The sequence below is a fragment of the Ceratotherium simum genome, chromosome 2 (assembly GCF_057802395.1).
Source record: "Ceratotherium simum simum isolate JZ-2026a chromosome 2, ASM5780239v1, whole genome shotgun sequence".
Classification (NCBI taxonomy): domain Eukaryota; kingdom Metazoa; phylum Chordata; class Mammalia; order Perissodactyla; family Rhinocerotidae; genus Ceratotherium; species Ceratotherium simum.
This window is the reverse complement of record NC_141901.1, coordinates 65,221,005-65,437,554: the sequence shown is the minus strand read 5'-3', so window position 1 is coordinate 65,437,554 and position 216,550 is coordinate 65,221,005. Positions and strand designations below refer to the sequence as shown.

At 36.4% G+C, this 216,550-nt stretch overlaps 5 protein-coding genes across 11 annotated transcripts; 3 read left to right on the top strand and 2 right to left on the bottom strand.

Moving 5' to 3' along the window:
* Positions 1 to 41,042: 41,042 nt before the first annotated feature.
* SLC35A3 (solute carrier family 35 member A3) lies at positions 41,043 to 89,664 on the top strand. 4 transcript variants are annotated; one of them, XM_014780117.2, is made up of 8 exons: positions 41,043 to 41,171; positions 62,793 to 62,997; positions 67,077 to 67,231; positions 67,312 to 67,434; positions 69,542 to 69,713; positions 73,861 to 73,979; positions 75,605 to 75,738; positions 80,518 to 89,664. In XM_014780117.2, exons 2-8 carry the CDS (start codon positions 62,811 to 62,813, stop codon positions 80,606 to 80,608), a joined length of 981 nt encoding a protein of 326 aa, XP_014635603.1. In that variant the 5' UTR covers positions 41,043 to 41,171; positions 62,793 to 62,810; the 3' UTR covers positions 80,609 to 89,664. The 4 variants fall into 4 exon arrangements, with proteins under 4 accessions (XP_014635603.1, XP_087302892.1, XP_004420843.3 ...); XM_004420786.3 differs by lacking the exon at positions 41,043 to 41,171 and adding an exon at positions 41,424 to 41,643; XM_087446780.1 differs by lacking the exon at positions 41,043 to 41,171 and adding an exon at positions 41,683 to 41,702.
* A 3,831-nt stretch (positions 89,665 to 93,495) lies between these two features.
* On the top strand, positions 93,496 to 132,347 carry SLC71A1 (solute carrier family 71 member 1). The gene is made up of 12 exons (XM_004420784.3): positions 93,496 to 93,688; positions 106,664 to 106,759; positions 114,716 to 114,778; positions 115,970 to 116,097; positions 118,096 to 118,210; positions 119,962 to 120,180; positions 120,474 to 120,587; positions 121,309 to 121,380; positions 127,058 to 127,170; positions 128,666 to 128,763; positions 129,728 to 129,891; positions 130,995 to 132,347. The coding sequence occupies exons 1-12, from the start codon at positions 93,605 to 93,607 to the stop codon at positions 131,199 to 131,201; spliced, it is 1,473 nt and encodes a 490-aa protein (XP_004420841.1). The 5' UTR covers positions 93,496 to 93,604; the 3' UTR covers positions 131,202 to 132,347.
* A 255-nt stretch (positions 132,348 to 132,602) lies between these two features.
* On the bottom strand, positions 132,603 to 169,365 carry SASS6 (SAS-6 centriolar assembly protein). Its single transcript, XM_004420783.3, has 17 exons — positions 169,181 to 169,365; positions 164,138 to 164,198; positions 162,147 to 162,226; positions 161,635 to 161,739; positions 160,505 to 160,676; positions 159,752 to 159,817; positions 158,766 to 158,885; positions 153,097 to 153,288; positions 150,560 to 150,754; positions 150,362 to 150,451; positions 150,104 to 150,283; positions 149,624 to 149,705; positions 148,581 to 148,717; positions 146,537 to 146,665; positions 136,917 to 137,014; positions 134,663 to 134,757; positions 132,603 to 134,559 (listed from the first exon to the last, which is right to left on the bottom strand). Exons 1-17 carry the CDS (start codon positions 169,243 to 169,245, stop codon positions 134,453 to 134,455), a joined length of 1,974 nt encoding a protein of 657 aa, XP_004420840.2. The 5' UTR covers positions 169,246 to 169,365; the 3' UTR covers positions 132,603 to 134,452.
* Positions 169,366 to 169,412: 47 nt separating this feature from the next.
* On the top strand, positions 169,413 to 195,790 carry TRMT13 (tRNA methyltransferase 13). Of its 4 annotated transcripts, XM_087446753.1 has the most exons (12): positions 169,413 to 169,816; positions 170,055 to 170,058; positions 172,431 to 172,477; positions 172,566 to 172,632; positions 178,264 to 178,326; positions 178,520 to 178,589; positions 178,747 to 178,853; positions 179,208 to 179,375; positions 181,269 to 181,341; positions 190,177 to 190,251; positions 193,129 to 193,561; positions 193,872 to 195,790. In XM_087446753.1, the coding sequence occupies exons 1-12, from the start codon at positions 169,557 to 169,559 to the stop codon at positions 194,065 to 194,067; spliced, it is 1,563 nt and encodes a 520-aa protein (XP_087302879.1). In that variant the 5' UTR covers positions 169,413 to 169,556; the 3' UTR covers positions 194,068 to 195,790. The 4 variants fall into 4 exon arrangements, with proteins under 4 accessions (XP_087302879.1, XP_004420838.1, XP_087302871.1 ...); XM_004420781.3 differs by lacking the exon at positions 170,055 to 170,058 and having other exon boundaries at positions 169,413 to 169,735; XM_087446745.1 differs by lacking the exons at positions 169,413 to 169,816; positions 170,055 to 170,058; positions 172,566 to 172,632 and having other exon boundaries at positions 172,435 to 172,477.
* LRRC39 (leucine rich repeat containing 39) lies at positions 194,287 to 209,422 on the bottom strand. Its single transcript, XM_014780118.2, has 8 exons — positions 209,310 to 209,422; positions 204,587 to 204,692; positions 203,328 to 203,484; positions 202,451 to 202,587; positions 199,559 to 199,704; positions 198,640 to 198,792; positions 197,250 to 197,389; positions 194,287 to 194,342 (listed from the first exon to the last, which is right to left on the bottom strand). The coding sequence occupies exons 1-8, from the start codon at positions 209,420 to 209,422 to the stop codon at positions 194,287 to 194,289; spliced, it is 1,008 nt and encodes a 335-aa protein (XP_014635604.2).
* Between the last annotated feature and the right edge of the window lie 7,128 nt (positions 209,423 to 216,550).

The following is a 216,550-nucleotide window of genomic DNA, read 5'->3' as shown; positions in this document are numbered from 1 at the left end:
GTAACTTTTTATTAGAGTTTCACTTAACTTACTAGAATTCCGCTCTGCTTACTCAGAAATAAGCAAATGTGTTGCTCCCCTCAGGAGATCTTCATTTCTGTGTGTTTCTCATAATGTGATTGTTCCTTTGGACCAAGTATGATTCTAATATTTAAAAAGATGCCATAAACTATTAAGACAGCAATAAAAAAAAGATGCCATTTTCCATAAAACATCGTCTCCTAAACCAGTTCTTCCGACCTTTTACATATTGTGGAACATGTAGAAAAAGATATTTAAACAGCATTCCGTGGTAAAGAAGAGAAGGATGCTTCTGGCTGGTGACCACTAGTCAGAGAAGGGTTGCCTGAAGGGCTGAGGAAAACTATCTCATCACTCTTGTTACTTTATCATCATGAGGTCCCACGTTGGTTGGGAAGCTGCCTTCAACACAGGCTACTTTACCTTGTGCCCAACCTAGCAAAGAACAAACCATTTATAATTAAAGGGGAAAATGCTTATGTTGGACTTCTTAAGGGGATGGCTTATCAGTTTTCAGCCTAGAAACTTCTTAAAGAAGGAATATTCAAGTAGAATTGCTTTCCTAGAGAAAAAGAAATTGTTTTGAAATATATTGGCCATATAAAAGAGTATATAACATATATGCACCTTTAAAGAAGAATAATTAAATGAACAACAATGAACCCAACACAGAGTAGAAAACTAAAACAAATTTCCTGTCCCTATTTTAAACAATACTGAGACCAAAGAAAGATAATAACTGTTTGTTCCAGGAATTCTTGCTCTAGGAAGATAAGACTGCAGACCAACTAAAACAGCTTGCTCATCAGTATTTTTTTGAAAATCGTCTTGCTCAACAAGATTTGCTTCAAAACATTTGCCTCATTTTGTCCACCAATACAAAACTATTATTTTATAAACTCTTGACTAATCCCAACCAGCTCCACCTTGCAGGGCCTGCCTTAAATATCACCAGCCAAGTCTCAATACTCTGTAAATACCTTTCCCTAAGTCACTCCTCTTGAGAAACTACCAAGACTCCGTTAAGATGGTTTTCCTTGCTGCAATATGTAATGCATGATCAACAGGTTTTTCTGGAGGTATCTGTGGGAAAATTTCATAGAGCTTCAGAATAGAATCTTAGAAAGTCACTGTCTGCCCCTCCAAATCAGACCCTGCTCTGCCACTGGGGTGTCTTCCCTCCTGATTTTATGTTAGTCATTTTCTCACCTATCTCTGTAGTGTTATATATGTATATCTTACATATATTTTTAGTTTGGCCCGTGTTGACCTTTATATAATGGAAATCCTAGTATTTCTAAGCTTTTGTAACTTGGAAAAAACACCTTGTTTTTGAACTTCACTCCCATTAATGGGTGTAGCTCACAGCTCATTTTTCTTCTCTGCCATAGTTGATTCCATTGTTTGAATAAACCACAATTTATATATCCATTCAAACAATTCTCTATAAGAAAATAATAGGACCTTTAGTCTCTACAGTTCTTTTGTATGCAATATGTGGCATATAACCATAAATATAGAGACAGTTGAAGAGAAAGGAAAACGTGATGGATAATCAAAAGACAAGGGAAGCAGATCAACAAATGACGCACATGTAAAGGATAGCAGATCCGACTTTTAAAATAAGATTATAAAATAGTAAAGTAAAAGAAGAAAAATACACTTCACAAGATGGAGAATTTCAAAAGAGAATTGAAATCTATGTAAAAGAATCAAAAGGACATTTTAGAACTCAAAAAATATGAAATCTGAAGTTGAGAACTTATTAGCTGGCTTTACAATACAGAGATTCCTCAAAAGATTAAAAATAGAGCTACCATATGATCCAGCTATTCCACTTCTGGGTATTTATCCAAAGAACATGAAAACACCGATGCATCAAGATACACGCACCCCTATTTTCATTGCAGCATTATCCACAATAGCCAAGACTTGGAAACAACCTAAATACCCATCAACTGATGAATGAATAAAGAAGATGTGGTATATATACACAATGGAATACTCCTCAGCCATAAAAAAGTGAAATCTTGCCATTTGCAACAACGTGGATGGACCTTGAGGATATTATGCTAAGTGAAATAAGTCAGACAGAGAAAGACAAATACCATATGATTTCACTCATATGTGGAAGATAAACAAAAATGTAGATACAGAGAACAGATTGGTGGTTATCAGAGGGGAGGCGGGGGTGGGAGGTGGGTAAAGGGGTAAAGGGGGACATTTGTATGGTGACGAATGGCAACTAGACTTTGGTGGTGAACACAATGTAGTCTATACAGAAAAATAATGATGTACACCTGAAATTTATATAAGGTTATAAATCAATATTACCTCAATCAAAAACCTTTTTTAAAAGAACTTATTAGCTGGTTTTAACAGCAGACTGGACACAGCAAAAACAGAATTAGTAAACTCAAAGACCAATCAATAAAAAATACACAAAATAGAACACAGAGAGAAAAATCATGGAAAGAACAGAACACAGCCCGTGAGACAGGTGGGACTGGGTCAAACAGTCTAACACACGTGTAATTGGAGTCATCGAATAGAGGAAAGAGATAATGTGGCAAAAGGACTATTTGAAGAGATAATGACTGAGCAGTTTCCAAAACTGTTGAAAAAAATCAGTCCCCATGTTAAAGCATCTCAGTGAATGCCAAGCAGGATAAAAAGAAAACCACAGCTAGGTACATCCTAACCAAATTTCTGAAAATAAGAGAAATAGAAAATCTTAAGACATCCACAGGAAAAAGGAAAGATTACCTACAAAAGTGTAATAATAAGACTTATGACTAATTTGCAACACAAACAATGGAAGCCATAAAACAGTAAAGTCATTCTATTCTTATTTATTTAGAAACAATTTCAAATTTACAGAAAAGTTTCAGGAATAAGAACAGAAGAGGGCCGGCCCCGTGGCTTAGCGGTTAAGTGTGCGCGCTCCGCTGCTGGCGGCCCGGGTTCGGATCCCGGGCGCGCACTGACGCACCGCTTCTCCGGCCATGCTGAGGCCGCGTCCCACATACAGCAACTAGAAGGATGTGCAACTATGACATACAACTATCTACTGGGGCTTTGGGGGAAACATAGATAAATAAAAAATTAAAAAAAAAAAAAAAAAAAAAAAGAACAGAAGAAAGACTACTCATATACCCATTACCCAGATTCAACTATTATTTATATTTTACCCCATCTGTCATATTATTTTCTTCTCTCTTTCTCTCTCTTTATAGATATAGATACATATATATACATTTACTTATTTATACTTATGTATGTACACGTATACATACCCACACATACATGCACACATATATATGTGCTTGCTTATTTATTTATTATTGATTGATTGATTCTGAAGTATTTGAGGGTATGTTATATACATGATGGCCCTTTAACCCTAAATAATTCAATGTGTATTTTCTAAGAATAAAAACATCTTCTTACATATCACAGTATAATCATCAACTCCAGTAAATTTAACATTGATAAAATATTCTTATCAAATACACCTTCTTATTTCAGTTTTGTCAATATACTCACCATGTCCTTCATAGCTTTCCCCCTCTCCAGTCCAACATCCAGTTTAGGGACCAAGGCTGCATTTAGCTGTCCTATTTCTTTAGTTCCCTTTAATCAGGAACATTTCCACGGTCTTTCTTTGTTGTTTGTTTATGACATTTTTGAAAAAAAGTTACTCCACCTTTTAAAAAATAGGACATTCTTTATTTGGGGTTTATATGAAATGTCCAGGAAAGGCAAATATATAGAGACACAAAGCAGACTGGAGCTTGGGATGAGAAGAGGGAGTGACTGCAACTGAGCCTAAGCCTTCTTTTGGGGATGATGGGAATGTTCTAAGATTAGATTTTGGTGTTGGTTGCACAACTCTGCAAATTTACTAAAAATCATTAATTTATATACCTAAAATGATTTGATTTTATGGTAGGTAAATTATAACTCAAAAAAACTTTTTTAAAAGTCAGATAAATAGATGCAGAGAGAGGAGAAATTCAGAAAAACTATGATCAATATCCTCTGAGAAATAAGAGAAGATATTGCATTCAGAAAACAAGAACAGGATGCTACTTTTTAAAAAGGAATTATTTGGGGAACAAAAAAAGAGCTTTTAGATATTAAAAACTCTAGCAAAAAACAACTGTATGAAGTTCCAGAACTCTCCCAGGGGAGCCAGAATGATGTTGAAGGGAGATCTCAAGATGACAGCTGTAGAGCAGGCCTATAGATCAACCAGTCCAGCTCAGAGAGCTCAGTGAAGTGGGTTCTCCAAATCATTAAAGTTAATGGAATCTAATGTACGTAAATTTTAAGAGGACTCTTAGGTAGAGAAGTGGGGATTGATTGGTCCTAAATATTTAGAAAACTAAGCAACAATACCAACCAAAGAAGATAATTAACATTACAGAAAACAAAATTTTGCAGAAAAGGAAAAGTAATTAAAGCATAATGTATAGCTCAGCTCTTAACAGAAGTTAACAGAGTTATAATACTATAAATGGTGAATATTGAATTTACCAAAATTATGATGACGTTCTATTGGGAGGACAGGGAATGGACAGTCTGTATGGTTTTGGTAGGGGCAAGGAGGGAGGCAGGGAGGAATGTGTATGTGAAAAAGAACCACATAGTCATCTTCCACAGAGAGAAGACAGTAATACCTTAAACTGGAAAAAGAAGAAAGAGCGATAGAAGCATGTTTTATAGCAACATGGAAGTAATATCCATAATAATCAGTTCAGAATTAAAAATGGTCGGAGAAGCGTGAAAGAGGAGTGGGAGTGAGGGCTGGGTGGGTGAACTGCTATTTCAGGAACAAACTTACAGACCTCTTACTACCATGTGCAAGGACAACTTTGATGAAAAATAAAAAACAAAATGAGAGGTCAATCAAAAATTGAACCTAGAGAAGAAAAAGGAAGCACAGATCCATGTCAGGGACATTAAAGGACACATCTGACCTCAAGACATCCCTGTCTGCCAATCGTTGCCAGGAAGCTAAAGGGACATAGATTCGTAATGAATTATGTGAGTCAGATGTTGCTTTTAATAAGAAAAAGATCCAGTAATAGCAAATTGGTGATGTCTTCGTTCCTGAAAGTTATAATATTCAGAGACTAAAAATAAATGTCATCTAAATTTTTTTCAGAAACTGCAGATCCAGGAAACTCTTGCAAGTAAGAGGCACTATTTCAATGTGACTTCCCTGCTCCTATAGACCAGATCTCCTTATTATACTCTCTCATGGGATGCTGTGAAATTTCTTTGCAATATTTAATGGTTATAATTCTATATTAGTCATTATTTGATTAAATTATTTCCCCAGCTAGATTGAAAATTCTACCTGAGAACAACGTGGAGCACAGTGCCTAGAATATGGCGATGGGATTCAGGATACACTACCACAAAATATGGCACCTTGACATGCTGAATAGTTTAAGCTGCAGGAGTTGGAGAAAAAGGCTGAAGCAGGAAGGTCACCCTCATGTGAGAGGTGCCCTCCCTATACTCTGAGGAAAGGAGCATCCTTATCTCCAAGACGGAGGGACGCCAAGAAGACTCCAGACAAAAGGGCCTTGCTAAGTTTCCCCAGTTTACCACACTTAGCTCAGACTCTTTCCTCTATCATATCATTCCATGACTTTCCACTCTTCATCAAACTTACCATAAAAACCCTCAGGCTTAACCATTTCTTTGGGTCTTCATTTCCTTACAAAGGTTCCCATGCCGCATAAAAGTTATATTAAATAAATTTGTATGCTTTTCTCCTGTTAATCTGTCTTTGTTTAATTATCAGACCCAGCCAGGGATTCTAAGAGGATCCAGGGAAACTTTTTCCTCCCCTCAGTTTCTGGAGCCCAACAGCCACCATCACCTGGAGATATCTTGCTAGTCGAGGAGGTGCAGTTAGGAGATCCCGGACCTCTGACAGGAGCCAGCAGAAGGTAAGAATTCTGACCACGTCAGTCTCAGATCTCTGTGGGGACTGGTCAAGAGGAGGTGGTAAGAATATTTTCATTTCCAAATTCAGATTAGCAAGGGAAAAACATTTGTAAAAATTAGCTCTTTGGATTGTGACTCTGGTTAAAATTTGATTTTGGAGGTACCCATTGGTTATCGATCCTTTCCTTCCCAGGGACAGCTATTGCTTTCCTGTATGTCTCTTGTGTTGTGTCCTGAGAACTTGGCTTTCCACCTGCTGGGATGCAGAAGTTGCTGGTTCTTGTATGTGCAGGCGGCCAACTATCAGGTTGGGGGCCTCAAGACTACAGCCGGACAAAAAGGTGGGTTGCACCCAATTTGCAGCTAATGTCCTACCAACCATTGCCAGCTTTCAGTGAAGGGCGTCTAAGTCTTTGTTTCTTTTGGCTGTTTGAGAGTGGTTCTGGATCTTGGGAGGATGACATGTTTTGCACTCTCTTTGGAGCCACCTCCTGTGTCCACGGTTAAGTCACAAAAGGCTTATTGGTTTTGATTTTGAGTCACTTAACAGCCATACCTCAGGTTTAAATATATATATATATAATAATAATAATTTTTAAAAAGGAGTTCAATACTGCCCAGAATATTTACTGTTTGGGCTGAGACCTGAAAATAAGATATTTGAAAGGATTTTTTTTTAAGAGTTCTACGATCAGAAGTTATCCTAATGGGAAGCTGATATTCAGAGACCGATGCGCCTGATATGTCCATCTTCAGGCCCCCACCTCATCCATCCCTCTGTCCACCCCTGCCAGACCTTAGTTCACTCCAGTTCCTACAGTCATTTGACCTTTGGGCTTCCTATCCATCATTGGGGGCTCTTAAAGGATTCGGGGACCCTCAAAAGCAACTACCTGAGGCTGAAAGGGAAAAAGCACTGGAAACAAACTGGATGTTTTGGCCACTGGAATGAGCTCTGGAGATATCCAGACTCCAGCTGTCTCCTCCATCGCGTGCCTAAGAGGTAGTCCACAGCTTCGGTAACATCACTTATCAGGGCCGGGGGGTCTCGAAGGTCTCCTCCACAACTATTGGTACACAAGTAACCTTAATTTGTCCCATTTGCCAGAAACGTAATTCTGATAAAAATATAAGGTGGAGAAAAGACAAGCACTAACTATTTTACATAAACCAGTGTGCTTGTATGACTATGTTTTACTGACTTATGGCTAAAATTTTAGAATGAAAACTGTGACATCTCTACTTACATCTGTCTGTATGTTTCTGTATGTCTATACACATGTATGTTATAGATGTGTGATATTTTCCACCTCCAGATGGTATTACCAAATTAATTTATAAAATCCCTTAAAGGAGTTCTATTGAAATTGGCTTAGAGATAAAGGAGGACTTAGATAAATTAAGTATTCCTAAAACTTTCAGAAATACAGAAACTAACTCAATTTTTTTTTAAGTTTACATGATCTTGAATAATCTTTAGTAAATAAAGCTAGCTTTAAAATTGTTGGTAAAATGAAAGCAGGCATGCCTTCAAATTTGTCAGCATTAAATATAATGCAGACATAAAACATTTTTTCTACCTAGGTTTACTAGTCAAACAAGCTTATGTTATTTCTACTAGATCTTTAAGATTATAAAACTATAAATCCTAAGAACAAAATGTAAATAAAAATGAATTGCTTGATGCATGTCAAGGCGGCAGCCAAAAAAAAGGGGACGTGGGGGGAGAACCATATGTTTAACTTTAGCCTGATTTGTCATCAAAAAAAAATAACTTAAGGTGATGACTTGTAAAAATACATCAAGTTTCTTTGGGCGTATGTCATAAAACAGGAAAAATGTAAGGGTGTCAGTAGGTTTTGTGTTTATCAATCAATGATAGTGAGTTTTCAATCAATTTCACTGCTACTTCTCAATTATAGAACATATTTAAACGATTTGCCTCTTCTCTTAACTGAGTTGTTTCTAAGCTAAACATGGAAAAGAAGATAGTTTTAATTTTTTCTTTGTGGAAATCCGGCACTTAGAGATCCTGACTTAGGGAATTTCACAAAGCTAGAAAACTAATCTGGATTATTCCTGGAATACTGAGCAAAGATTGACAATCTCTCAATCATTCCCTTTATTAAAGCATTCTTATTCTTATTTAGGCATGCTTTATAAAGTCTTCAAATTAGCACCAATTTCTTTTTTAACCTATTAATAATAGAGTATTAGTCTATGTGCTAGTAGTTATTCCTACTTATATGCATTGTTTTCCAAAATGGATATTCTGCTCAACTAAAATACATTTCCAAAGAGCAAATGTTATTTTCTCCTTGGCTTCCATTATAAAATTGGGAAATTATTCATTTGAAAAGTTAAATACATGATCAGGCTGAAACTTCATAGGAAGGAATAATTATAGTGTACTGATCACTGATCATTTCTTTGATAATTTCTTTACTCTAGGATCTTGCATTTCCATTTCAATATCAGAAATTTCTCCTTTCCTTAGGTGGTGTGGCATTCCTTACAGCTCCTTTAACTAATTTCTTCCGTTTCTCCTTTCTTTACTGATTACTATAAATAAAACGAGGCATTTCATGCTTTACCCATAGATGGCGCCATCTACTACATAGATTCTCATTAGAATATTCTTTAAAGTTTGGTTTCCAAGATATATGAGATAACTGTGCTATTTCATGAATTTTGTAATTAATGTCTTTAATTGTTTAAAATATATCTTTCTTCTGGCTCTGAAAAGTAAACACATTTTTATAGTTACTGAAATAAATGCTGTTTGTATGTTTTGTTGGTTTTTGTTTTTAATTTTTTGTTTCTAATGTATGGCCTGTATTTCATTAAATCTTTTGAGAATTACTAATGGAGTTTTGAGGTTTCCCCTAGTAGAAGAAGGTGCCATGAGTACATGGTCTTTCTTGTTCACCCCTGTATACTCCAGCCTGGCATATAGCACATGCTCAATAAATTAATGACCAAATTTCGTTTTCTCAAGACTGATAACAGGGGAGCACAGTGACTGTGAAATATTCACAGATAAATTGAAATTTGACTTCACAGCTAAACAAATATTTTATTCTATCTCCTAGGCCCTACAACTCACAATCTGATATATATGCAAAGCTGGTAACCCTTCTAACTCACTTTGAACTTTTGGGAGTTCTTTATTGAAGAGATCAGTTAGAAATTGGGACTTGGACAATAGTGGGGTTTGGAAAGGTCTAAACAGGCTAACATCATGAGTAGAGGGATGGAAGTGAGAATGAGTGTGGTATGTCTGTGAAATGTGAGCAGCATGATTTGATTAGATTATGATAAGATTGGATACAGGATACAGGCCTTGAAAAGCAAACCAGAATGAATACAAATCAGCTACACCCGCCAAAATGGCCAAAACAGAAAAGAGAAAATACCAAGTGTTGACACAGATATGGAGTAACTGACACTTTCATACACTACTTGAGGGAGTATAAATTGACACAACTGCTTTGGAAAACTATTTGGCACTACCTCATGAGCTTAAACATACCAGCAGTTCCATTCTTGAGAAATGTGTTCCTATGTTCTACAAAAGACATACACAAGAATGTTCACAGAAACACGACTTACAATAGCCCAATCTTGAAATTTCCCAAATGCTCGTCAACAGTAGAATAGATGAATTCTGGTACATTTGTATGGTGCTGTATACAGCAATGAGAAGAATGAACTACCACTACAGCAACTGTAGGGAGACAAATCTCACAGAGTTGAATCAGATGCAGTAGAGTACATACTAAAAGATTCCATTTACATAAAGAATACAAATGAGCACGACTAATCTATGCTATTGGACATCAGAATAGTGGTTTTCCTTGTGGGGAGTGCAGTGCCTAGAAGAGGCCATGAGAGAGGTTTCCGGGCGCTGGCTACGTTCTGTTTCTTGATCAGCTGCTATTTATATGTATAAGATCAGTGTGTGAAAAATACCTGAGCTGCACACTTACAATTTGTGCACTTTTCTGTCTGTAGGTTAGGGTTTAATAGAAAGTCCCCCCAACCCTGCCACAAAAAACTGTTACAGAGCCCTTGAATTATTTCAGTAGTAATTGAACCTATATTTTGTACTTTACCACTTCAGGTTGCAGAGAACCACTATCTGCTGTATGAAGTAGTCTTTTTTTTTTTATTTATGCTAAATTTATCCTTTCAGAATTATTACTCAATTTGATCAGTAAACCTGTGTTTATATGAATTATATTTATATAATTAGCTTGATTATTTTTATAGGCTTCTAGCATATCCCAAATCTATCTTTTCATTTATAATCAGTTCTCTCTCTCTCTCTCTCTCACACACACACACACACACACACACATATTTTATACACTTCTAAAAATAAATAGGGCCTAAATGCCTTATCCAATGTTACATAGATTTTTAGATGCAGGTATCCCGAAGCCTAGATCAGCAACCTTTTCCCTACATCTCCATGGTATAAGAAAAGGGCTCTGGGGGACTTCCTGGCTATAAGCGCTGCCATTGCCATCTGTGACAACATAGGGCTCTCCAGTCATCCAGACCAAGGTATAAAATCGACCCTGTGGTGGAGAGGTCAGGGAATTCAAGAAAGTTAAAATTCTCATCAAAATGATATCAACATTTATTTAAAGTGTTTGATTTCTAGGGAACATGGTAATTCTGTTTGGATTCTAAAGAGAATTCTTCCGTTAAAAAGCCCCTAATCATTATTTCTAGAACGTCACAAAAAGCCATCTTTGAAAACTTAGGTACAATTAGGCTTCTTTTGGCCAGAGTCTTAAACTTACGATTAATTTTAAAAAGAAGTCCCTCCAAGAGCCAGTCTTCAAGCTCACTGAAGATCCAGGAATATCGTGCACGCTTCAGGGACGCACCCAGTCACTGCTGCTGAGGGCTGCTTTGGAGGCTTAGCAAGTTCTGGCCAGCGCCACTAGAGGGCAGCGTGTGCTCACCTCACTTCTCTGACTCACCCGCCTGCCCCCGCAGATGCGAGTCAACAGTTCTCTCCAGGCGGAGAAACCAACACTTTTAGCCTAACTCGGGTCTTTGCCAGCCAAAATCAGGGCAGGCATATTTGCTTTAAGTTTTATAGTAAATCTAACTTTATCGTAATTTCAGCTGTAATATAAATTAAACTATAAGACATGGACTTTTTTTCTTTCATAAGTGAAACTTGGCTTTCTTTTTGGATCAGTTGAGCATAATTATTTCTGCTCCGCCTTGTAACCCTTTACATAAGCCTTTCCAAATATTCCCAAACTTCCCAATAGCCTTATGGGACTGGTGATATTTCCCTTTGAGATGAGATAACTGATTCTAAAAGAAATGAGATGACTTTTTAACAAGTCACTCAGTAAAAGATAGTGCCAATTATGAAAGTGAGCTCTGAAATTACAGATTCTTCACGTTTCCATTCATGATGTGATGGTAATTTTTCCAAATCGTCATCAGTAAGTTCATTCATGGATCTTTATCGAAAAGAAATCTCTTATTGTGGTAATGATTTCTCAATCAATACGTATAGCAAATCATCACGTTGTCCACCCTAAACTTACGCAATGTTACATGTCAATTATATCTGTATAAAGCTGGAAAAACAAGGAAAAGAAACCAAGGACAAAAACCAAAATTAAATTCATATTATTTCAACAATAGATAAGGTAGAAGTTTTAATTCATGAGAAAATTGAAGAGTTTTTTTTTCCAACCAATAAAGAGATTTTAATTTCAGTTTAGTAATAGTAGGCGGAAAAAAATCCTTGTATAAAACCTCTTTGGACAACAATGCCCATTAATAAGAGGTGAGGTATTTCTATGTAGCCCATTTGGGTCAGGAAGATGAGATTCCCACTGCCTTCAAATTACTTCCTAGAGTTAAGGGTGGGTAGGAAACTGAAATAAACAGACATGGGGGACATTTCCTCGTTGCAAAATATTTGAAGTTGGAGAGGTTGAAGATAAGCTCGGTGATCTCAAGACTTGGTAAAACATCTAAGCATTTGATGACCCTTATCAGTTTAATCTTTTCCTTTTAGTTAACAAAATCACTTAATCATTTCATATTTTGTTCACAATCAATTTAGGAAGAGAGCCTCTCCTACTCACCTCAGAGACTTGCAGGGCTCATGTGTCAAGAGAATTTTTTAAAAACATGAGACCTAACCCTACTTAAAATATGACACTTTGCTATCAAGAAGAGAGATCCATAACCTTGGTCCTCTTTTTCCTGGAAGAATTCTAACTTTTTAAACAAGTTGTAAAGAATTAAGTTACCATCAATTTCCTTTTGGTGTTGGGAGAAAAGAAAAAGATCCTGGATATGTTTGAAGGGTGTGTTTGAAGGGTGTGTTTTCTCCTCAAAATGATCACAAATTGCTCTTGAGTGTCCTTTCTAGTCAAAGTTAGTGTTTTTGAATAATAAATGTGAAGAAACTGTAAGTCCAGCATTACTTTCATATTCATGACACAGATTTATATGTAAAAGAAAACAGCTGTGAATAGGGCTCATCATACAGATGATTCTCTCCTCATTTCTCCTTAATTGGGGAGCTCAGGTCATTATGATTGAAAAGCCAGAGTCCAGGAAAAAGAGAAGCTTTAGACATTAAGTTCATCTATATATGAAAGATGACACGAGTGGAGCCATGTTAAAATAGAGCCAGAGCAGCTATTTCGGAGGAATTGACTTGCACATCTTGTTTCCTTTATCTTCCAAACTGGATCAAACTGCCAACATTCCAAGAAGTCAGTAAGGACAAGAATATCCTGTTTGTAAGGACTGAGGTAACTGGATTTTGCTGATGACCGAGTCACTAACCAATCAATGAAGTACAAGTCTAGCCTTTTGCCTGGTGACTGAAGCTCGAGCCAATTTATGAAGCACAAACCCAGCCTTACCTCTCCAGAACAATGAACTTTTCCTTAATACAACTGACCTCATCTTCCTCCCTTTTTCCCATAAAAACCCTGAGCCCCTCTCCTGTAATTGGAGCACATTTGAATTTCTACTCAAATCTGTGTCTCCCGAATTATGATTTTTGAGACCCAAATAAACTTTTTGCTTCTTTTGCAGCTTATGCCTCTTATTTGTTGACATACACAATAAAGAGTTGGAGAAAATTGGGAAAGGAAAGAGAACTGTTGGAGACTTAGATGAAAAGGGTGATATAGCTGAGTCCATTCCCCCCTGACCCCTGTCTATCACCTGATTAGGTGAAGATTTCTGTCCTCTATCAACTTTCTGAGTCTTGCTCTGAAGGATGATCCTTCAGATCAAGTGTACAGTAATATTTCCCTGAAGTAAAATGAATTTCACAGGTAATGTTCAAACTTCTGTTTAACCCTTAGCAAGAGATGCTACAAAAAATGCTGACAATTCAGCTTAACTCCCTGTAAAACACCTCTCACACTCTCCAGTGGAGATGTTAATGTTAAGAGCCATCAGCTAAAGAGAGAAGAGACTTAGGGGAACGTTTATGATTAAAAAATAATTCAGAAAGTACAAAATTTGGCATCAAGAAATTGAGAACTGAGAGTTCAAATGAAGGAAAGATGATAATCATCTACCCAGTTCACCAGAAGGTGGAAGAAAAAATAAATCCTGAAAAATAGTAACTAGGATATAGTTCAAGAAGCAGACAGAACATTCAAGTCTTGGCCTTCCTTCACTCATAGACCAGCGCTACTCAGAATGCTTCACAGGCCAGTGTATGGAAATGAACTGTGTGTTATAGGCCTGCAATTAGAGAAATAACAGAAATTGAGAGTAAGCATTTAGAAAATTTTATAGCAGTCTCACATTGTCTGATCAGGTTGATTTTTGTTTCATTTTTCCAGTAGTTCCTTTTTATGGTATTTTATACCAAGGTATGAGTCCAGAATGATTTGGGGGGTAAAGGGTTCGTCCTTCACTGGGATAATTTGAGAAGCTCTGCCCTGGTCTCCACCAAAAGGAGATTCAAAAGTGTCAGGGCTTGTCTGATGTAATGGTAGGAGAGACCCAACAGCTATCTGCCTCCATGGTCTCAGGAGCTTCATTAGAACAAACTCTTCCTAAAAGTTGAGGAACTAGCTTAATGAACTTGACTTAGTAAAAATGCCTTTGCCATGAGAGGGGAACAGCATTTTGAGAACATTGCAGTGGTTGTCAGTCAACTCTATTTCTGTTTTTCTCCAAGGACATGTAGGTCTGAGTCCTAGAGGGAGAAAAAGCTGTAAGAAATGCAGAAAGATTTTCCCTGAATGTTGTGAAACACCAAGAAAGAAGCAACACTAGCTAGAGACTCCCTCTAACAGTGGATAAAACAAGGGGGAAAGAGGCATTGCATTTCTCACTGCAGACCCTCAGTTTGCTCAGTTTGTTTGTGGTAATTGTCCAATTTGTATAGGAGGTGGAAGGGCTGGAGCTCCTGGGTTCGGTTTCTATCTACAAAGGTGGTGGCAGCATTGGAAGAGGGTGTGATGTTTGGTAGAGCAAGGGTAGCCATCACGGGGAGGCTAATGTGCAGTTGAGTGCATGAGCAGTGATCACATAACGGAGCCATTGCAGCAACCGGAGAAGTGAACTTGTTTATGAGAAGCGAATCCCAATAAAACCGAGGGTGCGTGTGTGTGTGTGCACATGCACACACATGTGCCCAGATGTGTGTGTGAGATTTGTAGGTGTCTGCAGACCTTGCGTTAGAAGTGAGTGCAAAACCCCTGGAAATTTGAGCTTTTGTTGTTAATACATGGAGTGGGTAGAGGAGGAGGACCCCCACAAAGAAGGTTGAGAAGGAGCAAAGAAATAATCAGAGAAATAAGGGACAAGACAAGAGAGTGGTGTTATGGAAACCAGGAGCGTATAAATAAGCAACACTGTAAAATAGGCAAAGAGATCAAGTGTGATGAGTATCTACTGAATTTAGCAAAATTGAGGTCACTAGTGACCTTGCTGAGGAGAAGAATTTTGATAGTGTGTTTGGTTGAAAGCCCTACTCTAATGGATCAGTGGTAAACAAGAAGTGAGGAAGTAGAAACATCAACTGTAGACTACTATTCTTTCAAATCAGTTGATAGCTAAGGGAAGAAGAGATCAGTGGAGGATAAGGTCAAACGAGGGTGTTTTTTTTAATAGGAGAGATTTAACCATGTTTATATGTTGAAGGAGATGAATGATAGAGGAAGAGTAACAACATGAGCAATCAATGGAGTAAGATGCCTGGGGATGAGGGTGCAGACTCGGGGGAGATCATAGCATAGACAAAAGTATTAACCTCTGAGAAAGGAGAAAAGGTACAGATTAGTGAGGATACAGAAAGGTTTGTCAGTGGTTGTATTAGTTTTCTATTGCTGTGTAACAAATTACCACAAATGTAGCAGCTTAAAACCACACCCACTTATTAACTCAAATTCTGTAGGTCTGAAGTCTGACACAATGTGGCTGGGTTCTCTGGTCAGAGTCTCACAGGGTGAAATCAGGGTATCAGTTAGGTTGCAGCTCCCATCTGGGGCTTGAGGAACTTTTCCAAGCCCATTCACATTGTTGGCAGAATTTAGTTCCTTGCAGTTAAAAGACAGAAGCCCCCAGTATCTGGCTGGGTATCAGCTGGGGTTCACCCTCAGCTCCCAGAGGCCTCCTGCAGTTCCTTGCCATATGGCACCCAGAGGCAGTTTACAGCATGGATGCTTGCTTTCTTGCTGGTCAGCCGGAGCACGTCTCTCTGATCTTCTCTTCTGTGACTAGCCAGAGAAAATTCTCTGCTATTAAAGATCTCACCTGATTAAGTTAGGCCCAGCAAGGAGAATCTCCTCATCTTAAAATCAACTAATCAGGGACCCTAAATACATATACAAAGTCCCTTTGACTATTGTCAAAGACGAAAACTGGACAGGTAAGGATATTAGTTTTATTCACGCTATTGCAATAGGGAGAGCACCCCAGATCTAAAGATCGGAGTGTCTCAGCTGGTGGTTTTGCCTTAGAGTTTCATAGAGAGGAGTAACGAGTTGCGGATGGAGTGATCTACAGTTGGAGATGTTTTGCAAGCAGGGGAAGTCTCCCTCAGTCAGTTAGTTGAACAGGATATGTTTTTTCCCCTGTGAATAGCCAGCGTATTAGTCAGGATTCTCCAGAAAAACAGAACCAGTAGTATCTATAGGGATACATAGATTTATTATAAGAGAGGAGATTTATTATAGGAATTGGCTCACACAGTTACGGAGGCTGAGAAGTCCCACAATCTGCCATCTGCAAGCTGGAGAACCAGGAAAGCTGGTGGTATAATTCAATCGGAGTCCAAAGACCTAAGAATCAGGGCTGATGGTGTAAGTGCCAATGTGAGTCCGAAAGCCCGAGAACCAGGAGCTCTGATGTCTGACAATGGAGAAGACAGATGTCTCAGCTCAGGCAGAGAGTGGACTCGTCCTTTCTCTGCGCTTTTTGTTCCATTCAGCCCTCAAAGGATTGGATGCCTCCCACTCAGCCAGCCACATTGGGGAGGGCCCTCTGCTTTACTCAGTTCACCAATTCAAGTGCTAATCTCTTCTAGAAACACCCTCACAGACATGCACAGAAATAATGTTTCACCAGCTATCTGGGCATCCCTTAGCCCAGTCAAGTTGACACATAAAATTAACCATCACAGCTAGTTTCAGGGGACAAACAATTCTAATCTCAGCTAATCAATCATGAGACAAAGAACTTCTAAGGAGGAGGAGGGTCTGTTTGGCCTTCTCAACAGGTTCAGGCAAAAGGGGAAAAGTATATGTTTGGCCTCTTCACAGGTAAATAGTGGAGTTATCCTCAAGTCTTGTGGGAATCATGAGAATGAGTGGACAGTGAGTCTTATCTAAGTCGTATGGGGAAGGGTGTTTCTTTGCAGCAAGCCCTTTCCTAGGACACAAAAGTTTGCAGGGGTGGATTTCTTAACTTGTTATCCTCCAAGAGCACAAGGCTCAGGTGATATTCAACAATGTCAGTCTTTTGTTCAAGATGAATGAATATCATTTTTCACTGAACAGCTCAGAGGTAAGAATAAACCTCCTGAGTGGGGCCAAGCAGAGTCCAAGAAATAGTCTCCTAAGATCTATTTTTGGCACTGTTTCTACAAAATCATTCGAGCCATTTGTGGAGAGGTGATGGAAAAGGTCAGTTGTTTTGGAGTCCTGGACCTCAGGTATCTTAAAAGAGATAAATAAAATAATAATAAATGACTGAAATAAAAAAGGAAAATATAAATATGAAAGTTTGTATTAAAGTAAATAGCCTCAGGAACTGAATCTGAGAGTAACCAGTCCAGTAGATTCCAGGAGGAATTGAGTTCTTTGAAGCTAAGATGTTGATGCTTTTTTTTTTTTTTTTTTTTTTTGTGAGCAAGATCAGCCCTGAGCTAACATCCGTGCTAATCCTCTTCTTTTTTGCTGAGGAAGACTGGCTCTGAGCTAACATCTATTGCCAATCCTCCTCCTTTTTTTTTCCCTTTTTCTCCCTAAAGCCCCAGTAGATAGTTGTAAGTCATAGTTGCACATCCTCCTATTTGCGGTATGTGGGATGTGGCCTCAGCATGGCCGGAGAAGCGATGCGATGGTGCACGCCTGGGATCCGAACCCGGGCCGCCAGTAGCAGAGCACACGCACTTAACCGCTAAGCCACGGGGCCAGCCCAAGACGTTGATGCTTTTGATGATGTTGTCCACAGCCTTGGCTGTCACTCATGCAAGGGCATGCATGAGCCACTGTCTTGCTAGGCTTTCCTACTGGCCCAGACAGTGGCTCGTCCAAGAAAAATCCAACCCATTCATGGTCCACTATGGTGATGAGTTCTTGAGTGCTTCAGTGTTTTTATGCAGTCTTTAGGTTTTAGCTCACAGGCCTTCCTTAGATTCTAGGGGAAAAGTCCAGTGCAGTGCGTGAAAGGAATCTGGGTGGTCAGGTTTTAATTCTTGAATGCTGAGTCAGGCAGGAGGGAGAAAATTTGGAAAACTTAGTTTAGAGGATTGTAGCCAGATATTGAAGGAATCTGGAAGAACTGAACATCTGGTAAGTGTTAATGATTTGTGCAAGGTAACAGGATCCAGTCCAAATTATAGGTAGGTACCCAAACTGGTTTTTCTACAAGGGGGGAGGAAGTCACTTAAATCTTCATCAGAGAAGACAGAGTTTGCATATCCATCAATTACCTGCAATTTACAAAGTGTGCAAATAGCACAAAGACAATAAACAAGGATAGGGTCTGATAACTCCAACTATTGCTAACTCAGGACTAGAGTCGGAAGGGTGCGCTATAGTTTTCCAAGAGTTGGAAGGGTCTGCTATAGTTTTCCAAGAGTCGGAAGGGTATGCTATAGTTTTCCATTGAAACACAAAATTTCTCTCTACAATCACTCCCCTTTTAATCAAAGATAATCTCAAAGAAAGATTATTCTTGATCATGAAATAAAACTGGTCTCATTAGATTTGACGTGATTATTTACATAGGTGCAGCAAAAATGGTAATTTATCCTATAGTACTTCTCAAGTTTGCTTTGCTGAAAATTTAATAAGAAATGTCAGATGGGACTTTTACAAGTCTCTTGAGCTAAGAGGCCAAGCCAAGAACTCGCCACCAGATTTCACCTGTGGTACCTATAAATTTGGCTGAACTCTCTTCTCAAATTCCCTAAAATATCCTAAGTTTCCTAGGCCTGCCAGGATGTGACCTTCATTACCCACCCTGTGAACCAGATATCAGTCCAGTTTTCCTAAGCATGCTGTGTAAGCATTAGTGCCATAAAATTAACCACACATAGTTCCTTAAAATTATCTGGTCATATCTGATTAAATGAGCTTGATTCTCAAATATAACACTCCAGGTAAGGCCTTGGTGGCATAACCAATGTTTTCAATTAAGTCTTGTTAACAAGGAGGAAAACTTTTACTGAAATTGTGCAAATACATAACTATATTGCCGTGAAAATAAGAATGCTCAATAAGAGTTTTTGAATTCTGGAGGGATCAGGCAGGGAGAAAAAGATAGATGTTTCATTTCTGTTTATAAAAGTAGAGTTTACTAAATTATTATAAGTTATAGGTAGCTTAAGAGGAAAGAGAAAGAGCTTCCTTATATCCAGAAAATATAACAGTAACACCAACAATATTCTAAACAAAACACCATCACCCCTCATCGGTTTATTCAGTCCTGTGTAATTAATTCTTGTTCTACTCCATCTTGGGTTGGCAGTCTCAGGAACCCACCTGTTTTTGGACTGGAGCTCTGGAATCCTGCCTCAATCTACTGATATGGACTCAAAGTTGTTTAAGCAATGCCATCAGAAGCCTGTGCCCCAGATACACTCTGGCCTGTGGCTGATTGCAAGGCCTTTCAGGGAAGCATCCGAGTACAACACAAAACTATCTGTAGATGATGAAAGACTTATAATGGCTGCAGTTAACTTATTACTGATAATTTTCAAAAGCAAAGGATCTGAGGAGAGTTCATTATAAGAATAATGAAGCTAGCAAAGACAGTTGTTTCTGTGGCATGCAAAACAAAATAAAGTCAATCCGAAAGAGTTTTAGACAAAATGTCTACAAACATAATGATTAATCCTATTTTCAAAGAACAGTGGATATTACATTTACTTTATGAAAATAATCTTTACAGAGGAAAAAATCTTCAGATTTAACATATAATAATCCTGAGACATAATATACCATGGATATACCAAGTATATAGTTAGAATATACCAAGAGTACATCAAATTTATCAAGTAAAGAGATTCAGTAAGAATGGGTTAAGTCCTAAACATTTGTATATTCATAAAACTCTGTAGGTAAGTGATATGAATCCCCAGTTTAAAACCATTGGACTAGAAGATGCTAGATTCGAATTAAAGAAAGAAAGTGGTGACCAAATTAACATTTTAAAAAATAACTGAAATTATGATTGTATTCGTTATATTCTTGTTGTCTAATCAGGCAAAGCAGCACGGAGACTCTGATAAATAAAAACATACCCGAGACAGTGAGGATATTGAAAAATCTCTAGGAACTTCTTAAACAGCATACCATTTCTGAAATATTTATATTAATAACATTTTACTCATAAAAATTTAGCCTAGGGAAGGTTAAGCATTTCTTCTGATTTGACAACTCTTCCCAGGCAACTCGTCAATAGTAATCTATCAAATAAACCTAATTATTTCTAGAACCTCTCTTTTTATAAGATAAAAGAACAAATTCTTTATGATTTTTCAGGGGCCCCCTGGGAAATCAGTTTTAGGTATAAAATACATCATTTAGGATTTGATGTTGGGAAGGCAAAATGTCACAAGTCGTCAGGAGGTTTGAACACTTGCTGAAATAGGATCATGGGTTACTGGAAAAACAATACTTGGTTACTTATTTAACCAAAATGACAACAAAAGATTTTAAATGTATACACAGGAGGTAACATGATTGTAAAGAACCTTAGCTCTTTCAAAAGTAGGAAGATTTTGTTCTCTTAAATAATCAAGGACATGATAAAATCAACATAAAGCACAGGAAATAATCCTCATAAGATACAGAATGTTTGGCAAATAACTCAGAAGGTAAAGAAAAGTCTTTTACAACCTCTTACTAAATAAAGCAGGCAGGTAATCCAAGAAGATTTTGTCATTTTAACAGAGAGAAAACCAAATGCTAGTTCTGCATCAGTATACAGTATTTATTAAAACTCTTTTTGACAATCTTATAAACAAATCCATTAAACTTTAGTCAGCCTTGACCAGCACAATTAAAAATCCCTTTCTGAGAACATTCTACAACTTTCTATATCCATTTAGATTTTTCCTACACTTTGCTTCTTCTTTCATTCTAGAACAAAGAGTCATTTTACTTTAGCACAAACTACTCTCTTTTTGTTTAACAAAACCCATCGGGCATACCTTCTATACAGTGTCGTTCCTCTCTGCCACCATTGCTCCGAGCAGAGTCTCATTCACATATATTGATTATAGTTTTTAACCACAGTCACTTCTATTTTACAAAGAAAACTAGGAGGTTTGTAATACACTGGCATTTTTAGCACCCTAGCAGAGCTTATGAATGTACGTCTCATAACTTTTTATAGCTTCACACATCCCAAACTTGCAAAAATGAACACATTCATTAACAGATCCAAATATATAGCCTCTGTGTATCATACAAAAATGAGAGGCAAAAGGTATATAAAAATTATATAAACTTAAAATTCTGCTTTGCAATTAATGTTTCAGTATCCTATCCTATTTAGAAATGATCTAGGCATCTAATGAATATCCATTAATTAACTCAATTTAGCGTCAGTACAAGATTTTAAGTTATCTAAAGATCTTGGAAACTATTTCCAAGCTAACATACTACCAAACACAATTACTGTTGAAATAAAGTGTGCCAAGATAATAATTCAATTTGGTTAAACACAAATTTACATTTTTAATAATTTTAAACATCTAGTAGATGTAATGCTAGCTTATTTCATCAGTAAATCTGTATAAGTTTAGGAAAAACATACCCAATTAGAATAAAAATGTATGCTGGTATTATACTTAATACTAACAACTCAGAAGACATAGCTATTTTTATTAAATGAACAAAATTAAACTAGTCTCATTTGCCAAAGATTTACCCAAATAATGTGAACTCAAATTCTTAGACCATTTGAGTTAGTTTCTATAATAATATATATTTAGCATGTTGAAATTATTAGAAGATCAATTTCCTTAATTTCTGGGAATTTTAGGAATTGCATAAGGCTCACTTTTTTCCTAAACCAATCCAAACAGAACTCTTTTAAGAGATTTTATAATCTAATTTGTTAATACCATCCAGAGGAAAGAAAATATTACACACTCATAGATACATAAACATACATACAGACCACATAGAGAGCTTAAAGCTTCAATTAAAATATTTCAGTCAATTCTGTATTTCAGCCAAGCAGAAATATAAAACTTACTGGTTCATATAAAAGAGCTGTTCTGTTCCCATTGAGTATAAATTATTAATTGACTTGAGTTTAAAATAGACAAACAGAAAAGAGTAACAAGCCAGATTCTCTGCTATCTTTCACCCACAGAGGCAAGATTTCTATAAACCATTTAAGTCATTTACAGAGATCGTCAAAAAGTCAGACCCTGAAGCCGAAAGAAGCTAGCACGAGAAATCAAGCCAGTACTCAAAGAGAATAAAAATCGAATCCTTTCTCTGCCACTGATGGACAGGAGTCTGGAACACAGAACCAGAAGTTGGACTCACTGTTGGATACCTGGATCGCCAGTCAAGATGGAGCACCAGGGCTTGAGGAGTCCTCCTTGCCTGGGTGGAGTAAAGAGGAACAGAAGGCAAGACCAGTCCTGTCTGATTAATGGCACTGCATTGTTGAAGAGAAAACTAGACAAGCAAGGATGTTGATTTTATTCAGGCTATTAGGGAGAGCACTCCAGATCCAAAGATCAGAGTATTTCAGCAGATAGTTTTGCCTTAGAGTTTCATGGAGAAGTGCTATGATCTGAATTTTTGTGTCCCTCCCAAATTCATATGTTGAAATCCTAATGCCCAATGTAATGATACTGAGGTCGAGCCTTTGGGAGGTGCCTAGGTCATGAGGATGGAGTCCTCCTGAATGGGATTAGTGTTCTTATAAAAGAGACTCCACAGAGCTCCCTAGTCTCTTCTGCTATGTGAGGACACAGCTAGAAGACGCTGGCTATGCATCAGAAAGCAGGCTCTCACCAGACACCTAATGTGCCAACGCCTTGATCTTGGACTTGCCAGCCTCCAGAACTATAAGAAATAAATTTCTTTTGTTTATCAGCCGCTCAGTCTGTAGTATTTTATCATAGCAGCCTGAACTAAGACAAGAAAGATAAACAAGTTGCAGATGGAGTGATTTCCAGTTGGCATTGTTTTGCAAGCAGAGGACGTCTCAGATGGTTAGTTGAACATGAAATGTTTTTCTCTGTGGATAGCTAGTTTCAGGCAGACAAACAGGCGTAGTCTCAGCTAATCAATATGAGACAGAGAATGGAAGTTGGACATTCTGAGTCTGCCCATGTCAGCAGGTTCATGTAAAAGGGGCTTGTCACAGGTAAACAATGGAGTCATCTGTAAGTTTTACCAGAACCACAAGAAAGTTGCACAGCAAATCTTATTTAAGTTGTATCGGGAAAAATAGCTCTTTGTGGTAAGCCATTCCTCACAACATAAAAGGGTGGAGGAATTTTGGAAAACAAAATTGGGAGGATTTCTTAAGCCTCATTATTTTCCAGGCTCAAGGAAAGTTCAACATCATCACTGTATAACATAACCTAATCATGGGCATGACACAGGGGTGGAGAGCATGGTGGCCATCTTAGAATTCTGCTTACCACAGGGGTAGTGTAAGAAGCTGAGAAAGTTGCCTAATAACTTCAGTTTTCTCTTTGAGGTGTATGTGTGAGGGGAAGGGTTGGTATAAGGGGGAGGTTGGCTAGATATTTGTGAAGGTTTGAAATGACTATTGTGAGAAAAAGAGAGAGCTGACTGAAGATCACCATGAGGTTCTTATGTTATTTAATATCAAAGACCAAAAATTTGCAATGGTTCTAATCCACTAAGTTATGTGGTTGTGTAGTTTTCTCCAGGAATCCTTGGCTGGTTGGTCAACTGAGTGTATGAGTAGAAAAGGAGATCATTAGACTGATTCAAGTTAGGGTAATTCTGAGTGAAATGGAACAGAAGTACAAGAAGACATGGCAATGGACGGTAACGGGAAGAGGTTATGGACACTGGGGGGATCAAAGCTAGATAGAAAAAGAAGAAAGAGGGGAATAGATAGAATAAGGCAAATGGAGGAAAGAAAGTGACTAGAAATCCTGAAGAGTTCAAGTAAATATAAGTATAGTGAGAGTAAAAAAAAAATGACACAGCTGAAATGCAAAGAAGTCTTGGATAAATACTGGAGTATTGCGGTTTATTATTTCAGGTTTAGAGCATCATGGTGGTAAAGTCCAAAATGCAGCCATGGGTGTTAGTGGCTAAAGTAGAGTAGAGGAAGTAGACTGTAAATCACATGGTTATGCTCCTGAGAAATGTAGAGACGTGGCTAGCTCATGTCAAGGGTAAGGTAGGGCTTAGATGGGAGAGTAAAAATGACAAAGGAGAAATTTTTTCCTTGTCAGTGAGGGAATAATGGTTTAATAATGGTAGTGGAGAGCTAGAAAAATGACAACACAGCCTTCCAGAGCTGGAGCAGCTGTTTAATTGAATGAATGGCCTTCCCAGCACAGGACCTAAGGGGGAAGAATGACAGTACCTTGTTATATACATACTTCCCCAATACCTGGCGTCTTCCTATTATAAAAATGGTAGCATAGTACTTACTTTTCTGTTGAATGCCAACTCGCATTTTCAATACCACCAAAACAACCTGCTGCCAAGGCAAAGTTAAATTTATAGCTTACTGCTGGTAAAGGTATTATGTGTGTGTATATATATATATACATGGAGAGAGAGAGACTAAATACACTTTTCGTTAAAAGTGTCCGGTTCTTCAGACAACACACCAGCTGGGAGAGAATATTTGCAAAACATACATCTGACAAGGGGTTGATCTCCATAATATATAAAGAACTCACACAACTGAACAACAAAAAAACAAACAACCTGATCAAAAAATGGGCAGAGGAAATGAACAGACACTTCTCCAAAGAAGATATACAGATGGCCAATAGGCACATGAAAAGATGTTCAACATCACTAATCATCAGGGCAATGCAAATCAAAACAACACTAAGATATCACCTCACGCCCATTAGAATGGCTATAATCACCAAGACAAAAAACAACAAATGTTGGAGAGGATGTGGAGAAACAGGAACCCTCATACACAGCTGGTGGGAATGCCAACTGGTGCAGTCTCTATGGAAAACGGTATGGAGATTCCTCAAAGAATTAAAAATAGAGATGCCCTATGATCCAGCTATCCCACTACTGGGAATCTATCCAACGAACCTGAAATCAACAATCCAAAGAGGCTTATGCACCCCTATGTTCATTGTAGCATTATTCACCATAGCCAAGAAGTGGAAGCAACCTAAGTGTCCCTCGACTGACAATTGGATCAAGAAAATGTGGTATATATATACAATGGAATACTACTCAGCCATAAAAAAAGACAAAATCGTCCCATTTGCAACAACATGGATGGGCCTGGAGGGTATTATGTTAAGTGAAGTAAGCCAGAAGGAGAAAGACAAACACTGTATGATCTCACTCATATGTGGAATATAAACCAACACATGGACAGAGAAAACTGTATTGTGGTTACCAGGGGCAATGCGGGTGGGGAGTGGGCACAAGGGGTGAAGGGAGTCATATATATGGTGATGGACAAACAAAAATGTACAACCCAAAATTTCACAATGTTAAAAACTATTAAAACATCAATAAAAAAAAGTGTCCAGTTCTTTTAGTTTTGACACATGCATAGATTTGTGTAACCACCACTATAATCAGGATACAGAACAGCTCCATCACTCCCCAAAATTTCCTTGTGCTGCTGCTTTGTAGTCAAAAGTTCTCCCCGCCTCTAACCTCTGACAATTAGTAATCCCTACCACTTGGTCGCTATAATTTTGCCTTTTCCTGGATGTCATCTAATAGAATCGCACAGTATTCCATTGTATAGATGTATCCATTAAAAACGTTCAGATAGTTTCCAGATTTGTGCAACTATGAGAAACAATGCCGTTGGGTCCGGCCCTGTGGCTTAGCGGTTAAGTGCGCACGCTCCACTACTGGCGGCCTGGGTTCGGATCCCGGGTGCGCACCAACACACCACTTCTCCGGCCATGCTGAGGCGGCATCCCACATGCAGCAACTAGAAGGATGTGCAACTATGACGTACAACTATCTACTGGGGCTTTGGGGAGAAAAAGGGAAAAAAAGGTAGAGGATTGGCAGTAGATGTTAGCTTAGGGCCGGTCTTCCTCAGCAAAAAGAAGAGGATTGGCATGGATGTTAGCTCAGGGCTGATCTTCCTCACCAAAAAAAAAAAAAAAAAAGAAATGATGCTGTAAACATTTATGTGCAGGATTTTGTGTGAACATAAGTTTTCAATTCTCTTGAGTAAATAAATACCTAGGAGCAGGATTGCTGGGTCATATAAGTGTATGTTTAACTTCATAAGAAACTGCAAAATTCTTTTCCAGAGTAGCCATATGATACTGTGTTCCCACCAACAATGTATGATAGCTTATTGCTTTGCATCCTTGTCAGCACTTGTTATTGTCAATTTTGTTTGTTTGTTTAGCCATTCCAATGGGTATGTACTGGTATCTCATTGTGTTTTTAATTTGCATTTCCCTACTGACTAATGCTGTTGGGCACCTTTTCCCGTGCTTATTTATCATCTATATATTTTCCTTGAGAAAGTGTCTGTTCAAATCCTATGCCCATTTTTAAAATTAGGTTTTTTGTTTTCTTATTATTGAGTTTTGAGAGTTCTTTATATATTCTTTATACAAGTCCTTTTTTAGGTAGAAGATTGTTAAATATTGTTTAGCAGTTTATAGCTTGTATTTTCATTCTCTCAACAGTGTCTTTTGCAGAGAAAACATTTTGAAGTTTTGAAGTCCTATTTATATATTTTTTTTTACGGGTTTTACTTTTGGTATCATAACTAAAAACAATTTGCCTATTTCAAGGTCACAAAGATTTCCTCCTATGTTTTCTTCTGAATGTCTTATAGTTTGGTTTCTTTTGTTTTATTTTGTTTTTGAGATTGAGTTAGAGGTTTATTTTTTTTTTTGCATTTGGATGTTGAATTTTTTCCCCACTATTTGTTGAAAAGAACATCCTTTCTCCATTAAATTGACTTTGCACCTTTGTCAAAAATCAGTTGACTGTATTTATTTGTGTCTATTTCTGGACTCTATTCTGTTTCATTGATCATGTGTGTATGCTTTCGCCGATATCTTATTGTCTTGATTACTATAGTTTTATAATGATTCTTAAAATTGGGTAGTGTGTGTTCTCTTTGTTCTTTAAATACTTTTTTCAGAGCTAGTTTCATTCTCCTTTCCTCCTGCCAATGTAGACTATCTGATATTGTCCTACAGTTCCCTGAGGCTCTGCCCAATCTTTTCCCAATGTTTTCTCTCTGTGGTTCTGATTGGATAATTTCCATTGATCTTCAAGTTCACAAACTATTTCCTCCTCTCCATTCCACTATTGAGCTATTAAGTCTTGGTCTGGTAATTCTAACATCTGAGTCATCTCAGAGCGGGGTTTGTTTTCTTCCTTGTGAGTTGCTGCAATTTTTCTGTTTTTTTTTTTTAAACGATGAGTAATTTTACATTGTATCCTGGGTGCTTTAATTGCTGTGCTATGAGACTGGAAGTCCTGTTAAAATCCTCTAGAGAATATTGGGTTTTCCTGTGTTTTGTTTTAGCAGCTGGTTGACCCAGTTAGGTTCAGGCCAGAAGTCTTGGCCTGCCTTCTGTGGGCCATGGTTCCAATGTAATTTCAGTTTTCAAACCTTTGCAGTACTATTTGGATCTGTTCTATGTGTGTTTCCCTAGGGGCTAAAGAGCCCTCGGTGGTGGTCTACACCATAGACTGATGTTCAAAGTCTTTGGTCTTCTATATCAGGTTAGTTTCACACATGAGCACCTTGGGGTGATCCTAGACCTTCAAACACAGATCTATGGTATTTCCTTCTTGAGTTCCCTCCTTTCTAAAATCTCCACAACATTCTCTGGCTCCCAGGGTTTCTTCTCTTGGTCCTCTGGCCAGAATGCCTGGCTTTCATTCTTCCTGTGCTGTCAGACACCTCCCACTACTGGATCTACCGTCAAGGAAAATCAGCAAACCTCAACTGCTGCTACAGCCACTGCCCACAGAGAGGGCAGCTTTGAAACTGGAGCCCTGCACAGCCAAAAGAGGAAAACAAGCCAGGATATTTCCCCCTTCTCTCCACTCTTCAGGGGGCACTCTTCCCATTCTTCTTATCTGAGAGAGAGATTTCCTCTTGGCTGTGCCATTGCGATGTTCCAGAATCTGGGTTGCCCTGAGACTAAACCAGGAGATAATAGAGGGGAAAAAATATGGGACTCACAGTTTTCTTAGTTTTTCTTTGAGTTTTGATTTCCTTGCCAATTTGTGCATTCTTCTTTACTTTTCGGAGTCCTCAGTTAGTTGTTTGATGTATTCTGTCCAGAATTTTTGTTGAAGTCATTGGGAGAAATAGAGTAGAGTATGCTTATGCCATTTAACCAGAGCTGAAACCTGTACTTTTGGTAATAGTTCAAGAAACTTTGCTATGTTGGCGTGACCTACTGGGATATACTTCTACAAGTTTTATGTTATGCAGGCTGTATTGCTTTAAACATATTTGAATCAGAATTTACCTAGCTTGGAGGTAATATCTCTTATGCTAACAGGCACTTAGATTTTTATGTCTTGTTATAAACTGCTTAGCTGTTTTACAAACTATGGCAATGCTTCAAGTCTCTGCATTAGACCGTAGAATTGAACTTGTGGTATATAGCAGCAGAGAACAAAAGTCATTGTCCTGTTCTTCAGTTAAAAATAGCTGACTTTAACCCTACATATATAAAGAGTTGTTTTGTTATGTGAATGTGTTTAACCACATTATCTGACAACTGTGACTGGTAGGAAATTATCGCCTTAAAATGCTGTGAAGAGCACATAGGTGTCTTTGAGTAGTATAAAACATTACTACTTTAATTTGGATGTTTGCTATCTACATTTTCTCATCCTTTTCTTAATCACTATTGGTTTTTCTATTTCCTACGTTCTGTGTATTTGTTGTAGAGTTTGTTTTATTAAATACTTCTAGTTGGTTAAAATCAGGTATACTAGGTAATAGGTTTATCTGCATTTTAGTCTGGCTTCACTTGAAATGTACCACAAATTTTAAATAAAACCAACTTGCATTGACTATTTCTCTTCATTTGCTGACATTAGAAAAAATGAAGAGAAAAATAAATAATTTTAAATCTATTCATATTCTTAGTTTCTGTTTGAATGTTAGCTTATCCCACAAGTATTTGACCACTTCCCTACTGGCCTTCAGGCCAGTTTAGGTAATTGATTAGTAGCTGAATCTCTTTGATTCTGAGCACTAATGATGCTCAGCCATTGACATCAAGCAGTTAGCTAAACCTCTCTCCGAACGGAATGACACCATAAAAATCAGTCTAGCTTAAAAAGCAAGAGTAATCTTCATGATCTTGGATTTGGTGATAAGGATTTAAAATTCAGAATACATAAAAATCCCTACAACTCAACAACAAAAAAAAACAAACAACACAATTCAAGAATGGTCAAAGGACTTGAATAGACATTTCTCCAAAGAAGATATACAAATAGCCAATAAACACATGAAAAGATGTTCAAAATCATCAGTCATTAGGAAAACGCAAATCAAAACCACAATGAGATACCTCTTCACACCTAGTAGGATGGCTATAATAAATAACGAAAAATAAAAAGTGTTGGTGAGGATGTTGAGTAATTGGAATCCTCATACATTGTCAATGGAAAGGTAAAATTGTGCAGACATTTTGGTAAACAGCTTGGCAGTTTCTCAGAAAGTCAAACATAATATTATCATATGACCCAGCAATTCTGCTTCTAGGTATGGCACCTAAAAGAATTGAAAACAGGGACTCAAACAGGTGCTTGAACCTGAATGTTCCCAGCAGCATTATTCACAATAGCCTAAAGGTAGAAACAACCCAAATGTCTTCTGATGGATGAACGGCTAAATAAAACAAAAAATAATGAAATTCTGATAAATGCTACAACATGGATGAATCTTGAAAACATTATGCTAAGTGAAATAAGTCAAATACAAAAAGACAAATAATATACGATAACACTTTTTAAAGTATCTAAAGCAGGCAAATTCACAGAGAACAGAAAGTAGATTAGAGTGAGGTGGATGGGGAGTTACTGGGGAAAAAAGGTCAGGAGGAGGGGGACCAATGGAAATATAGAGCTGACACTGGTCCACGGCGAGATATTATGAAGTTCTGCCACCTTGGGTGGGGAATGTTTCTTGAATTAGATGTTAATTCAGCTATCTAAGTGGGGCTTCACAACTCATTCTTCTCCATGTCCCTTGACTTGACCTTCTAGAGAAGGGTCCTTCCTTTTCCATCATCTTCCTTGACTATATCTGAAGTGCACATTGGAGAATGTGCACTCTTTGGAAGCTGAGCAGTGTTCTGAACTCATTTCCTGTCAATAGAAGGCTGGAAGTCAAAGAGGCATTTTAAGTCTTGTCTGGGCTCTTGATTTCTTTGGCAGTACATTATCTCATAAACATAACTGGCTTCTTATCTATTTGATTCCAGTGAACTTCATTTGCCAATAACCATACCCACAGTTCTTTTCTTGACACATCTCCAATTCATTTATCTACTTAATTCCAGGTACTTTGTACCCATCAAGCTTGGTGGGAGAGAAACACCTTTGTTCCCTTCTTCTTGAGCCATTCCATCCAAATGAAAGGATTTACTGGGTGACATCTCAATTTAGTTAGAGACTTTAAAGATGGGTATGACAAAGATATGCTTGATTTGATTCTTGCCTAAAAACCTAGTTCTAATAGCCTTTTTGTTTGTTTGTTTTAAAAGCCTACTCAATTTTACAGTTTACCAATAGGGGATGAAAAGCCTATTCAATTTTATAGTTTACAAATTTGAGATGAAAAGCGTTTGCCACTCCCAACCCTCCAAGTTCTGAATTTCTCTGTTCTCTTTATTCCTTTCCATTCCTCCTTATAAATTAGTCAATTATTTTTTGAGTACTTCTCTTTCGTGAAGTATCCTGTCAAATGAAGTCAACACTAACCAATATACACTATTAACATTTGTTTTCTAGTCTCTTCTCCTGAAGCTACAAGCTTACTAGGTTCATTATTTACCTTCCAAGTTATTGTAGGTGATAGTTTTATCAAATATTCCAATGCATAGCATAGATTGTCTGTCATTCTTCCAGCTTATAAAATCAGCTTACTTGACTCCAAAGCCAATGCCACAAAAGTCAGATTTTTAAAACACACCCCATCTCTGGGCATCAATTTCTGTATCAATCAATATTTACTAGATTTTGTCAAAATCTTAATAACAAAGATTTATTTCTTGTTCACACTGTATATCTATTGTAGGTTGCTGGGGCCTTCACTTTATATCTCCTCACTCTAGGGTACAGGCTGATGGAGCAGTCATGATCATGAACATTGCCAGACTCAAAAGCAGAGAAAAAGAGTTCCAGAGGGTCACAAATTGGCAATTCAATGCTATAGCCCTGAATGACACAGATAATCTGCTTAAAACTGGTTGGCCAGAACTAGTCATGTGGTCCCACTCAACCACAAGAGAGCCAGGAAGTGCAACTTACCATGTGCCCTGAAGGTAGAGAGCCAGAAATATTTGGCAAATAGCAAATGAACTGTATAATCAAACGTACTCTAGGACTGATGAATAGACGCCCAACTTCACTAGAGTTGCAACCCCTCACCTATTGCAAGACTTAAGAGGCCCCTGACCAGCTTTAACAGCACGAGTACACACTATGCATCTTTCTCCTAGATTTCCACAAAGGAATCTGTGGTGATTTTGTCTGGTAACTATGCCAGGTAAAGGCAAATCTCCAAAACTTCCATTTACAATTGACCCTGACTCTGAGGTAAAACCAATTCCTGATGCCCAGACCACTAAGCTCATCCCTCAGCCAAAGACTTGAGAGCATTAGGTGATAATTGAAGCTTTTTCCATAATCAACAAGCTCCACGGGGCAGCAATTATCCAGGGTAATTCCCCATTCTTTTAATGTATAGATAGTGCAAATGTCCTGGCTTCCATGAAACCACCCCCTAGCCCCCTGACTTCAAGAGTAAGTCTATTATCATAGGAGAAGCCAAGCAGAAGCCCCTCTTGGCTAAAGGAGAAAATGAAAAAGTGAGTCCATTTCAAACTTGTCAGATAGCTGTTCTATAGAGTGTTAAACTCTACAAATCCATCTCAAAGCAAAAGGATCACATGACTATTGAGCTATTCATGATATGGAAGTCATTCAGCTCCTCTTAGAGGTAGATGATGGACAAGTAGATAATCTTTGGCTATTCTCTCCAGCTTTCTTTACATATAGGTTCTTTGCCCTGAAGAACTAACAAGAACCTGCCGTATTCAACTAGTTTGGCAGCTTAAAAGAAGAACTGGTTTTTCCTGTTCATGAACTATAATTTCAATGCAATAGTTTTAAGAAATTTAATAGTATAGGAACAAAGTATAAGTGACACCTGGAAACCTGAGATTTAACTCTCTAAGCACTGAAATTTTTTGTATTTTAACTGTTTTGGACAGAAATCCTTTAAAAATATATACCACCTGTTGACCTTAAATAGACAGCAAGTTCTTTCTCCAGCAAAAATGGGTTTATTCATGATCTTAAAGAATTGTAATTCGGGATGTGCATGCTATGATGAACCACAGGCAAATCCAGAGAGACAAAGGAAACAGCTTGCTTTTATATAGCAAAAGTAGAGTAGGGAGGGGCTGTTCCAAATGAAAGTCCATTGGAGGAAAGTAACAGTTCAGGGTGATGATGGCGTCTCATTGGCTGAGCTGTGGTGCTTCTCACTGGATGGACCATTGCCAGGAGAGAAGAAAAATCTTCCTTCAGTAGTAAAGTAGTTACACTTCCTGTGGGAGATGCAAGCCAACATCCCTTTCTGTTTGGAGTTAATTGACTAGCATGATAGAACACAAGAGCTCCCCTATAGGCCTTCCTGACTTCAATTTATTTGCGGCTTCTTTTATTAACTACACTCAGGTTCTCCGCACGTAGTGGTCTTGTCCCTTGGTGCTAGGAAGGACCTTTTCTGGTTGTTATGTCCCACCTTGGAGGGAAAGTACACAGTGGTTGGAAAACATTTAGACCTCGTTTAAGTAGCAAGAAAGGTTAGGAGGGAGAACTCTCAGACACTTCCCATCTAAAGTCTATATTTCTCTCAGGTCATAGGCATTGGAAATCATCTTGAAGTGCTGAGATAGCCTCACCTTGTTGGGTACATCATTTTGATACAGGTTCAATAGGCAATAGGTACAGAACTTGACAACAAGTATACAGATTAAGATTAAGAGCAATACTATAAGACCAGTTTGCAAGGTGGTTCTAAACCAGGAGCCCAGACCTGAAGGTAACCAGCTGAACAAACCAAAAGACAGTGGATTATTAGGTGAAATTTGTTGTAGCCAATGTGCTTGCTCTCTAATCTTGGGTAAGTGGGTTTCTACTTCCCAGAGGCATTTATCCATGTGCAACAGGAGGTGTTTTCCCCTGCACAGACATCTCCTTGCTCAGCAAGTAGATAATCAAGGGCTATACAATTAGCCAAAACTACCTTGGCCAATGAGTTAAGTGACAGTTGCTAAACTGAAATTGCTTTGGCTTTGGAGTGGGCCAACTCCTCGTGTCAGGGAGAGATTCCTGATCACTTGTTTATTGGCAATCACTCCAATCCACAGGAAGAAAGCTCTTCCCAAGGAAGCAAACCCAGAATCATGCATGTCTCCTGGAAGTTCTCGTTTAAAGAAATTATAGAGGTTTAATGGGATGGACCAATGAGAGGTCTCTGATTATACAGAGAGAATAGGACAGTGAATACAGCAAAGGCACACTGTCCTTGTAGTCTCCAGCCGTCAAGCCAGTGAGTTGCCCAAGCATAAAGGCCCTTACCAAAACTTCCACATATGAAGGTGTAACTATAGGGTTTACATAAGTCTCCCACATAAGCGAGGACATCTATGGACTCATTCATTGGCACAGAGGTGTTAACCAAGGCTCAGACATTATGTTGTTACATACCGAGAAGCTGCCTAAATATATGGGTATATCAGGAAATTTACAGATGGCCCAGGTTACTTTGGTGGCCCCATAAAATTTTTCATATAAATGTTAAAAAGATTTTGTCTTCCCTTCCCAATGCTGGGCTTAAAATGAAACAAGGTATAGGCTTAGCACCCTGACTCTATAAAGTGAGACTGTGGAACAATTTAAACAAGCAATGACATTCAGAATCCCAGTGAAATGGCTTATAGGTGAACTAAGAGATCATTATTGTCTCAGACAGACAGAGGTTTCTGATGGCAAATCCAGCAATCAGAGAGGTTCTCCCTTTTGCAAGGGATTGGGGATTGCAACAAGAGCATTGTCCTTTCAAGAAAGAAGAGGGAAAAAATAAAGTAAAAAGCAGTAGTGAGAAGAAGGTATACAGGCCTGGTCCAGTCATCTTGGGAAAGCTGTCTGCCTCAGATTTTGGCTGCTTCTCTTCCTAGTCAATTTGATTTGGAAGTCTCCAGCATTTGTTCAGGACCCTATGTCAGGTGGAGCCTTCCTTATCTGTGAGATATGTACCCAAGGCTCAAGTCCCTGAGTTTGACTGTCATCTAGGTAGCGAGGAGGACCTGGGATAGTCACTTCCAAGGATATTTCAAGGGCAGTAAAAATTGGAAACATTAGTTTGGAGAGTCATAGCCAGATATTTAAGGAAACTAGAAGAATTTAGAATCTAGTCCACCTCATAGGTATATAACAAAACCTTAAAGACAATTAATAGAACTAGAATTTAATGTCTAGAAAGGTGCAAGCATAATTTCTCTTTCCACAATTACCCCCAATTTTATTAAAGGTGATCACAGTAAAATTAAATTTGTTTGTATTAAGTTTGGCTTAATGATTTATATAAATGCAGCAAGAATAGTGATTGACCATACATGTTCTTTTTTTTTTTTTTTTCCCCCTAAGATGGCTTTGCTGAAACCTTGTGAGCAAGGTACTAGGCTGATTTTTCCAAGTAGTTCCTTAAAGCTGTCTGGTCATATCTGAGTCTACATACATCTCTCTCAAATATGACATTCTAGTCAACACCTGGGTAATATAAGCCAATATTTCCAATTGTGTCCTGTTATAAGGAGAACAGATTCTTATTGAATTTATGCCAATACAAATATTGCCATGAAAAGAATAAGAGTTTCTGAATTCTGAAGGGATCAGGTAGGGAGAAGAAGATAAATGCTTCAGCCTTTGTTGCAAAGATACACTTTACCAAATTGCTGTAAGTTATAGCTTAAAAGAGAGGAGAAAAAGGAGTTCTTTACATCTCAAAAACAAAACGTTAAAGCAATTAGTTTTCCATTAGAGTTTAGAAATTCTTACCCAGATCAGTGTTATGATCTTAAAGTTATCAAAAACCTGTATTCCAGAGTACTTGTCAGTCTTTTCTACAAAATTCTTTGAGGATGAAATATTATCTCTATTTGACCAAAGTAACAATAAAAAATTTCAAAGGAAAATACAAAAGGTTACATAGTTATAAGCAAAACTGAACTCCTTTAATACCAAGAAGACTCAGTTTTGGATTCAAATTGTGTTTCTGACAAATAGACTAAGTTGGGGTTATTTTCTCAGGTGGCCAAAGGTTTTTGCCAAAGTTTGTTTTTTTCTTTCTTTGTTTTGTTTTTTAATTTGCATGCTATAAGGATCCTTTTAGAGCTGTTTTTGGAGTCATTTTATCTTTCAGAAGCTTCTGCATACCAATCAAAGAATGCATTCCATTGTCTCCTGAGAGGTCTGAAATCCTCTCTTTTAAGGGTGTCCCTTAAGGTGGACTTATTTAAAACAGAGGTTCCCCAGATGACTATTACAATTCCAAATTATCCAAAAGTTCACCCATTTTTCCAGAAAGGCATAAGAGCCTGGCACATAAGCCAGGTGGAACCTATCTTGCCTTTGGATTCTCTAAAATGTCTTAACTATGAGGAGCACTGTTTTCCAACAGCCGTTCCAAAACACCAGGAATCATGTGTTTTCCCCCTTTTTAAACAGGATGGGTGACTTACCAAGAAGCTTCAATAAACAGATGGACAGAAACAGAAAGCAAGTTTTCTCTGAGGAGTTTTGGAGTTTTAGATAATATATACCTATTATCAAAAGTCTAGGAAATTGCTATTTAAATTTTTCCTTCTAGTTGTTTATTTGCTTCAGTTAACTTAGAAATAATAACTAGAAGCTTAGCATTTGAACACTCAGAAGGTCCAATTTTAAAGGGACAAGCTTTCACAGAGGGGAAAAGAGGAAGGTGGTGTTGGGGATGGAGCAAAAGCACAAGATGGCTGCCAGGGTGGAGTCTGAGACATATGGCTGTGCAGGGGCAGAGCCTGAGACAAAGGAGTCTGAGAAGACAAACAAGGTAGCGTCTGAGACAAAGAAGCAGGAGGAGAACACGAGGCTTCATAAGGCTTCATTTTGTTCTCCCTCAATTTTTTAGTTGTTTTGGTTAATTTAGACACGGTATTTTGTAATGAGGCGATTTTAGAGTTTTGTGCATGTTAGAAGCCTCCAGGTACCAATTACAATAAATATATCACTCATTTTGCTTAATTTTAGAGCCGTGGTCTTCCAATTTCATTTTAAGAGAAATGAGTTTGGGGAGACTGAAAGTTCCCCATGATGGCCATTCTAATTCTGGACTACTTTGGGTCAGTTTGGCCCACTTAGTTAAAAAATGTCCATGTAAGGTGCCCAAACATAAAATCAGCTGGGGTCCCTGTAGGGGGGCGGGGTGCCCTCAAAATATTTAGATAACTGAGATCCCATTTCTTAGTTTTTCTCTAGAACAAAGGAATAATTTTCAAACAGCTTTAACAGCTTGTCACTCAAGCAGCTTGAACAGTTCAAACAGCCTGCAGGCTTAATACCAGCCCGTCCCAATAGAACAGTCCAATTTCATTAAGATGGACCAAAAGTTGAATCAAAGAAACTCCAGGGAACAATGTAGTTCCAAAGAACAGTCCCGTCCCTAGGGGAATTGGACTGAAGGTTGATCAATGCAGTTCTAAAGGGACAGTCTGCTCCCAAGGGAGTCAGGCCAAAGGCTGGACTGGCACAGTTCCAGTGAACAGTCCAAAAGTCAGACCAAAGGCTAACCAGTTCCCAGTATGGGAACAGTCTGGTTCAAAAAGGAATCAGACCAAAGGCTAGCACAGTTTCAAAGAAACAGCCTGATTCAAAGATTCAGGCCAAAGTGCTACCTGAGTACTTACAGACAAACAAAGCCTTAACCAGAAAAGGATGAAGCCTTAACACATTTCTCAAATAAAGCCTGGAGAGCCACACATGCAAAGACAGTGGAAGCTTGGACCAGGAGAAAGATCTACCCTCAAACTCCAGGGTTGGCGAGAAAAGCAGCGAGCTCAATGGGCTCTTTTGTGGGTACCACACCTGTTTGCTTCTCAGCCCCGGAGTTGTTGGCGGTCTTCTCTGGATTCTCTGGTGGCCATGTGGGCCACCCACATGTTGACCTTAAACAAATAGGCAGCCAGTTATTTCTCCAGCAAAAACAGGTTTATTCAAAATCAGCAAAGAATTGCAATTCAGGATGTGCATGCTATGATGAACCATAGGGAAATTCAGAGAGACAAAATAAGGGGCTTGCTTTTATAGAGCAAAAGAGGAGTTGGGAGGGGCTGTTCTAAAAGCAAATCCACTGGAGGAAAGTAACAGTTCAGAGTGGTGATGGCTTCTCAATGGCTGATCTGTAACACTTCTCATTGGCTGGGCTGTTGCCAGGAGGGGAGAGAATCCTTCCTTCAGTAGTAAAGTAGTTGCACTTGTGGCAGGAGATGCAAGCCAATGGTTCTTCCTGTTTGGAGTAATTGACACGTATGATAGGACATGAGAGCTCACCCTCCAAGCCTTCCAAACTCCAATTTAGTTGAGGTTTCTTTTACTAATTTCCATAAACCATAGACCCTGTTCTCTTTCTTTCTTATTTGTTGTCTTTTTTTTTTTTTTTTTCCTACTGAGTCATAAGCTATTAAAATTCCTAAACTACCAGCATTGGCTCTGCCTGAAAATACTGAATGTCACTTTGTGTGCATAATGCTTGCAGGGTCATCTGCACCAAATATAATTTGATTTGGTCTTAATTGCTCTGGGGCACCACTGGGAAACACAGTTACTGTGCAATATTATAATGCGCTCATGCTTGCAATAGGGCTGCCAGATTTAGCAAATACAAATATAGGATATCCAGTTAAATCTGAATTTCTGATAAACAATGAATATTTTTTTAAATATAAGGGTATCCCAAATGTTGCATGTACTAAACAATTATTCATTGTTTATTTGAAATTCGAGTTTAACCAGGTGGCCTGTGTTTTATCTGACAACCCTAATCAAGTACCACTGAGATACACAGTCCTGTTTGGCCCTGGCTGCCCTTAGACCAATATGTTGTTCTCATTTTTCTGTCTTAAGTGTGCCAAAATTTTGCCTTCCAGGTCTGTTTGATAGAGAGGCCAAAGCTGGTCATCTGCCCCACTTTCCCCAGATTGCTGTTTTTCTCTCTTTCTTCACGGCCAGCACTACTCTTCACCAATACTTCTTATCTCTATTGCTACTTTTGCTGTCTGCCACCTTTTCCCCCTACTGTGCTCATTCCTTTTCTGTCCCATTTTTTCTTCCTATGACAGCTAAATGTAGTGTTTTAAAGCATGGACTTTAAAGGCAGACAAATTAGGGTTTGAATTCTAGTTTAGCTTTCAGTAGATATAGGAACTTCAGTAGGTTACTTAACGTCTGTAAGCTTCAATTTATCCTTCTGTAAGTACAGGTAATACTGCCTACTTTTTAGAGCTGTTGTGAGGGTTAAATGAGATTATATAGGCAAACTACTCAAAGGTATAATCGTTATTGGATTGTTATTGTTAAAAGCACTTTGGGCCTTGGGTACTGACTTGACTTCTGTGTATGTGCCGGGTGCCTAGACTTGCAGTTCAGGCTTTGCTGACATTCTTCCCTGGTGAGCTTTTGCACTGCCCAGCTTGTCTTTAGCATCATTACCAACCAGTACAGTTCAGTTCAGCAAATATGTACTGAGTTCCTACTATGTGCTAAGCACTGTGCTGGGTGCTAGAGATCCAGAAATAAACAGGATAGCACTGACCTCAACGAAAGTGTTGGGCAGAAAGGATAGATATAAAACAGATAACAATACAATGAAGTGAAATTATCTGCATATGCACAGGATGCCTCAAGATGCTTTGGGACCACAGAGAAGAAGTTCAGACCCCTGTGAGGAAGGAGGCAAGAAAAGCCTTCAAGTCTGTGATAACATCTAAGCAGAGAATTAAAAGATGAGTGGGGCTAGCTAGAAAAAATATATGAGGGAGCAGTGGAAACCTATTCTATACTTAGTGAACAGCATGAGGGATAGGAATAGGTACTATGAATGGCATATACTGGGAAACTCAAAGTAGTTCAGTATTACTAGAGTATAAATTATAAAGCTAGGAAAGGCTAATGAAAGTATTACTTTCCTTTGGTCATCAGTTTTGGGGCTCTTATCTTTACATCAATTGTGTGTGGGTCTCATATATTTGGCCCACAATGTTCATTGTTGCTTTTGTTTGTCGAATTTTGGTCATTTTCAATTTCATGCCTGTCCAAGATGCCAAAGTACATGTTACTGTTTCATAACTATAAGTGCTTCTACTTCTCATTTTTCTCATTTTAAAACTTTCTGAACGGACTAAAAGATCTTTCTTTTCTCTAAAAAATCTATTTATGTCATAAGGTATATTTTTCCTGCTGATGTATTTAAAAAATATTTTAAATCTTTCCCTTTACAACCACACATATTTACTGAGTACCTACTATTTTTTGAATGAATATATTTATTCTAAGATATAGATGCCTGGCTATTATTATTATGTACCAAGATGTTTTAGTTCCAAAATATTTGGACAAATATTAAGATTTAATATACATTACACCATACAGGGATTTTCTCAAGATCCTATTACAGAAAATTTTAAAGCCAATTATTCTACTCTTACACAGTTACTTAATTTTATTTTTCTGCTCTCTCTTTCTCCATAGATCTCTCTTGGACATAGTTTTTTTTTTTTTTTAAGGCATTTTTTAAAATTGATCTCATAATAGTTTATAACATTGTGAGATTCCAATGTACATTATTTGTCAGTCACCATATAAATGTGCCCCTTCACCCCTTGTGCCCACCCTCCAACTCCCTTCTCTCTGGTAACCACCAAACTGTTCTCTCTGTTGGACATAGTTTTAATCATTTGCAATATAAAGAGATGTAGGTTTTATGTATAGCGACATTGTGTTAAGGGATTGTGTTAAACAGATGTGTTAAGCAGCTTTAAGGGATAATGCTACGCAGCTATTGATGCTCAAATTGGACCTAGAATATTAATTTCAGCCGTACAGCACCAGAATGGGCTGCAGTGGTCGGAAGGCTTCCAACAAAGATACTGGAAGGCCTTTAAAAGATTATGTTGTGTAAGGATCCATGAAGCCAGAAAGGGGTTAATCACTTACAACTCCGAGATCCTCTGGCCCCATGTGCTCTTTTTTTCCTCTCCTGGTTAATGGCACTAAGCCCACGGGTGGTGCCGCTTTGGGCTCCGCTCAGCCTCAAGGCCTCAGCCAGGGTGGGAGAAGGGGTCATTTCCAAGTGAACAAGCTTTCTCCGGGATTACTGGGTGGCAGCCAGCGCCAGAGCGAATCTGGTGTGTTTTCAGTGTCAGTGACAGTCATTTCTAGAAGCAGGTTTATTTGCTTTGTAGACCCGCCTCCCCAATCCCTCACAGGGTACTTTGCCCCAAAGGACTTTGCCTTTTTTTTCGCAGTTGGACACTGGCACCCTCCGCAACCGGACAGTCCCACAGAGCCCGCGACAGGAGTCACCCCACCTGCCTCGTCCCCTTAGGACACGTCTAGCAGAAGTCAGTGCCCCGAGGGGTTACGCGACGGTGAAGCTGGCACTGGAGGCTGCCCGCGCAGCAGCCCAGGCACCTCGCCTTCCAGACGGAGCTGGCAAGCGCCAAGCTGGGGCCGCCAGAGCGGAGCCGGGAACGGCGTTTGCCCGGGCCGAGGCGGAAGCCGGAGCGTTTGGGGGACAGGACCGCGGGAACCCGGAAACGTCTGGGCCGCACGGGTTTGGCGGCAGCGAAGGCAGCAGAGGCGGGCGGCGCTGCGCGTCAAGCGTCTGCGGGGCCCCGCCGGGCTCGGCAGCCTGAGGTCCGCCGCAGAGCTGAGCCGCCGCCCTCAGTGCGCGCAGCCGGCGGAGCTGCGCGGGAGGTGAGCGTGGCGCGCTCCCGGGGAGCGGCGGGCGCAGGGAGGCCGGCGGCTGCGGCGCCTGGCTGGGGCGGCCGGGGCCGCTCCCGGGGCAGAAGGAGGAGGCGTGCGGGGGGCTGATGGGAAGCCTGTCTGAGGGAGGGGCGGTGTCGAAGACCTGAAGGACTGGCTCGGTAGGGTGGGAGCGGACGAAGTGACACGTTGTACCTCCGACGGACGACGTGAGGAGTGTGCTGGGTGGAGGAGGAAAAGGGCCCGAGGAAAGGGGTGTGTCAAGCGAATGAAATCGGCTGTGTGTGCCTCCGAGGCTGGGGCGTGCGGAGCCAAGTGGCCGGTGGGCCAACCTGGGGGTCATTCCTTCAGTGAGTGGCCCATGGGCTCGGTGTTTAGCCCTGTGGTAGGCACCGACCCAGCGGACGCGGACCTTATGCTCCAGAAGCCGCAGGGACTTCAAGAAATGGAAAGGGTGTCCTTGGTAAGACTAGGACGTATGCAAGGGCTGTCTGAGGCCAGGTGGGATTCCTATTGGAACAGGTGTGTGTGTGTGTCTGTCTATGTGTGTGTCGGGGGAGGGTTCTGAGTGTTGAGAAGGGAGGATTTTAATTAACATTTATATAAACCAATTAAACACCTCTCGGGAGCACTGGTTCAAATGAATTAAAGAGTAATATTAAATGTGGTCATGGACCTTGCTTAGTAAACCACTTACATTTCATTACTTTACAGAAGACTGAATCTTTTATTATGTTCTATTACATGCAGCTTTTGAAAATGGAACCAGAGTTTGTTTTTTCAATCAGCATTCCACTTTGGTAGTTCAAGATGAAATCTGGGACAGTTTCTCACTTGGTGCTCTTACTCATTTTCACTGGTAAAACTCAGGTTGTTTCCTTTAAGGGAATGACTTCTAAATTTACATTCCTGGTCCTAACTTGCCTCCCAAGTATTGATTCTACTTCTTCAGCATCTCAATTTACTTCTTCCCTTTTTCATTCCCACTACCTCTGTGCTAAACCTGATTCTGCTTTCCTCTTCTTATTTGCACTAGAGCAGTGGTTTACAAACTGGACTTGCTGCCCTCAGCCTGTCCCCCTTCCGGTCACTCTCCTACATACCACTTTTTAAAGCCAGAAGTCTTATGCGTTCTTTGGTTACTCTTCCCTCAGAAATACTCAGTGACGCTCAATTGGCTTCAGAATAAATTTAAAATTATTTAGAGTGGCATTCAAAGTCCTTCCAAATTTGGAGCTGTTCATTGCTCCAGCTGATCTCAGTCAGATCAATATGTACCTTTCATTCTTTTTTTTTTTTAATGACTTTACCCCACATATCCTATTTTTTAGCTAAACCGTAGTAGTTACTTTGAAATGTAATTTCTGAATGTGCTCTATGCCTACCTGTCTTGGTCTTTCCTTACATCCTTTTTTCCTACAAGGAAGGCCTTCCTTAACGTCTTTGCAGAAATTCTACTTATTCTTAAATGCCACCTCTTTCTATTTTTAATTTTTTTATTGAGATAAAATTGACATATTACATTAGTTTCAGGTACGCAACATAATGATTTGATATTTGTTTATATTGCAAAATGATCACCACCATAAATCTAGCTAACATTCATCATCACATATAATTACAAATTTTTTTCTCCTGATGAGCACTTTTTCCATCTACTGCTTAGCAATATGCAATACAGTGTTATTAACCATAGTCACCATGCTGTACAGTATTCCCAAGAGTTATTTATTTTATAACTGGAAGTTGCCACCTCCTTCTTAAGAAGCTTTCTAAAGTCTACTATTACTCCAAAACATTTTTTTTCTCTTGTGTGCTGGGCTTTATAAATTTTATAATGCTTGTTAAATTTGCATTTTACTATGGTTATTTGAGAAATTTATCTGTACTACCTCAAAGATTTATTACTAGGATCAAATGAAGTACTAAAACATGGAACAGAGAAGCACTTTCAAATACAAGATTATTAATAAAAATCTGAAATAAGCTTACACTGCAACATGAGAGTTATCCTTGTCTCCAGGAGCACTGGAGGTTTCTCTAAAGTTTATGTCGAGTCATCTGGCTTCAGCTTGCAGGGCTTTGGGAATAGGGCAGTTTTTGTTCTTAGCAATTCCAGGTCAGAAGAGGGAGAGAAAGTTGGAAATGTTAGTTTGGAGAGTCATAGCTAGATGTTGGAGGAAACTAGAATAATTCAGGATCCAGCTCAGTTTACAGGTAGATAATGAAACCTCAAAGACGTTGAATAGCACTAGAATCTGATATCCACAAAAGTGTGCTACTGAAACATAATTTTTCTCTCTACAGTCATCTCCATTTCTACCAAAGATAATCACAGTAAGACTAATTTGTTTGCAGTATAAGTCTAGTCTCATTAAACTTGGCCAGATTATTTGCATAAGTGCAGCAAGAATAGTGATTGACCATATAGGCTCTTTTTAAGTCTGCTTTGCTCGAGCATTTCAGAAGGAGTCTCAGATTGGACTTCTAAAAGCCTTTCAAGGCTAGGAAGCCAAGCCGAGGACTCACCATCAGAGTTCTCCTGCAATACCTATAGATCTGAGTGAATTTCTCTCTTCTTGAGATCCCCGAGGAATCCTGAGGTTCTTGAATCTGCCAGGAAGTGACCTTCCTTATTCACATAGTAAGGCTGGGAACCCTGAAAGCAAGATACGAGGCATTTTTTTTTTAAAGGGAATGTATTGGCTCTATAAAGTCAACCTTAGTTCCTTAAAGCTGTCTGATCATATCTGATATTATGCACAAATTCACTTCTTTTTAACAAATATGTTTCGATTACTCATGAAAATTTCATGAGACATTAAACAGCCAGCCGTCTTCTTAAGTTATTTTTCTTGCTGACAAATTTTGTAACATAGAAATAACATGAGCTTATTTGACTAGTAAACCCAAGTAGAAAAAGTTGTATGTCTGTATTATATTTAATGCTGACAACTCTGGAGACATATCCATTTTTTGTTTTGTTTGGTTTTTTTGTTTGTTTGTTTTACTAAACCAACAGTATTCTTATTTACCAAAGAGTACCTGAGTCACATGAACTTAAAAACATTTAGGTTAGTTTCTTTATTTCTCTGAGAGAATATTTAATTAATATAGCACTTCGTTTTCTTTAAGTCAATTAAATTTAACTCTTTTACAAATTAATTTTGGCAATACCATCCAGAAGTGGAGAAATATCACCTGTCTATAATATACATAAACATACAAACACAAATAGAGATCTTATAGCTTTCTTTTAAAAATTTTAGCCATGTGTCAGGTACAATAATACAAAACTCACTAATTTATAAAAGAACAGTTGGATCCAAATTGTGTTTTATGCAAATGGAATTAGATAAGATTACCTGCTGAGATGGCTAAAGCTTTGTACTAATATTTGTGGAAAAGACTTTTAAGATTTTTTCATTTGCCTGGTTTCCAAATAGCTTCCTTTCACTTTTCAGCCTCAGGTAGTTGCTTCTGGGGGTCCCTGGGTCCCTTGAGAGCCCCTGATGGAGGCTAGGGGCCTTAAAGTTCAAGTGACTGTAGGGATCTGAGGGCTGAAGTGGCAAGGGAAAGGTCTAGCAGGGGTGGACAGAAGGATGGAGGAGGTAGAAGTTTGAAGGCAGACATATCAAAGGATTCAAGGGAACTGAAGGGAAGATCAAAGGTGGCAAAAGGAGGAAAGAGGAGCAGAAGCAATGGGAAGGAAGAGGTCTTAGAGGAGCCAGTTTGGGGAGATCTTAAGTTTCCAAAAGGAGCCAGTGAAGTTCTAAATTATCCTCAGCAAAACCGTGCCAACGAGAAAGAGGTGGATAGAGTTGGTGGAGCATATAGTCAGCAGGGGTCTGAGGAGAGGATTTCAGTCCACTGAGAAGTTTCCATGGGAGGAACAAGATGAAATAGAACAGAGAAGCCTTAAAAAAAATAGCTCCCATCAGGCTCTGAATATCAGCTTCTCATTAGACTACCTTTTGACCATAGAGCTCCTTTTTAAAAAATTCTTTCAAATATCTTATTATCAGGTTTCAGCCAGGACAAACAGTAAATATTCCCGACAGTGTTGAACTCCTTTTTAAAAATTATTTTTTCCTTTTTTTTTTTTAACCAAAGGTATACCTATCAAGTGACTCAAAACCAAAACCAATAAGCCTTTTATGACTTAATCATGATGCAAGAGACATCCTCCAAGAGGGTCCAAGAGAAGCAGCCCTCCTGAGATCCAGAATCACTCCCCAAGATAGCCAAAAAAAAGAAAAACTTAGATAACATGCCACCCACCCACCCCCAGCTAGCAACAGTCAGTTGGATGCTAGCTGCAAAAGGGGTGCAACCCACATTTCTGTCCAGCCATGTTCTTGCAGCCCCCAGTTTGACAGTTGAGCCACTTGCACACACAAGAACCAATAACCTTCATGCCCTGCGTAGGCAGAAAGTCAAGCCAAGTTCTCAGGACACAAAATGAGACAAACAGGAAAGTAATAGGTGTCCCTGGGAAGGCAAGGATCAATAACCAATTCACAAGAGTCACAATTCAGAGAACTAATTTTTACAAATGTTTTTCTCCCGCGAATCTGAATTTGGAAAGTAAGGGGCAACAACTTTCCTCTCTCGACTGGGCATTACAGACAGAGATCAGGGAGAGCTGACTTTGCTAAGAATTTTTACCCATCGCTGGCTTCTGCCAGTTCTCCCAGGATACCATCTGCAGTCTCTGGAGTGAGTAGGGTATCTCAGCAATCCCGTCCTTTCTCCCATCACTGGAAGCTGTAGGGGAGGAAGATAATTTTCCCTCTATCCTTTTGAGTTCTTAACTGAGACCCCTATAACAAAAGACAGATTAACAAGAGAAAAACAAACAGAAGTTTATTAACATGTATACTTCATGTATACATGGGACACACTCAGGGAAAATGAGTAGCTCAAAGAGGTGGCTTTAGAATTCAGGGAATTCTATACCATCTTACTAGGGAAAGGGGAGGGGGAGATGTAGGCCTCTTAGGGCAGAGTAAATCGTTTTTAGGAAAGATGAATGGGCCCTCAGAAGAGTAGAAAGGGAAGTACGATAGTTTGTGACAAAGTTTGGATGGGGTGCCGACTTCTAGTCTCCTCTCCAGTGATAAGAGTCAGTTCTTCTTGGTTGGTGAAACTCCTCTGGGGAGGGGATTTATGACAATTGAGTTCCTTTTAGAGGATTTAGGCAGATAAGAGAAGTTCAGAGAAAGCCTCTCCTTGCATTTGCTGTTTTTCAAGTACCTACAGCTCAAAATAATCAATATGCCAAACTGGCATATTTGGAGGGTAGTGTATTCTGCTTCCGGTCACCCCCATTTTATAGATGAGAATACTGAAGGTCAAACAGGTCAAATAATTGGCCCCAGGTCCTGCATATACTCTTTGGGCTGCCTCAGTTATACTTGAAATGCATATAATTTGTATCTTCAGTGTTTCTTTCACTCAGTAGGATCAGTCTGTTGAATGAATGACTGGATAAATATTAGAATCAACTGAAATAATCTCTCAGTTAAAGCCTAATCCTGTCATTCAGTAACTGTGAAGTATAACTTTTGAGCTTCTTCCCTTTTCCTGCAAGTTTTAGAGAGGGAAGTTTCTATTTACTATTAATCTGCTCTGGAATTTTTCTGTTTGTGAAATTGCAAAAAATTTAAGAGTAAATTGTAGACGTGTCTGGGTAACTGAAATAGCTTGAACATCATCAAACTGGCAGTTAATAATGTCATTCATGTGTATGAACTTATTATTAAAGTTTACATCAATATGTATGAATTGGTAGCTTAACATTAGATTTCAATGTTCTAAAAAGCAAGTGTATCCTAAGTACATTCAACTTCATTGTCAAATTTAATGGAGTGTAGTGATGTGGTTGTATATATATATATATTTTTTATTGATGTCTTAATAGTTTATAACATTGTGAAATTTTACTTGTACATTATTGTTTGTCAGTCACCATATAAAGGCCTCCCTTCACCGCTTGTGCTCACCACCAATCCCCTTGCCCCTGGTGACCACCAACCAGTTCTCTCTGTCCGTGTGTTAGTTTATCTTCCACATATGAGTGAAATCATGCGATGTTTGTGTTTCTCTCTCTGGCTTATTTCACTTAACAGTAATACCCTCCAGGTCCATCCATGTTGTTACAAATGTGACAATTTTGTCTTTTTTTATGGCTGAGTAGTATTCCATTATATATATATGTGGTTATATATTTTTAATGATTGTTTTTTGGATATCTTTTACTATGTAAATTTGAGAGTGTTTGGTATATAAACATGAGAGTTTTTACTCAGCTTCTCTATCCAGATTGCCTGCCCAGAACTCTTTCTGGTTTATCATCCATATTGGAGATACCATATCAAATGAAACCAAAGAACCAGTTGCTGTCTAGAGATGAACATTTTGATTGAAAAGGTATGCTAGGTCAGGTAATATAGTAGAAATTAGAGTCAAGATGAAGCTGAAACTTTTAGGTCACATCAGATAAAATGCTAAGAAAGCTCATTCCAGTAAGAAAGTGTCCACATATGGCTTTACACCTACTCTGCCTAGTTTTTTCTGTAAAAGCTGGATAAGAAGTTTCTTCTAAATTCATATGTGCTATAAAGCCAATTTTAAACAACATTTTTAGTAGCATTTTCTAACATGCGTAAGTTTTATAAAGGTGTTCGATGAATACTCAAATAAGGCATTGTAGTATTATAATGACTGTATCTGATTTATATCCTTTAATCCTCATAACCATCCTATGAGGTACATACTACTGTCTATCCCCATTTTATAGATGAAGGAAAGGAGGGATAGAGAGGTTAAGTAATTTGCCCTAGTTATGAAGTGGTGGAGACAGAATGTGAAGTTAGGCAATCTGAGTCCAGAGGCATACTCACATGTACTGTGCTGACTGACCCTCTAAAACTTAGACATGCTTGAACACTTAGGCTTTACTGCAAAGACCATGCAGAAGACTTACTGCAAAAATTCATGGGCCATGAATTGGAAGCTTTGACAGAGGGAAATCTTGCTTTGTATCTGAGCTCTGACATGTTATACAAGGCAAGTTATATATTTAATATCTCAGAACCTCAGTTTTTAAATCTGTAAAACGAATGATACCTCCTTTTACAGATTACATGAGATTTAAATGAGATAATGCCTGTAAAGCACCTAGCACAATGTCTGTCACGCTGTAGGTGCTCAGTAAATCTTCTTTCATTAATTTAACTTCGCTTGTGAAGTTACAATTATTAGAAAACATTTATTGAGAACCAGTTTCAGCGTGCATCTGTCTTTTATGTATTATACGGAGAGACTTAATTCACGAGGAGCTCATTCTTCCCTTGTGAGAATTTACATATTGTGGAGTTTATTTGGTCTTTTATAAATCCAGCATAGAGTAAATACCTATATGCATACATACATAGAGTATGTGGCAGGCACTGGTAAGGAGATGCAGCAAATACAGTGATGAATAAAAGAAAGAAATGCATATATGTCAGCAAATTAGTTTGATAACGTTTATGAGTGGTGGTATAAAAGATATGTGCAAAATGGCATGGGAATATCGTAAAGGGAAGGCTTCAGTCTGCTTAGAAGACTTAGGAAAACTTCACTGAGAGAAAACCTGTATTTTTTTTTTTTTTTTTTTTTAAAGATTTTATTTATTTATTTTCCCCCCAAAGCTCCAGTAGATTGTTGTATGTCATAGCTGCACATCCTTCTAGTTGCTGTATGTGGGACGCGGCCTCAGCATGGCCGGAAAAGCGGTGCGTCGGTGCGCGCCCGGGATCCGAACCCGGGCCGCCAGCAGCAGAGCGCACGCACTTAACAGCTAAGCCACGGGGCCGGCCCGAAAACCTGTATTTTGAGGCCCAGAAGATATGGAGAAGTTCACAAGTAAAGAAGGGGAAAGAGTTTTTTAAGAGGGATATTTTGTTCAAAGAATGCATGAAGAACAAAGAATGCATGAGACAGGTAATAGTTTATGGCAGGAAATTTAGATTGGGGCCAGATTAATGAGGGGCTGTTTCATGTGAAGGAGTTTATACTGTATCTTTTATTTGGTAGAGGGTCAATTAAACTTCACAAACAGGGAAGGAATGTGATCAGATCTACATTTTATTAAGCTATCTGCTGTATGGAGGATAGATTACAGTTGTGAGAGTCTGAAGGCTGTCCTCATCAGTTAGGAGGCAGAGTGACGTGAGACTTGAACAGTAAATACTGAAGAAGCTAACTGAAATGTATTCATATTCTGTGTAGTTTATAAGCCCATAGTATATATAAACTTTTAAGACTAGGTTTATCAGGGAGTGGTTGCAATTTCATGTATAGAAAGGGTGGTGGTTAAAAAAAACACACTACACAGCATTTGAATTCCAACATTAGAATTTTGTCCTTAGGGGAGGATGGTAATCCACCATTAATTAACCAAGCACAATTAACAGCCAGCATTAAAAAAAGTTTTAAAATCCTTGACAGTTTGTCAGACCATAAATCCGTAAATACCAGCTTGTTCTGTATGTTCTATTAAATTTCAGTTAAATTATTTTCACTGATAAACATATGTTTTTCTAAAATTTTTACAATTTGCGAATGCTACAAAGAAAAACATTTTAAGGCCCATCACCTTTCAGGTTTATCCTCAGGCTGAATTAAATAAACAGCTAAACATTATTCTTGATTACCTTGTACATTTTAATACTTAAACAATTGAAAAATCATTAGAAAATGCTGGAAACTTGTTAATGTTGGTGCTTGAAAAGCAACACTATCTTATAGAATGATTATATTATGTTTGACTTTCTGCATATGAATAGATATGTTTCAGATAGCATGTTTTGACCCATGTAGTGTACCAGAAACTGGGCAATAAATCATGTTTAAAGGAGTCAATTTGAGAATAGTCCAGTATGGACAGAAAACTTAAAATTGGGAATTGTTTTTTAGCTTATAAACTTTATATCTAATCATATGCTATTAATATTTCAGGTTATAAAAAAAAGACACTAATAAAAATAGTGACAATCTGTACTTTCTTTTGCCATTTATGTCCTTTAAAATAGCAAAGAAATTGGTCTTTTCTAAAATAAGCTATAGTAGAAGAATTACTTTGTAACATCAGTCAAGTCATTACCTTCCCTGTAGAAATATTATTGTTAACCATTAAGTTTTGTGAACCAAGTGAATGAGTATTGGATATTCCATGACAGATGATCACTAAAGTAATATTTCATTTATTTGGTATCCTTGATTTGTTACTCAGTCTGGCATTTATTTTAAAAAATATTTATTGAGCACATACTATATGCCAGGAACTACTCTATGTACTCTTCAGTATAACTCAGTTTTCCTGGTAACTTATTAACTCTTTTGAGTACTGAAAACTTCATTTTAACCAGTCTTCCTGCTAAACATATTAAATACTTTCTGCCTGAGTAGACATAGAATGGAGAACAATTAAATTTTTTTAATATATTAATTAATATATCAGTTTCCTGTGGCTGCTGTAACAAATTACCACAGATTTGGTTGCTTAGAATAAGAGAAATGTATTCTCCCACAGTTCTGGAGGTCAGAAATCCAAAGTCAATATCACTGGACCGATAACAAAGTGTCAGCAGAGCTATGCTCCCTCTGGAGCCTCTAGGGGAGAATCCATTCCTTTCTTCTTCCAGCTTCTGGTGGCTGCCAACATTCCTTGGTTTGTGGCTGCATCACTCCAATCTTCAAGGGCAGCATTTTCAAATCTCTCTGTTCCGTCTTCACATTGCCTTCTTCCCTTGAGTATCTGTGTTCTCCTCTTCTATCTCTCTTTTCTAAGGACACTTATGTTGGCTCACTCAGCTAATATAGGATAATCTTAACTTAATCTTCCAAATAAGGTAACACTTACAGGTTCTAGGGATTAGGATCTGATATTTTTGGGGACCATTATTCAGCCTACTACACTCCTCAAGCATATTTTGATGTCTGGTCATGTGCTAGAATATAGAGATTATAAAAATATGTAGAATATAGGATCCTGAGAACCTGTAAAGTTGTAAACTCAGTTTGCTTTTTATTTCAGCCTACGACAGGATCAGACTTTGGATTTGGTTTTCAGAAATGCTGGCTTTGTAGCTAAAGGAGATAAGAAGTTGTTTTAAAACGGGCAGTCATAAGAGCTTTCTGATTCCTTACCTGGACCTTGGGCTGTGAATTTAGGGCCTCAACTTTATTATTTTCTTTCTCCAAGTTTTCTAGTTGATGCAGAAGCAACCAGGGAACAGCGTTATATGTCTGTTTCCAATAAAATGTTTGTGGCAGCAACTACTTGATTACCCACAGCCTTATCTTGATTACAGTGTTTACAGGTGATCATTTAAGTAATTTTTGCCTTGGCGTGGTGAACTACAAGTGTCTCCTTTACCACTGTTAATAGGGTCATTAATGGCCTTAAATCTAGTCAGATCAGAAAACTGATTTCATATTCCTTTTGTTATGGTTCTGGTCCCCTGGAACTACATTTGGTACCAAAAACTGTGTCAGTTAGGGTTCACTATTATGGAGTAAGGAATTTATAATAGCACTAAGACCTTTCACAATTCTGGGAGAAGCAGGGGAAGTAAAGGTCAAAGAAGAGAGTGTTGGAGGATTACTAAAAAGTTACTAAGCAGCCCTCCGGAAAGACTGGTGCAGGTAGACAAGTCAGAGCTTTCACAGGAATCTAGGAAGCCAGCCATGTCCTGCAGCCAGAGTAGGACCATACAGTGGAGCTGATGGAAAAGTTTATGGAAAGCTGGTGCCTCTGCATAGCTGTCTCTCTGCGTCCACAGGCAAAAGTCTAGTGGAGAGCCTGGGCCCACTGTTGCTTAGCAGGGTCAGCAGTTGGGAAGAAGAGCTGACCTAGACGAGGGAAGAGAGGATAAACTGGAACCTGCTGGCACCTCTGTTTCTGTTGCACCACATTTAACCCTGAGAATCTTCTGAGAGGAATGGCTCTTTCTTTACTTCTGCCTTCCACATCTTGTGCAGATTTTGGTTTAGCCAGTTCTACCTTGGCACCAGACAGAGAAGGGGATTTTGGGAAATGTGTTTGAGTTTAACCAAGTTGACATAGTATAATACAAGGACCATAATTTCCCTGATATTTTCCTATTGCACCCTATGTCATAACAGTTTACACACTTACACTATTTCTTGAATTATTTGAATAATATGTCTTCTATGATAGAGGATAAGCTCCATGAAGAAACAGATTATATTTGTTTTGTTCTTTGTTGTGTACCCAATGCTCATCCCAGTGCCTGACCATTGTAAGTATATACTAAATATTGATGGTGGGTTGTGGAGAGTTGTGTGATACTTTTATGTTTTACTTCTGCCCCCAATCTCCTTAGTCTTGAACTTTTACTAATGGTTAGTACCTGTGGACCATACCTGGCTTTTACACTAGACTCTATTCTTTGTAGAATACCTTTAATTTCTGCCTTTAGCTGTAAGTGGTGGGAAATGACCACTTACAGAAAAGTGGTAGAGCAGAATAGCACATGGGTAGGAGACTGGGAGGGTGGGAATGAGTACATTTTTACATGGCACCACCCATTCGAAGGGGATCTTACAGCTCTACTTATTAGGTCATTATGTTTTCCCAATCATCAACTTTACATAAAGAGTACAATAATACTGAACAATTTTTAATCTAAAAATTAGTATGCAAATAGGTTTTATATTTGTATAGTTGAAGAAATATTTGAGTACTGTTGATTCTACCTGAATGTACAAGTGGAATTCTGCAGTCTGTGAAAGAACAAGTTAAAAATTGACAGTACTCAAACTTATGTACTGGTGTTGTGTAAACAGACACACCTTGAGAAAGAAAGGAAAGGAGAAACAATGAAAAGTTGTTTAACTTAGAATGTAATAGGAAACACAGATGGCAAAGAGTCAGTTGTAAAGTGTTATTGAGCAGGATTTTGCTTTCCTTAAGCACTGAAGAGTGAACTAATTTAGTGGAAGTTATTATTTCTATCATAGAAACAAAATTGGTAATACCAATAGTGCAAATTACCTTCGACTCATATTTCTTTCACTTTTATAAAAAATACAATTTTTGGATTTTTCCACAGGACTATTATGGACTTCAAGTACAACATATTGTTGCTACTTTTTGGGAATGCTATATCCACTTCTGAGGTAGTTTGAAAAGAAGTTATATATAAACGCCAGTGTCAGAAGTAAAGCCAATTGTGATGAATTTTATTTGTCATTATTTAGCATACAGTTACAGGTAGCAGTTTTAAAATTTTGGCATCATGGAAGATAATGGACAAAAAATTGCAGCTGAGGTCAGCGTTTCTGTATGTATTTACTTTTTCTGTTCATTTACTTGGAAAAACCTTAAAAGATTATTGTTATACCCATCCCATAGCTGTTTCTGATTAGTGTGTAATGTGAACTTATATGTGCATAGCACTTTATCACTTGTGTATTCTCATATGTACTCTATTTTGTTGTTAACCTCTAGTAGATTATTATATTATACTTAGGGAGTATATTTCAGAACTAGTGTTTAGAAATGTAAATATAGGTCACTCTAAAAACCGCAAGTTAGAAATTTAGCCTTTTGTTTTTATAATAGAAGGAAAATTGATTTGCAGAATTTCTTAGGTACTTAATAGTCTTTAAAAATTTATATAAATTTTATTACAGTTTTAAAACATTGACTAAACATTTCATTTTTTAAGACTTTTAGTGGCTGGAGACATATTAGTAAAATACAGATATTACTGTCTCAGTAGAATGATGGGCTTCATACACAGACCTAAGATTATACATATATACTGGCAAGCTCTTTGAAATAAGTCTGTAGTCAGACTGATTTCAGATTTACCTCGATACCTATCTATGTTTGAAAAGATGAATAGAAATTATTAGTATATAGTGTTTTGAATATTTTAGAACTTAGTTAATACATTCTAATGCAATTAATGATGGTATAAACAACTAATTTCTGACTAATCCTGATTAATTTGAGGGTGGAGATGATAGCAATACGTATACCTTAGGTAATGTATATTTTTTAAACATTTAAAGCCTGTAAAGTAACTCAGAATTGGCTGACAAGGCATTGTAAACAAGGATCTTTGAGAGCTACTTTAATGAAAATGAGGGACATATAATTAGCATATCAAATGTCCTTAAATTATACCTTCTAGAGTGTTTCAAAAACCTTTTTTTCTTAAGACTATTAAATAATTACTGAGAACCTCTTTGAACTCTAAATAAGCTTACTGATATTTTTTGTACAAAATGCAAAAGTAAATTCTGCCAAGCCATCATCCAAACTTATCAAATCCAAATGAATAGAGCTTATTAGATGAATGAAGTTTTGTTGTACATTTTTTTCCCAAGAGGTGAGAAGGGTTTTAACAATAATAAAACTCAACTTTATAAATATGAAAGTTATCTAACAATTCAGAGGAAATACAGTGATTGGAAAGCAAGTGCAAGATCTATTAGAGTGGCTAACCAAACCCTGAAATATTCCTTGTGCAAAGGACTTTTAGAGGTACCAGCAGTGTGACTGCTGTATCAAATCAGTGTGATTGTAGTGTACATACACATACACAAAGATTACAATTATGTTATTATAAAACAATAATTATATATTAATAATTATACAATAGTTAATTATTATATATGTTAGTATTACTATGTATATACTCAAAGTTTACATTTTAAAAATTCAGACAAAACTTTTAGATGAAAAAATTGAAATTAGATTAATAGGATTGTGTGTGTGTGTGTTAGTGTCAGAACTGGAAGATACCTGAGAAATCATAAGAAAATATTAAATTTTAGAAAAATAGCTTGAAATATTCATAGCTTATATAATATTTAGGAGCTACTTGTTGAAAAATTTTAAGCAAATTTTAAAATTTTTAAATTTAAATCTTTAAAAGGAAAAGAAAGTATCCTAAATGTTCATCAGTGGAAGAAGGGGTAAATAAAAGGTCTTCTCATTTGATGGAACATTATGGTGTTGTTAAAAGCAGTGAACTAGGTTTATATATCAACATAGATGGCAAAACAATGCTGAATAAAGTAAAGGAGATGCTGAATAATGTATACAGTTTGATGCCATGTATATATATTAAAATATTTATGGCTTAAGGGTATATCTATATATGTATATAAAATTTTAAAAAGTGGACTGTAAATATATACTCCAATCATGATAATAGGTTCTTATTGGGGAGGGGGAAGGAATAGGACTTAAATTTTGACTTTAGTTGTAACATTTTATTCTGTTACAAAAGGAAACATAAGCAAATGTAACAAGATTGACACTTGTTAGTTCTGGGTGTTAGAATCATGGATGTTTGTTATATTCTTGGTACTTTACTGTATTTTTAAAATCCACTTTTTTTCCTCAAGAAAGATCTGTTATTTTTTAGTAGATGGTGGAACTTTGTGATTGTAAGACTTTATTTTCTGTATAACTAAGAAACCCAAAAAGTTGTTGAAATCGTATTGGTGGGAATACGAAATGGTCTAGGTACTTTATTTTCCCTTTACTGCTAAGGTCCTGGGGTTTAGGGATTTCCAAAAAGCTGAAATTAGAAAAGTTGACAGAATCTATACCAAAATATCATTAGATGTCTTTGGGTGGTGGGATTATGGTTCAAATTTTTACTTATTAATATAATTGTAAAGTTTCTACATTTTTCTCACCAAGAATATACTACTTGTGAAAGTGAATAAAATGATAAATGCTTTTTTTAAAAAAAACGGAACCAAGGGGCTGGCCTCATGGCATAGTGGTTAAGTTCAGCACATTCCATTTCAGCAGCCCAGGTTTGCATGTTTGGATTCTGGTCGTGGACCTATACCACTCGTTAGCCATGCTGTGGCAGCGACCCACATACAAAATAGAGACAGATTGGCACAGATGTTAGCTCAGGGCGAATCTTCCTCAGCAAATAAATAAATAAATAAATAAATAAATAAATTAAAAACAACAAAAACAACAGAACCAAAACAAAGAAAAGCCATCAGAATGAAATAGTGTAATTTACTCTAGTAATCAGGCAGAGTACATTTTTCAGGTCTTAGCTGTTGTGGTGAAAGTGGAGCATCCAAGCATCCTGACTTTTCTAACCCTGCTATAAATCTGAGAGCCTCGCTGAACCCAAAGTGAGTTCGGGGAGTTTAATAACCAGGGTCCTTAAAGGAACATGGATAGTAATTTGCTGACTGCTTCAAGAGGTTTTTGACAGTAAACTGAATGAGGCTACATTTGTGAAAGAACTTAGCTCTGTTTCTTGTTGGTTATTGGTATGTAAGTTTCTTAGATAGGAGATTTTTATGAAACAAAGAATAAACTTGGAACCAGAGGATAGGCAACACCTGAAAGGATAAAAGAAGGGGAATTAGGTGATAAGAGAAAAAAATAGAGATAGGACTGAAATTAAATTTTAAACGTTAAATTGTTTAAAGTTTGTTTTCAATTATAATGGGAAAATATTGTACACGTAAATGAAGAAACAATGTTAATTTTATAAATTAGAGAAGTGGAACATAACGTTTGTTTTGGTCGATTTTGAATATATGGAATTGCTATGTACTTATGGTTTGTATTAAGTGAAAATACTTAGTTTTACCTGTGTTGTACTCCAAAACCAAACTATGTATTTGCATAGTCTTAGAAATACTAGTGTTTTGATTTCATTCATTTTGAGTTTATTCTGCTCTTAGGCAGAGTTGAAATTAAGTTGTAATTCTTTACAAATGATCTAGTACAAATGATCATGTGTTTGCATATATTTTACTTTTTGACTAGAAAAACAACCCAGTTCTTTTCTTCTGTGTGTCTCCTTTACTCCTCACACAGAACACTTCATTTCTGACACTCTGGTCACCAAACGTGTGGAGGTTTTTCCCCACACCGAGAAACTCGCTGCGACACCAGTTGGATGTCCTAACAATTTAACTCAATTCTGACACTGTCTACCTAGAGATAGTGTCAGACCCCACAGGTTAAGGGCTCAGTCCCACAAGACTGCTCCCACCCTACTTCAGTTGCTGATTGCAAGTAGTAGGTCCCCAGTTTACCCACAACTTCTGTCCACCTTGTCTGTAAGTTGGAGACCACCCTCTCCTCAGTTTCCATTAATTTGCTAGAGCAGCTCAAGAATGCAGGGAAACACTAGTTTACATTTACCAGTTTATTAAAGAATATAGAGGAACAGCCAGATGAAGAGATAAGTAAGGTAAGGTCTGGAAGGGTCCTCAGTGCAAGAGCTTCTGTGCCTGTGGAGTAGGGGTGCTTCACCTTCCCAGTGTGGATGTGTTTGCCAACCTGGAAGCTCTCAGAACCCCATACTGTTGGGATTTTTATGGAGGCTTCGTCAGGTAGGCATGATGATCATTAACTCCATTTTCAGCCCTTCTCCCCTGTCAAGAGAATGGAAGATGGGGCTGAAAAATCTCAAGCTTCTAATCATGGCTTTTGCTTTCTGGTGACCAGCCCTCATCCAAGAGCCATCCAGAAGCCCACCCAAAGTTGCCTCATTAGAACAAAAGACACTCCTATCATCCAGGAAATTACAAGGGTTTCAGGACCCCTGTGTCAGGAGCCAGGGGCAGAGACCAATATGTATTTTTTTCTCTTATCTCACAGACTTAATAAAAAAACATTGTGACTAAGAGTATTAAGAACTGTATTAATAATTGAGAACTGTATTATCAAGGTGAATGTTTATATTGATGCTGTATATACTTGGAAATGGAAAAGCAAAATTATAAAAATGGTATATCCTAGCTTAGAATCTGACTTTAAAATTTTCGTTTGAAAAGAAATTAGAGCATTGCTGTTATAACAGGTACATTATGGTCTTAATTGTACAGAATAAACAAAAGACTTTCTTGAACAGATTTGAAATCATTGTTTGACGTTTTCCAGGAGAATCAGATGCCTATGCCAAATGTAGATTGTTGGCAACTTGCTCTCCTTCCATGCAGAGTTAAGGCCAGAAGGATGTCCTCTGGAATTCTACAGTAGCATGTAGTGGGAGCTGGGGAACCTGATATTTAGCTATATAACCTGATATTTCCAATTAGTAGTTATATAACCTTGAAAAAGTCATCTAACTTCTCTGTTCACTGTTCATTTTAAAATGAAGAGATTGTACTAGATGATTTCTAAAGCATCTTCCACCTCTAAAATGCTGTAATTTTATTTCACCTTAGGACTGTTTTGCTAATGCAGATTTACAAAAGCAAGATAGATGGTTGGTAAAGAAGTTTATGTATTCTTTCTTCTAAGCTTGATTCTCTAATAAATTATGTGACAAAAATATATGTTATTCAGACTTTTTCTCTGGAATTCAAATGAAATGCTTAAGATAGTTTTTTTCCAATCATTAAATATATTTTTCACCATTGAAAATTTTATGCTTATATTCATAGTGCTGCATTGTTTGTGTTTGGGGCATATTCTATTGGAGATAGGAATTGCTAAATTTAGTAAACTAGGCTTTGTGCCTTCAAGGATAGGCCATATTGTAACCATGGTGTCTAGTGTAGGCACTAAATATTGGTTGTTGAATCTGTTTGAATATATTACATGATATTATAATACTTATGGGGCAGAAAGAAAAAGGATCATATATCTAGAACCATAAATGGTGGCTTGGTTGTGAGAGTTCTAAACATATATAGTATAAACAGAGTTCATATTAATAAAATTTAGGGTGGAAGTTGTAATCATGGAAAAGATAGAGAGTTGAGGTGAAGAACAAACTAACAGAACGACATTGACATTAATCCAAAGAAATCAGAGCCAGAACCAAAGCTAGGAGGAAAGGCTGGCAAGGAATGGTACTACTTAGTATGTCCTCAATCTTTAGTTCTTTTTAATCAACTTTATTGAGTTGTAATTTACATGTAATAAAATGTACCCATTTTAAATGTATAGTTCAGTGAGTTATGATAAATGAATATAATCTTATAACCACCACAGAATCAAGATATAGAATATTTCTGTCATCAGCAAAAAATTCCTTGCTATCCCTTTGCACTCAACCCCCAGTTCCAAACCCTGGCCACAGGCAGTTATAAATTTGCATCTGTCACTGCAGATCAGTTTTGCCTGTTCTAGAATTTCATATAAATGGATTATATAGTATATACTGTTTTGTCTAAACTTTTTTGCTTAGTATGTTTTTGGGATTCATTGATGTGTTAGCTTGTATCAGTATTTCATTTCTTTTTATTGCTGAGTTGTATTCCATTGTGTGGATGTACCACAATATGTTTATTAATTCACCTATTAATGGGCATTTGGTTTATTTCCTATTTCTGGCTGTTACAAATAAAGCTCCTCTGAATATTCATATGCAAGTATTGTTACAGACATATGTTTTCAAATCTCTTGAGTACACCTAAGAAAGGAATTGCTAGGTCATATGAGAAGATTATGTGGTTGGTTTTTTTTTAATAAGCTACCAAACTTTTTCAAAGTGGTTGTACCACTTTACATTCCCACTAGCAATGTTCAGAGTTTTATTTGCTTTAAATCCTCTCCAACACTTGGTAGCATCAATTTTTACAATTTAGCCATTCTAATAGGTTTATAATGGTATGTTGTTGGGGCCGGCCCCGTGGCTTAGCGGTTAAGTGTGTGTGCTCCACTACTGGCGGCCCGGGTTTGGATCCTGGGTGCGCACCGACGCACCGCTTCTCCGGCCATGCTGAGGCCGCATCCCACATACAGCAACTAGAAGGATGTGCAACTATGACATGTAACTATCTACTGGGGCTTTGGGGAGAAAAGAGGAGGGGGATTGGCAATAGATGTTAGCTCAGAGCCAGTCTTCCTCAGCAAAAAGAGGAGGATTAGCATGGATGTTAGCTCAGGGCTGATCTTCCTCACAAAAAAAAAAAACCAAATTGGTATCTTGTTGTGGTTTTAATTTGTATTTCTCTAATGTCAATGATGTTAAACATCTTTTCATGTGCCTATTAGCCATTTATTATATCTTTTTTGGTGAAATGTCTATTCAGATCTTTTGTCCATTTTAAATTGGGTTTTTTGTCTTTACTTGCTCTGTTGTTAAAAGTTCTGTATATATTCTGGATACAAGGCCATTGTCAGATATATGTGTTCAGAATATTTTCTCCCATGATATGATTTGCCTTTTATTATTTTTGCAGTATCTTTGGAAGAATAGTTTTTAATTTTGATGATGTCCAGTTTGTGCATATTTTTCTTTTATGGTTTGTTTTTTGTATCCTATCTAAGAAATCTTTGCTTATCTTTGTGGCTATGATTTTCTCCTATGTTTTTCTTCTTGAATATTTATAGTTTAGCTTTTATGACAGGTCTGTGATCCATTTCTAGTTAATATTTGGTATGAGGCAGATAACGGTAGAGGTTCATTTAAAAACAAAATACAGGTATTTCATTGTTCCAAAATTATTTATTGAAAAGACTATCCTTTCTTCTTGGTATCTTTGTGAAAATCATTTGACTAAATATGTATGGATCTTGTTCTGGACTTTATTCTGTTCCATTGATTTATACTTCTATCCTTATGTCAATACCAGTTTTAATTACTAGAGCTTTATAGTGAGTCTGGAATTTCAGTAGTTTAACTCCTCCTACTTTATTCTTCCTTTTCAAAATTGTTTTGGTTGTCTAGGTCCTTTGTATTTCCATATAAATTGTAAAATCAGCTTGTCAATTTTTATCAAAAAAGCCTGCAAGGATTTTGTTTGGGATTTCATTGAATCTTTAGATCAATTTGAGGCAAAATGTGTGACTTGAATGGAGAGGCAGTTAACTGACCACAGATTGCATTAAGTCTTTCCTTGAAGGAGAATCTTAGTGGAGCATCTCCATGTCTGCAGAGTTATAGTGGTTGATAGTGTTGTTCAGATCTTCTAAATTCAGTGTGCGTGTGTGTTTCTATCAAGTACTGAGAAAGGTGGGTTAAAATCTTACATTGTGACTGTGGACTTACCTGTTTTTCTTTTTAGTTGTGTCAGTTTTTTCTTTATGTGTTTTGAAGCTATGTTATTAGGCATGTATACATGTATAATGGGTATATCTTCCTGATATATTGACTCTTTTATCATTATGAAATATCCTTCTTTAATTCTAGAAATAATTCTTATGTGATCTATTTTTCCTGATATTAATATAGCCCCTCCAATTTTCTCATAGTTATTTTTCTCATGGCATATCTTTTCCTATCCTTTTACTTTTTAACCTATTTGTATCTTCAGATTTAAAGTGAGTCTCTTAGAGTTAATACTGAATTACTTTAGGGAAAATATAGGAACTTTGCAACTTTTATTATTGGCAGAAGCTGGGTGGAGGGTGCATACTCCTGAACTATGTTTTCAACTATGTGAGTTTAAAATTATTTCAGGAGTGTTGATAATTGCTTGTCGTCAATGCATTTTTGTTGTAACTTCTTTAAAATTCTTGTCCGATAATTCCAACATCTGTGTCAACTCTGTGTTGTTATTGATTGTCCTTATTCATCCTAGTTGAGATTTTTCTTGTTTTTTGGTAGGATGAGTATATTCATTTTGGATTATATCCTGGACATTTTGAGTGTTATATTATGAGACTTTGGTTCTGACATAAATCTTCTGTATTAGAGGATAGCCACTGGGGAGGGATGAAAGGTGCTGCCTCTTTGCCGAGATTCACCTTGTATGGGGCAGGAATGGTCGACAGGGCTTTGCTCCCATAGTCTGTGGCTGCAGCACCTGGTGGGAGTGGGGAGGGCCACAACCTCTGCTTTCATTAGTGCAGGGTGGGGATGGTCAGCAAGTCTCTGCCCCACATATTACACAGCACCCAGTTTGGATGGTTCTATCCTGCAGGGCTGCTGTCTTCCCACTTCTTTGGTTAAAGACCATGGGTTTTTACTTTGGGCATTTTTGTTGTTGATCTACACCTGTTGGTGGTTCCAGGTTGTACTGCTATAGCACCCGGGGTGAGATATGTAGATGGCAAAAAATCTCCAGGGAATTCATTGCTGAGTCATCAGTCAAGATCTGAAGTCTCTAGAAAGTTTGTCTTATTTTCTTCACCTTTCAGAGTCTTCTGGTAGTTGCTTTGTCTTTGGTCCAAGGTTTATAGTTGTAATTAGCAGGAAGAATAGGGTGGAATGCAATTACTCCATCTTGTCTGGAACCAGAAGTCTCTTACTGGTTTTTAATACAGGCGTACCTCAGAGATATTGCAGGTTTGGTTCCAGACCACTGCAATACAGCGAATATTGCAATAAAGTGAGTCACATAAATATTTTGGTTTCCCAGTGCATATAAAAGTTATGTTTACACTATATTGTAGTCTATTAAGTGTGCAATAGCATTATTTCTAAAAAAAAATGTACATACCTTAATTAAAAAATACTTATTTGCTAAAAAATGCTAACCATAATCTGAGCCTTCATCGAGGCAAAATCTTTTCACTGGTGGAGGGTCTTCTAAAAAGTGCAATATCTGTGAAGTGCAATAAAATGAGGTATGCTTATATATTAGTTTCTATACTTTCTAATTTTGTTTATTTGCCCTGTTTATTTTGTTTTTCAGGCAGATGAAAATAAAACAATGTCCGCCAACTTGAAATACCTTTCCTTGGGAATTTTGGTCTTTCAGACTACCAGTTTAGTTCTAACGATGCGTTATTCTAGGACTTTAAAAGAGGAGGGACCTCGTTATCTATCTTCTACAGCAGTGGTTGTTGCTGAACTTTTGAAGATAATGGCCTGCATCTTATTAGTCTACAAAGACAGCAGTAGGTATCTAGGTTTTCTGTTTTTAAGTCATTGCAATTTATTTAATTGTTTTAGTGTTATTCACATATCATATATATGTAAATATATATTGGTAACTACACATTTGAACACTATTGCATTATCTAATGCCTTGGTAAGAACATTTCAATTTTCATTTTATTAAGACAGCTTTAATCTAGTAATAAAGGCATTTTAGTCTAATCTGTATCACGGTTCACATCTTCTGGTTAACGCTGTAAATATGAAACATAGTTTTTTGCATTTATAATAATTTGAGAATAAGTAAATTCTATAATTCTGTGACTATTAGAATTTTTAGCGGAGTCATAATTTCTTACTAAAGTCAAGGCTTTTTATTTTATTTGCTATATGATTAGTCCAGCAGTGAGTAATTTGATATAGTTTTTTTAAAAAACAGCGTTATTGAGATATAATTCATGTACCATACAATTCAGACTTTAAAATGTACAATTCAATTTTTTTGGTATATTACATGATTAATTCTTTTAAGTTGTAGTTATACATATATCATAAAATTTGTAACTTGAACCATTTTTAAGTGTACAATTCAGTAGTTAATTACATTCACAATATTGTACAACCATTAGCACTGTCTATTTCTACAACTTTTCATGACCCCAAACAGAAACACTGTAACCATTAAGCAATAACTTCCCATTCTCCTTTACCCCATCCCCTGCAAACCTCTAATCTACTTTCGCTGTGAATTGGCCTATTCTAGATATTTCATCTAAGTAGAATCAAAAATGTTTGTCCTTTTATGTCTGGTTTGTTTCACTTAGCATAATGTTTTCAAGGTTTGTCTATATTGTAACATGTATCAAATCTTCATTCCTTTTTATGGCTAAATAATATTCCATTGTGTGTGTATGTGTGTATAACATTTTATCCATTCATGTATTGATGGACACTTGAATTGTTTCCACCTTTTGGCTGTTGTGAATAATGCTGTAATGAACAATGACTAATGCTGCGATAGACATACAAGTCTGTGTTCAAGTCCCTGCTTTCATTTCTTTTGAGTATTTGCTTCAGAGCGGAATTGCTGGGTCATATGGTAATTCTATGTTTAACTTTTTGAACAACAGCCAAACTGTTTTTCACAGGAACTGCACCATTTTGTGTTCCACCAGCAATGTACAAGAGTTCCAATTTATCCACATCCTCACTAACACTTGTTATTTTCTGTTTGTTTGTTTTTTTTAATTATGGCCATTCTAGTAGGTGTGAAGTAGTATCTCATTGTGATTTTGATTTGCAGTTCCCTAATGAATAATGATGTGGAGCATCTTTTCATGCGCTTATTAGCCATATGTATATCTTTAGGGAAATGTCTATTTAAGTCTGTTGCCCATTTTTGAATTGGGTAGTTTGTAACTTTGGTATACTTTTGAAACTATCATGGTGGCCATTGTGGCTGGAGCACATTGATCTGGGAGGAGAATGGAACAAAGAGAGACTGAATTAGTATTCAGTAAAAATAAACAATGCAGGATAGCCTTGAAGGCTATGAATGTCATTGTAAAAGCAAAGGGAAATAATTTAAATCTTTAAAATATGTTCCGTTTTGCACTAGAAAAGGCCAACATGACAGCTGCATTGACAGGGAAGGAGGTACAAGAATAGGTGCTGGAAATCATGTATGGAAGCTTTTGCTCTAGTCCAGGCAAGAAGATGATGGTGGCTTAAACTATGTTGTTAGAGAAGGGAGGATATTTATGAGATTTTTTTTGAGCTACAACTGACACGATTTGCTAGTAGATTAGGTGTCTGAAGGTCAGGGAACAGGAGGAATCCAGTTTGTGGAATAATTCCTAGGTTTTTAGATTAAATTATTGGGTGAATAGGTGTACAATGAATGATATATGGAAGATAAGATTTGGGGGAAAATTAAGGCTTCTCTTTGGTCCATGTTACACTTGAGATGCCTGTAAGGCATTCAAATTGAGATATCAAATAGTAGAAAAGATCATTATGGAGCTCAAGTATTTGTCAGCTTATATATTACTTTAAAGTTAAGGATTGGATGAAATAATCTAGTATATACTGAAAAGAGAAGAAGGCCAAAGACTAAACTGTAGCATTCCCAACATGTAGAGGTCATATTGAGAAGGAGGGATAAGCAAAAGAAGACCAAAGGAGTTACCAGCAAGATAGGAAAAAAACTATGAAAATGTAATAGGAAAGCTGAGAAAGTAGTGTTTTTGCTGCTAAAGTCTAGATGAATGGAAGTATCCACTCATTTAGCATTGTGGAGCCAAAGGTATCTTTGACATTGAGTAGTTGGCATTGTAGAGAGATGTTATAAAACCAGCTTTCAGTGAACCAAAGCACAGATAGACAGACCATGCACAAAAATAAATTCCAGGTGGATTAAAGATTGATATTTAAAAGGTAAAACTTTATGTCTTTGGTACCATGAATGATTTCAAACAAGATGCAAAAAACACAAATAAACTGTAAAGGAAAAAAATAGATAATTTTGGGTACATTAAAATGAAAAACATCTGTATATCAAACCAAGTGAGAAGACAAGCCACAGACTAAGAGAATATAGTTATATCACATGTAACTACCAATAATTAATATCCAGAAGGTACAAAGAACTCCTACAACTCGATAAGAAAAAGACAAGCAACTCAATAGAAAAGGACAGAAGATATAAATGGGCAATTTACTGAAGAGGAAACCTGAATGGCCAATATATATATAAAAAGATGCTTAGCTTCGCTAATTATCAGAGAAATCAAATTGAAACCACAAGACTCAATTTCACTACCTCACATTGGCAAAAATAAAAAGTCTAACAATACCAGGAACTGGCAGGAACGTGGAACAAGACTTGCCCTAAACTGCTGGTGAGAAAAATATGTGATAGCATTAATTATTTAAAAATTTAATTTAAAAAAATGAGTAATATTTTAGATTTTTTTTCCTGCTAAAACTAAGAAAAACTCTTTTGGTAATTTTTATTTTACTTACATAATTTTTTGACTTATTTTAGGGTGAGGAAAAGATGAATATGACATAGCAATCTTTAAAGTTTTTTTCATTTAAAAAAAGTTTTCATAATCAAAGTTTTCAAGTTTTATGTTAGGAAAGAAAATTATCGGTAAAGTGTCATTGTTGGTAAAGTGGTAGGGTTCCTTAGAATTTATCCTTTTTCTAGGAGTTTATATATCTCTTAAAGTTCTTTGGACATTTTTTTTGATTGATACTGTAGGTTGGCTAGCTCAAAGTCCATTTCCAACTCCTTTTTCCCTTTCTTGTCTCTAATGTGGAGGATATAAAAGACAAGACTTGATTTCCCAGCTCCCTTGCAGCAAGGGGTAGCTATGCACCACAATCCTGTGTGAGCGAAGAAGATGCCTGCTGGTCACTGTTTTCTCCTCTTCTTTCTTGCTGCCTAAGAGAAGAACCAGAGGTACAGCAGTCATTTGGTGACCTTATTGCAATAATCATGTAGACAATAGATGAAAAGCATGAAGGTAAAAAGCCATTATATATAGAGAGAGAGCTTAGGTCCTTGATGTCATCACTGAGCTGCTGTAGCAGTTTTGGTCCTGGACTCATGATATGTGAGACAAGTCTCCATGGGACTGAGCCAGTGTTGGTGGGGTTTTCTGTTTGTAGCCAAACCCACTCCCTAACTGATTTCTTTTTATGTAAAGAATTCACAATTATTAATCGGCATCAAATGGCTGATGATAAAATGGAATGCACAAAATACAAGATTTTATAATGTTGCTATGATAAAGTAAGAATACTGGGTTGAAAAATTAATACTTTGAGTTTTTGTTCATCATAAATACATGTATATAATCAATTTGTATTTCTCGATGAAAGAACAGAAGGATAATGCTCTTCTTAATATGCTACCTTATATTTAACATTTGAAATATTAGCATCATTAAAAGTATATTTTAGGCCTAAAAGTATCTTAACATGTAGCCGAATTTCCTTTTTTACAGGTGAGAAAGCTGAGGCTTGAAAGAAGGTATGTAACTTATTCAGAGTTATTTAATTACTGATTTTGCCCATTTCATGTTTTTTCTAGAATGTAGTCTAAGAGCACTGAATCGAATACTACACGATGAAATTCTTAATAAACCTATGGAAACGCTTAAACTTGCTATTCCATCAGGGATATATACTCTTCAGAATAATCTACTCTATGTGGCACTGTCAAATCTAGATGCAGCTACTTATCAGGTACTGAAAATACATTTTTAGCAGTCCTTCTAAGAAACAAACAAACAGACACTAATAATATTAGCTGTTTTCTTTTTCAGGTCACATATCAGTTGAAAATTCTTACAACGGCATTATTTTCTGTGTCTATGCTTAGTAAAAAATTAGGTGTGTACCAGTGGCTCTCCTTAGTAATTTTGATGACAGGAGTTGCTTTTGTACAGGTAACTATTCAAGATAAGTATACCTTTCATTATATCACAGTTTCAAAACCTTATTTATTGTGCATGAAGAATATGGTTCTATCATTTGTTGAAGCAAATAAATGCTTCTTCTCACAACTGATATATTTTTTGATGGCTTCCTTTGAGCAAGATACTACATTGAGACTGTAAGTGATACAAAGAAATAAATAAAAATCAAATTATCTGACATAAAGAACAATCTAGTTAGGGAAATAAGACACTGCATGTAAAACAAAGCTGATTTTTACTGGATACCTGGAGCATTTGAGAGTAATCACTCCCTTATTGCCTATCAGCTTCCCTGATACCATTCTTTCTTGGTGATTCCTTATTGGTTTCCTTCCTAGGGTCCTCTTCCTTGATACTTCCTTTAGATATTGGGATTGCTGGTAGGCTTGTTATTTCTCTTAAATTATGTCCTTATTTTTGGAGATTTCATCCATTCTGGAGGTTTTTATTAAAACATATACTGATAGCTTCTTGGTGTGTGTCATCAGCTCTTGTTATCACCTGTAGTTTCAGATTTGTATATCTAAAAGCCTGTTGGACATCTTTGCTTGGTTGTTCAATAGGCTTTATAAACTCAGCATATCCAAAACTAAACTTTACCTTTTCCCTGCCAAACCTGTTCTTATTTCTATTTTTTCCAGTCATTATTTACTCAGCCTGGGATTTCTCCTAGACTCTTCCTTCTGCCTGTACATCCAATCAGTCTCTAAGACCTTACTGATTCTCCTTTCTAATTCTTCTTGATTTTGTCCTTGTCTGTCTGTCTCTAACATCACTTCCCCAGTTCATGCTGCCTTTGTTTCTTTTTTTTTTTATATTTTTTTTGTTTGTTTTTTTGTGAGGAAGATCAGCCCTGAGCTAACATCCATGCCAATCCTCCTCTTTTTTGCTAAGGAAGACTGGCCCTGGGCTAACATCTGTGCCTATCTTCCTCCACTTTATATGGGACGTCGCCACAGCATGGCCTGACTAGTGGAGCATCACTGCACACCGGGGATCCGAACCCAGGCCGCCAGCAGCGGAGCGCGTGCACTTAACCGCTACGCCATGGGCCGGCCCTGCTTCTTTGTTTCTTACGTGATCTTTTGCCTCCTGATTTTTTTTCACTTTAGTCTTACCCATCCCCATTCAGCCTCCACTTAGTCATCACTGTGGTCTATCTAAAAACAAATCCAATCATGTCAATTTCCTGCCATCCAGAGGCTCCCATCACTTTCCCCAGAGTGTGGCATATATATCTTTTTTTTTTTTTTTTATAATTTTTATTTATTTTTTCCCCCAAAGCCCCAGTAGATACTTGCATGTCATAGCTGCACATCCTTCTAGTTGCCGTATGTGGGACGCGGCCTCAGCATGGCTGGAGAAGCGGTGCGTTGTTGCGCGCCCGGGATCCGAACCTGGGCCACCAGCAGCGGAACGCAGGCACTTAACCGCTAAGCCATGGGGCCGGCCCCTGTGGCATATATATCTTGAATAAATATTTTTAATGGTTATTTTCAGTGGGTATTACAAACCCATATCAAACCCATATTTTCATAGATATTACTTTAAGATAAGCTAAAATAGGTATTAAAATTTTAAAAGTGAGGTATTTTAAATAAAATATCAAGTAATTAATAGTTGAAGTAGAACATGGATTTCACAAAAACCATAAAGGCAAATAACTGAAGTTTCAGGAATACGTGTCTACAGGACAAAACCAAGAATGGTTAGCATGATACCATATGGATCTTCCATAATAAACCAATAGATCCAGACTCATTCTTGCTGCTCCAACACTTCACACTCTGGATTTTTACAACTGAACTGCTTGTAGAGGCTATTTTGTGCATCTGTGCATTTATTCATTCTCTTTCTCTGTTTTAGGGTATTTTTTGACATTATAAATTCTAACAGTAATATCACTGTGGGAAAAAAAATAAAATGATTCTAAGGTTTTCTTTCAAAAGCTCTCCTCTGCAATCCCCAAGAATGGTATTGGTTTCATTTTTATCTTAAGGTCTAAGAGTGGGCTGTAAATATGCACTTTGTAAAATTATAGGAATTAAATTTCAATTTTGTTTTTCTTTTTGATCAGTGGCCCTCAGATTCTCAAGAGCTTGATTCTAAGGAACTTTCAGCTGGCTCTCAGTTTGTAGGCCTCATGGCAGTTCTCACAGCATGTTTTTCAAGTGGCTTTGCTGGGGTTTACTTTGAGAAAATCTTAAAAGAAACCAAACAGTCGGTGTGGATAAGGAACATTCAACTTGGTAGGTTTTAAATGTTTTCTAATATTATTTTTTAAAGGTTATATTATTATATTTTAAGGTTTCTATATATCTTTAAATAAGTAAGTCTCTCATAAAATCTGCTCTTGATCCAAATATCTGACAAGGTTTTTGCCTTTTAAATAATTGTTTTAAATTATTTTAAATAAATGCCTTTTATTCAAGATTATGGAATTTTAGGTCTATGACATAAGGGTGTATGTAGCCTGTTTCTGTCTTCACCATTTTGACCCTTAGTAACTATCTTTGGTTACTTCGTTTTTTCCCTGGAAGATGTTGCACGTAACTTACGTATTTTCCTCTTGGAAAAGGAGATTAAGATACTTAGCAAATTTCAATGATATGATACAGTGTGATCAACCATAGTCACCATGTTGCATATCAAATCACCACAGTGTACATTTTAAATATCTTTAAATTTTATTTGTCAATTATTCCTCAATAAAGCTGAAAAAATATACTTAAATGGAGGAAGTTTGAAATGATGAACCTTCCTCTCAGTTTTAAAATTTTAATAGACCTTTTAATTTCAAGATGTTATGTTTTAGCTTTAACTATAGCATTTTTCTAACTAGTTTAAAAGAAAAAAATCCCACATATTGAGGGATTGCCTTTGAACGAATATTTAAACTATTTATGTACAGTATTCTAACATTTAATTCCTCATACAAAGATTCCAGCATTTAGTATTTCTGTCATGTACTCATTTTGGAAGATGTGAGAAGCAGCTCAATTGGCAAATCAATATATTCAATTTTAAGCCTCTGTCCTTGTGACTTTGGAGCTCATCCTTAAACTGTTCTTTTGTGTCCACGTCAACTTAATTGGTATACCATGTCTCTCTTGATAGCAGTCATAACAGGCCCTTCTAGGTCCTACACAGTGAATTCTCCATACAACTAATGGCCTGTATTTTAAGTCAAACCATCCAAAACCTTCCAAATTTGATTAAAGTCCCTCTTCCAGCTATTTTCAAGTAATGTGATAACAAACAAACTGAACCTTCATTTTATCACATAGGATTTATTTAAATTTCTCTGCAAAATTTATAGAAATGTGTCGTTTCTTTTTTAAGAACTTTCAAGGTAAATATTTTGAAAGACAAAGTTAAATTAGCTTCTTTTTGTTCAATTTGTCTAGAAGGCATGTTCACAGGCTTGAAAATCATTAAACAATATAACTCACCATTTCAGAAAGAGTGTCTCTGTAGCGCAGTGGTTAAGAACACTTGGTTTTGTAGTCAGACAGCTCAAATCCTGATTTCAGCACTCATCACCTGTGTAGCCTTAGGGACGTTACTTAACCTTCCTCTGCTTCCTTTTCCTCCTTAGAAAATGTACTTAATTTTAGTACTTCATATGTTGCCATGAGGATTAAATGAAATAATGCATCTAAAGTGTTTAGAATAAAGTGCCTTGCATATAGTAAGCACTAATATTAGCTATTTATATAAATATGCAAATATCAGAAAATAAAGAAATATTCAAGATTTGTGTGAGTTGCCCAAAATTTTTCTGAATTATAAGATAAAAATGAAAGGTCAGAATTCATGATTCTATGGTACTTCATGGATTTCTTATTGTTTGGTTTGACCTCGTAGCACAATCTAATGGTAAGCTGACTCAAGTTTTGAGAAGCATACATAAGCAAGTTATAGATAACTCAAGATTACAAAAACAGAAATTAAAACAATGTAATAGCATTTTTCAAATATCAAATTGTCAAAGATTAGCAAATGGATAAGATCCAGCATTAGCCAGAGAGTGGAGAAACAGGAACTCTTATTATCTATGGTTGCAAGGAGTATAGATTGGTATAACCTTATTGGATCTCAGTTGGGGAATGTTTAACAAAATTTTAAGTAATTAAAGACTTTGACGCAAAAATTCCACGTCTGGATAATAATTTATCCTACAGATATACTTGCACAAGAGCACAAAGATAAATGTCCAAGGTTATTCATTTCAGCATTGGTTATAATTGTAAAAAATTGAAAACATTTAGAAGACTAGTTAAATAAATCATCAATATGATTAAATAGTATAGTGGTTAAGATCATGGACTCCAGAACCACTCTGCCTGGATTAAAATCCTGAGTCCATCACTAACAAGCAGTGTGAGCTCGGGCAAGTTTATTTATCCTCTCTGTGCGTCAGTTTCTTCGTCTATAAAATGGGCATAAAAGTAGCTACCTCATAGGGTTATTGTGAATTAACATACATAAAGCACTTAGAACAATTCATTGCACGTGGTATTATGTATGTATTTCATATTATTATTATAGTTATTACTATCTATACAATGGAAAATTATGCAACTGATAGAAAGAATGTAGTCAATCTGTACATACTGACATGTATGTACCCTTCTGTACTATATGCTTTTTTTTTGTAATTATCAAGTGTTTTTTTGTTGTTGTTGTTAGGAAGATCAGCCCTGAGCTAACATCCATGCCAATCCTCCTCTTGTTTTTTTTTTTGGCTGAGGAAGACCGGCCCTGAGCTAACATCTATTGCCAATCCTCCTCCTTTTTTTTTTTTTTTTCCTCCCCAAAGCCCCAGTAGATAGTTGTATGTCATAGTTGCACATCCTTCTAGTTGCTATATGTGGAATGCCACCTCAGCATGGCCGGACAAGCAGTGTGTCGGTGTGAGGCCGGATCCAAACCCGGGCCACCAGTAGTGGAGCGTGTGCACTTAACTGCTAAGCCACGGGGCCAGGCCTCAAGTGTTATTTTTTATTTTATTTTTTTTGTGAGGAAGATCAGCCCTGAGCTAATATCCGACGCCAACCTCCTCTTTTTGCCGAGGAAGATTGGCCCTGGGCTAACATCTGTGCCCTTCTTCCGTTACTTTATATGGGACGCCGCCACAGCACGGCTTGACAAGCGGTGTGTCAGTGCACACCCGGGATCCAAACCTGTGAACCCCGAGCCACCACAGTGTAGCATGCGCTCTGAACCGCTACTCCGCCGGGCCGGCCCCTATCAATTGTTATTTTTATAATTAAAAAAACTAATACCCTTGGAAATGTTTATTTTTGTAATTTTGTATTATGCTAGTATTATTTTCATGTTTGAACTTAGATATATTAAAATGATAGAGTTGGCATAAGTAAAATTTTAGAAGAAACATTTCATATACCTTTCAGTTCCTTTCCATTGTGGAATACTTTGATTAGTTACGGCTTTATAGAAAAATTACTTCATGTGGGCCAGCCCCAGGGGCCTAGTGGTTAAGTTCAGCGCATTCCACTTTGGTGGCCCGGGTTCAGTTCCCAGGTGCAGACCTATACCACTCATCTGTCAGTGGCCATGCTATTGCGTCAGCTCATGTACAAAAAGGGAGGAAGATTGGCAATGGATGTTAGCTTAGGGTGAATCTTCCTCAGCAAAAAAAATATAAAAATTGCTTCACCCTGCACTCTTTGACTATATCTTACCAGAGACTACCCTGAAGAAGTGGCCCCTGTAGGCATCAGTTTCTTTATTCATAGTTTAGGATTGCTCTTGGAAATCTCTTAGACACAGTGGTAATGTGATAAGCTCTGTGGGAGAGGTAAGGGATTCAACAATGAATAAGATATAGTGTCTGCTCTCACTGAGCTGACTTTCCCTAACAGAGACTTCAGTAACGACGGATTCTGATGTTGCCTATGACTATTTCTTAGCTCTGTGTTTTTGGATATTACTTATTGTACTTCAAAACTTATTAACAAGGAAAAATGCTATCCCACATACCTGAGCTTTTATATCTGCATGTATGAATCTGAATATATGAAAATCTAGATCTAGCAATAGGAAGATACAAGATACAATGAAATATGCCCAAAGTGAGCATTTTACAGATATTTGAATGGGACAGCCATATAGTCATATAAAGTACGCATTATATTTTTTTAGTGCTCCAAAGTTGATAATCTCTGTTCTTTTTTATATTTTCATGTGTTTGTCTTACAGTCATAATATAATACTAAGTATACTTTTGTTTATATAAATATCCAAGTAAAAAATTTTTAAAGTAGTCAAATTTTGTCAAAAAGGAAAAGTTAAGTATAAAATTATTTGGAATGTCAATGGAAAAATATCTCTCCAGACTAAATGACATATGACATAGACATTTTTTTTTAGGTTTCTTTGGGAGTATATTTGGATTAATGGGTGTATACATTTATGATGGAGAACTAGTATCAAAGGATGGATTTTTTCAGGGATATAACCGACTAACCTGGATAGTTGTTGTTCTTCAGGTAAAGCATTTAAAGTCTCTTTATTTTAATATAGAGAATCAAAGTAGCTACTGATGTACTGATGTGAGGAAAAAAGGTCCCTCCTGTGAGTGCTCTCATTATATCTAGTTTATTCAGGGAAATTAAAATAGACCTGGTCTTAATGACATAATGAAAACTTATTTTGAAAAGGGGTCGTGAATGAACTTTGTGGTATTTAAATTTAACATAATGAAAATGCAAATTTAAGACTTAAAGAGTTGAAGCTGAAGGAAAATAACTTTTCACTTTTCTACAATTCTTATCATTGTACAGGAAGTCTGTGGTCAGCCTCATAAGGCTCAAGAGGCAGATCTAGATATTTAAATCTGTAACAGTTTATAGCCTCATATTGTAGTTACATATTAGAATATTCCTGTCAAATTACCTCAGTTTATAACTTGAAATTGTTCAAGCGTTGATTAATTTCATCTTCAAAAAATGCTTATTCAGTACCCGGGAGGATATAAAAATGAAAATATAAGTCACTGCCCTCACAAAGCCTTTCTCTAGAAGTATTTGAAGCTGTAAGGAACAAGGTCCCTTAGGGAAGATGGGTGAAAGTAGCAAAGGATAGTTGTGTTTCGAAAACAGGAAGGATACTTCTGTTTTTAAGATAGGAGAAAAGGAGACAAGGATAAGTGAAATTTCAGAGAAAATTTGAAGTAGAGATAGGGTAAGTCAGGAAAGTCTATGTATAATGGCTTTTATCCTGTCAAGGAGGGAAGCCCTCTTCCCTTAAGAAGGGGCTACAGACTTGAGTAAAATAAAAAGGGTTTGGTACTGTTGGTATGAGGGATTCAACAGGGAGTAAATAGATGAGTGAGAACATTGCCAAAAAATATTGGCCTCAAACATCAATTGTAGTGAGCTAAACTGACATAATTCATGACTTTCTCTAATAAAGCTTCTGTCATTTGAAGAGGTGCAGTGAAAGTTGTTAAGGTGGGTAACCCAGATTTGGGAGCTGGTAAGTAGGGTTTATAGAAAATTTAACTAGGAGGTATGGTAAAACCTCATTATTTAAGTAACCACAATTTGGAACTTGAGAGCGATTTGGTAGAAAGTTCTTTCTACACTCTTAAAGAAAGAAAATAATTAAAATTATGCTTTAGGAAAAAAAAGTGCTTTAGGAAGAGTAATCTGACAGCAATGAAAGGTGGATTAGAATGGGGAGAAACTAAAGGAAGAAATCCAAGTTAGGAGGCTATTGAAAGGCTAGTAAAGTAACTTTCAAAGTACACTTTATTTTTTACTCAAAAGTAAAAATATTTCACTAATCAAAGTGACCGCATTTGTCTAAACAAGAGATGTTTAATTACTAAATTGGATGAGGATGGATGTTTTATTTGTAAGATAGTCAAACTCCATTATAACAACTGCAGATTATGCTGGTGGTTACTTTATCAGATACCTTTTGAAATGAGGGCTATTTCACAAAACCTAGAAGTCTATTGATTATAAGAGATGTTTAATAAAAATCACTTCCTATAATGGGATTAAATTTATAGGCCAAAAGCCTAAAGCTTCACTGAGTAATGAGATTGTTTTGAAAAGCAGTTTTATATATGTTTGTTTTTTAAAATAATCTTGTAAAACTTTTGCAGGCACTTGGAGGTCTTGTAATAGCTGCTGTTATTAAGTATGCGGATAATATTTTAAAGGGATTTGCAACCTCTTTATCCATAATATTATCAACACTGATATCCTATTTTTGGCTACAAGATTTTGTGCCAACCAGGTAATATATTCTTTTCTATTTCTTTAAATTTCCAAAAGTATATAAGAAAACTATGAATTCTTCATGAGACCTGATCTGAAAAATTTTGTGCTATTATAACTTTTGAAGAATCATGGAAATATAGTAAAAGATCCATTTAACTATCTTTTAAAGGGTATTTCAAATTAAATGCGTGAAAGAAAATCTTCCACTGGAAAGTTTTTTATACAAATTTGGCTGGCCAGAATTTTCCCAGTAGATCTGAATGGTTTTTTTCCCCCCAAAGTTAAAAATCATATTAAAAAAAAGTTAATAAGTCATATAAAATCCTAAGTTATATAATGACTTTGTAAATGCAGAATTTATATAGCTAAAGCTAGGAGAGTGGATGACATTCGTGAAGAGGATAGTTTATATAGAGAAGGTGGCTCATGAGAAAATTCTCTTAGGTGGTGGCAGGAAGAAGAGTAGTTTGGAAAAGAATTGCAAAAGGAATGATGAGTGAGGCAGGAGACTCAGGACTGTGTAGTATCATGGATGCCAAGGAAGGAGACAGTCAGGAAGCATGAAGTATAATGAATATCCATTACAGATGGTATTAAAAGTCCTATTATTTTTTTTAACACTTATTAATTTATAATCCCAGAGTAATGAGATTGTATTTTAATGGATTTCAAGTTACCATTCTTGGTTTTCCTCCATCTTCACCCCCCTTCTCATCTTCTTATCCTCTAAACTTTGGAGTTTCCCAAAGATATGTCCTTGGACCTCTTTTGTCTGCACTCACTCCCCGGGTGATCTCTATTCTCATGGCTTTAAACACCATCTATGTGCTAATAACACTCAAATTTAAATTTGAATTTCAGGCTTGTATATCTAATTGCCTATTTGACATTTTCACTTAAATGTCTACTAGATAACTCATTTCCCGTCCCTGTCAGGGTTTCCCAATTTAGCAAGTGGCAGCACCTCATTCTTCCAGGTGCTTAAACAAAAATTGCCCTTGACTTAGGAGCACAGTTTATCCACAGTAACCTAAGAGCGGGCAGATTCTATAGATATGGATATAGATAGATTTACAAAAAGAAGTTAAAATGTATGGAAATTTTTTATTTTCTCAGTGAAGTAAGAAGGTCATCAGTTTCTCTTTTCTCTCACATGTCATTCTAATTGAAACAAATCCTGTCAACTCTTCCTTTTTAGTATCTCCAAAATCTGACCATTTGTCACAACCTCTACTGCTACCATCCTGGTCCAAAGCACCCTCATTTATCATCAAGATTAAGGCAATAGTCTCCTGACTTGTCTCCTTGCTTCTTCTCTTCACCCGTGCCCCCCAATTTTCTCCATTCAGCAACCAGAATGATTCTTTTCAGTGTAAATCAGATCATATCACTACTCTGCTCAGAAACCCTCTAATTGCTTCCCGTGTCACTCAAAAGTTGTCGTCATCAATGGCCCATTTGATTTGGCCCTCAACTACCTTTCTATCCTCATCTGATGTTACTTTCCTCTTGTTCATTTTTTTTTTTAAGCTACAGTAATGTCTTTGCTATATGCTTTGACTTGCCCTTTAGTCTTCTTGGAATACTCATCCCTTACATATTCACATGGCATACTCCCTCACATCCTCAGGTGTTGGCTCAAGTGTCACTTTATCAAGAGACCTCTCCAAGTAAAAGAACACCCCTCACCATTCCAACTTTCTTTCCTCCTTTCTTCAGAAAACTTATCACCATCTGATAAGTAAACAAGGCCAGAGATTGGTACATAATAGGTACTCAGTATGTTTGTTAAATGAATATTCAAGACCTTATTTTAATACAGCTAGTAAAATTCATTTGCATTATTGAGAGTGAGATAGGATTATGAATGAAATTTGGCAGTAGAAAAATATATACTCTTTATATTTCTATATTGGACATTGATGGTTTGATTCTTCTCTAGGAACTTGGACAGGTCTGGGACATGATGTTGAGATCTGTAATTTTTCTCAGGCATTAATTTAAAAGTATTTCTGTTTTTAGCTTGGTATAGGGATGAATTACTTAGCTAGTGAGACTAGCCTAACAATTAGCATCTATGTTTTAATGATGCTTTATTCCCTATTCATTAAATGGGGAAACTATGTGCATGAATAGTATTTGAGAATGTTTGGAACTTGTACATTTTCAGGGTACACTTAAAAAGCCATACCTTTTTCAAAAAATAAAACCTCATATAAGGCCAAGGGTGTTAACTTTAAATCTTTGAATCATGCAGAAAATAAACAAGTAAATGAAAAAGTAAACCAATAGAGGGACTAAAGAGTAGTAGTTTAAATATCAATAAGATACACCTGCATGTAAGTCCATGTTTCTGAGGGAGCATGTAAGGTGTGTTGGAATGAAGATAAAAAGAGAAAGGACAATGATACTGTTGTTATTGAATGAATGAATGAGCATTTTGAGAATATGTGTAGGACACCAAGACAGATGGAGGAGATGGATTATGTTTCCTAAAATAGATAACTAAGCCCTCTATCTTTATGTATTCTTACTTTCGTGATGAACATCTTTTAAGCAAAAAATCCAATGACCTAAATTCCAAATGTAATAATATATTTTCCTTTGTTATCCCCATTTCACCTCCTGAAACTGATTTTTGGTTTGTCAGAAGTAGTACCCCGTACCTGCCTTTCTCATTGATTGTTCCTTTGGTTACCTGTCAGTCATCACTCACACTCTTGTTCTTCTCATCCACTGCCATGTCTTATGTGTCCTCTGTATGAAGATAAGTCCCAATTTCTAGAACCCCATTTTCAACTGACTGCCAGACATCTCTACTGATATCATATCACCAATATTCCCTTTCCTATTTTTCCTGTGCTCATTATTTTGCTTATTGGTATTACCATCCTTGCATTTAGGCTTCCTTATTCATTTATCAAAAATTTGTGTCCACTATGTGTTTACCTGTTACTGTACTAGATCCTGGAAGAACAGGAATGCATGAATAAGACATGGTTTCCTGTCTTCAAGGAAGTCACGATTAGAGAGACACACATATAAGTAAATAAATTATAGCAGTACGATCAATGCAGCAGTCGAAGTTTATACACAAGTATTTCCATTCAAAAGAAGGGGCTCAAATACTTGAAATAATCATTAAATTCTGATAGTTTTTTCCCTAACAAAATTTGTTCTCTCAGACCCATATAAAAATAGCTGGCTTGAGAAGCAGGGATTTCCTGACATTACTAGGTATTCAGGTAGATCCTGTTAGAGATATCATAGAATGGATTCCTACAGTGGGTAGGAAGTTGCATCAGACAACTTTTCAGATAAGCATGTGATTCTATGCAATTCCGGAGTTCTGGAAAGCTAAGAAAAGGTCATAATGACTGACAAAGAAAGTTTTCAGTCAGAAGCTTATCCAAAGCCTAAATAATTACCAAATATTCCTATGGTAGTAATTTTCTTGAAGATACATTATAGGAAGTTTTATGTTATCTTAATCTTACATGTATGCCTACATCCAAGGCTTTTGAAAAGTTGTCCGTTTGCATCAAGTCAAAACTACATATTTATCACAACAGATAATGATTGAGCACCCTATATATGTTAGGCACTGGGGGTATAATGATGATTGAGGAGCACATGTTTGAGCAGGGGAGCAGACATGTAAATAATGCATTTTTTAATATAGTGTGATGAGTGTTATCATAGAGTAATTCTGCCTAGGGGAGTGAGTCTTGGACACATTAGACCTGAGTTGTTATGAATAAGCAATTTTCTTGGGAGAAAGGGCATTGCAGGCAGAGGAATAGCATGTACATTGTCCTGAAAGGCACGTTATGTTCACTGAATGGAGTGGCTGAATTACAGATTGGGTGGGGTGCAGTGTGAGAGGTGAGGTTGGAGGGACCACATTAGGAAGGCCCCTTTATGTCATAATAAAGATTAGTGATCTTTTTCCTTTATAGAACAAATGTTTTTTTTAAAGCAGGGAAGTGACTTTGAACTGTTAATAGAAACTTCAAAACCAAGACTAATTCATGTTCCTGTAACAGCACTTTGAAGAATGTGCATGTTTAAAGTTAAGATTGGTATTCCAGTTTACATCTAGTTTAAGTTCCAGTACCAGTTTAAGTTCATTTCCAGTTTATAGTAAGGTATATTATATCTGTGGATAGATAAAAGAAACCAGGTCTCCCCACATTTAATGTAATTCCTTTTGTAAAGCATGCTATAAAAATTGGTCCTCAGTTTTGCTTGCTACTACTTTGGATTTTAAACTGAACTTTACTTTGGTTTGAAAATAATGCAATTTTCCCTTTATATTTTCAAGTATTTAAAAAATTGAGATCTTTTATTATTCAATGTATTGCAAGCAAAAGACATATTAAGGTGAAATACAACATTTACAACATTTCTGCTTTGGGAGACAATATAGTGCAGTGGATGAAAGTGCAGGCTTAGCTCTAGAGCAAAACATACCTGGTTTGAATCTCATCTTCCACTTAAAGTTGTGGAAATTTAAGCAAGTTACTTAAAACTCTCTAAACCTCAATTTCCTCATATATAAAAAAATGAGGACAATACTAGTACTTCTTCAGAGGGTTGTTGTGAGAACTAAATGATGTAATGCTTGTAAAACACTTAGCTGAACACCTGGAATGTAGTAAGTACTCAGTATTTGTTAGCCATATTACTGGAATATTTTTCCCAAATTATAATTGTTTTTATAGTAAAGAAATAGAAATAACTTGTTTTTATTTTATCTAATTTTCTCTTTTTCATTTTTTCTTCACCTATTTAGTGTTTTTTTCCTTGGAGCCATCCTTGTAATAACAGCTACTTTCCTATATGGTTATGATCCCAAACCTGCAGGAAATCCCACTAAAGCATAGTCATATACTATCTTTAACTGGTTTTTCACAATGGTGCACTAAGAATCTCAACATTAATCTTGCACAGAGGACTTCTACAAATTCTAAGAAGATATCATTATGCTGAATGTGATCATATTGTTCAGACGGTTTGAAAATATAAAAGTTTAAGGATAAAATATATGTATATGTAACAAAATACCTATTGCATCTAGAGATCAAAACTTGAAAGTATTTCCAGGGATTAGAATAATTATCGGAGGAAACTTGAAATCTGAGTTTAAAAAGATTTTACCTTTTTGATTGCTGCAGAAATGTCCTATGTACTCTTTGCAAGAGCACACAAATGTCAGATATCAATTTTTGCAAATTAGATCTATTTAATCTTATTAAATGTTTTTATCTTACTCTTTCTGTACAGATAAATCACATGGAATATTCAAAGTTTGAAAATTATAATTACCTATAAAGCTGTGAAGAAATAGAAGTATGATTTGAAAAACATTTTCATGTATCTGAGATTTTTATATTTATACAAAAGATTACTAAACAAAGGATTGCTAAATTTTATTCAACTACATAAAAATTGATAAAGTAACGTTCTGGGTCTGATTTCTCAGAGAATAAAATTCATGTTTAAATTTAGTGTAGAGAAATACATCTATTTCTCCATCTACATTTTAAGATCTTTAGTGCTTTGAAACTGCTGAAAGCAATCCAGTTGCTCCTGTGCTAGATAGTAGTAGCCAGTGACTTTTACAATAATGGAGTTTTGTCCTTAATCTCTTAATTGCATTTCTTTTCTGTATAAATCAGATAAATCCTTATATTATTTAAATTAAATTTCTATGTTAATTTCCATTAAAGTTTTAAAATGTAATTTAAAGGGATTACTCATTTAATAATTTAAAACAAAATTATTATTATTGTCTAATATCTCCATTTGGAGAATTTTGAACTACAAAGCATATACGGTATACAACTAGAACGTTTTTAAATAAATATTTCACGCATTGATCTGTAAAAATTTCCTTTAATCTACAACTGTTGACAAAAACAGCCAACAAAAGAATAGTAGGACACGTCAATGAATTGAGACCAAAATGACTTTTCTTGGAGACATTCCAGATTGCCGTGATATTACATTATTTTAAGTGGCACTATAACTATAAATTCAAGGCTGCTCAGAAGAAGTTTTTAGGCTTCTCATAAACTCACCATCCCCAGGAATTCTCTCATCACATGTCTGGGAAAGTAGCTAAATTCTGAGTTCCCTTTCTGTGGCCCTGCAGAAGCTGCTGGAAAGGAGCCATCGCTTTGCTTTAAAATAGTGGTTCTTTTCCATTTTGATTAGCACTAGAGTTGAGGTTGCAAATTACATAAGTTATTTAATAAATTGGTTCCAGGGAGAGAAAATATAAAAGAGATGAGAAAATGAATTAACGGGCAAAACTACCTTCTAAAACTGGAATATGGGTTTAATTTAATTATTGACTAGAGACAGAATTACCTATTGTGTATAAGAAGTATTTTACTTTTTTTCATTCTTACTTTATATATTTTTAAAAGTCTCCTGTTCTAATAGTGTAAAAACTGTACAAAATAAGTATTTTTATATAGTTCTAATGAATTTTGTTAAGCAGAATTTGGCTCAAAAAATACTATGATACAAACTGTTGGGGACTCTTGGCTACTTAGAACTAGCTGTGCAAACCTACTCTCTACAGGACACAGGCCTAATCTAGTCCATCTAGAGTTTAAAAGTGTTTAAACTTACAAAATATTTTAAATGAATTTGCTGGTGATTCCAAATTGGCACCAAGCCAACTTTCTGGAAGCCTGACATAATTTTCAGTGACCACCTTTTAAAGTCAAGTTTAATAACTTTACCACATTTTTGAGCATGGTGTTTTAGACTATAACAACATTCAGACTTACATCTTATTACCTACTGCTAAGTGGAATATAAATCTTGCAAATGCACAGGATTTAAGACTGAATATAAAGATTCATGTTCAGCCCACATTGAAGTACTAGTTGGGTACTTGTGTGTTAATTCAGTGTGTGTGCATTCACAAGTAATTGTTAATTCAGGTTTAGTCTGTCCGTATTTTAACACTTCAAAAAATGATACAAATTATTGGACATCAGACATGTTAGTTACAGTAATATTTTCAGGTGTCCAAAATAACACAATTTTCAAGATTCCCAACAAAGTTTATAAAAATATAATCAAGAGTTGTGGGAAAGGACAAAGTAATCTAAAGTATATTTTCAAAGCAAACTTTTATTAGACAGGCATAGTTTATATTTTGCTTTTCTAGTAGGTTTGAAAATGTTATTAGAGATGGGGTTGTGTAGTTTATAATTTTTAATTCATAAAGAAATAATCATATTTGAGAAGGTGGACCTGTATCCTAGATCATGTCATATATAAAGATAATGCCATTTTCTTGTGTGTGTAGTGTGTGTTTTGATGACCTCTAAAAGCCTTATTGTATCAATGTTTTATAATGGTGACTCCTTGATTATTTAAATCCTTACACTTTTTAAAATTTACTTATCTCTCAACTGCTTTGTTCATTATAAAAATGTGCAAATTCATGGGAGAATAGTGCCAATTGATAGTTCTATTAAAAATTAAGAATATGGTATTTGGGAAGAAAAGTTTGAAATGCAACATGTAGATGTTTCACAAAGTAATGTTATAAATTCTTTGTGATTTTAGAGAAGTTGTAGGCTACTTTTATGGTGGAAAATGTGGTGTAGAGATGCAAAACTTAAATGTTTACATCAATTTATATTGAATGTCACAATTTCCTAGAAGGAAAGGTAGTTTGATATTTAAACTAGATTCTAAGAAGACAGAATCTGAAAGGAAGCTAATTGACTTTGTCCTCAGTAGACTTAGTGTAATACTGACTATTTTTAAGAATTGATACACTTTTCCTACATATCAAATTATTAGACTTTTAAAATATCATTGTATAGACTTTTAAAATGTCATTGTATAGTCATTCAACTAAGTTTTGTTTTGTTTTTAAAAATAGTTTAGCATCACTCATTTTATTTACACTTTCATTGTTATAATATTTAATTACATGTGGATGTATGTTTACATAAGAAGAGGTTTATAAAAGTTATTTATGCTGTATTGAGAGTCATCTTAAGAATCTCCTGGATATGTAGCATATTTAAAGTAATTATAGGACCAAAGAAAAAGCACCTTTACTAAAATCTGGTCCTATGTGCCTTGCTTTACCAAATACCTGACTTTTCTGGAGGATATTACTGTAATTCACAACTTTGGACACATGGGCAAAATTAAGATATTTTGAGAATAACTATAATTCAGTTTTTGATTGTTTCAACGTTTGCTCTTTAAATCTAACAGGATATTAAAATAGGTATATTATATAAGCATTAGTGATCAGTACTTATTTAAATAAATTATGGCACCATTGCTTCATCATTGAGCTTTTGAAACTAACAATTGTATATAACTGTCATTTTTTTGTTTTATTTCATATTATAAGATCTAATTTACTGTGATTTTTTAAAATATTTTTTAATGATTTGGATTCTGAATTTGTCTATATATGTCTGTGTATTTCATTTGTTTAGAAAGATTCTTTTGGGTTTGGGAATGTGATTTGTATATTTAAGTTTTTTATGGACATAATTCAAAAGAATGTATAAATTGGTCTTTCGTTAAATGGCTTTTAATTGATAAATTTCTCTTTGTCATCTTTTGGTATCCAGTTATTATCTATTTAGTAGGTTTATGGAAATAGATTATTTTCCTAATTATGTAAATTTCTTCCTGTATTTTCTTGTTTCCCGATTCACCTGTGTGACTTAACCATGAATTAGTCTCCTCTCTATATATCATAAATGAGTCACTGATCTTTTCCCTATCTCTCTAGTTACCTTTATCACATGTGATCTTCCTTCTTTTTTTCTAGCCTGTGCTCTAGCATGAAAGACTGGGTTTTATTTAAACTAGTTACAATTTCTCTACCTGTATGATGATGACAGACTAAAATATTTTTTGTTTTAAATAATCTCTTCACTACCCTCAAGGTTAAATAATTACAGTAATTGGTATATATTTTCTTCAAAATTTGAAGATAATTGTTTCTATTGTGACTATCAGTTCAATGCATAGAGAGCAAATGATTTGCAATATAGAGAATTTTATTCCCACTTCTATTACTGAAATAACTTTGTACAAAATGCTTTGTTTTAAAAGATCACTGAAATATCAGCATCTTTTAAAAATTTTATTTATTTATTTTTCCCCCAAAGCCCCAGTAGATAGTTGTATGTCATAGCTGCACATCCTTCTAGTTGCTGTACGTGGGACGCGGCCTCAGCATGGCCAGAGAAGTGGTGCGTCGGTGCGAGCCCGGGATCCGAACCCCGGGCCGCCAGTAGTGGAGCGCGCGCACTTAACCGCTAAGCCACGGGGCCAGCCCGATATCAGCATTTTTTTAATGTATACTTTTCTTTGGTATCTTCTTGTGAAAAGCACTAACTGAAAATCTTTCAATTCTTTTTGTATTGGAATACTTCTTTTGTTGAAAGTATATCACAATCCTTGAATCCCAGTGATATGCAAATCCACCTCATAATCAAAATGTTATAGATGCTACTGCCATTCAACAGAGTCAGATAATGACCAGCATTAGTAATCATAATAGTCTTTCTTACTGTTCTTAAAAAGAGAATTCCTTCAAAGCAGGATTGATTACATACAAACTCCAGAAAAGAAAATAGCAAAGAGGAAATAAATTGCCTTTGAATCCCAAAGATTTGAAATTCTACTATAGTAGAAAATGTCATGGTGACTGAAAATTCAGGGGTTTCCCAAATTCACCTTCAGGTTTAATAATTCACTAGATAGAACTCTCTGAAAGCTATTATATTCACAATCACATTTATTACAGAGAAAGGATACAAATTAGAACCAGCCAAAGGAAGATACATATAGGGCCGAGTCGAGGAGGGGTCCAAACTCCTGTTGTCCTTCCCAGTTGTCCACTCCCTGTGGAGTCACGGACAGTGTTATCTACTCTGGCCACAATGTATGATAGTACACACAAAATATTGCCAACGAGGAAAGTCACCCATGCTTTGTTGGCCAGATTTTTATTGAAGCTTCATTACTTGGCATGATTGACTGATTCTTTGCCCACATGGTTGAACTAACACACCAGCCCTGTCCCTCCCTGGAGAACTGGCTGACATCAGGCTCCAGGGGCCCATCGTGAGTCATCTTGTTAGCATAAATTATCAGGTGTGGTCTGAGGGGCCCACATGAATAACAAAGACACTCCTATCACAGGGACCTCCTAAAGATGTAGGCCAGAACTTTTTTTAGAGTAAGGCCAAATTCCCTACTACACAGTGACCATTCATCTCTATACACATATGAACTGATGAGGATGACACAAACAATGACAATTGTTTATAGAGACTTTTAATTCATACATTGTCTTTTGTGTGTATGTGAGAGGAAGATTAGCTCTGAGCTAACACCCAATGCCAATCCTCCTCTTTTTGCTGAGGAAGACTGGCCCTGGGCTAACATCCGTGCCCATCTTCCTCCACTTTATATGGGACGCTGCCACAGCGTGGCTTGACAAGCAGCACATCAGTGCGCGCCCGGGATCCGAACCTGCAAACCCTGGGCCGCTGAAGCGGAGCGCGAGCACTTAACCGCTATGCCACCAGGCCAGCCCCTACATCGTCATTTTTAATTTCAGAAATTTTGTCAAATGATTCTGAATATATGACTCAAGGGTAGAAAAACATGTTTATAATCAGATATAGTGCTAAGTAGCATATATTGTATTCAGTTAGTTTTCAGTTCTGATGTTTAATGATAACTTTATTAAATGCTGGAATATTTTAAAGAACAATAAATTTAAAATTAATTTATAAACCTTTCATATGCTGTATATTAACACACAATTTTGAGCTAATTTTAAATTACCATTAACCATCACTATTATAAGGAAGAGTTAATAGAATAAAACTGATGTCAGTTGTTACTGTGGCTCACAGTAGGGCTTCACTGTTGATTGATAGGTCCACATTTCCAGTCATCTTTTATTAGGGTTAAGTATCAGTCCTCCATTGGATCTAATCAGTTTTCTTCATTTATGCATTTATTTACATTTATTCATTTAGGATTTCTAATATGTTAAAATAGCTTCTTTAAAACAAACATGGTCTTCCTTTGGAAATAAAGAGTTTACTCCAGATATACACTTCCATCCTTTTTTAAGTAGAACTCATTGAAGGTTTAAAAGAATAATGAAAGTTGTTATAGTGTTTTGGGGTAATCATCTGAAAATCCACTCTTGTTAAAATGTATTTTAAATGTAGTGTGTTTAAGAGGCTTAGTTAAATGTGCTAAATCAGACTTCACGTGTACTTTTAACAAAATCTGTGAATGTGTGTGTGTGTTTATGTGTTGGCTCTTTTTTTCTTTTCCGGTAAGGAAGACTGTCCCTGAGCTAACATCTTTGCCAGTCTTCCTCTGCTTTGTATATGGCACGCCACCACAGCATGGCTTGATGAGTGGTTCAGGTCGGGGCCCGGGATCCGAACCAGCAAACCCTGGGCCGCCGAAGTGGAGCATGGGAACCTAACCACTACACCACTGGGCTAGCCCTGTTTGCTCTTTTAAAAGACACTTCATATACAAAAATACGATTTCTAATAATTGAGGGTTTAAGTTTTCTCCTTTAAGCTAAAGTTTTATCATGTTCCATTTTATTTTATTCTGCTTGGATAGTAAATACAGCAATTAAAAATTATAATACTGAGTGCTTTTTCTAATGTATGCAAGCTGCTTCAACAGATTTTCTAAATATTATAGCAAAGGTCGAGTAATATTTCTTGGGTAATGATAGGATTACAGAAAATCATGACAGAGGTGAGTTCATGTTTCATTTTATGACTGCTTCAAAATATTGCTGTGAATTCTAGAGTTTTAAAACCTGAAGCTTACTTTGGATGTTATATGTATAATGCCCCAAATTTCCATAACTTATTATTATTTGTCTCCATTTACCTTATAGACCAGGTTTGTTTTTGTTTTGAATATTTTGTTTTTATAATTTATTGCCATTTTAATGGCTTCAATCAATGGTATGACAGATTGTGCGAGCTCAGCTTTGAAAAATTCATGGGTTATCTCCATGTACTCACAAAGTAAGCATTGTTAAAGACTTTTTTTTTTTTTTTAATTTAAATGTTCTCCGGCTTTTCATTTTGAAAAATTTTAAACATACATAAAAGTTGAAAGAATGGTATACCCACTTACCCTCTGCCTAAATTCAACTATTAACATTTTGCCATACAAGCTGTCTCACAAGACTTTACTAAATAATTTAGCTTGTAAATCCTAAAAATAAGGACATTTTCCTAATTAAACTCAATAGTTATCACACTTAAGAAAATTTAAATTAATTTGATTATATCATCTAAGTTCATATTTAGTTATTTCCAATTGCCTCAAAAATGACTTTTTACAGTTGTTCTGTTTTTGAACCAGGATTCAATTGAGGTTCATATTTCATATTTGATTGTCTCTCTTAGTCTAGAAGATTTTTCCCTGGACCTCATGGCTTTTTTTCCAGGATGTGACTTTTTGAAGAATCTAAGTCACTTGGCTTCTATCCTTGATCTGATATCCTTTGACTTGTTCCCTTCATTCTTTGCATTTCCTTTGAACTGGAAGTCAAGTCTATAGCTTTCATTAGCTTCAGGTTAAATGTTTTTAGAAAGAATATTTCATAGGTGATCTTGTAGATTTTATATTGTATCACATTAGAAGACATAATTCTAGATTGTCTCACTCTTGATGATAATCATTTTGGTTAAAATGGTGACTACCAGATCTTTCCATTGTAAAGGTCATTTCTTCCCCTTAGTAATTAATAATCTCTAGGGTAATGTTTTGGCACCATGGGAATATTCTTTTTCCCAACAGCCTTGCATTCAATGGCTTTAGCATCAATTGATGATTCTTAACTGAATCATTTATTATGTTGAGGTGCAAAATGATGATTTAAAATTTTTTAATTCTCTAATTTTCTTCTACATTTATTAGCTTATATTCTATTTTTAAAAAAAGATTATTTTCCCTCTCTTTTTCCCAATGCCCCCTCTCTTTTTAAATAGCACCATGTCTTCAAATTATTCAATGTATTATAGTCAATTACAGTCACAGTTCTTTTTTGTTCATTTGTGAGCCAGGAGCCAGTGGAAGTCACTGCAAGCTAGCTCCTGGGTGCCTTTTAGACTTGACTACATTGGTCTTAGAGGTCATCTTTGCTTCAGGCATAAGTCCTGGGCTTACCTTGTACTTGTCCTGTCCCAAACCTAGAATATCAGTTATTTCTCCAAGGAGCCCTTTTCCTTTCAGGAGAATGGAATTTGGACTCCATTTGCTTCTAGGACATTTCATTGGACAGAGCTAGAAAATAGATTTTTTAAAAGTTCATGAACTCAGATCGATATTTATTAAATTTTAGCATTACAAGATTTTTTCTTATATTTGCCTCTTTTCTCTTACAGTGAAAATACTGGTTCCAAGTAATTAATATATTTGCTTATATGTTTTATTATATGGTATATGTTTCAGCACTACAGTACCAATATTACTAATGGTAAACATACTGAATAAAATTTGAGATTTCTTTGCAGTTCTCTGTCCTTAGAATAATGGCCCACTAAGGATGTATAGTCAGAGTACAGTGTTCAAAAGTTAATGGAAATCACTCTTTACCTGGTTATGTTATTGGTGTGATATAATGAGGTAATTTGTTTTTGTTTGTATTCAATTTTAGAATTTACTTGAAATTTTTTGTTTTTGAGTATGTGAGGCATTTACATGGTTCAAAGTTAAAACTATATAAAAAGTATACTCAGCGAGGTCTAGCTGTCATGCCTATCCCTCCACCCCATTCCTAACCACCTCCTATAGGTAATTATTGTCATTAGTTTCTAGTTTATTTTTCCTGTGTTTCTTTTTGAAAAATAAACAATTATGTATATTGCTATATTTACTGTTTCTTTCACTATGTGGACTGTGTTCTTTGTTTTTAAAATTTCTTTTTAGTTTAGAAAGGTTTGTATGTTCTAGTGGTTACATTTATACTGATAACATTTTACACAATGGTCTTAGAGCCCCCTTTTGGCTTGTCTAAGCCTCTACTATTTAGTTTAGCATCTTTAAATGATGTTCTTTGATTCACATTTAATTGCCTTTGTGACAACCAATGGACTTATTCTACTCATTTCTCCCATCTTCTCCTATTTTTTAGTTGCATTGTTTCTGATTAGAACATATAACATTTACGTACTATTTTCTTACCCTAGACCCTGACTTTGTTATAAAATTAAATATATTTAAAATATATTTAATGTTCTCCACCAGTACTTGAGCTGAAGCCTCCCCAATTAACTCTTGGCTGGATGAAGCTCTTCTAGTAAAGTACTCAAGGAGGGCTTATAAGTGTAATATTCCTCAAGTTTTGGCATGTTTAAAATTTCTTCTAGAGCCTAGATACTTTAAGTACAGCATGACTAGATATAAAATCCTTGGCTCACACTTTCTTGAGTTTTTTTGAAAATGTTGCTCCATTGTTGTATCGCTTGCTGTTATTGTCAAGAAGTTTGGCACTTGATTTTTTTCCCCTTTGGAAATGTTAATTTTGTTTGTTGTTGGTTTTTGCCTGGAGGCCCAGATAATTTTTTTCATATCATTTTCTCTCTGATCCTTTTTTTCTCTTTTTTTGTTCTCATAGCTAATTTATTCCTCTCTCCATGTTTCTTACTTTCATTTGTATCTGTTCTCTCTTAGGAACTCTGTAATTTAGTTTTCATTTTTTAGATGACTTTATTTTTTCAGTATATTGCTTGAGTTTGATCAACTCTCATTTCACATCTTCCTATTGTTTTAAACTTTTTATTTGTTGCATCCTTTTGCATATGCAATTGCTTAATGATATTTAGTTCACATTCAAATGTTGTATATAGTTTTCCTGTTTCATAGTTTCTAGAGGGTAGTATTTTCTATTAATTGAAAAATCTTCATTTTCTGTTTTCTTTTTATAGTAGCCTTGTATGGGTTTTTGGTGGCTTTTCTGTTCCTAGTAAAATATCTAGGATTTTCTTGGATCAGCAGGAACAGGTGGTTCTATGAAAGGGAGGGGTGAAGAGATGTGACTCACTCAGTTTCACAGTTCAAGAAGGCCCTCTTCTGTTAGTAAAGTGAAGTGCAGTTTCTTTAATAAATGGTGAATGTTGGGGTTTAGATTCTGTGATACAATCTTGTTTCTCTGGCAATATTTAGCTTCAACTTCTCACCCTTTTCTCCAAGGGATCTCTGCCTTCTTCCAAGGTGCCTCATGAAGTGTTCTCATGAACTTTCTAAACCTTGGTTCTTGCTTGTTTCCAAGCCTGATTCTTGGCCTTCGCATTAATTTCGAGAACTCCTAATATCCTTCCAAATCATTCCCTTTTGCTTATGTTAGCCAATGCTACTTTCTGTTGACTGTAACCAAAGAACCCTAATTGACATATCAATCTCTTAATGTAAAGTTTGTGAATCTTCACAACCCCAAGTCACAAGTATATACACAATAAGTCTGTTAGAACAAGACTGATCTCTCATTTACTATTGCAGCTCTTCTAGCACAAAGCCTAGGACATTCTGGACATTCAATGTGTTAAATTTGTTATTATACATTATTTCCAACAGCACTTACCACAATCTGCAATTATCTTCCTTTTGTGTTTGTTCTGTAACTGTATAATTAAGCTCTATGCAGATAAATACCATCTCTTTACTGATGTATCCCCAGTGTCTAGAAAAACAGTGACAAACACTTATAAGTGCTCAATAAATATTTTTGAATGACTGAACAATAATCAGTTCTTAAGGATGATAAAGTTGGTGCAGGTGGATGAAGTATGATTTTGAGGGGCTTTGAAAAGTCAGAGTAACCACACAACAATAAATGATCTTACCAACCTTCTACATCCATCCAAAACAAACTCCTGGGGATTTAGTTATAAAAATCTATCTTATATTACTTTCTCTAAAGAGCTTCAAGTTGGAGTTCAATTAAATGTTTCAGCAAGAGAATATCTTTAAACAAATGATAACTGGACTTATTGATAGGAAAATTTAAAGTATCTATCAGGCTAAAATGGCTTTCTCTTCATGGAAGTTGGTTTGTTTTCCCTTTCTAGTCAGTTATGAAAATAGAAGAAACAGGAAATTCAATCATTTATTTTTTAACATTTTATTTTGAAATAACTTCAAACTTACAGAAAAGCTACAAAAAAAAAAGAATAGTACAAAGGACACACTCCTTTTATCCTGTGGTAAAATTAATTATTAATTTTTATAATTATTACTTAAAATTAATTGGTTATCTAAAGCTGTGTAACAAATTACCCCAAAGCTTAGTGGCTTAAAACAAGTACTTTTTATCTTACAGTTTCTGAGAGTCAGGAAACCAGGAGTGGCTAAGCTGGGAGGTCCTAGCTCAGGGTCCCCTGAAGCTGCAGTCAGGATGTCGGCAGGGGGTGCAGTCAGCTAAAGGCTTGACCAGGACTGGACGATCTGCTTCCAAGATGACTCACTCACATATCTGTTGGTAGGAGGCCTCAGTTCCAGGACACCTGGACCTCTCCACAGGCTGCTTGAGTGTCCTCATGACATGGCAGCTGCCTTCCCCAGACTTGGGCCCAGAGTGAGTGAAAAAGCTAGCAGGAAACTGGTCCCTTTTATGACCTACCCTCTGAAGTCAATGCTGCCGCTTCCACTATACCCTATTAGATAGAAAAGAGTCATTAAGCCCAACTCACACTCAAGGGGAGGGGAATTAGACTCTGCCTCTTCCAGAGATGAATATCATTGAGTTTGTGAACATATTCTAAAATCACCATACCCAAATTCACTGTTTTTTAACATCTTGCCATTTTGCTTTGTCACTCTCTTACCCCCTCCTCACATATACATACATGTTATTTCTTAACCATTTGAGAGAGTAGGTAGCATGCATCACATCCCTTCACTCCTTAAGACCGCTGTATACTTAAGGAAAAGGATATTATATAACACAGTACAGTTATCAAAATCAAATTCAACATCGTGATACTTTAATCTGCAGTCCATATTCCACTTATGTCAATTGTGCTTTCTAGCAATTTCCCCCCCATTAGATTAATTTTTAAACAATATGATAAAACAGGTAGTGGGCTACAAAGTGTGACATGGGTTATGTAAGTTTTCACCCGCAGGGAATAAAGAAAAGGCCCTGCGACTAGGGAGCTGCTGGAAACTGGCATGCTCCAGTTGAGCTTTGGGGGGCCCTGAGCCAGAAGGACAAAAGGTTATTTCTGTAAAACCAGTTTGTCTTCACCCCTTCAGTTACCCACTATTTCTGGAAAACTATTTTAACTGTTCCCCTCGATTTCCGTCTCGGTTAGAACACAGCTGAGATAGCGCTAACAGCTGAGGACGCCTGGTTAGAACGCCAGTGCAACCATTTATGAGCCGTATTTCCAGGAGTAGGTAGCTTTCAGAAACTTACAATTCTTCATCTGAGAAGGGCCACTCTAAGAGTCCCCACTGCCCAGGGCTGTCGGGAGGATTAAGCGAGCTGGAGAACTGAGAGCACAGGGCTCTACCGGCGGCCAGCCGAGCGCCGCAACGCTGCCGGGCTCCCCGCGACCTTCCATACCCGCGCCCCGACTGCGGAGCGGCTGAGCGACGGAGCGGGCGGGGCGGCGTCACGTGGGCGGGGCGGGGCGGGCTCGTCGGCCGATCGCACGATGTGACGCGCCGCCGGAGGCAGGCCGGGCCCTCAAGATGGCGGCGGGCGCCCCGAGCGGCTCGGCCCGGCAGTAGCGGCGGGACGGCACTCGCCGCTGGGGCCGGCCGCCCCGGGAGTGGCTGCAGCAGCGCCAGGAATCGAGGATGGTAAAATGACCCAGGGGAAGAAGAAGAAACGGGCCGCGAACCGCAGTATCATGCTGGCCAAGAAGATCATCATTAAGGACGGAGGCACGGTGAGCTGGGGGACGGCGCCGGGGAGGGTCCCTCCGGGCCCCCCATCCGAGGTCTTACTGTCCCCAACGCTGCCGCCTCCCGCCGCGCCTGAGTGGCCCTGCCCTCCTCCACCCCGTCCGCGGTGCCGGTGCCTCGGGCTCCCGGGCGCCCATGCCTCTGCTCCGGGGGCTTTCCTCCCCCGCCCCGGCCTGCGGCCTCCGGGGCCCGTCCCCAGGGAGAAGCCGCTGGCCTTTCCCGCACCTGCCGCCCTGTCCTCGGCCGCCCCTGGAGGCCCTGCGGCCTCGAGCCCCACGTGCGCCTCCGCCGCGGGGAGGAAAGACGCCGGGCGGGCCCGCCGGCCGGCCAGCCCTGTCGTCCCGGCGGTGCTGGCCTCGCCTCCGCCGCCAGGCCCGCGCCGCCGGCGCCGCGCTCTCGGAGGGGCCGGGAGCAATCCCCGCCGTCCCATATGCTGCTGGCGGGGTGGCATCTGGCGCGGCGACCCCGCTGGGGCCCCGTGGTGCGTTCGCTGTCTTCTTGCACCTCGTTCTGGGTCAGTGCTCCTGCTCTTAGCGGTTTCCAGTGCGGTAAACACTGTCCGAAGGTGGGCTTTCCTCTTCTCTTCCCGGAGTCAGAAGCGTGACGGAGGACACCTGGGGCCTAGACTTCAATCTGCTAGTTTTCAAAGACCTGTGATCACCTTGTTATTTTAGAGTCACCTTGTTTATTTTAAAGCTAAAACATACTAAATAGAGTTGATTATAGCTTGAGGATTAGAAGATACTGACTGAAGGGAAGACAGAGGGTAAGAAGAGATTTTTGCTTTTTAGAAACAGTTGTCATCACAATAAACTTTGTGCAGTGTGCTGTAGTTAACCAGCAGGGGACGTAGGCTTTTTAATTGAAAATAACTCGCCTATACTTTTTTCCTGCTGAAATTTCTCCGTGGCTACCTTCTCTGGTCTTTGTTGCAGTCTTTGACATTACGTTCTGAGATAGAATGGAAAGTGAAATACGTGTTTCAGTTTCCCAGGAAGTGTGCAGAAATGGTTCCTTTTCTTCCATATTTGTTTGTATTTTGTTGGAGCCCTGATCAACTGCTAGCACAGTGCAAAATATGTAATTAGGCCACCACTGAGGATTTGCTGAATTCATTTGAAATAAATGACAACTTTCTTTTGACATTTCAGAATACGGCCCAGTCAATATGCTAAAATTTAGAAAGCCTGAAACATATGTAACAATTTAAGAATATACTTTTAGTAAACTGTCAAATTTGCTAGATGTCATAGCTTTCACATTTGGCGGAAAAAGAAACCAAAATTCAAGTCCTCAGCTCTTTGTTGTACTTCATTAAAACATTACTTTGATTAAATCAGTTATGAATAGTCATGGCTCTTTGACCACATTGATTAGAACTACTATGTGCGGTGAGAAATAGCTTGAAAGAATACTGGTTGCCTTTGTCAACCATAGGGACTTGACGTTTTAATTTCTTCATAAAATCTACAACATAGAAGCAACAAAGGATTGTATTTTATAAAACAAGTGATATTTAAGATCAATATTCTTTGCAAAGAATAAGAATGAAGCTGTGATCAAGAAACACACCTTCCTTTTCCTTGTAAAGTTCGATTTTGTTACCTCTCTTTGGAGTTTTGATTGGGGTTTTGTTTGATTCGATTTACAGCGATCAAATCCTGTGGGAATTGGAAGAGGTTATTTTTTTATCTTGTTACTTATTAAAGTTGTAGTGAATTCATAGCTTGATTTTGGGCACAAAATACAATTTTTACACGAGCAGTATATTTTTAAGAGCGCACATAGAATAAATGAAAGCTTTTTTTTAGGGCTATGGGCATAAGGGTATTATCATTTATCATCTTTATACACTTCTGTTGCATTTTTCCATTCTAAGAGCCCCCTTAGAATAGGGGCTTTGTTTATACATCTTTGAATTCTACAGTGCCTACTATGTAAATTTAAAGTGATGAAAACACATTTAAAGTGATTTAAAAAATGTATATACTAACACATTCCTAGATGATTTTTCTTACTGTAATTTTATTTATTCCCACAATAATCAGAATGTTTATATTTCTAAAAGTGTCAGGGTAATTTTTTGCAGAGGTTGCATTTTAATCTACTATAGCTGTAAACGAAAAAAAGCATGACTATTAGAGTAATAGACATGATTTTAAAGTGGCATTTGCTTTTCTACCTCTCTACTTAAATTGGTCAGACTACTGTCATGAACCTTTTTTTAAGAAAGGGAGTAAAATTGATATTGTTCTTTTCTTGGTGTGCCTGTGTGTAAGTTCTACCAGTGGGTGGATTCATTCAGTCGGATGTCTGAGTCGGTATGGTCCTACATGACAGGCTCTGAACAGTATTCCACATCCCTGGCCAATGGTACTGACCTGATCCCCTTCCATTTTCTTCCTAGTGTTCAACAATGTTAATAAAGTTATTTTGCTTTGTCCTTCTGTTAATGACGTTTGTAAGCCTGATTAGCAAATTTTAATATTCATAAACAAAATTAGTAATGAATTATTAATGATTTGTCAAAAAATTAGCACAGATTTATTTATTTATTTATTTATTTTTTTTAAAGATTTTATTTATTTTATGTTTTCCCCCCAAAGCCCCAGTAGATAGTTGTATGTCATAGCTGCACATCCTTCTAGTTGCTGTATGTGGGACTCGGCCTCAGGATGGACGGAGAAGTGGTGCCTCGATGCGCACCTGGGATCCGAACCCGGGCCACCAGCATTGCAGCGCGCGCACTTAACCACCAAGCCACAGGGCCGGCCCAGCACAGATTTATTATAGTTTTTAAGAGTTGAAGAAGTGAACCCTTCTAAACGAACCAGATTAATCAGAAGTTGCTAAATGTTTTTCTTTTCTTGAAATTCTATTTCAGTTGGCTCTGAAGCCTGGGTAAGGCTAACTAATATGTTGTCCATTTGAGTAGTACACAATTAAGGTAAATTACATGAAGGCGTGTGATTCTGTATTGGGAGTTCTTTTTTTTTTTTTTTTTTTTTAAAGATTTTATTTATTTTATTTTTTTCCCCCAAAGCCCCAGTAGATAGTTGTATGTCATAGCTGCACATCCTTCTAGTTGCTGTATGTGGGACTCAGCCTCAGGATGGACGGAGAAGTGGTGCCTCGATGCACACCCGGGATCCGAACCCGGGCCACCAGCATTGCAGCGCACACACTTAACCACCAAGCCACAGGGCCGGCCTGGGAGTTCTTAACTTGGTTCTGTTCACCCTGAAGTTTGCAAAATTCTGACAATACGTTTTTCTAGGGAGAGGTCAAAAGAGTCGATACTTCCCAAAAGTTTAAGAACAATTGTTCTATTTGAAAACAACATAAGTAACTAAAAAATAGTTCCACAGGTTCACTTCAATAAATATTTACTTAATCATCTGCTGTATACCATTTTAGTGATGAAAAGTAACTGTGACATTATTGATGAATTTGCTTTTTGAAGCATCCATATATAGAAATTGAATTTTTAGTTGTGTTTTAATGTATGTAACATTTTGATATATCTCTTATTCAGTGTAGACCATTTAGGACAGTTGAATTAAAAGTGCATTCTGACATTTTAGAATACTTCAGTTTTGTTGTTAAATCGTTACCGTGCATTATCAGATTGTTTATAAGCATTCTTGGTAGAGCCTAAGAGCTGAAGAGTTACTTACATGAGTTATTTGTATTATCAAAAATAGAATTTCCCTTATTTTTTTAATAGTTTGCTTATTTTTTATATGATCTTTCATTGTTTTGTGAATACAGTTGTGGGTCTGCATCTCTGACAAAGTGAAAAATGTCCAATTTTTTCACAAGCGAATTGGTAAAATGACTTTAAAGATTAGATAGAAAGCAAGGCATATGTGAATTGCTTTGTGGGAAGTACCTGAAGAAAGTAAAATTGATATTTTATTTGCAAAATGAAATATGTCCAGAGAGGCAGAGCACTAGATTTTTATTCCTGGTATTTCTGATTTTAATCACAGCAAATAGGAGTCAGCAACCATATCAAAAGTCTGGACCCCAGCTCTGATCCTTTACGTCTTCACCTACGAGGATGGCGGAGGGAGTTGCAGGACAGCTCTCTGTAGCCCCTAGGGAGCTGCTAAATAGCCTCGGCTTGCGGGTTGCTAGCATACAAGCCATGAGAAAGACCGTGGTGCCTCTCAAACAGCAGCTGTTCAAACTTTGAAGTCACTAGCCCATGCCTGGTAGAAATATCAGGATAAATAGGAATATATGTCTTTGACAAGCTTGTGGCCGGCAGTACTGTGAATGACTTACCTCCTTACCTTCATGATTCAACATTTGCTTTAGGTTAGTGTGTTTGGGGATAAATTAGTAAGCAATTTTCTCAGATTATATGTCCAGTTCATCCTAATGTAGTTTGAAGACCTGCTTCCCAATGTAATCATAGCATCTGCAGAAATTCACTTGTAGTTGAAGTGTAACTCATTTACAGCTACCAAAAGTTTGAAGTTTCAGTAGAAAGAATAGCTTTTTCTAAGTAGCATTCTGACAAGTATATATGATTTAAATTTTTCATTTATTTAAAAGCTCATGTTGTCTTTTAGCATTATTTTTTATTAGAAGTGTCAATGAAAGTAACAGTTGACAGTTTCAGTCAGGTTACATCAAGATTCCTGAAATGGGTTTTGTCTCTTTGAGGGCCAGCTGTAGTAGCTTATTCTTTTTTTTTTTTTTTAAAGATTTTATTTTATTTTTTTCCCCCCAAAGCCCCAGTGGAAAGTTGTATGTCGTAGCTGCACATCCTTCTAGTTGCTGTATGCGGGACTCGGCCTCAGGATGAACGGAGAAGTGGTGCCTGGATGCGCACCCGGGATCCGAACCCGGGCCACCAGCATCGCAGCGCGCGCACTTAACCACCAAGCCACAGGGCCGGCCCGCTTATTCTTAATAATGTGCCTGCTGTCTCAGTAATGTATAAATAGTTATGAATTCTACCACATGAAATACTTTCCCTTCTTAGGGAGTCTTCTTTTAAAACAAGGGGTGGTAGATAATATTTCATCATTCATCATCACATAACTAGAGTGATTAAGAGATCACACTAAGACCAGTCCTGAACGTAGGCTCTGTTCTAGACATTGGTGACAGTTTGATATTTGTGTTGATGGTGATTTTTTATTTTTAATTTTATTTTACCTTTTTAGTGAGTTTAGTTTGTAATCATCTGAACCATGTAATGCATTAGCTGTTCATGGGGATAAGCACTTCATGTAATGATGGTTTAACTTGATTTTACAGCCACATATTTTCCTCCTAAGAATAGAAGGGGATGCAATAGTCTGTTGTGTTACTTATCTTTTCAGAATTTACCACAAAGCAATAAATCTTAAGCTCTAGGCCTTTTTTTTTAAGAGTAAAACTTGAGCTCCCTATGCTCTTGTTACATATTTTTAAGAAATGTGTTTCATTCTATTTAGGAGCAATCTAACCATACCTTTTCACTTTTGTGGTGATATACAAATACTATCTCTCTAAAATTGATCCATAATATATCAGTAAAATAATTATAAGTCTCACTGCAAATTAAGGCACAATGACTTAGTATAACAGTGTCTCTGCATGTTTTGCTATTGTTGATAGTGTTGATGAGTCGATTCTGAGTCCTGGCGATCCTTTGTAGAGCAGAGCGGAACCCTGCCTGTCTTTTTTGCACCATCCTCTCACCTTCCAGTGCTATGTCAGACAGTGCTCCGCTGCTATTCCTAGGGTTTCATGGCCAGTTTTTTCAGAAGTGGGTGTCCAGGTCCTTCTTCCTAGTCTGTCTTAGTCTAGAAGCTCTGCTGAAACCTGCCCACCATGGGTGACCCTGCTAGTATTTGAAATGCCGGTGGCATAGCTCTCAGCATCACAGCAACACACAGCTGCCACAGTATGACAACTGACAGACAAGTGGTGTGGTTCTCTGTCCAGGAAATAAACCTAGGCCTTGGTGGTGAGAGCAACGAATCTTAACCACTAGACCAGCAGGCTGGCTGCTCTACTTGTGTGTGGTGATTCATACTTTCAGGAAATTGAGCATGGGTTTTCTTTTTGCTCACAAATCTAGTAAACCTATCCTTGCTTGATTAAAGTCAAAGAAAATAAGAAAAACATCAGCTGACTTTGTGAGAGAGGAAACATGGCACCAGGTAATAGCAGTAAAGCCTTACATTTCCTCCAGTTATGCCATAATGTGTCAGGAGCCCGTGAAAGCAGCGTTGTAGTTACACTGTTTTCTTCAGGAACATTTTTTATGTTCTTTCATGAAAAGCTCCAATTCTTAGATGTCTATAACTAAGCATCTTGGTCTTTTTTGTGTAAGACTTTTACGTTAAATTGTTTTAGTCAGCTTAGTTATGTATTGTTCAGAGAAAATTCAGTATTTCTTTCTGAAGATATATTTTACCCTCATTCTTGACTGATACCTTGTGAGTATTAAATTCCAAGTTCAAAATTATTCTCCTTCATACCTTATTTTGGTTTTTATCATGTTATTTTTCCCAACTTTTGTTCTGAGAATTTTCAAAACTACAGAAAAGTTGCAAGAATAGCATAATGAATATTCATTTGCCCACGCCATAGATTAACAATTCACCAATTCAGAATGTTAACATTTTGCCACGTTTGTTTTTCCTTTCTCTCTGTAAATATGTACCCAAATTTTTTACTGAACTATTTGAGAGTTAGTTGTATTTGTCATGAGACTTTATCCCTAAGGCATTCACCGTGGTATCACCCAAGAATAAAGATATTGTCCCCGTAACCACAGTACAGTCACCACATTCAGACGTTTAACGTTAATACAGTATTATTATGTAATATATAGTCCATAGTCACATTCCCCAATTGTCCCTATAATGTCCTTTATAGTTGTCTTCTTTTGGATGCAGAATTTAATCATTATCTTTAGTTGCCATATCTCTTCATTCTAGAATAGATATTTTTTTATGATATTGACATTTTTGAATAGTGTAGGCCAGTTGTTTTGAAGAATGAGCCTCAGTTTGGCATATTCTCACTGTTTCCTCACAGAGTAACATCTTATTTAATAAATGGGATTATAATGGCATTATAATGCCCACTTACTGGTGGAATTACTTCTGGCCAACAATGCACGTAAGCCCCTAGTTCACTGGTAGGAATACAACATAAGTTATTAAAGTCAATATCCTGCATAATAACTGCTGGATTCATAAACTCTTATTGATTGGGCAGTCATAGACTCAGAATGTGAGAGCTAGATGAGGATTTAGGTAAGAGGTTAATAGTTTACCCCTAACTGCCGGGAGAGGTAAAATGACATATTCAAGTCACCTAGCAGCTTAGTGACTGTCAGTCAGGCTGTCAGTCAATCCATGGGCATTAAATACCCTTTCTGTATCAGGCATTGTGCTATGCATTGGGATACTAAAATGGATAAGACTGGCCCCTGTGCTTAAGAGAGTAACAGTGTGTGGTAATGCGTGCAGTGTAACCACTGCAACCAGCGTGACTCCAGATGTGGGCTCCGGAGTTGCCTGGATTGACTCCGCTCCATCTCTTATTTGCCGTATTGCGCTGTAAAATGGAGATAATAGTATCTAACTTGAAAGGTTGTTAGGAAGAGTAAGTAAGATTATGAATGTCAACTATTATAAATCTTCAGTAATATCTTTTTATTTATTATTTTAATCTAGTGTATGTGTACAGTAAATCCGTGTGATAGATGATACAGTAGCAACAGTGGGATGTCAGAGTATAGAGAGAGAATTCATAGGGGAAATTGCAAGTTTAATTAATGAATATGCTGCTCGTTTAACAGTGTTTAAATACGATGCCTGAATGCCTATAGTGATAGGTAGAAGAGACTTACAGCGTAATTCTTTTCAGTTATTCAACCATTCAGTAAGCACCTTTGTGCTACACATGTACCAGATGCTCCAAATCATAGAATAATAAAGCATAAATAATAAAGGGCCTGCCTTAGAGAGCATGAGCTTGAAAAAAGGTAAGTTTAGGTTCAATAAAATGAAATAAGTACTTTACATAGCAAAATAAAACTTTGTAGAAGTTACCTAGTATTATAGGATAGAAGAATAAATAAATAGATTTTAAAAGGCTTAGCCAAAAGCCTGGATGATAGAGCCAAATCTACCACCATGGAAAGTATGATTTGGGAAATAGGAATTAGATTGGAGGGTGGAGGTGGGGTTAGAGGAGATTGTCCCTGACTTCTGAGGTTGAAGTTCAAGGTGACTGCCATGGAACCATCTCTCATGCCTCCCGAAGAGAGAAATTACTCAGCCAAATGGACTTCTGGTCTAGTAAATATTATGGATTTACGTGGCATATCTTGGCATTTGGGGTTGGGTATGTGACAGTTTATGTTCAGATTTGTCTCCTTCAGAATTTTTCACTTTGTACCTCTTGAATTCTCTTGAGCATCCTCAAATGTCATCTGTTGATATGATCTCCTCATTGTGATCTGAACTCTCTACTCTTGATGCTGTAACCACTCACTGGTCAAATATTTGCCCCCTACTTGTCTGTTAACCCTCTTTCCCTGGTCTTTCTGCCCAGGCCATGACCCTTGTATTCTTTCCCAAATTCTCCTGGAATTTTGCTTATGGATAGTTATTCAGTTGAAACTACCAGCCCTTATGTCAAAAGCCCTGCCTAGAAGTTTTTGTAATTCCACGTCAGTAAAGTATTTTTAAACTTTGTCAATTTTATTAAGGTTTTTTGTTACTTTTGAATTCATTTAAAACAGAAGGAAGAAATATGGATACAATACAACTCTTGAAATTACCAGTACTTTAGGACAAGCCAATATCGCCTCCCTCCCCACCCCCCACCCTGCCCTGCTTTTTTGAAAAAAATAGTATACTTTTGTCTCCCAATTCTGGGAAATATGAGAGAATGGCTCAGGAGGGACAAGTATATGCAATCACCTATCTTTTTCCATTCTAGTTTTACATGGTTTTTCTCTTAAATAAACAAAACATTGTCCTCTTATTTAAAGTACAAGCATGCCTGTTAGAAAAGATTTAGAAAATTCAGACTGACATAATAAATCATTTTATGTCACTTAAAATTGCTACCTAATATGAACACTGTTAACATTGAGGTGAGTTTTTGTTTTGTTTTTCATAGTTGAGATTACTCTACATAAACAATTTTATATCCTGCTTTGATTTTTTAAATTTAACATTGCCATAAGCATTTTTACATGTCAAAAATTATCTGTACAAAGATTATCTATAAACAGTTTTTGGCTGCATATTATTCTGTCTGATTTACATACTGTGATTTGGTTACAGGACCTGTAACTAAAAGTTGAACATGTCAGTTTCCACATTTCCCACTGTAAATGATGCTGCCATGAACATCTTTGTGGTAGAGCTTTCTCTGAATGTTCGGTTATTTACGTAGCATAGAATGTTATGAGCTGTTTTTAAAATTGTTTATACCCTTTATGTTTTTATGGTGTCTTAATGCTTTTGTATTGGTTTTTATGAAGGCTTTACCTAGTTCAGATATTAATCTTTTGCTATTTCTTACATATCTTCCTCAATTTGTTGTCCTTAAATTCAGCTAATGTTGTAAAATTTTTTCTCAAACCAGTAAGCCTAAAACTAATTAATCTTTTGTACTTTCCCCTTTCCTCATGTCCAGCTGACCAAGCCGGAAACTGAAATCTTACCTTTTCATAACTTTGACCTTCCCTTCTCCTCCTCTGCTATGTCTAGTCAACCACTGAGTCCTTTTTCCTAAATTATTTTGTGTCCATTCACGTCCCTCCATCCCTACTACTGCTGTCTTATTCAAGTTACCGTTACCTCTCACCTGCTAGTATGTTCAGTAGCCTCCCTTCAGGTCTTCCTTCCTCTCTTTCCACCTATTTGCCACATTGCAGTGAAAGTTACTGTTCCAGAAGGACAGTCCTGTAATGTGAAGTTACTCTGAGTTAAAACATTTCATTGTGCCCCTGCTGCCTTCAGGTTAAAGGGCTTAATGTGATTGAAAAGGCCTTTTTCAAGTCACCTCTTCAGTTTCACCTCGTCTCACCTCTCAACCTCATCTTTTACCACTTTCCTCCTTAGATATCAGATACTGAAGTAAGCTGCAGTGTCTGCTGTCTTCTGGCCTTTGCATGTGCTGTTCCCTTTACCTCAGACACATTTGACCATCGTCTCCCTCCACTGACCCCCCAAATATACATATACACCTGACAATCCTGGCATCTTTCCCGCTGGACTGTGAGGTCTCAGCTTAGATAATACCCCTGCCTCCTCTGGAAAGCCTTCCTTGACATTCTTCTCGACTGATTAAGTGCTCTTCATTTGAACAGCCACTTTTAACACATTATTTTCTTCTATCCTTTTTGCTCTGTGTATATTTATACGCATTGTTATATAATGATCATCTACCTTTTATCAGCATTTCCCAGACAGTTTTCCAAGGAACTCAAGTGTCCATGAGATACTGTCTGTTATATGAAAAAAAGATTCCATGGTCAAGTTTGGAAAACAGGGCACACTGTAGCTTCTTGGAGATCCGTAATATAAATTAGCATGTTGAAGGCCCTGAGCAGCTCTACTGGGCGTTGTACTAGGTGCTGAGTATGTGTGGTGGTGAACAAAGCCGGTTTGGAGCTTGCCAAATCCTATGGGCATTCTTTGACCTTATCTGCTTACTGTGTTTGGTACTGGTCATCACCCCTTCCTTCCTAAAACTGCTCCTTTGTCGTTTGTGACACTGTATTCTCTTGATTCTCCTGATGTCTCCTTGCTTGTTCCCGCTTTGTCTTCTTCATGGGTTCCTTTTCCTCTGCCCGCTACTTAAATATTGGTGTTTCTTGGGGTTTTATCTTAGCCCACTGCTCTTTTCACACTTCATCTTCTCCAGGTAATTTCACCCACTCTGGTGGTCTCAAACATCGTGTGTGCTGCTGACTAATTGTTTTAATCAGCCCTCAAAGGACAATAGAAATCTTTTAAGTACAAGGGGCAATCTCTTAGATAGGACCTGAAGTAAATCTGAGCCTCATGGGGGAAAAGGGGCTGGGAAGTTACTAGCTTCCACTAGTAAACCACCAGGCTAAAAGCTTGGAAGTCATTCTTGACTCTCCCTCCCACATTTACCAAATTCTGCCAATTTCAAATCCTAAACACTTATATCCATTCCTTCCCCTCCAGTGTCCATGCCACTCCCCTATTTCATGCCCTCATCATCGCTTGTTTGAACTGATTCAAATAGTCTCCTTTTGCATACAGTTTGCTCCTCAATTTTGTCCTTTAGGAAATCACCATGATGTATTGAAAAGTACAGATCTGAGTACACTATTCTCTTGCTTGAAACCCTTCAATGATTTCCTGTGTCTCTAAAGATGAGACTCCTTAACAAAGCCTAGTGGCTGCCTCTTCTGCCTTCCTTTCCTTACTCCATGATTGGGACTTTATTCTCCATCAGCCTTAAACTGTAATGGCCTTTGTCTACTTCATTCTGGTTTTCTCTGATGTGATTGTCCACACTACTTCCTTTTCTTGTGGTACTCTTTCCTTGCTTCCTAACTTGTATATATCTCTTTTATTGCAGTTACACATAAGCAGATGATTATAATGAGGTTTTTTCCTCTCTAGGCCGTGAACTCCTTGAGATCAGGGAGTGTGTCTTATTGGTTTTTGTAATCCCAGCACCTCTGTTACCTAGTAGGTGCTCTGTAAATGTTTGTCGAGTGAATGAGATCTTGTACAAATCCATTCGCAGCCATAGTCTTTCAACTCCTGTGTCCCCCAAACCCCACACCACCTCTGTTTGTCTCAGAGTCCTCAACTGCAAGTTCTCCTACCAAGGGGGTTTTTGGATACCTAACTTCTGCAGGTTGGGAGGGACATCTATTTTTTTAAGTGATGAAGATGGATCATGACTGTTAAAATGATGTAGCATCATTTTTAGTGTATGGAGAAATCCAAACACTGTTAATATTTTCCACATCAGACTATTGAATATACTTTAAAATTTAAGTATGACATTGTAATATGTATTGATTAGGCTTGTTTTTCTGTTATACAAACTCGTTAGTGGAGACTGAGTTAATATTATAGGTCATTTGCTTTACCATCAATTTAATATTGCCCCCAGAAATAGGAAATTCAACACCTGAAGTAATTCTTAAGACATATCTAGCAGCGCTATAAACTTAATTTTGTATTTTCTCTCTTGTGTATATCAAATCCCAAATCTCTTACATACTACTCTGGGGACTGTCCTGCTTGTGAGCCGTGTTAATATCTGTTATGATTCTTGCCACAGGCTTCATTTATGTTTTAGGGTTACCACAGTAGCCTCCTAACTGTTAACTTTCCTTAGTTTTGCCCCCTTTTAATCTATCTGCTACACCTTTGCCAGAGTGATCTTTCTTAAAACTTTCATCTGATCACATGAGTCTTACTTAACGTCCTTTAGTGGCTCCCCATTGCCTTCAGAATTAAATATAGACTCCATAGCATGGAAGTTAGTCCTGGGTGCCTCTAGCTCATCTCTCAATACTCCCCAAGTGGAGCCCATGCTCTCGTTGTACTGAACTCTATGAGTCCTGTAATGCCTCCTGTTCCTAAGCCTCACAGCCGTTGTGCAGGCTGCTGCCTTGACTTCCTCTGTCCTCCCTCCCGCCCCTCACCTCCTCCTGTCTAACTCCTTTACATCCTTTCAGCCTTCCTCCTAGAAGTCTGATATTGCCATCCCCACCCTGGACTCTGTGTGTTCCCATTGCACACTATACTTATGTAATGTATTTATTTGCTTCCTTGTCTATCCCTGGCACCTTGAGGACAGGGACAGTGGGTGTCCAGATCTTTGACATAGTGCCCAATACATGTTTGTTCTCAATAAATGTTTCTCGACTATTGCCATCATTGTTAGTAATTCTGTAATGTTAACTTTTTTAAAATCTGTTTTTATAGCCTCAAGGAATAGGTTCTCCTAGTGTTTATCATGCGGTTATCGTCATCTTTTTGGAGTTTTTTGCTTGGGGATTATTGACGGCACCCACCTTGGTGGTAAGTAATCTTTTAATTTATTTATCACTGATTTTAAAATCTATTTTTCTTCGGTTTTGGCCCTTTTTCTTTTCCATGGTTAATTCTCCCACCAATATCGTCAGCCATTCAGTACTGTATTTTACCGTTTTAGTTGTCTTTTCCAACCTTTACTTCTCCCTTACTTTTTGGGAGGGCTTGGACGGGTGTGATTCTTCTTGTGAACACTGGACATATTTGAGCAGGGGCTCACTACCTAATCTGTTTGGCCAAAGTGGAAAGGATTCTTATACTGATAGGCTTAGGAAAGATGATGTCTATGACCTGAATCACTCAGCATTATTATTTTGAGATTCATTCATGCAGTTGCATTTTCCAAATAGAAGTTTCTTTTAGTTTAGGCCAAGGATCTAGAGGTAACCATCTAGAAAGGTGACTCTTGGGGACGGCCCTGTGATGTAGTGGTTAAGTGCGCACACTCCGCTGCTGGCAGCCCGGGTTCGGATCCCGGGCATGCACCGACGCCCCGCTTGTCAGGCCATGCTGAGGCGGCCTCCCACATAAAGTGGAGGAAGATCGGCACGGATGTTAGCTCAGGGCCAGTCTTCCTCAGCAAAAAGAGGAGGAATGGCAGATGTTAGCTCAGGGCTGATCTTCCTCACACACACACACACAAAAATAGAAAGGTGACTCTTTTCATAGCCCTGAGCTGATTTTACCCAGATCGTCCCAGGTTTGGAATCTTAGAAAAAACCTCCCTGCCAGACCAAACAGCTCAGGTGATAGCTACTTTTCTCCTGTTGGTGTAGATGAGGGAAATGGAATGAGGAAGTTGTAGTTATGGTAGAACTCTGTAATACTTGGAAGGTGTAATCAGAATAAAGGTACAGCATACCAAATCCCAGAAGAATAGAATTTTAGAGAGATATACCTCCTTATATTTTCCTAAACTTGTTCATTGTTATACAAAAAAGGTTTTTACAAAAAGTTGTTTATAAATAAATTTGGTGATCATGTAAGTAGATTGAATGAGTCTAAGAAAATTTATGTTCCATATTTCTTAGCATATTTATTATATGGCTACATGATCATTACTGTATCTACGTAAAATACAGATGTCTAATAGTTATTTTGAATATGCAGGGCATATTCATGAGTACTGCTAAAACAAGATTCAGAAGAAAGGAAAATCTCAAATAAATACAATTCCATTTGTAATAAACAATGCATTGCAAGTTAGAATAGTTCCCTGAATAACAAAATTTCCTGACATATAATTGTAAGAATGCTGATTTGAGTATGTTTTGATTGAGATCCATTCCATTTTAAGAAGGAAACAGCTCATTTACCTATAATGGGTCATCAGTTTTACATAAATGGATTTTCAAAGTAATTGAATTGTAGACTTTTAAATATCTGATCTTTTCTTTAATAATTTTTGATGGGAATCTTTCAAAAATTACTTTACACACTGCCTGCCTTCATAATCTGTGTACACTGATTTGGAACTTCATTAGATGATGCAAGTTCATTATGACATTCGTAACTTCCTTTTACTGTAGTAAGTTGATATCAAGGGCTGCCAAGGTGCTGTAATAACCGTGTGGTCTCACACCTTTATATTAGCTCTCCTAATATTCCAGTTTGCTTGTTTATGATCTACTACCAATTCAACATATAAATCTGTCTGGCGGATCATTAGTCATATGGTGTAAAGTACTGGAGCTTTGTAATAGTGAACAGTCCATATATATTTATATTATGATGGGCCCAAGCACAGTCCTAAGCACATCAAATACACTTTTAATCCTCAAAACCACCTTAGGAGTAAGGTATTAGCTTCGTAATACAGATGAGGAAATTAAGGTTTAGAAAAGTTAGGCAACTTGCTTGCTACTGTGATGATAAAGTGCAGCGTTAGTGCTGGAGCCTGGGCTTGCTTGCTTCAGTGCCTAGCCCCAGGGAATGCTGGTGGTAAGGGGTTCATACCCGTGTTTTAGGTAGTGGAGGTTATTGGCAGCCCAACCAAGCCAAACAGATTAAAATGTTGGGTAAACTGTTAACAAGCTATCAAAAAAACTTTTTATGATGTTCCCATAATTTGTCATCAGGATTTGAAGTATGTATAGCTATTTTTAAAATTTACTTCCGGTTTAAATTTTTCAGATATGTCAATTTTTGTCTAACTCTGGTATCTTTTTTTTCCAATTGGACAAAGGGAGACGGTCTTTTTTAAGAACAAGAAAGGAATCCAATTATTTAGACATAAAGGCTTGTTTATTAGTTCATTTTTCAAAGTTATGTGAAAACTAACTTTGTACTTAGTATATTCTTAATTATTTTTGTTATTACAAGATGGATAGTACTTTTGATTTTTCTTTTTTTTTTTAAATATTGAATTCTTGTCAGGAAAATGAAAGGTGCTAGTTTGGAAGGACTTCATAAATTTTTTTAAATTTTTTGCCAGTGTGACTACATTTCTTGGAATAATTGCTGTAACATTATTGCCAATTATTTGATTTATAGCAAGACGTTTTTTCCCCACGGTTGTTATAACAGTTACTCTTAATTCCCATGTTTGTTCTTTATGCTTGAATTTTAATATGGCGAAATGATGAGATGTGGTTACTAGGGAGTGTTGTCTGTAATATTATCATAGTCATCATTCTTTACCTTTTTCAATTTTTACTTGATTATATTTTTTAAATTAAGTATCCTTTCAGAAAAAAACAGTTTAAATATTAATGAATATTAAGCTCAGAATTGTATTTTTCTAATTCTTTTCTCATCTGTAATGTATACATGTTTTTAAATAATTGCAGTTTTTGTGTTCGACATTTTTCTCTTGTGTGATGGGGAAAACTTTAGGGTAAGGAGAAGAGACATAGGCACAACAAGGATTATAGAGATTAGATTGTATCTACATGCTGAGATTAGCTATACTCTAGATGCTTTCAGGTACTTTGGCCTTTGGGCAGTGGAACAGCAAGAATCTTTATAGAAAATTATGCATGGGGGCTTATGTATAAATCTGTATATATGCATTCCTCTCTCTGTGTGTAATATATATTGCTTTTTTTATAATTAGAGACACAGTGTATGCTTGTTGTAAAACATTAAGCAATATAGAAATGTGTGGGGACCTGAAAGTTCTCCTTCAATCCTGCCCACCCCTCCAGGCAACCATCCTCGGTTTGATAAGAGATCTTGGCTTCAGGATAGGCTTTGCTTTCCCCATTAGGACAGAGTAGCCAATCAGAGATGAACGTTTTCAGCAATAAAAATGTTCTATCAATTAATTCAGTGAGTTTTAACCAGAGGTAAATATCAGTGATACCTGGGGAGTTTTTTCAAAATACCTAGGCCTTTTAACGCTTGCTGAAATCAGAATCTTCAAGGGGGAGGCTCAGGCATTTTTATTTTTTAGTGATTCTCTTGTATAGCTAGTATATATCACTAATTAAGAATCAGTATTTTTTTTTTTTCCCCCCAAAGCCCCAGTAGATAGTTGTATGTCATAGCTGCACATCCTTCTAGTTGCTGTATGTGGGACTTGGCCTCAGGATGGATGGAGAAGTGGTGCCTCGGTGCGCGCCAGGGATCTGAACCCGGGCCACCAGCATCGGAGCGCGCGCACTTAACCACCAAGCCACGGGGCCGGCCCAAGAAGAATCAGTATATTAATTCAGTGTGGGCTTTTTTTTTTTTTTTTTTTTTGGTGAGGAAGATCAGCCCTGAGCTAACATCCTTGCTAATCCTCCTCTTTTTGCTAGGAAGACCGGCTCTGAGCTAACATCTATTGCCAATCCTCCTCCTTTTTTTTTCCCCCCAAAGCCCCAGTAGATAGTTGTATGTCATAGTTGCACATCCTTCTAGTTGCTGTATGTGGGACGCGGCCTCAGCATGGCCGGAGAAGCGGTGCGTCGGTGCGCGCCCGGGATCCGAATCCGGGCCGCCAGTAGCGGAGCGCGAGCCCCTAACCGCTAAGCCACGGGGCCGGCCCTGGTATGGGCTTTTTAAAAAGGTTTTGCTCATTTTGAGCTTTTTGATTATAAGTTTTTGTTGACTTTGTTGGCAGTCTTCTTTTCTTTGTTTTGGACTCCTGTACTCCCTTGCCCCATCCCTGTGTTGTGGTCTGGGGAGAGGTGGGTTTCAGAGTAGAAGACACCAAATCATAGCACTTTGCTCTCTTTCTAAAAGTCTGTTAACCTTTAAACATTTTATTTCTGACTTAATGTGTTTTGAAACTGATTATAAATGGTGCCTGCTAGAGAGTCACAGCTCTTAACATTCATTTAAAAAGGGAAAATGAAGATGAAGATATAGTTCAGTTTATTTGTATTTTAAGTCAATATATCTCTCTTCTCATACATAAGCTCAAAAACTATAAAGTTTCAGCATTTCAAGTTTCAAAGATAGTCTTTGAATTCATTCGCTTAGCAAATAACCAATCTTAAGACATCTCAACTATAATGACTGTTTGGTTTTGGATTAATAATAGCCTTAGTTTTAAAAATTAATGTGAAGTTAAAGAATTTTTTTTTAATTTCATGTGGTAGCAATTGTCTTTGCATTTTAAGCTAACAGAGCTTAGAACACTGTGTTCTCCCAAAACACAGTCAAAGGACAAAGGTTGTGTTCTATGTTGAGGATCTTCCCAGAGGAGGATGGGAGTCTCCACCAACAAGGGGACTTAAGTTAACTACAAAGAAGAATTTTATACTGGCAAATATTTTTAAGGACTGAAGTCTTAACACTTTGAGAGGTTATGACTGTATGGTTGGTTCATAGTGGGTGTTCAATCAGTGATTACTGATTGACTGAGTAACATATTAGTTAAAGAGAATTAATGACAATAGGTCTAAGGATCTATAATGCTAAGAAGTGGCTTTACTTTTTTGATAGAAAATGTTTTGGTCTTTTGGTTCTAGAAATACTAGACCAGTGTTTGATGGTGCACGTTATGGAGCAAGACCTTACACTCAAATCCTCCAGCATCTCTTCTGTGTAAATGGCTTAGCATCCTTTGCTACGGAAATAGTCCCAAGGCATTTAATATTTTAAGGACTATTTACTTTACTCAAAATTTTTAAAGTTCTTAAAATTTTTAAGATCCGTAAAATTTCTTGGAAAATACTACATTTTTTCCCGTTCAGCTCTAAAGTCCAGTGCTAAAGGATTCTCACAGATCATAAATCTTGTATTACTTGTTATATTTGTCTCTGTGTTAAAATTTTGTTAAACTCCCACGTTTGAATTTTTATCTTTATTTAACTGTACTCGTTTAGAGGATTATGAAGGTTTTTATTTTGTAACATTAGCTAAATTAATTTGCATAATTGTCATGTTGTATTAAGTCATTTTGAAAGCAGAATTTATTATCAGTTAATTATGAAATTTAGTGAACATTACTACGTAAAGGCACTCTATGAGGCACTAATAGAGATAAAGACATATTAAATGATAGGCAGAGTAGATGTAGTGCCTGTCCTAAAGAAGTTTGAAATAGTGAAAAGAAATATTTATTAAATACACGAAAAGCTGAAAAATACAATATACAGCAGTGTAATATAAGAAATATCACCAAGCTGTGTGTGACTGCCAAGTGAGGGCTCTAATCACCTATTATGTGGCCCTAAAGGGGAAATTGATTGCTTTGGACAGGAAAGTTTGGTAGCAAAGGAGCAATTTGGGAGGTTTGGGGTTGGGCTAGATAGAGAAGATAAGGGGAACAAACATACAAAATGGACAGGATGTCGCGTATAGAAGTATGCATGTTGGAAAGTGTCAGAGTATTTCTAAAACAGAAGAAACCAGATTGATTGGAATGAAAGATAGCTTAGCAAAGTGAACCATTAGCAGTAAGAGCTAGCATATTACAAAGCTGCCTGTAGGCGTTAATTATGTCCTTCATTCTTTGTAACACCAAACCCGTTCTTTGTCCTTAGAAAGTTTTGGCCTGTAGTAATTATTGGAAGAAAAGTAGATTTGAGTTGATGCAAAAGGTGGGGAAATCTCTTTAGGAAGAAAAACTACGCTGACGGTACTTTCTGACATCTTGCAAGAAAAACCTTTAGAAGGATTAGAATGCTCCTTTCAGTTACTCTTCTTCTGCCAATGACTAAAAATTTAGCAAAAATTAACTCGTATGTAAAAATAAAGAAAATTAGAAATGAAATGTTTGTAGTGGAAGAAAATCATTAACATGGGAAAAATCACATATTTACCATATTCATAGATTAAGTCAGTGATTCTCAACTGAGGGTGATTTGACCCCTAGGGGACATTTGGCAATGTCTGGTGACCTTTTTGATTGTCACAACTTTGAGGGGGTGGGGGAGGGAAGATGCTACTGGCATCTAACAGGGAGAGGTTTAGCAGGGATGCTGCTAAACATCCTACGATGCACAAATCAGCCCTCCACAACAAACACAGTCATGCGTCACTTAACAACGGGGGGGATATGTTCTGAGAAACGCATCATTAGGCGATTTCGTCATTGTGCAAATATCGTAGAGAATACTTACACAAACCTAGATGGTACAGCCACTACATACCTAGGCTATATGGTTACTAATCTTATGGGACCACTGTCGTATATGCGGTCAGTCATTGACCAAAACATCGTTATGCAGCACCTGACTGTAACTATGTACTCCAAAATGTCAATAGTGCTGAGGTTGAGAAACTCTGTTGTTATTTATAATAAAGCCTGACAAATCTAAAGAAGGCGTCTACAAACTTTTTCTGTAAAGGACCAGATACTAAATATTTTTGTCTTTTTCTAGCTTTGGAAGCCATACAGTATCTGTCACAAGTACTCTACTCAACAAAAACAGTCATAAACTGTATGTAAATAAATGGGCGTGGCTGTGTTTCAATAAAACTTTATTTACAAAAAACAGGTGCTACTAGCAGGATTTGCTCTGGCCATAGCTTGCCAGTTCTTGTACTAAAGGAAAAGATTTAACTCCTAATTTTTGTTAAATTTCTAGTTATTGGCAGAAGAGTAACTGAAAGGAGCATTCTAATCCTTCTAAAGGTTTTTCTTGCAAGATGTCAGAAAGTACACTCAGCATAGTTTTTCTTCCTAAAGAGATTTCCCCACCTTCCTTATTCCCCACATTGCCATTCTCTATTGTTTTTATTGAGAGACAGTATGGTATAGTGGAAGCAGCATTGGCTTTTAAGTCAAGCGAGAACTCAGTTGCCTCATCTGTAAAGTGGTAATATTATCTAATTCATAATGTTATTAGGATTAAATAAGAGTATTTATAAAGCCTCTGACACATAGACTGTAAAAATGGTAGCTACTGCTTTTTATTTTTTAGTTTCCTTTTCCTCCAATTGCTTTTTCAACCAGTGGGTTCCCAATAGTTCACTTGTTGCCCAGTGAACAAATTGATGCTGTGTGGTTTGAGACCAGGCCTTGGAAAGGATAGAATAACTTGTTAAACATTTTCATAGGTCGGGATTTTTTTTCTTGTAGTTTTTCTAGATCCGCTTTTTTGGCAGTTAAAATTTCCCTACTTATTCTTCCAGTCTTAGATAATAAACCTATCTGTAAAGGAGTTAAGTCAGTCAGTCAGTTATATATGGGAAGCAGGATAATAATGATTAAAAGCATGGACTTTCAAGTCCTGTGTTCAATTTCTGTTTTGCCACTTACTGACTATGTAATCTCTGTTTAACCTTTGTGTTTGTCTGTTTTCTAATAGGGTTGTTGTAAGGAATTAAGGGAGATAATACATGTAAAGTACCCAATTTAGTGCCTCATGACATAGTAAATGCCATATAATGTTTGATATCATTAGTAAACTCGTAAGCATAGTGTCATACAAATCTGAAAATTCATATGAAATAAATAAAATTAGATTGTATTATGAAGGGATATTTTACAATGTATATGTAGAAATTTTACTAAGACTAAAATGTAGATTTTTATTTTGAGGTTTTTATTTTGTTTTTGTTTTTTAGGTATTACATGAAACCTTCCCTAAACATACATTTCTGATGAATGGCCTAATTCAAGGAGTCAAGGTAGGATCGATCATATATATATATGTATACATAACATACACACGTACACACACACACACACCTGTGTCTATATAATTCTGCCAGTATATTAAGTTAGTTAGTTGACTAATCCACTAAGTGTTAATTTTTACAGTTAGAGTATATCTTGTTTTGTTTTTTTTGTTAGTGCTGTCGAGTCACTTCCAACTTCTAGCAACCCTGCGTACAGCAGAGCAGAACCCTGCCTGGTCTTTTTTGTCATCCTCTCACCTTCCAGTGCTATATCAGACAGTGCTCCGCTGCTATTCATAGGGTTTGCGTGACCAATTTTATTGGAAGTGGGTGGCCAGGTCCTTCTTCCTTGTCTGTCTTAGTCTGGAAGCTTCACTGAAACCTGTCCACCATGGGTGACCCTGCTGGTATTTGAAATACTGGTGGCATAGCTTTTAGCATCACAGCAACACACAGATGCCATAGTATGACAACCGATAGATGGGTCGTGTGGTTTCCTGACTGGGAAACAAACCTGGGCCTCAGCGGTGAGCACAGCGCTGAATCTTAACCACTAGACCACCAGGGCTGGTTAGAGTATATCTCTGGGGATTATGTAACACTTTTTAAGCTACTGGGTTTTACGTATGATTTGACTGACATGTAGCTATGTATAATGATAACCCACATCATAACGGATTTCCCCTGTGCTTAATGTGTTGGCATTTTTATTCCAGATATCTGAATGCTTTTGTAAACTAACAGCAAGAATATAGATTAAAGAGAAAGGAACTATTGAGAAAATGCATAAATATGAAAAGATATCAGTATGTTTCAGTCTTTCATCGTTCTACATCTTCTTCACTCTTGGTTCCATTTGACCAGCAAGTTTTATAAACAGATAATTAGCTATGGATATGAAAACAGATGGTTAACATATGATATTTTTTCTAGACTTGCTAATGTGTTGTTACTGTGGTTGAGAATTCATTAGAGCATTTCATATTTAATACACAACCAGAGCCCTGCAGATGATTCTAGACAGTCTTGGGAAATTTTTAGATTATATATAGATAAGAAATAAGTTGTTTATCTAAAATTTGATGATATACTTATTTTAGAAATAAACTTGTTTAAAGTTCTTCTATGGTAGTAAAATGATTTATTTTTGGCTCATCGATGTACATAGTATACATTTTTTTTTTATTTACTTTTTTTTAGGGTTTGTTGTCATTCCTCAGTGCCCCGCTTATTGGTGCTCTTTCTGATGTTTGGGGCCGAAAATCCTTCTTGCTGCTAACAGTGTTTTTCACATGTGCCCCAATTCCTTTAATGAAGATCAGCCCATGGTACGTGCATATTCAGATTATAGCAACTAAATATCACTTTCTGTTAATTGTTTTCTGAATATTCCCTTAATTTTCACCTTTTGCCATCTTGTCTATGTAGGTTTTGATTTTATTCTTCTAATGCGTTTATTCTTTGACACAGATAAGAGGACCCTTAAAAATATAGTAGCTAAGTAACAGTTCATGAAGGCTCTAGAACTAGATACTACTATAGGAAGCATGTAGACTCTTGGCTAATCTGCTTTTGGATTTCACAGCCCAAATTTCAAAACAGTATTTTGGGGACTGGATAGAGTTGCTAAGTTTTTATTTTCTTAAGTAGAATGTTAAAAAGTTTATCATCATTATCTGTATTAATTAGAAATAGGTTTTGTTATATATCAGTAAAGCTCAAAATAATAGTTGCTTAAAATCAAAGAAGCTTATTTCTTCCTCTGTATAAAAGAAATGTGGAGTTGAGCAGTCCAGAGCTGGTTGGCAGTTCCAGAGAACCAGACTTTTTCTGTCTTCATGCTCTGCCATCCTCCACAATCACCTCACTGTCCAAGATGGCTGCTGGAGGTCCAGCTCACGTCACACTTGAGGCCTCAAGATGGAAGGAGTGGCTAAGAAGAGCACACTGCCTTCCTTTAAGGAAACTACAGACTTCCTTCCCAACCTCTGCTTGCATCTGTTTGGTCAGATTTCAGGCATATGCTGCTCTTAGTTACAAGAGGCTAGGCTCATGGCCGCCCTGATTACAATCAGCATTCTTTCACTGAGGAGGAAGGAAGGGAAAGCTCACAAAGAGAATGATTTTCCCAAGGTAATAGAGCCCAGTTTACTTGTAGATTGATTAATTCTCTGACTCATGTTCTACCCCACTGAGCATTAATGTTAGTTAATTCTACATCATAGATGAGCTGTATTTCCATGGTGTGTCTAGAAAGGCCAATGGTATATATGGGGCAGGATCTTCCCCTCATAGGTTAGATACAGCTCTAAAAGCCAAACCCTTGATGAAAAATTCAGTAAACAATAAAGTCCTGGTGGAATGATATTTTGAAAATTCATTGTGATCATACATGATTTTAAAAACTAAACATCAGCGTCACAATAGAAACTTCTTTTTCCCAGCTAGATATTCTGGAATCATGTATAGCAAAATGTAGCTTGCTTTTTTGTGTGTGTGAGGAAGATTAGCCCTGAGCTAACATCTGTTGCCAATCCTCCTCTTTTTGCTGAGGAAGATTGGCTCTGGGCTAACATCCATGCCCATCTTCCTCTACTTTATATGGGACGCTGCCACAGCATGGCTTGGTAAGTGGTGCACATGTCCGCGCCCAGGATCTGAACCTGCGACTCCCAGGCTGCCGAAGCAGAGCGCACGAACTTAACCACTATACCACTGGGCTGGCCCCGTAGCTTGCTTTTTAAAATACCTTTGGTTCACTCTTTATAGTAACTATCCATTCTCGATTTTATTTGTGAACACTACCATACAGGTTTCTTCTATGTGAAGACTGAGTTGTTTGTTTTGCGAACATTTGAAGAGCTAAAGATAACTTACGGGAAAACATCTAGTTTCTATGTATAGGCTCAGAATAAACATAGGTAACTTGTTCCTTAGTTTTATTTATTGAATTTTGTTTTTTGTATAGTACTATGGTGGGAAATAGTAATGGATGAATTATAATAGACTTTAGTTTGTTGCTATTTTTAGTAGAAAAAACAAGGCCGCTTAACAATTCAACAGTTGGGTAAAAGATTGACCTGAACACATGATTTAATTTAAAGTATTCCTGCATAGTAGCTGAGTTGATATCGAAGGGCCACTTCTAGCACTATGTTTTCATGATACCTGTGGCTTACAATTTGTAGAATTTAGTCCATGAACTGTCCTAGTAAGCCGTTCACTGAAATTAGCTATTCTCACTCTGATTCACTTACAGGAATGATGGAAGGTTAAGGTAATGGTAATTGTTTAACCATTTCTTGTCAATTGTCTTTCAACCCTAGGTGGTACTTTGCGGTTATCTCTGTTTCTGGGGTTTTTGCAGTGACTTTCTCCGTGGTATTTGCATATGTAGCAGATATAACCCAAGAACATGAGAGAAGTATGGCGTATGGACTGGTATGTGGGTTTATTCTGTGCCTTTCTATCTGCCAAAAAACACCTTGTTTTTTCGTTATCTCATATTACAAGGCGGGCAAGCCTTTGCATTACAAGATTTTTTTCTTTTTTGCATATGATACATTTCATAATAAAATCATCCCATTAGACTACATTAAACATTTTTTCCAGTACAAAGTCATGTAAGTTTTGATACTTTCATTCAGTTAGTATTTATTAGTCACACATGTCAGATTTGAAATTACAGTAGAATATGTTTATCATATAAAAGTTCTTCTAACAAAATACTAAAAATAGGGAATACTAAAAATTTAATATGTCAGGAGTTTAAAAGAGACCACAGCTCACTGTATTTAATTTGCTAGGGCTGCTGTAACAGAATCCCAGCACAATCCAGTTTTAGAATATTTCCATCAGCCCAAAAAGTTCCTTCAGGCCCGTCTGCTATCTATTCTCGCTTCACCCCGACCTCCAATCTACTTTGTCTCTGTAATTTTGCTTTTAATAGAAATTTCATTAAAATGAAATAATACAAAATGTAGTCTTCTGTTTCTAGTTTCTTTTACCCAGCATAATGCTTTGAGGGTCGTCCGTGTTAATGCAAATGTCAGTAGTTTGTTCCTTTTAATTGCTGTGTAGTATTCCATTGTATGGGATAGACTACATTTTGTTTCTCCACTCACCAGTGATGGACATTTGGGTTCACAGCTAGATTTTTAAAGTTATTAAAATATTATGTACTTATCAAATAATTGACCTTTGGAAATTGAATTGCTTTTCTTGAGTAGTTATTAATAAATAGCTAAAAACAAACATTCCTGTAAAGTTTAAATCCTCCACCCAAAAGTCAAAAATGGCACAGAAACAGAAATAAAGCACAGGTAGGAAGCAGAACCTCATGCATTTCCAACATTGTTTCTAATTTTCCTCTGAAGAGTGTGGTTTCAGTCAGGTGTTATCTGCTGTCATATCTACTGCTGATCTGCAGGCCATCTTGTTCAGTAGGCCAGATGTGTCTGGGGTTAACAGTTTTTCTCCACCATGTCCTCTGTACTTGCATCTGCGTCTTCACCAGACTTGTATGACAAGTCAGTGTTTTAGAGACACGTGGTTACAGAGTACTCAGTGCACATCTTATTTGTCCTAACTTGCCACCTAAAAAGATATTCAGTTCAGTTTTGTAGCAGGGCTTGCCACTGTTACTGATGAGAAGATAAACCTCAAAGTCTTTAAGCTTTCGTTTAGCCAGTCTTAACTATGTATTGGGGTAAACGTTCATTTAATATTGGAAAAAAATCACAGTGACATTGGATTTCCTTAGGCATTGTGTTTTAGACTCCTTTCACAGAGCACCAAGGGTTGTGGAGGTGCCCCAGGGACGAGCGTGCCTGGCATTTAGAAAGGGGGCATTTGGATGGTGCTCCAGGCCCCCAGCCCTTCCTCAACTAAAACAGTTTTTTGTTTATTTTTTAATCTGTTTTGTCTGTGAGTTTTTCAGTAGGATTTATTTGAACAAGGGGCTCCAAGCCTTAAAAGAAAGTTTGAAGATACTGTCTTAGAGGCTATTACATATTTTTTAGTTAAGAATCTAATTCTTTTCTCTTCCTGCAAAAGAAGAGAGTACAAGGAGAACGGCCCGAGTAGGAGGAGGACAGGGAGGTGCAGCAGGGGGACTGCGGAGCCCAGAGTTCTGTGTGGTGGAGGAGGAGTCAAGGGGTCCTGACTTATCTCTTCCCATTGATTCGTTGCAGGTTTCAGCAACTTTTGCTGCAAGTTTGGTGACCAGCCCTGCAATCGGAGCCTACCTGGGGCGAGTCTATGGGGACAGCTTAGTGGTGGTCCTGGCTACAGCGATAGCTTTGCTAGATATTTGTTTTATCCTGGTTGCTGTGCCCGAGTCGCTACCTGAGAAGATGCGGCCAGCGTCATGGGGAGCGCCCATTTCCTGGGAACAGGCTGACCCTTTTGCAGTAAGTTTATACTTGCTCCTTCTCTTTGGCAAAAAAGTGAACGCATGATTCAGTGCAGCATTAATATTTTGTTGTGAACGTTTCTTTGGGGTAAAACACTGGACAGGATTAAAAAAAAAATTTTGAAATGCTTTTCAGAATAGTTTGGGGAGGGTGAAATAAACTAAAAAAAAAAAAAAGAAAGACAGCTAGGCTTCTGTATATGTATACTGCCAGAAGACAGCTCTGCATAGCCTTAAGGATAGTTCTGTGTTTTGGTATAAAATCTTATATCAGTCTTTTTCTTGTTCTAGTCCTTAAAAAAAGTGGGCCAAGATTCCATAGTGCTGCTAATCTGTATTACGGTGTTCCTCTCCTACCTACCGGAGGCAGGCCAATATTCCAGCTTTTTTTTATACCTCAGACAGGTAAAATCCTATTCTACCAAAGTGGACTTTTCTTTCATTGTTTAGTGCCATAATAACAAAATATTTAACTTTGAGAGAGCCATAATAGCAGAGACTTTTAAAAATGACTGCCATTTTGTTTTGTAAATAACAGCTCACTGGAATTAACTTCCTGTTTAGTGTGGCTGATGTTCCCTAGGCATTTCTGTGAAGACTTTTGGCTTAGGCAAAAAGATACCATTTTCCTGGCAGTGTATGTGGTTTGAGTTTGTGTGTGTGTCGCTCATAGAGGTGAGGGGATGCCCTAGCCCAGTCACCTGCTCCAGGCAGTCTCTTCATGATGGAGAGCATATATTAGCAAAGCAGCGAGCCAAAACGAGGGCATTCATTTTTTTCTCCTTGACACTACTCTTACTAGGCAGAGACTGAGCATTTATCAATACCTGTAAAAAGCACAAAACACTGCAATATTTATTTGTAAAATGGATTCTGAGTGCTTGAAAGCTGTCTCCAATTTTGGAAATGTAAATTAAGGGATTTACTTACTCTTAGTATGTTAATGCTTGTTATAATTTCGGTTCTCAGTGAAAGCCAGATTCTTCTTCTGAAGAATTCTTTGGTTATAAAAGATTGCATTTTCTTTTTCTAGCCCATTTAGTGTCCATATACAAGTAATTGCATTAGTATGGTATTTGTTGTGCTTTTTTATTTATTAATGTTACTTTTTCTGGAAACTTTCTAGATAATGAAATTTTCACAAGAAAGTGTTGCGGCATTTATAGCAGTCCTTGGCATTCTTTCCATTATTGCACAGGTGAGTGTCTTTTTAGTTAGAGTGATGTCATAGAGGGTCGACCCTGCTGACCTTCCAAATGGGGCTTCACGTGTTACTCAAGTGATGATATCTTGTGTCAGGAATCTGAAGTTTGTAGGTTCAGAAACTCAATTTTGTTAGTGTAGCTAGTACTGATCAGATTGTATGATGTGTAAACCAGAAAGAGAGTTTGTTGATTTACACTGGAGTATACACCTGCATAAAGTCAGAAATTTTATTAGTCCTGTTCTGTTGATTCTTTCATTCAATAAATAGTTATTGAATACCTACCACATGTCAGGCACTGGGGATATAGCAGTGAACTTAACTAAACCCCTGCTGTTGTGAAGTCTGCATTCTTGTGGGATAAAATAGAAAATTCATAAATATGTCAATGTAAACATATCAGGTGTAATGAAAACTATTGGAAACTATAAAGAAAACAGGTACGAGGGATATAGAGAGCAACTGAGTGCAGGGTGTTCTTTTATCTGGGAGAGTTGGGAAGGCCTTGCTATTACAAGATGACATTTGAGCAGAGACCCAAAGGAATGAGGAACAAGCCATGGGAATATCTGGAGGAAGAGAATTCTAAGCAGCAGGAGCAGAAATAAAACTTCAGGGAGAGGGCCGGCCCCGTGGCTTAGCAGTTAAGTGCGCGTGCTCCGCTGCTGGCGGCCCGGTTTCGGATCCCGGCTGTGCACTGACGCACTGCTTCTCCGGCCGTGCTGAGGCTGCGTCCCACGTACAGCAACTAGAAGGATGTGCTGATGTGCAGCTATGACATACAACTATCTACTGGGGCTTTGGGGTGGGGGGGAAACTTCAAGGAGAGACTGGCGTGTATAAGAAACAGCCAGGGGCCACAATGGCTCTGGTAGAGTGGACAAGGCAGAGTGTCAGGAAATGAGTTTTGAGAGGTAGAGAGGGACCAGGTCGTGTGGGGCCGTCCAGGTCGTCATAAACTTGACAGGAAGAAAGGAAGCTGTTGGAGGGTTTTGAGCAGAGGAATGACATGAAAGTATTTATCTTGGAAATCCAGTTGGTAGCCTGTGGTTGTTTGATGATAAGATATTAATCAACACAGGAATTTGGATTTTCTTAGGAGATATTTCATCCTGGCCTCCAAATTCTATCTGTTCCACAATCAAGTATGTGACCAGTGACCAGAATTTTCTCACTTAAGAGTCTTTCTCCTTTCTGTGAAGAAGCCATGCCCATTTCTTGCTGTTTGCCTTTGCTTTTTCTAGATCTGCAGATGATCTCTGACCTGCTTTCCCACCTTAGATCCATTCTACTAGGCTGCAGCTTTCTTGTTTTATTCTACTCTTAAGAAAATGGAAGGTAGGGTCCATTTCATAGGACTCCTGGATGTTTCACCGTCTCTTAGGTAGGATTCCTTCTGCAGGTCTCATCGTTGATGAATTTTTGGGAGGTTTAGTGATCAACTTCAAATTTAAATTTAAATTCTATAATCTACCTCCCCCATGGCCACACACGTACTTACACATGGCACTGAATATTTGTGCTATTTCTAACTTCAGTTTTATCCTGAAAATCCTTGATCCGGAAAAATGTTGCATTTAAATATTCATTCCTGGGTATCAGAAAAAGTGCTCTTCAACTTTGGAGGAAAATATATTGTTGCCTATATTTAAAAATAGCTTTTTAAAAAACACCTTTCTGAAGCATAACACAAAGGTAAAGGTACAGATAGTAAGAGCAGAGCTTGATGAGTGATCAAATGTTAAACCGGCCTTGAATCCTGGGATAAATCCCACCTGGTCAAGATGTCTTCTCTTTTTCATATATTGCTGAAATTAGATTTGCTAATATTTTGTTTAAGATTTAGGTGAAGAGAGCAGGCTAACCTTTACTAATGACACTTACAAGATTAATAGCTGTAAGGTCTTAACTGATTGTGGGAGCTGTAGGCACCTAGTAAATTCGGGCAGTAACACTTGGACTGCTGGAGTGATGGGCTGAGAGTGCTTTAGAGGAAATTTTCCCTCTGCTCAGCAGATGGCACCTGGCACAAAGAATACAAGGTGGGAAACAATCCCTAAGAGCCTAGAATCTAGAAGGGCAGGCATGTGAACACAGGAGGGGGCATGGTTGAGTTTGTATTGGAAAGAGCACTACAGCAGGAGGGTCTTGAGGGCTGGCAGCCCAGGAAGGAGGGAGCCACGATGCAGCCTGCACTGATGGCACAGAGATGTTCTATACAGAAACTTGGTCCACAAGGAATACATACTTAAATGACCATGTAGCTTTGGGGGCTTACATAGAAACAGTTTTTTAGATGAAAAATCACATTTAAAAAAAGTGAGAAAATTAGTTGGACTTCAAAAGCAGGTGCATAAGGGATGTGTAGTCTACATGTAAATATTGATAATTACATTTTTATGTCATTATATGAACTAACATATTAAGTATAATTTATAGTCCCAGTAGAAGAATTATCTTGTATTCTAGTTTATGTCAAGTATACAATTTAGTATGACTTGTCCCCTATTGACCTCTCAAGCCGGTGAAAGACCAGTGTCTTTGACCCTCCTTTCCAGCAGCGTGGAGCTACTTGGAGCTCCCCGTTTATGCCTCTCTTTATTTTCTTGCTTGCGCTTGTGCCTTTGTTCCTGCTATCTGTATTGCCTCCCCTTTTAATGCCCTCGGTATCCCTTCTCTGATTTCCCATGTTAACTTGGGCATATCTCTATCATTGTACAGAATGCACTGTATTGTAGATTTTACCTCTGTTTATTTCTGATTATTTTTGCCTCAGTAGATTGTGAGCTCTAGTAGAGCTCTGAGTAGATTGCAAGGTTAGTATTACATTTGTCTCGGTCACTGTAGTACCCTGCACTGCGCCTGCAACCCCGTAGGTGCTAAATTAGAAGTCATTGGTTTTTTCCATAGTATTTTAAAAACTTTAAAAATTGGTAGTAAGCATTTAAAAATTGGGAGATGTTATATGAAAATATAGATCTGTAGCTTCTCTCCCAAAATTATGAGATCTGGTAACATGGACAGACCCACCATCCAGTGGGAGCCAGATAGTTGCTGTCCCCTTTGGGGCCTTGGCCGTTTGGGTTGCCAGAGGCCCCGTCACTTCCCTTGGCATCAGTAGGCATGACAACACTTGCACTAAATAAATGTTTACGTGAGTGGATGGATATTGTTAGTTCTACACATTTCTCTTCCTCAGTGCTCTCATCTAGTCCTCAATATGCTGGTGACTCCCAAATGTGTACCTCCAGGCCAATCCCTGAGCTCCTGTTTGACATATCTGCTGGGCATCTCAAATTTGATGTGGCCAAAACTAAAATCTGGATTTCTTCCCTCCAGTGCTGCTCATGTCATTCAGTGCTATCACCACTGTCCTGGTTGTTGGGGCCAGAAACCTTGGCTTCTTTCTTGATTCTTTTCTTTCTCCATTAGATAGTATGTCCTGTCACCTCTATCTCCAAAATATATTCTGAATCGGAGCATTTCTCACCGTCTCCAGTCCTGGATGCCCAGTATAAGCCATGGCAGTAGCCTCTAGCTGGTCTCGCTGCTTCCATGCTTGTCTTCATGCTCATTCACCACTGGGCAGGGTAATTTTTGTAAGTGGACATTTAATCGTAGCACTTGCTTGTTTAAAATTCACTTTCCATTGCATCCAGAATAAAATCTAGCCTCTTGACATAACCTCGTTTTCCTCCCTTCTCCATGTTGAGTATACTCCAGTCCAGGACCTTTGTACCTGCTGTCACCCCCGCTTGGAGGGCTCTCTTCCCCTAGGTATTTGCATAACTACCTCCTCCTCCTCCTCTTTCAGCTCTCACCTCAGATGGCCGCCTCAGAAAGGCCTTCCCTGCCTGTCTTGGTTCAAGCAGCACCTCTGTCACACTACCCTGTTTTTTTTTCCTTCATGGCAGCTACAAGCTGGAGTGATCCTGTTGAATAAGTATGCTTATGTCTGTCTTCCCTCCACTAGGAGGTAATCTGTTTGGGAACCAGCACTTTGACCTACTCACTAACTCCTGGGTTAGTGCCCTCAGACCTAGAATAGCCGTTGGATATTGTAGGAACTTGGCAAATAGTTGTTGGCTGACTGGCTAAAGCTGATGTCAGTTGACTGTTAATTAGCTGTGTCAGCTTTGGTAAGTCATAAGTCATTTAACCTTTGGGACTTAGTTCTCTCATATTCAAAATGAGAGCGTTATACTGAATTAAAATTTTTTCCTGTTTAGCACACTGTGTATATTTAATTTGTTCCATTATTATTGAGTTGAGAATATTGTGACATATTTAAAATCATGCATGCTTTCCACAAACACTTTTTAAGAACTTATGCTAGGTGCTGGGGATACAAAGAGAAAAGAGAGAGAAGTCCCTGCCCTCTGGGAGAACATTGGTGTCCCCAGTTAGAGCGTCATGTATACAGGAAGTTTCTCTTTGCTCACTGCTGACTCTGGGTAAGCTCCCTTTCGTGGCTGTGGTTGCTGAAGAATGTGATCCCACAAGGTTCCACGCCTTGTGGAACTCGCCTGATTTAAGGGAAAATTTCAGAGAGAAAGCTATGAGTCTTAATTGTTCAAGAATCCTTAAAAGAATCTTCACTTGCTTTCCAGTGGCTTATTTGTGATTAAATCTGATTAAACTCTTAAGTGATTGTCTCATAGAATTTTAAACTTATACTTGATGATTGTGAGTTTAGTGTCAGCCAGTCATCAAATAGTGATTTCCTGAATTATTTTCACTTCTTCCTCTATGGGTTACTTGCTATCTTTCTTAAGTGATATATTGATACTTTAATTAGAATAGCAAAAAATATTTTCTAATGTCCCCAAATCATTACTGAATTTTTATTAGCTTTAAAAGAAAAGGAAAAGCAAGAAAACCCATTAAATCATAATGTTGTTTATTAAATACTATGTGCCAGGCACAGTGCTCAGTAAGCACTTTTATGTGAATATCATTTCATCTAACTCACATGACAAAGTTTTGAAGTAGATACTATTATCACCATTTTGTAGAAGACAGACTGAGTTTCAGGGTGAATGACTTGCCCAGGGTCACTCAGTCAAAGCCAAGATTATGATCCAGGCCGTTTTTCCAAAAGCTGTGCTCTTAGTTATTCTACTATACTTCTCCCAAATCATACTTGTTAGACTGATGTACTGTTCATAAAAGCATCATGGTTTCAGCAATAGATTAATTTAGGTGGAGGATATGTGAATAATTGTTAAACTATTACAGTTTTCTTTAGTCAGGGAAATAAGCATTTTGGATTAACTTGGACCTAAAAAAACTTTTTTAAAACTATTACATAATAAAGCTTTCCAAATTATCAGTTAGAACCTTTGACCTTACTGTTTACAATTTCTGATCTAAGTGGTCTTCAGTAGAAATGTACTGAATAGAAGGTTCACCTTTCTGTTCTCAGTTTTCTAACTTTTTCCCTGAATCTGGACCTCTGTCAGCGGAGGGACCTTTCATCTGCTTATATGACCTGGAGAAATGGTCTCAAATATATTCAGGGCAATTGTTGCTGAAAAGCCAAACTGTAGAGAAGTGGTAATAGTCTTTTATGGTATAGATTGAAAGAAGTCACCAAATATTTTGTTTTCTTTCTAGTTTTAAAAAGTTTTTTCTATTCTGATAAACCATTTTGGTTTTTCTTATTTTCTAGACCATAGTCTTGAGTTTACTTATGAGGTCAATTGGAAATAAGAACACCATTTTATTGGGTCTGGGATTTCAAATATTACAGCTGGCATGGTATGGCTTTGGTTCAGAACCTTGGTAGGTATAAATATTTTAATTTTCTTAATTTTGGTGCTTGCCTTTGTTATATTTTTTTTGGCTTTATTGAGGTATAATTGACAAGTGAAATTTTTGTGTTTATTTGCGTCTAAACTAAGGCTTAGATGTTAATCTGTCTCTTACTGTGCTTTTTTTGTCTCAAAATGTATATAATACAAATTTCTCACTTGTGTATTTATATATTCTTGAATGGCTTGAAGATAGAAAAGTGACATTTTATATCTAAGTGACAGGTTGGATTTTTGAATGAGATTATTGAGTTTTTTAATCTTTATTGAGTATTTTATCTAGATCAGTCTGTCATCAGGAAAAAACATGTAATCCCAAAGCAACAAGGCCCTGAAAGTTCACATTATTTACCTTTGGTTTTCTGGTTAGAAAAAAAAAAGTTGAGTACCACTGGTGATCATTACTGATGGGAAACCAGAAGGGACTAAGTCCAGTCGTTTTGGTCCCGGCTTCATGCCGAGAAAAGTCTCTCTGCTTTTCTCGCCAGTCTGGTTTCCTGCAGGGAGGTGATGGTGACGCTGATGTCAGGCTGCCCACATATACCTTCGTGCTCAGGTTATAGGTTGGAACTCCACAGTTTGCACTAGATGGAACACATCGTCCCTGTTTGGACTTGGATGTGAGTAAGCATCAAGAGTGTGTTTTCATGGATATTTTGTTTTCCAGTCTAGGGTTTACGAAGAACTGCTTGCAATTTAAATTATCAAAACATTTCTTTTAAACATCACTCAGGAGCATCCAAGGTTTAAATCAAATCAGTAATATCTTCACGTTGAATCACAGGTCCATGGGAACCTTGCCAGAAGAGTTTCTGGCTTCATATGTTTAGAAACACTTAATAATGTTTCTTTATGTGTATTATACATTATTCTCACGCACTCTCCCCCAACCCCTGCAAAAATTAATACCCAACACATTTTACAGTTTGGAATGATATCCCAATTCTGCATTAAAACCCCATGCCATTCTTGCGAATAAGTTGTATTTCTGCTTTCCAGAAGAGTAAACAGGGTTAGACTTTTAAAGTGACTTGCCCAAAGTCACACAGGAAGGAAGAAATAGAGCAAGTACAGTTCTCCTTTTGCCTGTACCGCAGCCATTTCACAGTAAAGGTTACTTGATGTTAAGTCTGTTATTTTGATTTTTGTGTGTGTGTGAGGACGATTGGCCGTGAGCTAACATCCATTGCCAATCTTCCTCTTTTTGCTGAGGAAGATTAGCCCTAGCCAACATCTGTGCTCATCTTCCTTTGTTTTGTATGTGGGACACCACCACAGCATGGCTTGATGCTCGATGAGTGGTGTGCAGGTCCATGCCCTGGATCCGAACCTGCGAACCTGGGCCACCGAAGCAGAGTGCGTTAACTTAACCACTATGCCACCGGGCTGGTCCCTGTATTTTGATTTTGACAGGTACAATGAAGAATAATGATTGACTGATTTTGTTTTGCTGCTTTTGATTCTAGGATGATGTGGGCCGCTGGGGCCGTAGCAGCCATGTCTAGCATTACCTTTCCAGCCGTCAGTGCACTCGTTTCACGAACTGCTGATGCCGATCAACAAGGTGAGTTGATAGGAACCAATGATAATTATTTAAAAGTACAGAATATTCTAATCCTATGTTCTCTCTCTCTCTTTCCTAAGTACTGAAACTTAAGTATATCTTTCAGGTAGAGAATTTTAAATAGCTTTAATTGTAAAGAGGAAAAGCAGATTCTAGGTATTACCCGTAGGTGGATACATATAGCCTTGGCTCTCATTTTGAATGTGTCCCTCTCTGTTCTTTTGCTAGAAAATTTAGTGACGAAGGTCGCCCACCTTATATTCACTAACCATTTATTTATTGTTTGCTATGATATGCTAGATACCTTGGGATACTCTCATAACCCTTTTATTAAAATCTTATGGTTTCAGTTATCTAAAGACATAGAAAACGTATTTTTGTCGTCTTATGCTTTTGTGGCAGGTACACTTAATTCTTGAAATGCTAACAGATTAGGAATAATTCTTTGAAAAGGATGTTTTATCTAGTCATAAGGAAAAGGAAAAAAGGATGTTACACAAGAGTGGCAGCGGTCACTTGGTTAATAAATGAGGAAGGAAAGACCTGTGGTCACAGCAAGTTGCATTTTAAGTTTGAGAGAAGATCCCAGAGATAAACAAAAATCAAACTATAAGAAGAGTCTATATTTGACTATATGGGGTCTGAAGTATCTTCTTGGGGACAGAGTGTTTAACAGTTGTGCTTGTGAACTCATGCCTTATTTTTAGCCAAGGGGCGTTTTAAAGGAAAATAAAGTGCTTTTGCCCACTTGTTTCTTTTATGTTAGACGGGTATACCTGTCACATTTTGCATCAGATAGCTTACTAGACTTTGTAGAGCTGATGGTGTCTAAGTAATTTCTAAGGCCATCGCAGTAAATTGCTAGTGTCTCATAAAAGCTTGGGTTTTAGAATGATTTCATGTTTGTACTGGTTCTAGGGTAGGAAAAAATAAGTGTACTAAATTATTTGTTTAAACCATTTAGGTGTTGTTCAAGGAATGATAACAGGAATTCGAGGATTGTGCAATGGTCTGGGACCAGCTCTTTATGGATTCATTTTCTACATATTCCATGTAGAACTTAAAGAACTGCCGATGACAGGAACAGACTTGGGAACAAACACAAGCCCACAGCACCACTTTGAACAGGTAATTCTTTATTCACAAGATAAAAATATAGTTTATTTGGCTGGATTGAAAGATGATAAATGTTTTTTGGTCACTAAAGCTTTTATGTGAGATTCTTATTTTAGATGGAATAAGATACTTAAAAACCAAAGCCTAAGGGACCGTGTTCTCCTATATTCCTCTTCGTGAAATTAGCTGTGCATACCATATCTATTTTCCCTGGAGAATTAAACATTAAGTATCCTAGTTTGTCATTTTACACCTAATGGCATAGGTAATACCCATTTGTCTATACTACTGCGTGTCTTTCATCTGAGACTTTTGTGATGTTCAAGTTCCCTGTGTGAAGCCTGCCTTCCGTCTGAAGAGTCAGGTGCTGGTAAACATCTTTGTTCACTGGTTTGCTATACTACCCTCCTTACAATTGAAAATATTAACGGCAAACATTATCATTTTAGCCAATACAAATAGCTCATCAGTTTCTTTGCTTGTTTAGCAGAATTCTACAGTGATCCTCTAACCAGCTAAGACTACTTTTAAATAAAAAAGAATGTTTGTTTGTGGGCTATACACAGCTAAAACTGGCAGTACAAGTTTCTGCTAAGAATGAATGTAATTTTGAGCTAAAACAAAAGTCTCTGAGTCTTCTCATGGTAACAGCATCATCTGTTTTCTCAACTCTCAGTCACTAGAGAATATAATTATCTTTTTAAACAAAGAAAATGGGAATTGATTCTGCTACTGTGGTTAATATTGTATGCTAATTGATTTTACTTTTGAGATCTTCCTGTTTTCCTCTTGAACTAGCAAATTAAGTGAAGGCTCACAGAACACGTTCAGATTTTGTGCTGCAAGTGACAATATGATATTTTTGTATAGGCTGTTTTTTAAAAATCTTTTGGCTGTTTCTTGGGTCAGTTGTCATCCCCAGAATTTTATATTGAGAGTATAAGTATCCTTTTTCTCCTAAAAAGAGAATGCTTTTTCTAACTGTGGCTTTAATGAAGAAAGAGGAACCATTGGCTTGTAATTCATAGCAATCAGTTATTACTGAAAGATAAGCAGTGTTTTCCTCTGAGCAAAGATGTCTATGCAGAAATCCTAATTATCTTTTTCTTCCTCAGAATTCCATCATCCCTGGCCCCCCCTTCCTCTTTGGAGCCTGTTCGGTACTGCTGGCTCTGCTTGTTGCCTTGTTTATTCCGGAACATACCAATTTAAGCTTAAGGTCGAGCAGTTGGAGAAAGCACTGTGGCAGTCACAGCCATCCTCATAGTACACAAGCGCCAGGAGAGGCCAAAGAACCTTTACTCCAGGACACAAATGTGTGACAACCGAAATCAGGAAGACTTTTCTATCAGCACCCAGGTCTTAGTTTTCACCTGTAGTTCTGGATGTACATTCCATTTCCATCTACAGTGTACTTTAAGATTGTCTTAAGAAATTATCTGCATGAACTGCGTGGGAACTAAAGAAAGAACCAACCGGACAGTTTTCCAAAGATGTTACAATTTCTTTTGAAAAGAAACCTTTTGTTTATTAGCACCAATTTCTTGCCACTAAGCTGTTTGTTTTATTATACATCCTTTAATTAAAAACGGTATATGTAACTTCTTAGATCCTAGCACCGTCTCTGCTACCACTTCCTTCAGGTGTTGAGCTTTAACTCCATCATGCTGACTCGCAGTGAGACAGCAGGTAGTACGGTTGTGGACCCGTTTGTTTTAACATTGTAAAATCTTGAGTCAGATTTTAATATCGTAAAATCTTGGGTCAAATAATTCAAAGCCTTAATGCAGATACACTAAAGTAAAGAAACGATAAATTGTTTGCATTTAAAAAAAAACTCTTAAGAAAACTGTACTAAATCTGAATCATGTTTCAAGCTTGTTTGTAGTAATTTTATTTTAAACATTATTCACTACTGTTTTTGAAATGAGAAAATATCAGCCATTTAGAATTTAAATTGGGGTGTTTAGAGCCTGTAAATCTAAATGCTGGCTCAAATTTGTACCCCAGCTACTTATACCACTATTCTTTTAATGTTTGCATAATCATAAGAACCTCAACACTTGAATACATAATCTAAAAATTATCTAGTCAAGCTGGTAGCCTTGAAAATGTCAATGTGATATCTATCTGTAGATAAATATATATAGTGGCCTTTCGGGACTGTCACAGTAACACTTTATTTACAGAGCTAATGTTTGTCCTAAATTTTCAGGACCCTAGAAGAGAGCTTTATACAATTACTGATGTGAATTTCTCTAAAGTGTATATTTTTGTGTCCAGTTATATTATTTAAAAAAGTGTTACTTTGTAAAAATTGTACATAAAGTATTGTATAGTTTACACTGTTTTCATCTTGTGTGTGGTTATTGCTTAATGCTTTTTAAACTTGGAACATTCACTATGGTTAAATAAGGTCTTAAAAGAAATGTAAATATTCTGTTAATAAAATTAAATATTTTAATGATTTTTTTTTTAAAGAAAGTCTTGATCTGTGATTCCCTGTAAGGCCTGTTTTGACTTTGTTACCATAATCATTTTTACAGTAACAAATCAAAGCTTTGAATCCATTTCCCTTCCCTCACTATAAAATACTCTTGTAGGAAGACAAAAGGAAAGAAATGAAAACGTAGTCCATACAACAACTGGAAGTACTTAATTTTCTAAGCATAGATATTGTAGGTCAATCCTATTTCTGTTTTTATATACTTTTTATATCATACTCCCAAAATAATAATTTATTAACAAAGCTCACACAGTTTACAGAAATACATTAAGTGCAACATTTTGATTATCAACACATGTACAATTTTACACTGCAAAACAATTTCAAATAAAGTTTAAGAGGTAGAGCAAAGAATTAGCACACTCAGAAGTTTGTATATGTACATTTAATACAAAAAAATATCTTCAGCAAGTTTATATCAAAATTATCCTATCTTTTGGAAATTCTCCCATTTTTCCATGTGTAGATATAGAAAAGGATAGCTATATTTAAAAAAAAAAAAGCTACCTGTATGTCATGTACCCCATCCAAACCCCATCTCAGTGTTTTATATATTTTACATAGTACGTACAAGAAAGATTCTAATACCACCAAGAGGCTTCTCTCCAGATTAGTAAGTGCTTTCAAGTTACTGTAACCAAGTATTCTTACTAATATATCTAAATGAGGAAAGAACTGCATATAAAAAGTCTAATAATAGTTACTAAATTTTTTAGACTAGATCCTTAGTTTAAGACAGCTTGCAATTGCCAGCAGAGCTCCAAAGTATCGTAAGACTCAACGTCGTCGCTTCATAAAAAAATCAGCAAAGATTCTTTGTCTTATCATGGAACCCAATAATGTCAGTATGTCACTAGTATCTTGAAATGTCTTTCCTCATGTATGTAATAAGGTCCTTGAAAATAATTTTTTAAATATCACATGAGCATTAGCAATCTTGGCAAGCAAAAACTGATTTAGAGGTTTCTTAAGAGAATGCTATTCTGTACTGGATGGCTGTCAATAAGAAAACAACGGGACCCTATGATTCTGGGTGAATTATTTTAAATCACCTGGTTTTTTCCAAGGAACTATTCTTACTTGAAACTTTTAGTTATAGAAGAAAAGAAAGTTGTAACTACTTCTTCCAAGTTAATTATTTTGTCTACATTATTAAGCAAACATCAAAATGAACCCGTTCTGACATTATAAACAAACATACAATGAATATTCATGATGCTCTTTTAGTAAAGATTTTGTATAGTACAATTTTTAAAACAAAATTCCACTATTACAGATTTAATTGCATAACTAATAAAATTGAAATAAAAGAGGAAAACGATGAGTGTAGACTTCCAGGAAGCATTAAAATCCTACAAACCTTGCAGCTCAAATGACTAAAGCACTTTATACCCAATCTGGTCAAGTAAATAGACTGTCCAAATTATTTTTATAATATATTTATCAAAATTACTTACTAGACTTATTCAATAGTTAATTTAAAGGCTTCAAGGAAAATATTTACTTGCTATGAAGGATTAATTCAGTAATTTAAGCTAATTTTAGGACTTTCCCTTTACTGAAAATATCAATAATATAGATACCTTAGGAGATAATCATTTTCCCTGGTAATTCTCACGCAGCAAATTTAAAACTTTTATTTTACCAATGAAAACGATAAAATGAATTAATAGCATTCTTTGGTTTCATACTACTAGGTCTGAGCAGGTTTTAATTTACCCAGATATTCAATATGATTAGAAAGTCCCTTGTAAGGATCAACTCTTTCCTTAGAACTTATGAGAATTTCTAAGGATTAGATTAATAAAATTCATAATATTATTCCATAAATCACCATGTTCACCGTCTAAAAAGTGTCATTTTACTCAGAATCTTTACCAATCCCCAAGCACGAATCTGCTCCTCTAACCTGCCGTCAACAACACAGTGCTTAAAGGATGTGGACCTAACAGCAGCTCAAGTAAACTTTGAAACTCACTTGTTTAAGATTTGATCTATGCTGTTTCCATATTTTTAAACCACATGAATTCCTAAAATTTCAAAGAAAAATGAAAGATGACACTAAGATTAACTGTTTGGTAATTGCCCGGGGAAATATGCTGAAGATGTAGACGGGAGCACTGCGGATTTTGAAGATGTCTGTAATGCTCCTAAAGTGCCATCTTTTTGATGGTCTGCAAATGAGGACAAAAAAAGATTATATATATTCACTTCGGTCTATATAATACATTTAATTAAGTCACAGTGTACACATCCATTTCAGAAATGTCTTCTCACCTGGATTATTAAATAGATTTTGGCTGAGCCCACGTAAAGGAATGCTATCTTCCCTTTTCTTCAGATATTTGGATTCCAGCCCTAAATTTTCACCACTTAAAAAGAAAATAGTAATTATTTACTTATTTTAACAAAGCTTTATTTTCTCTTTAGTAGTTAATTTTGAAGGTTTATCTAATCTATATACATATACTACATATAATTAAGTTATATTTATAGCTTTGTTCAAAACAAATCACATTCTTCACTGATTTCTTAAGCAAATAATTTATCTATTCATAAGCCAAAGTACCCTTCTTCCCAGTAAAGAGTAAATCATAATAAATAACACTAAAAATTCTAAGAATCGGAATAAGGAATGTGGGGGAAATGAAAATTCTATGAGTACTATAAAATTTTAAAGAATAGCACATAAGTGATACATGATAGAAGAAAAATATACATGTTTATGCATTGAGAATATCATTATTATTTAATAATTTCTCTCACCTTGTATTTAAAATAAGATTTTTTTCCTTTGACCAAAAGCTCTTCAAAATTTTGTAGTGCTTCAAAGTTGTCATTATTAAATATTAATATACATTGTACAATAATGAATTCTAATCAGATGAATACAAATATGAAATTTTGAAAAAAAAAGAAAAAAAGGGGGGGCATTTCTGTAGCTGTATTTTTCCCCCTTCTACCACTATATTCCTTGTTTCTCAATCTGTTCAGTGTTAACAATTTCTCTAGTAGTACACTTTTAACAAGAAATTAAGACTTGCAAAACAATGACATTATATCCTTAAAATTAAATGATGGTCTTTGCCCAATTTTCAGAAAAGAATTAAGTAGTTGAATAGGTATTTTTTTCAATTTTAATTTTTTTTCTTTAATTTTTGATATCCATTGCCACTAGCTGACAACAGATAAATCAATTTGCAACAGAAAAAACTCAAAATACCCGAATAGTCTTAATTTTATGGACACATGATTATGTTTGATTTTGTACCATAAACATGATCATCATATTTTCTTCAAGTAAAATTGCTCTTGAAGCATAGCTCTTGCTATGAAGGAGTTAAATATATAAACATTATGGTGTTCTACCATTAATATAAATTCCAGGTGCTCTGCCTCTTGAACAAGTGTGAGATTAAATATAACAAATGTATCCATTTCAGGACTTCAAAGAATTCTGACCTTTTTTAAAAAGGAAGACTCAAAAACACTATTTTAATACTAGTCTTGGTGTCAATTTTAGAGAAGCCAATGAATAAAGTCCAGAAAGCTGGCATAAGAAGCCTCTTTGAAACATGTCAGTAATTTAGTTTGCAATATACTGGGATGGTAACAGCCCATGACGAGTGCCAGCAGACAGGCCTTAAAGCCATTAAATTTTAAGTAAATAAGGAAGCATAATGATAAGAAAACAATATTACAAACATGAAGACTACCCAACCCAGAGAGACCAATTTGCATATATGAGTTGTTTAATTTAGCCACAACTCACTGATTCAATAAACTTCACAATGCAAAACCTGTTTAAGATCTAAAAAATAGGCAAGGAATCTCTGAGTAGGCAAAACAGAAGTCACAAATTGGCATTAAAGCTTATTTATGTTAGCTATGGGACAATCTCATAAGCCTTTTTACTGTTATTTACCAAAGATTTCTAGCTGGTTTCTCAGATTACTTTCCACTGGAAGAAATAATTCAGAAAAATGGAGAGCCTCCAGAGACAGACATAGCCCTACAGGAAAACAAAAACAAAACAGGCAACTACGAGAAATTAAAAAGATTTCTATCTATTTGCCCAAGAATATTTAAAGGGGTGATCTTTGGTTATCTAGGAAAATCACTTAAAAAATACAATTTTACTATATGTCTGTCTCCTGCAATTTAAAAAAATATGAGAAACCTCTTTCTTATAGCTATAAGTGATTCAACTTAAATTCCACTAATCAGCAACCTAAAATATCACAATCAAGTGGGCATCGTAGCTTTCAAGCACTGATAAAATCCTTTAAGATGACTTGTAAAATCGTAAACATTATGGGCCAGCCCCGGTGGCCTAGTGGTTAAGTTTGGTGCGCTCCGCTTCGGCAAACCGGGTTCGGTTCCTGGGTGCAGACTCACACCACTCATCTGTTAGTGGCCATGCTGTGGCAGCAGCTCACATACAATAAGAAGATTGGCCACAGATGTTAGCTCAGGGTGATTCTTCCTCAGCAAAAAAAAAAAAAAAAAAATTATGTCAACAAGTACTTACTTTTCCTTGTCAGTTGAGCAAGCCATACTAACAGTTGTTCCTGACTGAACATCTCCTAGTGATGTATTTGGTTTTGTAAACTGCAAGTTAAAATGAACCTGAGAAGAGGAAAAACAACTCATGTAACTGAATTAGCGAGAACTGAGACAGCTCTATATGGAGATAGGTGGTTAAAGTATTTTCTAATAAATCTAGACCATAGAAATACAGGTTCAACCTATATTTTGTAACACAAGCACATTATACTGAGAAGATTTAATAAAAAGAATCCCATTTCTCCTTGCCAAAAAAGTTCCTGTCACATAAGTAAGAGGAAGAGCACAAAATAATTCTCTTATCAATTATTTTGAAACAATAACATGAACGTTAATACATTTAAATAAGTGTTAGAGCGCTAAAAGTAACCAAGTACCGCAATGATACATTACCTCATGCATTCTGGGAATCCTTCCCTTCCAAGAACTTTCAAAGCCTGTTATATTTATTTAAGGATTCTAAATGATGGCTAGGGATTTGAATATTGAAACAGTCAAAACTAATCCAAGAATCTATGCTGTATCTCTTGCAAGTGGAAAAATGCCTGGCCGTAGTACACATTCATTAAATATTTATTGAATGAATGAATCCACGGCTATTATTGTCTTCCAAAATAAAGGAGAAGAAACAATTCACTTTGTTTTAAAATTGAGATTATATTTCAAAATTATCTAGTGTTCTATTTGTTAGCATGGCACAATCTTTTAAAATACTCTTCCGTATTCTTTCAGCATGATTTTGTTTCTTGCTTAATTTAACTTGCTATTTTTTTTATATAAATATACATATATTTTTTTGTGAGGAAGATTAGCCCTGAGCTAACATCTGTTGCCAATCCTCCTCTTTTTGCTGGGGAAGATTGGCCCTGGGCTAACATCCTTGCCCATCTTCATCTACTTTATATGTGGGACACCTGCCACAGCATGGCTTGATAAGCAGTGCATAGGTCGGCACCTGGGATCTGAACCCGTGAACTCCGGGCCACTGAAGCAAAGTGCGCAAACTGGTTTTAACCACTACGCCACCGGGCCGGCCCCTAACTCATGTTATTTTACATCTTCACAGTTAAATATCTATTTGAATGTCCTAAATCTTGACAGTAACATTTTAAGACATCAGGTATATCACAGATTGAATGTCATGAAATAAAATTTTGTTTGTTTGTTTAACTGCAACTAAAAAGACCATGTTTTAATTGCCAAAGCTGCTAGTACAAGACTACCTAGATCAGGTCTCCAAAGTAGGCAGTGATTACTACCATCCATCAAAGTATAAGAAGAAAATCTTATAACTGGTTTACAGACATTTTTAATCTCATTCATTAACTTCTATTTTTGAGTACATTTTATTATTAATAATAGATAACAGATAACATTTATGAAGCACTTATCATGTACAAGGCACTATTCTAAGCAAAGTCATTAACTCAGCCTTCACAATAATCCAGTAAAGTAGATAAAACTATTGCTCCATTTTACAAGTGGAGAAACTGAAGCATGACAGTTGGACGTTGTTTTTTGCTTGTTTGTTTTTCAGTGCCTTCACCAACTTCACATTGATAGAGGCAGGATTTAAACTCTAACATCACATTCCACTTTCTTAACCACTAAACTATACTGTATATAATATAGTAGTTGAGCACTATATGCATACAATTCACAAATAAATAAATATTCCTGTATTAGAGATTCAACCTCCAAGTGTTTTGTTGTTTACGGTTTTTTGTGTTTTTTTTAAGTAGTGGGGATACACGATCAAAAGAATATGGAGATTAATGATACAGGAAACACTGAAATTCTTGCTCCTATGTTTAAGAACATCCCTGTTATAATGATTCTTCTGATTCCGGAAGAGATATAAGAAAGGTAATCTTATTCTTTTATAAGTCATATGTAGTTCTACCAACTAGGCAACTATCTGTAGCAGTTCTTGTCCTCATTTTGGACATTATATATATTCCTGGAAAGCTGTTTAAAATAAAAAAGCAATTGTGAATTCAATCATAATTCTCAAGAAAAAAACTATCCCAGGATGTAATCACACGTGAGTATACTGATATTTATTAGGAAACAATAGTATTTCTTTGAATATATAGATCTAATTCTCTTTAATAAGTGACGCAAGAAAAACCAATTAAATGCATCTAAATAGTCTTTACATAATAATATTCTAAGCATAAAAACTCAGGCTTAATTCTCATTTCACTGAGAATTCTCAATAGCTCCAGATGATAATTAATAAGGCTATGGCTAAAGAGAAGCACATGCCTAAGCAACACAGCCAACTTATTTTGAGGGCAGCCCCAAATTAATTTGATAAAGCGCTTATAATGGCAGTTTCAAAGTCCTCAAGTCTATCTTTTATAATACTCTTTTCAAAAATATTTATCTCTATGATTTAGGAAAAAATCAATTTGGACTTGAAGTTAGGAATGAAAATAGAATCAGTGGCTGGCCTGTATGGATTAAATTATTGTGAAAATAAAATTAATACTACACATAAAAAAACGTGTAAATCTAAGACGTTAGTAATATAATATGGACGAAGAACTCAAGTGGGTAGAAAAAAGCCTTAGCAAATAAATCAGGATTTGGAAGGATGGCTAAGCATATGCTATTTGAGATAAGGTTACCAGAACTACATTTTAGAATTTGCTATAAGCCTGCCCTACCAGACCTTTAAATCCCAGCAATGGAATCCAAAAATATCACCACAGCTAATATACCAGCAGTATGAAGTCAATAATCCTAGTTAGGTTTGAGAGTTGTAGAAGATATAAGGAGAAGAATGAATAAAAATGGAGAGGCTGAATAAATGGATAAAAATGGAGTGAGTCCACCCTGGCAGGAGGTACATGTAGCTGGGCCAATGTTGGCGAGGTGCTGTGGGCCCATCGGCAGTGGGGCATGTCAGCCACAGCAGACTTGTGCCTCTGGGCCATTTCAAACAGCCACACAGGGGATCTGCCTCACATTCCAACGCCTAAAATGATTGTGCACTGCCTTCCCTGGGGCCAGACCCATCCATCTGCACTTCTGAGCGAGCCAACAACAGCTGCATGCTGCAGAGAGCTGCGCCTGAGGCCTGCAGCAATGGTGAGCCCAAGACTAGCAACCAGCCACACTGGGAGCCTAACTCGCTTAAAAGCCTAACTTGCAGCCAGCCCTGCTGGGGCTTGCCCCACCCAAAAAGCAACCATAGCAGCTGCACATGGCTGAGCACTACAACCAGCTGGCCCAGGGGCCAGCCTAGCCTAGCCTAGCCATGCACCTATCGCAAGAGCAGCCCCACCACAACAGAAGGGCACACAGAGTGCATACAGGGGACACTCCTGGAATATTTGGAATGGGTGACAAGAGGTAAGCACCCTGCTAGGCCCCATAAAAGGGATGACTTACTTAAGGCCACATCTCCAAGATTGAGAGACGTAGCTGATCTATCTAATACATAGATAAACACAGAGAAGTTGGCAAAATGAGAAGACAAAGGAATATATGCCAAATAAGGAAACGAGACAAATCCTCAGAAAAAGAACTAAATGAAACAGAGATAATCTGCCTGATAAAAAGTACAAAATAATAGTCATAAGGATGCTCACTGATCTTGGGAGAATAATAGATGAACGCAGTGAGAACTTCAACTAAGAACTGGAAAATATAAAAAAGATCCAATCAGAAATGAAGAATACAAAAATGGAAAACTTCACTAGAGGGAATAAACAGCACAGTAGACGACAAAAAAGAACAAATCACTGATCTGGATGAAAGCAAAGAGGAAATCACCCAAGCTGAACTAGCAAAAGAAAAAAGAATTAAAAAGAACAAGGACAGTCTAAGGGGACCTCTGGGACAACATTAAGCACACTAACATCCATATTATAGATGTCCCAGCAGGAGAAGAGAGAAACAAAGGGGCAGAGAACCTACTTGAAGAGATAATAGCTGAAAACTTCCTTAACCTAAGGAAGGAAACAGACATCCAGGTACGGGAAGCACAGAGAGCACCAAAGAAGATGAACCCAAAGGGGCCCACACCGAGACACAGTATAATTAAAGTGTGTCAAGAATTAAAGATAAAGAGAGAATCCTAAAAGCCGCAAGAGAAATGCAACAAGTTACATACAAAGGAAACCCCATAAGGCTACCTATCAGCTGACTTCTCAGCAGAAAACTTACAGGCTAGAAGGGAGTGGTACGATATATTCCAAGTGCTGAAAGGGAAAAAACCTGCAGCCAAGAATACTCTACCTGGCAAGGTTATCATTCAGAATGGAAGAAGAGATAAAAGAGTTTTCCAGATAAGCAAAAACTATAGGAGTTTATCACCACAAAAACCGGCCTTACAAGAAATGGTAAGAGGACTTACTTAAGTGGAAAAGAAAAGACCACAAATAGGAATAAGAAAATTATCAAAGACAAGCAATCACTGGTCAAGGCAAATATACAGTAAAGGTAGTGGATCAACCACCTATAAAGCCAGCATGAAGGTCAAACAACAAAAGTACTAAAAATATCTATCTCCATGATAAGAGGTTAAGGAATACACACACACACAAAAAGGAGGTAAAATATGATATCAAAAACATAAAATGTATGTAGGGGGAGTAAAAGTTTAGAGTTTTTAGTAGGAGGTCAAATTTAAGAGACCATTAACTTAATATAGATTATTTTCATAGGTTACTATATATGAACCTCATGGTAATCACAAACCAGAAACCTATAATAAATACACAAAAAATAAAGAGAAAGGAACCCAAACATAATACTAAAGAAAACCATCAAATCACAAAGCAAGAAAGCAAGAGAAGAAAGGAACAGGGAAGAACTACTAAAACACCCAGAAAAAAAGTAACAAAATGGCAATAAGTACATACTTACCAATAGCTACTTTAAATGTCAATAAGACTAAATGCTCCAATCAAAAGACATAGGGTAGCTGAATGGATACAAAAACAAGACCCATATATATGCTGCATAGAAGAGACACACTTCAGACCTAAAGACACTCACAAACTGAAAGTGAAGGGATGGAAAAAGATACTCCATGCAAATGGAAATGAAAAGAAAGCTGGGGGCAGCAATATTTATAACAGACAAAATAGACTTTAAAACAAAAACTGTAACAAGAGACAAAGAAGGGCACTACTTAATGATCAAGGGAACAATCCAACAAGAGGACATAACACATGTAAATATCTATGCACCCAACATAGGAGCACCTAAATACATAAAGCAATTATTAACAGACATAAAACAAAAAATTGATAGTAACACAATAATAACAGGGAACTTTAACACTCCACTTACATCAATGGATAGATAACCCAAGCAGAAAATCAATAAGGAAACATTGGCCTTAAATGACACATTAGATAGGCGGACTTGGTAGATATATACAGAACATTCCATCCAAAAACTGCAGAATACACATTCTTTTTGAATGCACATGGAACATTCTCTAGGATAGATCACATATTAGGCCACAAAACAAGTCTCAATAAATTTAAGAAGACTGAAATAATGCCAAGCATCTTTTCTGACCACAACAGTATGAAACTAGAAATCAACTACAAGAAAAAAACTGGAAAAGCCACAAGTATGTGGAGATGAAACAAAATGCTACTGACAACAATTGGGTCAACACAGAAATCAAAAAATACCTGGAGACAAATGAAAACAAAAATACAACATATCAAAATTTATGAGATACAGCAAGTGGTAGTAAGAGGGAATTTTATAGCAACAGAGGCCTATTTGAACAAACAAGAAAAATCTTGAATAAACAATCCCTAACAATACACCTAAAGGAACTAGAAAAAGAAGAACAAAGCCCAAAATGAGAAGAAGGAAAGAAATAATAAAAATCAGAGTGGAAATAAATGAAACAGAGACTAAAAAAAAAACAATAGAAAAAAAATCAATGAAACTAAGAGCTGGTTCTCTGAAAATATAAACAAAATTAACAAACCTCTGGAAGACTCACCAAGAAAAAAGAGAGAAGGCTCAAATAAATAAGAAATGAAAGAGGAGAAATTACAATGGACATCACTGAAATACAAAGGATTATAAGAGAATACTATGAAAAGCTATACACCAACAAACTGGATAGTCTGGAAGAAATGGATAAATTCTTAGAATCATAAAACTTTCCAAAACTGAAGAAGAAAAAAAAAGAGAATCTGAATAGACTGATCACTAGTAAGGAGAATGAAATAGTAATCAAAAACCTCCCAAAAAACAAAAGCCCAGAACCAGACAGCTTCCCAGTGAATTCCACCAAACCTTCAGAGAAGACTTAATACTTACCCTTCTCAAAGTCTTCCAAAAAGTTGATGAGGAGGAGATGCTTCCTAATTCATTCTACGAGGTCAACATTACCCTGAGACCAAAACCAGACAAGGACAACACAAAAAAGGAAAACTACAGGCCAATATCACTGATGAACATAGATGCAAAAATCCTCAACAAAATACTAGCAAATCGAATACAATACATCAAAAGGATCATACACCTCGATCAAGTGGGATTTATTCCAGGGATGCAAGGATGGTTCAACATCTGCAAATAATCAGCATGATACACCACATTAACAAAAAAAGAACAAAAGTCACACGATCATCTCAATAGAAGCAGAGAAAGCATTTAACAAGATACAGCATCCATTTATGATAAAAACTCAGAATAAAATGGGTATAGAAGGAAAGTACCTCAACATAATAAAGGAAATATATGACAAACTCACAGCCAACATCATACTCAATGGTGAAAAACCAAAAGCTATCCCTTTAAGGACAGAAACCAGACAAGCATGCCCACTTTCACCACTCTTCTTAAACACAGTATTGGAGTCCTAGTCAGAGCAATCAGGCAATAAAAAGAAATAAAAGGGACCCAAATTGGAAAGGAAGAAGTAAAACTGTCACTATTTGCAGATGACATGATTTTATATACAGAAAACCCTAAAGAATCCACCAAAAAACTATCAGAAATAATAAACAAATACAGTAAAGTTACAGGGTACAAAATCAACATACAAAAATCAGTTGCATTTCTATACACTAACAACAAAATAGCAGAAAGAGAACTTAAGAATACAATCCCATTTACAATCACAACAAAAAGAATAAAATATCTAGGAATAAATTTAACCAAAGAGGTACAAGACCTGTACACTGAAAACTAAAAAACACTGTTGAAAGAAATTGAAGAAGACAAAGAAATGGAAAGATATTCTGTGCTCGGGGCCAGCCCGGTGGCGCAAGTGGTTAAGTGTGCACGCTCTGCTTCGGCGGCCCAGGGTTCACCGGTTCGGATCTCGGGTGTGCACCGACGCACCACTTGTCAGGCCATTCTGTGGCGGCGTCCCATGTAAAGTGGAGAAGATGGGAACAGATGTTGGCCCAGGGCCAGTCGTCCTTAGCAAAAAAGAGGAGGATTGCTAGATATTAGCTCAGGGCTGATCTTCCTCACACACACACAAAAAAGATATTCTGAGCTCATGGATTGGAAGAGTTAACATGTCAAAATGTCCACACTTCGTAAAGCAATCTACAAAGATTGCACACAATGCAATCTCAACAAAGTCCCAACAACATTTTCCACGGAAATAGAACAAAGAATCCTAAAATTTATACGGAACAATAAAAGACCCCAAATAGCCAAAGAAATCCTAAGAAAAAAGAACAAAGTTGGAGGTATCACCCTCCCTGATTTCAAAATATACTACAAAGCTATAGTAATCAAAACAGCGAGGTACTGGCACAAAAACAGGCACACATATCAATGGAACAGAACTGAGAGCCCAGAAATAAATCTATGCACCTATGGATAGCTAATTTTCAACAAGTGAGCCAAGAACATACAACAGAGAAAGGAAAGTCTCTTCAATAAATGATGCTTGGAAAACTGGACAGACACATGTAAAAGAATGAAAGTAGACCATTATCTTACCATATAGAAAAATTACTCAAAATGGACTGAAGACTTGAATGTAAGACCTGAAACTATAAAAATTCTAGAAGAAAACACAGGCATATGCTCTTCAATATCGGTCTTAGTAGTATCTTTCTTTTTTTTTTTTTATAATTTTATTTATTTATTTTTTTCCCCCAAAGCCCCAGTAGATAGCTGTATGTCATAGCTGCACATCCTTCTAGTTGCTGTACGTGGGACGTGGCCTCAGCATGGCCGGAGAAGCGGTGCATCGGTGCGCGCCCGGGATCCGAACCCGGGCCCCCAGCAGCGGAGCACGCGCACTTAACCGCTAAGCCATGGGGCCAGCCCAGTAGTATCTTTCTGAATACCATGGCTCATCAGGGAAGGCAAACAAAAGAAAAAACAAACAAACGGGACTACATCAAACTAAAAGCTTCTGCACAGCAAAGGAAACTATCAATAAAATGAAAAGGCAACCTAACAATTGGGAGAAGATATTTGGAAATCACATATCTGATAAGGGGTTAATATCCAAAATATATAAATACCTCATACAACTCACCAACAACAACAAAAAACAATTAAAAATGGGCAAAGGATCTGAACAGACATTTTTCCAAAGAAGATATACAGATGGCCAACAGGCACATGAAAAGATGTTCAATATCATTAATTATTAGGGAAATGCAAATCAAAACTACAATGAGATATCACGTCATGTCCGTCAGAATGGCTACAATTAACAAGACAAGAAATAAGTATTAGAGGGGATGTGGAGAAAAGGGAATCCTCATACACTGCTACTGGGAATGTAAACTGGTGCAGCCATTATGGAAAACAGTATGGAGATTCCTCAAAAAATTAATAGAACTACCATGTGATCCAGCTATTCCACTTCTGGGTATTTATCCAAAGAACATGACAACACTAAGTCAAAAAGATAATTTCCACCCCTATGTTCACTGAAGCATTATTCATAATAGTCAAGACTTGGAAACAATCTAAGTGCCCATCAATGGATGAATGGATAAAGATGTGGTGTATATATACTACTCAGCCATAAAAAAAGATGAAATCTTGTCCATAGGTCTTGCCCAAGGTCCAACAACATAGATGGACCTTGAGGGCATTATGCTAAGCAAAATAAGTCAGCTGGAGAAAGTCAAATACCATATGATTTCACTTACAAGTGGAAGATAAAAACAACAAACACACAGAAAGATTAGATTGGTGGTTACCAGAGGGGAAGGGGAAAGGGAGGAGGGCAAAAGGGCACATATGTACAGAGATGGATGGTAATCAGTCTTTGGGTGGTGAACATGATGTACTCCACACAGAAATCGAAATATAATGAGGTAAACCTAAACTTTATATAACGTCATAAGCCAATGTTACCTGAATTAAAAAAAAATGGAGAGTGAATAGGAATAAATAAGTAGACTGATGTCCAGGTTTTTATAAATTATAGTGACACAAGAAATATCATATAGTGCATATATATACTAGATATTCAGTAATATATTCATCTCATACAGTATCTAATACTTAACAACTGATCAAAGAATAACTTAATTTTTAAAAGATGAAAAATATGTTTATGTTAATAAGTTGCTATAATTTTCAATAAAAAGTATTAGTTAATTTGTCTACCTTTGGTCCTGAAACTGGGTGGATGGTATTTTTGGCAGATATAGGATGAGGAAAGGTATTCTGGAATGCAAATGCAGAGGAGACAGGATAACCAATCCCACAAGTTGGGTAAGTCAGTCTACCATCAACCTAAAAATAAAAACGTGAAAAAGATTACAGATGAGAAATTAGTTCTAATAGTATACGATGATCCAGGAGGCATTAGCATCTCTTATAATAACTAATAGTTAAGAGCACTATCTCAGAGGCCAATTTTGTTTATCATAACGCCACAAAACTCTGCTTTATTATAGAGCATGAGGCTGGGGTACCTTTGGCACACAGGGCTTTTCAGAGTGGCTGTGCAATCTTAGACACAACAAACCACTGGACCTGCCTTTGAACTGAGTTAAAACAAAGACCTCTGAACGATCTTGGTTCCCTCAAGGCTTCCCATTCCTGAAAAAGGGGTGGGGAGGGAAGTCACAGATCAACAGGCCAATCAGGGATTTTAAAAATAAAAATAATTTTCTGTCAGACTGAGTAAAGACAAGATCTGTGTTCTTAAATAGACTAATTGAGACAATAATTTGCTTTGTCGCTAATTTTCAGTATAGTGATACCACCATTAATTAATGTCATGAAAACAGTTTACTTTTATAAGACAACTGAAACAGAAATCTTACAAAGCAACTGTGTACATCAATGGCTGTATGATAAAACTATCTTTCACACAGCTATTTATCATCAGTCATTAAGGTTAAGCCTGTCAACTTCTTCCAAATTTGAAATTTGGTATGGGCACTTCTTTCTGCACCTTTTTCCAGTTTACCAGAAATCCTTTCCCTTCTTTAAAAGTCAAGTACTATCTGATTTACTAGAGTAGATTAAAAATTCAATTAGGCATCTGCATTTTAACTCCTCTGCCAATGCCTTCCAGCCAAAGACTACCAGAAACATATCTATAGGTGTACACACTGGGTTTATTGCTCCTTACAATGAGGGAAGACTGCACACCATGGGAAACCTAATAAGAGGGGTGTCTCATGAAGAGGGTCTTAAAAGGGACTTATTTATTGGACTTAGGCACATGTTACGTGATTTAAGGGACAGTTTAAGAAAGTGGGGCTTTGCTGTGGACTGGAAGCTCTCAGAAAACAGGGATAATTGTATAACTAAGTATCTGAATAAATCTTATCTAATGAGACAGGAAGAATGTATTAAGACCAAAGCAATGATTGCTAATGAAGCAGCAGTCACTCATGTTAGCCAGGATAGGAGGATGCTTGCCCATTTTTGTGGTCTGGCAACGTCCATACTTTTGTTTGTGTTCAGACACGATTATGGAGTGGTCTTGATCGATCACAGTCATAGAGTGGCCTTGACTGATGTTGATATTCTGTGAAACTGTTTATGTTCAACAGGAGAGTCTCAAGGCCTAGCTGTGAGTGCTAGGCCAGCTCCCAGCAACACCTAGGCCTAGCTGATAGTACCAAGCCAGCTCCTAGATGTAAGGAGCTGCTTTTCTTTTTCTCTCCTCTTATTTCTTGCAAGAAAAAAGCAAGAGACCTGGTTGTGAGAGCTAGACAGTTTATATCTCATAACCACTTTGTTCTAGAATCTAGAGCTGACAAGCTTGGTAAGGGCTTTTCTTTCTCTTTTTCTTCTTTTCTTTTTCTAATAGAATTCAGTTTAGGCTTCTTCTATCATAGCTCCAAACTTGAGTCAAACCCCATTCTCCCTTCTTGAGGCCTCATAAATACTTTGTGTGTGTTAAAGTTTTCCAGCACATTTGGCATTACTTTAGTTAATACTGAATGATTTCTATATCCATTAAAATTTTAGAAAGAAGTGTGCCCTTGAAATACAGCCTCTTTGTTAAGAGCAAGTATACCTCTAGGTCCCACTTTAAGTACAACTTAAACTCTACTTTAGTCCTAATAATTGTAGGACTCTGGTTGTATTAGCACCAGCACCTTAAGTCATGGAGACTTCCTAACAATCTAGGAATATTTTTGTTTCAGGAAATTTACTAACATCACTTCCATCTTAATTTAAATCTTACCACATTAGAGTTAGGAGAAATTCCATTTCTGATTGTGTTGCTACTAGAATGTAGAGGTGGAGTGGCAGAAGGTCCCAATACATCTTGCTTTCTCACTAGCTGATTTTCATTTAGTTCTTTATTTAACCATGTGATCACTTAAATAAAAGAACAAGAAACAAGGTAAAGAATTTTTTTTTTTCCCCTCCAAAGCCCCAGTAGATAGTTGTATGTCATAGTTGCACAGCCTTCTAGTTGCTGTATGTGGGACGCGGCCTCAGCACGGCCGGAGAAGCGGTGCGTCAGTGTGCACCCGGGAACCGAACCCAGGCCGCCAGCAGCGGAGCATGCGCACTTAACCGCTAAGCCACGGGGCCGGCCCCGGGAATTTTGACTATTTTTATTTTCCTAATAATTTTAAACACTTAAAAATTATATTGAGATATTTTTTAATTTTAAGGTTTTAAAAGTACCTAACGTCACAGGGGAACAATACAGGTTCACCTAAATTTTTATCATTAAAGATTATTATTTTAGCAACTGCCTCATAGGACTCCTTATTCTATCACGATCAGAAGCATATATTTCTGCTAGTCAAGGATCTCTTTGAAAGCTTTCATTTCTAGAATGATATCTTACAGTTCATTTAAAATTCACACTCTTACGTCTGATAACCAATACCAGAAACCGAGAAAATGTTAAAAGCTTAATCTTATATGTCAGTTTCAAATAATTCATATTATTGCTCCTAGGTAAACAGAGCAATTAGAAAAAGAAGTAGCGAAGAATTTAAACAGTAAATTATAGTCAATATTTTCAGCACTTTTAATTTTGGGTTGTTGACACGTGTGATACGGTTTTCTTTATAATGATGGTTAACTGTTTTACAGGGCAGATGATATAATTTACTATAGCAAAGACTTTAATACAGTATATTCAACGCAGAAATTATTTGTATATAGCAATATCTTGATTTACACCTAGACTTTTATGAATTCAAATAAAATTCTCAGGTTAAGAACATAACTACAAACTTCATTTACATAAAAAGGTAAAATACTTACACTTTTCATTATTTTTTAGAAGCTGTTTGCTTTCTTCAAGTTTTTGAACTGTAGCTTCTAACTGTTCTTGTAATTTGCATACCTGAAATATGACAATCTTCATAATAAGTATAATAAAGGCTAAAATAAAAACTGAAGAAATGTATTACTATTAAATAATTAAATCATTACTATTAATTATTATTCAAGAATAAAGGAATTAGCTCACCTATGTGATAAAATATTTATTTTATACATAGACACACACATATACATACGTATATGTGAACACTCAAAGTATTTGAGCCATCATAAGTAACTTTTCAAACTGAAATAGGTTATTAACTCTGTTGAATCTAGTCATGTTCTTTTGGGGAAAAAAAAAAAAAAGCCAAAGCCATTCTCTAATATAACAAAGGAGAAATTTTAAAAAATACATCTGAGGAAATTTGTTCTACTTTGCAAATAGTAACACACGCAAAAATCTAAAATACTAACTACCTCTTGCTCTTTAATTCGGAGAGACTGTCCAACATCTTGTAATTCCTTTTGCTCCTTTTGTAATTTTTCTTCCTTCTCAGCCAGGAGTTTCTCTTGCTGAACAGTTACTGTGTTCTTCAGTTTCAATTTACCCATTAAAGTTTTCAGATCACCTTGTAACTTCTTGATAATTTCATTTGCCTGTAAAAGAGCTTCATATGTATATCTCTACATAATCCAATGAAATATTAACATTCTATTAAATTTTTAAAAACAAACCTTAAGAAGTTCAGCTGATAATGATTTTATTGTAGCTTCAAGTTTTCCTAGTTGTACCTGATTTTTCTCACCATTTTCTTCTAAAGCCACCTGATATATATTTTAAAAAACATGACTATTAGGACATTTGTGTCTGTTTAGGAAAAACATCACTTGTACATGTGATCATCAATTTGTTTACAAAATTTTAAAATAAACCTTTTGTTCCTGGATTGTATCAAATGCTTCTTTTGTTCTTAGAACAAGCTGCTCCTTATCCTTGATTTCCTGTTCTAAAACAGCCACTTTTGTTTGTAGCTGATTAATATGCTTTTCTTTTTCATGGCATTCAGCATCTAGCGTCGAATTCTCTCTTCGCAAAGAGAGGACTTCTTGCTTAGCCCGCTGAAGCTCCTAGAGGAGGGGAAAAAAATGATGCACTATGAAAAAGGGAAGTTGGCTGGTCTGGTTATTTATAATTAAGATGTTTAAAACATAAAAAATATCTTTAATAATTTTAAAGTTCTAGTACTGATGTATTTTTAAAGGACATGAAAGTCTCTCTAAAGGTATATGTAACTTGTAGATTTGGAATATAATTATAAAATACAGTAATACCTAATTCAATCACAACAAGGGAAAATAAAATGCCGTGATTTATAAATAAATTACTATAATTTTAAAAACTAGTAACAAGAATTTTCTGATGTCTTGAAATTTACAGTTTTAAAAAATCACTTAGGTAATAAACACTCATTATAATAGAACTTCAAAATATACAAAATAGATAAAAAAAACCCTATCATTCTACCATCTAAGCAGTGGTTCTCAATCTAGTCTGCATACTGAAATCACCTGGGAAGCTTTAAAAACTACTGATGCCTGGTACCATCCCCAACAGATTCTGACTTAGTGAGTGTGAGATAGGGCCTGGGCACTTGGACAGTTAAGAGCTCTTGAACTGATTCTAAGAATAGACAAGGGTGAGAGCCATGATCTTGAGTTCACATTTTTCTCTGTTGCTTACATATATAGATTTTTTTTTTAAAAAAAGGGCTCATACTGTATAGTTTTATAATCTACCTTCTTCATATATTACAAATATCTTCCCATGTCAACAAATATGTTAACATTTCTGGATTTCCTTTTGGTTTGTTCTTTAAAACAAAAACAGCAAAAATAATAGTTCATTAAAAATAGATTTTTTAAAAATCTAGAATAAATCACTTCTCAATCATCTAATACCAACCCAAATGTTGCTGGTATACAAAAGTCCAGTATATAGTATTCCTAGGTAATTTTCATTTTTAACAAAAACCTAAACTTTGTAGTATTATACCATAGTGGTTTTAGAAGCACAAACTTTGCTATCAGACAGACTTGATTATATAAAAACCAACATAATGAAGCACTCTGTTTATACACTGGCCAGTTTCAAAGCTAAGACAGAAGAAATCGTACAGCATTATAATGAAGCATTCGGGCTATCCAATGTACTATGGAGACTGAAATGTTTTACTAACTGGCGTGAAAAGTGAAGAGGGTAGGGAGGATGAACTGAAAACATCTACTGTTGGGACAGAATGCTATGAAGATCTGAACATAAAATTGGTCAGGCTTAGAGTTGCTAAGCCTAACAGACTGGTGAAATGGAGTTAGAAGTCTTGTGAGTTAGAATAACACTAGTGACCTTTTCATTTAAATATGATAACACTTCACAAAATCTACATATGTTTCCTGATAATTCATATAACAATAATGTATAATAATGCTAGGAAGGATTCTATTTTCAGTGCCAAAGCATCATCAAATGTGCCACTATAGCAAGAATTTTTAAATTTCTCTGCTGCCTGAAGGAACAAGGTAGTACTAAAGACAGGCTAATAATAGAGGGTTCCAATCCTTGCTCCTCCACTTATTGGCTTTGTGACCTTGGGCAAGTCACTTAACCTCTCTGTGTCTTAGTTTCATCGTCTGTAAAATGGGGACAATAATAGTACCTACTTTAAAAGAACTGTTATAAGAATTAAACAAGTTAATATATGTAAAGCACTTAAAACAGTGCTTGTCACATAGCAAGTGTTCAGTAAGCATTAGCTATCATTATTACTATTATCATTATTATTACTAGACACTTAACTTCATATAGTTGTTAGATATCTTGAGTAGGCTGAGAAAGAACCAGCCCTGTGAACACTGAGTACCCTGAGCTACACGGTGCTGATATTAAAAGTACACTGAGAGATCTGAGGGCTGTGCCAATGAGCTGTTCCTCAAGACTCTAATTAAAAATATCCAAAGGCCAGCCCCAGTGGCCTAATGGTTAAGTTCGGCACGCTCTGCTCAGCAGCCCGGGTTCAGATCCTGGGCGCAGACCTATACCACTCATCTGTCAGTGGCCATGCTATGACAGTGGCTCACGTCTCACAGACAAAAAAAAAAAAAAGAGGAAGATTGGCAACAGATGTTAACTCAGAGCGAATCTTCTTCAGGAAAAAAAAAAATCCAAATTTACCTTAGTTCTGTTCTGAATTAGCCCCTTTTATCAGATGTTAGATTCTCAATTTTTTTTTTTGCATTGTCTGAACTGATTACCTTAACACCACAAGACACTCTTGCAGAACATCCAGAGGAACACCACCCACACAAGTAATAAAGTAACCAAATTAAAATCAAATTACCAAATTAAAATGGTTCTTTTAAACGGGGGGGGGGGAGGGGGGGCGGGGGACGGGGACGAACTCAACATTCACTACCTCTTCAACACCAGACAGTTTTGCTTTAAGTTCTCTGACAGTGGCGTCTCCTTTATATTTCCTTTCGGTTAGGTCCTTATTAGCTGCTTCTAACTCAGACAATCTGTTTTGTAACTGCTGGATGTTTCGCTGGTGGAGGATTTCTAAATCTTTTTTCTGTTGTTCATGCTGCTGTTGGTACTGAACCTGTGCCTATTACATAATAAACATACAGGACCAAAATTCAAAGAAAAACAGAAATACAAAGATGAGAAGATTTGAAGAAAAAAACAATCCTAATTAATCTTCTTTATAATTATTATATGTCTCTGTTTTAAAGGGGATCTATTTTCAATTATGGATTTCACGAAGGAGAAAGGAAGGTCAACAAAGGCAAATTTATTTACCACTATGGTCTTGTTCATAATTTCTGTTACTCCTAAACCCACATATGTTTAGAAGCAATGGTGTTTAAGTTAAGGGAAGAATGATATCTGACTAAGTAAAAAAAAAACCAAAGTGCAAAATAGTATATACAGCATGAACCTATTTGTGTAAAAAAAAAAAAAAAATGAGTGGGTACATAAGGAACTTTCAGTATTTGCTTTAAACACCATTATATTGTTTCCATTTTTTACAACTAATATATATGTTTTCTAATTAAAAAAACACCTAAACTTGTAAAATTGGCAAGGTATTGTTCACTAGTTCAGTCTTACATTTAGTAGTTACATTTTACCAACAAAAAAATTTGAACGAGGTTGTAACTGTGTAATCTCCGGTGACTGTTTGAATCATATCACAAACCTATCTTAATTTCTGTTGATGAACTCTACCAAATCCTAAACACCTTTCAAAAATAAAGTATATTCTCCTGATTATGAAAGTTATACATGCTCTTAAAGGCAAAGAAAGAAATCACAAATAACCGATAATTTCATCCATGGAGTCACTCTGAATATTTAGGAATATTCCTTTCCGGTCATTTACCTATTTAAATTGACATCACCCATCCATACACAATATACATATTTAAATTTAACAAATTAAGATGAAGCTATTTATATAATTTAATCACGCTTTTTATTCCTTTAGCATTTGCACCTTCTCACATCACTAAAAACTCTTTGTAAACACTTTAATTGCTGCACAACATTCCATCCCATAGCTATACCATAATTCATTTAACCCTTGCCCTACTATGGACAGAGTTTCCAATTTTTCACAACTATAAATAAAACTATGATTAATATTTTTGTACAGAGACATACATCCAAAATTCAGATTATTTCCTTACGATCAATTATAGGTCAAAGAATGTAAGCAAATATAAAGCTTGATTCAAGTTCCAAAACTGCATTCCAGAAAAGTTGTAACCATTCAAAGATGTCTACCAAAAGTTCAGGGGAGTATCTCTCTCATAAAATACTTCGAGAATTTTACATACTACTTTAGTAATTCCCTCATTTTTGGAAAACTGGAAGGGAGAAAAAGAGATAAAACAAGAAAGAATCTAAGTAAAACTGAAAATGCAACCTTGGATAAAAAGTTGAGGGAGCAATCAAGGAAAAAAAACGGAGCAAACTGGTAAAGACGCTAACTGTAATTGTCTAAGAGGGTAATCAAACACACTAAAGGCAACTGAGGCCAAAGGCAGTAAAAATAAAGAACTGGTTTTATCTCAGTGATCATGTAAATTATGGAGTTTTTGTTTAAAAAAAATGATAGTGTAAGGGATAGGATTACAACATTTACATTTTCTACTTTGTTCATTTCAGAGGATTCTGATGTGCACTCAAGTTTTAAAATCACTGCCCTATAGAATATCTATCAGCAGGAAGAGAAGAGTGGCCTGGTTTTAAAGTCTCAAAGGAGTGATTCACAACCCTATTAGAAAATGCAGTAAGGAATACAAAGAAATCCTTCAGTCACTTTGGAGTTAACAAATGCACTTATGATGAGACTTTTACAACCTAACTTGTTTGAAAATAGAGCCAAAAATAATTTAGTAAATAACAGAAATTAATGAAATAGGGGGGAAAACAGTGTAGAACTAACTATTGAAATAAAAAACTGATTCTTCAAAAACACTAAAAAACAGACAAACCATGGTCTCATTAAAAAAAAAATTAAGAACATATAAGGAATGATATGAAGATTTTAAAAATCATATGACAATATGTATGATATTGTACTAACACATTTAAACACACAGATGAAATACACATCAAGGAAATATAAATTAACAAAACTAACTCAAGAAAAAACAGAAAATCCAAACAGATCAATAATCATGGAGGAAACAGGAAAAGAACCTAAAGATAAATGCCTCAAAAAGGCACCAGACCCAAATGATAAAAAGCTAATTCTATCAGGCCTTCAAGGAACAGATAATTCCTTGTTATTTGACTGTTCCGCAGCATAGATAAAACTGGAAAATGTTCTCACTCATTTTATGATGCTAACATAAGTCTAATACCATAGTCTATGGCCTATAATTTTAATAAGTAGACTAAGAGTTCAGGAAAAGGCTAATCTCAGACCAATGTCACCTATGAATATAAACACAAATGTCCTAAATTAAATATTAGCAAATTGATCCAACAGTTTATTAAAAATCTCTTTGACTCAGTATTATTCTATAAATTTAGATGGTTCCACATTTGGAAATATATTATCATTTATTACATTATTAGATTAAGTGAAAAAAATGATATGATTTTTGGTTAGATTCCCAAAAATCACTTCATCTAACTTAGCACTCTTTGGATTAAAACCCTTAGGAAGCCAGGAAAAGAAGAAAACTTCCTCAAATGCAGAGCAAACATCATACCTCATGGTGAAATATTTTAGGCATTTACCAAAAAAGACTGGAACAAGCAAGGATTCCACTATTATTCAGCACTTTTACGTACAAGAGAAAAAAGAGGACATAAATCTTAGGAAGGGACAAATTACTATTTTTGGAAAACCTAAGAGAATCAACTCCAAAACTATTAGAATATGTAAATTAATATGCAAACATGTAAATATAATTTAGAATTAATGGGTATGATATTAACACAGCAGCAATAAACAATTAGAAAATTATCACAGTGGTGGGATATGGATGGTTCCATTTATAGAGCAAAAACCTATAAAATCTCTAGGCAAAAAAATTAAACAGAAATGTAAAATAAAAAAAGAAAGAAGAGAAGGAGAAAAGGAGGGAAATAAAGAGTAAACGATAAGCCTGTTTTAAACAAATAAGACTTGAAGAAATAAAGAGATAGTTCTCTCTACTGGATAAGAAAATTCCAAAGATATCAGTTCTTCCCAACAGTCCACAAACAAGCCCAAATACATAAAGGAATTTAGTACATACTAAAGGTTGCATTTTAAATCACTGGGAAATATGGTATTGGAACAACTCACTGACTCTATGTCAAAAAAATACCTACTTCATATCATACTCCACAAAAATATATTCCAAATAGATTAAAGAGTTAAATACTAGAAAATTATAAAAGTATTAGAAGAAAATATTGGAGAGTATCTTTCATAAGCTTGGGGTGAAACACGAAATGAAGCCTTAAACCATAAAGGCAGAGATGGACAGATTTAATGAAATTCAAATAAAAAGAACTATATTTGGCAAAAGATAACTAGTAAATGGCAAATGACAGGTTGGGAGAAAATGTTTATAATATACATAATAGATAAAGGTAAAATATCCTTCTTTATACCATTCAGAAATGAAAAGGCAAGCCACAGACAGAAAATATTCACAATGCATATATCTGACAAAGGACTCATGTCCTGAATATACAAAGAATTCCTACAAATCATTAAGAAAAATACTAAGAGCCTAATTTAAAAATGGGCTAAAGACTCGAACAGGCACTTCACAACAGAATATCTAAGTGATCAAGACGCATATGAAAAAGTATTCACTATCATGAGGTACTAATTAGACACCCACAGAATGGCAGTGTAAACTAGTATGTCCACTTAGGAAAAATGGCAGAAACCAAAGCTAAACATAAGCCTACACTAGAACGTAATCATTCCAATTCTAAATATATACCCAAGGAAAATAAGTGTATCTGTTCACAAAAGGACATGTACAAGAATGTTCATGGCAGTTTAATTAATAATAGCAAAATATCAGAAACAATCCAAATGTCCACCAACAGGAAAATAAATAAATTAGGTATATTCAAATAATAGAATAATACATAACAAGAAAAAGAAACACACAAGGGCCGGCCCCGTGGCTTAGTGGTTAAGTGAGCGCGCTCCACTGCTGGCGACCCGGGTTCGGATCCCGGGCTCGCACCGACGCGCTGCTTCTCTGGCCATGCTGAGGCCGCGTCCCACATACAGCAACTAGAAGGATGTGCAGCTATGACACACAACTATGTACTGGGGCTTTGGGGGGAAAAATAAACAAATAAAATCTTAAAAAAAAAGAAACACACAAGAACACAACCGAATCTCAGAGATATTACACTGAGTGAAGGAAGCCATACACAAATAAGTACATACTGTATGATTCCATTTATATGAAGTTCAAGACCAGGCAAAACTAATCAATGATGATAGAGGTTGGAATAGTGATTACCTCCTATGGGCATATAGATTGGGAAGGCATACAAGGGAACCTAGAGGGGTGGTACAATTTTCTGAATCTTGATTTGGGTGAAAGTTACATATAAAAATATCATCAAGCTATACTTTTAAAAGCAAACATCTAGTAAAGTGCATAAAAACAAAAATAAAATTTAATACTAAAGAAGCTGTAACAAAGGTAAAAAATAAATCCATGCTATAAAGCAGCAGAAAATGAGTCATACAGAAAAAAGTAAGCAAAAGATATTAAAAAGTAATCCACAAAAGAAATAAAAATGGCCAAAAGTCATATGAAAAGATACTTATCTTCAATAAAAATCTAAGAAAAATAAATTAAAACTAATCCTACTATAATGCCTATCAGGTGGCAAATATTAAGAAGGTCAATAATAACAAGAGTATGGGGAAATAAGTACTGTCATGTACTATTTTTGGGGTTCCATTTGGTACAAGCTTTTTGGGTGGCAAATTTGTAATACTAATTAATATTTTATAGTCATATATTGTAATCTCACTTCTAGGAACAAAAAATGTTCACTGCAGTATTATTTGCAATAACCAAATTTTTGAAGCATTTAAATGTATACCAGTTGGGTAAGTAGCTAAATAATTTATGTCATGGCCAGATAATGAATACTATGCAACCACTAAAAAGGAATATCTGAACTGATAAAGAATGATATCTATGATGTCGTTAGGTGAAAAAAAGTTATAACCAATACACACAGTAGGACCTCATTAGCATAAAACAAAACCAAATCCCACTATGCGTGTATGTATATATCAATAACTATATATAATGTACATATTTCTAAATTTATAAATATAAACAAATATTTGTAAATTTATAAATAAATATAAATATTTATTATTTACATATATAGAGAAAGTCTGGAAAAACACACATCAAAAGGTTTACAGATTATCTCTGGGTATTAAGACTTTGAAGGAGAGACTTAATTTTTATATACTTCTGTAATGTTTGAAAACTTTAAAACAAGCATATATTACTTTTCTAATTAATAAAATGACTAACAGCAATAACAAAATATTTTTCCAGTTTCCTTTAATGTTCATACCTGCAAGGCTTTTTCCTTCTCATTTGTCAGTTCCTGAGAATGCTTATTTGACAATGCTGCTGTGTGTGATGCCCATTCATTCCGTAACTTATCTAATTCTTGGATTTTTTCTGATAATGTCTGTATTAGAATTCAATACAAAATATTAAGACATTTTCCTGAACAAGTTATTAGATTAGAACATGGCAATAATTACAAGAATATTAAAGAAAATGGAATCACAGCTTTTCAAGACATACTCAAAGCCTTTTCCAACACAGACTTTTTGAATTTGAGGAAATCAAGACTAGAATAAAAGCAATTTTAGAGCTAAAATGGTCCATAGGTCAAGCTTAACTATCTTTAACCTTCTAGTCAAATCTGGCTCTGCCCACCCAATCCTCTCCTCAGACATTAAGAAGTAAAGCAACCCCGGGCAGAGCAAGTTAGTCATAAGTAGTTCACTTACACACATAAAACCTAGTATCACAGGTTCCCAAGATGGGCCATGTTGTGCAGGACAATTTTCTGCCTGAAGCCATGTAGTGTGTCAGATACTTTCCTCCTCAATTTCAAGGACTAGGGGTAAAAAGGTAGTAGCTAAGACTGAAATGATGATAAGCCTAGCAGAGGAATTAATTCTAAACCTAACAGAAAGAAGAAAGGGAAAAGTTTAGAAGACAGGAACTGAAAAGCCATTTTAGACAGGAGGAATGAGGTGAATAAAAGAGGAGCAGAGAGCTAACATGTGACAGACATTATATACTATCTTAATGAAGTCTTGAAAGGAATGTGTTTTATTGGATAACAAATGTTTGGACGGAATAAAATATCAAAGACAGAAAGCAGCAGATAATTAACTGGTAGGAAAAGTGTGGCAAAAAGGAGAGGGAATTCAATGGCAGCATGCTTTGAAAAACAATACACAAAAGCCTGGATTTGATTCAAGAAGCAATTCAGAGCCAATGTTTGGATGAGTTATAAAGACAAAATGAAATTTGAATTACCTTTTGTGTGAAATTCAGTTGCCTAGTAACATCCTCTAGTGATTGTGTCAATGATAGTTTTTCTTCCTATTTATAAAAATAATAAAATTACATAGTTCACAATTTAATCAACTGTAGCTGTTACTACTCAAAATGTAGCAAAGTACAGCATCAGAATCACCCAAGGAGTTTGTTAAAAATGCAGAATCTCAGGCTCCACCTCAGACCGTCTGAGTCAGAATCTGCATGAACAAGATCCCCAGAACATTTGAGTACCATTAAATTTTGAGATGCACTGATCTATAGCATTTAACTAAAGAGAATTTCTGAAAACTCTTAAGGGGCATCCCAATGTTGTTTATTTGTGCTACACACCTTATACAGTTATAGAGCACTTTGTAATTTTCAAGACACTTTCATATATTTTATCCCATTTAAGATAGGCTAGATACAGTAGATATTTCCATATATATCTACCAGTTGATGAAACCATGACACCACGAGTTTAAGTGACCTGCACAAGGTCACAGAAAATTAGCAAAAACCCTGGGACCTAAGTTTTCTCAATTCCCGGTCCAGTTCTATCCTCATTGTACCCTGACTCAATGAAAAACAATAAAACAAAATAAATTCATTACATGCTATAAAAATCTGCTGAACATCTTTAAAAAATTTTATTCAGAAAACAAAAACTAATGGCAATATAGCTCTTCAGTGATTTATCAGAGATCTTTAGTACTTATTTTAGAAGAATAACTTAAATTTAAATCTTACCTTGCTACATTTCAAACAGCCTGCTAGAAACTTCTTTATCTCCACATCATTTCCAGGTAAAAGTTTTAGTGAGAGGTGTGTAAGATGTTTAAAAGGATTTGTCTCTACCACATTTAAAAACGCAGGTGAGTTATCCAAAACAGCTGCTGGAGAAACTAACTGTAGCAAAAACCTTTGAAAAGAAAGTGTCACATTACACCACACTTACAAGATAGTGATTCTCTCTCCCACTGAATCATGAGCTCCACTGAATCACAAGTTCATGATTCATTCAACAGATCAACAATAGAAGGATGAGGGAAGGGGGCATACTAGAATCATAGGAGCCAATATGAAAGGACTCCCAATGTAAAACTGGATATATTGATGTAAATAGTAAAATGAATAAATTGGGCAAGAAAAAGGATTGATTGAAACATGGTGAATATATAAATGCCCATGAGTGCAGAATAAGAGACAGACAAGGAGAGAAGGCAAAAAACTAAAAACAAAAACAAGGGAAAAACTCATTGAAACCACAAAAGTAACTACAGAAACAACTCCTTACTCTGAAAATAGACAACTCAGAAGTAAAAATTAAGCATTTATCCTTTCCTATATGAATTATCAGATAATCAAATAGCCCTAAGTGATGAGGAAAAGTTCTTCTTTATAGAAGAATTACACCTAATAAATACAGAATGAGAGAATTAGAAAAGCATAATTTTGTAGTTCTTAATGAAATAATCGATTCAAACAACAATCATCAATTGATTGAAACCAATAGATAAAAGGTTGGTGAACTTTACAATAAAAGGATCAGGCGTTAGCGCTACATGAAATACGAATATACACACAAAAAATCTTATTCTTCCCTTTTTCCAAGTTCACTATAAAAACATTTACTCGATGCTGTTAAATATTTCAGATAATTTTAACGGCTTCGCCAAGACATGAAAATTAAGGGATAAGTATTTCTGATTTTAATCACGATTCCTTAAAATTTGAGATTTAATGGAGTCCTAATCTCAGTTTTTAAAATACACAGGAGTACTTACAATACAAAGAAAATACTTTGTCATCAACTTGTCTTACAAAGAGGAATTTCTCTTGAGAGGAGTTTAATGATGTAGTGCTCTCATGAGACTTACCTTGGAATTTCTTTGGCATGTTCTTGAGTACACTGCTGAAGGAGATCTATAAATTTTTGTGGGAAAGCTAAGAAGTCTACCAGAAGACCTTGCTGGAATTTTAAACTATACAGAAGACAGGAAAAGAGATATTTTAAAAATTTAATTATCATCTTTAATTATAATTCTCAACCTGAAAGACTCTTTTTTTATTTACTGAACACCCTTTATAATCAAGAACTAAGCTAGGGAACTTTGATTTTTATAGAATTATTCAATGGGAGGGAAAAGGTCAATAAATTTAGCTAAAGCTCCAAGTTTCTGAGCTACTTTAAGCAGAACTCTGATAATCTATGAAATATTTATTTTCAAAAACATCATGAACAGAGTATAAATAGTCTAGTGTTCCCAAAATACATAAATGTTCCTAATAGCTTTGTGTTTCAAAGAGAATAGTACCAACACATTCATAAAACTTAAAAACTTACTTATTCCTAGATTAAACATAAGACCAGAAAAATAAATTTAGTTACCTCTGAAAATCCTCCTCAGATATAACGAGGTTATACAGGAAAAATGGATCACTTTCATCAGTCAGACGGATAACTAAATCCTATAAGGAAAATTGTTATTTTTTAATATTTTCAGTAATCTACGCTTTTAGACTAATTTCATCCTTGTTGGAAGTGAAATTATCTAATTATATCAATGTATCACCATTATACTTCAGATAGGTTTGTTTTCTGCTGCTGCTGGGTTTTCACTAGTCTTTAAATACTTAACTATCTTAAACAGGGGTAGATATTCTGCTCCTTGAGAGCCACATAGGGGTCTATAAAAGTCATTTAAACGCTAGGAGTTGAAAGTTTACGAACATCATCCTATCAGAGGCTTAGGAAAACTCAGACCCAGCCCTTGCTGCACTATGATACCATGACAAAAATATTCTTTAACACTGACTATATCATATTCAATTATATTTTCAGTTTCCCTCAAGTTAATTGTGTCATATTTCAAAAGCAGCAAATACATCAGCAGAAATGACAATAATCCACCCTAGAAAAGAAAGGAGCATTTGTCTCTCAGGCAGAGGACAGGGGTATCAGGTGACATGTGGCCAGGGCTTCTTCCTAAGGGCCTATTCTCTCCCACTCCAGGTGGTCGCTGACGTGGAACCCCATCTGTTTTCAGTTTCAAATGAAGTGAAGACCTTTCATAAAGACCACTTTCCAGGTAGTTAAATTTACAGCATAACAGATCATCATAGCAGTTAAAGCTGACAGAAAAGTACAGAGAAATCAGGTACTTCAGAGAACACTGGTGTTACAGAAAACAGGCATTAGCAACAAGATGATGGAAGATTAATAAAGAAATAAGCATGCAGGTCAAGAATAAACTTCCCATTTGAAATAAAATCTACTCGTGGCTACTGAGGAACTGCTAGGGTCCTAGAAAAATCTAAACCACTTATGAGTAGAGCTAGAAAATGAAGAGGTATAGCAGGCGTAAGGAATAACATGTAAGAAGTAAAACATATAATCTCTACCCTGGAAAGCTGGCAATCTAGGTATCAGCCCTGATTCAGAATGCCCTGTTCTTAGAGCTGCTTCTATTTAAGTACTTCTTGAAATCTACCCCAAGATGCTATAAGAAACTGAAGCTGCTACTACTACTACTACTAGATCCTTGAATATGTTTAGGGAAAGCTACGACATAGAGAAAACAAGATGCTGTATTTCTTAGCCCTCTATTCTATATCCCCATCTCTGTTAGGACTCACACTTTTGAAGATCATATAGCACTGATGCTCTAAATGCCTCTGTTTAAAAGGCAAAGTAAAAGATTCAAGAATATCTCCCTGCAGTGCTTCAATTCATTCCATTCTCACATTTATACCATGAAAAGTCAATTATATAGAGTAGCAATATATATTTTCGCAACTTTCAAGTGCACTGGGCAAACCTAAGGAGACTGTTCTCCCAACCCTCAATTCTCCCCATATGCTTTAGAAACATATGGTATAATAATCTTTCAGTTGTTGTCTTAGTAGATTCTACCACCCCAGATTTGCACATTAGAAAATGGCCCAAAATTAAAAAGCAAGATGGGTGTAACAAAAGATCTCACACTCTTAGGGCCAGCCCCATGGCTTAGTGGTTAAGTGCGTGCGCTCCGCTGCTGGCAGCCCGGGTTCGCATCCCGGGTGTGCACCGATGCACCGCTTCTCCGGCCATGCTGAGGTGGCGGCCCACATACAGCAAGTAGAAGGACGTACAACTATGACATGCAACTACCTAGTGGGGCCCTCGGGGGGGGAAAAAAAAAAAAAAAAAAGAGGAGGATTGGCAATAGATGTTAGCTCAGAGCCGGTCTTCCTCAGCAAAAAGAGGAGGATTGGCATGGATGTTAGCTCAGGGCTGATCTTCCTCACAAAAAAAAGAAAAAGATCTCACATTCTTTAAGAACAAATAGAATTATCTACAATGTACAGAAATCATATTTCAAAAAAGAAATAAATACCAACCTTTCTGTGAACTGGATTGGAAACTGATTGTAGTTCAACGCTCACTCTAACACTTACTCTCCTGTATAAAAAGATACATCCAACTATCAATAACATTCACATGAAATGAGTTATCATTGTCATTTGTATTAGCTCAAGTTTTGGGTCTTAGGCTACAAGATCTTCCACAGGTGTTCCCTAACTTATAAACATGTTTAGAAAGCACACTGTATTTGAAGTTTAAGTTCTTGTTCTTCCACTAATAAGTAATCAAGTTTTTAAACTGAGGCTAAATTTTTCTCTCCTGTAAAATGGGGTTGTTGAGAGGATTAAATGAGATAAAAGATGTGGAAGGCCTAGTACTGGCCTGATTATAAAATAGCACCTATTGAAAGACAAACTATCAATTTAATAACGTTTCACATTTTAAAAATCACCAATTCAAATGAGCAAACTGATTTATGAGAAATTTCCTTTGAAAAACTTAAAATGTGAAGTAATATTAGACTACTTGGAATGTTTAGAATCAACACATTCCCTTCCCTTATGCATACACAAAATGTTTTTTTCAGATCCATAAACTACACCTGCTAAACATATGCTATATGCAATATATCCACAGAAGTACTGTCAACAAGATTATTATCATCTATCTAATCCTAGAGCAACTCTAAACCCTAAAAGGAAGAAACCATAACTTTCCATATTCTATACTGCATCTTAGATAATCCAGTATCGGAGAGAGGAATATAAATAAAGGCGCTCATAAACATTAATCAAATTGAGCAAAAATGTTTAAATAATTCAGGAAATAAAGGGAAAAACTGGTGAAAAAACATCTCTGCACAAGTGGTTCTCAAACTATTCTACCAGAATTAAAGAACAATGGTGTTTCCCTGATGTACGGAGAAAGAAACTAACAAATAGAATTTGTTCAATTTTAAGTTATTCTTGTAAAGATGTGTTTTAAATCTTTCCCACATTCTACTACTTATCTACTGCAGAAGTAAAAAGTATAGACATAGCAACTGAGTGCTGATGGAAAAACTTGGTGATAGTCGACAAAGGCTAGATTCAACTGTTTGGAGTTTTTTTATGCTCTGACCTGCAATTTTATATTGGCTTAAAACATGTCATTTTAGTTAAATTTCTTATTGAACATACGACTGGATGCTAAATCTTAGTTCATATGATGAGGTTACCCTAACTTGTATCGGTTATCTGAAAAGGAACAAGCAGCACTGGTGAACATTGCAAAGATAAGAAGAATTATCTTTAAAACAAGAGAACGTTTTGTTTCTATTTTTCTAATATCTAGAGCAATATATGTGAAACAGATTACATTCCTACTCCAAGTCCACTTAAATTAAGCATTCTTAGGGGGAAACTTTCAATTTCCTAATCTGGACTGAGTCAGGTTTTTGAGGGCCTTTTCAGCTCTACAATGTCATTATGTTTGGTTTTCATCTTTTTAAGTTTTTTCTAGTACATACTGCCATGGTGGCATGACACTGCAGTTGATAACTAATTTTTTATGGTGATTTACACTTTTAAAAGTCCTGTCATACTTGACAAATTTGTAAAAAAAAATAAATTCAAGAAGCATCCATTTAATAAAGTGTTCTTTACATAATACTGGAATGGTTATATTAATATGATAATTTTATAATCATATTAATGATGTTGTTGCATTATTCCAAATGCCTATACGCACTGATGCTAGGAGAAAAAAGGAGGAAGAAAGGCCCATAGATCAAACCTATTCCCCATGTTTACTTCAAACACTCCCCCCCAAAATATCTTGTAGAAAAATCTGAGCTTTCAGAGGATATACTATCTGAAACCACAAATCTTATTTTCTGCATTGTAATGGCTAACATCATAGGAACAATATAAAATAAATCAATAAAAACTCAATTAAAAATGTAATTTCTCAAAATAAATGTCACACTCTGAACAATGTATAAACCTGCGTAACATCCTTTCTATCAGTTAGATTTGGCATTAGCAGAACTGGATTCTAACCCACCTCTGCCACCTAGTAGCTATAACCTTAAACTCTCAATTCAAACAAGTAAAAGCTACTCTAAGCCAGGTACTGTGATGGATGCTAAGGATACAAACAGAAATAAACATGGTCTATGCCCTCAAACTGAGATTAGATTAAATGACTTTACCTCAGATTTGCTTCTGATTGTATTTTAGGGCTTCAAGAGAGGGGAGGGAAGGGTTATTAACACTTACTAAGTACCTACACTAACTGAGTACCTGATAGGCACTTTATGAATATCGTCCTATTTAACAACAACAATATCCTTAAGTAAATATTATCTCTCTCCTACAAAGGAAGAATCTGAGACACACAGAGTTACAAACTTGGTTAGGGTCACATTGCAGAGCCCAAATTGGAACTCAGATTTTTCACTTACAGCATGCTATTTAATAAACGAATAATGGCAATTAATTTCAACTTAGGCAACTTTGAAAAAGTCCTTATAGTGAAGGGATTTAAGACAGACTTTGAAGGTTATGAAAGAAAAAGCATTTGCGAGGGAAGAGCAGGAGTTTTAAAGGTATTGTATTGAGAGAGTATCAGGTATATTCAGAGGATAACAAATAGTCTTGTGTGACTAGTATATCGGGCAGAAGAGGGAGCTGAGGAAACAAAAATGAAAAAGCAAGTTGGTGTTAACCATGGACTTCAAAATTTTGCATCACTTTCCTCCAGAGTTCTCTGAGCACTACCACTGTTTTCAACTGAATTTCTTTCTTTTCGATGACTTGAGCACATTTATATTACTTCATGCATTAATCACACTTTAATAGCTGATGTTTAGTTAATGCTTATTATGCTTCAGGTCCTGTGCTAAGCACATTATATATATTAACTCATTTCATGCTCATAACAATCCCATGAGGCAAGCACCTTTATTATCATCAATTTAAAGATGAGGCACAGAGAAGGTAAGTAAAAAACATTGCACAAAATCAAACAGTCAATAAGTGGCAGCACTGGGATTTAAACCCAGACAATCTAGCTCCAGAGCCTGAACTCTTACCGGGTGCTATGCTGCCCCTCCAAGGAAAGTCTTTTCGTTTTCCTATTAAAAGTGTGAGTTTCTTGAGGGCCAGAATGAAAATTTTTTTGGCAGGGGGTAGCGAGGAGGGAAGGAGCTTTATATTCTCAGCACCTAGGACAGTTCCCGGTACACAGTGGGCATTCATAAATACTTGTTGAGCTGAGCTGGCCTTGAATACTTAACTAAAGAGTCTGGATTGTTTTTCCTACAGGTCAGGGGTCAGCAAACTTTTTCTGTAAAGGGCCAAAGAGTAAATATTTTAGGCTTTGCAGGCCATAAGGTCTCTGTCACAATTACTCATCCCTGCCCTTGCAGCACAAAAGCAGCCATAGACGATTCTCAAACAAATAAGAATGGCTGTGTACCGATAAAAATTTACAAAAACAGGCAGTAGGCCTTCAGGCCTATGGGCTCTAGTTTGCTGACCACTGCTACAGGTTCTAGGAATATATGAAAGGTTTCTAAACAGAAGGAGTGAAAAGGTTGAATTGTGTTTTAAGCAGATAACTGTAGTGACAATGTAATGAGATGGAGAAGAGCTAGGAGTTTCAATATTGGAATGAGAAATTATGCTCCCCCTTTCTCTTATCCTTCTATAATCATTCTAGAACAGTGCTGTCCAATAGAGATACAATGGAGGCCACAAGTATGAGCCATGTATATAACTTTAAATTTTCCAGAAGCCACATTAAAAAAATTAAAATATGTAAATTAATTTTAATAATATTTTATTTAACCCAATATATTGTCATCTTGACATATAACCAATATAAAAATTATTGAGATACTTTTACGTTCCTTTTTTTTTCACGGTAAGTCTTCAAAATCCAATGTGCATGTTACTCTTATGGCACATCAATTCGGATTAGCTCCATTTCAAAAGTCCAGTAACCATATGTGGCTCCCATATTGGGCAGCATAAAAGAATGACCAACTGAAATAACCCACAGATCTCCATATGCAGCTGCCCCTTTTGGTACTCTCTCCTTGCCTGGCTTGCCAATTGCTTTTGGACCCAATTCTGAACTATATACTAGTTTCATATTACTGGCAACTCAGTAAATCAATGTCTTCATTTTTTATATGTCACTTTGCACACCGTTTGGCTTGCACATACATTTTCACGCTTGATCCTCATAACAATCACGTGGGTAGGCATGTTATATCAGTTTCACAAATGAGGAAACTTAAGGGTCAGATAAGTTGAGACAGCTAATGAGTGGGGAAACTAAGACAAAATGGAAATCGCCTGACATCCAGTCAAATCTATTTAAGCCCCAATAGCACCACCTCCTTGGTCAAAGCTGTAATTTTGCATTTATCTGTGAGACTGGCCTTTATTTCCTCCCCAGTGGACTGTAAACTCCACGAAAACAAGAACTGTTTTTCCTGACCACTGTATCCCCAGTGCCCAGCAAAGTGTTCTGCAAGCAAGCAATATTTGTTGACTAAATAAATGAATGAATAAAAATTCTGGTTTTCCCCTATTGTTTTTGGTCGACTAAACGTAATTTATTTTTAGTAACTAATGAGAAGAGGCAATACACCATAAAACTCAATTTTTTTAAGCTTCATATAATTCAAAGGAGAGCGAAAGGAAGGCTGGGAGCCAAGACCTGAGTTCTAGAGCCGGCCCCGCAGTGAACTCACTGTGAGCCTTCGCATAAATATTTAACTTCTCTGGGCCAGAGTCCTTATCTGTCACAAGGAGAGAGCAGGACTATAAGCTCCAGGATTTCGTTCAGAGCTAAGACTTTTGACATTAACTTGATGCGGGTCGGCTTCTCATTTCCTCACACCCTTCCTTCCCTGCCCTCAGCAACGCCCGACTGGGTGAGAGAGGTAACCATTAGGTCCCAGCTGGGTCTCTCCCCGCGTCCCGGGGAGGCCGGCTGGACAGCCAGCCGCAGGCCTGAGCCGCCATCTTTCTCCCTTGGCCCGACCCCAACCGCCACCCGCGGGCACGGGGTAACGCGGGCCTCACCTCTCCTCGCAGTCTTTGCATTTCACCTGCAACGGGACTAGTTCCTGGAACAGAACCTGGCTCATGTTGGACCGCTGCCCCCGCCGGTGCACGGAAAAGTCCAACAGGCCCGACCCGCGGTACTAGCCTGAAAAGCGTCCGGGTCCTGCTAAAGTTTGAGTTTGGCGCTCGGCTTCTGCGGAGGAGGCGGGGAAAGAGAAACGGGGGGAAAGACGGAGGAGATTTGGGCCTCGCCAGCCACCATCAGTTTCTTCCGGTTTTGCGCAGGGTGGGAAGGTAGTTCCGGGTGTTAACCTACGTGGCGGGACCTGCGGCAGCCATATTTATTAAGGGAAGGGGACCCGAGGACGCTGACAACTTTTCCTTTCGTCAACCGATGCTTGCAACACCCGAAGTGAGCCCTGAATTATGGCGGCTTCTGCGCCCGTGCCGCACGCGACTGGCTTTCCAGCTGAGGGTCGATGCGGTTACTATGTGGAAAAGAAGAAGCGGTTCTGCAGGATGGTGGTGGCAGCAGGGAGAAGGTTCTGTGGTGAACACGCTGGAGCCGCGGAGGTCTGGTATCGCCCTACCCTCTCGAGAGTCAGAAATAAGTTCCCTGGTCCGGCACCTCCCGTCTCTGACAGATTTCTGCTTGTTTCTCCTGATTTTCTAGCTTTTCCTTTAATAAACGCAGTCCTGCACTTCCTGGGGAGCGATGATGCGTCCTAGTCAAGTGCAGTGTTTTTTTTTTTACTAAGTAAAGTGACTGCAGTGACTTATTTATCTTGATACTAACTCATGGCAATGCTAGGTTTTAGCTTCACTCTAAACTACAGCTTCTTACACTCTGCCCATTCTCCGCCTTCCTGAGGGGCAGTGGTAGGTTAGAAAGATTAGTGATCAAAGAGCCCAAGGTTTCACTAATTGTTTTCTAATTGTTTCGTGAACGAGAATCACTTCTCGTGAATGCAGTTGAGAGAAACTTTTTTAAAAATTTATTTAGATGTACAATCTTTTGAAAGCAACTTATAACTACTTTGCTGGAAAGAGGAAGGAAAGCTTTAAAAACATGTAAGAATTGACTCTCCTTTTAAAATTGAGAACAGAAAGTGTACACTTTTGTTCGATAGTAGTTATATATATAATTGTACTGTTGAACAATATATATTTTATATATGTGTATTTTTTTAGGATATATATGATAGAAAAATAAAAACAACAAGAGGAGCAGAATGCTTATAGAAAAAGAGCATGTCTAATAGAAGGATTAACCAAATAGGCATGCATCGGGTTTCATGCCTTCTGAGTGGGCATTGTTATCCATGCCTTCTGAATGAGCAGTATTACTATTTTTCTTTGTTAGCCGGCTGGCTTATTCTTCTAGGTAATAGCCAGTACAGCTCAGCCCCCAGAGCCCTTTCATTTGCTACTGTCCATCATAGCCATAGTTTTACTTCATATTTTATTTGACTGATATTTGCCTGGAGTGAAGCGTTCTGAAACAGCATATTCCTGTTGTGGAATGTAGGAGATCTGTGACTTTGCATGAGAGCTCTTTGAAGTACACCCATAGTTGCATTGGCTGGTTTTGAGGGGACCAGCAAACATCCCTTGGTTGAAGAATGAGATTTATGCTAGGAGAAGGATTTTGTTTTCATTCTGTTATAAGATCTTAGACCTTAACCAGACATCTGGAAGGTGCCTGTAGATGGTGACAGTAGTAGAATATGAATAGATCTTTACAAGCTTGACTGATACTCCTGGAGAGGAATGACATGTTTTTATTAGTCCCTTGAAGAAAGACTGCAGAACACCAACTGGAAACACTTTCCATGACTAAAATTTGGTTTTCAATTGTGGGCATCCTGCTGAATCTGTAATATATGATATAATTGGGTGTTAACGTTTCCATCTCATTTTTCTTGTGTCATATACAGCTGAGACCACTCATATTCATTTTTACCCAGTGGTTCTCAACTGGGGGTGATTTTTTCCCCCAGGAGACACTTGGCAATATCTAAAGATATTTTGGTTGTCAGAACTGAGGAATGTTCCTGGCATCTAGCGGGGAGACGTGCTAAACCTCCTATGACCCACAGAACAGTCCCCCACAAAGAGAATTACCCGGCCAAAATGTCAGTAGTTCCAAGGTTGAGAAACCGTGTTTCTAAACCCAAATAATAAATTATAAAATTTTTTTTCCCCTCTGTGGTTGGACTTTGGGGGATTAGAATGGAGTCTTCTCTTTCGTGAAGGTGAGATTTTAAATTCAGCAAATAAGGAAGAATATAGAATTTTCAAAAAAATATTGAGAAATCTCTTAGCTTTCTCATGAAATTCGGTGTACATAGTTTCGTGGATATGCTGGGAGGCAGATCAGAACTGAAATAAACTGAAAAAAGAATTGTTAATAACAGTGAACACTTAGCATTTAATATGGCCAGCACTGTGCTAAGCAGTTTTCTTTAACTCTTACCTTAGGAGGTAAGACATACTATTCTCTTCTTCCAGATGAGGCAACAAGCCTACCTCAGGTCATAGAGTTAGGAGCTGATAGATGGAGCTGAGAATCATACTTAGGCAGTCTGGCTGACCTGTGTATAGGTGTATATGTTGACCTGTATATGACCTTAACTATTATACTGTCCTGTTACATAAGAATATTGGGCAGAATTGCCAACACTGTTAATTTTCCTTTATTTTTTCCTAGTGCGTGTAGTTAAATCCATGTAACTTGGAAACAAACAGGATGTAGCTCTGCTATACTGAAAAGTTGCAAAGCCAGGAAAATATGACCACATACCAAATGGCTAAAATGCCATATTTTATTGTTTCTGAGACACTTTTTTTTCCACATTTTAACATCTGTGAAATCAAAATGCACCTTAAAATCAATGATATGTCATAATTTAAATTGGCAGCATTTTTAATTTCTTAGTGATGCTAAAATAATAGTACATATGATAGTCAGTGCTATCATTGATTCAAAATTCTATAGGTAGGCCTTCTCTATAACCTGTTTGAAACTATAGACCCTTGTTGTCCAAAGCAGTATTCGCTCATATATGCATAAACCAGGTACATTGGAGATTTTCATTCTTAAACCCTATGACCTGATTTTGCCAGCGTTTTATTAATGTCCTCTTAAGGTTTCCTTACCTTGTTTTGGGAATGCATAAGCTTATGATTACACTGAAGTTATTTCTAGTATCTGTAAGCAATGAACTTGATATTTTATTTAAATAAATATATCCTTTTGTTTTATTAGGAAGAAAATGCTCGGAAAAGAATCCTGTGTCCTTTAGATCCAAAACAGTAAGTATGTGACAGATAAGGGTTTTTCTGTGCTAGAAACAGTAATTGTCACAAGTCTTATTTTAAATAATTTTTTCCTTAAATTTAGCACAGTATATGAAGATCAACTAGCAAAGCATTTGAAAAAATGTAACTCAAGAGAGAAGCCAAAACCTGTAAGTCTTTGATGAGTAAAACTGAATGGTGATATGTGTGGAATGTAATATTTATATATACTTAGTAGATTACAAATGTGAATACTTAACAAGGCTCTTGCCTCAGAAGGCTTGAGTATGGTAAATGCATTTGAGTGTATATAGGACATCAGACTGTGAATCCATTTATAGGCTTAATTCAGGTAATAGAATTTTATGCAACAAGAGTGCTGTTCAGAGAATGATTTCACACCTTATTTATTCAAAAATATTTACTTAGTGCCTACTAAATTTATTTCAATAAAATATGATCCCAGCCTTCAAGGAGCTTATTTGAGACTGGTAAATAAACTTGTAAATAATGGGTATTATTTAATAAGGTCAGTGTAAGTACACATGTGCTACAAGCACATACTTGTGTAAAAGTTAAAATTAAATCCGAGGAGGCAAGAAAGGATTCCCAGAGGGAATAACACTCGAGCTGAGTCTTGATTTGGCAAAGAAAAGGAAGAAGAGTCCCAGGCAGAAAGAACTAAATGTGCAAAGGTAGAAGCTGAAACCACTTGAGACTTTCAAGGAACTTGAACTTTATTCTGAAAAATATGGGGAACCACTGAAAGATTTTAAGTTAGGGAACAGTGTGGTCAGGTTTACCTCTTAGAGCAGTGGAGGAGGATGGCTTGAAATCAGGTGGACTAGTTAGGGGGCTATTGCTGAATTCCAGGTGGAATGTGATAAGAGACTGAGTTAAAGAGGATGGATAGCCCAGAGATGGCACTAGAAGAATCTACATAACAAACCTTACTAACTAGCCCTCATCTTCCATTAGTTTTCCCCATATATTTACTTTCCCACAATTTGCCACCGTAGACACTCAAAGCTCTTTTCCGTTGTCTCATCACTTCTCTAAAAATTCATTATTCTTTTGTTAAGATGCTATATAAGCCCAAGTTCCAACCACTCCTTTGAGTTACTCATCTGAGTGCTCCCACATGTATGCATGATGCACATCCCATAAACTTCTGTTTGTCTCTTATTAAAAAAAAAAAAAAGAGGTTGGAAGGGGTGGGGATAAATGTAAGAATTGTTTAGGTAGCCGAATCAATGAAACTTGGTAACTGATTAGAAATTCAGAATTGGTATGTGAGTCTGAAACTCAGTAGAGAGGTTGGGCCAGTAATCAAGATTTGGAAGTCAACTACGTACAGGTCATAGGGGAAAGCTTTGGATTTTTAAGTTACCCAGGGTAAGAGATGAGAGGGGAAAAAAGGAACTTGTTTATCCAATAGATATTAATTGAGCACTTATGCCAGACATTGTACCAAGCACCCTGCCTAGAAGAACATTACAGTCTAGTAAGGGAGGTGGAAAATGCAGTATTGAGTGTTTTAAAATAGATTAAGCACACGGGGCTATGGAAGAATAGAGGAGGAGAGCCTAACCCTCTTTTGAAAGAATATAGGGGCTTAGAAAGATGGGGAGGCTTCTCTGAAGGAGTGTCATGAGACCTACAGGTGTAAGGAGAATCAGCCAGACAAGGAAGAAAACATGTGTAAGGGCCTAGAGGTGGGAGAGTAGATAGCTTTGTCTGGGACTGGACATTTCACATGGAATGTATAGAAATCTAGACTGGTGTATAGAATACAGGGGGAGAGCTGAGTAGAAGATGAGACTTGAGAGGTAGTCAGGAAGTAGAGCATGAGACCCAGGATAGAACTCTAGGTCACCTTGATGTTAAAGGATGAGCTGCTAATAGGAACCATTGAAAAATATTGAGAAGGGGTGGCTGCAGAAGTAGGAAAGAGAAAAACCAGAGAAGCATAGTGTATCAGAAACCAGGGGGAGGAGAATTTTGAAAAGACAATAGTGTTCAACAGTGTCCAGCACCACAGAGCAATCAAGTAAGGCAGGGACAGAAAAGAATCCATCGGGTTGGCCATATGGTGATTGTTAAAGATCAAAGACTTTAGCAAAGTGCATATTTAGTAGATTGGAGTGGGCAGAAATCAGATGGGAATCATATATGAGTAAATGGAAGGTAAAGCAGTAGAAATCACAAGCACAGACTATTCTTCAAGAAACTTGGCTATGAGTGGAACTTAAGAGTTAGAATGGCAGTCAGAGAGGAAGGTAGGATAGAGGTAGTTCGTTTTAAAATGGGAGAAAATTTAGTTTTATTTATATGCTAAGAGTAATGAACCAGTAGAGAGGAAGAAATTGGAAATAGAAGAGGGCATCACTGATGGTGTGAGGCTCCCTGGAAAGCAGGCAGAGATAGGGAACAGTAGAGGGAGAAATAGCTCTTCTGAGATAGATGAGAAAGAGTAAAAGATGGCTATCAGTTCAGGCAAATTTGAGCTGCAGAAGGATTAATTGAGAAGGTTGTCCTTTGATAGCTACACTTTTCTTACTGAAGAGACAAGGTGATTCAGAGAGATGATGGTGCAGGAGATTTGAGGAGAGAGGTAAAAGTTTAGAATTAGAGTTATGAAGAATAATGTGCATCTCTGAGATATTGATTTTGAATTGGCAGCAGTCCAAATGACTGGGTGGTTTTACTTCAGCAGTGTTCAGCAGGCAAGATATTGAGAGTTAAAAGTCATATTAGTGCAGGCTTTAGGTTTTGTAAGGGTGGGTGTGACAGAAAAACCAGATTGTGGAAGATAATGATAATGATGATATCCAGACTGGATGGCGTGAAAGGGAAGCCAGAAATTAGCTGAGAAAAACTAAATAGAGGTCTTGAAAAGGTATAAGAATATGATTAGGAGCAAGAAAACCTCTATACTTGGTACTAGCATAGTATAAGGCTATGGTCAGAGAGTGGGCTAATGGAGTTTAAGATTTCAGAGGTTAAATGGTTCACGGTAATGCCAGAGTCTAGAGGGCCCATGGAGGTAGTTTGCTGAAGTGGAGTGAAGGTCATTAGAGTTAAGAAGGTCAAGCAGAGCTATTATATGTTGGGTGGCTTGAAAACCTAGTCATACTGGCTGGACTTAGTGGAAAGAAGAGCTTGGTGTCAAAGTCCCTAATGCATGTTGGATAATGACCAACAGATTGATAGTTGACAACCACTGGGAGATTTAGAAGATGATTTAATGGCCTGGTATTTCCCATTGGGAATTTTTGGCATTTTGGGTAGGACAGTCCTGTCCTGTGCTTTTCAAAACATCCCTGTATTTAGCAGTCCTGGCCTCTGAACACCAAATGACAAAGGACAAAGAACAAAATAGAGGTAGAAGGATCTGAAATTTAATCTTATTTTCAAGCTAACAAGTTAGCCTGCCATAGATTGATGGATGCTGGCAGAGGATATGAGACTCCTGGGTCAGAGACAAAGGACTTTATTACTCACTGCAAAGCAAGCAACATAAGCTTCTTGTCTGCATCAATGCCACTTGTTCCCCAGAGCCCATGGAGTCAGCACAGAGGGGCCTAGGCAGTTACCGCACGTCTTTGTGCATATCTTATGTCATAGCTAAAGACAAGCTTAGGAAATACAAATCTTTTAAAATGGGCATTAAGGAAACTTGCCTGACCTTTATTCCCTAAGTAGACATTTCTTTATTATACAGTACAATAAGCAGGCCTGCCATCTGCTCTAGGAGACACTATTTCTATCTTCCAAGGTTGCTTGGCATACAAACGTCCTTGAAAAGATAGTCTAGAACAAAGGTAGTCAGTGCCTTTGCTTGTAAACTTGCAGAAAATTAAGAGATTCCTTGGAGAATTGTCTCCCAAAAGCACCTCTCAGTCATTTTGACAACAAAATATCCCCGTACATTGTCAGATGCCTCCCAACTGAGAAGCACTAGGCCACATGGCATAAGCTTAAAAGAAAGTATTTTTACATTGAGATACGTAGAAGAAAAATGATGACCACCCCCACTTAGCCCCTTAGTAAAAAGAGAATGTTGCCTCTACTTTAAGTATGCATGGAGGTTATCTTCCTTACCTAAATGCTAAGTTTTAGTTAAAGCAAGCAAGTGGAATATGTGTTCTGGAAAAACTTTGAGAAAATAGGTGGATTTATTAAAAAGGGGATACCCCTGCACGGGTTCCATTGCATGCCAGGACACAGTGGAAAGGAAAGGGAGAAAAGCAGTGGGATGATGAGATGGAGGAAAGAAATAACAGAGCAGTATTTATTTAGAACACTCTGTATAATATGAAACTTGGAACCCAGGTAAAGTCTTTTCACCATTCTGCTTTACTTTGTAAAACTGTTCATCAGTTTTTAAAAATTTTATAAACCAAATAAAAGTAAGTCGGTGATAAGTTTATCCGATATAAATTGTTTTCACATTTAAAAATCTAGTCCAGGGCTGGCCCCGTGGCTTAGCGGTTAAGTGTGCGCACTCCGCTGCTGGCGGCCCGGGTTCGGACCCGGGCGCGCACCGATGCACTGCTTCTCCGGCCATGCTGAGGCCGCGTCCCACATACAGCAACTAGAAGGATGTGCAGCTATGACATACAACTGTCTACTGGGGCTATGGGGGGAAAAATAAATAAATAAATAAATAAAATTAAAAATCTAGTCCACAACACAAGTTACCTGGAGCACTCTTTGGAACCATTTTCAACTGAAAGCACATCAAATTATAATAGTTACTACTAATTTTCTATTATAGTTTTGCCAGTCGCCCAACAAACATTGTAATACCTGCAGTCTTCGCCTGTTCCACTCAGTCACCCCTTTCCATTATTATCCATATAGGTAAAGGTAGCAACGCACAATCAGCATGTTACCTTTCTGCCATCTGTGCAACAAAAGCCCATTACTATTCATAATGTCCCAGGAGTTGTTTTCATTTTTAAAATAGGATTTGTAGAAATAGTACTATTTCATTCATCTATATCTACATGGTCCAATATGGTAGCCATTAGCCATGTGTAACTATTTAAATCTGAGTTAATTAAAATTAAATAAGATTGAAAATCCAGTTCCTCAGTCACACTAGCTGTATTTCAAGGCTGATGGCTACCACGTTGGCCAGGGCAGATACAGAACGTTTCCGTCACTGCAGAAAGTTCTGTTGGACAGTGCTGATCCAGATCCTTACCTAGAATCTATCTCTTTGAAGATGGACTAGAAAGATCTCACTATGTTAATTTAAACAACTCAGTGTCACAGGACATTTCTATTTTCGATTTTAATTAGCATTTTAAAATAGGAGAAATCAGACCTAAACTGTTGTAATATCTGTACTTTATCTCTGTTTTTGGTCATGCTGCTTGCCTGATAAATAAGCCATGTGTGTACTTTGTTGTTTTTGCTTTAACACCATAAGGAAAACTGGCACAGTCTTCAGTCTATGCTGTAGACAGGTAAAAATTTTAATAAAAATTACTAATGAATTTCTTTAGACTATAAATGTTTATTCAGATAACCACCTTGCTAGAATATAAGATCCATGAACACAGAGATTTTTGTTTGTTCTGTTCTCTACTTTGGTGAATCCTCAGCACCTAAAGCAAATTAAGGATCGCAGTAGATACTCAATAATTATTTAATGAGTAAAAGAATGGGAGGAAGAGAGAAGGCAGGTACAGAGTATGGGAAGAAGGGAAGGATTAGTTTTTCAGCTTAATTTTTGTGAGCTCTTCACCTTGATAACAGTATTGTTATGGTTTTGTGTTTTTTTTGTTAAGGACTTCTTTATTCAAGATATTAATGCAGGCTTAAAAGACGAAACAGAAATACCTGAACAATTGGTAAGTACTTGACTTAATATTTAATTTTAAAAGGTATTTATGAGCTATCTCCATGTTGTGAATAAGCTGTGTTCCAATTTTTGTTTGGAATAAATCAGTTGTTTTGAATTTAGAATGCATTTTCCTATAGAATCAATATTATTAGTGATGGTTGGTTCCCAGATGAGCTCTCATGCCCCATTTTTGTATATAGGTTCCAATTTCTTCTCTCTCTGAAGAGCAGTTGGAAAACTTAATTAAGAAATTGAAAAAAGCAAGTGAAGGTAAGTTGGCCTAAAGTTGAAAGTTAAATTTTTTTTGGAGTAATTAGCTGGTATATGAGTTGATACCAGTGTGGTGTAAAAGATGTTACTCCCATTGTTCAAAGCCCTATGGTTTCATGTTTGGTTGCTTAAGCTGTTGTGCTTATATTTGGCACAGGTTTGAACTCTACACTTAAAGATCAAATTATGTCCCATCCAGCATTGCATGATGCCCTTAATGACCCTAAAAATGGTGATTCTGCAACCAAACACCTGAAACAGCAGGTATGTTTAGGTCATGGTAACTCTACTAAAAATGGCCTTTTGTTCATTTGTTAAAAGCTAACATTTCTATTCTTTCTAAATATAGTTATTAATGAGATTTTGTTTAGTTTATCTTCCAGGGTACAGAATCTTTCCATTGCAAAAAATGTGTATAAACATATATAAAAAATTTTTGGCCTGGTTATGGTTCTGAGTACTTCATGTTAAATATTGAAAAGCAAGAGAAAAAATTTAAAGCCAAACAAAAATTATCAATGTAAACATGCTGCCTTATGTAGAAATTACCTTGCTATTTTCCCATTTGAGCCAAATGGGTTTGCTGTAGTGTATAAAATAATCTTGTGAAGTTTGCAGGCTTCTATTTTAGGTAACATTGAAAAATTAAAGTTACTTGGTCCAAGAAGATGCTTTGTTGAGTTTGGAGCAGGAAAGGGAAAATTATCTCATTGGGTTGATATTGCCTTAAAAGATGCTGAAAAAGTTCACTTCATCCTAGTAGAAAAGGTGACCACAAGATTCAAGGTAAGTGAAACCATTGTAGTATATTAGTAACCAAACTTTGTACTTTTCTTGTTTAGAAAAAGATACTTAAAAATGTCTCTTAAATAAAGTGAATTTTTTGTGTGTTTATTTGATCATAGCTTTTTATTCTAATTATATTGTTGACTTAAACTGAAAGTAAATTTTTTAATCTAAATTTTGATAGTCCATTGATCTGAGTTCTTAAAATTATTTTTAGAGACAAGAAAATATGTGGAAAGAGCCAAGCTCAAACTAGGAGTTAAAAGTCTTAGGTCCTAACCTAGCTCTGCCACTTAACTGACTGTTCATTCAGTAAACATTTATTGAGCGTACTGCCAGGCACCATGATAGACAGTGGGTTATCTATCAAATAAAACAAGGTCACTATGCTCTATTATTTATATTTAGAAAAGAGAGAGAGACAGATAAATGATTATAGAAAAGTATGAAAAGATGAAAAAACGTGTGCGCAGGGTACAGTATGGGTTCAAAGAAGGGAGTGACAAGTTTTACTGCAGGGAAGGGATGACAAATGACTACACAGAAAAGGTGATGCTTGAGCTATATCTTGAGAGGTGAATTAGTGTTTGCTGGAAAGAGAATTTGAGAAGCATTCTAGGAAGAAAGAACAGTATAACCAAATGCCTGAAACAGCAGGGAAGCAGGGAAGCATTTCTGTGTAATGGGAGTACATGGTGCAAAGTCGAGTTCAGCAGTGATGAAACAGCAGAGGAGGGCTAAACCATGGAAGGTCTCCTGTTTAATGCTAAGGAAGGAGTTTGACTTTATTCTCCTTCATGCTGGGGATAGAGTGGAAACAAGATTTAGTTCTTGTCTTCAAGAAGCTTACATCTATTGGGGCAGATTTATAAGTTCTTTGGTTTAGTATGTTAAGTGTCTTAGGGTAATTGTAAGTACCAGATGCTGTGCGAAAATGAAGATAGAACATCAACTGACCTCAGTCTAGTGTGGGTCACAGAAGGTTTCCTGGAGGAAATGACAGCTGAGAGGAGATTGAAAGAATATAAGAGTTGGTGAAGTAAAAAAGGATTTTTGAAAGTTCATTTTATTAGCTCAGGGAAACTCTTCTGCAGGAAAAAATAAGTTCATTTTAGCAGTGCTGTTAAAGGTATATTGGAAGAGTCTGAAAGTTGAAGTAGAGAGATTAATAATAAGATAATTATTATCCAGTAATCCAAGTAAGAAATGGGCCAGACCTAAGGCTATTGCGGTGGGATGGAGAAGAGGGGAAGAGTATGAGAAATGTTTAGATGTTGGAAGCCACGAGTCTTGTTGATTTGTTCTTCATTAAGTATGAGAGACAAGTAGTTATTTCAGGTGGTATTTTATGGCTTATGTGACTAAGTGGTGCTCTTCCCTGAGTTTGGGATTGAGAAGGAGGAAGACGAAGAATAGGTTTAGAGGGAGAAATAATGAGTTCAGTTCTGAATGAGTTTGCTGTTGAAGTAGAGCTTTCTGGTTCACAATTGGATATGTGTCTGATGCTGATCAGAGAAGTCTGGGCCACAATGTAGATTTATAAATCATAGGCACGTGGATATCGATAAGACACGTTGTGATCTTGCAGGGAGAGTAAGAAGAGGAGTGAGCCAAAAATAGTATACTAGGGAAATATAAATAAAGGAAATAATATATACATAATAATTTATAAAATTTTTAAGCCTTATAAAAATGGTATGATGTTATTTTGGAGTTTCCATCAAAGAATATACAATCTTAAATTGTTATATTAATGATTCTATTTTTAAAATACTAAAAAATAAGATGGAAACTTATTTACTCCAAATTTTGAAAACAAATAGAAATCTTGTTTTTTCTCATAAAGCTTTTAACATAAAAAGCCATTGTTATAATAATGTTCTGTTTGTGCAGGTGGATGGCAAACACAGAAAGAAAAATTCAGTGTTTGAAAGACTTCAAATTGATATTCAACACTTGTGTTTAAGTAAGTTGCATAACTCTCTGTTGCCCTACCATAAATCATAGAACTTTCAGACTCTGAGGGTTGCTTAGAAATCCAAACATGCAGAACAGTGCTTCTGAAAACAAAGTAAAATTAATCCATTGTTAATATAGATTGTTATATCCAACATTTAGATAAATGTAAAATGAATTGAAACTTTTAAAAACTGTTTTTCAGTATCAACTAGAAATGAAGTGTCATATTAGGGAATAGTTTTAAAGTTTTAATAATATGTCCTTATGTTGCTTCTATGTCCTGTTTAAATTCTTGAGTCTGTTTGTGCCATACACTAGCATTAGTTAGCATGACTTACCTAAACTGTTAAGGAAATGACATAGTTCTCTGCCTAGCTAATGTGTAAAAGATACTTCCTACAATTTTAAATGGTATCAAAGAAAATAACTCATCTCTATGGAACTCACATTTCATATACACACACATCCCTCAATTATACTCTTTAGTGCCCTTTCTGTGCCTTTTCATAGTTTTTCATATTATTTTAAATGAAAATAGTACAAACACATCCCAGCAACCCCATCTGCTAATTTTAGTCCACTCTTGTGAAGCAACCCAGCATTTATATATAAATCACTGTATTTAAAATTATTTAACTGAATATATTACTTTTCTGAAGTCATAAACCCTAAACAAGTTGTTATGCCATGTGTTGAATTCTTCGTAAGCATGCTGGAAAATAAACTGCCATATTTCTTGAATAGTTTCTATGTGACTCTTTTATGCCCACCATGTACCCCCATCCTGTATTTTTAAACCAAAATAAGAGATAAAAATTAATAAAGAAGGGATTGGCAAACCTCTACAATTTAGTTCAATACTACCCTTTAGAATATGCATTAATTTTGGGAAATCTCTCTTGCGTGTGCTAAACAGTGACCTACCCAAGATTATTAGCCACCAGTGAAAATGTGGATTATAATTCCTGACTTCCATACTTCAGTTTTTTCTTGATGTTTAAAATAAAAGACTTATTTAACATACTGAGAGTGATTTTGGTAGTTTTGAAATGGGTAAAAGGTGGCATTTACTTAGAGAACTTCTCTTTCTTTCTTGGTTGCAGGATTGGAATTTACTGTTAATTATTTTAGGGGAAGAAAAAGAATAGAAGTATCTATTGAATGAGTTCACTGTGAACATTCCTCTTTTTTTCCTTTTTTTCCTCCAGCTTTGTTCAGATGTTATTGACATATATTTCTTTGTTTTTTGTTTTTCTTTTTTTTTTCTTTGGCTTTTATTAAAGTTATACATGTGTGGTTAAGAGTCAGATAGTTCTACAAGTTCTTATAAAAACAGCACCAGCCAGTTCCCTCTCCACCATTTCTCTCTCTTCAGAGATAAACAGTCAGTTCTTATAGGTGAATTTTTGTATTTATCTAAAGTCTCTAATAACAGGCTTGTATTGCCGCTTTTTGTTTTTTCAAGCATAGTTTATTGATTTTTCCCTATGGAAGATGAGGATTTTCTACCCCTGCCCTACCTCAAATGCATACATTTCCCATTCCTCATCTTCCTAATGTGTGTTAAATGATTAAATCATCCTTCTCCCCTCCCGCCGCCCCACAGCTGAATCATGTGGTAAAGTAAGTTACATTTTTCCTGTACAATTTTTTATTGTTTGTGGAGTTAATAATTAATTTTTAATTTTGTTTATTTGGTCTTTTGAAAATGTGTTTATCATAATATTTACATCAAGTAGTCTATCAGATTCTGTCTTCCTGAAAAAATCTCTCTTGGATCCTACAGACCTGTTCTAATCCAGACTGAACACCCTCTGTTTCTGGGGCACAAATGTCAACCTTAAAAGTTGGCAGTCTCATCTTAGGGACTCCCTTCCCTCTCCTGGGTTGGAATTTCTTTTTCAACATCTTATCCCACATCTTCCTCTTAATTTACTCTCTCTTTTGGGCAGAGCACTTCCTCCTGTAGCTTCCTGAGAAGGAATATATTAGAAATAAATTTGAGACCTTGCATGGTCTGAAAATATCTTTTATTTTATCCTGAACACTTGATTTGGCTGGGTATTTCTATTTCTAGGTTTAAAATTATATTCCTTTAGAATTTTGAAAGTATTACTCTACTAGTGTTGCTGTTTAAAAGTTCAGTGCCATTCTGAGTCCTTATCCCTCCTACATGAGCTGCTTTTTCCTGTCTAGAAATTGATAGGCTATTTTCTTTGTCTTCAGTATTATAAATTTTCACAGTGATGTGCCTTGATATGGTTATATTTTTATCCACTGCGCTAGGCACTTGGTGGACTCTTTAGTTGATAGCAGTGGTTCTTAACTGGAGGCAGTTTTGTCCCCTAGGGGGCATTGGCAATGTCTGAGACATTTTTGCTTGTCGTAATAGTGGGCATTCTGCTGGCATCTGATGGGTAGAGGCCAGGGAGCCTGCTAAACCAGAGGCCTGCTAAATATCCTATAAGGTACAGTATAGCTCCCCACAACAAAGAATTATTTCGGCCAAAAAAGTCAATAATGCCAAGGATGAGAAATCCTGATATAGAGAGTCTAGTATTCTGAGCTTTCTGCGAAGTTTCCTTGCATTCATTCTTTTTTTTTTTTTTTTTTCCATAAATGCCAGAGGGATCATCCCCATCAGGGAAAGCTACAAAGAAAAAAATGTTAATGAGACACGACTGCCTTGCTTTTCTTTTTTTTTTTTCTTTTTACCTTTTGATCCCCTTCACCCATATCTCCCATCCCTCACCCTTTGCATCTGGCAACCACCAATTTTTCAGATTCCATATATAAGAGATGGTACAGTGTTTGTCTTTCTCTATCTGACTTATTTCACTTAGCATATTGCCTTCAAGGTCCATCCATGTTGTCACAGATGGCAAGATTTCACTCCTTTTAGTAGGTGAGTAATATTCTTCTGTGTATATATATCACAATTTCTTTATCCAGTCATCCATCAGTGGGCACTTAGGTTGTTTTCATATCTTACCTATTGTAAAGGTGAACGTGGAGATGTATATATCTTTTCGAGTTAACATTTTTGTTTTCTTCAGATAAATACCCATAAGTGGAATTGCTGGGTCATATGGTAGTTCTATTTTTAATTTTTTGAGGACCCTCCATACTGTTTTCCATAGTGGCTGCACTAATTTACATTCCCACCAACAGTGCACAAGGGTTCCCTTTTCTCCACATCCTCGCCCACTTTTGTTATTTCTTGTCTTTTTGATAATAGCCATTCTAAGAGGTGTGAAGTGATATCTCATTGTGGTTTTGATTTGCATTTCCCTGATGAAAAATGATGTTGAGCATCTTTTCATGTATCTGTTGGCCATCTGTACATCTTCTTTGGAAAAATGTCTATTCAGATCTTCTGCCCATTTTTCAATCAGATTGGGCTTTTTTTGCTATTGAGTTGTATGAGTACTTTGTATATTTTGGATATTAACCCCTTGTCAGATATATGATTTGCAGATATTTTCTTCTATTGAGTATGTTACTTTTTCATTTTGTGATGGTTTTCTTTACTGTGCAGAAGCTTTTTAATTTGACATAGTCCCACTTGTTTATTTTTGCTTTTGTTGCTTTTGCTTTTGGTGTCGGATTCAAAAAATCATCACCCAGATCTATGTCAAGGGGCTTACCGCCTATGTTTTCTTCTAGGAGTTTTATGATTTTAGGTCTTACGCTCAAGTCTTTAATCCCTTTTGAGTTAATTTTTATATATGGTGTAATGATAGTGGTCCAGTTTCACTCTTTTGCATGTGGCTGTCCAGTTTCTCCAGCACCATTTATTAAAGAGACTATCCTTTCCCCCATTGTATATTCTTGACTCCTTCGTCATAAGTTAATTGACCTTATATGCATAGGTTGATTTTTGGGCTCCCTGTTCTTTTTTTTTTTTTTTTTAATTTGATTTATTTATTTATTTTTTCCCCAAAAGCCCCAGTAGAAAGTTGCACATCACAGCTGCACATCCTTCTAGTTGCTGTATGTGGGACGCGGCCTCAGCATGGCCGGAGAAGCGGTGCATCGGTGCATGCCAGGGATCTGAACCCGGGCCGCCAGCAGCAGAGCGCGCGCACTTAACCGCTAAGCCACAGGGCCGGCCCTTGGGCTCCCTGTTCTGTTCCATTGATCTGTGTGTCTGTTTTTATGCCAATTCCATACTGTTTTAATTACTATAGATTGGTAATGTAGTTTGAAATCAGGGAGTGTGATGCCTCCAGCTTTGTTCTTCTTTCTCAAGATTGCTTTGGCTATTCACGGTCTTTTGTGGTTCCATACAACTTTTAGGACTGTTCTATTTCTATGAAAAATGTCATTGGAATTTTGATAAGGATTGCTTTGAATCTGTAGATTGCTTTAGGTAGTATGGACATTTTAACAATGTTCTTCCAATCTATGAGCACAGAATATCTTTCTGTTTACTTGTGTCTTCTTCAATTTCTTTCATTAAGAAAGGAGAAATTTAACCTCCTTGGTTAAATTTGTTCCTAGGTATTTTATGCTTTTTGATGCAATTATAAATGGTATTGTTTTCTTAATTTCTCTTTCTGATAGTTCGTTATTAGTGTATGGAAATGCAACAGATTTTTGTGTATTGGTTTTGTATCTTGCAACTTTACTGAATTTGTTTATTAGTTCTAACAGTTTTTTGATGGAGCCTTTCGGGTTTTCCATATAGATTATCAGGTCATCTCCAAATAGTGACAATTTTACTTCTTTCTTTCCAATTTGGATTCCTTTTATTTCTTTTTCTTGCCTAATTCCTCTGGCTAGGACTTCCAGTACTATGTTGAATAAAAGTGGTAAGAGTAGGCATCCTTGTCTTGTTCCTGATCTTAGAGGAAAAGCTTTCAACCTTTCACCATTGAGTATGATGTTAGCTGTGGGCTTGTCACATATGGCCTTTATGTTGAGGTGTGTTCCTGCTATACGCTTTGTTGAGAGTTTTTATCATAAATGGATGTTGAATTTGGTCAAATACTTTTTCTGCATCTATCGATATGATCATATGATTTTTATCCTTCATTTTGTTGGTGTGGTGTATCACATTGACTGATCTGCAGATGTTGAGCCATCCTTGCATCCCTGGAATAAATCCTACTTGATCATGGTGTATGCTCCTTTTAATGTTGAATTTGATTTGGTAATTTTGTGTTGGATTTGAGGATTTTTGCATCTGTATTCGTCAGGGATATGGCCTGTAATTTTCTTGTCTGGTTTTGGTATCAGGGTAATGCTAGCCTCGTAAAATGAGTTTGGAAGAGTTCCCTTCTCTTCTCGTTTTTGGAAGAGTGTGAGGAGAATTGGTATTAATTCTTTGCAAGGTTGGCAGAATTCATCATTGAAGCCATCTCGTCCTGGACTTTTGCTTGTTGGGAGGTTTTTGATTACTGATTCAATCTCGTTACTAGTAATCAGTCTGCTCAGATTTTCTATTTCATCGTGATTCAGTCTTGGTAGGTTGTCTGTTTCTAGGAATTTCTTCCAGGTTGTCCAATTTGTTGGCGTATAGTTGTTCATAGTAATCTCTTATAATCCTTTGTATTTTTGTGGTATCAGTTGCAACGTCTTCCCTTTCATTTCTGATTTTATTTATTTGAGTCCTCTCTTTTTTTTGGTGAGTCTAGCTAAGGGTTTGTCAATTTTGTTTATCTTTCCAAAGAACCAGCTCCTAGTTTCATTGATCTTTTCTATTGTCTTTTTAGTCTCTATTTATTTCTGCTGTAATCTGTATTTGCTTCCTTCTACTACCTTTGGGCTTTGTTTGTTCTTCTTTTCTAGTTCCTTGAGGTATAAAGTTAGGTTGTTTATTTGAGACTTTTCTTGTTTCTTGAGGTAGGCATTTATCGCTATGAACTTCTCTCTTGGAACTGCTTTTGCTACATCCTGTAAATTTTGGTGTGTTATATTTCCATTTTCATTTGTCTGAAGATATTTTTGGATTTCTTCTTTGACCCATTGGTTATTCAGTAGCTTGTGGTTTAATCGCTACATATTTGTGAATTTTCCGGTTTTCTTCATGTAATTAATTTCTAGTTAGATATCATTGTGGTCAGAAAAGATGCTTGGTATGATTTCAGTCTTCTTATATTTATTAATAATTGTTTTGTGGCCTAACATATGATCCTGGAATATGTTCCATGTGCACTTGAGTAGAATGTGTATCCTGTTGCTTTTGGATGGAGTGTTCTGTATGTATCTGTTAAGTTCATCTGGTCTAATGTGTCATTTCAAGCCAATGTTTCCTTATTGATTTTCTGTCTGGATGTGTATCCATTGATGTGAGTGGGATATTAAAGTCCCCTACTATTACTGTATTGCTATTTCTCTGTTTAGATCTGTTAATATTTGCTTTATATATTTAGGTGCTCCTATGTTGGGTGCATAAATATTTGCAAATATTATATCCTCTTGTTGAATTGACCCCTTTATCGTTATGTAACACCCTTCTTTGTCTCTTATTACAGTCTTTGTTTTAAAGTGTATTTTGTCTGATATAAGTATAGCTACTCCAGCTTTCTTTTTGTTTCCATTTGCATGGAATATCTTTTCCAATCCCTTCACTTTCAGTCTGTGTGTGTCCTTATATCTAAAGTGAGTCTCTTGTAGGCAACATATAGATGGGTCTTGTTTTTTTATCCATTCATCCACTCTGTCTTTTGATTGGAGAATTTAGTCCATTTACATTTATAATAATTATTAATAGGTATGTACTTATTGCCATTTTGTTAATTGTTTTCTGGCTGATTTTGTAGTTCGTCTCTATTTCTTTCTTCCTCTCTTCCTCTCTTCCTTTGTGTTTTGATGGCTTTCTTTAGCAGTATGCTTATATTCCTTTCTTTTTATCTTTTGTGTATTTACTATAGTTTTTGCTTTGTGGTTACCATGAGGCTTACATATAACAACCTATATATAACTTGCATTCTTTCTTTGATAGTTTTCTCTTCCGTTTTTTCTTTTCTCCCTTTATGGAAGAACTCTTATGATTTAGTTATTAGGCCTCCTAGAATGGTTCTCTGCTTTTCTTGACTTTACTTCTCTGTTTTATATCTTTTACTCTTTTTTCTATACTTTCTAAAATTTCCTCAACTTAATTTCTTCTGAGTTTTAATTTCTAAGATATATTCTCCCTTCATAGTCTCTCTTTTCACCAAGTTGCTCTTTTCCATTTGTTTTGGTCTGTGTCTTTAAACTTAGAGGCTGTCCTCAAACATCTGGTCTTCTTGATGGTGTGTTCATAGTTAGGATTGAGAGACTAAAATCTCTGAGTCCTCAGGCAGGGTTGTTGACTCTAAGCTCCAATTTTGGGTGATCTGCCTAAGATGTGATCTTTCCTCTTGGGCTTGTCAGATTCCCCAGAAAAGACTCTTCTGATCACCTGTCTAGCAGGTAAAGGTCTGATTACCAACACTCTGGGACCCAGTGGGGAATGAGAGCTAGGGAAATTAGTATGTACACTCACTTAATCCTATTTTGCTACACTTCAACTCTCGACTTCTTATTGTCCCTCCTATTTTACTTGCTCCTTAGAGTTAATCTGTGGTGTTCCAGCAAGTGGGCAAGAGGTAGTCACCAAGTATCTGTGAGGTGGGGATCTGACTACTTCTTAAATAGACTTTCCACCGACCCTCTATTATTATAACCACTTCAGCTCTACTTTCAAGGTACCTGATGCTGCCAATTCCTGAATCTTTTGGAGATTTGTGGAATAAATTTGCTTGATTCTCAGCCGTTTTCACTTTTGTCTCCTCTTGTCTTCTTCCAGAACTTGTGAGTGTATACCTTTTTAAAAAATTCTTTTATTCTTATTTTGGTGGAGTTTTAGGAGGTAGCTAACCACGTGCTTGTATTCAGACTTCCTTCTTTTCCCAGAAGTTCATCTGCCCTATTTTCTAAGCCCAAAGAAATAGGAGAGAGAGGAATGAGGTAATTTGTCAAGCATAAAAATGAAAGGGCTTTCTTACACATCCTTTCTCTTCACCCTAATTGATGATAAGCTCATTGAAGTACCTTAATTTGAACCTCTGTATTCCGTGGTGTGAGCAAACTAATCCACTTGGTACCAATTTCTGCTAGCATGTGATACCATCTGAAAGCAAGCAACAGAAAAATTGAAATGTTTACTAACTACCTCCATTGGACAATTCACTGTTCTAGGTATTGTAGCTGGATTTACAGGGGCAAGCATACCTTTCATTTCAGAATCTTAGAAGAAGGAAAATGAATAGGAAAAAAGATGAAAGCCATGACTATGATAAACTACATTTTACTGCATTACTTTGTGGACTTTTGTTTTTTTTTTTAACTTTTACAGGACTGTTATGAATTTTTTTTTCCAAAACAATGTGAAAAGCTAAGCTATCTTATTCTTGATCAAGATATATTAAAAGCTCTATTTGTAGTTTGATTAAAATATTGAATATAGTATTTTATAAAGTATACTATGTGTTGATTATGTTATTCATATATATTCATCATATATATTATTTATGCAAAATAAATCTTCTAGTAGGAAAAGTTTTGAGTCTTTTTATCAATGGGTTAATAATATTTAGGAAAATAAGGCTTCAGAGGAAAGTCCTGAGTCGGGGTAGAAGAAATAGCATTGGCCTGAGTCAGGAAACTTGAATTCTAATTCTGACTCTGTCAGTAGCCAGCTCTATTACTTATCAAGTCACTACATCTTATTCCTAAGCTATAAAGTGAGAATTTTTTGTTTGAGTCTCTTTCAGCCCTAAAATTCAAAGATTCTAATCAGTTCTCTCTTTTGGGACATCACATTAATGCCTTATCGCACAGGAGAGCTTAGTTCTCATTTCTTGTGTTTCAGACAAGATTCCTTTGCTAAGCAAAGAAAAACTGCCTGTGGTAGGAATTGGAAAGCATCTCTGTGGTGTGGCAACAGGTATGTAAACATATTAATAATGTCTAGATTAGCACATTAAGTTTTAGCTTAACATGGTCCCAACCTTTTAAATAGTCTCTTTTGAATAGTTTTTATCACTTGTGTTGCACCTAATTAATCTTCAAGTAGCATTGGCCCCGGGTTATATCGGATATAGAGCTTTCCTATTTATCTGCTCATTTTGGCCATTTGCAGGATGAATTAAGAGTTTTATGTGTAAATACTGTGTCATATGGGACCTTAAAGTTCTTTGGGTTATATTTCTACCAAAAAGGAAACAAATTATTTATGGAAATTGTATAATTCCACCACAAAAGCTACTGATTTTTTTAGAGGAGTCGCTTGGGAAGAGCTTTGAAACCTCTCTCACTAGATGATGATTATGTATCAGGATTCTGGGGGAAAAGAAAAAAGAAATGTTAGACAGAAAAATATCTATGATGTCTTGCCTTAGCACTTCTATCCATGAGATCTAGCAGGGTAAAGTGGAAAGACCATGGGCTTTGAAATCAGATAGTCCAGGCTTCAACTCTGCTGTGTAACCTTGGCGGATTACTTAACCTTTCTGAGCTTTGGTTATCTCATCTGTAAAGTGGGGATAATAATATATAATTTACCAGGTTACATGTAAAGTGTCTGGCACGTTTGTGTCAATAAACGTTAACTACCATTACATCTTCCTGGCTATTGCTAGTTTCATCATTCACCCATATGGGGAACTTGGAGCGTCCATAAAACATTATTCAAATTGGCTGCAAATGGCTTTGAGTATTGTATATTTGTGTTGTCCTTCATAGTTTTTAGATGACATTCATGTACCTTATCTCATTTAACCCTCATAAAAGCCTTCTGAAGTCAGCCAGTTCAATCCTGGGGAGGAAAAAAAGCATACTCCTTTACTCCTACCTCTCTAATCCAAAGTTCTTAGAAGTATAATCTATATTGGCCATTTCTCGTGTTCCACACACTTCTTCCCCCTTGATTCACTCTTATCTGAATTCTACCTTCATCACTCTGTTATTAGCTTACTGAGAAATCTCAGCTGCACTGCCTTGCCCTTCTTGAAATTCTCTTTCCTTCTCTTGTGACACTATTCTTTCCTGGTTCTTAACCTACTTCTGTGCCATTCTTTCTCTGTTTCTCTCATGGTCTTCTTCTGCTACCTGTCCTTTAAATGTTAATATTCAGACCCATCTGCTGTACACCTAATGTCTTTCCTCTTCTTAAAACTCTTCAGTAGCTCCCAATCCCCCACAGAATAATGTCTGAGCTTTTTAACATGACGTCCTAGTCTCAGTCGGGCCTCTGCCTTCCTCTCTTTCCCACTTTCTGCCTCTAGCTTTACTGGTCAGCAAATTCAAACCCCGTGTACTTTTCCCATTTACTATACTGAGTCAGTGTCTAAACTGGCCAATTTCTACTTATCCTTCAGCTCAGTTGTCACCACTTTCAGGGAGCCTGCTTAAACAAGTTACCCCTCTTTGGTGTTTATCATAATACCCTCTGCATGTCTTTACCTCATTGTGTTTTAATTATCTGTTTATATATCTAATTCTCCCACTATGCTGTGAATATTTTGAGCATTAGGGGTGTGCTAACGTGATGCGTGGTATATAACAGGAACTCAGTAAATGTTTGAATGAATGAATAATCTTGGCCACCAATTTGCTATGTTTTCTTGTCCCTTTCTAGGTATGTGGCTTTGTCCCTTAAATTCTCTGTAAAGCAGGGATTGAGATAGATTTCTAAAGCTCCTTCTGATTCTAAAATAACTTCATTTTTTAATAATTTCTCTGGTTATTCACATTTCTGTAAATCATTTACTTAAGTCCAATATAAGTAAAACAGTGATTGAATATATTTTGTCAGAAAATAATAGTTTATGAAATAATAGATTAGCTATCTTTCTCCAAATAATAGATTACCAATAATGTATGTTGACTTAAATTCATATATTGGATTAAATTTACTAGTGAAATATCAGATCATTTAACATTCATTGGTGGCATCTTAGGGTAATAAAATTTAAAAATACATGTTTTTGATGGAACAGGCACAGTGTGACAGTCTAATCAGACAGAAAATGTGGGTTTTACAGCATATATTTGGAATCTTTCCAGTATTGTCATCAACATAGCAGTCTTCAGTGGGAAATAGTTTCAGTCATCAAAAATCCATTTGTTTAGTTTTCAAATGGACTGTAAATTTTTCAATTTAATGTGGAGCACATCCACCTCTAAGTTTGTGTATATGAATCATCATTACATCTGCAAAGCCTTGCAGATGAAAGGCATTCAGTAACTATTTGCTGAATAAATGAACAAATACAGTAAGGCTACTCAGTGAGGCCTGCTTTCCACATTCTGCCTCCCTCTTCTCTCAGCTCTTCAACTCATCACTGTCTGCTGTGAACATCTTACATTTCAGGCCTGACATCCAACATCAGCCTTAGCAGATGCCTTTCCTCTTTCTTTCTGTCTTTGAGTTTCTTAAGCTCAAAACTTCTCTGGAATGTAAGTTTAGGTATATAAATTTTTTCTGTACAAGTCATTTCCTCAGCTAGGGTAGGAGGAACGAGAGCCAATTGGAGTAGTCAGACTAAAAGATTTTGCAAATTTGTAGATCTTAAGCTTCAGACAGTTTTATTGGAAAGTAGGCTTTATACAGAATAAATCACTAGAGAAAGAGAGAGAATAATGAGAGAAGAGCAAATATAAACAGAGTTGATAATTCATGAATTATTACAAGTATAAACCTAAGTAGGTTTTTGTTGTTTTTGTTGTTGGGTTTTTAAAAACCATACTGCTTAATAAATGTAAAAAATATTTATTTTTAAAGATGATGTGGTTGGGGGGGACCACATAATTGTGTTTGCAGATCTTGCATTACGATGTTTGGTTGAAACCTATGCTGCCAGTTGTGAGGAAAGGAATGAAGAGCCTTTAGCCAAACGCATAAAGAATGATAAAACAGAAAAAGAAATTAACACTTTGGCCAAGGAAGGAAATGAAAAAAATGTCCCAGAGAAGTGGACCCCTGTGGCTGGCATTGTTATTGCACTCTGTTGTCACCACAGGTGTGATTGGAGACATTATGTGGGCAAAGAATATTTCAAGGCTCTAGGCCTTGGAGCAGTGGAATTCCACTATTTCCAGCGACTGAGTAGTTGGGCAACTTGTGGAATGCGGAAAACATCTTTGGAAGCCTCAAATATTACCACAATGAGAAAAGATAATCAGAATGATAATAGTGAAGAGCATGATGATGGGGGATACAGAATCACAGATGACAGCGCTGAGAGTTTGTCTGGGTAAGTGACTACTTTGAAATGCATAACACTGAGTCAGACATATTTTATTATTGCTATACTTTCTTTTTAAATGAATATTACCAAAAATTTATTCATGAAAATATATTTCACCTTCTAATTTTAGAATATGTTAAAATATACACATTTTTATTGTGGTCATAAATAAAATGTGTCTTGGAAACATGGGACATAGCATGTAGTATATTGTGGGGTATTTAGCAGCTTATCAATAAATAGGAGTGACTAAAATAATTTTTTATAAACTTTTACAAAATCGTAACAATGTTTTGTTTGTGTTTATTCGATTTAGGTTTCTTACTGTTGAAGAAAAGAAGAAAATAGGGCATCTTTGTAAATTGCTGATTGACCAAGGCCGAATTCAGTATTTACAGCAGAAGGGATTCAGTCCTGCTCTACAGTACTATACAGACCCTCTGGTGTCTTTGGAAAATGTATTGTTAACTGCTTTACCAAAACTTTCTTCATTACCAGAAACAAGTGCTTAATGGAAAAGAAATTTTGAACATCTGTCTTCCACCAAAAAAAATAACATTTTAAATTGTATTTTTATATTCATGAAAATATAATGTAAATAGCAGATAATATGAACTTTAAAAAAGGTTGTGACCTCATTGAACTTTGGTAATAGGTTTTTTACTTTAGAAATTCAAACATTAGAGAATTCACCAAATTCCCAAAGGAATCCTCTTCAGCAGGGTCTTGTATTATCCATCTGTATTTATAGAGTTTGGTAAAGTAGTTGAACAGTTGACTTGGTTATCTGAAACACACATAACACATCAACATGTGACTAGCACATTAACTTTCTATTTGCATTAATTTTGGAAATTTATTTTCCTTTGGTTGTATTTAATACTTTTTATTTCCCAAATTCAAGATGTAATGAACAGTTGTCCATTTGTAACAAGGGCCAATCTGAGAATTTGGCTTGTGTGTGGATGTTTCTTCCATGCAGATCTGGAAAGGATAGTCAATTATGATTTTTTTTCTAATGCAAACAAATTCAGAGATGTTCACAATTAATGAATCACCTTCAGATTTCCAGAGCCCTACCTGTATTTATATATTATCAGAATTTGTCCATGAAAAACACCAAAACTAAAGAGATGTTTTTAAGGAAAAAAACTATTTCACTTCATTTTTTTAACTGGATAATTATCTAATTAGAAGTTCCAAAAAGATATTTATAAGCCTGATTCACAAATTAAATTGAAATCTGCAGATAGCTTCTGAAGTTAATTAGGTATCTCATATATTTTAACAAGCCATATTTACATGTATAAATACAAATATAAGTATATTCTCTTCTGTTTGGGAAAATAATTTGGAATAAAGTGGCATTTAGATAATGAAACCAAAAACCTTCTCACATTTAGGCCTCATTTAGTTCATACGCAGTTTCTATGCACAAGCAGATATTAAACCAAACATATGGTAGGACTGTTATTCTTTTCCACATCTTATGCTTGATTTGTTTCTGCCTTTATTTGTAAAAATTGTCTTAGTCATTGGTACATTTGCCAAGACCAAGATCTAGAATTATTAATTTTAGATATTATAATGATATTCTTAGGTAACTATTTTTATCCTGTAATTCTATGATTGTATGAATTATAAATTAGAAACCTAGCCTATTTTTAATTCCTGATCTTTTGACTAGTTTAATCTCAGATGTTTTATGAGATTGCCTAGGTTCAAATCCCAACCCTACCGCTTCTCAGCTATATACCTTTGGGCAAGCTATTTAATCTCTTTGTGCCTCAATTTCCTCCTCTTAAAATGGGGATGATGATGATGATACCTACCTCACAAGGTTGTTGTGAACATCAAATGAGATAACATGTAAAATGCTTAGAACAGTTCCAAGCACAGAAAAAGTACTCAATAAATATTAACTGTTATTAATGGTAGTAATTCATGAACATTTTAATAAAATAATGGGCAGACTTGGTCTTATTATCTCTTTAAGTTGTAATTTTCTTTCTCTTGTTTTAAGTTTTATGTCGAATATTATTAAAGTAAGGTAATTTGACTGTTTTTTAAGTTAATTACTCATGTCCCTCAATCAAGAGAACATAAATGAAGATAATACGTCATTTAATAATTAACCTGATTTTACTGGGTCAGGCAATGGTAATTTGCGTCATATAATCTGTTTTGCATCATTCAACTATTTATGCCCAGAAATAAAAGATATTCTGCAACAGGCATCATCTCAGTTATGTTTCATCAGACATACATGCACACGCAAGAATTACAGTCTTGTGGTCCATTTAGGTTAGTGATATGTTTCTGACAGTGGTTCCAAGTACTTTATGGAAAGAAAAGCTTGTCCTTCAGCATGCCAGCCGTAAGTCAAGATTATTGTTTTCTCCAGCCTTTTTTATTTCCCTTAATACATCATGAGAAAGTGACAATGTGGGATATGCGTATAGCTATTCCTTGGCCTGCAGAATTTGCAGGTTCGGTAAACCCCTCCTTAAACTTGAGAGTCATCTACACAACTACCTCTTCCTGCATGTCCCATGGGTACATCGAATTTACTGTGTTGAAACTGAAGCTCATCGTCCACTTCTGCCACCTGATTCTGCCCACCAAATCAGCTTCTGTACTTCATGTCCCCATGTCACCATCTATCCAGTTGCTCTAACCAAAAACTGAGATTCATCCTGGGCTCCTCCTTTTTCTCAACTGTATTCAATCATCAATTCTATCTCCTACTTGTCTTTTATATATTTATACTCTGCTTTCCAAAACTGTCAGCCCCAAACTATTATAACTCTTTTTCTTCTCTTCCTCCCGTCTATCCTCCATGCCTTTGCTGCTTTGACCTTGCTACAACAGGTCTAATCATTTCCTAGACATCCTTCATTGGGGTTGGTAAAAATTATTTCCCCTGGCTGAAAAAAATCTGTAGTTGTTTGCTCAGATTATACTCATTCTTCAACGTAACTGTTTGAAGATGTAACTAAAATCTACTTTTTAACTCAAAAACTGACAGTTTAGTGAATTATAAAACCACGATTTCTGTTACTAAACTATCATTCCACTGTTTTCATCAACAGAGAATTGTGCTCTTTGTTCTCTTCCCTTAATCTTAGATTAAGTTAAAGACTTTCCTTCCTTAGTTAAAAAAAAAAAAGTGGTTTAATTCTAAATTATCAGAGACTAAGTGATTGAAATCTGTGTATCAAAACCTCACATTTTAACTATTGGTTAAAAATCTGTGTTCTCTTCCACCATGTTTTTCATTCCTAGGTAAAATATTATTTGGCTATTTGTGGATTGTAGAAAATGAGGAAATGGCAAAGAAAGTAGTGTTCATAAGAGCAAACTGACATATATGACAAACTGATAGAATGACGTACTGAAGCTTTAAGCATCACATCTTCATTCACTTGGTTGTGCTTGAAGTGCTTCGCCAAGGAAATTTATTTTCTCACTCCACTTGAAAGACTTTGAATATCTTTACAACCTCTCTCTCTAAGCCTTTATCAAAATTGTGAACCAATTTGAATCACTTTTTTTCCTCCCACAATATTGACCAAGAGACCGGAATTTGACAGAAAAGGTAGAATAGAATGAGAAATCTAAAAAGAAATTAGTATATGTAAACATTCCTCTACCAATAAGAATATTTAACCGGTGTTAAATACAAATCTCATACCTGCTATTCTCCGTGACTCCTGTATGTATGCGTGCATAAACTGAAGGCCAAATAATTCCCGGTCGTCCTCATCATCTATGCTTTCGCTGGGAGGAAGTGTTATTTCCAATTTCAATGGGTTGTCTCTGAAGTTGACAAACCTAGCAGTTCACCAAAAAACAGTATTTTTATAGGTGCCATAGAAGTACACACTTATTTCCCTGGAGAAAGATCAAATGATAATATACTAAATTACTCTTTTTAACTGGTTTCAATAACTGAACATCTTGGTGAGATGTGATATATCCCAAGAATCTTTAAGTTTCTTTCCTAGAAGAAAAAAATATTAGCTTTAGACAACTTATTTTCAAAGCTTGTAAAAGCAACTCTTAGTCCATAGCATATATTTAACGTGGTGCAGTTTAACTTCCAAGAGCAATTCTCTCTTTTTTTTTTTTATGAGGAAAATCAGCCCCGACCTAACATCCATGCTAATCCTCCTCTTTTTGCTGAGGAAGACCAGCTCTGAGCTAACATCTATTGCCAATTTTCCTTTTTTTTTTTCCCCAAAGCCCCAGTAGAAAGTTGCATGTCGTAGTTGCACATCCTGCTAGTTGCTCTATGTGGGACAACGCCTCAGCATGGCCGGAGAAGCGGTGCGTCGGTGCGCGCCTGGGATCCGAACCCGGGCCGCCAGTAGCAGAGCGCGCGCACTTAACCGCTAAACCACGGGCCGGCCCCAAGAGCAATTCTAATGCAGCTCAAATATACAATTAATGCTATGAACTTAAAGTTTCTACAAATTTTGTAGACTTACTTGTGTCTTATTTATCATTATATCTTCACCATCTAGTACAAGACTCAGTAGTTGCTGAGTAAGTGAATGAATGAATGATTTTGTTATGGAACTTGTGGTATTTGGTGTGAATCCTCATGTCTTATTCTCACTGTCAGGAAATTAAATTTTGGAAGACACTTGAGGGAGTTCTGAGAGTAATTAACTTAGTAAAAAGTTATTTTTGCTCTATCTGTAACATAATTGCCTGTGTCCACTTGTAGTTAATTAGAAGGAAAATAATCACTATTTTTATGCTTTTGGTTTTTATATCACAGATGAGGTTCATTAGCAGTTATAAAGATGATTTTCATGAAAAAGTCACCAACAGAGGGCGTTCCCTAACGCTGATAAATCCCAGTACTGCCTTAGTTTCAAGGATTCTTTATTGAATAGTGTAGCCCAGTAGTATATGAATGCTATTTATAAATTATAGCATTTCAAAGTTGGAAAAGAGTTTTAAATGTATTCATTCATACGAATTGAGAACTCAAGTCTATTTATAATAATTTCTCTATATTACTTTGTTCTGCAGCCAAAAAGCAACACATTGGTTTTGTGTGTACAACTTTTTACCTCAGATTGGTCATCTCTTCCATGCACAGTGGAATATCTTGCAGTTTATTGTTGCTGAGAACAAGAGTACCCAGATTTTTCATATTGCTGATAGTTTCTGGCAAACATGTTATTTCATTCCGTTGCAGCCATAATGTATGTAGATTTTGCATTCTAAAGAATTAAAAGAGGCTCCTGCAATTAATCACATAATATGAAAACCCTGGTTCTTATTAACTTAAAAATCAAAGAAATGTCATCTTTTATAACATCTCCTTTAGCCAGTTAAAGTTAACTGACTTCACATGACCTGATTATTAGGGAAACTGCATCGGGGAGTTAATCTCTAATACAGCGCTCATGCGGTGGTAGAAATGAAGTCAACGTATTCTAGAATTCTTTACTATTCTCATAAAATTTCTTAAATAAGAACTGTAAATGTTGTCTAATTCGAATTAGAATCTTAAGAGAAAATCTTAAAATCTTAAGAAATTATTAATATGCCCACGTAAGTCAAGGCAAGTATGCATAATGGTTACAGCATGGACTCTGGAGCCAGGCTGCCGAAGTTCAAACCCGAGCACATGTCCTGGGGTCTTGCACACTTGCTGTGATCTTCAGCAGTTTAGCTAACATCTCTGCATTAGTTTCCTCATCCATTTGTAAAGTGCACAGAAGTGCCTGGCATGCACTAAGCAACACTGTTATTATTGTGGCATCTTCTTGTCAATTTGTTGAAGTCGGATAGCCAGTTTTTCTCTCCTAAAAACCCTTTTACTTATTTGGAGTAAATGAGAACATACTATTAAAAAGTAGCACATTTAGAAGTAAACGGATCTATTGTGACTGCTTGTGCTTGGGGTCCCATTTGTTTTGTTTATTTTTGGTTTATCATAGATGGCTTCAACACATCTATTGCATAAAAAGTTATTTATTTTACCTTTCTATAGTATCAGGAAGTTGTTCAAGTCTGTTGCTCCCCATGTCAAGCCACTCAAGGGCAGGCATGTTCAACACAGCAGGAGGGATTGTAGTAAAGTGGTTTATACTCAAATCAAGGTGAGTAAGCTTTAACAAATTGCTGAGCTGAAAGGGAAAGCAAAGTTTTTCAGAATAAATGTCCACAGTGTACAGTACTAGAACACTCACATTGGCAAAGGAGATAATTCACGTCAAGGAATGTTCACGTTATGGTTGGGCTTTATTTAGTCCTAGTAGTCCACAACAAATTCGAAATAAAAGCTAAGTAACCTCCAGATAAATGAAAAACTCTCATAGAAAGTTCATCTATTCAAAGAAAATTTGTCTTCCAAAATAACCAAGTTCCAGAGTTTACAGAACCTGCCTGGCAGAAGCTTTTTTCTTCTTTCTGAGAATAAACATACTATGTTTTCCTTTCATCCAGTAGTTGAGATTTGTACGGGAAAACCCAAACTTCAAAATAATTGTTATCTTTATTGAACCTCCTTCTTTATACCTGGTGCTTTACATATGCTATCTCAGTCATAGAATTTACTGTTTGGCAATGCTATTTCTTAAATGAAAATATCAATAAAAAAATTTATTAAGAATAATAAACACCAGTGTGCTCAGCTTAAGAAAGAAAATATATTGATATGACTGTACCCTCTATGTACTCCTCCCTTCTTCCTTTCCAGAGGTAACTCCTGTCCTGAATTTGGTATTTATCATTCCCATGTATTTTTTAATGTTTTTATTACTGTACATAAATATATGTTTTCTATTTATTTCTATATGTTTTCATAAAATTTAGTATTTTTGTTTTAAAATCTTATTTAAAGATTATGATACTGTACTTTATCTTTCTTTAATTTGATCTTTTCTCTTAGTATCAGTTTTTAAATATATTCATGCTGATGCATATAGTTCTAGTTTTTCAGTTTAAAATATCCCTTTAGTTATCTGTGTTCCCCAACCCCAGTTTGAGAAATCTGTGAGTACATGAGTCATCCACCATTGTACTTTAAATTAATGAATAATTCTGACATCAACTTACAAGGCGAGTACCTTATTTCCTTTTATGGATAAAATGTCTTAGATAGACTATGTAACTAGAAATGATAAAGCTATGATGTGCACTCAAGTTTTCATGCACCTAAAGCCACAAAATTTCTTCCCTCTTTCCATATAACACTGTAGTGAAAGTTTCACAAGATGTGAGAATTTAGTTAACTTTTACAAAAAACTCTCCATTTAGCTAGAAAAGTTCTATGTTTTATTTCTGTCTCAGGGCATGTTCAGATTCATTCTACTTTAACACCACAAAAAAATACAGTGTTTTGTGAGTAATGGAGAGAAGCAGGAACGTTCCATCTAGTAGGTGATGTTTCTCCAGTTTTAGAATTCAAGCCATGAATAAAACACTTTTTCAGAATCTGCCATCAGACTTTTAAATTTTTCAAACAGTTCAGAATAGAGTATAAAAAGATTGGTTTTATATTAGCATAAATATATGTTTGTGTGTGTACAGTGTGTGCAATTTTCTGGCTGAGAGATAAGTCTCACATTGCTTATTTCTCAGTGGGTCTGGAATCCTTTGATTTTAGAAGGTTGAAAAGATATTAAAACTATTATGATCTAACAGTCTTAATTTTGCCTATGTGAAAACTGAGACCTAGTTATGTAGTAGTGTGTTCAAGGCCACACAGCTGCTTAGAGGCCACATTTGAAATAATCCCAGGCTCAAAATCTCAGTTCAGTATTTGTTCTTTCAGTATTTGTTTCTTTAAGTAAAGAAATTAAGGTAAAGACAGGTTAATAGACATGCCCATATTCACAGCTTTTTAGAGACAGAACCAAGCCTAGAAACAATCACAAGAATTAGAAATTAGAAATAAATATTTATTGGCCCTTTTGTGGGTATAAAGAAATTATCCCTGTGGTCATTATTTTCATCATAAGCAAGTGCATACATTTCATTAAATTGAACTGTTATGAGCGAGAGAGATAAAAAACTATGTTTTACTTGCAAGAGCAACAGTTATTGGTAGACATGTTTACTGATTTGGAGAAAAAAAAAAAGTGGTATTCTCACCAAGATACAGAGGGAGAAAAGAATAGTCTTTCTATTTTATTTTGAGTTTTATTATTTTTCTTAACTTTTATCTTGCAAAGTCATTATTTTCAAGGCAAAGCACGATGAAAATTTCCTTTGCTGATTCTGAGAGCATCAAATATGTTTGAAAAGTAATACAAATGTCTGTATCTCTAAGATCAATTTAGTTTTACCAATAACAAGACATCATACCAAATCAAAATTTGAAAGCATTTCAAGCCCTTCACCTTGCTTTTACTTGGTAGAGCCTGGGAAGCTACTTTTCCTAAAAAGGAAACACTTTTCCTAAACTGAAAAATTCATGTCTTATCACTTAACCTCTATCTCAAAAACTAATCACTCTAGTAACCAACTAGTAAACAAAAGAGCTTTTCTGTCACCACATTGTGCTTTGTGATAATCATTTATTCATTTAATAAGCATTTATTAAGTAACAACTACAACCTAGGCTGTGTCTTCAATTCTGGGAATAGGAATAAGTAAGACTCATTCTGGCCTTCAAGGAGATCACTGTCTAGTCAGCAAATGATGTCAGTGCTGTGACAATAATAGAAGTATCTTTTATTCTAAATAGATCTTTCTCTAATTAAAAACATGCATTATACTTACAATAATAGGAAATGGTTATCACTAAATATTTTCTGAAGTAAAATTTATAGCATTTCTTCATTAGTGTTATTTTTAACGATCATGCAATTGAGAAGTAAACCACTAATAGATGGAAAATATAATCCTCGGCCTTTATATCTTTCTGACCTCTTGTGGAAGATCACATATATCTCTGTTAACAGCAAGTTCTAGTTTCTCCAAGCTGGCACAATGACTTAGTTCCTTGGGGACTGTCTTGATTTTGTTGTAACTGAGAATCAGTTCCTGAAGTCTAGTGAGCAGTCCTACAAAAAATAATACACAGTAGGGAGCAGATGGATATAAAATAATGTTTCCAGTTTAAATTAAGTATTACAGCATAATTTACTTGCCAGTTTCGTATTGGCAAATTCACACTTCTCACGTTCTTCCCTTTTCCTGGTATGTGTCCTGCCCCTTCTTCAGATAAGGAGCAGGTTTATCAGTGCTATAGGCAAAATTTTTTTTTTCATTCTATTTTATCTATACTATATGTTGACCAATTTTCCATTTGGAGATTTTTTTCTCAATTTAAGAAATCTTTCTCAGGGCCAGCCTCGTAGTGTAGTGGTTAAGTTCGTGGGCTCCGCTTCAGCGGCCCGGGGACTCGGATCCCAGGTGTGGACATACACACTGCTTATCAAGCCACGCTGTGGCAGGCATCCCACATAAAATGGAGGAAGATGGGCACAGATGTTAGCTCAGGGCTAATCTTCCTCACCAAAAAAAGAGAAATCTAATTTTCTTTCTTGCCTTCAGTAACTGAACCAGCAATATTGTTTCCAGAATCTATGCAATAATATTTCCAAAGAGACTTTTCTTGCATTGAAATCTCATCTTGAATCACCTCAGTAAATCCAGAAGCTTGGATACTCTGGAAGCTTCAATTTAGATTACATGTTTAAATTTTTCTCAAGACTTGGGGCTATATAAAGATGAAATCTTTTTTCCATGTATCAAAAAAATTCTCAATAAAAAGCACAGGAATAAAAGCAATCTTCCTTACCAATTCCTCGAGGAATCTCTGAAATTGTGTTTCGAGATAAATCTAACACAATGAGGTTCTGGAATCTTCCAATGAATTCAGGAATTTTCAACAAACCAGTTCTATGAAGTTGCCATTCCTGTAGCTGAGTCAGTTTCAGTAGAGAAGAAGGGAGGGTCTAAACTCAAGTAAAAGGAAAGACGGAGTTACTATATTACTTAAATTATTTTAGAATCATGCCACACCGAAGTATGATTGTAGAGGTTTATTTGATTTGTAAAAGAACTTTGGAATATTTTTTCCTTAATGGGTTATATTTCCAAGTGCTTTGTGTTACTTCTAAGTTTTAAGACCTTTAGTTTTTGTGGGGGGTGGGGGGTACTAAACTTTCAAACCCCAATCATAATAGCATAAACAAAAATAATGTATTTTGGTCAATTGTGCACACACATAGAACAGTCTCCTAAAGATTCTATCATATTAGGCTTTCATAGAGTACATATTCTATTGAAAATGAGAATATGGTGGTTAATTGAAATCATAGAGATAGCAAAAATTGATTTTAATCAATGATTCAAACTTCTCTTCCCCTTCTGTTTGAAATATTTTATAAAAGTTTCTTAAAGAGGATTTTTTTTAATTTAAGAATTTTAAGAGTTTCAGCTATTCTGAACCTTATGCCTTTTCCCTTTCAGCCTAAAATAGCCAAGAGAGAAAATAAAGGAGGTAACCCCCTAGCTAAATATGCCTATATGTATAAAAACAAACACTGACCCAAGGGATAAAGGCCCTGGAAAAAATTAGAGTATGCCTAATGTAATTAAGCAACTATGTGTGTGTGTGTGTGTGTGTTTGTGTGTATGAGTGAGAGAGAACATGAATCACGCGGTGGACCTAAGAAAAAAATTAATATCCATTTCCATTTTGTGAAGGTTTAACTGAGCATTTGCTTTGGAAATGCTATATGATTTTTGTTAGGCGGGTGGTCATCTTTTTTACGGAAAATGAGAAATTGCTTGTTAGAAGGATTAGTAGGAGAACTATTACAAATGACTGAAGTTTAGGCAGAGTTGAAACAAATCGATGAAATTTTTTAAAAAAAAATTGTGAAATTATATTTCTTTTCAGTTGTTCATGTTGCCCAAATTCATTTGGTGTATTATTAAAATTAGAATTTCTAACTATTCCAGTCTTAATCACACAGTCTCAGAATCATTCTCTCAACTCTCCCACAAAATGCAAAACATAAAAAATCAAATGTTAACTTCTGTAAGGCTTACCTTCCATTCCTCTTTTTCTATCTTCAAAACAACCCTTCCATCTTCACTAGTGACCTTTTCTTTTAGTTTGGTTAAGCTTACTCGTTCTTCCCAGATCCGCACTAGCCTAGGAGACCAGGAAATCATTTTCATTCATAGGTAATGACATAAGTAGCATTCACTTTTATATAAAAAAGTGACCCATCAAAAACAACCATTTGATCGGTAGTATCTGGAAATCTGAATTTCCAGAATTTATTTTGCAGGAATTACAAATATGATTAGTATCATAAATGCCATATTTTTAAGTTTCTGAAAAGTATCATAACGCTCCATAGATTTTTTATAACAGCTTTATTGAGATATAATTCACATACCATAAAATTAATTATTTCAAAGTGTACAACTCAGTGGTTTTTGGTATATTCACAGACATGTGCAACCATCACCGCTGTCTGATCCCAAACATTTTCATCACTCAAGAAAGAAAGTCCATACCCATTATTAGTGGTCACTCTCCATTCCTTCCTCCCACTAATCTACTTTCTGTCTCTATGGATTTGCCTATTCTGAACATTTCATATAAATGGGATTATACAATATGTGGTCTTTTGTGTCTGGCTTCTTTCACATAGCGTAACTTCATCCAAAGTTCATCCATGCTGTAACATGTATCATTACTTCATTCCTTATTATAGAAGGATAATCCACTGTATGGCCCTACAACATTTTGTTTATCTTTTCATCATTTGATGGATATTTGGGTTAATTCCACTTTTTGGCTATTATGAATAATACTGCTATGAACATTTGCCTACAAGTTTTTGTGTAGAAATATGTTTTCATTTCTTTTGGGTATATTCCTAGGAGTAGAATTGTTGGGTCAAGTCATAACTCTATGTTTAACTTTTTTAGCAACTGCCAAACTGTGTCCAAATTGCTTGCAACATTTTACCTTCCCACCAGCAATGCACGAGGGTTCTGATTTCTCCACATCCTCACCACCATTTGTTATTGTCCATCTCTTTGATCATAGCCATCCTAGTGGGTGTGAAATGGTATCTCGTTGTTGTTTTGACTTGCATTTATTAAATATTTAACCCATAGATATTTAATAAATATGTTTTTTGATGACTTAAAAATAATACAGTTCAACTTCAGAGTTAAATTGTATATTACTACATTCCAGTTTTTTCCAGATTTTGTTTTTCAGATATAAAAATGTACAAAATCTGTGTGATTCTGGAGCACATCCATATTGATTTTTGGTTCATTGCAAACATACATGAGAATATCAAGCTATAAAAATGACGAGCAAAAGGTCTTCTATTTCTATACTAGAAAATTTTTCATGTGTGAAAAATAGAGAATAAGTTTAGAATTGAAATTTTTGCAATTTTAGCCTATTAGAATGCCACACATAAAATAAAAGCAGTCATCAAAGAACCAAAGTTTAATTAACTTGAATATTTATTTGCCAAAAATCTCTTGACATCTGAGAGCTAATATATGTTCTTAGCAGTTTTGCATTTCAACTGATCTTCAGCAAGGATTTTATTTTAATGAACAGAAAACTGAATATCTCTAAAAGTGTAAAATTTGCTGTCTATATATTTTGTTTTTTCAAAATATTTCTATAAAGTCTGTGTATTTTCATCTGCTACTTGTCTGAAATTTAATCTGCTAACAAGTACACTGTGGCAATGGCTATGTGTGGCCTTCCAGACTGAGCAGCTAAGCTTCCAATAGATGTGGTTAACTTAGACAAAGTGTATAATGCCATCTATTCAATTACATCACTTTTTGTAAAAATAGAACTATTCAAACAGACATAATGATTATTAATTACTTAATACTCACTAAGAGATATATGTATTTCTGAGCAAGATTTAATGACAAGTGCAATTAGGTGTCTTATTCCCTAATCTTTAACTTCAATTACAGAATTCATCAAGTACCCATTGTATGCCAAATACTGTGCTAGACATCGTGTGTACGAAAAGCTCTATCCATAATGAGTTTATGGTGAGGCTAACTATTAATAGACAAGTCTATTTCCATCTCTATAATGATTCCTAAATTCTTTTTGGCTCTGAATTTCTATGATCTAAGTCCAGAATGTGTCGCTTAATTTGGTGACCATGAGCAGGACATCTCAACTCTGTGGGCCTTGCCCATAAAATGTGGGGTTTGGATTAAATAATGTCCAAGGTCTCTTGCGGGTCTAATATTCTGTAATTCCTACACTGCATATTTTTAGCTTGAGGTTCTTTCAAGTTTTGAATAGAAATTTTCTGTCACCTCTAAAACCCTTTTATTATAGTCTAAAGCTTTCCCAGATGTTGTCATACCAACTCTTACATAAATGCTTGATTTTTTTCAAGGCAGCTTACATCAAAATACAATGAGGACAATTTCTATTTAAACTTTAGGCTTTTTGAGCTAAATCTTTAGCCACTTGTAGCTGAGAGAAGAAGCATTAGATTGCATTCTTACCCTTTTTACTCCTTGCCTGTTTTGTACAAAAGAACTTGAAGCTGCTGAAATAAAATGATTCTTAGCTAGACATGTGTAATAGGTGAAAGTCAAGAGTTTAGAATCAAATGATGATTCTTGACCACAGTTAAAAAAATTGGATAGAGTTTATTAAGAGTACTCAAGATCAAGTTTATTATAATTGTATAATATAACATAATAGGTTTCATAAGGGTAGCTTTATATATAAAGGGCCAGTCTAGGGAAATGTAAGACCTGAGGTGAATATAATGCTTACTGAGTCAGGTTGCTTGGATGTGAATACCAGTTTCTCATTTATTAGTAGCATGATTTTTGAAAAGTTACTTAAGCCTGTTCCTCAGGTTTTCCATCTTTAAAATGGAGGAAATAATTGCACCTATGTGTGGCAGAGACTGCTTATTGTCCCCAGTGTCTGTCACTCCTCTTTCTCAATAATAGATCCTCTAAATTTAACTGGGCACAAGACTTTCATTTAGCCAGCCTCCCTTGCAGCTAAATATGGGTCATGTGAATGTTAGCCAATGGGATATTAGCAGAAGTAGTAGTGTGTGCAACTTCCCGCTGGCTGGAATCAATATGATGGCTGCAGTTGGTGTATCTATTTGGGGCCATGAGGTGACGTTAGGAATGGAAGCCACGCACAGTTGAGCAACAAGATAAAAGCCTGAGTGTCTGACTTAGTGGAGTACTATTCCACCCCTGGATTACTTACCCAGAAAAGTTACCATATCTTGTTTAAGGCACTATTATTTTGGTTTTCCTTTTCTCATAATGCAATTTAATCCTCATCTTGACACTCTTTTGGCATGTTGAGAGAATTAAATGAGGTAGTGCAAATAAAGCACTTAGAGTGCCTAGTAAACAGTGCACAGTAAATGACTGCTACTCTTACCATTGTCAGCATCATTATCTTTATTGGCTTTGGGAATATTTTATGGGGAAGAATGACCCCTCCCCATCCAGGTCTTTTGTTTTTACAGACTGTTAGCAGACACAAATTCTTGCTTATCCATAAGCGTTTCCGCTTCTTCTTTGCCGGGAGAATACCAGTTATTTTCAAGTGTTTACACTTCTTCTAAGTAACTCAGGTGTAAATCTTAATTTGTCTAAACCAGTCATACAAACTGATTCCCCTAGAAGGTAACTGAATTAGGGGCGTACAAATGATCCAATTCTAGCCAATGAGAGTTGAAGGGGAGGTTTGCTGGGGGACCTCAGAAAAGTTTCCTCTTTTGTCTTTTTCCTCAATTATTTTAAGAAGCTACTCTTTCTTAAAGAAGAAATAGAAATAGTTTCCACCCTGCTGATAACGTCATGATGCCTGGCTGTGATGCCTGGAGGTATACCAATCAAACTGCAGCACTGAGAGAAGCTAACCTGAAGACCAAACTGACACACTGAGATTAGCAGTGGAAGGTGATAAAAAGAAGCCGAGTCTTTAAAGCTGTTGAACCTTTGGAATTGCCTTACCTCAGGACTTCCCTATTGCTTAAGCCATTTGTAGTTGAATTTTCTGTTATTTGTTAACTGATACAAGACCATTTTTTTAATTGAGATATAATTGACATATAACATTATATTAGTTTTAGGTGTACAACATAATGGTTTGATATTTGTATATATTGCAAGATACAAGACCATTTAATGTTTAGAAAGAGACCTAATGAATGAGAATTTAGGGAACTATGTGGAATCTATGAGGATAGGGACGATCCTTACAAGATTAGTAGAATACTTCGGAGTCATCCAATTAGGAAAATAGGTAAATATCAAGAAGGCAGAGGAAATGACAGTCAAACTATTTAAGTACAGCCCAAATCAAGGAATCAGGCGATCCACAGGGGCCCTGGCCAGAACTCACAGCTGTTCAAACAGATGAGAATCTACAGTACCTTCTACTGCCAGATGTTTTAGATCCTAGGGAATATAACGTTGAACAATCACTGAAAAGTAGATTAAATGATACCAATCAAACTTTGATGAATGTTGAACAGAGTCCTATAAGGACCTAGGATAACTACAATTTTCACATACAGACACTTATTTTGTGGCCCCCATCACATAATCACACTTAACTGAGTCAGATGTTTCCTTAAGGTATATTTTGTGTTTTTAATAAAGAAAATCTCTATCAAATTCAATAATAAAGAATTTAATAAATGCTCTTTTCTATAATGAAGATATTATGAATTTTAACTAATTCAAAATAATAAATGTTATAGCATACTTCTGTTGAAATTCTTTCTCTCGCCTCAGATCTTCATTGTATTTCTGTATTCTTTTTTCCCAAACTTCCTTTACAGCATTAACAGCCCCAGTACAAACCACATTTTCTGACATGATTTCTCCACATTGTCCCAGAGTCACCAACTTCATTAAGTCCTGAATAGCTGAATCACAGATGCCATCTCAGAAAGGACCTAATTGTACCAGAGAAAAAAAGCAATGTGTTTCAGAATGTTCACTGAGTACCATAGTGATCATAATAGCTTATATTTATTCAGCGCTTTCCGTGTTCCCAAGACTATTTTATATACTTTACATGCCATTTCTTGCTTAACAATCCTCATAAAAATACTATGATATGGGTACTTTTATTATCTATGGAGATAAATTTGGTAATATCTATCAAACTTACACATTCACACTTGTAGGAATTTATACTGCAAATATTTTCAAATGTAAAATGACATATTACAAAGTTATTCACTGCAGTGTTTTTCATAACAGCAAAAGATTGGAAACAACATAACTTTCCATCAGTAAATTGTAGCACATCCATATTATGGGAAATTGTATAGCTCCATAAAGAAGGAAAGCATTTTATATACTGATATGCCATGATCTCCAAAATGTGTGACTCTGCCACGATTTCTTTATCTGTTCTAATGAATCTGGATACTTGGGTCCCAGATTTTTGCTGTTATGAGCAATACTGTTTCTAAAATTCTTGTTCTTATCTTCTTGGTGCTCAAGTGGTATTGTTTCTATTGGGCATCTACCTAGGATTAGAATTGCTGGATCATAGTGTATGTGAATGTTCAAATTTATTAGAGCCAAATTGTTTTCCAAAGTGACTGTGCCCATTTACACTCTTACTACAATTGTATAAGGGTCCCCCATTGATGTACATCCTCACCAGCACACTACTGCATAAAATGATATCTCATTGCAGTCATAATAAACAAAATATGGTATATCTATGCAATGGAATATTATTCAGCTATAGAAAGGAATGAAGTACTGATACATGCTACATCGTGGATGAACTTTGAATAAAATTATGCTAAGTGAAAGAAGCCAGACACAAAACAGTACATATTGTATGATCCCATTTATATGGAATGTCCAGAACAAGCAAATCCATAGAGACAGAAACTAGCTTAATGATATCCAGGGTCTTTGCAGAGCGGGAAATGGGGGGGCCTGCAAGAGTACAGGGTTTCTTTTTTGAGTGATGAAAATCAATTTTTGAAATAAATCAACCTATAAAAAAGCAAGGAAGACTTATTTATGGCTACAGAACAGAATAGAAATGTCATACATCTTGAAATTATGAAAATAAAAGTATTTTTAACAGTGTGGAAGAAGGAAATGAAGAGATATAGAGGGTAGGAACCCCAATATCCACATCTTCAAAGTGGGAAGTCAATAGATAGTGTCTATACTTCATGGAACGAGAAGTAGAGATTTAAGTACTTGTTTAAAGTTATAAAGTTAATCAAGAGAGAAACTAAAAATAGGGATATATTTCTATGGGGGTGAAAGTGAACTAAAGCATCATCTTTCATAATGAAGCTCCATAAATAATGTCTAAAGTTGTTAAGAAATAGCATATAAGCGCCTTTGAAAAAGAAAAAAGAAATATGGAGATAACCACTGAAAACTAAATCCTGAAATATTTAAAATGGTTACTTCTACAGATAGAAACGGGGTAGAGAATATTGCTTTTCATTATTAATCTCTAGTTGTTTCTTTAATAAATGCCATGTGTGTGTGCATGCACACGCATGCACACACACACACAAGCGAGAGACAGAGAGGGAGAAAAACTGTATTACAGAGGAAAAAAGTTTAAAATTTCAGAATTGATACATAATTGGCAATATGCACAAAATTTTTAGGAGATGTTTCCTATTTTGAAGCAATACATGCAGAATTTACACAGGAACAGATTGTGAGATCTTCTTACCAACAATAAACCTTGGGATACATGTGCTCATAATCCAACTACTTGGGTATATCACAGTCAACCTATAATTTATTGTCTCAGATTTTAGCAAGTTTGAAGTATTTGTTTATCAAATAATATATTTTTAAAATCCCAAGTATCTACATGTAAATGTATGTTTTGCTAGACATACATAACCATTCACATGCTAGTTCATCTCCTCATTTACCATTAAACTTTAGTCAGCTATCAGTTTTCCTATAACAAGGACCAATTTGCCTTAGAGGAGAACAAGTCACTACAAGTACAAAGTGCTGGACTACAGAACAAGAACGTTGTTCTGCTGTATGTATTTCTGCCTCTGGCATAGGATTGTGTTCTCTACCTTGATTATTGCCGTAACAGAAAAGCGCATAGAGTGGTAGTGAGGTAAGAATGACAATGACATGACTGCGAGAGTTGACTTCCCAAAGTCAAGAGAAAGCAAAAGAAATATAATCTCAGAAGAAATGCTTTGTAACTTGTAGGGAAATCAATCTTCCAGAGGAAGACAATTACATGAGTGACTATGAACCCCCAAAGAGACTTTTAAATTCAATTCCAAGTTTAGTTGCACATTCCAGCAAATACAGACACAGTAAAGGCATCATCAGCAGTCTATTTTATGTGAAGAATGCAAAAAAAAGTTTTGGAAAAATACTTACCATTGTTGGTGGATGCAGAAGCTGACATGCCCAAAGTTAGTAATTATCAGCTAAGAGTGGATTGCAGGGAGAATGGTTTTCAGTGCGACTCCAAATGATTAAATCCTCAATCAGACTGTAACTAAGTGAAATGTCATGTCAGCCTAGTTCTAATTTTGGTTCATGGTTAAAGCTCAGAATAGCAAGAATCACATGGAGCGTCTGTGGATCAACTGACAATGTATGTGAGTGCATTCTGTACACTGCAAAATGCTGTACTACAGGTATTATAAAACCAGCAGACATCACTCTCTCTAAGCTCCTGAAAAATAATTCCTATTGAAAGTCCTTTTACTTGTCATGACTTACACATTTTGAGTATTAATAGAATTTAATGAATCTGTTCCAAGCAGAGAAACTTGGAAATATGTGGATGTATGACATAACAAAAACCCTACCTAGTAAACCATAGATCTGTAAATATTTAAGCTAAAGGCACAGATGCTTCAGAAAAAAGAAAAATTAAGATGTGGATAAATATGGGTAACAGAGGAGCCCCAAGCTTCTGCTGCATCCAAGCTTCAAATTTAATTCTCTCTCACCCTTTTTCTCTTCATTCTTCATAGATAGGAGTTAATTCTAGGTTCTTTAAAAAAACATGTATTTATTTTTTGAATTAGTAATATATGCACATGAAACAAAATTCAAAAGATAATGAAACACCCCCTGGCCCCACCTCCAGCCATTTAGTTCTCTTCTCTGAAGGCAATCACTTTTGCCAGTTACTGTGTCCCCTTCTAAACATGGTCTGTGAATTTACAAGCATAAATATGCCTATATTCTTTAAAAGCACACACATGTGTGGCATGCACACACACACAAATGTTACCACACTATATACGTTGTTCTATACCATGTTTTCTTCACTCAGAATATCCTGGAAATTGTTTCATGTTAGTATATTTAGAGTTACATCATTCTTTTTAATGGCTACATAGCATTTTGGTGTGTAGGTGGATCATAATTTGTTTAGTGACTTGGACACTTCGCAATTTTACTGCTTTTCAATGCCTGATTATTCCATAGAAATTCTCTAACGCTTCTATGATGAATGAGCTCACACGTTATGGGCATGCTCAAGGTCGCAGAAAGAGTACAGAAGCTATGGCCAGAACTTAAACTCTAACCTCCCTGTCCAGGGAGTTTGCACCATCCCACACACATGTCTTCCTTGGTTATGTTCATAAGTCAACATTGAGATTCAGGGAGGAGTTTTGTTTCCGTTAAAAAGAATACTAAATTGTCCCTCTGGAAATAATTTCAATTTATTTCTGCCTTTGGCACTGTCTACAATTAAATTTTAATTTGACAGTATTTATAGAAAACCCACAAATTTTAAAGTTTCTCTTTCCTTCCCTTATCTAGCCTCTTATTTCTTATGCTCAGATCTAAGAGGTAATATTGCAGAAAGTGAGACCAATACAGAAGTTGTTGAAGTGACTTACACTAGAGAAATGGCAGGGAGAGTGGAAAAAAGTGAATGGATTCATGAGCTTTTTGTGAAGGAGATGAGCCAGAATTTTGTGATTTGTGGACGCGGAGGATGAGAGAGAAGGAAGAAACAAGGCACTGTTTAGTGAATATCTGTCATTCATGGCTGCCCAAGATCTTTTGAACACCCTCTCCATAGTTTGATAATCCCCTGCGTTGTGAATCCCACCTTATCAAGGTAGAATTACGAAAAAAAAAAAAAAAATCCCAGTCTCCCTTGCCACTGGATTAGGGAATGAGTCTAAGGTTCTACTAATCATATACTTTGATTTAGATGCAAAGAATGTGTGAAAACAGGCGGGGTGGCTGGAGTCCATTTTTGCTGGCATGTGTGCAGCAGAGACAATAAATTCTGGGCTTAATTTTGGCAGCAAGGGTCTCATGACCACAGCAGGTGCGGCTGGTTCTGAGAGCAGCAGCACGGGTCCTGTACAGGCCAGTTCTGCAATGTAGTTCTGCGAGTTGTTTCTGTGAACTAATATCCCTTCCTTCTTAAACTTGCTAGGGAGAGTTCTGTTATCTGCATCTAAGACAACCGACACAACTATTTTAACTATTTCTGGGTATATTTCCAAAAATAATCTTATGCTGCTCTTTTTTCATATACCAATTTCAGAATCCTCTATTGACTTCATATCATGGAAGATGAGAATTCTGTGGTCTTAAACCACCCACTCGGTACCATGTACTTCCCCTCTTCCTGTCCTCCCAATATAGTTGTGTCACAATTTTTGTTAAACTAGTAATTAGTGTTTATTATTATTATTATATATTATTCAATAATTATTATTAATAATTAGTATTATAAATAGTGATTAATAGTAAATATTATTCATAGCTGAATCAAATACTGGAAATGATTACTTTCCTTTTCTTTTGTAATTTTTGTTTTTTTCCTGGAGTTAAGTGTACTTTTGAAATTTGCTTCATTTTCTGTGTACCAATCACTAAATCTTTATAGACTTGAATCTCCCAGCTCCCACTGTGTGTACCTTGAACAAGTTACTTAATCTCTGTGCCTCAGTTCCTTATTGGCAAAATGTAGATGAAAATAAGAGCTCCTTATGGGGTTTTGTGAGGATTAAATGAGTTAATATATGAAAGAGCTTGGACAGTGCCTGAACATAGTAACACTCAGTAAGGGTTAGTTATTATTACTAATCTCCAACAGTAGAGCCAAGAAGGAGGAGCTGGGTGTGGACGTGATTGCCGTCTGATCATAGGAAGAAGGTTAGCTGACTCTGAAAGTGTTTTCTTCTGAGACTGAGACAAAATTAAAGAGAAGACATTTGTACAGTGGAGGGGAGGTAAATGAGCTCATCTTAAATGACTTCACTCTTTACACAAAGTAGTTATCTTATTTTATAATGTTGCACAAATTGGTTTATCCTCTCCTTCTGTTATTGTGTGTTTGCCAGCTGCTTAGTGCCCAGGTTTGCATTCTGAGGTCCCACACAAAAATATTTTATCAGAATCCATGGCCCTGACTGAGTACAATTGCAATGCCTGTGTTTAGAAAAAGAAAACAAATCTAGAAGAGAGTCAAGTGGGATGGCTAGGTGAGAGAGGAGATAAAAGCATGTTAAAAATATAATGTCACCCCAAAGAACTCAAAGCAGGATCTCAAAGAGATATTTGCACACCCATGTTCATCAGAGCATTATTCACAATATCCAAGAGGTGGAAGCAACACAAATATCCACTGACAGATGAATGGATAAAGAAAATGTGGTATGTACATACAATGGAATATTATAATATTAAATCCTGTCACATGCTACAACATGGATGACCCTTGAGAACGTTATCCTAAGTGAAATAAACCAGCCACAAAAGGACGAATACTATATGACTCTACTGACATGAGGTATCTAAACTGGTCAAAATCATAGATACTGAAAGTAGAAAGGTGGTTAATGATACAAAGAAATGTGCACGATACCATGTTATAAGAAAGAAAAGGTTACAGTCTTTTTGTTCTATTCAAATCTTTAACTGATTAGATGAGGAGCACCCACATTAGGGAGGGCAATCTGCTTTACTCTGTCTACTGATTCAAATGTTAATATCAACCAGAAACACCCTCACAGACATACCCAGAATAATGTTTGACAAGTGTCCGGGCATCCTGTGGCCCAGTCAAGTTGATGCATAAAATTAACCATCACAGTAAGTATCCCTCACAAAGAAACTGAGGTTTAGAGAAAGTAAGAGACTTGTCAAAGACATACAGCTAGAGAATGGCCGAGCTAAATTCCGACCCAGATGGATCTGGCTCCCAAACCTCGACAATTGGTCCATTCTGCTTCCTTTTAAAAACAAGTTTATGGCCGTTACACAAAATTATGTTTGTAGGTAGACACCAATAATATTAAAGCAATTTTTTATTATTGCTTAATGGGTCTATAGAGAGTGAATAGGGGATAGAGAGGAATGGAGATAGGGAGGGAGAGAGGTCAAAGTCACAGGACTGAGAAGGGTTCAGGGTGTATAGTTCTATTGCCTTTTCACTCCATTCTATCGTAACCCATGTTAGTACACAGGCATAAATTTAGAGACAGATTATAATGCTTTTAAACACAAAACACAAAGATAAGTAGCTATTAACTTGTTTTTTTAAAAACATGATTATATAAAACCTAGAGCATTTTCTTTTACAAAAGTGTAATAGAACAATAAGACTAATGGTCATTTAGTCAAACTTCTTCCTATAAATTCTGACAAGAGTACAATACTGTAAGTAATCACATCAAGCATATATTTTGTGTGACCCATTTATTCAAATAAGAACAAGAGAAAATAATGAGACATAGGGAAAAACAATGAAAAATAAGAGCATATTGCCTTGGGATTTTGATCTGTAATGCTTTTTTTATGACTCCTTAGAGTCTTGCAACAAAACAAGTAAACTATTAGTTGTCAGAATGGAAGGTTTTGAAGCAGAAACACCATGTAACTAGAGTACTAAGAAACTTATAAATATGAGATTTGTCTTCATTTATCAGATCAGTAATTTTTCAATGTTAAGAATTCTGTCTTGCAAAGGGCTCTGTAATTGCACTT

Bases quoted from the DNA above. Each gene is read 5' to 3' on its own strand.
- SLC35A3 (XM_004420786.3), top strand. From the start codon at position 41,449: ATGAAATCGGCTGTGTGTGCCTCCGAGGCTGGGGCGTGCGGAGCCAAG. The intron at 41,644-62,792 runs GTAAGACTAGGA...TTTGTTTTTCAG, and splicing joins AAATGGAAAGGGTGTCCTTG to GCAGATGAAAATAAAACAAT. The intron at 75,739-80,517 runs GTAATATATTCT...TCACCTATTTAG, and splicing joins CAAGATTTTGTGCCAACCAG to TGTTTTTTTCCTTGGAGCCA.
- LRRC39 (XM_014780118.2), bottom strand. From the start codon at position 209,422: ATGTCAGAAAATGTGGTTTGTACTGGGGCTGTTAATGCTGTAAAGGAA. The intron at 203,485-204,586 runs GTAAGCCTTACA...ACTTGAGTTTAG, and splicing joins TAGAAAAAGAGGAATGGAAG to ACCCTCCCTTCTTCTCTACT. The intron at 199,705-202,450 runs GTCAGAAAGATA...TTTCCCTTTCAG, and splicing joins TATGTGATCTTCCACAAGAG to CTCAGCAATTTGTTAAAGCT.
- SASS6 (XM_004420783.3), bottom strand. From the start codon at position 169,245: ATGAGCCAGGTTCTGTTCCAGGAACTAGTCCCGTTGCAGGTGAAATGC. The intron at 160,677-161,634 runs GTAAGTCTCATG...TTCTTTTCAAAG, and splicing joins CATGCCAAAGAAATTCCAAG to GTTTTTGCTACAGTTAGTTT. The intron at 148,718-149,623 runs GTAAGTATTTTA...CTTTTATTTAAG, and splicing joins TCTAAAAAATAATGAAAAGT to TGATCACATGGTTAAATAAA.
- TRMT13 (XM_087446753.1), top strand. From the start codon at position 169,557: ATGCTTGCAACACCCGAAGTGAGCCCTGAATTATGGCGGCTTCTGCGC. The intron at 172,478-172,565 runs GTAAGTATGTGA...CCTTAAATTTAG, and splicing joins TGTCCTTTAGATCCAAAACA to CACAGTATATGAAGATCAAC. The intron at 190,252-193,128 runs GTATGTAAACAT...TTGTGTTTGCAG, and splicing joins TCTCTGTGGTGTGGCAACAG to ATCTTGCATTACGATGTTTG.
- SLC71A1 (XM_004420784.3), top strand. From the start codon at position 93,605: ATGACCCAGGGGAAGAAGAAGAAACGGGCCGCGAACCGCAGTATCATG. The intron at 118,211-119,961 runs GTATGTGGGTTT...GATTCGTTGCAG, and splicing joins GAAGTATGGCGTATGGACTG to GTTTCAGCAACTTTTGCTGC. The intron at 121,381-127,057 runs GTGAGTGTCTTT...CTTATTTTCTAG, and splicing joins TTCTTTCCATTATTGCACAG to ACCATAGTCTTGAGTTTACT.